The sequence below is a fragment of the Callospermophilus lateralis genome, chromosome 5 (genome assembly GCF_048772815.1).
Source record: "Callospermophilus lateralis isolate mCalLat2 chromosome 5, mCalLat2.hap1, whole genome shotgun sequence".
Lineage (NCBI taxonomy): Eukaryota > Metazoa > Chordata > Mammalia > Rodentia > Sciuridae > Callospermophilus > Callospermophilus lateralis.
In genome coordinates this window covers 145,593,943-145,837,547 of record NC_135309.1, presented here as the reverse complement: position 1 = coordinate 145,837,547, position 243,605 = coordinate 145,593,943, and the positions used below count along the sequence as shown (strand labels likewise).

The 243,605-nt window shown below is 36.7% G+C and overlaps 1 protein-coding gene across 1 annotated transcript; it reads right to left on the bottom strand.

Annotated features, from left to right (window-relative positions):
- Window positions 1–45,560: 45,560 nt before the first annotated feature.
- On the bottom strand, window positions 45,561–214,212 carry Spef2 (sperm flagellar 2). The gene is made up of 39 exons (XM_076856190.1): window positions 214,155–214,212; window positions 204,608–204,710; window positions 196,175–196,427; window positions 194,166–194,167; window positions 192,815–192,982; window position 192,774; window positions 190,715–190,855; window positions 189,077–189,141; window positions 186,451–186,637; window positions 180,542–180,730; window positions 174,363–174,550; window positions 162,040–162,208; window positions 142,141–142,360; window positions 141,373–141,527; window positions 139,786–139,861; window positions 138,165–138,226; window positions 135,944–136,047; window positions 132,911–133,167; window positions 127,371–127,479; window positions 125,629–125,786; window positions 122,613–122,771; window positions 120,061–120,136; window positions 113,373–113,520; window positions 107,949–108,076; window positions 107,728–107,866; window positions 102,081–102,218; window positions 96,141–96,292; window positions 92,240–92,420; window positions 85,298–85,451; window positions 82,899–83,027; window positions 81,054–81,192; window positions 77,362–77,591; window positions 63,675–63,781; window positions 62,789–62,971; window positions 57,410–57,502; window positions 54,395–54,574; window positions 49,474–49,722; window positions 49,162–49,284; window positions 45,561–45,650 (listed from the first exon to the last, which is right to left on the bottom strand). The coding sequence occupies exons 1-39, from the start codon at window positions 214,210–214,212 to the stop codon at window positions 45,561–45,563; spliced, it is 5,463 nt and encodes a 1,820-aa protein (XP_076712305.1).
- Window positions 214,213–243,605: the final 29,393 nt, after the last annotated feature.

Here is a 243,605-nt window from a genome sequence, read left to right as displayed (position 1 = left end):
ATAATGAACCCACAATATACAAATCACTGTGCTTACAGATTACAGTTTTTCCTTCACTTAAAGTGACTATGTTTTAAGACAGAACTCATTGGCTCTTTAATTGGGTGGGATTGCTTTGTAACCACCACCACCACCACAACAAAACATCCCCTTCAATGACTTGTAAAATTGCATGGTATTTGGCAGAGAGAATGTTCTTGATAGGAATTTTAAAATTCTTAGGTTAAAGCAGTGTACATAAAAGCTAAAACTTTTGGTGTCATTGATGCACAGATGTGATTTTAACCCTGTCTAGTCTGTGTAGTTGTGGTCTCTGTCAGGTCACACAACCTCCCTGAGCATCATTGTACCCATATGTGGGCTTATGTTGTAGGAGTCACTGAATGGATCTATCCACACTTAGAACTCTGTAATCACTCATCAAGGGTTAATTGTGACCAGTGTCATATTTTTGAAGAAAGAAGTAATGAAAAGGTAAAATTGGAATTCTGATTCTGAAAATATACATGAAAAAGTTGGAATTCTTTTAAAAAAGTTAGCAGTTTTATCACTATGGTTTTGAAATTCCACAGAACTTGTGAGTACAGAGTTTTCTAACATTCTTTTAAATATTTATATCATTAATATTTAAATAAGTACCTAAGGATATACATTGACATTTTCTAAGCATAGAAAGGTAATTGAATATGTGTTATAGTGAGATTTAGAGACCTCTTCCTACTGAGTGGAATTAGCTGATTAGTGATTTAAATGGTTTGGACCTTTAAAAATATTCTTTTCTATCATGATCATCCTTGTGGTTATCAAAGGATCAAGCTGACCTTCAATAAGGAATAGCTCATTATTATGTGAATTCTTTATATTTCAAACTGGCACCTATTTTCATATGATCATGTAGCTGTATGGTTACAGATCTAAAAAAACCTGAAATTTAAAAGTTGAAGTGAAAATTCAGCTGTATAAGTTAGAGTTCTTATTTCTTTGTGAAAACGGATGGCCATCACAAAGGGATAGTGGGGTATTTTGTATCCAAGGACAATAAAGTGTTCCTCTGTCCCTGTGCAAACCCAAGGGAACATTCTTCATAGGAAAAGGTCATGGGCTGATCAAACTGATAATGATCATCCCTCATAACTGCTCATGCTGTGAAAATGTCACCCCTGTGACTATTCCCTTAATGAGAAAATGCAAGGGTTTTCCATCCTTGGTAATTACTAAGTAAATTGACTCAAAATAGCTAAACCAAGGAAGCATGACTAAGGAAACATGACCAGAAACATCTGAGTCATTAGGTTGATGTGTTGATAGTGTCTTTAAGGAAAATACTTTTCCTTACAGAACATACTTTTTAAGTCGTAAAGTGAAAGAATTTAATTGGGAAAAAAATTGGTGGCCCAAGTTCCTGGGTGTTCCCTGATATTGCTAGACAATTTCATCTATAGTTTTGTTGTCATTACAATGTATTTATTAAGAAGCCAGAATCTGTTTGTAGGTGTTGAGCACTTTTGGCATTCCAAAGAAAATTATTCCATATGATTAAATTATTGAATATGGAGGCAATCAATTATGTGTATTTCAATGAGCCAACACACTCAGATCTGTGTGTTATTCACTAAGAATCTAAATGAATCTGTCAAGCCAAAATATTCCCACGTTTTTGGTTGACTACTACGTTCTAGACACTGAGGTGTTGTTGATAAGCACTGGTCAATGCAGACAAAGCTATTGTCTCTGTATATTATATTTCAGGAAAGTTTATGCTTTGGGAAACTCTTAAAAAATCAAATGAAACAAATTCAGCTCAATTTCCTGAAAACTAAAATCATCTGAGAGATATTTTAAGAAGCCTCCTTGTATCATCTACAGCAGTGTTCTAAGAGCAGAGGCATTGCACTAGTCAATGTGATTGACCTGCAATTTTGAGGTCTGCATTTTGAGATTCAAGGCATTCCTTCTTGACAGTTCTGAAGCCTTGTATGCCACCCACAGTGTCGTTCCCAAGCTGGTAGTTAGAACATACAAAACGACTGACAACATGTTAAGTTCTTGAGCTCCATACCAACCCAGTGCCCAGTTCAGGTTTGTCAGGGAACTGAGTAACCTGAAGCTTATGCTAGAGATAATCCAAAATCCTTAAAAAAAAAAAAAAAAAAAAAAAAAAAAAAAGTAAGAAATGACTCACCATTCTGTGCACAGCCACTTTCTCCGGAAACGGCTTGAAGTAAAAAGAAAACCGTACCAAGAGCTGTACTTAGAATTGTCATTCTGAGAGACAGGAGAGGAGAGAGCTGAAGTGTGAGGCTGTGTGTACAAATGAATGAGAGAGAGAGAGAGAGAGAGAGAGAGAGAGAGAGAGAGAGAGAGAGAGAAGAGAGAGTCCATAGCTCTATACTTACTTAACTACAGATGGGGAAGTATAATCACAGCAATAAGGAAGTTTAATGCTAGAAACAGGAAGTCTGAGTAATAGTAGAGCTGCTGAAAGCAGAGACAGAGGAAACAGAGAACATTTCAATTAACTGCATCTGTAAGGAATAATAAGAAGGAGACACAGAAACAAGATGCAGAGATAGAAAAAGAAGTGGCCCCTTGTCCAAGCGGCCACCTTTATTTATATCCATAGGTTACATTAGGTCATTAGTACCATAACTACATTATTGTTTACAGTGTCAGTAAAGTTGCTTATTCTGAAGTTACATTTCCCAATTACAATATGCAATGTCAGGTGCTTTGTGCAGCTCTCAAGAAAGTCCATTAATTATCTAAAGTTACTGTTAAGCAGGCAGATCAGGAGCGCTAGAGCTTGGTGAAGTATTGTAGTTAACTAGGAATGAAGTTCCTTATTCCCAGGAGTTATGTGTCTAAGATCAAGTGGAAACTGATAAAACTCTTAACACAGAGCTTCTTGGTGAAAAACATTGCTATAGAGGGCAAGCATCCCTGTCTTTTACATGGAAGTTTCTCAGCAGCCAGGCATTCTGTACCTTTGCACAGTAACTTCCGAGCCACCATGCAGGCCATAATCATGAAGTTCATCGGAGACCCCAGTCCCAAACACAGAACCCCTACTTGCATCTCTCTGGTATTCCTTGCAGACCCAGACTCACTGTGTCTACTTTGGAATAAGGTGGTAAGTTTCATATCTAGACTCAAGTGATCTATAGACCTAAGTGATCCTTAGTTAAAAGGATCACAATATAAACTTACAAATCTAATCAGTTGATTATTTGAGGTGAGTTTAGATTTAAAGAACGATTCTGCACTTTATAATTTGAAAGCTGAATGAATTTATCCGTCTCATCATTGTAGTTATTGGGATGATCTAATAAAATGAGAAAGAGGCGGTGGGTGTTTGTACCAGTCTGGAGATTCCTCTTCAGTGCTGAGGCAGACTTAGAGACATATGGTCTGTATCAAATTTAATGAATGCCCCAGACACTACACCCAGGGGAGATTTCAGAGCAAGAATCCAAGTGACTGGGACATAGCCAATCTCCCCCATCTTTTTGGGCCTTCTTTTGGCATTTCAAAACACTTCCCTAAAACAAATAAAGGGTGATGATGTTTATTATCAGATAATCATTTGTGTCCTCATGTCTAATCTTGTTTAGAATACTTGGTTAGAAAAATTTTAAGTAAACTTTATTCACAAATATTGGTAGATTTTATGCACTCAGCTGAATACCTTTTTAGAAAGCTCTAGTAGCAATTCCCATGAACTAAGCAAATGTTCAAGGATACATCACAAACTCTATCTTCCCACTAATCCAGATGTCATAAATTGTTCCTAGATTCTCAGTTGGTGGATCAATATTTGGGTGTTGGTCTCTTTAAATTCTCTTGTTTATCACTTAAGTGGGCTATCATTTTGATAGTATATCTTTTATTTAGTTGTAAAGATGTAAAAGAACAAAATGAAGACACAATATTTTGGTACAGCATGTGCTAGTTTGCTCAGGAGATTTCTACTGGTGTGCTCACCCATTTTGAAAAGGGTGGGAGATGCCAAAGGGCCTCAGAGAGCATCCCACAATCATCTAATACTCCTAGAAAGGAGGCGTGAGGGAAGGTGGACAACACGGGGGCTTCGCCCTTCAGGGCCATCTTTTCAGATACTCGGTGAGAGGCAATGGTTGTTTAGAAAAGACAAATAGACACACAAAAGAAAGCTGAGACCAGGTAGTTCTTCAACCTTGATGGAGATGTAATGACCTAGAGCTTACTCTGCACGCTTATTATATACGTTTTAACATCAGAAAGATTTTATGTGAAAAACTTTCTTCAAAGTACACAGGACCAAGGTTGACTTGCTGTGAAACCAATTGCTATTATCTTTTTGTGCTCATAATTCTCCATCCAGCAGCTAGTGTGCAAAATCAGGGACAAGACTGATAGTTCTCTGGGAAACACAGAACTTCCTTTGAACTGGGTATCACTATAGCAACTGAGCAATCTCAACTGTGCCTTTGCATCAGGAATTCCCAGCTCAGGCATACTCCTCTTGCAGGAGAATCAGAGACGGCAATTTAAATCACCACTTCTGACATCTCCCCCTTTTTTATTTTTTAAATGCAAGTGAAGAGCTACAGCATTTATTTAGAGTTGTCATAATTCTCCCTAGAAAATGTGGCATCCTATTGTTATAACACAAAAGAGAATTAGTAGCAAACACATAATTCCAAAAATTGTACCATATTGTACGTTTTAACATATTCGAAGTATTAAAACCATTTAATCATTAAGTATTTTTTCAGCAAGCCATATGGGACTCATAATTTCATATTTGCTATCCTGAATATCCTGGATGTGATGATGTAACTCCATAAGGTCTAGACTGTCATTATTTTTCTGTCAAATATTCATTAAATGATTTTTAACTTTCTCTGGATCCCATTGAGAAGCTTTATATCCATAACATAAGGAGATTGTACACCAGCCCTTAGGCCATAGCAGGGAGCCACTTTAGAGCTCCTTTCCCAAGATCAGATAGAGAGCTGCTGGTATAATTGATGAAATCTAGGGCAGCGGTCAAACCTGATAGATCTTTTTGTATGCCACCACCAATGAAAGTCAGAATATTACTAACAAATCCGCCAGGAGCCATAAATTTCTGATGTAGGTGTCTCTTATCAATTCTGTGAGACCAATTCAGAATATATCCACTATTGCCAGAGACATCATGTCACACTGGCAAAATATCAGCACACTCCACCCAATTCTGTTGTAGTATGTTGAGGGCAGTAAGGCATTGGTGGATGTTCCATGGGAAACATGGTCAGGTCACTGGGGAGTTCAATTTTTGTAACTGTTTGGACATACAATTTCAAATCCCAAGTCCAGTGATATTGGCTCCCTGGCTCCCCAGTATGCTGTCTTTTTTTTTTTTTTTTTTTTAAGTCTGGGGTCACTTTTAAACAGCCAGCATTTTCACTGTGAGACCAACGTGTAGGTAAACTTCCATTATATCCAGTATTATTAAATCCAATTATATGAACGGGTGTAATATGTTTATCTGAAAAACCTCCCATCATGTGTGAATCATTACTAAATACTGGAATAGATTCTCCAGTCCACACAACTGGGTGCACTAACGATGGATCTGGGAAATAAGCCCAATAGTTTCCCCATGAACCCTACTTACCTAACAGTTCAATAAAGCCGGCATAGCCACAAACATGATGGCTGGAGACTTCGCCTTCCTGCTGTTTGACTCTCTGCTCAGCCTGATGTGTCAGGTTCTTCAGTTGTTTGAACTGTGGCTTGAGATCCTCCATGATGATGACAAACAGCACACTCAGGTACCCAGAGAGAGTGAGTTGCATCTTCTGGAAAGACATAAGCGTGGCCTCTGCCCCACAATTTCCTGTTTGTAAGTCTCTCCACTGGTCTAAGCCTGATGGGCCTACTGCAGTGGGAGCCTTGTGTGGCTCAGCATCAGAAAAATTCTAAAAATTTAAAACAAACAACAACACAAAAATCATGATTCAACAATTCTGTGGGGTTTTTCTAATTGTGATTTAAGGGACAAGTGAGCCCTCTCTACAATGGCCTGGCCTTGGGGATTATAAGGGATACCAGATGAGTGATCAATAGGATATGATCATAAAACTGTCAAAAAGAACTGGTATAAGCTGGAGCACTGTCAGTTTTAATCTGTAGAGGATGGCCTGGTGCTGCGAAAGTCGTTAAGCAGTGGGAAATTACTTGATGAGTATTTTTTATTGGGCCTGGAAAATGAGCAAAAATTACCTGCCAAACATATGAGGATTGTCAAAGCCAGTGTTGTTGTTGAATCGAAAATGATACCACAGTGAAGAAGGCTCAGCACCCACCAATTGCACGGCTTTTTGTTTTTAATAATAATCTGATCAAAAAGATAATGAAATGGGGTCAGTGTAAGTGCTGGAAGTCAGCCTTACATCTTGTTTGACCTATAGATAATGGCCTATTATCTCAAATTAACTTAGGTTGTTATATTAGAAGTTGTACTTTTGTAAGGCATTAACCTACAATAATTTTGAAGTTTACCAGGAAAATGGAAAATGAAATTAGCAAGAGTAAAAACATATTTAGCTTATACAATAGCTGTGAACCAAGAAACATAATTTTTTTATAATCCCAAATTTTACTTAGCTCTATTTCCTGTTTAAGGTTACAGTAATCCTTATAATAAAAATCTATCTTTTGAACTTAACTTCAAATGAACTTGAATGATTATCCTAACATGGAACAAGGTGAGAAGCAGAGTCTTAGCTCAGGTGAGGTGGCCTCTTGACAAATCTTAGCTAAGGTATTTTACTTCTGAAACTGATCTTTACTTCTTTCTCAAATATTATTTTATAAAGCTTTTATCATTTTTGAGTCTATATAAATCATAATTTAACATTACCTGTGAATCATGAATCAAACGAGAGTTTTCAACCCCCTTTTTTGGGAAAGTGGCAAATGTCTTTGTATCCCATATCATCAACCTTTAAATAAACCAGGCTTTCCTTATTGTCTTTTAAAATGTAATTAAAAGGGATGTGGGCATAGGAAGGATAGTAGAATGAAACAGACATATTATATATATATATATATATATATATATATATATATATATATATATATACCCAATATATATGACTGCAAGACCAATGTGATTCTACAACATGTACTATCGGAAAAATGAGAAATTATACCCCATCTATGTATGATTTACAAAAATGCATAAATGCATTCTCTGTCATGTATAACTAATTAAAGCAAATAAAAAGTTATATTAAAAAAACAAGTAAAAATGTATTTAAGTTCCCATCCTGGTGTAAACAGTAACAAAATTTTATAATTTATGACAGATTAATATTATCTAATTACAAAATATTAAATGACATAGATTTTCAACTAAATTTGTTATTTTTATATAAGTTTGTAAGAGACCACTCTTACAGAGAACTTTAGTTTGGGGAACACCAGCTTGGTAAAATGTTCCTTTAAATCTTATACTTTAAAGACTTGTATACTTAGACTATATGACTACATCCAGTATACAAAGAAGGTAGTAACAGCTTCACTATCACACTGATGTTCTTGTATAAACAAAGTTTAGCTTTTAAAGAAAAATTTTGAATTAGTAATGTAGTGTGATACTCTAAAATAACAATTGTTATTTAATAAAAAATGCACAAACCCCAATTCCTTTAAGATTAGTTTCTCTAAATAACAAAACTTAACAAACATGTATCTTGTTGGATAAGAGAAGATTAATGTTTTAAGATATCCTTATTACTTAACACATAGAGGGTTAAACTTTGGTTTATATCAGTATGCTAATATTTGACTTATGTCTGAGGAAAGGGCCAGTTTCTCTTCCCTTTTTCAACCTTTTGTAGGAAGCCTAATTTGCCTCTTGAAATGTAACAGATGCCTGTGAAAAGAACTACTTTTTCTTATGTGTTTCTGTAAGTATACTCTAAGCCAGAGACCCTATACAAGGCTTTTAGTCTCGTAGATTGGAAACTTTCTTTTTTTAAAAAATATTTATTTATTTAGTTTTCTGTGGACACAACATCTTTATTTTTATGTGGTGCTGAGGATTGAACCGAGCACTCCGCACATGCCAGGCGAGCGCGCTATCACTTAAGCCACCTCCCCAGCCCAGAAACTTTCTTTTTAAAAGGGGAGAAAGCCTTAAATAACTTTAACTGATTGTATTAATCAGATGTAACCAATTTAGTTATACATAAACTTTTTGAAATTTACCCTCCACAAACCTTTAGTAACTTACTTAGACATTTTACAACTTTTTACTTTATCAGACAAAAGACCTTTTTATCCCAAAACATTTTGTATAACTTTTATATCAAAATATATTTTTGTTATGTGCAGGGCAGGCTGAACTAAGTTATCTGCAGGACAGGCTGAATGAATGCTAGCTGCAGGATAACCCGGGCACTCAAATCCCCCTCTGTCTGGTCCTTTATCACCTGTTGGTGTCAAGTCTGAACATTCAACCCCACTCAAGGCTGAACACTCGACCCCCACCCATCTGGTGCAATGGAAACCCACATCTGACCCCTGCCCCATCTGCCTGAAGGCAGAAGATGACACCCTTAGCAACTACTGTTTGATCCAATCACCATAAGTCAATAAGGCAGCTTGAGACCCCAAGACCCCATTAGATTTTGGCTATAAAAACTCGCTTCTACTGGGCCCCTCTCTCTTGCTCTCTCTCGTCTCTCTCTCTCTCTCTCTCTCTCTCTCTCTCACTGTTGCAATAAAGATCTCTTGGTCGCTCCAAGTGTTATGGTCACTTTCCTTTCAATTTTCATATCTAAAACCTTCTTATGTCTTTTTAAGGTGTTGATCTCCTTTTAAATTTACGTTTTGAAACAATCCTTGTGAAACTTTTGAATTTAAACAAATTATTCCACTTGAATAAGATGAACTACTTTTGTTTCCAGTACTTTAATTGGAACCAAACAAAAACCTCTTACACTCTTTGTAAATAAATCACACCTGAGAGAATCTTAACTCTTAACCTTGTTTTTAGTGAAGATTAAGAAACAAAGTAACCTCAAAACTTTTTTTCCTTTAACAATTTATGAAAACACATATAATGTTTAAATATATTTCCTTAGGGAATTTAAGAAGTTAAGAGTGCTTGATTTTATATTTAGTAGTTGATATTTTAACACTTTAACTTTGTAAATGTATCAGGTAGCTCCTTAACAAACACATTTGTGATTAATCCCGTTTATGTTAAATCCAATTTACTCATTTTCAACTGCAAAAACCAAGATGTCAGACAAATGTAGGCAAGTCAAGGGCTCGGGTTGGGTGCATGCCCTGGGCAGAGGACTTATTGTTAACTGTTCACGAACTCCAATGGTGGTTTCAAAGCCTGAAGTTGTGTCCAAAAACAGACCATTTTACACTTTCATGAGATGATTAGAGCCAATCTCGAACAAAAGACCATAAAGTGAGAGTAGCCACAGGTGTCTTATCTGGGACCTGAAATGCATACTGGGCACACGGCTCTTTACCAAGTCTCTCCTTTGTCTCTACATTTACCGCTCACTCTTTAGGGAACCAGGGCAAGTTTCAGTAACAAATTCTAAAACTGTGATAACTGTTCCTTCCTTGATTCAACTATAGTCTTAAGCAAAGCAACATAGAAATCCCTTACTTTGGATCCTGTGTGTCTCATGGTTTATACCCTGCTGTACTGCACTCCTCACCCCTATATAAATGATGGTGTCCAGTAGGAGGAAATCTCATCTAATCATTGAAGAAGTCCCCTTGTGTCCAGACCTGGCTAGGCCCAAAGGCCATGACCTGCATGGCTGTTAATTCAGAAACCCTTCAAGGGGTGATGGATGATTAGAAAAGACAAACAGACGCACACAGAGAAAGAGCTGAGAACAGGTGATTCATTGCAACCTGATGGAGATGAAATGACCCAGAGTTAGCTCAGCACATTTAATATAGGTTTTTAACATGAAAAGAATTTTTTTTTTTTTTTTTGTGAGAAAGTTTGCTCGAAGTACAAAGTAGAAGTTCTGGGAAGCCGATTGTTATTATCTTTCTTAAAATCATAATTCTCTATGTCCAGCAGTTGGATCTCTGAATTTAAGGGCCAAGACTGATAGTCCCATGGTAAGCAACGAACCTCCTTTGAACAGGGCATCACCGTAGCAACTAGACAATTCAACTGTGTCTTTGCATCAGGAGTTCCCAGCTCAGGCATAGTCCTGTCCACAGAGAATGAGATACCTGTAATTCAAATCAGCACTCCCAACACAATAGTGCCTTCTCTCTTTCCTCACTCATCTAATCTTGTTGGTCCTTTGAAACTTAGAAAAGTGGAGAAAGACCGGCCGTGTTCCACCTATCCCTCAGACGAGGGACATTTCCTATATGGCACTGTCATTATTGTTTGTCGGACAGAACAAACAGAGAGAAGGAAGGAAAATTAGGAAGAGTCTGCAGGCCACCTGAGCATCCAAGCATGGGATCAGGATCCAAGCATCTGACCATGGGTGAGGCAAATCCCCTACATGGCAGTTTCTGGGACCATCTGACTTCTCCCGGCTTCTTTTCTTCCCTCAACACTTGTTTTTATCACTATCTTTCCTCTTATTTCTTTTGTACATTGATTCTTCACTCTCATGAGTTCCTATGATGTAGTGAATCATTTAAAAATGCTCCATTTTATTGCTTCTCATCTGCAAGCAGAACACCCTGAGACCCCTACTTGCTCCAACTCTCCCTGCCTTCTTCCCTGCTCACCCCAGTGATTATCTAGGCCATTTGTGAAATAGACAAAGCACATAAAAAAGATTTTCTTTTATTTTCATATTATAAAAGATCACATGATACTCCTGTATAGTTGGTAGAGCCCCCAAAAGTTTGAAAAGCTAACATTTTAGTTAGATTTCAGATCCTGTAATTTTATGAATGTAATGAATGTAATGAATGAGAGGAGTTGTGAATTCTTTATTTGATTGTGGTTTGTTTTAACTCAATTAAAGCCCAGTCCAGAAAGATACAAGCCTTCCATCTTTTTGCCAAACAGAAAGGGCAGAAGTTTTCCTGGGTAAATTCAGGCTGAACGTCTTAACTTCTTACTTACTTACTTACTCACTCATTTTTACTACTTGGACACATTTCTTAGGAACAGAAATTTCATTTCTATCCTTTACAGAAATTATAAATCGAGTAAGACACTTACCAGAGCATTATCTCTTTCAGCACTCATGGGAAACAAACTATTTCCAGAGCAAAAGAAGTTCTGAGTCAGTTTTTAGATGAAGTTTATTACATAGCCCTTACACACTTAGTACCTGATCCAGAACAAGAGTATTGAAAAGCCACTCGCCCTGTGCTTGTGTATTGAAGGACAGAACAGTGACACACACCAGTAGCCTATTGCAATAGGAATATTCTGGGGAAAAAAATGGGTTTTTAAAAAGTACACAAAAAGTTCCAACACCCAGTCTACAGAATCTGTCTTGACTACTCCTTGCTGCAGACAACTTACCTTCTTTAATTAAGCAATTGTATTCTTAAGATGAAAAATAATTTTTGGCTTCCATCTTCCTGGGGGTTGGGAGTCCTGCTCACTGCAGTGAATGGTGACACTTTAGCGCTAAGGAAAAAAGAGAAAAGCACCCCAGGCACTGAGTAGGTGAGGATGGTTGTAGGGGAACCTCCTGCTGTTCTGGTCCTACACTAATGTCTTCTGCATTTTATCAATAGGTGCTGAGTCAGTCTCTAGGGCTCAAGGGGGAGTCCCAGCATTGTGACATTTCATCTCCAGGAACACAATATGTTCCTTGTTGTGGCTCTTCTTTCATTTCCCTTTCCTCCTCACCCCAACTCTTCAGTCCTATGTCTTGGTGTAGTCTGTGTTCTTTCTGGGCAGATTTTGAAATGTCACAGTTGTTTTGCTTTTACAAGATTTCAGCCTCCATCTCTGATGAGACAAGAATGGAATGTTTGAGCACCAACCTTGTCCTCTTTGATGTGCTATGAGAAAGTAAGTGCTTTGATTTCAGAACATGCCCAACTTTTGATAAAGGTTTGAACAACACACACTGATCCTTGGGGAGAGTGATGTGCCTGTTGGCAAAGCTGACTCTGGGTGCTTCTGTGATTCTGAGCTTCTCCCAGCTCAGACTCAAGCCCTGGAATATGCCTGGTGTCAGGCCCCCAGACCCCCAGTGGTTTGGGGGAAATCTGGACAATGTGACCACATGCTGTGCCCAGGCCTATTCCTCTCCTCAGAGTCTCTTTCCTGTCTTTACAGTCTGTTCTGAGAGACTGCAGCTGAAATCTACACTCTACCAGCCATATCCCAGCCCAGACCCCTGGGAGCATCAGCAGAGGCCCCCTTCAACTTCAAACCTCCTCTTGTCCTTTTGGAACCCAATATCTATGTGCCACTGAAGGTCCCATCAATAAGCTCTAGTGTTCTATATTTTCCTGAGCAAACCATGCAAAGTCAAGATTTTAAAAAATCTTTGTTTTATCTATCTATCTATCTTTTGCAAAGTCAAGATTTGAAGCCACCCTGAGTGATACTCTTTATGAAATTGCCACAGAGATTCAGCATGTGACTCTAAAACAGAAAGAGCAACTGGTCTGTCTGATGTTCCAATATATCCACCTTTGTTATGTTGTTATATACAATTGTCACTGTGAAAACTGTTCCATGAAAATGGTAGAGTATCGCTGACTTTTGTTTCCCTCATGTGAACCTTTATGGTTTTATTTTATTGTCAGCCTTAGGAACCTTTGGGGTTCAATGAAGCCTTTTGTTGCCATTGTATGTACTACCTGGGCTCTGCTGTTGAATCAAAGAGACACAGAACAGTGGCTTTCAAAAAGATGCAAATGTATTGGTTTTTCATAGTATATGATCCAGGGAAGATAGACAACTCTAAGGTCGAGCCTTCATTCAGAAACCCAGTCCCTTTCATTTCCTGGGCAACTGCTCATGTCTTGAGTTTGATTTAGGAGCACCATGATCCTATTCCAGTCAGTGGGAAGTAAGTCAAAGGAGAAACTGGGGAGAAGCCAACTTCCCTTTTATGGAGATGATTGGGAGTTACTTCTTGCTCATGTCACTCTAGACAAAGTTGCCAAAAACACATATTAAAGATAAGATAGCTTCTTTAACAAATGGCACTGGGAAAACTGGAAATACATATGTAGAAAAATGAAATTAAACCCCTGTCTCTTACCCTACACAAAAAATCAACTCAAAGCAGATCAAAGATTTAGGCACTAGAACAGACACCTGGCATCTAATATAAGAAAAAGTAGACCCAAATCTCCACCATATTAGCTTAGGAACTGACTTCCTTAATAAGACTCCTACAGCACAAAAAGTAAAATAAATAATCAATAGGATAGATTCAAACTAAAAAGCAAAGTAAACAATAATATGAAGAGGAAAGCCTATAGAATGGGAGAAAATATTTATTTACTACATGCATCTTAGATACAATATTAATCTCCAGGATATATAAAGAACTTAAAAAACATAACATCAAAAACCAAATAACCCAGTCAACAAATGGGCTAAGGAACTGAACAGACACTTCACAGAAGAAAAAAATACAAGTGATCAACAAATATATGAAAAAATGTTCAACATTTCTAGCAATTAGAGAAATGCAAATCAAAACTACACTGAGATTCCATCTCAGAATGGCAATAATCAAGAATACAAGTAATGATAAATGTTGACAATGATGTGGGGGAAAAGATACACTCATACATTGCTGGTGGGACTGTAAATTGGTGCAAGCACTATAGAAACCAGTATGAAGATTCCTTAAAAACTTGGAATGGAACCACCATTTTATCCAGTTATCCCATGACTCAGTTTATACCCAAAGAACTTAAAATCAACATACTACCATGATGCAGTCACATCAATGTTTATAGCAGCTCACTTCACAATAGTAAAATTTTGGAACGAAACTAGGTGCCCTTCAACAGATGAAAGGATAAAAAAATGTGAGATATATATATATATATATATATATATATATATATATATATATATATATATATATCAGTTTTAAAGAAGAATAAATTATAGCATTTACTGATAAATGGATGGAGTTGGAGAATATCATGCTAAGCAAAATAAGCCATTCCCAACAAACCAAAGGCTGAATGTTTTCTCTGATATGCAGATGCTAATCCACAATAAGGAGGGAGAGGGCTAGGTTAGAATGGAGGTACTTTGGATGAGATAGAGGAGAGTGAAGGGAGGGGAAGGAGTGTGAGGGTAGGAATGATAATAGAATGAATTAGGCATTATTACCCTATGTGTATATGTGATTACACAACCAGTGTAACTCTACATCATGTACAACTAGAAAAATGAGAATTTATAATCCATTTATGTATAATGTGTCAAAATGCATTCTACTGTCATGTATAACTAATTAGAATAAATTAAAATTAAAAAAAAAGAAGTTAAAGAGAATTGCCTTGCTAGGGAAGAAGTCAAATAGGGAGGATGATTTAGTTGGAAATCCTGATTCAGAAAGTCCCCTCTCTCCCTTTTGGCAAGTGAGGAATGTCAGACATGAAGAACTTAGTCTAAGACCTTAACTCCCACAGCTGCCCCTGATTTAATCCCTGACTTCCTGACTCCAGGATTTTCTTTTCCAGTGGTTCTCAATCCTGGCTGAGCATGGAAATTGCTATGGAACATGCAGAGTCTAGGGTGTCCAGTCTTGCTCCTAAACTAGTGCTCAAAATGTACTGGGGTGAGATTGAGGAGAAGGGTCTATTGCAGATTCTGGATGCTGGAGTGATGGAGAACCATTGCCTGTCTTGGCCACAGCCCAACTCACTCTTCCCAGAAGGCTGAGCTGTGGGTGCAGCTTCCACCACTGGTCTTGAATGCTGGAATTTCTGTTTGTCCCTCCCTATCCTAATTAACATGCTGCAAATTCCTTTCTTTTGGCTGAGTAAAGTTGGACTTTTTCTGAAGTTGTCTTAAATGAGAAGTAAAAATAAACTAAAATAATAAATAAACGAAGGAGTTTTGGGAACACAGCTCTCTTTTTACTGTTTAGATGTCCTAATGAAGTCTAATTAGCAGCTGACTAACAATACTCAATTGAGATGGCTTACTCCTGCCTGCCCCCATCCCCAATACATTGCTTTGACATGCAGTGTTGTCACAGGCCACAGGGCCCCTATTGCCAAGATGGACTGAAGGGACTTTCTGAACCAGGATTTCCAACTAAACCATCCTCCCTATTTGAAACCTTCTCTAGAGGCACACATGGATATTCCCTCCCATGTTGGTTGAAGAACTGAAGGTTCCTCATGATGGATGATCATCCACAAGGTTTCTTTCCCTTCGCCCTATGCCGGGCTGTGTGCCCTCCCTCCCTTTCCCATTGCCTTCTCTCTGTCTTCCTCCTCCCTCCAGGGCCTGGATGGCAGCCTTGGCCATCTTACTGAAGGTTTTATTGGAGATCCAGAGCACACCAGCAGGAAGCTGTCTTCTCCACTTCTCTCTAGGGAGAATCACATCATACACATCATACACATAAGAGACCTTCATTCTTTTGCACGTGTGTATTAAGTTGATGGAAAGTGTATTTGTTGAAAAAACTCTTCTTTCTCCTTTCAATTTTCTTGTCACTTTTGCCTAAATATTAGGTTATTGGTTAAGCTCTCGAATCTATTACATTAATCTATATGTTTATCTTTATATCAATACTGCATTATTTTTATTACTATGACTTTTGTAGTAAGTTTTGAAATTGGGAAGTATGAATCTTTCAACTTTGTTCTTCCTTTTTTTTTTCAAGTTTTTTTTTTTTTTTTTTTTTTTTTACTATTTTGAATCACTTTCATTTCCATATAAACTTTAGGGATTCTTTGTTAATTTCTAAAAAAAATAAGACTGCTGAATTTTGATAGGATCACATTGAATCGAAGACCAGTTCGGGGAATCTCCATTAACACAAGGTGTTTTTCATTCTTAGGGTTTTTAAAACATTTCTTTCAGCAATGCTTTGTAGTTGTCAGCATGTAAGTCTTACACTTCATTTGTTAAATATATTCCTAAGTGTTTTTTCTTTTGATGTTGTTTTAAATAAAATTGTCTTCATAGTTTTTATTTCATACTGTTAATTGCTTGTGTTTAAAACTCCAATTGCTTTTAGTATGTTGATTTTATGTCCTGCTATCTTTCTGAGCTCAATTATTAATTCTAATTGGTTTTTATAAATTCTTAAGAATAGAGAAAATTTTCTGCATATGAGATCATAACATTTGAGAATAGAAATAATTTTACTTTTTTCTTTCCATTCTGGAGAACTTTTTTTTTACTTAACTAATTGCCCTGGTTGGACTCTCCAGCACTACACTGAATAGAAATGGTGAGAATAGACATTGTCTTCTTTCTGAACTTAGGTGGAAAACATTTATCCTTTTACCATTAAACATGATGTGACTTATATATTTTTCTTAGATGCCCTTTACCAGGTTGAAAAATTAGTCCTACTTTACATTCTCTTCTATTTTGAGGGGAAGAATTTGTTAAGTATTGGCATCAATTCTTCAAATGTTTAGTAGAATCCATCAGTGAAATTAGGTAGGCCTGGACCTTTCTTTGTGGGATGTTATAAAAACCTACTAATTCAATTTCTTTACTTGTTTAGACCTATTTAAATTTTTGATTTCTTTTTGAGTGAGTCCTTGTAGTCTGTGTCTCTGTAGGAATATGTTTATCATCTAGGTTATCTAATTTGTTGGCAGTACAGTTGGTCATAGCATTCTCTTATAATTAGTTTTATTATTATATAGTCACTGGTAATGTTTCCTCCTTCATTCTTGATTTTAGTAATCTGAATCTTCTCTGTATTTTTCTTGTTCAGCCCAGCTAAAGCTTTGTGTCTATTTTGTTGGTTTTTCCAATGGCATCTTTCTAGTGTGCCCTAAATATGTATTTTATATACATAAAGCCACAAAAAGGAGAGAAGAAGAAGAAAGGGGAAAATTCTTAGCAAAAATATCCCTTCATGTCCCATGTTGGTATCTAGGAAAGCATTACAGATAAGGAGTCATACCTTAGTATTCTCCTAGGAACAACTAGAATCACAGTGCAGATACAGGAAGAGATGAATCAGAGTTCAGATGTTGTGGCTTGGAGTATTATATGTTGCTCACGGAACTTCAGTGAGATTGATCCAAAGTCTTTTATTTCACACTGTGACATGCTCATAGATGTGTACATGGGAGAGAGATCTCTTTTCTTTGAAATTATATTTCATGGTAGCTATGGAAAGAAGGGTGGAAATCATGTTTGACAGGAACACACTGTAGCACTCTCCTTGGGTGTCAGGGATTGGGCAAGATTGCTGGGTAATTTGAGGAAAAGTGGTTAGCCCTCCAAAGGCATAGTTAGAAGCCATGGGAGGTCAAGCAGGGCCAATCACCTGGCTTTAAAATTGGCAAACAGTCAGCTTGTTATTTTATTTAAGTAAAGGACTGTCTGATATACATATGTGGGGGAAATATGGGTACAGATGTGGAGAACCTGAGCAGATGAGAAGGAAATAAGATGAGGGACTAAGGAAAGAGGCCAATGAGCCAATGTGGCAGCTGCCATATGGTATAGACCTTTGAATCTAATGCCACCTATTGTACATTGTCCTATGTAATAGCTCTGCTCCATATTTTCAGCCAACTTGCAATAAATTATTCATCAGTGCCTTTGTATGTGTGTTTGTGTGTGTGAGCGTGCACCCAATATGATTGATTTTCCATTGGCCAAATTCAGAAAGAAGGTTTTCAAAAGTGGATTCTAGGTTTCACTCAGATTAAAGGTCCATAAGGGATGCTGGTAGAGGGTAACAACAGCGCCACCTGTCTCCTCTATAATTAGTACAGGTCTCTTGGTTTATTATTATTATTATCAACTTTGTAACTCTTTTAAAAACTTCATTTTAGAAAGAAAAGCTTACTCTTAAGAACTTTTGTCCGAAAAACTTGGAGCCAGATTATTTCGAACGTAATTTCTATGGTGTTATGGAATGAAAGGAAAAAGATTGACTACAGAAATCAAAAGACACATCTAATCTTTTCATTTTTTAGTGGTTTTGTTATTAGTAATAAGTAGGAAACAGATGAGCAACGTAAACTCAGGAAGAGACAAGTCAAAGTCTTAAAGAGACAAAGTTTATTTCTGCAGTGTATAAACACTAGCCCTCAATTCCCTGGACTTCCTCCTTGGTTTAACAGTCTTGGCATGGTCTTTCTCTTCTCAACTACCTTCCTTTGCACTTTCTCTTGTTATTCCAAGTGAATTCAAAAGGTAGAGTAGGATCAATAATCCATTAAATTGATCCAACAAGGTAAAACTTAGCTTCTCTCTCTCTCTCTCTCTCTCTCTCTCTCTCTCTTTAACTTTAGTCAAATAACAGAGAGCATTCACTTACTCTGTCCCAGACTGTTGTGTTTTAAGAGGGAAAACAATACAATAAATTGTATATCAAAAACTTTCCAATCTGGTCTTCCCATGGTCGACCCTTCAGGCATGCTTACTAGCCAAGGGGTGTTGCTCTAATTAGTGGAGGTGTCAATATACCAACAGCAAATTGTGTTGGTTTGCAAACTTGTGCATGTCAGATGGAATTACTGTTGTAGTTTCACAGGCTTAATGTGAAATGGACTGATGAGCTATCAATGTAAAATAAAAGTTATTAGTTTTATAAGATGTGTTTGAATTGTTTGAAAAATAAAGTTGATATATCCATTGCATTGAAATTCGATAATAAATAAGCATGAGACAATTGTTATGGTTAGTAAAAAAAAATCACCTAAATGCATTGTTTATTCAATTGCACAAATATCAATAGTTCATTACTTGAAATAAAGAGAATATATAAATTGCACAATGGGACCTTATAAACATGCATGGAAAACAATATTGAACTTGAGTAAGGAGAATTAAATTTAAAGAAACAATCAGTCTATGTCAAGATTTTGGAAATGAATGTACATTAATTTGTTTCAATGTCAACAATGTTTAAGTTATGATTTTTTAAAAGTAATTCTATTTTTATTCCATTATTTTCAATGAACTGATTGTCTCACTCCTGATAGGATAGTAAATTACTCTGTAGTAATCCTTTTTGTGTTGCTTACTTTGTGTAGGTATTTATTGTTTTATTTATGATTCAGTACAATCCTTCTAAATAAGTGGAGGCAATTCTCATTTTATATTTGAAGAATCTAAAACTTAGGGTAAATGATTGACTCAAAGTCCCACAGTTAAGAACATCCATAGTAAGAAATGAACAAATGAAGAGATATAAGAAAACAAAAACCAAAATTCTTCTAAAGAGCATTCTTAAATTGTAGTATCATTCATTAATTTTAAAAACAAAACAAAATAAAACAAAAAACATTGAGCAATAGTTGGGGACCAGATTTCAAGAATATGCAAAAAAATTAAAAATACTTATGTTTAAAAATATTTGCATTTGAAAATAATGAGAGGATAAATGATTAAGAGAGATAATCACAATGCAACATGAAGATTAAGGACCATCAGAGAACTGAAGAGCCCATCAGAGAGAAGTTATAGGGCCACAGAGAGAACGTGGAAGCACAAGCCACTTCTGTGTCTCAGTTTTTCTACTTTTTAAAATGCATATAATAATGCTTCATAATTATTATAATATGCAAAGGGCAATTAGAAGTCTTAACGTGTTTAGCAGAAACCTGGTAAATAGCTAGTTTTTGGCAAATGGTGGATGTTAGTACTGGCTGGGCCATCAGACCTGTTTTCTTCCACATCCTCTGAACTCAAGGACATTGGGCTTTATATTTCAATCCCCCAAATCAGTCAATTCAAAACAAAAGCCATCAAATTTTTTTTTTTTTTTTTTTTTTTTTTTTTGAGGTCTGACACAGAATGCACTAAACTTTGCTTCTTTCAGCCTCCTGTGCTGTATGCAAATTAACATGATCTCAGGAGGCCAGCAGCAATGGCAACCAGGGAAGAAGGAGCAAGGCTGATTACTCTCTAGAGTGATTTTAGAAATTCAGCTTATTGACTGAAGGATGTGAAGTAAGCAGACTTCTCTGGCTTTTACACTTATTTCTACTTCTGTGTAGGGGACAAATAGTCCCTATATTTATCTTTTCTTCTTTTTACTTTATATCAGTTTTTATTTGCCTGTTACTCAGAAAAAAAATCAATAAACAACAACAACAAAACCTTTTTATTGCCAATTTCTTGGTACTTGATGTAGGGTCTTTTTTATTTGTTTTCATCTTGTTTTCCCATGGATTTTAGTTCATTGTTGCTCAGAACAATTTCTCTTTTTTGGTCCTCAAGATCATAATTCAAGGCTGTGTTTCATATTCACACATGAACTGAGATAAGGAACCCAAATGCATATTTCATGATGTTTAAAGTTAGAGGTATATGGAAATTTTAAAATTTACCATCTGGTAAATAAAAAAAATGAGTCAAGATAACAATAAAAAGAGTGTTGGATGTATAAACTTAATACTAACCACAGACTCCAGAGAAAGACTCTACGACTTGAGTAGTCTCATTTCTTAAAGGTTTAGTCATAAAGCATCACTTTCAGTCTTTCTCTGATTAACAATGAAAAAAGAAACCAATGTCACTACCTCTTTCCCTCAATCTTTCTAGGTAGATGTTTTGCAATTACAAGAAATGTTTGTTTAGGAAGCATTTGAGGGGATGACGCTAATGTAAGCAAGAGTCACTTATGAATGCCAGCAGGTCCTTCAGAAATGCAGTGGCCGAAATTATAAGAATTTTTATAGAAAGAAAAACCTGAAAATTCTGAAGGGTGAATGGAAGAACCCTAGGCAAGAGAGAAAAGTGAGAGCTTTCAGTGGGAAATCTGCTAGGGAAGAAGGAATGCCCTAAAAGGCTTGCATTACAGTGGAAGAAGACTGAGCCTTGAGATTGCCAACAACTCCTAAAGAGCCAGGCAACTGCAAGCACATACGTGGGGCTGACTTCTTCCCTGGGGTTGTCGTCATCATCATGGTCTTCATCAACCCCAACATATGTTCCTGGTTATTACTCCCAGCTTTTCAGGTGAGTTTCCACATATATGGAGAACATTACTAAATCACATACACATCTCACTTCCAAGAAGAGTCATCTCTAATCAGAATCTCTATTTTGATTACTGCATCATCTCCCAGCCCTTTAGCGGTCTAATTGATTCTCTGACTTCTCTCCAAGTTCTTCGGCTCCTACTTAGTTTAAGATCACAGAACAGCATTGGGGGTGCCAGTAAATGTCTGTCAACAACTCTCTTGAGAGCCCTAGTATATTTTCTACAACCTAAGATAGACTCCTGTATTTTCCATGGTTGCTTTTTATTTAAAATTTTCAAATCTGAAAATGGGTTGGTTTCAAGTTTAAAAATAAGATAGGGATAGTTAATTAACCTGGCTCAATTTGTGCTCACAGTCTCATTTCAATTTCCAGTGAAGGCAGCTCATGATCTTTTAACATGTTTTGGCCTATCCTTGTCTCCCTTAGTCTCTTTCCTCTTTTTTTTGGTGCAGATAACACAAAATTGGCTCTGTTCTGATTGGCTACAACCATTCCCATGTTGGTTATCTTGTGGTAACTATGTCCAAGAATCATTATGTTAACCACTGAAGTCAGCCTCTTGCTGTTTCCTGATGATGTACCTACCGACATGCTTGCTGAACAGCATCCAAAGGTATTCAGGTAGGAAACTTTAGAGAGCTCAGGTTTTCCTGTTTACACAGTTAGACAATAGTTTTGTCTTGACATACCAGCTTTTGTTTTTGTGATGTGCTAAAAGCTGATTCTGCCTTAGCCACTTTGAAGTAGTGGTGCACTGTGAGACTGAGTTTTCAAATGAGTAGAGTTTAATCTTGCTTTCCAGACAATAAAAACAATAAAAATCTTGAGCCAATTTTGATTGAAATTTAAAGAACTCCCTACACTCCTCTTCGGTTTGGTTTCTGAAGTCCAGTTTTGTTTTGTTTTTTTTCTTACTACAGAACTATTACCTTTGGAGCTGTGAGCCGACACATGGTTTAAGTCAGCATTTTGGGCTAAAGCTGTGTTGTTATCAGTTTTGCTTATGTTACAAATTGTTCTTAAACAAATTGTGGGAACAAAGAACTTTGTTAAATCCGACACTCTACTTGTGGTTTCTAGGTGTTAAAAACATTTTCCCCAATAAGGGAACACCCAAAATTCATATAATCAGCACTTTGGCAATGATATTATAAAAATGAATGGATAGATGATTTTTCTGGGCAATTTTCAAACTTATAAACACTTCTAAAGCTTAAAGTGGTATCATTTTGAGTTGTATTTCAATTGTTCTAAATGTAGATCATTTCATGTGCAGCAGTGTTCAGTACCAAAAATATGATACTCAGGCAATGTCTTACATGATACTTTGAATAGCACATCAGATAATTTGATTAAGTTGTATAAACAGTTTTTAAGTTCAGAGATTAAAAGAAAGTTAATTCACATGTGAGTCACCATTCTAGTAAGAAAAAATAAACTGTTTACGTAAAGGACATGCAAGTTAACTAGTGGGGAATTTTGGGTTCTTAAGGATGATCATGAATCATTATGAAAAGGCAAGAAGAAAAAAGATCATGGAAAATGGTATCTTCAAGTATCAGAAAGTCAGATTTCATAGCAGCAGTTTTCTGTCATTTTGCTCCTGTCTGATTGAAGAGGAAATTTCATAATTATTTTAACTCATACTCTATTTCAGCATGTGTTTCAGAGGATCTTTGTGGAATTGGAAATAGGTGCAGTGAGTGATTTGCAGTTGTGTAGCACATTACCACCAAAGTGGGTCAGGTCATTGTCCTGCTAAGCACAAGTTTACTAGTTTTAGAAGTAATTCAGCTCCAACAATAAAGATTTATGTAACAGTCAACAAGGAGGAAAGAAGTTGGAGTCAGGTAGCCACATTTGCTCCCAGTGATAAGCTATGAGTTACAATCCATGCAAATGGAATTGGGTCCAATGACAAGACCACCCTGTCTGGCTTCAAGGCAGCATAGAAACAGATAGATGGTGTCCATTATAGTGAAAATTTTGATAATATGACTGTGGCATCAAATAACCCAGAATTCCAATAAATTAGGCAGCCTAGAGGGAGGATTCATTGAGTACTATCTATCTATAAAGGAAACACATCCAAACCAATCAAACAAAAAAACCTTAAATGGCACGATTAAGAGATCAACTTGCTTTACAAGCATTTCCAATTACTTTAGAACAAATTGTGGGAACAATTGTGATCCTGTGAATTTGATATTGTTCTTACTGCAGTTCACCAAATCTATGATGACATTGTTAGGTTCATTCCAATTTCATAGACATTAACTTGATCAAAAAATAAAGAAGTTGTCTTATGAAAAATGTCCTTTGATCAGGAAGCACTTTTGTCATCTTCTTGTAAACATATGTGTATAATGTTTGAAAATAATAATAAAATTATACTCCTCAGAGACTATTATGTTGCTTATGCTTTTCTCTAATTCATGAAGTCTTCCCTGTCAAATTGTGTAAGTTAGTATTTGACAGGCTGTGAAGTTAGTTATAAGGGGGTTACTCATGTTGCAAAGCACCTGAAATGTGTAGCAGGTCATATGTCTCATTGTGGGGGGGTCCCTCAATCCATGGCTCATCATCCCTTCTCCTCCTGCTATATTGTTTGGTTACATTTTCAGAAACTGAGGACAGGTGTATAATTCAGAATTTTCAGCTAATCTTAGTATTCATTGGATGCTGAGGTCCGGGAGTCTGAGCAGGCTCTATCATCATGTGTCTTCCTAGCCAAGCAAATACTTCCTGGGGAAGAGGTGAACCTGGTAACTACAGCCCATTTCTAGGTCAGTATTTGGTTGGGGAAAAAATTACAATGCACCAGAGGCCATGGATTTGTTAGTTGTTCTTAATAATGGGCTTTACATTTTCATCAATGTAGGTTTGGGGTCTCCTTGTCTGCTTGGTGGTTGACATTTGGTTCTCAAAGATGAAGTCAAGAAAGTTATTTAACAAAGAGGAAGAAATATTTACATACACTTGGAGTAGACTTTCTTTAACAAACCATAAGTAACAGTATACTACCCATCAACATTGCTGTAAGTTACCTCTGAAGACATTTTCTCTCTTTCTTTAAATGATTGCACAATGCCTCATGATATGAGTATATTAAAATTCCCTTTAAGAAAAGTTAATGCAGGTTACAAAAAAAATATGAGACAAGGAAGACTGTCTTTGTCCTAATCCATGGTTAGAAACTTCTAGTAGGAAAAAAAAATCTTCTCAGAAAAGAAGGAAACACATAGCAGATGTTTGGAATGCCCAGATGTCTCAGTACTTTTAAATTTCCCATAAAACATAAACATTTTGGGTGATAGTACCTGACTGCCCTAAATGACATATTTATTTAGTTCTGGTAGCTTTGCATTGAGGTCAAACTAAAATCTGTTCTAGGTATTATGCAAAGAAAGAACTACAAACCTATATTCAGTTCCACTTCTGAAATGGTTAAAGCATTGCCCTGGACTATAAAACCAGGACTGTGGCTTGGAAACAATCTTTGATAATATCTGAAAATCTTCAAAACAAAATGCAGCGTGGCTGTATTTTTTTTTTCTAACTGATCTGCTACATGTATATTTAGATGTCTGTCTGATTGTGTTCAGATGTGGGTAAGTGGTGGCGAGGAAAAAAATATGTTTCTTAACTAAGGATGAAAAGACTTCAAATTGTATGCGTCTCACTTACATTGGTAATTGCCCCACATTCTGCACTACGGTGTGGGGTAAATACTGCTTATTTGGTGTTTGTTTCTTCAGAGTCAGGGAGTTGTGGGGTGAGCAGGAGAACAAGCGTGGAAGAGAAGGGTGTCACAGACAGGAGGGGATCTCCCAGCCATCTGGAAAGGAATCAGAGGGTACCTACCCCCCAAGGGAGATCTTGAGAGGATTTAATCCTGTTTACAGTGACTCCTTTTAAGAGTAACTGACTTGGGGGGATTCCCTAATCACAGCCTCCTTGATCATTATGGAGATATCAGTCTACACTGTCTTTTTAAAACTTTTTCTGCAGAAGAGCAATTGGTACTATATAGGCACCAATGACCTCAGCAAGGATTCTCAAATATTCATAGCAAAGTCATTTAAAAAACTGAAAAGGGAAGGACATGTTCTGAGATCATTGAAGTATCACACTTTAATCTTAAAATGTATACTGACTTTGTTATTGATAACATATATAAGGATCTTTTATATATACATATATATAAAGTTTACATATGTATAATTTTAATAAATATGATATCAAATATGCTGCTTTGATGCGATTTTCCTCTCACTTTCTTTTTGTTTGTTTTTTGCTGTTTTACCCACAATTACTTCCTACTCCTTCAATTTAGGTTAATAACCTGGTATGTATCTTTCATATTTTCCTATATGCTCATAGAATCATATACAGCATATACTTGTGTGCAGACACTACACACATACATATATGTAAACATGAACATGCATTTATTTCAAATTTGTGGAAATAGGATGACTTAATTCATAATTAAGACTGAACCTGGCTTTATACACTCAACAAGAATACCATGTGGAAACTTCTCTAAATAAATAGTTACCTCTGAATACATTTTCTCTCCTTTTTTAAATGATTGCACAATGCCTCATGATATGAGTATATTAAAATTCCATTTAAGAAGAACTTTGCTTCCCATTTATTGTCATTGCTAATATATATTATGTATAAAATAATGTGTATGTATTCATACATACACATGCGTGGGATTTGGGGGTTGAAGTCCTCAAATATTTTTAATTTTAATAAGTTTCACAAGTTTGCACTTTTAAAAAGCTCATATTAATTCACATTTTTACGTGCATGTATAGAGTAAAAGTAATGACTCAACACTTGCTGTTCCAAGCATGGCTCATGGACCTGCAGCTCCAGCATCACCCAGAGCCTGTTAGAGCTGCAGACTCCCAGTCCTACACCAGACAGCTCTAGATTTACAACCTGGATTTTAATAATATTCCCAGGTGACTAAAATGCACTTTATCATTTAAAAGATGACTGTTTTAAATGACTTTCAGTCCACTAAATTGGAGGCATATTTATCGAACATCTTTCCTGGAAGGATAATTAAGAAAGTATCAGCAGTGATTGACTCTTGGGTAGAGATCTTGGGAACTGAAGACAAGCCTGGGTGGGACTGGCTTTTCACCACACAATGCTGCTGTACATTTGTAACGTCGGACTGTCTCTGTGCAAGTATATTACCTATGGGGCATTTTTAAAAAAGCAACTTTCTGCATATGTGACCACAACTTTTCACCCTCAAATCTCCATGAAGAGGGTGGTCCTGGGTCCCATGTGTACTCTCATTAGTGTGCTTCTATTTCAGAATTGTGGTGGTAAGGGAAAAATTTCCAAGCCACATAAGTTGCCTTTTGAGGATATGAAAATGTAGTGATGTCAATGAGGGTTTGTTTGACAGGAAACATTTGGCAGGGCAGACAGTGAGTCAGTGTCATAGGAAACTTTCAAACTTTTTTCTGCAATCTCACAGCTTAAATTGTGATCACCATCCCACTGTTAATTTTTCAATATTATAAGATTTCCTGACACCAGAAGTTGCATTAAAAATGTCAGCTTCCCAGGTTTGCTAAAAATCAGACAGCTGGCAAGCAAGTCTCCTGACATCAAAGTTGGAGTGAGTCTTGAAGGAGTAGGGGAGGCAGCCCTACTGTTTTGGGTTAGCAAATGGAGCATCCTTACCAACCTGCTGGTTCCCAGAAATCTTCCTACAATGATAACTTCTCCTCTACCTCAGGGATTCATTGTATAGATAACTTGTTCATAGGAAACATTTCGTGCAGGATACATTGAAAATACATGGAAGTTCTAAACAGGCTCTGAAGTTTTCAAGTACATGAGTCTTATAAATAGTTTTTCCAAGTTTGCCACCTTAAGGTGACAACTTGGATGTCTCTGACCTTTTTAAGGACAGCAGGACCACTAGCCTCCTAAAAATTGTTGCTCAAATATATTTTTTTTTTCAGGAAGAGGATTTTGCTCATGTATTCACAAACAAATCTGATTGCTGTGAAAGAGTCATCTCGGACTTTTCATCAGTTTCACCCCCTTCTTTGGGCACCACTGCCTGCTACCAGGAATATTTCCCTCCAGCAGAGCATCTCCCTCTCTGCTCCCAGAGGGCACTTGTCTCTAGCTGCAACTGGAGTGTTTAAGGTAGAGGGGTAAAACTGCATGACATTCTCTCGGTTGGAGGGAAAGGACAGACTCTCTTCTTTGAGGGTCATTCTCCTGGAGAGGCACCAAGTCTCAGGTGTTGGTGATATGGCTGGCCCTTTAACTTGAGTTTCCTCTCTTTATGATGTCATGGGCATAAGGGAGATCTGTTAGAAGACAAATCCAAGCAGCAGAAAATATACTGCAGCCATGATAATATCACAGAACCTAGTTGCTGGGTTCTGATTCCTTCTATGCTCAAATTACATTTTGTCCCAGGATTTTACCTCCAGCATGTGGGCTTCTAAGTCCCAGATGAAGCTTATGCTGCTGGGGTTTTTGTTCCATCCACAGTGGGAACTCTAGGTTATTGAGAAGTAATGGTTTATGGCCTGAACTTCTCTGAGCCCTGGATCTCAAGTATGAGAGTTTCATGGGTAAGCAGATATTATCTCCTCAACTCTGTGGGACTTCCAGGAACAAAGTGCACCAAGGGAGACTAGTCCTGCCCTGTCTTTAGCCACTTCCTCTTGCTCTCTCTGGAGTGGAAAGGGAGAACAGTTTCATTCTGTGTGGAGAAGAGCAGTGGTTATTGCCTCACAGGAAGGTTGAGGGAGAAGGAGATTGTTCTCCAGGTCCAGTGCCCTGCAGAGCTGCTTCCAAGAGAGCTCAGCTGCATGGGTGCTTGGCGTTGGTGGCTACTTCCAGGGATAGAGGTGGGGAACAGTAGATCAGGGGAGAGCTAAGGGTAGGCTTCTCCCTGACCTCCACTAGACTTGGTAATGAAGTCTTCAGGATGCATTTTGTTTTTTGCAAAGCCTTATTTTATTCCCCAAAGGGTAAAGGAGATGTGAGGTGGCTATAGAAAGACAGAGTGACAGGAATGTGGGGAACAGATCTGGCCATCTTTTTGGTTTTGGGGAATGTCCATGAGAGGAAGAGAGTGCCTTATAAAGTGGGTCTGCAGTCACTTTAGAAATGGGTCCACTAACTATGGTTTCTTGATAATAGTTCTATTGCAATTGATATGCGGGTGGTTAGTAAGTGCCACTTCAGTGACCCGACTCTTTGTTCCTAGTTATAGGAGAAGGGGTGGCTACAGGAAGCTGTGCCTGCTTTTCCATTTCCATTTAGTCTTGCATTTAAAACTGAGAGACACATAAAAGTGCATTGCTAGACATCCTTCTAATACAAAGGAACTTGTAAGCAAATGCAGGGTGCAAAAAGAGATCATGCAGCATGTTTGTGTGCTTCTTCTCAGGGTCTGTCCTCCTTTCCACTTCCAGGTTTCTTCAAGACTCAACCTCATCCCACGCATATGTGCAACATTTCTCTTCTACTCTTCTGTGTTTAGCAGGGGTAGGAGGTGCAGCCAAAGAGAAGACGATCTGCAGATTCTGATCCAGCTGGGCTCGTCTAGAATTCCAGAGGTTAAATTTCTGGAAGCCTCAGAACTGCAGAACAACAGCTGGAGAACTTGGCTGCTGATTGTCTTCCTTCTTCATTTTAAAAAATTTGTTTACTCACATGGTTTGATTGTCCAAATATGCCAAGTGGGGCCATTTCAAGTTGATGCACATGGTTGGATGGTTGCATTGCAAAAAGGCAACCAGTTGAGAGGAAAATAAGGATGAGCTCCATTGGCCAATCTGTGGTGCCCTGCCATGTTGCTGCATCAGACTGAAGGAAGGGTTGTCTTTTTATAATTCATCCTCCCAGAGGATACCTACTGAGGAGGCACAAGAGCACTGGATGACCTCGTGGTAGCCTGGGGTCATGGTTTTTATTTTTATTAGAGCATATAATTATACAGAATAGTGTTTCATTGTGATATATTTGTACATGCATGTAACATACTTTGATGATTTCTAGCCTCCATACCTCCTCCTTGTTCTTCCCTGTCTCCTCTATCTGATTCCTGTTCTCTTATCTAATATTCTCCATTCTATTTTTAGGTCTTTTTTTACCCTCTAGTTTCCACAAATAGAGACACATATATTGTTTGAATTTGACTCATTTTGCTTAACATGGGGATCTTCAGTTCCATCTATTTTCTTGCAAATGACATTTCATTCTTTTTTAAGGCCAAATCATGCTCCATGGTGTGCATATACCACACTATCTTCATTCACCCATCTGTTGATGGGCACCAAGACTTGTCCAATAATTTCACTACTGTGAATTGTGGGCACATGGTGTAAAACTATGAAGCCTTGACTTTGAAGACTCTCCTCTTAATGTTAAGGTCAGCCCTTTTCTGACTTGCTTGAAATGACCCCCTTTAGAAAATCTGATGGTGAACAACTGATAACCCCAGTCCCCACACAAGCCTCCAATCTTATTTATTTGGCTTATACAAAGTTGGGACACATGGTACCAGGAAATATTCAAGTTAGCTCTCAATATTTACATTTAAAACATTTTGCATAAAAATCTGAATTTGGGGCCACACAACACTTGATAGCAGTCCATTAGTGTGCATCACAGTTGTCACTGCTCCTGTGACTTCCCTGGCACTGGGGATGAAGGTTGATTGCTGGTGACTATAATGCTTGTGTTGTTTTCTTTCAGAAAAAATGAAAGACAAAAGTGAAATCTAGCCTGTGTTCTATTTAAAAAGTGAAGCCATTAAAAAACAAATGAAGAAGTCATTTTTTTTAAAAAATGACTGTCCACATATTTTAAGTCATCAGCCATTTTTCTAGCATTTGTGTTTGTAACCTAGGCCTTTGTGTTGAATGGTCTCTTCATCACATAGTTGGAGAAATCTGAGAAATTCAGTCATAGTGCACGCTCTGTTATTTGGCCCTAAATTGTTCTTCTTACAGAACAATCTTAATTTATCATTCCGTATAGGGCTTTGCAGTATAGTATACCCTCTGCAGTATAAGGCTTTGCTTGGGAGGTGTATTCTGGGGGTTTATTTGTCTCACTGTTATTTGTCTAAAGTATTTGTCAGTACAAAGGTTGTAGACCCTGTCTTAGTCTTATTGTTATAGCAAAATACCCAAGGTTGGGTAATTTATAAAAGAAAAAGGTATACTTGGCTCACAGTTCTAGAGAATAGAAATCCAAGATCAGGTTGCTATATCTGGCAAGGACGCCTTGCTGTGTCATAACATGGTGGATGGCAATGACATGGCAGGAATGTGTAGGTGAGACAGGGAAGTTGCACCATGAGAGAGGAAGCCAGAAGAAGAGCCAAAGGGAATCTGCTGTCAGGGTGACAAATCCAGTCCTGGAACATTGACAACTCATTCATGCAAAACCAAACATTGATCCCTTTTCATGATCCTTTCAATCACCTTTTAAAGGCATCCCCTCCCAACACTGCCCCCTGGGGCACCAAGCCTCACATCCACATTTTGGTGGGGACTAACCACATGATAACTTTAGTAAACCCTTCCTGTGGAGATGAGAGGCTGGATGGGGGGTGGACTGCATAGGGTGAGGAGAGATGCTCAAACAGAGGAGTACTGCAGTCAAAAACATGAGCTCAGAGTAAGGGGGAGGAAGAAACATTAGGAACACAAGTGAGGAGAGCCAGGTAACTAGAAAAACATCAGGTTTGTTGGTCAAAGGAATTCAAGTTCACCAGCAAAGACTCTCACAGCAAGGTTCTGTCAGTGGATAGCAGATGCTTAAAAAGCAAAGCATTGGAGAGACCCGTCCTTGACTCAGGGAAGCTCTTGGAAATTTTATGCACTTAGTTATATTTGGTGGCACTTCCACCTGACCCACAGGTGACTGAGAAGCATGCCATTCCTGTAGAGTGCTTAAGGTCAGAGGCTCTGGACACAAATTCCTTCCTGGGTGATAATCTTGGTATCTTATTAGCTGTATGGGTTAGCTGAGATTTTTAACCCTTTCAGGCTGAGCTGTCTTTGCTATATCAAGAACATATCTACCTCATACGGTTGCCTACAGAGGAAGATTAAATAAGCTAAATCTTTCAAGATGCTTAGAATAGTGGCTGGCACATGCCAAAGATCTGATAAGTATTTATGGATACCTGTTAGCTACCTCTTCCACCTCTTTTAGGAAAATGCAATAGTGTAGAAACATGGTCATTAGCTTGGAGGAAACTGGTCCCCCTAAAAACAACAGCAGCATATTTTTACAAGTGACATCTTAGAATTTTAAAGAAACTTTCCAACCCATGCAACTAGCACAGTGGATCAACTGGCTACCTAAAAAGGCAGAGGGAAATTGTAAGGGGCTCCTGTACTGCCAAAAAGCTAAGTGATGCTCTATAATCCCAGAGTATTCTTAGACCCCTTTGAGGAGAGGATGGCAGTAAAGGTTCATCTTCATTTATAAGGACTTTGCCCTGAAATGGGCTCAAATAGTGAAAGTGGTGGGAGAAGAAGAGTAAGCCCTCCCCCTCCAGAGTGCACGGTGAAGTGTGCTGCACAGGAGAAGGATGTTGTGGTTTCAGCCTGGTTTGTGGGGCACAACAAGGTGAGGCTGTTTCAGAGACAGTGCTCCGTGTTGCTGTCTCCCTGTGGTTAGTGTGAAGTGAGCAAAGATACAGCAGCATGTATGTGGAGCTGAAGTGCTTGAGATGCTGTTTTGGGGCCCATGAGGCCCGCTGGGGCTTTGAACTGCAGCCACAAGACTCGGGTGGCATCTCTTTCCAGATGGGTTTTGAAACAAAGCTTGAAAACAAAATTCTACCTTGTCCTTACACTAAGAACCTGAGAGCGAATATGCTTGTAGATTTGTTTATCCCTGGCTCAAATGAATGTTCAGAGATGCCTCTCTGTCTTGTGTCTTTGTCAGGCAAAAAAACTACTGGAGGCAGAAGGAGCTATGCCAAAAGGCAACCGGCATTTTGCTATTAAGTTGAATCCAGTAAAATGTAAGAGAGATGGAATAAGTCGTGAGGGGCGTGGAGGAAGACTGAGGACAAACTTTGTTTAGGAAGGAGGTGAGGAGTGAGCAGGAGCAAGGCTTCCAGGAGAGAGCCTGGGTGGGGATGGTGTGACTGACTGTTTAGAATTGGACCAGACTCCAGGTCCTCAAAGGAGTTGGTTATAATAGGTTTTGTGGTTTCCATTAGCTTTCATGAATCAATTAGTCTCTAGCAGAGACTACGGTATTGTTAGACCTCTCCCATCCTGAGCTGCAGGTGGCCAGTCCTCAGCACACCCAGCATGCACATATATTAACAAACAATCTCATAAAGAGGAACTCAGTTTTCTCTACAGATTTAGCATAAGGACTCTTTTAGTTTAAAGGACATCTCTGTTCCAAAAACTTAGTGTCCATCTCCTGGGATTTCTGTTTATGGGAGATATCCTTCTTCATTCATAAATTCATTCCTTATTTTTTTGAGTGTACAACAAATGCCAGAAGCTATCCTGAGTGAAGCTGGGTTGGGTACTGAAAGTGAGAAAAAGATGAGTAAGTTGCAAAAGATAGATTCGAGTTGGATTCTGAATAGTATTCAAAGAAATCTGAAAATTATTTGATGAGCAAGTGGGAGGTTTTTAAGCAAAAAGGTGAAATGTTTTAGCAGAGTTTCAGGAAAGCTATTCTGTGAGTAGCACAGAAGTTGGACTGGGGCAGAAAACTGGAGAACTAGGGAGAAGATGTAAAAAATAGGGGCTTTAACTGGAGGCTATTAAAAGAATCTAGAAGGAAAGTTTTGGGGGTTCTTGAAGTAGGGTGGTTACTGTGGGAACTGAAAGTTGAGTGACATTTTCAAGGAGTATTTAGTAAGTCTTGGGTGTAAGGGGGAAGAGAGGCAGAGGAGTTGAGCTCAGGGCCCAAGCTTTGAGCATGGGAGACCTGGAAAACCCCAGATAACACAGAACCAGAAGTCAGGAGGAAGAGCTCTTCTGGAGACTCTCAGAGATGGACAGCGTGATACAGTCCTCCAACCTGCTGCCCCATCCAATGCCTGTACCCATTTTGCTCCCTATTGTCATCTTCCCTGGACAAAGAACCAGCTAAGTGGCCAATGGGTTTGGGTTCCAAGTATCGTTCTAGTGTGAGGAAATATGGGGTGTTCAAACAGTAGGATGGGTTGAGTGTTGCAGAGGAAGGAAAAATCCTCAAGTGATGAAGGCCAAGTAGACATAGCCCACTGGGGACACAAGAGTCAGGGTAGCAGAGCTGAGACTGGTTCAATAGAGATAGAAGCAGAGTAGGAGAATCACGAAGGCAGAGTCCTGGTTTCTGGTCACACCTCTAACATGCCTGACGTGGTACCCTGACCTGCCAGAAGACTTCTGAACTTTTGGCTAGAGGGAGCTTATGGGTTTTCCTGGTTGGCTGGAAATCTGCCCTAGTGTCATTCACCACTACTGATAGCGATGGCTCATCCCTGAAGACTACAGAAAAGAGACTTCACATGAACAGTTTTTTGAATGGCTGGATAGCTTCCTGTCCCCAAAACCTGAAAAGCTGAAGCTTCTCTTCCCAAATGTAAGACTAAGAAGTTTTTGAGTGTCCTTCCTTTTATATATATAAATATATACAACATATATGAATGAATATACACACGTGCATGCATACACATGAAGATGGAGATGATGTTCAATTCTTTAGGGACCATGTAATACAACAATTTAGTTTTAATTTATTTTTGAACAAAAACTTTTGCACATGGATAATTCCAGAGACTAAGGAGGCTGAGGCAAGAGGATAGCAAGTTTGAGGCCAACCTTGGCAACTTAATGAGACCCTGTCTCAAATTAAAATATAAAAAGGGTTGGGGAAGAAGTAGCACCACTGGGTCCAATCCCATTACTCTAGAAATAAAAATATAAAAAGAGAAAGAAATTTAAAAAAGATTTTAAACACTGCTAAGCCATATTTCCTACATCTCATGATTGTGCAGTTGGTTATTTATATTGAAATACAAAAAATCTGGATAAGATAATGACTTCGAGTTTGATGTTGGTCTGCATGAATTATTGACCAGCTCTGTGACTTTGGGCAGGCGTATAACCTCTCTAAGCCTCATTTTCACCATATATAATCTTACATAGTAATCTTCCTATTTCACAGCATTCTGAGGACTAAGTGAGATAAGTAACATGGTTCCTGATTCATAGTAAACCCTGAACAATATTAGCTATTATTATCTATTATTCATATCTCAACTTCATTAGGTAGAAAATCTTCAGGAAACTATTGGGCCCTCTTTCTCTAACTGAAAATTATTCATCTTAAATTTCTTCCAACATCATGTCAACCACAATTATAGTTAGCATGGATTCTCTACTTCTCTATGAATAGCTATGTGGATGTGCTATATCACAATGGTGAAGCAACAGGCTTGATCTGTATCCCCTATAGCCAATGGTTCATTGCGGAAGACGGATAATGAATAATTCATATGAGGAACCTTCCATGCTTGCTGAAGTTACTCCACCAGTTGCAAATTCACCTGTTTTTACATCTCATGCACATTTGTTTACCTTGTTACCAAGGATAAAGATATTATGAATAACCTTGTAAAATGCCACATTGATGATCAAATACCTTATACGTGGAAAGAGATGGGTAGTGACAAAAGTTCAGTTTTGGAGATACATAGCTAAGGAATCCAGCAGGGCTTTCAAGCTAGCCATCAAATTTGTATGAATTTCTTACCATCATAGAAGTCAGAGATGGAGAAAAATATTTGAGTTATTTGTATACAGATCAGAATGTAAGAGGAGTAAGTGGAATAATCAAGAAGAAATTGGCTGAGGCATAGGAAGAGGAGATAAAAAAACAAACTAAATAAGTAATGAGAGAAGGAATGAGAAGAAATAATAAAAAGGATAGATAGCAGAGTTTATTGTCATGGAATCCCATGGACAAGAGAATTTTAAAAATGAGAGGGTGATTAGTAGTATGAAATTATGAAGAGAATCTTCATAATTTGTTAATTGAGAGATCATTGGGGACCTTTGGGGCATATTTCAGTGAAGTGATAAGAAGAACAGATTTTTTTAGGGGTTTAAAAATTGGTTGGAAACAAAGAGAAACAGTGGTGAAAATCATTGAAATAAAAATCAGTTTCTTTGGAAAGATGAATAAAATTTGTAAATCTCTAGCCAGACTGACCAAGAAAAAAGAGAGAAAACATAATTTACAAACACCAGGAATAAAAAAGAAGTTATCATCATAAAATCTGACAATATTAAAAGGAATATCATGGAGTATTTTAAGTAGTCTTTGTAAATATATCTGACAACTTAGAGGTAATGGACAGATTTCTTAAAAGCCACCAAAGCTCACTCAAGAAGAACTAGATTGTTTTAATAATCCTATACTATTAAATAAGATGAATTCCTAATTAAACTCTTCCAACAAAGAAACCAGTATGTGAGGAGACTTCACTGGAAATTACACCAAATACTTACGGAAAACTAATTCTATATGAACTCTTCCATAAAATAAAGGAGGTAATACATACCAATTTATTTATGAAGCCAAAATTAATCTAATATGCAATCTAAATATAATATAAGGAAAGAAACTAAAGACTAACATCTCCCCCTAAACATAGATAAGAAAAATACCCAACAAAATATTAGCAACTCAAAATCCAGTGGATAAAATGTACAACATACTCCTAGAGCATGGCTGGTTCATCACTCAAACTTAAACAATATAATTCCCCATATCAATATACTGAAGAAGCAAAATAACAGGATCATTTTTTAGATTCAGAAAAGAATTGGAAAAAATAAATACCTGTTTATGATAAAAAGGAGTATCATAAAGGAAGAGGAATGAGGACACTTTGTCACTCTAAGAAGTCTGGGAGGAAAGGAAGGGGGGTTCTAACTCTAGAAGTAAGTGGAGTAGGCTAATGGAAGCATCCGTCCCCCACACATACTTAAGCCTTGAACATGCTTATAGAAGAGGAAAGAGACCACCACCACCAATGAAACAGGAAATAGTAATGGACTAGGTTTTTAGGTCAGGGAGGGAATAGGATCCATAGCACAACAGGAGCAAATGATTGTATTCCAGAAGGTCAGTATGTTAGGAGTGATGGCAAGAAGGAGAAATAGGTGTGACTGCAGAGGTTACATAAAACAGAGAAGTGGGTGCACTGTGAGAGGCAAGAGGCTCTCAGTGGAGAGTCGCACAGTTTTCAGAGATCCCCTCTCAAAGGGAGCCTATGTGGTGTGGCGGAATGAGTTCTAGCTTTGGCATGGGTCAGAAAATGGCTGGGAGTCACTACTCTGCCAGGACTCAGTTGATTGATCCTAGGCAAGTCACTTATCTCTATGAAACTCAGTGCTGTTGTCTATAAAGAAAGGAAAAGCAGCACAAAACCTGGAGCATTGTTACAAGGATGAAGTAAGAAAAACTAATAAAAAAATTAAAAAAAAAAGAATAGTGGAGGACCTTAAGGGGGAACAGATTAGTCAATGTGATTATGTTTTTGTTTTACTATTATGTGCTTATTCTTTATGTGGAGAAGAAACAAATCTTTATGACCTTTTTGAGTTTGTAACATAATTTTCCCCAAAGTTAGGCTCCTATCCTGCCCAGGAACTATGAGTAATCAGATCTATTGCACTAAATACTTGTATTCCAATGAGATGATACCCAGATTCTTGAAGAGATATTTCTTGATTGTAAAAAATTTATATATCAGAAGGGTGGAGAAAAGATTAAGATTGTAAGGTAAGTTTACTTATTTGTTTGTTTGTTTTGTGGGGCTGGGGTTTGAACCCAGGGCTTTGTGCATGCAAGGCAAGCACTCTACCAATTGAGGTATATCCCCAGCCCCAAATTCGAAGTTGTCTAAAGTCCTTGTTATAAGAAGAAACAAGTCAGGGGCCTTTACTCAGGTTTTGGCTGGAGGAATGAGCACATTCTTTTGGAAGTTGAACTTTCTAGGTATGCATTTTAAGTGGCACTAGTATCATCATAAAGAAATAAACTTTGACCAGGATAATCAATAATAAAATTTAGTATAATCTCTTAGTGTAGGGTGGAGGTACAGGCATGGATAGGATGATTAATACTGAGAATTTTACAGGCTTCATGGATCATTTTTGAGAAAATTGACATCTTGACAATTTTGAATTCTCTCATAGATAAACATGGTATATCTCTCTATTTATTGAAGTCCTCTTTAACTTTTTAAAAAGTTTCAATATGCAAATAATGAACATACTAAATTTAAAAAAAAGAAAGTTATGCATGCAATATTGCCATGACTAGCACGGCCGCTAATTCAGAAACTGTTGAGGGGTGATGGGGAATGAAGACAAACAGGCACACATAGAGAAAAAAAGCTGGGGCCAGGTGGGCAGCCAGGCACTGACGGAGGCTGGGTCTGACTGACCCAGAGCTAGCTCAACACATTTACTGTATAGGTTTTGTCATCAAAATGTTATTTGTGGGAAAGTTTCTGCAAAGTGAGTAATATGAAGGATGCAGGAATGACGAGACATTAGTTGTCTTATTACACTTAGAATTTTGTATCCCTGGGAGCTGGTGCTTGAGCTCACCATCTCAACTGATACAGCTGCACACCTTTGCATGTAGCCTCCTCTGGCTGGTGTCACCATAGCAACTGGGCCATCTTGAACTGCACCTTTGCAGGAGAAGTTTCCAGTGCAAATGCAGCCACGAAAGAGTCAGAAAGACCATAATTCAAACCACTGCCCCCCCCCCAACCTAGCACAGTTCCTAGCACATGGGCAAGTGCTCCGGTCATGCTATTCTCATCCTCTGAGGCTTTTGTGTCTTGATTATAAAGAGAAGTGGTGTAACATTTGTAGGAATATAGAAAAAATGGATCAATACTTGTGGGAAATGCAATTAGATTTACTGAAGGTGTGTAAAAAATAATTGAATAGTAGCAAGTTTAGGAAAGATTTATATTCAGTGTTAATGGATCATGCAATAATAACTGAGCATCAGCAGGAGATAGAGGGCAAATAGTGGAATGTACTGAGGAGGTTCACAATTTTGGGCATGACAATGATGAGGACAGGGAAAAGGTAGCCATAGGGAGAGATGCCATAGACCTTCAATTGAGACCAATGCTATGGAAGCAGAAATTGATCCCAAAATAGCTATTGCAAGCAGTTGATGCTAACACCTCTTTGACCTTTGATATGGAAGTAATGGTGACCTCTTGAGCAGATTTCCCCAAGGGACAGATCCAAAATATTAGTTCTTGCTAAAGAACTTTAGCTTTTTGAGAGTCAGGTGTGAAGAAACAAGTAACTTATTCAGAGGAAGCAAGAGAAGAGAGAGACATCTAAGAGTGAACAGTGAAATTCACCACTTTCTCTGCTCTGCCATTCATCTTCCAGAGCACGAGAACCAGTGAAAGTGGTAGAGGAGGATTTTTTTTTTTTTCATGTCTCCACATCGATGGTCATTTCACCTTCCTTTACCATCTTTTGTCCAGGCAATTCCTTCATTTCTACATCACTGGTGCTATTTAAAACTTAGTAGAAAATAGAATCAGTTTCCTTTTATTTTTAAAGGATATGGCAATATTATTTTTGATGGTTTTAAAATGATTTCTGGGCAACCTTAAAGTTTTATAATTTATATAAACTGAAAGTACAATGATGTACAGCAGAATTGTTTCCTGATGGAGTGGTTGGCTCAAATGTCCATCACCTTCTGACATGATGACCTTTTTGAGAATTGGCTTTTCAAAATTGGTAAATTGGTATGTAGGTGGAATGGAAGGAGCCTTGAAATATATAAACTTTTTAGGAAATTTAATATCTGATTAACACTCAAGTTTTAAATTAAGAAGCTCCCTAAATTCCCCCAATTCTTCTGAATAAATATATATTGAATGCTACTATGAAAATTTCAGATAGACTAAGATATAAGGGTTTAGCTATTGGCATGGTAAATTGAGAACAGGAAGCTAGACTTTTGTGGAGGAGGTTCTTGTGAACAGAGCGAGTTGGATGAGATGACCTCCAAAGTCTTTTCCAGGGCTAAAATTATATAACTTGGTGGCTTTCCAAGGTCACCCAGGGGCAAAATCAGAGTCCCATCCAAAGCTTATACTATGACTTCATCTGACTCTTTTAACTGAATTTAAGGATTTAGTTGACAGTTAAAAATGACAATTGACTCCAACTTTATCCTGGAAACATATAACACCTTTAATGGTCTGCCTCTTATGAAGAAATCTGCTATTCAGCAGACCCCACCCTTCCCGGGCCATCCAAGTGGTTTTTAATATCCCACTGCCAATTGATCATGTGAAATTGGAAAGCAGCCTGTGTTAACAAAAGAGATATGACCTGGAGCAAAAAGAATGAGTCAAAGTGATAAAAATTTCTGTCTCGGGTTTCTAACTAGATAGCAGAGTTTTTTTTTTTTTTCATCCAAAGGCAGAAATGATAAAAAGAATAAGACCTGCAGTTCATGGCTAAGCCATCTAAACGATGGAATTCTATAGGGGGCAGTCACTAACATTTGTGTTTGAAGTGCTGGGAGCTGCTTTGAAGCAAGTAATACTATCAAACCAAGCCTGTTTCTACCTCCAACTCCTGATTTTGGGTTTCCATGATTTTCCTAAGAGAAAACATGGGTCTCTGAATTTTATAATCAATAGGATCCTAATAGGAATAACATAACACTGCTTTCAAGGATGGACTTTTAAGAAGCATCTTCAAAATCTCTGTCACTTTTCCACAGATGATGGAATATGATCTGGCCTTAGTGATTGCATTCTAGAGAGTTGAATGTGGCTGTTGGGATGTTGAGCAATTTCTGAAACTAGGTCATAAAGAAACACAGATTCTGCCTGGCTCTCCCTCCTGGGACATGTGCTTTTAGAGACTTGAATCACTTTGTCAAGATGGAGAAACTGTAGAGGTGCTTGGCTCCCCAGCTCTTCACGTCTTCCCAGTCTAGGCTCTGACATATGAACAAGTCATGAGAAAGCTCAAGCTCCCAGGCTTTGAGCTGCCCCAGGGGCTCTGTGTGAAACAGAAGCAAATTATCTGCCTGAGACCCAAGTCATAGATTTACAAACATTGTCATTGCTTTAAGACACAACGTTTTGGAGTGCTTTGTCACAATGCTATAGTAATGGCAATAGAAGGGATCACTGAGTAAGAAGAAATAAGAAGTTACTGAACTTATAAAAAGTGGAAAAAAACCCACAAAAAACTTAAAACAGATACTTGTGACTCAACTAGATAAATGTACACCCATGTTCGCTTCAGCTTCATTCACAATAACCAAAAAGGGTGAAAACAACCCAATTGTGCATCAACCAATGAATGGATAAACAGAAGTATATATCCATACAGTGAAATATTATTTATTGATGAAGAGGAATGAACTTATGATGCATGCTTCAATATGGTACCTAGAAAACACTGTGGAAAGTGAACTAAGTCAGGCACAAAAGGACTGTATGATACCATATATATGAAATATTTAGACAAAGGGACAGAAAGATTAGAAGTTACCAGGGTTCAGGGGGAGGAATGGAGTTCCTGCTGCTGGTCACAGAGTTTTTATTTAGGAAGAAGAAATGGTTTTGGAGATAGATAGTGGTGATGGTTGCCTAACAGCGTGAATGGAATTAATGCCACTGAATCATAGCCTTAAAATGATTAAAGTGTAATATTCTATGTTATATATAGTTAATTTAAGAAAAATGTAATAAAAATTGTAAAAATATGAGTTAGTGATTACTATGACCAGAGTAGGAACATGGTTATTCAGGAGAGTCAAAGGGGAAGCTAAACATAATACCAATACTAGATGATTGGATAATGGGGAAATAATGCCAATATGTTGGGAAGAAAGGCTCATTTTAAAAAATCAGAGCTTCATAGTTACATGTAGTTGGGTTCTTCCTGACAGACTCATACATGCATGGAAATCAACTACAGTTCATGATTCCTCCTTTTTCTACCCCTTTTTCCTTCCCATTCTCCCTCCCCTTTTCCATTCTTCTTCCTCTACTTGACTTCCTTTTACTCGTTCATTAATTTATATTTGATTGGTTCTTTATATTATCCCATCCTTCCCTCCCCTTTCTTCTATTTTACTCTAGCTTCTGTATATGGGAGAAACCTTTCTACCTTTGACTGAGTTTGGCTTTTTTTCACTTAGCATGATATTTTCCATTTCCATTCATTTACAAGCAAATGCCATAATTTCATTCTTCTTCCTGGCTGAGTAGAACTCCATCATATATATCTCCCAATTTCTTATCCTATCCATCTACTGGCAGTATTCTGGATTGATTCCATAATTTATCTACTGTGAATTGTGCTGCTATAAACATTGAGGTGTTGAATCACTGTAGTGTCACTATTTTAGATGTTTTTGGAAAGTACCAAAGAGTGAGATAGCTGGGTCATATGGTGATTCCATCCCTAATTGAAAAGACTAATTTTAGAAAGAAAAGCTTCAAAGCAATCCTTTTTTTTTTCACTATGATGAGGAAATGGCTGATTGTTGCTGTCTTTGCAGAACTATTTTTAATGCATAAAACTTCAATGATCACTTCTGAAAGGTTGGTGAGCTATGGGTGGAGTAGGATGGTCAGAAGGAGAACTGCTAAGGATGAGTCATGAAAGGCAGGCCAGGAACGTGGGAGGAATTTTCAAACTGAGATGGAAAAATCTTGATAAATCATTAAATTTGGATAAAAGCCATTATCAACATGTAACAAGGACTGATTTAAAATTAGAAGTCCCAAACGGTTGCTCTGCCCCCAGCCATTTCCTGCTAATTTATTTATCCGTTTTCATATCACAGCTTCCTACTGGGAGGCCATCATCTCATGTGGAGGATGGAAGCTGACAGTGCCCCCAAAGCCCGGCCTGGTGCCAGAAGGATGCATGGAGGGAGGACTGGAATTGTAGCATCTCTGCCTTGCACAGTCTGGCTGGATCTACAGGTGTATATTTCCTGGCATTTGTTCCTATAGATTTTACTGTTTCTGTAGGATGGGCAAAGCCAAGACAGATTGGATAATTAGCAGTTGTCTTTACAATTTGGCCCAAATGGTGATTAAATTCAATTTTTCCTTTTTATATCATTTTTTCTTCCTTCTGATACAAGCAGGTGACCAGATCCGGTCAGTTGGGACCCCAGCAGCCTCTGGCCTGGGCTCTGGTAACAAATATTTTTTGGTTATGACACTGACGTTTATTTAGTGGGAAGTCTAAAGGAGGTGCAGAGAGGCTGAAGCAGGAACGTGTATCTGCTCTGGCCTTTGGCTGGGGGAGTCACATGGCCACTGGCCCTCAGTGAGGACGGTGCCCTCTTGGCTTTGCCATCCCTGTGGAGAAAAGCCCAGGAATGGGGGATACAATAAGGTTTGCAGGTGAGGCAAGGCCTTGCAGGGGCAGGAAGGTGCTGCCAGGGAGGAGGGGGCAGGCTGGCCAGGGAGCCTACGTGCCCTCCGCCAGGGCCTGGGGACCAGGGCAGCCATGCTACCTCACAAGCAGATGAAACACACATTTTCAATAAAGGAATTGATTATAAATTACTTTTTTAAAAATTATATTTTTTTAAGTATAAAGGCTAATTTAGAAGATGAATTTGAGTAGGGTTATATCTAGGTGATTGTATTCTAAATTTTTAAAAATAGGACCTGTTAAGATGGGTCGAATGTTTGATTAAGAGCTTGAAACAAAGGCTTAGGAGTTTTAGTTATTTCTAAGTTAATATGTCATGAATTTATTTTGGTTACCAGGCCACCATAGCACTCTTAAAAACCCACTCTGTGTGTGTGTGTGTATGTGTGTGTGTGAACTCGTGCACATGTACACAGAGCCAGTAGTGGTTTTAGTTACATTATCAGAAGGTTTCAAGGTTGTGAATTCACTAGAATTACAAGGCTTGAAAGGACCTCAGGGAGGTAAGCTTCTAGTACCTTCTTCCTTTCTCTGGGAGAATGCCGTAAAACCTCTGGTTTCAGTGTGAATTTCACTCCTTGCCCAATGGGCCTCATGAGACAGATTATACAATTTCCCTACTTAACAGTATTGTGCAGGAGAATTACTACAGCAAGGAAGTCTGCTTGCTCTGTTTTGCTGTTTTTCTACTGTAATGCAATGTTGCCTTGTTTTGTTCCATCCTTAATAAAATGTGGACTAGTTTACTAACTTCGTCCTTATCATGATATTTTATTTCTTTTAACTCTATTTTTTGATGCTGTCTTCTCCCTTCTGCAGGATAATTAGAATTATCCTCTGCACCCACATGTGAATCAGCTAAGAAATTTTGAGTTCTCTGATAAAAGTTTCTTTTCCATCTCCCAAGTACACCTCTGGGTTACTATCTCCGTTATCTTGGAGACAAGAAGGGTTCTGGGAATGGAACTTTGGTTGAGCCTTAGCCCACAAGAAGCAAAACTAGGAAATGAATCACTTTCTAGAAATGGAATATAATTCCCACTAATAATAGAAATTGTCTTGGACAGCTCTTTGTTTTAGTGATCAATCTCAATGTGATATTTCAACATCTTTTGTACAAATATAACAATAAAAAGCAGGCTGTGAGTTTAGTCTTATGGCAGCAATAAAGAAAATGCATAAAACTCGGATTTTCAACTCACTGGCATGACGTGTAAAGAACAAAAATATGATTTTCCTCATGCTGACAAGCGCAGTGGAGAAAAACAAAAGAGTACAGAGTAGAATGTGGTAGATTGCTCCTATTTTGCATTAGATAGTGAGGTGAGACCTTAGGAAAAGTGACATTTCAAAAGAGACCCAAAGGAAGTCAGAGGACAAGCCATCCAGAGATGGAGAAGAAAAGTCATTCCAAACAGAGAGAATAGCAAGGGCAAAGGCCCGGAGGCAGAAGTATGGTCAGTGTGCTCCAGGATCAGCAAGGTGGGTTTGTTGTTTAAGTAGAGAGAGAGAGAGGGGGAGAATAGCAGATGCATGTGATCAGAGAGTTAGCAGGGGGTAAGGTCAAGATTAGGACTTGGCTGGACTCTGTGAGACAGGTTGCCAGTAGAAAGTTGGAGCAGAAGGCGGGCATGGCCTGACTTGCCTGGTCAAAGGCTCCCTCTGGCTGCTGTGGTGAGAACCGGCTGTAGGGGGAGCAAAGCAGGAAGAGGGTTGACAGGGTAGGGGGCTGCTGCTGCAATCATCCAGGCAAGAAATGACAGTGGCTTGGCCCAGACTCCTTGTGATGGGACTAGGGAAGATTAGATCATAGATGCATTTTTCTGAGGGCATGTCCTACATGATCTGCTGATGGACTGGAGGTAGGATGAGAGAGAGAAAGAAGTCCAGAATGACTTCAAGGTCCTTGGTCTGAACAAAAGGAGGTCAGATTTACCTGAAATGGGGAAGAATGTGGAGGAGAGTAGGTTTGAGGGAGAGGAAAATCGAGAATTCTGCCTCAGGCATGTTGAGTTTGGCGTGATTTCTAGCCATCCATGTGGCAATCAGACGGGTACTAAGGTGGGGAAGTTTAGATTTTGGAGGAAAGTGAGAATAGACATCTTAGGAATATAAGCCTATAACAGCCTCTATAATAACAATGGAAATGGATGAGACCCAGAGACTGGCTTTAGTTACATAAAGCTGACTCCTGGGACCCTTCAGCATTTGGAGGTTGAGTGGAAGCGGAGGATCCACCAAAAGACCCTCAGAGGGAGCAGCCCAGGAAAGGGGGTCATAGAAGCCCAGCCACCAGCATTTTTCTAAGACACTTTCTCGAAATAAGTCTCATGGAATGTCTCCAATTTATCAAGCAAAATGATACATTTTCACAAGTACAACTGGAGAGAAACACTCAATGGAGAAATAATTATGAAGAGATGATAGGAGCATGGCTCTGCTAGCCGTTAGATACTGCAGCCATCTCCTTGGTTACTGGGTTGAACTTTGAAGTTTTATGTCACATGGAGCAAGAAATGTAAGATGCACAGAGTGGTTCTGCCCTGATGTGCAGTTTGGGGGAACTTTTCATTATATTTGCTTAATGTAAATACTTCTCAGAGGGAGCCCTCATGAGGTCTCTGTGTTATTTTTTTCTAATATATTATTTCTAGTGCTTTCTATTTTCAGAATCATTGCAAAATACACCCTTGCTTACATTGGATTTTTGCTCTTTGCCTTGCAGGTTTAGGATAGAAGATTCCTTGAGTTGAGCAAGTTCCCCTTTTCAGGCCCTCTTTATCAACTGGCAGGGGTCATGTCTACCCATGTAAACATACACGACACACTCCATGGTCACATTTGATTTTTGGAAGATTCAATGCCAAATAATAAAAAATCACACTCTTCTGTCTTCATTTCTTTTCCTCTGTAAGTCTTGAAGGTGATCTTTCTCCATTACTTCCTTGTACGTGCTCACTTCTTTGGAAAATCATTTTAATATCCTAAAAGAAAACATTCAAAGTAAAGTTACAAATATTATAAAGAATTTAGGGTGAATGTTCACCTAATATATGGTGTCAATTAACAGTAAGTTGTTCTTTGTTTGGTTTGCTTCGTACCCTGCAACTGACTAGTTGTTTCCTTGGAAACCTCACTTTCCTCATCTAATAATGGACTTGTCATCTTAGATTGCATAACATTTGTGAAAGTAATTCTGCAGACTCTGGCCTGTAATGGGCAAGTCAAAAAGACTATTTTTCTATAAAGAATAAGAGAGAGAGAGTATTCATCATTTATTAAAAGAAGATTGTAATGCCAAATTAATAATTTCTACAGATTTGTAGAGTTTTAGAGCAGCAGACGACTTTTCTATGCCAGGGACAGAATGCTCTGCCTTTCATCTACTGCTACTAACAATATGGCCCCTGATTTCAGCTATAAATTTAGCCAAGCCTGGTTTAAATGTCTGGAGAGTCTGATTTTTCCCATGTTATGGAGAATCAGATAACCTACACTAGCTCATTTCTTCTCAAACTAACTTAATAAGATTAGCATTAGTTATTATAAACATAGTATTCAAAGAAGACCTCTTGAGGTCACTTGCCCATGGTCACATACTTCGTGTGTGTGGTTCCAGAGCCCATTTTCATAAGTTCAAAGCCAGTTCATCTTACAATAGGAGCAAAAGTTAAAGTTTATCATTATAATTACACACACTCAAATTTTTTCTTATACGTATTTAAAAATGTTGCTGCTTCTAAATACAGATCTTGTAAACACAGCAGATAGGAAACAACCTTCACTTCCCACTGTTTATAACAGCAAACATTTTAACCTGAAAAACCACACTCAAGCTTTTGCTTTGCTTATCTTGAACGATCTTCAAATAACATCACTGTGGTTAAAGTTCATTTTAAAAATGTGATCTACTTACTTGTACATGGATATCTGGAGCAAGAGACCCAACAGGACAAGTATGACTGTCCCTGAGTCTTCAACTTTTTTTTTCTCTCTCTCCCCCTTTTTCTTCCCTCCCTCCCTCCCTCCCTCCTTCCCTTCCTTTCCCTTCCCTTCCCTTTCCTTCTTCTTTTCTTTCTTTCTTCCCTTTCCTTCCTTCTTTTCTCTTTCTTTCTTTCTTTCTTTCTTTCCTTCTTTCCTTCCTCCCTCCCTCCCTCCCTTCCTTCCTTCCTTCCTTCCTTCCTTCCTTCTTTCTTTCTTCCTTCCTTCCTTCCTTTCTTTCTTTCTTTCCAAAAATGAAAATATAGTACCTTATGGAAAGGGACTCTTTTTTGTTAAAGATCAAATTTTAGGCTTTTCAGGTCATTGACACCATTCTTGTTGATTCACAATCATATGTTGGGACAGTTTTCTGTTTCCTATCCTCCCATTTGGAACCTTCCATGAAGTTACAAGGAGGAGATGTGAAAGAAAGCAAAAGTTGAAGGAACTGAGCCAGGCCTAGTGGCACATGCATGTAATCCCAACAATTTAGGAGGTTGAGGCAGGAGGATCAAAGGTTTGAGTTCAGCTTCAGTGATTTATCGATAATTTAAATGATGGGCCTATGAAGCCCATCTTATATTATATGACAAAATGACATGATATGGTTAAGAGAAAAAATATGTGTGAAGAAATCAATATCATATCACACAACCCTGCTCAGAAGCCTATTCATGCTCCGTTGCTTTTCAGATCAAATCCCAATCCTGGGATTCTTTGCAATCTGGCCTGATTTTACTAATTCAGTGGGGTCACTGATATCTGGATATCTGGATGGCCCTTCAAGGGATCAGACCCTGTTCTTCCCCATCCTTCTCTCATGCCCTGGCCCTGGTCTCCCTGCGCAACTCCCTATCCCAATACCAAAATCCATGCAGGCTCCCTATCTTCCTGCGCCACTTTCCAAAACCCTGGCCATCTTTGAAGATGCAGTTTATCCTGGGCAGATTCTCTCCATGCTTCTAGCATACAAATAAGTCGTGTTTTGAATTCCTATTGTTTTGTACTTGGTTTACTTTAAACATCATTCTCTTGTAATTCCTGAATGTAAAAATAAGTGGAATGTGCTTGAGAACAGCAGCTAAGTTTGGAACTCATTTTTCTCTCCCATGAAAGGGTACACTACTGGTCTCAGTAGTAGCTGCTCAGTATCAATGATGCAAATAGCCACCATTTATGTAGCATTTTTCACATGCCAGATGCCATGCCAAGAACTACATGCATGGTGTAACTTATCCTCACCAATGCCTTTTGAATAGGAAAGGCTGTTTTCCACATTTAAAATGAGATAGTCAAGATTAGGGAGGAGATGTAAAATCAGATTAGACAGTAGTGGACGAGAGATTCTAGCCCATGGCTTTAGGACTTCAGAGCTGAGTTCTTAAATTCTGTAATTATATTTCACTCCTGGGTGTGCTTAGTGTCTTGAAAACTCCTGGTTTGTTAGAAATCAATTTCAATGAGTACTAATACAGGTAATAAAATTTAATATTAAAGGGAACCAGCAGGCTGGGGGTATAGCTCAATGGTAGATTGCTTGCCTAGCATGCAAAAGGCTCTGGGTTCCACTCCCAGCATTACCAAACAAACCAACAAAAGTGGATCAGCAGTTCAGGGAAAATAAATTTGGGTACAAAGATATTTAAGACTAGATAGTTAATTGCTGGGCTTCTTCAAACGATAATAGACTATTTCTGAAAAGTCAAGAGAAAATGTTTCTTCGACCACCTGTGTTTACCAAAGTGAAAGTGCTTTTATCTTAAGCTCAGCAATCCCAATAAATAACTAGTAGGAGTCAAATAGAGAGACTTCATGCTGATTAAAACTCGTATGTGAGGGGACATAGCACCTTGCACTCTGAAAGTGGTTGGTGTCAGTCTGTGCCCCTTGAGCCCTTGCTGTCAAAGACCTGGAACTAGCTCCAGTGGGCGCACCTTTGGCCTGTGTGGTGAAATGTGCTTGGTCACAGTGTGATCTCTGAGTGGTTATTCTTCCCTTCTTCCACTGAGCTTCCCCCTTTTCTCTGTGTTTCGTGGTTAGCCTCCCCAGCTTGCACACTGTTTCCTGATGGAATTGGTATCCGACCTGCTGTATGCACTATCATTTCTATTACACAGACAGTGGATACCGTGATTTAAATATGAAGAATATGTCAGCACTTGGCTGAAGACCATGGTCTTGGTTAGCTCTCTTTGGCAGGAGGGATTCTATTCTTCATACTCTTCTATTAGTGTGCAACTTCACTATGTGAACAGAATAACCCAGAACCCTGATGGTCCACCAGCTGTAACTGTTACCTACCTCCAGCCTTGGTTGTAGACCTAAGGTAGCACTGTGCTAATGATGAAGCAGACCCCAAATACAGAGATTGCCTCAACTGCGCACGAGCCTCCGGCCCAGTGGCTATTGGAGACTGGCCTGTTAGCCTTGTTCAGCTTCTTCTCCTTCCTGCTAGCCCACATTAGAATGCGCAGCATGCCCTGAGCCTGAGCCCACTAGAATTAGGATACTCACGGGAATTTTATAGTCTGAATAATTCGCAATCAGGTCCTGAACAAAAGGGTGTTTCAAGAGAATGGAAACTTCAATTGGCTCCAGGTTCTTGGCACCTAGGTCCTGAAAGGTTTGTATGAAGCTCTTTAAGGAAAAACAGAAATGAATTTAATTAGCTTAACGTTACTCAGATATTAAAGAATGCCTTTATGTACAAATGGAAATTACTAAAACTTTTATACAAGATATATTTTCAGAATAAAAATGTGCTTGAAATTGAGGGCAACTCTCCTCACATACGGGTTCTTCTTTCACAAAACAAATGTAACCAACCTCTGCATAAATGTTCTCTGTCTTCAGGTGACTGGTAAATCTGCTAGTGTCCTGTACTTCATTTCCTCCCCGGAAGACCTTCAGTAGTGTTTCCAGGGAGATCTTCTCAGTGTTCATATTTTCAGGGATTTCTTCTTGCTTTGGCTCCCCGTCCTCCCTTTCCTCCTTTAGTTCACTTTCGTCTTGTGCGACGTTTTCCTCGGGTTCAGGGAATTCCTCAGTGTGGCTCACGTCAGTAGAGAAGGAGGTCTGCCAAATTCAACGAGGAGGGTGTGAGCTCAGACTGACCCCTGCCAGCAGCAGAGAGGTGTGGACAACACCAACTCATCACACACTGAGGCAGGGGAGGTGTGGACAACACCAACTCATCACACACTGAGGCAGGGGAATGAGGGCCTACCACAAACTAAACAAAGTGGGGAAGAGAACGCTGCATCAAAAATCACAACGTCAAAACCCTAGGCCATTTTGCTTGTAGTGGTCAGAGGCCTCAAGATGGGGGAGTCTTAGCCATCCCCATCTACCCTGTTCTTACTGCATTGCCAGGTAAGTGAAATTCCTCCACAAAATGAACACTGAAATAAGTTAGGGTAAGTGGCGAGAGACTTCTTGACATGAGCATAGAATTTTAACAGGATTTGTTTTTGAACTTATTGCAGTTGGGGTTATGGCAAATTAATTTCTCGAGCTTGACAGATTCTAGGAGCTTCAGGAACATTTCTTTGGATACTGGAGGGTAACCCAACCACACACTTAGCAGGCAAAATAGAAAACATGTTGAAGATAAAGTTGGAATTTTTTTTTTTTTTTTTTTTTTTACTGCTGTTCTTTGAAACTTGGCTAACAGCTGTGAACCCAGACATCACATTTTGATTCTTGCAAAGAATAAATTACTTCCAAAGAAATTTCTAACATATCAAAAGCCTGAAAAATATTTCTGTACATTGGCTCTGTAATTATAAATATAGGAATTGATTCTGAATAAATATTCACGAGCCCAAATACTTTTGAATATGGATAATCATTCAGTATTTCAGGAAAAATAGAAAGCCTATGATTCCAAAAATGGGGAAATGGCACAATAATCCACATTTCTGTAATTGAATACTATACTGCCATGAAAATTATGTTTTATAAGAATACCTTGTAAACACACACACACACACACACACACAATCCCAACTCATGGTAGAATAAGTATAAAAAAACCAAAAAACCAACATAATAAATACACTAGGTACCCCTTTTCTTATGTATCTATCCTCATTAATAAAAATAAAGGGCATAGATACTTTACAGTGTTAGAAGTGATTATCTCTGGGGAGTAGAAAGGACTATTTATTTTTTCCTTTGTTTTATAATTTTTGAATTCTCTATAAAAAACATCTATTCATACTTGTGTGTGTGAGAGAGAGAGAGAAAGAGGAGAGAGGAGAGAGAGAGAGAGAGAGAGAGAGAGAGAGAGAGAGAGAGAGAGAGAGAGAGAGAGAGAATATGCGTGTTTTCTAATTATGATCATTTACCACAGGGAAATGGATATTTTGGGATATTGGTTGGCCAGATGTCAGAGAATCCCTGAATTCTGATTTCCTAAGAAAGAAAAACATGTTTATTTCTGAGGGTTCCAATGTCTGTAAATATTTAGCTCCTTAGAAGTATTAAGTGGATAGATTATACAAATTCTTTCCAAATGTAAGTGTTCTGCATACAAGAATTATGACGTCATAAAATTAAGCCTCTGGTGCTCATCTGTCGCCAGAAGGGATTTGGGAGGCACTATGGGAAGTGTGATGAAGACAGGCTGCATTTGCTTTTGCTCTGGGTGGGTCACTTGGCTTTAGTGGGGCGGGGGTTCTGAATTATTTGGTAATTCAGCTTGAGCTACAGAGATAGACCAAGGAAGGATGAAACATGGGGGGAAGATTTACAGTTGTTTATGCAGAAAGCAAAAGCAGAATTTAATTGACTCTTAAAAATAATAGGAGGACTCTACCAGTTGGAGATTTCGGAATTCAATATATTCCCGTATATGTGCACTTCAACCTCTTCTTCAGTTAAACAATTGAAAATGCTACATGGCAAGAAAAATGACCCTGGCTTTAGTCTCTCTACCCAGGAATCTTGGAGATCATGGCATTGATTACCCATCAGTAATTTCTTGGGGCAACAGAATATTCCGTCTAGAAAATAAACAGGGGATGTGAAACATCTTATTGAAGGAATGGAGAATGGGAAATTTTCTACTCAGAATATAGCATGGGGGCTGTGTGGACAAGATACAGCCAAAGTAAAGGACTCATCTATTAGATGAGCAGGCAATGCCAAAACAAACAACCACCAAACCTGGCAGGTCTGGAACTATTTCCATATTTAGGGAGGGATTTGTTTTTTAATGGTCTGATATAAGCATTATGAAATACGTAAATTTTTTATCCAAAAGGTAAAAATGTAAAAAGTTAACATTTTTGAGTGAAGAATCCCAAACTTATTAATGTCAGAGGATTTTTTTTTTTTTAATTTTGCTGTTTTTGCTCTCTGGGGATCAGACAGAACAAGTCTAGTGCCTCATTGGAAAGATGGGAAAGGACAGAGGTCTAGGTCAGACCAAAGGAGCCAGTTCAGCATGCTGGAGGTGCCGAAGACTGTAAAGAAAAGGGTTTCTCAACAGAGACAGAAAGAGACATTTTGAATGTGGGTGTAGTAACAAAGCCAGTCATGCCAGCTGGATGAAAAACCAGTGTTTTGAATGAATGATTATGTATAGCATCAAAAACACTATGAGACTCCCATGATTCTCTAAGCAGGGGAAAGGTGACGCTGTCCAGCACTGTGTCACACTTGGCTAAGTCTCGGAGACAGGCCTCAAGGACTTCTCCCAAGTGCGTCCCTGGAATGGTGCCTGCACACCTTCCTGGCCGTGTGTCACTCAGGCAATCAGCTCAGTCTCACATCTCAGAAGGCAGAAAATGAGGCCAGTTCTGGGAACAAAGGTGGGCAAAGCATCAAAGGAATAAATAAAACAGAAATTTATGCACTTTGAACCTGAGGGCCTCAAAATACTCTTGCCAAGTTGCTTTTACAAAACTTGTGCCGTGTGGGAGGTACGAGTTCAGAATTTACTAAATTCAAATATCACGACCCCATGCCACACAGGTTGCAGAAAACGGACCATTTTCCCCAAATGTCACTTATTTAAAGATTCACCGGGACTAGTGCATTACTGATGAATGCCTTGATCTTGAGCTTCTTTGAAATTACCCAAGAAGCCATAGTTTTTAAATATGTCTGAGCCGTGTTGATGAAATCAGCATGAGCTGCAGAGATGGACCAAGGAAGCATGAAACATGGGGGGAGATTTCCAGTTGTTTATGCAGAAAGCAAAAGCAGAGACTGATTGAATGTCTTGGGAGCAAATACAGATCTGCTGTAGTTGTTATTTCCGAACAGGCTCCTTATGGCCTCCTGGGAGGAGGTTGCCCAGGAAACAGGAACACAGTTGGAAAGGGCTCAGAAATGGAATAGCATAATTGGAGACAAGATGGTGAGGACCAGGGGTGAACAAGAATGGGGGAGGCGGGTAGCTCCTGTGTTTCAAAAGCTCCTAGGGTTCATTCCAAGTCAGGAACAAGCAGGAAAGGCTGTGAGAGAGACTTGAGGTGCCATCCTTTGCCCCTTCCCCATCTGCACACCCACATTTGGTCTCTGTTTTGTAGCAGCTGTTCTGTGTCCTTGGATTTTAAAAGAGCTCCTGAGAGCAGCACTCAAGGGGAGCTGTTTCCTGGATGAGGCACTAGCATAAATTGAATGAGCGACTCAGGGACTCAGCACCTCAGTGCTAGCTGGCCTGGCTGCCACCCACGGAGGTGTTTGTCTGTTGCTATGGCAACAGCTCTACCACAGCTTCCTTTCCCCCATCTTTTCAGCTCAAACCAGTTGCCTGGATCTCACTATTGCCTCTGCCTGCCCGGGATGCGATCCCTCCTCCTCTGTGCCCTGCAGACTGGACTCCATTTCTTTCACTCTTCCTCTCTCCCCTCCTTCATTGTCAGACCAGTTCACAGACATTGATAGAACACTGACTCTATGAAGCTACTTTGGAGGACACAAAATGGGTTATAAGTTGTCCAGACTCCAGGTGGGAATAATTGAACAGCAGGACTCAATGGATAAACAGAGACCTGCCTGAATTACTAGGTCTCTTTGCTTCCCTCTTTTGCTGTCCAGTCTAGACTACCTAAATATCCCAGAATAGAAACAAGCATCCCATCAGGACGGCCTCAGCTCTGTCCCCCAAAGAACAGAAGAACCAAAAGCCACAAAGTGCAAATGGGCACCTCAGAATGCGTTATTTAGTGCCAGCCCTGAGGTTTTGCCACCTAACAAAGCAAGGCAGTGTCCATCCCTAAGAAATCGGAAGAGGCATCTGTGTGGTATCTTGATATTAAGCTTCGTCTGGCGGGGGTGATACAAACTGCCTGCAGACTTCAGGTGGCCTGGCTTCGGCCCAAAATACTGTCAACAGTTACATATGTGTGGGAGCACTAAGGCCTGAACCTGCTTCATATACAGTTTTCATAGAGCACCACAAACAGATTGGGGTTGAAGTCGTCTTCTTTTTCGCTTCTCAGGGTCAGCACTACATGCAAAATAAACACTGTCCTTTCCAGAGCAAACTTCAATTTTAACAAGAAACTTTGAATGGATTTTGATTCTACCACAAAAGTATTTGATAGAATTGGGGTCTCCAGTTCTTCATGCAACTAAGAACATTGTTGTTGAAGACCCACTATGTGTCAAGCATTATGTTAGGAACTGGGGGAAATATGGAAAACAGCCAGAACCGAGTACCTGTTGAATGGTTTAGGATCTTCTGCAACCCCCTCCAGAGCCCAGAGTTAGCCCATTTCTGAAATGTGATTACCTTTTCTGCAGCCATCATGGGAGTTTCAACCAGTGGGAAGATATGGGTCCCCACAGCCACACTGAGGGCCCTGTAGACCCCTTCCACAGTGTCTGGGTGGCACGCAAAATAGAGCAGCATCTGAGTGTAGTCGAGCTGGGGTGGGTTCTCCTCAGAGTCAGCAAACAGCCTAAAGAAAAACTGTCACACAAAAAGAATTTCAATCAAAGGCAAAATGGGTACACTCTGGGAGTGAGCAGGTCGTCAGGGCAGCGAAGAATCCCTGCAGGAGCATTGGAGTGAAGTTTCTGAGGACTGAATTAGTAATGAGTGGTATTAACTGAATAGTATTCTCAGTAGAAAAAGTTGAAAATCAGGATTCTGAATTCTAATGTCGAAGACAATTGTGTGCTAATTAATTTGTATTAACATACTCAGGATAATGCAATAATTATATATATAATGTATATATATATGTAATATATATTTTATATAAAATATGTATTATATGTATATTTGTGTGTGTATATATATATATATATATATATATATAGAGAGAGAGAGAGAGAGAGAGAGAGAGAGAGAGAGAACAGAGGCTGCAAGAAGGACCCACTGTCTGTCCTCTGAATCATCCAAACAAATTGGGTCTTGACCCTAAATATGAGACTTCTGGCCCATCTCTTCCCTGTGTGGAAAAGAGATTGGAAAGAGAATGATGCCATTTAGGCCTTTAAACTGGTTTTTCTGCTCTGAACTTGTCCCTCAACCTACTAGTGAGTTCTTCCAACGTGGATTCACATCCAGGGAGATGGTATGATATGCCCTGAATGCTGATTTGTTAGGTACCTTTCTCTCTGAATGACTAAGCTGACATTCATTCATCCAGTGTCTTGTGCATTTGACAGCATGGGGAGTCAGTGCTTGGAGCCTAATATCTTCTGGGGCCTTCTGAGCTGGGACATACAGACCACACCTAGGCACCTGCACAACCTTATTGGGAAAGCCTACTGGTTTCCATTTCCAACTCTGCTCAACTATGTACTTAGTGAACTGGAGAATCTTTTTAAACTATAGATTCAGATTAAGCAGAGGGTTCTGGAGCTATCTAAGGTTTTGCATGTCTAGAAAGTTGCCAGATAATTCTGATGTTACTGGTCCTGACCCACACTTTGAGAAGTTACTAGATCCAGAGGATATTTCTCTTTTGCTGTTCTCTGTAACCAAGAGCCCTTACAACTATGAGCAAATTTAATTAGACATACATGAAGGTAAGTTTGGAAAAGAATTTCTGAAATTTCATGTAATCAATACAAATATAAATTAAATAATTTTGGTAGAAAAATGCATAAACTCTGTCATTTACAAAACAAAAAAGAATCTTAAAGATCAGTGGAATCTACATGTTCTTTTATTCAGGGGAAAGTTAGAAGCCAGAGAGATGCTTTCCTCCTGTCCATGGAGAAGAAAACGGCCATGTCATGGAATTGGCAAGGTGGCAGGGAATAAATGGTAGTCTGTAGGGGCTGAAGGTCTCAGTCCCACAACTGCATGGATCTGAATCCTGTCAACAATCCATCTGGGAAGCCAATGTTGGATCCAGCCTTATCATTGGCTGTGGGTGATACTGCAACTCCAGACAACACCCTAATTTCAGCTTTGTGGGAACCTGAGCAGAGAGCCCACTTACACCATGTCTGGATTTTTGTATGCAGAACTATAAAATAATAAATGGGTATTATTTTAGGTAGCTAATTGTATGGTAATTTATATGTAGCACAAAACAATAAAACTATGTTTCACACTCAGCAAATACTGACACCTTAATGTGCTAGCTATGGAATCTTCTAGGTGTTTAAAATTAAACCAGAAGCAAGAAGATAAAGTTGCCAGCTCTTGAGGAGTTGACATTCTTGACGGGAAGGCAGGCAGTCATGAATTAGCAATGTAAATGAAGTATTTTTTATAGTGATTATGGAGACCTTGGGAAAAAACAGATCATAGAAAGAGGTACTACGAGTGATGAGCAGAGAGAGGAGATTTGAATGTGTGTGAATCAAGAGCCTGGCTGTAACAAACATTAATCAGTCTAGAGGAATGAGACATGTTATGTGCTGTCACATGGACAGACCTGTGGAGATGAGAATAAGACAACAACTCGTGGATTTTAATATAGCAAAATCAGAGCACCTTTCCTCAGGAAAACACTTAAGGATTTTTTGAATCTTGGACTTTTTTTTTGGTAACTCCTGGCCCCCTTTCTCTAACCTGCTCTCCTGGATAGCAGTAGCAGACGTGCTCGAAAAATACAAATCCAATGGAAAGGAATTACTCACTTCAAGGTCATAATGTTTGATTTTGTTCTGTAATTTTGAACTAATGGCTTCCTAGGTATTGAACAGTTAACATATTATACAGAGTTTGCTCTGACATCTAAATCTACCACTCAATTTTTCTCACATCTTACTGAAATGATCATGTTCAATATATTTTTTATATTTTAAACATCTACACTGAAGTCAGAGTGAGTGACTTTCAGGTTTTAAGGTCCTGCTTTCTCTTGTTGCTTTGGAGATACAGGCTAATAATGATGTCATTATTGAGAACAACATTGAGGGCAGCCAGCTCTGATGGGCTCCACGGCAACATCATATGATGTTAGACAAAACCAAAGAGAAATAGACAAAGAGCATATGCTGTTAAAATGTTAGAATCTTATCCTACAGATTTGGGAATTGAAAGGCAATTTAAAGAAAGACATATTGAGTAACAATGGAGCTTATTTGACAGATTTCTAATCCTGAGAGGCCATGGAAATTGTCCAGAAAACAGCAGGACTCTAAGATGTTGGGCTCGGCCTCCTCCTCTAGAGCTTCTCTATGCTGTCTTCTTAGCATTAAAGTCTGCCTTTGGGGGATACAGCAAAGAAACTGGGGAGAAAGGGTGGAATCCAAAACAAATTCCCCAAGTGGAAGAACCTGAAGAAAATCAATGATCAGTGCTATAATGCTGATTTAAAAAAAAAATCTCAATAATTACCTCTATCAAATGTTCCAGTCGATTAAATGGCAGGGGTTCAAGAGGATTTTCTGGAATTTTTATGTCTTCATCTCCGGTAAACCATAGACCAGCCTACACAAAAAGTACAAGTGACCATCATTAAGGTATTATGCAGAGGTATAATGGCTCTTAAAGGCTGATCTCAAACCAGTCTTGTTCCAGTCTCTAGAGTCACAGTGGTCTCCAAAGCACGGTGCAGAAACCATGGCGGGGTGTGAGAGAAAGTCCTGAAACTTGCCTTTACGTTTCTTTCTGTCTCATTCTTTGTTGCTTTCATTGTTACTTATTTGATGTTGTGTGTAACATTAACACACATTTAGTCTACAAGTGCAAGTCCACAGAGGAGGGGTGCTCTTGCTGTTGGAGCACACAATAAAACTAGGGGTCATTACTGGAAAGGTTAAACTTTCACCGGCTGGATTTGGGGGTGTCTGTGTTCCTATAACAGCAGCTCACGTGCCACATGCTGCTCACCTCCTGTCAGTCTGCAGAGCCTTGCGTGCTGCTATATGTGCTGTTGACATTAGAAAACCTTTTGGAATGACTTGACAGCTGACTTAGATCTCAGTGTCCTCTTTCAACGGTATCTGACAAGAGCCACCTACTCCCTTGGTTCCGATTTGGCAAGCCCTCTGCCATCTTTCCCTTCTCTCCATCCCCAGTGTTACTCTGATAGACTCCATTACCTCTGCCAGGGGTCACTCAGTAACTCAAGCTGGTTTGTTCCCAGTCTCTTTCTTACTTATTTCAGCATTTATTTTGCAACATAATGATTTTCTCAAAACAGGCATGCTGCCCTGTCACTCTCTGCTCAGAACCATTTTCTACCCTCATTCTTTTGGTCACATTGTCCTTCTTACCTTACATCACTTCTATCTGTCCTCCTCTCCTCCCAGGAAAGGCTACACATCTTTCCAGACCTGGCTCAGATCATACTTTCTCAGAGAGGTTCTCCTTGAGCTCTCTGAACAATCTGACTTGCTTATGCCCCACCACTGGCACTTGGTTCATTCCTTTAGGGGATGACATTCATGTCTGCTATTGAACAAGCATAAAATGGTTGCATTCGAAGAAAATATCTTGCCAATTTAATTTTTATATCTGGTAAACATTTCACATATATAACTATCTTGTTCTTAGTTCTTGCTCTCTTACTGTCTTCCAGAGTGACAACCAACCTATCCTCAACACTGACTATGGCCATGAGCTATTGGATGGCTTAATCTGACTCACACCTATATTTGGTGCCTTCCTTCCTTTCTTCCTTTTTTTCTTCTCCCTCCCTCCCTCCCTCCCTCCGTTCCTTCCCCTCCCCCTTCCTTCCTTCCTAGAATCAATTGTGTTTTAATGATATGAGGGCATTGGATCATCTGTAGAGGTGAGAACTGGATTTTCTTTTCTTTTTGGAACAAAGAGATGCTGGCTCTGTGGGAGACTGAGGGAGCAGAGCCAGAAAAAGCTTAAGGTCCAGCATGGGCTCAAGCTTTAAATGTAAGATGCTTCTGCACCAACCAGGAGGAGATCCCTGCCCAGTGACTGCTCTGTGGAAGAATGGACCACTCTATGGTAGAGAATGGAGCCATGAAGAACAAAGGTGAGACTTACACTTCTGAATATGATGGAGTACTAAAGGGCAGAGTCACCTTCCTGCCTTAAATAAGAAAAATGGACAACATATTTGAAATAGTATATTTTAGACCTTCAGCAATGGAAAACACAAGAGTCATTCCTGAAAGAAGAAAGGTAAATGAGGATGCCACTATTGTTCCAGCCTATACTGCCAGGAGGAGCATCTGAGGCCTGGTGTCCTTCCTGAATTCAACAGGTTTTGGGTTGAGGAAGGCCAAAGAAGGGCAGAGTACTGGGGTTGCACACAGAGTGAGAGAGCTCTGCAGATGTACAAAAGAGTTTTCTCAAGGAAGACTGAGGGCTGGTCTGCATGTGTCGGAGGAGAATATCAGAGGTTGGAGAAAGAACCACTGCAAAGTAGTAAGCTCAGTAACTCCCAGGACACACAGATCTGGAATTAGTTCACGTTACCACCAGCCAAAGTACAAAGTCCTTCTAATATACAGGACATTGAGCCCCAAGGGGGCATTGCCTACAGTAAAGGCTATTCTGGACTCACCTCCACAATCCTTGCTGTGACCTTGAAAGGATGAAACTGATTCCAAGTAATAATACTTCATTTACTACAGTAATAATGTACAACAAAGTTGGATACTCAAAAATATAAGATGCACAGCACCTTGCATCTAATATGAAATTACTAGGCATACAAAAAGACAGAAAGTATTACCCCCAGCCAGGAAAAACACCAACACAGAAATGAGAACAGATGACAGAATGAACAGACTAGGATGTTAAAACAGCAATTCTATATATAGAACAATTATTTAGAAAAGCTATTCTATTTCAGAAGGTAAAGAAAAATACAGATATAATTGAAATATTCAAAAAATATGCAACTTGAACTTCTAAATACAATATATGAGATGAAAAATATGCTAGTCTTTATTAATAGAAAACTTGACTCTTCAGTGAACTTGAAGACACAGCAATAGAAAATGAATACAGAATAAATCATCAAGAGAAAAAAGACTTAAAAAAATCAATCAAGCATCAGTGACCTGTGGGACAATACCAGATAGTCTAATGAACAAATATGTGAATGGCTTTGAGAATTGGGGATAGAGTGGAAAAATATTTGGAAAAGCAGTCCTAAAAATAATTTCCAAATTTGACAAAAATTATAAACCCACAGATTCAAGAAGCTCTATGAGCCCCTAGAAGAAGGGACATAAAGAAAACCATAGGAAGGAACACAATAATCAAATTTCCAGCAATAAAGAGGAAAAATTAAAAGAAGTTACAGGGGCAAAAAGAAGCAGAGGTAAAATACCTGCTCTTCATTACTCAACCAACGATCAGTTCCATATTTATTGCTTCAATGCACAGAATTTTCCCATGGTTCTTAAATCCAGGATTCATTTATTTTAGTCTTCTACAGCATATGATAGTTTGCAAATTAGAAAATCATTTCAAAGTACTTTAAATACAAAGAGCCATTATCAGAAAGGAAAAAAAAATCTTGTTTTCTAAAAAAAAAAACTTTCATAAAAATTATAGCAACCTGAAATGTTAAATGTGAACTTATATCATAAGAGGTTTAAATTTACAATCAAGGTTCAATTAACTGCATCCTACCTCACTGAATTATTAGGTGGTTTCTCTCTAAAATATGGAAATATTCTTTGTACTTCTTGTTAAAACCTGGCCAAAGAATTTTAGTTTTTTTCCTCCCTTCACTTTTCCTTAATGAAGTAGTGCTGTTTGGATCCTACAACATCTGACTAGTTAAACCTTTATAAACATGTGTTCTCACCCTTAGAAGATGATCTGTATTTCAAAATCAGAGAATTCCACAACATAGCTGCAGAGTGCAAGCATGTGAGCCCACAGCAGGCCAGGAGCAAAGGGCAAACCGGCCTCTCTGCTCATCACTCAGCCCAGAGGCAAGGCCTGAATGGCCACAAAGGCTGGGCTCTTTCCATTTTGCAAGTGGAGAAATCAGCCGCTCCTATGTTGGCTGTTCTGAACTTTCAATTTGTTAAAAGGAGAGAGAGAGAGAGAGAGAGAGAGAGAGAGAGAGAGAGAGAGAATAGAAAACACAGTAAACAGACATTTTCTCCCAGATAATTTCACCTCGGTGATGTAGTTATACTTCTTACTATTTCCATGTGGCATTTTCACCAGATTTTATAAAATTTCATCCTAGATGCTGTTTTGATTTTTTCCATGAAACCACATTTTTTATTCTCTCTCTCTGTATGTCTCTCTGTCTCTCCATCTCTGTCTCTCTTTCTCTCTCCCTCTGGCTTGTGAGAATTGGAAAGTCAAACTGAAATGTCAAGTGTGCCTCACCAAATGGCACTGATGTCTGGGAATTTTAAGGAGTAGAAACTAAGAGGGGAAGGGGAGAGGGCAGAGCTCAGAAATCAGCTCTTCTCGAAATACAGGTTGTGTTCAAGTGCATATTTCTGAGTTTCTACTAAAGGCAACATCCAACTTTCTCTAAGAAATTCACACCTTTGGTAGAGGATCTTTCTGGTTTTGGCTCAGCACTTTGGTAAAAATTGCCAACACCCTTTCTTCTTTTCATGTTTATACAAAAGGATGTTCAAATTGATATCCTGTGTTAATTAACACATTGCTGTAAATATTAAAGGTTTTCATGAGTGCCCACTTGAAGACCTTAAAGCATCTATAGAAAGTTTTGCTTTGCTGTTTTCATCTTCAAACAAAATCATCCTAATAAATGTTAAGTCTTGTATAATGACAATGACAAATATATCAGAGTCCTATCAGCCAAACACCTGTCTTGCTCCACCTTGATGAACCTCCACGGCTTTCAAGTGCTATTTCCTCTGGCTTACCTATCTGAGCGCAGAGACCTCAGGGCTATCTTAAAATTTAAAAACAAACAACAACAACAACAAAAAAGCATGCCACCAATTAACTGGAAAGAGAAGAAAAGCAGGAAGGGATGAGATCTTTCAATGGAAACACCTGTGAGATACAGGCACCTTGAAACTATGACCCCATTTCAGAATTAGCACCTGGTGAACATTTCCTTCTTCATCTACCAGTAACATGAAATGATAAGCAATGGGATGAATTCAAGCTGTAGAGGAAAAATTAGTAACTCAGGTCCCTATCAGTTACAGAATTTCACTTTTCTTTTATAAACTTTTCAAAACTAGGTTGCATTTTCATACACCTGGTTTAATGACTTGAACATCTCTCCTGAACATCTCTCTGTCTTCCTAAAGACATTCATTTCCTCAACCCTCTGCAAATCTGGCTTCTCTACTTATACTGCCAACATTGCCTTGGTGGAGGTCACCAGTTGTGTTCAACTTGCCAAGATCAATGGGAAGGCATTGTGCAATGGGAATACATATCACTTTCCTTGGGTGATCTCATTCATTCATAACTTCACCAACCACCTTCATAGGAATGACTTGCAATCCCTTCTGGACCTGCCATATCAGATTGGCTATTTTTGCCTACATATCCCACAGACATTTTATACTCAGTTTGTCAAATATATTCTCACCATGACTTCTTTCTGAATCTTTAGTTCTTTAGCAAGTTCTGATTTTTTAAGATGCTTTCCCTGGAGATGGAAGCCATAATTCCACCTGGGGTTTTGACACTTTTCCTATGCTGCCTAGACGTGGACAGTCAAGGAGTAAAACACTGGCCTGAGACCTGTGATGTGACATCACTGAATAAGACACTTTTCTTAGGCCAAAAGTATTGTAGTATTCCCAGTCCACCAGGTCTGGTAGCAACCTGCATGTACTGCTCGAAAGTGATGGTTCCTGTCTGAGCCTCGTCGACATCCTTGAACCTCTGCAGGGTCTCGAGGAGTTCCTCTTCCAAGGGGATGGGCCAAGGCATTGCTGTTACTAACAGGAATTTCCGCCAGTCCACGAACTCTGAGTTCACTACCAATAAAGATGTTAACTCCTGCAGCTGAAAGAAAACAAGAAATGTCATTGGAATATTTTTATGACTCTGACCTTGAAGCTCTACCAGCTCAGGCTTCCAGAGTTAAGATTCAGATAAAAGAAATAGAATTTTATACTGGTGAAAAGAGCCAGTTCTGACTTCAGTTCCGTTTTGTTCTCTGAACAAATCCACACCAGGCAGTACCTAGAAAGTGTTTCACTTTTTGCTTCCTTGACATCCATGTATTTTGCTGACTCTTCCACAACCACTTTATATGGAACTCCAGTTAACTTTTTACCCATGCACAGAGGCTGGGTAAAGATTGTAGCTGTGCCTGGGCAAGGGCTCTGCAGCCCACATGGTGGCTTAACCAAAACTTTTAACGGTTTTGTTTTCTGAGATATTTTTAGGGAAAAGATTATGATGAAAAGTTAGGACTGCAGAATCATCTACTATGACTAGTTAGGGTCATGACATCTGGTAGTAATAGAAGCTTCTTGATCGAACCTTACTGACAGTATGATCATTAACATTCTTCAAATACTGAGTATGCACATGCTATGTGTCTTGGTTTCAAGCCTATTCATCTGTTCATTCATTCAGTTTCATTCATCGCCTACTAAATGTCAGACACTGTGTAAGTACAGGTTATTTTAGAACTCATGACTCATCAGTTAAATAAGAATAATATGAAAACCTTTGAAGCTGGATCAAAATGGAAGCTTACTTCAGGTTGGGTGAGGTGCATCCATCCACTAGGGAAATTGTTTGTTCCAAGATTCAGGATCACCACATCAAGCAGAATGTCAGTAAATGCCTTATTTCCTATTATACCTACAATAGAATGAAAAATATTTTGTCATTTATATTATGTGATAAGGATTTTTTTATTTTCCTAAAGTAGAAAAAATAATGGGAATTTATTTAATCATTTTCTTTCTTTCTTTCTTTCTTTCTTTCTTTCTTTCTTTCTTTCTTTTTCCTTTTTTTTTTTTTTTTTTTTTGGTACTAGGAATTTAACCCAGGCACTCTTCACTACTGAAATACATCCCCAGCCCGTTTTGTATTTCATTTTGAGACAGGGTCTCACAAAATTGCTTAGGACGTCTCTAAGTTACTGGGGTTGGCCTTGAACTTCAGTTCCTACTGTCTCAGCCTCCCAAGCCTTTGGGATTATAGATATGTGCCACTGAGCCTGGCTATATAATCAATTTTAAAATATTATTCAGCACTGTAATCTTTAGAGAAACAAAAAGTCTGAAAACATCATCATCATCATCATCATCATAATAATAATAATAATAATAATAATTTTTCTGACCTCTTCTATTATTGTTTCCTAAGTGAAAATGTCTCTTTTTTTGCCTAATAATAATTCATTACAATTAAGCAAAGTAGTGAAACTATGTATGTTTTAGTTTATAGTCTTCTTTGATTTTTCTTCTCAGAATAGGTTGAATTTTTAAAAACATTACTCTAAGTTTTTCTATATGCAGTAGGGCACAAGAATAATTTTGGTAAACATGAGATAAAGTTGTTTCAAATGCATGCAGATCACCACTATAATTAAGGTAACACATTTATCCTCATATTTTTCTTCACTCAGAATTTGTTTATTTGCTCTTGTAAATGTAGGGAGATTTGAATTGATACATAACTAGATAGAAAGTTCTAATTTAATAATCTAATTGACTCGACAATGTCAAGTATTTCATAAACTATCACCAAACTTTCAAATGCTTTGCTCTTATACATGGATCTACTTTACCTTATCTAAAAAAAAAATGTCTAATTTTGTGTTTCTCATTTTAAACTGCATGCACATGCATTAAAAAAAAGAAATAGGAAAATAAAATAAAAGTAACTGCTGTAAGAAAAATTCTCCTAATCCATGCAGCAGAGGTACCTTCTAGACCCAGGAGAGGCTCCTAACACATATCCAGGTATCTTTTAGGTTCCACGTCAACAGCCATTCTTTGTTTAGGAATAAAAAAGAGTGAAACATAGAGGTAGATTCCCAAAATTTCTTTTTTACATCTATGTTTTTAGCATTTTTAAAAGTCCACATGAAGTTTATTATTTCCTTTAACCTTTGGGGGAAATGCAATAATCCCTTTAAAATGTCAGTGGTTCAAGTCAAATATACAATTTCAAGATTGCAAGGTAATATTCTGGGGAGCAAAAGTGGACCTTTTTATTTCTTTGATATAACCGGCCATCCAGAGGTTGTTCAAAAATAGATTCTGTATTCTTTGTGATCACACAGGAGTATTCAATTTCATAGAGTTGAGGACTTATTCCTAGGTAGTAGGATTTTCAGTGAAGCTTTATATGATACCACATTAGTTTTTATGTGAGTTAGAAATAAATTGGTTATATTCCTCAAGAAGAAACTGTAAATAACAACTATTGAAATCATTAAGAAAGCCAAAGTACTTAAAAATTCTGGTAAGTGTACAATGTATTTCCATTGTCTCTAAAGGCTACGGGGAAACAGTGCTGTTGGACAATGCTTTCATATGACATAGGAATTATTTATTTGGGGATCTTGGTGTGAAATGTGAAAATTATTTTAATATTTGACCTCATAATATTTACCCAATTAGGTAAGGCGTGTAGTGATATGATTTTCATACCTAATACAACAACAGATGAATTTCCAAATTTTGTTCATAGATTTAAAAAGAACATTTCTTTCAATTTGCCTTTATGTTAGTTACCTAATGTTATTCTCATTTAGAATTATCCAGGAAAAATAGTTAACTCTGTACAGGCCTAAGTAAAGAATACTATAATCAGTCTGGTTATCCTTAGAGAGAACTTTCAGGAAAATGATGTCAAAAGAACAGCATTGCTTAGAAGCATGCACCCCCATCCAAAGAATTCAAAAGAACATGTGAACCCAGAAGTAAAGTTGGAAAGTTCCAGGAAAACCAGTTTTCAAATTTTTGCTTGTATGTTTGGATGATGCCAAAGGTCTTTTGTGTTTAAGGTGAAGACTAAGTTACTTTCTTACTTTTAAATTTTTACCATTTGATTTTTATATTTATTTAATATGATCAATAACAGAAGTCAACATTGTCACTCGACTCATCACTTTCATCTTGGCTTTCTGAGTGTGATGAGCAATCTGAATTAGGCCCCATGTCACTGGCTGAAGATGGTGTTCTTGTATTCCATAAATGGATAGCTTTCCTAGGGTCAAAATTGTTGATGTCTGGAGAATTCAACTGAATGATCAGGATATCTGTCATACTTTCAGCATCGATTTCAGCATGCATATGTAACTTGGTACGTCTCATTTGATGAAAGCCACGTTCTGCTTCAGCTGAGCTTGCAGGCAGGGCCAGCACCAAGTCAACTAGCATCAGAATATTCGGGTACTTGTGGGAGTAAATGGAATTCACAAAATCCCAGGTCAATTTTCGAATATTCTGAAATCTAGAAGGGAGGACAAAAACCATAGACGATTGAGACACCTGGGTTTTGCTGAAATATTATACAGATGAACTTGTTGAGTCAGTGTGCTTTCTTGCTCACCTGGCATAAATCTCTAATTTTAACATGCTCCATTCAGTGTCCATCTCATCAATTTTCACATTGGCAGCTTCTAATACTGGTTCATAATGTGCAGTTAGGATGGATACCTCTTTTTCTCCAAATTCTGCAATCAATCAATATATATATATATATATATATATATATATATATATATATATATAGTCACACATCCAAAACTCACACAATCAAAGAATAACAGGTTGGGTCAGTGTGCACAGGTTACCTTGATTTAGTTTTGTGGGCCACAATTTAAAGCTTCCAATCATGGTTGCCCTCACCACATCTAGACTGGCATCTCTGAAACAACTCCGCAGCGTCTTGATAAAATGTGTCAAAACCACGTTTCTCACAGAAGAAATGTTTTCTTTTCCTCTGAGGCAGTTACTGTGAAAGTGTGTGACTGAATCTACCCTGCGTTCTTTGGGACCTGGTCTGTGGAGGAAAAAAATCACCCCAAAAAAGAATTACATGAAAAGGCACTGTGCAATGATTTCCCAAGTCCAATAACCTGGTTTGACAGACAGAACTCCTCACCTGGTTTGATATATTCGGAGCATTTCCAGAGTTGACTCCAAGGTGGCAAATATGTCAGCAATTGAGGAATTTCTATTCTGAATGACACGGGACAGAATGCTAAGGACACTAATGACATCCATCAAAAAATGGGAAAATTTAAGCATGTCAGCTTGGAGGAGGAGATCTAGAAGCTCTTTGGCTTTCTGTTGACTGGTGATACTTCTGCCTTCACCTGCCTGTGACACAGTTGGGAAAAGAGAATAGTTATCGTTCTCAAAATCATTACTCCAAGGAGCTAAATGAAAGTATTTTCTGTTATTCTGAAAAAAAGTAATATAATATGGCATTTCAAAATACTTACTGAATGCAGTTGCTGAATAATTGCAGGATATCCCTTGAGAAAATTCTGGAGGGCTGCCTGTAATCCGTGAAACCACCTCCTGCCCCTTATTTGAGAAGGCATCACAGGTCGAAGGTGCAGGCCTTTGAAAGCAGTTATCAGAGAGCTCTTGTGGAGAGAAGAATTGTGATAGAAGTGATAGATGTTATGAAGGAGTTTTTCCAAATCATTGTACAGAGGAATGCTCTGGAACACTGCCTTATAGGATAGTTCAAGGTGATGTGCAAAGCAGTATACAGTCTGCACACATGGTTGGATTTCTCTCAAAAGCAGGGCCACCCCATTCTCTCCTTCTGTTCCAGGCGTATCTTCACTTCCAAAACCAACCAGTTTCTTTGCCCAGTCTTGGCTCGACAGCCTTACCTGAAGATTTGTCTCTAGTGTTTTCTCAATAGCATTTTTTATTGACAGAGGATCTTCCCTCTCTACAGTCTGAACCCCCACAATTTGACAGTGCACTTTCCCCCCGTATGCAAACTGTACATACACAAGCTCAGCTTCCTTGATGAGACTGTCTATGACTCCATCACTGATGATGGAGAAAAATTTACTTTTCTCTAGTTTTTCTCGTAGATTTCTCCTTTCTACCTCAGCAATAAAATATGTAAATGTTCTCGCTGATTTGTTAGTTCTGAAGACTGGGCCAATATCAACACCCTTCATGTCATCCAACTTGCACATCCAAATAAAATCTTTGAGTGGACGCCCAGTCTTGGCAATGGCGTGGCATGATCTGAACAAGTTCTCCACTCTTCCGAGGGTTACTTTGCTCATGGTCCTCACCATTAGTTCCGTGGCAGCTCTGTTCACTGGAGAACCACTTGTTGCTTCCATTAGTGAAGCCTTGGCATGGGCCTCGCTGAGATGATGAGCATTGAGAAACTCATTCCTAAAGTTGTCAGTGCCATAGAAAAAACTCGCTTGGCTTCCTCCTGACTTTACCCCGTGCTTACGACACAGGGCACAGTACATAAGATTTAATAACTCATCATATAGAAGCCAAGGATATTTTTTAAGCCAAATTTTCAAAAATTGATAATTTCTCCTTGGAAGGTAGTAGTCAAGTTTCCGTGGCCTTTTCTGCCTTTTGGTGACTCCACTCACATCATCCAGAGGATTCCTGCCTTTAAAACAACTCCACGTTGTTATTTATTTATTTTTTTTTTTAAAGAGAGAGAGAGAGAACTTTTTAAAAATATTTATTTATTTTTTTAGTTCTCGGCAGACACAACGTCTTTGTTTGCATGTTGTGCAGAGGATCGAACCCGGGCCGCACACATGCCAAGTGAGTGTGCTACCGCTTGAGCCACATCCCCAGACCCCCACGTTGTTATTTTAAAGAATGGCAAAGTCAGCCCTCAGTTGTCTTTACTTTCTGCCCACCCCCAGTGCTTGCTTATTATTTCTGGAAAAATTGCATTGGTTGCTTATTACTTATCAGGTACCCTTGTAAGTGCTTTAACTGGTTTTATATCTTTTAATCTTTACAAGCTATTATCCCTATTTTATAGTTAAAGGAATGGACTAATTATTATTGTCATCATCTTTGGATAAAACATTTGGGCCCCAAAAGCTAAATTTGGTTCAACACTGCAGTGCCCATAAGTGGTGTGGCTGGGATTCACCAGGAGGCAGAATTACTCCACAGCCCTTCTGTTTGTGCACTTTATTGTTAGGGTTTCTTGTACAAAGAAAGGTGCTATGGTTTTCTTCTTCTAGAATTCACTTCTCCATGCAGAAAGGAGACACTTTGTTACTGCAATTTCTTTCCCATGATGATGATGATAATAATAATAATAATAATAATAATAATAATAATAATGCTGCTGCAAGTGTGTCTGCAAGATCTGCCTGGGACATCTCTTTGCTGTTTCACTCTTTCTGGGAATGGTACAGCAACCTTGTTAATTTACAAAAAGAGTGTCAGGCTTTGGGACCCCTGCCAGGCGGTTTGGTAAAAAAGCTAAGCCTACCTAATGCTGTATCTTTTTTCTTTTCTCTGAAAGTCTCATTTTGACTCATATTCGATTATGTATCAGATTAGTTTATCTGGCTAGAAGGATGAAAAATATAAACATTATACTGAACAACATCCTCAAATAGCAGTTTCTCCCTGAAGGAAGAGAGCTTAGACTGCACATACTGATCATTAGATTACAGATTATCCTTGACTAACGACAGGGTTACATTATGTTAACCCATTATAAACCGAAAATACCACAAGTGGAACATGTATTTATTATGCCTAATCTACTGAACTTCCTAGCCAGCAACACAGTACCTGCAGAGTGTCAGTTGAGTTCCCCTGTGATCCTGTGGCTGACTGGGAGCTATGGCTGGCTGCAGCCCAGCGCCACCAGAGACTGCCATACCATGTGTGACTGGCATAGAAAAACAGCCCAATTCAAAATTTGAAGTTGAGCTTCAAATTTTGGGTACCTAAATGCTACCTCTTTTGAAGAACAAGTAAGGATGCTGAATTTGCCATTGTAAATTTAAGTTAAATCCTAAGTTGAACCATTTTAAGTTAGGAAACATCTGTATGTTGTTCTAGTTTTCATCATTTAATGCATGTTTCATAGAATTAGAATTATATTAAAACTGAATATATAAAATTATAAACAAATTCTTATATAAAAATTGACTATGTATTTGATATTATATTAAAATATCTCATGCTGACAGCCTGTCAGGGACTGTTTTTGGTCAGTACTTTATGATTGTAGGCCTTTGGCTTCCCAACTAGATTTTAAACTCTTCTGATCAGATCCATACTGACTCTTTGGTGCTCCTAGCGGATTGCTAAGCACTTATTGGCTGAGTTAGGAATCTAAATGTCCTTTCCTCTTCAACTTTCATGATTTTGCATCTCCCAACCTCTGACACTGGTTGTCTGCCTCCGCCTTTCATACCTTACTTGCTTTCGTATCTTACTTGCTTCTGTTTTGCCTTTTAATTGGTCTTTAAAAAATTGTTTAAACAGATCCCCATTTTTAAAAAAAATTTCTAAAAAAAAATTTCTACATTTTATTTCAAATTACATTCGATGTAGTGAACCGCCACTGTTTCAGTTTCTCACTTAAGCACTTGTTACTTGTTTCACCCTCAGCCAGGCACACCTGGTGCCTGCTGTGTACACAGAAGTGTTGTGAAAATGATGAATGAATGGGTGAAAAAAATAGGTCTCTTGTGAAAGGAGAGGGACTTAACTTTGCCCACTGATTTAGCTAATTTTTATGTTTTTCGTTTTTTGGGCAGATTTTCAAGAGGTTATCTTGAATTCTAATCATGTACTTTCATTTGCCAGAGAATGGAGGTTTTTTGGTTTCTTGAGAATAAATCTCATCTTGAAGAACATTTTGAAAATCTGCCATACAAAGTTTCACTGGGTCCAAAGGCTTCTAGAGTCACTAATGCACTTTTTTTTTTTTTTTTTTTTTTTGTGTGTGTGTGTGTGTGTGTGTGTGTGACCTACATCTGATCTAGTGAAAGGAGTTCACCATGGAGAAATTCCTTAGGACCTATGGGGTCCATTCTCCTCTTTGTTACTGCCATTTGCCACACAGTGAGATATTCTTATTAATAATATCCATGCCTCTGTATCATCCCTTTTCTAAGAAATCTAATTTAAGTTATTTTCAATTCAAAGTATTTAACCTGCAAATATCTGGTTCTACATTTTTATAATTTTCTCAGACAGTACTGTTGAAAAAAATCCATGGAATTTCTAGTTACCCTTTCAGGCAACCAGGTGCCCTTTCTCCTTCTCTCCAGCCACTTGAGGCTTTGTAGAGGGGCTGACAGCATCTGTTGCTGCTCTCAGACATAGTCTATTCTTCCTTCCAATCCATTGTCATTGTCATTGGCTCTAAATAGCTTTGATAATCCTCCCTGCATGAGACTTTACACTGACCCCAAGTTCTTTGTGATTTCACATCTTGCCCCTAGTCCTAGGTAGTCTGTTTGCTTGGTGTAAAATCTCAAAGTCTCCATTTCTCCCTTTTTCTGCACTATCCTTCTCCTACTTCTCTTTCTGAAAGGTTAAGTGTCAAAAGCCTCCTCTGGGCTGACCACCATAATGCCTCACAAAGACAGCAAGGGCTACTTCTTCTTTAGAACTTCTGAAAAACCCATGAGGCTGAGTGACACAGCTGTGACTACAGCACAGGATGTTTACCCTCCATCTCTGAGACCAGTAATTAAACAAAAGTCTCTCCTCCTAAGTGGGGTTCAAGGCAGAGGTCCTGTCAGTGTGTAGAATAGTGTTCCGGGCCTTGGGCACCTAAATGCTGCCTCTTTTGAAGAACGAGTAAGGATGCTGAATTTGCTAGACTGCGTTTTCTTCAGACAGCCCCTCAACAGAAGCCTAAATAACTATGGACGAAATCTCTACAGTTGTTTCATGGAGGACTGATGGGTTTACAAGGAAAAGGAGTTCTTATGATTTAAGTAGGGACAGGGGAACGCTGTTCTAGTGTTCTAGTTTCAATAGACTACAAATTGCTTCTGTTGGAGAAAGGCTGTCTTCTGAATGATGTACTTGGCATTTGATGTTTTGAGACAAGATGTACCTACCCGAAGCTCACTGTGGCACACAAAATGAGTGTTCTGTCTTGGATGTTCCCAGGGAACCACATTATTTTATCGCTTAATTCTAGCTATTGCATAATTTTTTTCTGGATGTACTCTGGCTAGTATTTCAGGTGCTTTTCAGGGTCTTTGCACCCTTAGGACAATAAGCTAACATTTTAGATAATAAGATAGTTTGTGGGCTGGGGTTGTAGCTTAGTGATAGAATGTTTGCCTGTCATGTGTGAGACACTGGGTTTGATTCTCAGCACCACATAAAAGTAAATAAAATAAAATAAAATAAAGGTATTGTATCCATCTACAATTAAAAATTTAAAAAAATTGTTTGTATCAATATTGTACAATTATATTCATTATATACTAATGTGACATTCGCTATAATTACATCATTAAATCATAATGGCTTCTATTACACTTAAATTGTACATTCTCCATATTATACCCTTTCTAGGAACTTTAAGTAAGTTAATTACTTGAGTCTTCATGGCAATTCCATAAAATAAGTATCATTGTTATTTTAAAGATGAAAAAGTGAGGCAATTGGGCGCAGTGGCACACATCTATAATCCCAGTGGCTAAGGGAGGCTGAGGCAGGAGGATCTTGAGTTCAAAGTCAGCCTCAGTAACAGTAAGGTGCTAAACAACTCAGTGAGACCATGTCTCTAAATAAAATACAAAATAGGCCAGAGGATGTGGCTCAGTGGTTGAGTGCCCCTGAATTCAATCCCCAATACCGCACCCCCCCCCCAAAAAAAAAAGTGAGGTAGAGAGATATTAAGTAACTTGCCTAAGATCATATGATGGTCTTTGCCAACAAGTGGACTTGAAAAAGAGCTGTCTGCCTCAAGCCATCCCACAGGTTGAGGTGGAGGAGAAGAGCATGAACATGTGGAAGAGACTAGCAAGGAACCTGACACATAGTGACCATTCCAAATTGGCTACGTAATTCAGAAAATATTCACTCTCTCACTATGTACTGGAAATATATTCACTGGAGTGATTTCTGGGATTGTGGATGGGAAGAAGAGCTGGCTGTCACTTACTCTAAATGCTCCTAATGAGTCTAACATCTGGATGGATCTTTGCTGGGAAAATCCAGGCATAATCAATTATCTTCATTGCAATTTGCATGATCTTTATTTGGTATCATGCATAAGGTCATTTTTTTCTGATATATTTTGACAATCATTTATGTTTTGTCATTACCTTTACAAAAGGAGATTTGGAATCATCACAGGTGGAAGAATTTGACCAGAAAAGGTCAAAATATAAACATTATGATGTATGATGCATTTATAAGCATTATTGCATTACTTTTAGGAAGGGCTTTTTAAATGAAGATTTTTATTTTCAAGTGGGCGAACCTAAACTTGGCAAAAAGCCCCTTAAGCTTCAGTTCTTTCTTTTTCTATTCTTACTAGCTACTTGCAAGTATTTTAAGTATTAAGTCATTTGTTTTAATCAAAGGTTACCATTTCACTGAGTAATTTTATTTGTGCAATATAATTAAAAGTTGAAAACTATAATTTAACATATCAACACTCTTTATTAATTTCCTTAAAAGTCTTATTGTGTTCCTGATAGCACAATGACTGTTATATAAAACTATATATACTTTTTTTAACCTAGAAATAATCCATCTGCACATCATATTATAATATATTTTTTCTTCAATGAAGATTGTTTTTCAAAAATATAGAATTCTAAGGTAAATACAATGGAAAACATTATAGAAGACCGTTTTCCAGGTCTTGGAAGGAACAAGATTAATTAATCTTCATTTAAAAGATAAATGGGTATGTAAGAAATGTAAATGTTTGTGGTGGTGGACATGATAATTGTTTAATTTGATCATGCAGATTGCATACATCTATCAAAATATCATGCTATATCTATTAAATATATATAATTGCTATGTGCAATTAAAAGAGAACCCCCAAATGTACCCAAATGTCAATCAATGGCAGAATAGGTAAATGTGTTGTAATATATTGATTTCCCCAAGAGAATAATATACAGCAAAAAGAATAAACAACTTACAATTACATTTGAATGGATCTCAAGAATATTGAACCAAAGAAGTCAGATCAAAAAGCTACAAATCCCATCATCTCATCTATTTATATAAATCACGAGAACGTGAAAAAATAATCAGTGCTAGATGTCAGGCTAGTTGTCACCTTTGAGTAGGGGAAGGTGGTGATTTGAAATGTGCTCCTTGTCTTGAGCTAGGCGCTGCCCACACAGGTGAGCTCAGTTTTCAGAAGTTCATCAATCTGTAAATTTCCAATAAGTATTCTTTTCTGGATGTACATTATACTTCCATAAAATTTTAAAAAGCTATGTATTTAATAAAGAACATTTGGCAAATGTCACCATAATGGAATAAAATCAGTGTCCCCTCAAACCTGCCCTTCCACCCTCCCCAAAGGTGAAAGGGTATCCTTAAAAGCATTGACTAACAATTGCAGAACTGAGGGTAGAAGAATACAGCAACAGAATACAAGAGGATATTTTGTGGTGTCTGGAAAAATGGAGAGAAGAGGTGAGTGGGAATTATTAGACTTCCTCAGGTAGGACAAGGTCAGCATCTGGAGCCTGACTTTGAGGGGTGCCAGTGGAGAATCTCTAATTCAGTGTGATGACTCTGGGATTCAGAAAATGTAATGTCATCTTTCCCTTTTTTTTTTTTACAGTAATAGTAAACAAAAAATAGCAATGAACAATACTTCTGATAAAATACCCAACAGCATAGTAAAAATGTTATATATAACTAAAAAGCAACATATAATGTTTTCCAGATGGAATGAAGGAACTAATACAGCAAAAACATTTAAACTGTTTGCTCACAGACTGTGACTCACAGTGAGTCATCAAAATTCCCAAATCCCACAGCATTTTACAGCTTTGTAAATTCATTTTTAATGATGACTGTTATCCTGACAATTGGGTTAGTTCCCAGCCTGAATGGGTTGGGGGACTTGCCTGTAGTTCATGCATCTGGGGAAGGAAGCAAGGAGAGCAGCCTCCTGAGCATTCCCCTAATGTCCTCCTACACTCAGGCTTCATAGCTACACCATGTTTTCTAGCAGCCAATTCCAATGAATTTAAATATCCTCTAATCCTTGTTACCAAATCACTTTCCCCCCAGTACTGGGAATGAGTCCCGGGTGCTTTACCACTGAGCTGCTTCTCCAGCCCTTTTTATTTTCTTTTGAGACAGGGTCTTCTTAAGTTGCTTAGGGGCTCACTAAGTTGCCCAGGCTGGCCATGAACTTGTGCTCCTCCTGCCTTAGCTCCTGAGTCTCTGGGATTTCAGGTGTGTGCCACCACTTTTAGTCAAATCACTCCTGACTCCCTTCCATTCTCCCTCCAACACATTGCTCCACCTGGTTTTCCTTGACCACCTTCACCCACTGCATACTGACTCCCCTTTGCTTTGTATTCTCAAGCACTTTTACAAAGTTCATATTCTGTCCCAGAAAGAACCCAACTTATTTGTGTTTTCTTCTTCTTTGTTTGACTTTCCAAATTATACTCTAAGCTCCATGGGTATATGGTTTTCTTTTCATCATTATAACTATTTTATTCCCTGTTTCTCTCTCACTTTCTTTTTTCTTCTTTCTTCCTATTTCTTTCATAGTCTGGAAACTGTCCTATCATACTATGCAAATAGAAAAATGTTATCTGTTGACATTTTTTTTTATTCTGAAGTTTTCTAGAATTCACCTTCTAAGAAATTCATGTGCCAAGTTAGAGTTATTACTTGTTATTTACTTTTAAACTTTTATCTGAAATGCAAGCTCTGGTTTTGAGGGTGGATCCCAGAGTACATTATGATGATAATCATGAATACTAGAGTCCTTTCCAAAGGAATTATCAGTGGCTGATAATTTTCAACATTCATTTCCATCTACTCAGATATACCCAAGTGCTTTTAGTTTTTACCTCTTCACTAGATGTTTTCTTCCTAGTCACCATATTGTCAGATTAAATCAAATCATATTTTGTGTTTTACAATCTTTTTTGCATGTATCCTTTTATTTTATATGTAAAAAGTAGCATGGAGAAAATGAAGAGCAACGGCCACTTCAAAAAGAAAACATAGAAGGAAAGGGCACTGTGAAGTTCACACAGCCCAGAAGAGGCTGGGCTCTGCCTGACTGGGCACTGAGGAGGTTTCACGGCCCAGCTCTCCAAGCCAGGATTTTTTTTTTTTTTTTGTACCTGCTGACAACCACACTTGCTTCATGCCCAGATGCTGCCAACCTGAGTCAGAGTCCATCACAGTGGATATGAGTGTTTTTCTATCTTGGAGACATAAAGTCTGCTGAAGCCAATTTTATGTGCTGACAAAAATCAGTTCATGGCCTCACACAGACCCTGGGATGAACTTGGCAAGGAAGCCTGCAGACTTGAACCAATGTTCTTTCTACCAATGTATTTGGTGTGGATTTCTAGAATTATGGGAGTTTTAAAAAGTGGAGTCAACATGTTAATGCTAAAGTCCATTAACTACTCCCTGGGGAAAAGCGATAATTTCCCAATAAAGAGGACATATTGGAAGATAAAGTCAACCTGTTTATGCAAGGCAACTTAGTTCAAGGAGCAGGAGCAAGAACTTTGAATCTGCAGGGTTCCAAATGGTAAATGACCACAGGCAAATTGCTCAACTGCTCTGTGACTGTGTTTAATCCTAAAATGTGGACATGATAATCCTACATGATGGGTCGGAATTACATGTGCTATTGACTGATGGGACTCTTTGAAGAATATCTAGAAGTAGGAAAAGGCTGACTTGAAAAAGCCTGGGCAGAAGCTATAGAGTCATAATGCTACCATGTGAAGGAATTAAAGAATTTGTGTGCAGAAAATAACAGGTACAGATACATGTGAACAAATTCATTAATTAGACAAATTTGTTAATACTTATTTGGTTCTACTTGCAGTCTATGAAGCATTGAGGGAGGTTTCCTTCGCAGAGTAGATGAAGCACAAACTCATAGTCCCAATGCCAAACCTAAACTACAAGTGTGCACATAGGCTATCTTCCAACTGTCAGATGGAGCAATAGTCAAATTTACTGACTGTTAGGAAGGGAGCGGGAGGACAGGAGAGGAGAATTACTAGGAATGAGGAGAGCCACAATATTCAATGATTGTGAGTCTCCTGTGTGCTTAATTCAGATCAACATTATTCAAAGCAAACATCTAATAAACTAGAACAAAGCCAGGGCTTATCCTAGAGTCCTGCCATCCAACAGAGCTGATTTCACTTGAAGACAAGTGATGGCCATTCTGGGTAATCTTAACCTTTTTTGGTGTTCTTGTCATGATAGTTACCCTACCTTTTGGTGCCATATCGAAGAACTGTTCTCGAAGATTGTCAAGCTGTTCGATGGTCAGAGTGCCATTTTCTTCCTTTTCTACAGGTGGGGGACGTACTGGTGGAGGAGGATCTGGGAAGACTTTTATGTCACGGTTAATGAAGAAGTCTTCTTGGTGTAAATAAAGCTCATACTGAATTTTTGTAGTTGTTTCAATGTGATATCGAGCTACTTCAGTTAATTTTTCCACACTGAAAGCAGTAAAATAAGTAGAGTTATCTCCATTAAAGATACTTCAGATTAACAATGTTTACTTATAAGACATACACACAAAGATGAACCCATTATTTAGTTAAGTTACATGATTTAATCTGTATATTTAAAAATTTAAATTTTCCTCAAGTCTATTTTGTAAGAAGTTAGAGTATAAATACATGAAGATTAAAAACAAAATATATGCTTATTATACAACCAATGGCTATCCATTTTGTATAAAGGTGAAAAAAAGAGAATTAGATATGATTTTATTAGTATTGAATACATTTTACTATGTGAATGATTGTATCAAAAAGTTAGCTTTCATTCTAAGTATGAACCAGAATAAGATGATATAGCAAATATAAAATATGACTATTAGAGTAATTAATTTATTTGGAGTCAGGATAATTGTTAAAGTGAATCAAATTTGAAAATATATTTCTGGAATAGTGGCTTTTCTCTAACTTTATTTCAAGGAGTATGATGTTTTCTAAGACACAATTACCAGAATAGCACTCTTATGCATAAAATCCATTGCAACTGTGTTGCTGTCTTCTTGAAGAGTGGTCTATTCCTAGCTAGATCGGGTGTCCACTAGCAACAGCTAGTGACCACGAAGGGGCAGTAGGAAGAACACTGGGGTTGAGAGCACTCATCCAGAACAAACTCTAGCCATGGGTCCCACAGTAAGTCACCTAGGCTTTCTGAATTCCTTATTTTTGCGATAAAGCCAGGTCACTCCCTCCCTTTTGGTAACTAATGTGAGAACACATAGGTCATGGATTTCAACTATACTGGGGTGGTTGTATATGCAAACAAGTAAAATACCACTGTATTGAAGAAAGGATCTTGTTTTACATCTTAGAACAAATAGTGAACATTACAAGAAAAAGTATATTCAATCTGCTTTTATATAATTAGGAGCACCAAAGTACTCATATATTGAAAATTTAAATCATATTAGTTGCTGTCTTTCAAAAATGTCCTTGAAGTGTCAACTAAATTTATGTCTCTTTTAATTTACTTTATTTGTTTCTCTTGGAATTTATCACATTTCTAAAATCTGTGGATTCTAAACTGTCTAGTCTAGTTCTAGAAAATTCTCAGCTATTAAGTTTAACTTCTTTAGCACAGTTTTGTTCTTTCCAATTACTTACTTCTTAATGTGTAATTTATGGGTCTTTTTTATCTTTAGTAATTTTCTCATCAACTCTTTCTAATATAGTCTAATCTCACTGAATTTGAAAATTTCCAATATTATAATTTTCTTCTCTATAATTTTATGAATACTCACGTATTCAAATATGTTTTAGAGTGTTTATTTTATTTATTTCCCAACTCATACTTTGAGTTCACATTATGTTTTCTTCATTATGCTACTGATGCTTATTTGGATATTATTTCACTCCTAAATTTGAGGCTGTTCATGAAGGAAATAACTAAATACAATGTCAGAAGATGCAAATAAAGACAGATTGTAATTGAGCACTTGGGTTCTAAACAGTATCTTGGATAAGAAAAAATAATTTAATATTGTCAAACTTCTGATAAGAAATTATTGTTCATTAAAACTATACTTCAAAAACAAAAGATACAATTTTCAGAAGAATGAAAATTTGTAGGAATTCCTTCATCATAAATGTGTATCCAATGCTGTATACTTTATTAGAAAGCAAATTAAATCTGTTTAAAACATACAGATGTTATGAATTAAATAGAGATGTAAGGTAGGCTTTTCTAAGTTAAACATGAATATTAAATTATTTAGGGCAAACACTAATAGAAGGGTTATGAATAACATTTTAAACCAATAAAAATGAAATTCTCAATTAAAAAAAATGCCCTTGAACTCAAATATAGAATGCTGACTTTTTGAGTATTCAGGTAGCATGTTTTAGCTAATTACTTTATGCTTTGTGGTGTTTCTGTGCGGGGGGACAGAGAAGGAAACTGGTAGCTATTTACATAAGTGAAGAGCCTGGGAATATAGATTGAGACCCAAACAGAACCAGGAAATCAAACAGGTGTGCGCCACCTAGTGGAAACTGGAGGTCACCAAGCGTAACCTCAAGAATGGAAGAGAGCAAATACCAGGAAAATAAGAAACAGGATTTGAAGTTCAAAGGGATTTGATATCTCTCTCTCTCTCTCTCTCTCTCTCTCTCTCTCTCTCTCTCTCTCTCTCTCTGTCTCATCACATTCCTAGGTTTTTAGTTTCCATATGTGGTCACAACACATAATAGCATCTATAGATTCAGAGGGCAGGTATATACAATGTAAATCTGAGAACTTTGAGTACACTGGATAATATCCATTCACTGGATGGCAACATGGACAGGAACCAGGAATCCTAAAAATGAAGAAGATGTGTTTTCATTTGCAAATGGAAGGCAGAGAGCAGAGATAAGGACTCCTGCTCTGTGAGGTTCACAGGAACTGGCTTGGCTGTCTGCTGTGAGACTATGTTAAGCATTGCTGCAGTGAGTTACCAGACTGAGTTTGTGAGCCCCTTTTCAAAAGCATATTTATTTTACTTTTGTGCAACAGTTCTAAAAAACTAGGCTGAAAATTTTACAGTAGAACTTTCATTATGAGACAAGGACTGAGAAAACAAACCCTAAAAACTGCTGTTTTAGAGGGTAATTTCTGCTTCTCAGAATACTTGCCAAAGGAACACTATTTAGGTGGTAGCCTCTAAATTTTCAGTAAATGTTGATTGGAAACTGTAATGCATTATGGAATCTAGATCAAATAGAAAGCTCTGAAATAGCCTGGTTGGAGTGTTTCCTTTCATAGATAAAGCTGTTGAAGCCTAAATCAGGCATGCTACTAATTTTGGATAATGTGGGACTCCTGGTTTTACAGGAGGGAGCCTCCTGGCCCCCAGATAAGGGTGTTTTCACTCTGCTGAGCTGCCTCTTTATACCTCTAGGGGAGAGGTAAGAGGATGAGACTCACTGATTCTTACTAGCAGCGGGTATTTGGAAAGCCCTTGGAACTCAATGGAAGATCATCTTTAAATATTACCCATACCAGGGAATCAGACTAACTAAGTAAAACATTCCAGTGAATGACTTCTTAATTTTTCACTATTCGACTCTCACTGATGGTAAAAATGGTCCTAGAAAGAAGATGTGAAGCCTTATCTCACTTTGCAAAGATATGTCACTTTGTAAACTAATGTTCCCATAGAACAGTGAGAAAACTGAATTCATAAATAACATGCAAAACTGGATACTGCAATGAAACCTTTTGAAACATGACTTACTGTTGGGAAAGGAGCAATACAAACACGAAGTAAAGCTCACTTGTTTATACACTTGATGTCCTAATGGCTAAAATGACCATTTTAATTTATAAACTATTTAAATTTGCAAACACCTTAAAAATCCTTGTCAATTTTGGGGCACAGGAATTAATGAAATGTATTTTTTAAAAGTCATGCAGTACTTTACCTGGCCATTTCATTCAAATACTTTTCACCAAGCCATTTTTCCATGAGTTTATAGACATTGACCGCCTTTGTTACTAAATCTTCAAGGACAGTCAGTGCTTTTGTCTTTATCAGTTCAAGTCGAAACTGTGTAGCTGTCTCTATTTAAAAAGAGAAATCAAGATTGTTTTTTCATGTATTATATGTACCTGAACTTTGGGATGAACCCAATTCACTTTTAAGCCAGTCATGCTTCAGTTTGTGAAGCTGTTGGTGTACTTTTAATGTTCCAGTGTAGATAAGGTAATGTCTCATATCTCATTAAGAAGCAAAGTGTAACCTGTGGCAAAGTCATTAGAGAAATTATCTAAACCAAAACTCTACCTGAGCTCTATACTCATTTCACTTTATGGAAATACACTCTTTGATAAGTGGAATGGGAAGAAACACACAGACAATTTCTGAATTTCAAAATCTTTTGCTTATTCTCTCCCTAGTTTGGAAGCTTGGGGTGGCAAGGTCATCATATTTCTCAGCATTGCTAAAACTAGGAAAAAATTATGGACTTATTGCTTTTTGGCACATTTTAAAGTCTGAGGATTTTACCTTTAAATTATCTTTTTAGTCTTTCTTTTTTACTTTTCCATTGTCTCTGGCTTAGTCTGGGTGCTTATTATCTCTCATTTAAACTCTTACAATAGCGTCAACTTTGCTTTTTCTAACTTCTTTTCCCTACTTCAACTCCAAGTCCATCTCCAGACCATCCAGAGTCCTCTGAGTCATGCGTTTTGCCAAAAGATGTGATCATCTTCACTTTTCTGCCTGTAACTTTTCATTAATTCTGAGTTGTTGCAGGGAAAATCTGACTTTTTTGGCAGGGCCTATTTGACCCTGTGTGGTCTGGCCTCCCATTTTCCAAGTCATTCCTTCCCAGAATATGCCCCTACACACCGTAGGTCACTAGGCTCCCTATCCTTTCTCGGCCTTGGTGTACTTTTCTCTTCATTCCCACCCTAATTTGTCCCCTGGGCAAGCTTCTCCATATAATTGCAGTTCAGTTCCCACATTAGCTTTTCTGGGAGCTCTTTCTTGACACCCCCTGCCCTGTTATTCTGTATCTCCAATATTACAACATGCTGTCAATGATCCTTTTTTTCTAGATGAGCTTTATTTTTTGTTTGTTTTCTGCTTGTACATATATGTATGTATCTTCAGCAAGGGCTTGGCATATGGTGAGAATTCAATAAGCTTTTACAATGTGAATGAATGAATTTTGTCACAACGAGGGTCATGCATTGAAGGAACTGAAGGTTGAAACATACTGGAAAACAGGGGACTCAGGTGTGGAGACAGACCATGGGGGAGATGTGCCGGTGCTGACTCTCCTAATACCTCTTCAGGGCAGAAGGCCCTGGAACATTGGAGATGCATGACAGGCCTATGGTCTTTGCTTTCAGAAACTCCCTTTTAAGGCCTATTATCCTTTGGTCAGTACTTACTAAATTATTATAATGTAAAACCCACTTACTCTGGTTAGCTCCCACCTAATCCAGTGAAATCATACCAACAACTGTCACAGGTTTTCTTTTTCAATTGTTTGTCTCTTTCTATTCTTTTTTAAATGGCTGCCTTGCTCTTCTAACCCCCTTCAGGATTCTTTTTGTCTCCTTTCTACATCTTGTAGACAATTAGGACTGATTAGGTGAGGGCCCAAACCCTTGACTCACACAACAGTCAAATCTGGTCCTCTGTGATCAAATGAAAACAACCAAGGGAACACTGTCCTTTTGATGAGCTGGCTGGGGGCTATTGGTCACTAATCTACTTTCTACTGAAAAGCATCATCTTAGCTGTTTCCCATCTCTACCTTCAAATTGTAGAGCAGCAAGATATTCTTCCTTTATTTTGAACTTTAGTTCATTCTTCTTTTCCATTTCGGCAATTTCCTCTGCTGTCATAATTACAGGAGGTGGTTCAGATACAGGTGGTGATTTACCTGAAGGGGTGATGAAACATGCTGAGTAAACTACCATGCACAGGGTACCTGGGCAAAATGAGTCCAAAGCAAAATCTGTGCAGTTACAAACCTCTAGTGATTAATAAGACAGAGAACTTTGGTCTTCCCATTGTGAAAAATGAAATACTAATAGTCCTTCCTTGAAAATTCTTCATGTGGTTTCTTGGCTGGACTAAAAAAAACACCCATTTGTGTAGTATCATAAAAATCAAGATGTGCAGCAAGTATAGAGATGATTACAGAATCCAAAGATGGTGGAATTCAGAATTTGGGGACAGAAAAGATCAAAACCCAACAATATTACAACAGATGACATTAGTCACCTGGACAAATTCCATTCCACAAGGGTTTGCCTATACTAGCACAGTATTTGCAAGAAAAGACCAACAAATAACCTCTAGAAGATGGGGCTAAAATGCAGATGACTGTCAAAAACCTGGAACCTAATTAATTATCTTTTAATTAGCACTTAACTACAAGTACTTTGATGATTTCATAGGAGAACTGGAAAATAGAATTTGCCAGCATTTGCCATGGGAGAGGACAGTGCAGTTCCATTGCAGACCCAGTTTATGCCATTCTACTCAGTTGAGCAAACCTTTCGAGGGTCTGGTGAAAGGGTTGGACTCTAGAGAAGGCACACATGCCTTATTTATTGGCACAAAGGCTTGAACCCAAGGGTTAACCACTGAGCCACATCTATAGCCTTTTTTGTTTTATTTTGAAACAGAATCTCACGAAGTTGCTGAGGGCCTCACTAAATTGCTGTGGTGGACTTTGAAATCATGATCTTCTGCCTCAGCCTCCTGAGCAGCTGGGTTTATAGGCATACACCATGGTGCCCCACCATAAATGTCATTTATTACATAAACATTTAATGAAGGAATTGGACTCAACCACTAGTTCCATTAAAGGAAACAGAAGCATTTCCTCCTTTGAATGGTGCATCATTTTTTTTAACCCATTTGAGGATGAACTAAAGTAGTGAGTTCTTTTTGAAGGTGCCATTCTTCTTTTTTGCTTCAAGTGCCACTAACCACCCCCTCCTCCATCCTCAGTGCTTAACTTAAATGTACTCCACCTGGGAAGTGTTCCTCTGTCCACTCCAATGCAATGGGTTGGCCTTGTCCTCAAGGTACCTCTATCTCCCCTATCAAAAAGCAACAACTGGTCAAACATCTGTCCCTGCTGTTAGACCACAGTTCTTTCAGGATAGAGACCATGGCTTTAATGGTTCTTGATTTTTAATTCACTATTGTGTTCTTGGCACCCATAATAGAGTGTTTTACACAGCAGGTGCCTAATAAAAATATCATGGTAAGGATGAGTGGAGTGACTTTCCTTATGAGCTTCCCACTTTTCTTTTCTTGCCTCAAGTTACCTCAAAAATGTATAAGAGGGGAGATGGCACAGTAGAGGAAGGGGACTTAGGGGGTGTGAGGAGGGATGGGAAAAGGAAGGAACTGAGGGAGGTGAATATGAATATGCCACAGTGAATTCCACCTTTGTGTCTATCTGTAAAGCACTGATTAAAAAAAATAATAAATAAATAGAAACAAGACCAGTAAAATAGAGGAAAGGACCAGGCAGAGTAGGAGGGGAAGGAATGAGGAAGCACTAGGGACTGAAGTGGAGCAAATTATATTTCATGAATGTCTATTTATGTGAAAATGAATGCCACTATTACGTATTTATGTGATGCACTAATAAAAATATCTAAAAGTGTGCAAGTAGAAATATCCAGAGGGGGAGGGAAACGTTTGTGCTAGAGATATCCTGAGCTAGGGTTAAGTGAAGGTCTCTCCCAGCCTGAGTTCTCTTATGTTCCCTTCATGTCTCTGAAGCAAAAATTTAGACAAGAGTGCTCCAGGAGAAAAGGACTCACTTAAATTCAAATGTCCCTGAAACTTACAGACACAGAGCTTTTAAACTTCTGGTGTTGCTGGAGCAAACAATCTTTTTGCAAGCATTTCCCAGATGATGTGGTACCATCTTGGAAGTTCTTTTAATATATTTACAATTGCCTGTAAGATTTATTTCACCCTGGATACATCCAGCTATTTGGACCAACAAGTTAAGTGGGACTGTTAGGCACTGTGATTTGCCAACTAACTCCACAGCTCATAGAAGCCTGGATCTCTATTTAAATCCAATGAACAGCATCTAGAGGCTTAGAAGCCAATGGAACCCCTTAAATGTCAAGGAGAGGTAGAAGAATGCAGGGTTCTGGGTTCTAAAACCATGAGTACCTTTTGTTTTTTTCTCTGCCTTTTTTTTCTTGGGTGGCTCCTTTTCCTTTTTGGCTTTTTTATTTGTACCCATTGGAGGAGACTTTTCTTTTGCATCTGCTGGCTGGTTTTCTTTTTCTTCTTCCATGAGCTGCTGATGAATGTCAGCCGCCACCTAGTTGTGTAAGAGCAACACTTCTGTTAGTGCAACATTAATGGGAACATGAAAACCATTTGGATTTAGTCATCTAGATTTCTTTGAAGCCTCAATCCACTGTCACCATGTAATCAATCTTTACAAAACACACACTTCCGGGATTTTCTGGCCCTGTCCCAAGATGCTGTTCCACTGCAGCCATCTGAAAGTAGCCTCTTGATTTCTCAACCCTGTCTACAGAGCATCCCTATGTGTCCCCATTGCCACCTCCAGACTGGGACAATTCTATATTATGCAAAAATTCATTTTAAAAAAGTCCCAGATTCTAAAACTTTAACCCCTGCTATTCCTCCAAGTTCCTGTTATTCTCTTGGCCTCCAATGAAGGCATTTCACTTTTTCTGTGTTTCTTATCTATTTTTTCACAATTAGATCCTATGGAGATTGGCTGATGTTTTCTTTTAATTTAATTCCCTTCTGAGAAATTTTAATATTGCCAAAGTTTATTTGTTTATGTAATGTGTGTATATCTGTACCATACACATAAAATGCATCTTTTTTCATGCTCTCCAAGTATTGTTGGAGAATGCATGCCCTACACAAATTGGCTTGTGGATACTTGAATCTTGGCCTTCCACTCTAACACCATCCTGGAAGAATCAGTGCTAACGAGGATGACCCCTCTCACAGGCTAACCTCACAATTCCTAGCTTCTTGTACTTGACTGACTCAGATTCCTCTCCATTGCAGCACACCTCTCTTTTCACTCTTACAAGTGTCCTGATTAGAGAGAAGGGTTGTGTGTCATATCTTCCCTTCCCCATTCAGGAGGGTCAGACCCTGCAGGGATCCCTCCACTTCTCTTCTGGGGCTGAGCTACAGGAAACCTTGTCTCAGGATTGCATGGATGAACTTAAAGGACATTTTGCTAAATGCAAAAAGCCAGGCACAGAAAAACAAATGCTGTATGAACTCACATCTATGTATGATCTTAGATAGTTGAACTCACAGAAATGGAGAGTAGAATGGGGGTCTTCAGGGGCAGAGCTGGGTGGATGGATAGAATAGGGAGAGGAGAGATGTTGGTCAAAGGGTGAAAAGCTTCAATTAAATGGAAGGAGTATGTTCTGGAAATCTACTGCATGGCTTGGTGACGACAGTTAATGATATATTGTATCTTTCAAAATTGAGAGAAGAGTAGATTTTTTAAGTGTTCTCATCAAAAAATGACAAGTGAGGTGATGGATCTGTCACTAGCATGATTTAATTGTTCCAGAACATATGCAAATATCAAAACATTTCAGTGTATGCCATGAATATATACAATTACAGTTCGTAAGTGAACATTTAAAAACATATGCACATAAACACATAATATGTGTGTGTGTGTGTATGTGTGTGTGTGTGTGTGTGTGTGTGTGTGTGCCTGTAAAACCCTTATCTCGCAACTTGTGTCACCGGGGTCATTCCTGCAGTTAGAAATACTGAACCTTTTGAACTAAGTCCAGCTGCTTCTAGTGAAGTAAAGGATATTTATGAGAGCTGAGAAAAGGATCCCAAAGAAGAAAGAAAACACACATGCACTTTGGAGGCAGCGACAACACACGGTTTAAAACTTTAAAATTTCAATAAAGGAACTGGTGAGGAACTGGTGGTCAATGAGGGTTTGTTTATTGATTTGAGCACTTGCTGCGTCCAAGCCTGATATTACTTCTGAAGAGAATGGGGGGCAGGAAATGAGGGAGAGAGGAACATGGATGGAGACAATAGAAGGCGAATAAGGCACTGTCTACCACAAAGACCCTTGCAGTCTTGTGGGTGAGACACACAGTCAGTTACTGCCTCTTCCAATTTTGGCCACTTCATACCCCATGACTTAGTATGTGACTGTCCCCAATTGTCCCATGAGTGTTAAGTTTCACCCCACCCTCCAAATGGGTTTGCAACCTCCCCAGAGCTAAGCCCCAGTCCTTTTCGTGTCCCCACAGATTTGGACACCTGTGTTATGTTCACAGGGAATGCCCAGTAAGTGTTTATGAATGATAGCTTGACTTTTAAGATAATCATAGTGCACAGAATGAACCCAGAGCTTCTTCAATGTCAATAGCACCTTGGAGGGATCCAAAAAGGTTTCAGAGAACAAGCCAGTTTTTTGTTTTTAGTTTTTTTTTTTTCCCCCACAATTGCCCTTTTGATAAAAATGGATTTCATGTTATATACCATACTTTGAAGTTCTTGGTAAAGCTGAAAAAAGGCTTGTTAACATTCCCCACTAAATTGCAAGCAATTCAATTTTGAGTCTGTTCTTGCAAAGCACAGTAAGTTAGCAATTTTCTTTAAAATTGGATTTATCTCCTTGGTAAACAACCTGGAGATGATGATGATGATGATTACCATAATCTGCATCTTTCTGGTCCACTTTCCTCAAAGACCTCTAGGTCTCTTTCAAAAATTAACATAATTTACAATATTCTCAGCAGCAATCTAACTTGTAAGGCTGGAGAGAACTTGAAACATAATGCCTTGACATTGTGGGTGTTAAATATGACTTCTTTGAAATCATTGCATACCTACTAATTAGAAAAAAGTTTTGCCAAAAATTAACATTGCATACTAAATGATAGCTCTGGGTAAAACTATTGGGTGGAAAAACCTGCATTGAGGTGCTCTCATTTCAATTGCACTAATCTCAGCTGGTGCTGTTTTCCTTGAATCAATTTGCTGAATCATACCTGTCTTATTTGGAACTCAGAGTTCCCTTAAATGGTTGTTTTCAACCAAGGAGAAGTTTAAGCATCCAGTGTTCTGGGTGCTAAAACCATGAACTCCTTTTGTTTTTTGTCTGTCTTCGACCATGTGACATCAAAGTCATAAAGTCTATTGAAACATGTAAAAACTGGATCCATATATAATCATTAGTATTATTAACTGCTAAATGGTTCTTTTTATCCTATGCTTCCTATGAGGTGTTGAAAGGTTCAAAAGAAAAATGGAGCAATTTTAAATAACATTTCTAATACAATAAGAAATTATATTTATAAATTTTAAAACATTTTTATGCACATTATTTCACTGGATCTTTTCAACCAGTTGAGAATATATTTTATATTTCAGAGGAATTGAAGACTTAGAGATTTTCCTAAAATCATGCAGGCTAGTCAAGGGATAGTAGCCAGCGCTCTTGCTGCTATATGATCCTTTCTTTATCAAAATATGTATTTTAAAATATCATTTATTCAGTAATTTTAATGGGATCCACAAGACTTTTAGATTATGTTCATGAGCTCAATTAATAATAAGAGTAATTCACATAGTTTTCTAGAGTTCCCATATCTGGTTTTCCACTCTGGAGCTTGTTGCTTATGGGGTCTTTGTAGTGATCATTGTCATCTCACCATCATTAGTATTTACATTACATTGTGAGTAAAGCAGCCACAGCATCTCAAGTCAGTATGGAGGGTCCAGTACTAGGTTAGATGTGGGCATTATTCTAGGTTATGACATGGTTTTAGAATTTAGTTAAGCATTCAGGAAAACAACTCATAAAAATCACAAACAATAGTCTGGATACTTGGAGCCAAATGAGTAGCAAAGACAATAACTGTACAAGGATAGGAAAAGCTTAAAATCGTACAAGACTGTGGCTTCAGGAGACAGGCAACAAAGTGGGTAGGAATCAAGGTAGAAAATAATACTGATGACTGAAAAGAAATACAAGAGTTAAGCAAATAGAAGGAGGAGGAGGGGCCTATTTTAGGAAGGAAAAATGGCACTAGCCATGGTGTTGAAATATAGCAAGCGCCATCCAGTCAGCTTGTGGGAGGACAAATGGGTTGGTAATTACCAGGATAAGGAGGGCTGAGTCTGGGTCTCTAGGGCAAGGGTTTGGGGTTCTATGGTGCCTACTGGAAAAAATCACACCATGTCTTTCTCTCCTTTTGGGTCAATATAACCTTATAAGCATTATATACTTTTTTATTATAAAGAAGTCTATTTCACAGGGAATTTCACCATCATGTATGTTCACAAGACACTAATTTAAAAAAACTATAAGTAAATAGCAGAAAAACATCAGTAGAATAGAAAGAATGGAGCAAGGGGAGGGAGGAGGGGAGGAAAAGGGGGAAGTACCGGGGACTGAATTAGAACAAATAATATTACATGCTTTTACAATTGTGTCAAAATGAATCCTAATGTTATATATAACTAAAAGAACCAATAAAAAGGAAAAAATTAACCATGATTTTCTCTGTTTAATTTAAGTAGTTGTAGATATATTTGGGATATAAATCTACCATATTGCTATGCCCTAGTGTAACCACCAAGAGAGTAGTAATAGAGTGTATTGCTTTCAAACCTGTAGAAGGGAAAAAAGCAAGCAAGAAGACATGAAAAAGTTAAAAACAAAAGCATGGGAAAGGATCAGATATGAAACAACATCTCAAATTGCAATTTACAAAAAGTATTATAGGTAAAGATGATGTTGTAGTAAGAAAACACAATCTACCAGAAAGATTCGGCAATTTAAAATTTGTATATATCTGGTTTCATCGTTTCAAATATATGTAAGTCAAAAATTGAAAAAACTACAGATAGAAAAGATTAAGTTCACCCTCATAATGAGTGTCTTTATCATAACTCTCTGCATAATTCAAAGGAGAAAACAAATTTTATGAGGATAAAGAAGTTTTAAATTATATATATATATATACATATATATATATACTATTTAGTATGTACATACATTTTGAAATAAAAATATGTAATAAATTGTAAGTAATATCCATTATAAAAAATTTTACATACTAGCAAGGAAATATACAGGTGTATTAAATGATAGTGTGTGTAAACATATATCTATGTATCTTCCTTTGAAAGCTGAAGTGCTATGCCTGCTGATGTAAAAGATGACACATACTATTATTAGATGTATACATAACAGTTATGATTGCACATAGATACCATATAATATATACAAAAGCTGTGCCCATAATGGCATCAAATTGGAAATTCAAAATGTATCAAATCCATCCTGGTTAAATAAACAGTGATGTATTCATAGAATGGAATACTATGCAGCAACAAAATGAACAATTATAGATATACTGAATTAACATGGGATAAATATCACCAATAATGTTTCACAAAAGAAAAGACAAAAGATATGAATCCATTTATTTAAAACTCAAGGTAGGCTAAGATATACTAAGTTGTTTAGAGATATAGACTTAGATAATAAAACTCTTAGTTAAATCAAGGAAATTATGTCTAAAAAGGCAAGATGGTGGCTCCTGTTTGTGGGGATAGAGGTGGGTAAGGGTCAGGAAGCAGCTCGTAAATCACCTGGCAGCTACAGACCTTGTTCCATGTCCCCCCTGTGTATTGGTTCCATGTCTCTTTACTTCAGGTAAGTCCCTGAGGCTAGCGACTGTACTCCATGCATTTCCCTGTGTGTCAGAGTTCACACTGAAAAGTTTTTATAAAGACGCAAGCCAATGAAAGGAGTTGGCAGCCAGTTCTGAGAGAGAGAGAGAAAGGAGTGAAGAGAAGAGGAGAAAGAAAAGGGGAAAGAAAGACCCTGAGGCTGCTGTGTGAGAAGGTCAGAAGAAAAGAAGCCTGAAGGCAGGGGACAAGGAGGACCTCAGGACAGGTGCATTCAGACATTTAAATTGTTCGCCGTGAGATTGGTGATGCGCGCTCCCCTTCCACATCTTTCACAAAACATTTGGGAAAGCTGACACTGTTTTCTGTTTGAATGAGGCATTTCAGGGAAAGTTTAGGAAGGCTTGACACAGAAGGAAAATAGATGTCATGCGGGTGGACCCAGGACTGGGCAGATTAGGGAACAGAAGTCGTCAGAGTTGAACCCTGTGTGTGCCTTCTGCAAGGTGGGATGCCTCTGCTTGGGGTAAACTTATCTCTGCTTTTTCTTTCCCTTCTGCTTTGGGTTTGAAGGATATGAACCTTGATGTCATATAGATTTAGGTTCAAATTTCATTTTGATACTTACCTGCTGGGAGATCTTGGACAGGTTTTCTCAACCTTTCTGAACCTTAAATAGGACAGTAATACTGTAAATAGGACAATAATACTTACCCCAGGTGGCTTAGGACAAGTGCCTTGCAGAGAGATTGAACACTGGAAGCCTATGGGATGGCTATGTGTTTCACTTGGTTCCATCAAGTATTTTTGAGAATTTGATCTCATTTCTTACTGCTAAAATCATTTTGACATAAAAATCAGACTTTCTGGCTTTTCTTGGAAAAATGGAAAATCTGGCCATGCTGAGTCTCATTCTTAAATGGCAAAATGGGTCAGAGCAGGGTAGCACATGGCCTTGTAGACAGGGGTGTAATTCCTAGTGGCCCCAGTCCCACCCTCCCCATTATCTTATACTTGACAGGCTGGCCTCATTAACATTCTCTAGCCCTTCAGGCCCCTGAACTTGGAACCTCGGCCCACCACAGAAAACAATCTCACTTCTTTCATGATCTCAAATATCTATTTTTTTTGTTTTTATTTTTTTTTATTGTTGGTTGTTCAAAACATTACATAGTTCTTGATATATCATAATTCACACTTTGATTCAAGTGGGTTATGAACTCCCATTTTCAAATATCTATTGATGGACTTGTTTCACTTCCTATTTCTTTCAGAAAATCAAAGAAACAAAACTCCTGCAAGGCATAAATTTATATGATGCTTGAGAACATCATGTAATATCCTTCGACTTGTAGCACATTCCCAATTGTGGCTTGTAGTGAATGGATATTTCTGGAAGGAAATGTTCAAGTGTGCACTGCTTACCATGTGAGATATTGCTACAGAAGCCTGCTGCCAGATGTCCATCACCAATTTCTCATCCGTCTCCAAGTTTGACTCCACATTTTCGAGTGAATCATCCATCTGCTCCTTCAGTATTGCTTTTATTTTTGGTTTGGGCACAACCGTTTCCGGGGAAATGGATATTCGAGGAATGAGAGGGATTCTTTGGAAAGCAAACACACAGGAAATGTAAAGATTTTGCGTAAATAAAATCTGTACACTCAACAACAACAAAAGAAATATGAAGACTTAGTTAGCAGAATTCTATTTTCATTCATGTTGTGTTGTAAATTTTGTTGTCTTGCTCTAATCTCCATTTTTAAAGCTTCCTGGAAAGAATTCTTTTAATGGGGAAAAGATGATAAATCATCATATTTAAATTTTGTGGCCTGGAAAGCCTTGTTCATGGTAGCATACTCAAAGTAAATGACAACATAAACATCATTACCAGGTTCAATTCTCAGTAATTATGAAAGAGAAGGATTAAAGCATAGTAATTCTGAAGTAATACAATTTTGAAATTTGTCTAGGGCATACACTTCTCTTGAGGGATAAATCAATCATGAAAAAGGTAAATCAAAGGGAACTGTGCACAGGTTCTTTAAGATGATGATGGCATCATTTGGCATTGCGATCATTTAAGTAGGAGGATGAGGAAGGTGAGGTCTGAGTGGTCTGTCACATGGGGGCAGCCAGGTTTAGGTGGTGGCAGGGGCAGGCTGAAGCTCCAGCAGCCCTCCTAGCTCTTGAGTATGGATGACGAGTTTTTTTCTCTGTTTTTTCAAGTGCTGTGGAAGCACAGAATTAAGTTCCCTTTCTCTTTACCACATTGCTGCCCCAATGTGGAAATTTCAGAGGTGTCCCTGGGAATGTGCTATCCCTGAAGGATCCCAGGATCTCAAAGGTTAATTGCAGCAGAAAGAGATCCACCAGGCAGAATGGTCTTTTTTCGATGTGATTGTGATCGTTCTTTGCTGAACAAAATGTGTAAAAGGCTGTGATCTTGGGAACAGAATGAGGACAGAATGGCTCCAAGAATGTCTCGGTTGAAACTTTGAGAATCAGGGTCAATACAAGTAACAGTATTTGGTCTGTAGACAAGTTGCTGGAGAACAGAACAATGATTTAGAAAGATGCTGGTCAACTCTAGCAAACAATTAGCTTGGTCTTATTTTGACACATCAGACAAATATATTATACTTGGCATCATGATTCTGATAGTCTACCATGTTTATGGAGGCAATTCATTGACGATCTACCATTCATCTATCCACAAATGAAATTATATCTTAATAATGAAATAATGCTGAATCAGTCACATCAGTTCAACAGAGTTTCATGTATCCAATAAGTTAAGGTAAAGTATGTGGTCATCTCTAGATATTTAGTGCAGTGCAGCATGTATTTCCTATGACCTTACTGTATGGGACAACAGAGGTGGTATATGGTTTAGAAAAAAAATGGGGGTCTTGAATTCATTTATTGGAAAAATTCTGGTCTATGTAGCTCTGCCACTATCAGCAGATATGAACTTAGGCAAGTCACTTGACTTTCTGAAACTCAGTTCCTCTTGGCAAAACACAAACATAATGCCATTTCTATTATTGCTTATGCCTATCAGCTAATCAATATCTGCTAATATTTTTAGAATAGTCTTACTGTACTAATATTATTATTATTATTATTATTATTATTAGGTTGTTGGGAGGAATAAAATAGAAAAGCCCCGTAAAAATGCTTAACACTGTTTGTGTCTCTACATATGTTACAGAGACTGTGGTTAATTGATAGTTGGTTCACATACTGATTGACTGATAGTTCTAGCAGATAGCCACAGCACTGATTTTAGGATCAGATTGGTGCAAAGTTGTTCTGCAGAAAATTAGAACTGGCTGTTCTTTTGGCAGTTTTATTCTGCTAGCCAACATTAACAGCTTCCTTATGACTTGCTATTTTATGCTAAGAACAGAATGCACTGCCACTTTACACTGTGAAAGTTGAACTCTTTTTATGGCTCTGATGGTTCACACTGCCTTTGAATTTTTTTTTTATTGTTTTTAATTTCAAAGTTTTCTTTCAGCAGCTTGCCGAATGTGTCTCTTGTATCAAGAAGGGGGTACACAATTTCCCTTTTGTGTATTCCTGTATGCACATGGACGTGACAGAGATATGATGGCAATAGATGAAAGAAGCTTTGAGAGATCAGTGGATCTTCGGTCACTACGTAGTCCTACTTCAAATGTTTAGGCCACCTCAAATCCTTTTAGGAACAAGGGTGTGGGGCAAAGCAAACAAAGCAAGAGCGTGTAATAATTAAAATGTTTCATATCAACAAGAAGAGGTCACTGTATATTATGCAATGACAATAGTAATCACCACTTATTGAGAGTTATTGAAACTAAATCACAAGTCCTCTGAGTCCCAAATATGGTACCAAATGCTTTGTAGATTTTATTTTCTGTAATCTTTACAAAAGCCTTGTTTTACAGATTAGAAACCTGGTACTTAGAAGGAATCTGAGTAATTTGATCAGACAAGTAAATAATCTATTTACGTGTAGTTAGTAACTGACTCACCAAGGACTGAAACCAAATTTGTCCTACTTCAAAATATCTTCATTAACCTCCATTCTGTTTGTGCAATTCCTATTGCTTTCATTTACTCAGCAAGCTTATGTTTAACAAACATACAATATTTAAAATATAAAATCCATATCTCATCTCCTTGGAGATTTGAGAAATAATAATATTAGTACAGTAAGACTATTCATAAAAAGACTAGCAGATATTGATTAGCTGATGTGGATAAGCAATAATAGCAATGGTATTATGTTTGTATTTTGCCAAGATGAACTGAGTTTCAGAAAGTCAAGTGACTTGCCTAAGTTCATTCAGTGCCTGCATAGGATGTTTAAATCTCACTTCTTTTTTCCCCTCTTTATGTATACTTTTTTTGTGTTTTTTTTCCCCACCTTTTTCTCTTGGCCCTACTTACTGGTCATTTTAACCATTTTTATTTTACTATTTTATCTTTTCCTTATATCTTATCAATTTATTTTTAGTTAACTCATTTACTTCTTAAGGACTTTGATTTCTAATTTTAATTATTTTAAATCTTACAAAAGTTTAAATGTTCTCTTAGTGTTTTATGGTTGGAAGCCACCCCAGAGGAATTACCACTATCCCCCCCCTCCCATTTCTTGATGGCATTTTTCTACTGGTTCATAGTTTGGGATCTTGCTCTTCCCCTGTCCCTACCTATGAGATGTATAAAAATAGTTATTTATAAACTTCACATTTCACAGGATTTGTTTGACTGAAAATATAATTTTCATCCATTCTTCACCAAGTTCCTTTTCTAATGGAGGAATCTAATGTTAGACTGTGAATAGGTTGTTCCCTCTTATGAGGTTATAATCACATATGACTGAGTCTTTAATGCTTTTCAACTTCCTCATGGGTGAAAGAAAACTCATAACCTATTTCATTTCCACTTAATTACACACACACACACACACACACACACACACACACACACAGAGCTAGACTCCTTTCATGAAAGTAGTAGAGATTTATAATCTTTTACCAGAGACCCTTGGGGGCCAAAAGTGTTTCAGAATTCAGATGTTCCTAATACCCCCTGCAATGTCTGTGGAGACACACCGTAGTAACTACACTATAATTGTGCAGTGAAAGAGGTAAATATTCACTGTTATCAGGATAAATAATGCATGTTAATAGCCTGAAGTGAGAATTAGAGCATTTTGGACTTGAAGGATAAAGAGTGCAATATTTTTAGTTGTGGCAATTAATTACTAATGGTAACTCAATCACAAAGGTTTATGTTCAAAACAGTTGCAGTATATCATGAAGATCTACCTTACCTAATTTGGTTTTCCGAAAGTTCTTTACTATCCAATTGAACCAATGGGATTCGAGTAAATTTCTTATTGTCCTCTAATGGGATTTTGCAATCCATTGCCCTGTAATAATCCTGAAGGAGTCTCTTTGTATCTTGAAACCGGTTCACTTCCGCCTTTAATAGCAAATGTGAGTATCAATACCCAAGAAAGTCAGATCTGTACATATTTCCTGTATAAGATCTTATAAGAACTATTTTAGAAACATTTAGGTTGAAATTAATTTATGGAAATTAAGAAAGAATATTGGAGGATATGTATATATCTAACATTTGCATAGTAATTAAGGTAACTAGTAACATGCTTTCTGTACTTACTGAGCATGATTTCATCCAACAAGGTGACATTTCTATGCCTCTTGATATTGTGATAGAGGTTGCAATATGCTTGATGTTTGAAGTAGTGCATATTATTCATTATTTTGATATTAGGAATTCTCCCTGTGTCCTAACCAATCAACCAATAACTTCACAATCATTAAAATGTGTTCTTTATCATAGCCAACATGTTAGTTGATTTGAGGTATACCAATATATATACAAAACCAAGAAACAAGACTAGAGTCTAATCCTTTAAGACAAAATAATTATTGTGGAAACACAATAAACAGTAACATAAAGTGATAATGAATAGCTATCTTTCCAGTTTCACTCCAACTTTCTGGATAATTCCTCCAGTGCTCACAGTTATACTCCTTATCTGGGGTTGCCAGTAAGTAGCTCAAGGGAAATGGAGCTTCTGAGAGGAGTTGGTGGTGAGATGAGCATCAGTCATTCACATGATATGGTGACTCCCTATCAGCACAGGGCATTTCCCTTTGTGATATGTGCTGAAATGCATGTGCAGGGAGACCCCCTTCAGCACCAATATACAAGGGTAGACTTCAAGATTTTCAGCTCATTCTCCCACTGGTATTAGACTGTGTGGTATATCTGTGCTTCTCTTTTGTAGTGTTCACATGAACTTGGACTTTGCTTTAGTTGGTGGGGCTGCTCAAACTAGTATCTAAATATTGAGCCTCTCATATAGATGTCCTCCATGACATCTAGTTATTTACAGAAAGCAACATTTTTAAAAAGAACAAAACTGACACAGTGTTCAAAATATTTAGCTGAACCTAACTCAAGGACATTTATAAAGAGATTCCCTTCATTTGTTAAATAATTATGTTACCATTTATTTCTTAAAACATCCAGAAAGAGAGAATTGCACTGTTATAATCATAGTTGAGAACAAAGAAATGTCTGTTTTTGTATTGTATACTACAACAAAAGACAGTGAGTTTGATTAGTTTGCTTTTTGATAAGCTGAATTCCTCCTAAAAAATCATTCTTTGCTTTATTAAACTTTCCTAGCTAAATTACTGAATTGGGAAGAAATTTGTTTGGTTAATTTGAATCTATCTTATATCATTTTAAGTCACAGAACATGTTTTAAAATTATTTAAAATTAAAATTAACATATTATTTAAATTGTAGAACATGTTTTTAAATTCTTATATTTAAGCAGGGTTTCAAGCTAGTATTTTGAAAAGATCAGGAAAATGAAATATTTTTCTTTGCAAAGAAACCAACTTGAGTCTTAAAATATTCCTATATGGATTAATTTCATAGTTTGACAATATGTGTTTGCACCTGTCGTACTGAAGTTTGATAAAAATAAGTCTCATACTCACAAGAACTAGTACAATACCACATTTACAATGAATAGGATGCAAATAGAAACCCAAGTTGTACAATTTAGATGTTGAAAAATAACTTTTATAAATGGAAGAGATATGTAGAGAGGTTATAAAATTATTAGTTAGTAAAAAACATTATATTATTTGGTAAATTAATTAATAAGGAAATTATTTCTTCCTTAGAGAGCTGAGCTCTTTAGTAATGATAAGGTCTAGTAAGCTTACACAGTCTAACTTATACAAGTGGTATCTGGGACTGTGCTGATAATCTGTGCCTTAGGCTTACTTTATTATGGTGATTAGTTTTAAATAAAAGCTTAATTTATTTGAAGAGACATAATTTGAAATCAGTATATGGGAAAACCTGAATAAGATGCCATAGTATACTTAGGATTCCCATATAAGAAGAATTAATGAAGATTCTTCTCACTTTTATGAGTAAATAACGCTCCCATGTTTTTCCTTAATTTTTTGCAGACTATTAGAATTGAAGGGAATCTTTGAAATTATCTAGAATAGATTTTCTAAAATTTATGGTGAAAAAAATATTCTTACAGGCTGTTAAGGAGCACCTTGTTGGAGATGAAAGGAATACAAACTTTGTAAGGTCAAATAGTTTCAGAAATGCTGGGTTAACACATGAAAAGGATTTCTTTACTACAGAGCATCTTGATGTCTAAATACGTTAATATGCTTGTTAATCTCCCAGGGGGAGGGAGGGCTAGAGTTGTGAAGCACTTTATAAAGTCATCTGACCATGGAGTCCTCGTTTTGCAAAACATCTTGGAGGACTAGTAGTCCATGGAGCCCACTTGGAAAGCACTTATCTAGCAGTTTGTTAACCAGTACCACAGGCTCTTGAGAACATTCTCAAGGGTTCTTTTCCTTGGTCCTCCACAAATGTGCAAGTTTTAGCTTTTGTGCTTTCTGAACGAAAGCTCTGAAGTATGTTATTAGATGACTAGTTTTAATCATTAGGCTCTTTGTTCATATACTGAAATAAACTTGCTTTTTTCCTGCCTTGTCTGTTCTTGGCTCTTATGGGATCCTATTGATCAGTGCAGAACATAGGCTCTCTCTTTTCTATCTGGTGATTCTTTGGTTATCTGAACAATGTTGGTGACACAGCAGTGGCCAGACAGGAGCACTGGCTCTGCAGTCGCACCTAGTCCAAATCCCTACTCTTCCACTTACCAACTGGGAACATTGGGTAAATTGTTTCTCTTGTGCTAGCCTCAGTTTCCTCATCTGTGAAATGAGGATGATTATAGAACTTACAGCATAGGGTTGTTGTGAAGGTTTAATGGGTTGTACTTGAAAGTTCTTAGAATAGTACCTGGCAGATACCCAGTAAGAACTTAATAAATGCTTAACATTTACTGCTTTTCTCCTTATCTTCTTTTCTTCTAGTTGGTATTGAATATTAGTTTGGTTTGTCAGGATGAGAGCCTTAAATTGAGATATTGCTGAAATATGAAACTCATTTCATTTTCTGAAGAGACGTGTACGGCTCACAATGATTTACAAAAATTTTCCATTTTCTGCCTTCATTATTGCATTTTAGCCGTTTCTGCCATAAAGTTTAGACAGACCTGTTCTCAAGATTTGACCACCACTTGCTCAAATTGAGGCTCTGGGGATGCTACTTGTTTAGGCTGGTCAAGCATCTCACTTTGATCTCTTGCACAACTCATGCTCCTGGGATCTCACTGTCATCCTGATTATCACTCATCTCTGTCCTCAGGTTTAGGTGAACTCTTTTGCATTCCATCTTCACTTCCCAATCCAGAGTCCCCATATTCCTGCATAGGTCTTTCCTGTCCTGTTTTCTTGACTTCCTTAAGTCTCCTAACTGGATCTCAGTGCTAATATAGTAGTTTCCTCTTACCCAATGGGGGATACATTCCAAGGCCCTCAGTGGAAACCTGAAACCATGGATAGCACCAGACACTATATATACTATGTTTTTCCTTTGCATGCATGTGAATGATAAAGTTTAGTTAAATTATACATAGCGAGAGTAACAATAACAACTAATACTGCAATAGAATGGTTATAATAATATACAGTAATAAAACATGTGAATATGGATCCCTCAAAATATTTATTACACTATACTCACTTTTTTTTGTTTTTTGTGATGATGTGAGGTAGAACAATGTTTGTGTGACAATAGGAGGTGAGGAGCAGGTATTACAACATAACATTAGGCTATGACACAAGGGTTACCTGAATACAAGAACTGAAAAAAACAGAATAGTTGATCTGATAACCTGCATGGTTACCAGTGAATAACGGGTGGACAGCATATGTAGTTTGGATGCGCTAGACTAAGGGGATGACATATCCCAGGTAAAATGGAACAGAATGGGATGGTCTAGAGTGGGACAAACGTAGACTGTATCATGATACTCAGAATGGTAGACGATTTAAAATTTGTAAATTTTTTACTTCTAGCATTTTCCATTTAATACTTTTGGACCACCTAGCACAGTGGCACATGCCAGTAGTCCCAGCTACTTGGAAAGCTGAGGTTAGAGGACTGCTTGATCCAGGCGTTGGAGCCAACCTGAGCAACTAGTGAGACCCTGTCTCAAAAGCAAAGGAAAACAAAGCAATAGCGAGTTTTTTAGACCATGGTTCATGGAAGCTAATTAAAACTGTGAAAGTGAAACCAAAGGGGAGGGGAGACTATTGTAATCAACAAAGCTGCTCCTGTCCCTGGGTTTCTGCTGGTTCTTCAGGCCTCCTTTGGTCCAGCCTGCCCCTGCAACATGGTTTGCCATTTTGAAAGCGGGAACTCCTAGCATTCATTGGTCATTTGTCAAACAAGCATTTGTTGTATACCTACTATGCAACAAGCTTTAGAGATTGCCAGGTAAATATCCTCATTTCCTGCAGCATTTCCTCTTGTGAGTTAATTAATTCAAGATTAGAAATGCACCCTTTTCCAACTTCCATCTTCAGTGTTTTTCTTTTAGGAGAAATACTCATGTGGACATCAGCCTTAATAGTCCTTTCAGCCTGACTGAGGTTTAGACAGGCTTCTTCTTCTCTAGGCTCCTGCCCTCCCTCTTTTTAGAGTACTTTAGAAAACTCATTCTTATAGATCCTTTCTTTGACTCTTCGAGACACAAATCTTTTAAAAACCTCTTATCAGACTTAGAACCCAGAAATGTTCTTCTCAAGACTGAGAAGCATCTCTTTGAAATGTGATTAGTCATCAGGGAAGATAGTGCCTCTGGGCTCCTGATGAGGGTAGGACACCAACCTCTACAGGTGCTTTGCTCCAAGCTGTAAAACTACTTCCCAGAATGAAGGTGGGAGAGAGTGTTTTTTTTCTTTGGGTAATTCAATTATCAAATACAGATGGCTTATAAGGCTCCGACCTCCACCCCATGCCAGCTCTCAAAAGCTCTCTAGCAGTTTGCCTTGGAGGAGCTGGGTGCCAAAGACTCGTCTTTGCTCTTTCCCCTATTGCTGGCAGGAGTATAAGAATAAAATTGTAGCTGGGCATGGTAGTGCAAGCATGTTGTAGTCCCAGGGTCATGGGAAGCTGAGACAGGAGGATAGCAAGTTCAAAGCCAGCCTCAGCAAAAGTGAAGTGCTAAGCAACTCAGTGACACACTCTGTAAATAAAAAAAAAAAATTCAAAAAGTAGGGCTGGAGATGTGGCTCAGTGGTCTAGTGCCCCTGAGTTCAATCTCCAGTATCAAAAAAGAAAAAAAGAATAAAATTGATGTCTGTGTTTTTATCTTATCTCATAAAATTTTTATTTAATAGGCTGGTAATATAAGTTAAGCAGGTCTTTCTGATGAATGGTCTGTTTTTCCAATCCAGTACTAGAAAATCTTTTATTTTCAGGAATTCTAATGCCTGCTGCTTTGTCTGTGCATTGTGGCAGGATTGCCTTCCTAGCCACTCTGGGTGTCTGCTTTGAAAGGCCAACGTAAAACAACTCAGTTGCTGTCCTCTACATATCTAGGCATCTGCAAGTAAAGCTGGTGAGAAGCTGGTGGGGATGCTTCCAGTCTGTGTGCTTGCTCGGTTGAGGCCAAATTTATTTAGATTGGCTAATTTTCTTGGCAAACTGGAATGCATACCAGGCAAAGTTCTAAGAGCAAAACGATATTTGAACAGACTCCTAACATTCCCAAATGAGTTGTGCATGTGGGATATGGCTGTCGGGGGAGGTCTGTGTCACTGTGACCAGCTGCTCTCACCTGCATCAGTGAAAAAAAGTGGTTCATCATTACTCCAAGACAGTCCTGCAACCAGTTCTCATTAATGACATCAAGTCGCTCCTGCTCTGCCTCCTCCTTCCTGGCATCACAAATGTCCCACAGGCGGTCTCGCAGATCCTGATTGGAAAAGACCAGAGCCAGGTTATGCTTGAGAATTAAAGTTCTATTTGCCTCAGTGTTAACAACCTAGAATATCATGCTTCTCCTAAAAATGTCCCTAAAGAAAATTTAGACCTAGTGTACTCATGTATTATATTTATTCCTTGAACCAGTAATTACTTTGCTTCTATTTGTAAATCATATGCCATTTTTATTTTACATATTTTTAAATTTTTTTGGTACTATGGATTGCACACAGGGGTGCTTTACCACTGACACATTCCCAACCTTTTTTATTTTAAGATAGAACTGGCTATGTTTCTCACGCTGGGCTTGAGCTTGAGATCCTCCTGTCTCGGCCTCCTGAGTTGCTGGATTATAAGTGTGTGCTACCACCCTGCTCATGTGCCCCCATCTGTTACATATCCACTTCAGTCATGTTATCCATGGATGCTTCATGAATTTTAGTTCTTCCTCAAAAAAAAATTGCTTGGTTTAAAATATTTTCATGTATTTTTTTTTTGAGCAATGGTGTACACAGCTTCATGTAAACAAGGGCATAGACTTGTTGATTGATATCACAGGTAGAATCTGTTAGTCACCAAAAACTGTCATCTGAACTTAATGGGATGGTCCAAAAATAAGTTTTTATTAAAGAACTAATAGTAAGATACTTTTAAGATACTAGTTCTGCCACATACCAGATTTGATCATTAATAAAAATTGATAAATATAGTAACACATAACATAATATTTATATATATTTATAATGTGGGAATTTTAAAAGACCAAAATTATTTATATATAAATTGTAAAATAAAAATGGTCACAGGTACTGAGCTCTTCCTATGTGTGTCAGTGTGTTTCAGCACAAATCACTCTACATGTAACATCTCACAACAGCTTTAGATGGTATTATTTTTATATTCATTTTGCAGATGAGGTGAGTCACAGAAAGACTATGTTCCTTGGGTCTCACAATGAGTAAATGGTGGAGCCAGGAGATGAAACTTTGGCCTTGAGTACCATCATCACTGTACTATGCTTCAATTGCTTTATCTGTAAAAGGGAGATAAGGACATTCTTTGGATATGTTGTTTACAGTAAATTAGTTCATGTAAATAAAGTGCTTAGCACAGTGTTCACCATAATTCCTCAATTAATGAAGGTTACTATTACAATCTTATTCATAGCAATAAAATGTTTGTTTAATAAAATATCCCAATAGTTAAATATATACAGTCCTCAAATTTGACAGTTTTCTCAATAATATGATTCACTAAACATTTATTGTGTGTCAGGGACTGTGTTAAATGCTCTATAAAGATTACCTCCTAATCTTCACAGGGAGGTAAGTCACTTGCCTATGATTTTGTCTTGGTAGAGTCAGTATTTGAACCCCAGCCATTTAACTCTAGTGTCTACAGTGAATTTTGCTGGTGTGAGGCTCTATTTATGAAACAATTTGTACTTGAACTCTTAGCATTTTGGTGCATTTCTGTGTGTAGGCTGTACATAAAATGAAAACATCGCAAGTTATTTTGTTGGGATAATATACCATTTTTTTAGAGCTGATCCCGATATCTAGATGCTATTTCCACAAATGCTCTGTGGGACATTCAATAAATATTGACTTCTGGTTATCAAATATTTATACATTTTTTTAAAAGATAAGAGAGTATTCAGCAAAGGATAAGATATAAAAGCAGGATTCTGAAAACCTTGTTCTGAGTTCTTTTTCTGCTGTTGACTCACTGTGGGACCTGTGCAAGTTATATCACCTCTGTGGCTCAGTTTTCCTGTGAGAAGAACGTGGGTGGTGCAATGGCAGAACTACTCTGCTCACCATGTTCATAAGGTTCAGATGAAATAATCCAAGAACAAAACATATCACCAAGGATCAAAGGATTTAAACACCCAATGTTTAGTATGGCCTTAGCTAAAGGCATTGCTGGCTTTCACAATTTATTTTGAAGAAATTGAGGAATTACTAAATATTTCTGAATAATCTAAGATAGGCAGGATTTAAGAAATGTTCATGACTTAGTTGAGAAGGTTAGGAAGACAAGATCAGTGAAAATGTCCACTTTTACAAATGTTGTAAATATTTTCTCTTGGGTCAAAAACCTGAACTCAATTTATATGGCATTTACTTGAGATTCACATAAAACAAAATGACACAGAAAGTTCAAACTGGAAAATTTATATGAGACAAATGCAAATAAAAAATAAAGTAAGGCACATAGGACTGGTATTTGAATAAAAGTTAAATTCAAGACAAAAATGTACTTTGGCAAAAATGGTTATTATGCTATAAATAGTTATAGGAGACCATGAAGATTCTCCTTAGCATACTTCTTCCAGTGTCCAATAATGCTGCTTGGAGAAGTAGCTTAATGGGGAGCCAGGCTGCTGGGCCACAGACCCCAGAGCTGCCAGTTACTATGCTGAACTCTGCCACAGCTCTTCACCTGTCGACTGTGATCATTCCTAGTTCCTGTCTCAGTTGTCTTGGGAATGAAATAAGATGTGCCAGCCTGTGCTCAGTGTTTAGCTATGACTACTGCTGCATCACTATCAAAACTATGACGAAGAAACTGGATAAGGATGCAACATGGGATGAAAAAATATTTTTAAATTAAAACTAAGAATCTATAATGAAAAATTTTTATATGTATCTATAAAAATATTCAAAACATTCTACATGATAAATCTCACTACAAATAATACAAGGTAAACATCAAACAGAGTATATACTTGTAACATGATCAACAGGTAGCTTATATCCTTAATATATACAGAAGTCATAGGAATCAATAAGAAAAAAAGGATACTCCAATAGAAAAGTGGGCAAAAGTCACAAAATGACTTCAGGAGAAAGAAAATAAATGACCATTAAACCTATGAAAATATGGTAAGCTTCAATTATAAAAATAGAAATACAAATTATAAGAAGATATTCACATTTTTACCCAATAAGTGGGCAAAGATTGAAAAAGAAGATAGAATCTAATGTTGAGAGTATTCATACAACCTGCTGCTTGAAATGAGATTTAAATTTTTAGTGTGAGATTCGTTATATTTAAAATTTTTTTCAATATCTGTAAATTTTTAATGTGTTTCAAAGACCTTAAAAATAAACATGAGCTTGCTGGGTGGGATAGCACACATCTATCATCCCAGCAAGTAAGGAGGTCAAAGCAGAAGAATTCCAAGTTTGAGACCATCCTGGGAGACCCCCATCTCAAACTAAAAACTAAAAAAAAATACCTTCACAGAAGCAGAAGAGGAGGATGTTGGGGAAATGAGATATAATTAAAACTACTATTTGTTAAGGGTTGTAGAGTGTTGAAAAAAAATACCCACCCACTCTGTAACTCCAAATCTGGAAGAAAGCCCTTGAAATAAATAAAGCCACAGAGAACAAGAAGGAAATAGCGGACAGGTATAAAACAAACACTGACACTAAGATTTGCTAGAAATGAATCAGAAAAATTACAAATAAGATATTTAAAATTTTCAAATTACTGTGTTATCTGTCAATAATCAGTTGACTAATATTAGGATGAAGTATACATGAGGGCTGGCTTGGGGATGGTTTTATGAATAGGTAGGAAAGAAATAGAAAAAAAAAAAGAGTCAGTTTTAGGATTTGCATACATGATCGTTTGGATATGAGGTGTACCCTGAAATTACCCTGCAGGAATGTTTGGAGGTGAAATGATTAGGCTATAAAAGCTGTAATCTAGTTAGTGGATTAATCCATTTCTCGTTTTTCTTTTCCTTGCCTTGACTGATTAATCCATTTGATGGATTGATACTATGGATGGATCATGGTGGAGCGGTAGGCAGGTAGGTGTGAATGGAGGAAGTAGGTCTTGGGGGTGTGTCCTTGAGGACTTTCTATCCCTGGCTCCTGGCACTGAAGTTCTCTGTTGCCAGGCTGTTAAGCACTGAGCAGCTTTCCTCTGCCCACTTCTGCCATGGTGTCCTGGCCACCTCGGGCATACAGAGTCAGAGCTGCCCAACCATGGATTCAACCTCTGAAACTCTGAGCAAAAATTAACTTTTCTTCCTTCTAGTCAGGTCTTTTGGTCACAGTGATGAAAATCTGACCAACAAAACACAAGTTAACTACTACTTTTTAAGGAATGTCTAAGAACAAGTAAAACACCTCAGCTTCACTAACACATAAGTACCTCTTGGGTCAAACCCTTCTGCATCAACCAGGCTACCATATATAATATATGTTATATTATATGATTAAATCATGTTATTTATACCATGTTATAAAAGCTTCCCAGCTGGTTTCCAAACTGCTCTTCCTGCTCATATTTCTCCCCTATAGGATCTTTTGAAACCAGCAACTGAAGCTTTCCATCTCATTCAGACCAATGCCAATACCCTAATACTGACCTCTGGGGCCTTAGGTACTATTGTCCCCTACAATATCTCCAGTCTTATCACCAAACCACTTGCCCATTCTCTCTCTGCTCCAGCTACACCAGTCTCCTTGCTGTTTTTTAAAACACACTGAGCATCCTGTACCTTCATTGCTTTTCTCTGTGGCTGAGATACCCTCCTCTAAACATGCACGCGGCTCACTCCATCACTTCTCTCCTGCGTCTGTTCAAGTGTCACCTTCTTAGAAGGAATTTTTAGAACCATCATAGACAAAATTCTTACAGAAATGTTTATTTTCCTCTTGCCCTGCTTTCTTGCTCCCCTCAAAGCTCTTCTTGCTAAGGACCTCATTCTGTATTCACTTGTTTATTGTTTATTCTCTGTCTCCCGGATACATAAGTTTATAGACATTCTGTTCAAGTTCAATTCCCAGACCCTTGATATAAATATTTACAGAGCAGACAATGGGATATGAGGTAGGGTTTGGCAATGTTTCTGTTGCACAAATAAATACTTAGATCATAACCAGAATTGACTGCTAATAGCCCATACTTCTGGTAGTAACAAGGGGGTCTTTCTGATGGGATAAGGAGGTCTGTGGATTTACAGAGAACACAAGGGGTAAGAGACTGAAATAAGGCTTCTGTGCACCAGAAGCCCGTGTTTAAAGCATCAGGGTAATACACTACTTCATTCGTGAATTTAGGAAATTCTGTCTGTTTACCAATTACCAAGCATTGTGCTTGCTAGAGTACAAAGATGTATAAGCTTTGGTACCTGCCCTCAAGACATCTACTCAATGCTTGGCTTTTTCTCACTTTTCTTTTCTTTGCCGTTGACTGACCATGTGATGGTGTTCAAGACAGGCATGTGATTAACGCCAGACATGAGTGCAGCCACATGGACCAACAAAGGGGACAGGAATTTATAAGACAGAGGCCAAGAGGGGCCTGCAAGGCAGAGACCTTGGATTCTCTTCCCAGAAGTGTTGCCACCACATTCTCATTCTGAATGCAAAGCACAGAAGAGCCTCTGCTCTGGAGAATTAACCCGCTAAAAGTTCAAACCGTTGCCTTTCTAATCCTCACTCTCAGGGAGGTCAGAGAAATGAACTTGGCCTTACATTCACTCTTTGGTGCAGTTCTGCCTTTGTTTCCTCATCATCCCACAGGTCATCAGGAAGAGAGTTGAAATCAGCCTGCCACTGAGCTACAAAATCTTGCTTGTGATCTGGACGCCTTAGAAACTCCTGGAAACTTGTTCTGTAAGACATTGAGACAAGGAGAGGGATCTTATATGTCATACCTGTAAACTGTAAAATTCTGACTTCGGAACTTTACTCACCTGATCTGGTATAAGTATGCAAGTACAGCATGCTGGTCTTCTCTCAGATGCCTGAGAACCGTTTTGATGGTGCTGATGTAGGAATTCTCTATTAGTTCCCAGTAAGGTATTAAAAATGAAGGTAATTCCTGTTCATGGTAAAGCATAGAAATCATTGTTTCAAAATGAAAACTCTTCTGAATAATTGGGTCAAAAGAGTATTATAAGCAAGCATATCAGGAAACAGTTGCAACTATCTGAAGCATTCCCTGTGAAACTTCCCACTCCTCTTTTCTTTCCCTCTCCCAGTTAATTACCATTCCAAAGAATTCTTCAGGTCTCAGTGCAGACATCATCTCTTCCAGGAATCATCCCCTGACCCAACAGTTTTGCAAGATTACATTCAGATGGCCTGAAGTTGGCCCTTAGCTCCCTGTACTCCTATTATCATAACATCAATGACATTAATTGTAAGTGCTTATTTATTCAACTCTAGAATAACAGTCCTGCAAAATCAAGAATTATGATCATCTTGTTCACCTCTTTTTTTTTCATCTTGTTCACCTCTATCCAATCTTTTCTTAATTACCATAGTGCCTGAGATCTAGTAGATTCTCAAGGAATATTCATTGAATGAATGAATTGAATCATCACATTTTGCCTCAGTTGGAAAACTGTCTCCTAAGGAGAACGCAAAGATGCTATCTCAGAGGAATGAATAAGATCCTGTACCTGGATGGATTCTGTCCCTTCATGTCCTATTTCCCAGTGCCACTGTCCTCTCTCATTCAAGTCCTTATCAGCTCTTGTCTAGAAGGTACAGGTATCTCCTGGCAAATCTCAAGAATTCTTTTCAATATCCATGAATAACATTTCTAAACCAGCTAATAATGACTGAGAACTTATAACCACCAAACAAATTGGTTTTAATTGCTTTTCCCATTTGAATATGAAGCAGTTGAGTCAACAGAAGCCACAAAGCCCATACAAGGTCATGCAGCTGCTGAGTGACATGGCTGGGATTTGAACACAGACAGACTAATCACAGCCCACATTTTAAAATGATTCACCCTCCTGTCTCTCTCAGTTATTGTTTTGAAAACAGATTCCAACATGTTATTTCTGTAGAACATTCCATGGCTTCAACTATCCAGCAGATAAAGTCAAACAATCCAGCACTCTTTCAATGTCCTTAGAAATCTGATCCCTTCTCCTGTTAGACTTGACTCTTGAAGCCTCCTCTGCAGACTTTCTGCTTCCAAATACATTGAGCTATTTTCTCTTGGGTACCTCCTCCCTAACTAACTATATTATTCCCTCCTCTATGTTATTATAACAGTTTCTATTTTGTTTACAAATACAGCGTGCTATAATGAGTTGCTTATATTCTTCTGTCTTCAAGCAAATTTTGTTCTGGGACATAGAAACTGCAGCTTATGTGTTTTTGTGCTCCCATCCCTGAGTGTGGCATTTGCAAATAAGAGGTTTTCAATGGATGTTGACGTGGATGAAAATAGATGCTCATGAATCCAGTTTTGACATTAGTTAGAGTTTTGGGAGACTGGTTGACTGCATTTAGTTTTAAAAGCCTAAGATTTTACATCCAACCATAGATTAATGTATTTATCTTAATTAAATATTCATGATTTATTTATCTTAATTAAATATTTACATTTCCTTTAATGCTTCTCTGACACTACTTTAACACCTTTTTCTGACCTAGCTTCTTCTCTTTCTGGTTTCAACAGAAAACCAGAGATACCTATCATTCGTGTATCTCTCTTTCTCTCTCTCTCTCTCTAGGTCATGTCAATTTATATCTATCTCTCTCTCTCTCTCTCTCTCTCTCTCTCTCTCTCTCTATATATATATATATATATATATATATATATATATATATATATTTCACAGTCTCTCTTAAAAGAAGTGATATCCAGAGTGATGCTAAAGAGCACTTTAAATAAACACACTTTTTTTTTTTTTTGGTACTGGGGATTAAATCCAAGGGAGCTGAACCACTGAACAATATCCCCAGCCCTTTTTATATTTTATTTTCAGACAGAATCTCACTAAGTTGCTGAGGGCCTCCAACCTCAGCCTCCTGAGCTGTTGGTGTTATAGGCATGTGCTAAGATGCTTGGCAAATAGACACACTTCTGAGCCTCCCTCCTGGTCGATTTCAATCCATTAATCAATGCCTGTGCCAGAGAGTTACCAGCTAAGAATGGGCCTCATTGAATTAACATTCTGCTCACAACTCTTATCTATCTCTGGTAATTTTGTGAGGAAATTTCCGAATGCTATCTTGAATTCAAGAGATCTTATGTCTCTGGTACTCTCTGATCCATCAACCTCACCTTGCTATTAAGGCAAATGAATGGACCAGTTGAACAAGATTTATTCTTCCCAGGCAGTCTCCAAGCGATCATTTTATACTTTATAAGTGCTCAGAAGCCATATGTTTAATGATTTTCTGAAGTTTTGCCAGGGATTAACGTGTAGACTCTCAATCTGTATGTTAATAAGCATCATCCCCCTTTTCTAAATATATAGGCATTTGACCTTGGTTAATCGTAGGTAACAGAAACCTTGCAAAGTGAAATTGAGGCTAAGGGGGTCTATTTTTTAAGAAGGGCCAGGTGAGAATGGATCAGAGTTCTGAATTGAACAGTGGTCTACTATTTGGCAGAGAAATCCCATGTCTGTCAGCTTCCTGAGAATGATAGATTTCCAGACTTGGAACACGTGGCTCTGTGGCCCCTGTACTCAACTTCAGCCTAAGGAACAGGAGCAGGAGGAGGAGGAGCTGGGGGAGGAGAAGGACTGCTATGATTTGTGGCCTGTGAATGAGGACACTGAATGGGTCATGGAGCCCAAGGCACAGCTGCCTCTTTGGAGAAATCCTGCCTCTTGGGCGTCTGTTCTTGTATTTCCACAAGCTGGAAAGCAAAGACCTTTCACTCTGATTGACTCCTAGCTGCTCTCTGCACCTTCCCTTGTGACTGGCAAAGGGGATACAGACGCTTGCCTTGCACTTGACTGCTGCCTGAAAAAGCCAGATCTGCAATCTCCCTTTTCATGCTCTTTCTCTCTCTCTTTGCCTCCATGTACCTACTGAGGTAAGGCTGACCAGGGTCCTTAGGAGACCTGGAACTAGGCCTACCAGACAGAGTACAGATGCCTGCTTAAATTCATTGCTTATTAGAAATCCAAATGTAACTGGTGACATGTGCTCCTCTTCCTTGGCAGGTGAACTCTGTAGCTCCTGTGGGAAGCCTTGAGGGGAAAGGACCAGGCTGATTCAGGTGACCTGCCTCCATGCAGCAGCAGCAGCCACGCTCCACAGGGCCTTACTCAGCTCACTGGAGGTCTGGCCTGTGTCTGTCCTCACTGTCCCTCTTCTCTACCTTGCTCAGTGTCCTGAAGAACACAGGGAAACTGTCTTGCCCTCCCCATAGTCTAAGTGTATTCTCCTGCTCTTCTGCTGTTACCTGTGGTGCTGCATCCCCAGTGAAGACCCAGGTCCCCTCCGGTGGCCCTCTCTGTGCAGAGGTCCTCTTGAGCCCCAAGACCCTGCTCCCTTACTTCTCCACCTCAAGTCTTGAGTCCATAATGACTCCCAGTTATCCCTTGTTTGGGAGGAATGATTGAATCCTTGTAGATTCCCTTACTTTCTGACCACACTTTATTCTATCTCCTCAAATTTTCATTTATTTTTCTCCAGAATTTTTACTGCTAAAAGACGTACAGGGGAACTAGTATCATATCTTAATATTGATGCTTATTTAGTTATTTAATTCTTGTCCTCTATTTTCTGCTTGTTCTCTATGGCTTTATTTTTTTAAAGGGCTTTCAGGTTTGGAGTTCAGGAATGTGCTTTGGGTTTTGCTCATCACTTCATACCCCTTGTAAACATTAATTTTAATTTTATCTCATTCCCCCAAATCTCTTCTATATTCTGCTTCTAGGAGTTTTTTTTTTCCCAAATTTTTTAATTGCTACATTGTAGACCTAGGACAGTTTTGGAATACACACACACACACCTATACATGTAATTCATATATAATTTGTATACATATATATATATACATACATGCATACATACACAAATACACAAATACAATATGTAGCTTCTTTTTGGATGAGTGTTGTACATATTTATAATGATATATTTAATGTTCTCATCTTTAAATATTTTCTGTTTTAATTTTACTCTCAATGATAATTAATTACTTCCTCATGAACCTATCAAGAGTCTGTTACACGCTCTGCACTGTGTTTGATTCTGTGTTTTATACAGTAAATTATTCAACGTGCTCTTTCCTTCCATCCCCAAATTTCCATCTAACTGAGGAGACAGGACATCCTAGGAGAGCTCCTTCCTGACAGCAACACCTCAGGTGCTGCAGTTTGCCTTTGAATCTTAAATGATTCACAGAAATGGTTCTTGCTGGGTTTATCAGAATAGGACATCTCTGGGGATTACAGTAGAAAGAGGGGATTTAGACTTGTAAAAGCTTCTTTTCCTTTTAAAAACGTTTTAAATCACCATTCTGTGCAATTTTCCTCAAACGATTTCCCCCAACCGGAAGTGCCTGGTGGCAGCTGGGCTTGGCAGCTGTCAGAGAAGGATGGGCTCCCCGGGGATCTCCTGGTTTAGCACACCCATTTCAGGCTCTCAGGTCAGAGAGCTGCCGCCTTTTTTTTTTTTTTTTAAATATTTATTTTTTCATTGTAGTGGGATGCAGTACCTTTATTTTATTTATTCATATGTGGTGTTGAGGATTGAATCCAGGGCCTCACAGGTGCTAGGAGAGCAAGCGCTCCACTACTGAGCCACATCCCCAGCCTCACTATCCGCTTTTTTTTTTTTTTTTTTTTAAACAGGCTTACTTAGCTTCAAAATTTTCTCCTATTTCTAAAGAATCAGAGGTTAAACTCCATTTAAAAGCATGTGGGCATTAGAACTGGATAGAGGGTCATAAATTTGCTGTGTATGTGTTCAGTGGAAGTCATTCTAGGAAACTGCATCCCTGCTTGTCCTCAGGAAGAAAATTGGTCCTCCCAGAACCCATTTGCTCTCTTGATTTTAGCACTCAACAGAAGTTCAAAATATGACTCAGAAACTCAAATGAAGAGGAGAAACTTTGAGATGTGGTTTAATGATAAACTTTAGAAAATTTGTTATTTCTTCTCTCTATTCCCCTGACCCCTCTCTCTCTCTTACTTTCTTTCTTATTTTCTTTCTGTGGTGCTGGGGATTGAACACAGGACCTGTGAATGAGACTCAAGAGTTATACCACTAAGCTACACTCCTAGCTCTATCTCAGATTTTTGATGAGTGCACATATATTACCAGATATGAAATAATTTTTGTATGTTGCAAACAATGATGTGGATCATAAACCAAACAAAGAATGGGTTCTTTGACTGTAAGTTGCATACCTCAGGGATTGGTTCATTCACGTAGACCCATTCTTCAGATCCTGGCTTCGGTAGTGGTGGTGCTGTTGGAGTGGGTGATATGTCTGTAGAGTCCGCAGGTGATTTTTTTACTGGTGTTTTTCCTCCTAGTGATTTTCCTTTAGGAGAAAATTAAACATGCATATTAAAACATTTTGATACAAGTAGATAAACAAGACAGAATTCTTTCTAGTAAATAAATAAATCATTCTCCACAGCTCCCAAATTAACCAATAAAACAAATAGTGATGAAATATTTTCTTTTTTTAAAGGTAATACAACTGCTCTCATTCAATTGGCTATTGAAAAACTTGATGTTTTATTTCCATTTTTGCCCTTCTATACTGAAATGTGATTATTATGAAGTTTGGACTCTAGTGCAAATTGTGTTTCATTTCCTAGTGCAAATTAAACTCTCTGTCTGGGATGAGAAATGGGACAGCTAGAACAAGAGTGGTGCTGTTGGTGTCCCTGGGGTCCAGGGCAGAGGTCAGGAAAGAAGGACAATCCAATTCTTAAGAGTCAACTGGAGGAGGTGGGGCAGGCAGGTGAGAAGAGGCCATTGCAGCTCCTGAACCTCCCTCCACTCCCTGCAGGTGACAGGGCTTCTAGGAAAAACTACTTTTCTTGCTATAGCCAGAGACTAATTGATGGTTGAAGGTAGGTACTACGCCATAAGTCTGGCTGAATCAAGGTGTGAGAAAAGAAGAAGGAATGAAAGGGAAAAGGGGGAAGGGAGAGAATGGGAGGCAAACAGAGGGGAAAGAAAGGAGAATAAGAGGAGGCAAGAGGAGGAAAAGAGGAAAGAGGAAGAGTTGGTGTAGTGTTCTAATTTAGAATTTGAAAAGACATCCACTTACCTGTATTGAGCATCAAGAAGAGTCTAGAACAATGGCAAGTTTATGGTCTAAATGACTTGTTCCTTGACTCAGAGAACCCCGATGTTCTCTGGGATCAAGGCTATTAAAGGTTAGAAATTCATTCAATTTTAATTCCTCTTACCTTCAGATTAATTATTGAGATGTTTAGATGCAGTTTATAGATGCCCATAATATAGGGAGTGCTTTCTTTGCCCCAAATATATTTTTCTAATGAATATTATTTAATGGCAATGTTATTTAGAAAAGTAAATACATCTTCCACTCTTATGTTAATTGAAAATACATGGATTATAAGTAGAGGAGAAATTGTCAATGGTGTCCTGTGGGCAGTTTAGGTCATTTTTACTTACACACACTTAAAAACAGTATCCATTACCATAGACCTAAAATTGTATCTAAATTTTTGAAAATGTAGAAAAATTTAAGAAAAATTTTGGGCATGTAATAGCTAAAGATATTCAGTATGCACACGCATATGTGTATATACATATATATACACATATGTACATATATATGAGTGTGTGTGTGTATATATATATATATATATATATATATATATATATATATATAGTATAGGATGAGTTTTCATCCTTTGACCTGAATCTCTGGTGAAATAAAAGTGATATTTTTATTTCATCCTATGCCATATATATGTGTGTGTATAAATATATATATATATATGTGTGTGTGTGTGTGTGTGTGTGTGTGTGTATAATACACACATTTATATATAAACACACAACACATATATGTATGTATATATATTTATAAAAAAAGTGTAAAAACTGTGTATATACATACATATATGTGTGTGTGTATATATGTGTGTATGCGTGTGTGAATGTGTGTGTGTGTGTGTGTATGTTGAGTTTTCATCCTTTGACCTGAGTCTCTGGTGAAATAAAAGTGATATCTTTATGGTAACCTCAAGATGAATTTCTCTAAGCAGAAATCCTATGAAGGACTTAGTAACTATAAACTTGGAACTATACTGAGGAGTCACTATTTTTTTTTTAACTTTTTTTTTTCCTTTTCTTAATAAATATCATGATTATTTAGTGAAAATTAAGAGAGATAGGGAATAGTTTTTGAACTACTTGGCTTTGAGTCTCTGTGAGTTTTATCCAAATTTTTAACAATAAAAATGTTCATGGGAGGAAAGACTTGAAAGGATAAGTATTGTGCACCACAGTGATGGAAAGATGTCACTTTTGAACAAAACCTTTGAAATCATCTTAAGTGCAACAAGGAACATTGCTTCAAAGGCTTCAGTTTCTAATAAGAAATTTGCTTTCACTTAAAAGATCGAATCCTTGAATGCGTGGTGTAGCTATTCCTCAAGGATGAAAGATTTGGAGAATAAGTTTTGGCTAGTATATTGTACAGGTAAATTTTAGCAACTTATTTCTTAAAATAAACTTATGGTATCATACAGAAGCCCAAGGAACTAGAACAGGTAATAAAAATAAAGTCAAAAGAAAAATTTGATTTTAGAATACAGGATTTATTTAATCAATATTACAAATAAAGAAATAGTCAACCAAAGATGAAATGACTGAGCAATAGGTTAGAGGGGAAAAAATCAGTACCAACTTTATAAAGACCTAAAAGTCAAGACCTGAAACAAAAATTTAAATAAGAAAATAAACAATTCTTAGGTAAGAATAAACTGTATTAACTGACTAGGAGAAGACACTAAGAGAACAAAAATACTTTTGCATTAAATTAATACCCAGGGAGATTAGAGGATTGAGAGGTAAAAACTGTAGGAAGGAGGAAAAGATATGTAACATCTGATTTATTATTTTATCAAGAAAGGCATTATTGTTATTACTCTTTGGTTCCAAAATATTTCTAGTAGAACCAGATTTCATTAGCAGTTTCTCTAGGGAGGAGTCAGAAGTTTAGGTTAACAGCGATGGCTTTCTAATTGCCTTGGAAGTCAGCCACATTGGGCCAAAACTGACTTTTGAAAAAAAATATTTTTAGTGTAGACGAACACATTTTATTTTTATTTATTTATTTTATGTGGTGATGAGGATTGAACCCAGTGCCTCACATGTGATAGGCAAGAACTCTAACACTGAGCCACAACCCCAGCCCCCAAAACTGACTTTTAACTAATAGCTAAAGCTGATGGCTGCCTGAGCTTCAAACAGAGACAACCAAAGCTGGTATTCAGGATGGCTTGGATAAGATTAAAATTTTAGCTTAGAAATTTAGTTGACTGAGATAATACAATCAGGAAGAGAAGATGGGCGGAATTAGGCAAGGAGCCAGAGACTGATCATGAACCAGCTTACTCTCTAGCTCACTATCGAGAAGCTGTGTGAAAAAGCTCATGTAAGGAAAGTTTCCTCTCCTCACTGTCCTAGAATTCATGTTGCTCCTCTGTGGAATTAGAGAGATGACATATGGACAACCGAAAAGTAATGAGATTGATATCTGATATCACTTACAAAACCTAGTTTTAGTATAATTATAATCAGTAATAAGTGAGGGGCTCTTCCTAGGTCAACTTTACATAGAATTCCGCTTTCTAACCACTGTCTTTGGAAAATTGGTCTGGGTCCAATAACAACAACACATATTTAAGTTTACTGTAAGCCAGAATTGGTTCTAATTATCCCTTACAAATGTTTCTGATATTCCAGTGACTACAATAGAGCAGTAAGCCTTGGGCTCCAGCGTAGAGGTTCACAAACTTTAATTATCAACAGAATCCCCTGAAGATTTGTTAAAATACAAGTTGCTGGGCGTCCCTCCTGGAGTTTCAGATTCAGTAGGTCTGGAGTTAGGCTGAATATTTGTATTTCTAATAAGTTCCCAGGTGATGCTGTTGATCCAGTGCCAACACCTTAACAGCCTCCGCTCTTGTAGATACATCTAGCAAAATCGATTTCATTTCAACTTTGCCTCTTTTTTCTATCTTCCATAGTATTTCAAATAAGTGAATTTAATGTTTTTAACACTGACAGTACGTATTTTTAGAGGCCCATAGCACCTATAATAACTGAAATTTAACTCAAGTTAGAAGGCAAGCCCTGGAACAATACTAATGTGAACATGTGGAGCAGATCACAGGAACTAAAGATGGTATTATTGTATTCCCAAGTGTTTGTTGGTGAGAACTCTAGTCTCAACAGAAACTCCCCAAGGGAGAAGAATTCTGCAAACAATATGCTTTTGGATCCTACCTACTACATCTCTCACTCCCTGAAACATGCATGTTGACATAGGAAAAAAATCCTATAATTAAAAACATTTAAACTTGATGTAACTTAGCATTTTCTGAACTAACTTAGTATCTTTATTAGAATCTTAATTAGCTTCTCCCATGTAAGACTATAGAGTTAAAAGCCATTGCTTTCTGAAGGACTATAAAGGGTCAATGGCAAATGGATAGAAGAGGCTAAGAAATGCTTTTAAGATTACCTAAATAGAATTGTGTATGGAATCTCAATGTTAAGATTTCAGGAGAGGAGGGGTAGAGATTGATCTAACATGCAGAGAAGAATATAAATGAGTCAACCAATATCAGAAAAGAAGGATGATTTTGAAGAAAGGAGAAAAGAGATAGTTGCTCAATTCACAAGAGATACTTTAAATATAATCATGATCAAATGTCCTGTGAGATAAACAGATAATCGATTAATATTGTTCACCCATGCTGATATTAATTTCAAATATTAAAAAATAAAATAATGTTATTTCTCTACATGAAGGAGAAAATCTTATTATAAATGTCAAAATATTTCTTTGTGACAGATTTCTAAATTTTGATTGAGAGTTCATCTATTTCAAATATTATTTAATATTATAGAATAAGTAGTAGAATAAAAGCTAAATCTTTTGAGTTAGTGAAATTGAGCTAAGTACATGGCTCCAATGTATGTATTTTACTGTTGTATTTGGGTGTTTGCTTGTGGTTTGTTTGGAGTTTGTATTCCTTTAATTAAGAAGATGCTCTTATAACATGTGCATTATTGTCTCTAAATTTGATGATTTTGTACCCAGTAAGCATAAGTATACGTAATTGCTATTTTTGATGACTATGTGATGATCCTTCATTTGTTTTTGTTTTTGTTTTTTGGATAACAATGAGCAAGGAAGGGATAAATAATATAAAATGTGAAAACTACTCAGTTAATAAGTAAATTATTATATCATAAATCATTGCTCTTAGATTTGAATTAAAATTTTAATGTCAGTGTTAACTTGCCAATCCACTCTAGTTCTATGGGCCTACAATCCTATAATCAGAGAGGAATGAGTTTCTTTGAGAATCGTGATTTAAATGCCAAAACAACCATATTTTTTAGCACATCACTTTGCGGACATTGCACACTCTTGAACTACAATTGTGTTCAATTTGTGATGAACAGTTAAGCAAAGGCACATACTTCATGACAGTGCCATTTGAATGTAAAGAAGAACAGAAGCAGCTGACTGTGTGTATCCCCAACTGCATTTCAGCCTTTAGTTAATTGGCTACTTTATAGCAGCTTAACATAAATCTAACTAACATGCCTTAGAGACTCGGGAATTTTTTTTAAACAAAGTATTAATTACTTTAAAATTACATCCCCTTTATTGCAAAGAAACAGTTAAAGTAAGATATTTTTTAAAATGAAACAAGGCTGAAGGAAAAAAATATAACATAAAATGGAAGGTCAAAACCAGGAGAGACAAGAAAAAAGCAGATATTGAGATGTAGGTCCTTGTCCAGACAGTAAACCTGAGCCAAAAATTTGGTTCTGAACTTCCAGACAGCCAAAATACAAAGGGAAATGCTGTCATTTTGGGTGCTAATTATATCATCATTCAGAGGAAGGAAATTTTTTCTGGTCCTTGATACTGAATAAAGTTTCTTACCTACGATTTCATGTAGGGGTCACTGAACAATGTAGTGGGCATAGTATCCCCATAGAAATGTAATACAAGGTTATTGTGAGTATATCAAAGTTTACCTCCACTGTTATGTTCTACTGTAGAAGAAGTTTATGAGGACTTTATAAACTTTATCAGTGAAATCAATTTAATAGAAGGTCAAAGAAAATTCAGGGCAGTATGTAACTTTCTGATGGCAAAGCTTACTTAGCCCAAGGATAATACTAATGAAGATCGCTGATGAATGCATATTCTGCCTCTTGGACATTCTCTGAATTATTCCCTGCAAGCATCACTTATTTTAGCAGGGCCCTTGCTAAAAGGCAGGATACACAAAGTTTGAGGCTATTTTCTTTGGGAAGGACTTATGATTTACAAATGCCTGAGAAACGTAGTCAATGCATACTCATATATACTCCTAGCTGTTTTCACTGACAGACTTGCACAATGTGGATTACATGTAATGATGTCATAGTTTAGATCTAGAATGCCCCTGAATATCATATACTTAAAGGCGAGGCTTTGGGGAAGTGATTGGGTTATGAGGGCTCTGATCTCATCAGTGGATGGATTAATCCACTGATGGCTACATGAACTACTGGGAGGTGGGACATAATTGAAGGAAGTAGGTTACTGGGGGTACACTCTCTGGTCCCTTTCTCGTTCTCTCTCTCTCTCTCTCTCTCTCTCTCTCTCTCTCTCTCTCCACTTCCCAGCTGCTATGAGCTGAGTAGGCTACCTTTGTCACACCTTTCTGCCATGGTGTTTCTGTCTTGGAGTCAGCCAACCATGGACTGAACCTCTGAAACCTTGAGCCCAAACAAATCTTTCCTTTGCCAACTTTGTCACAGTGATGAAAACCTGACTAACACAAATAGTATCTACCTTTTTCTGCTGTTCCTTTTCTTTTGGGTGCAGTTTCACCTTTCTTTCCTTTTCCTTCACGAAGAGCTTCTTGTTTACCACGTGGGGTTTCTAAACAAAATTCAACACACAGGTGTTACCGATGGCTTACTCCAATAGCTTAGGCTATATGATTTCTAAGCAATCAGATGTTATTTCTCACAGATAAATAGTTATATTTGTGAACCACACAAAATGGCTCGGGTCTGTTCTGTGAGTTAAAATTAACCTGAAGATAGAATGTGGAGCTTCTCAAATGATATCCCTGCTAGTATTTTTCTATTTCATCCCTCTGGGAAATTTATTCAAACTTTAATATTAACATCTGGTAATGAATATGATCATAATCCTCTGCAATGGAATTGTGGAGTTTTTAAATTTCCAAGTCCATTTGAAATGTGGGCTAATTCAGATTTATTTTAATAAGTGCTCTTCTATTTTGCCATACTGAGAACTTCAGTTCAGATCAATACTGCTGTTTGGTGGTGGAGTTCATAATAAGCCTCCAAGGGAGCACAGCTGTGGTCTTTTCTAAATTGAATCTCACGTGTGTTTAAAGCAGATATTAAATGTAGAAGTATATAAAACATAGAACTATATTTGAACAAAATTATGTTAGAATTCAGTGTACTCTGCCTACTTTTCTACCCCATTCCATATTTTGTTGTTATTGTTTTAGGAATTAATTCCTCTTTTCATTTCAGTTTCTAAAAAATATTGTAATTGAATGTCTGAGTTGGGCATGTTCAGAAGCCTCAGAATTCACTTGGGAAAGTTTCTCTTTTGAAGAAAAATTGAAATTATTTATATAATTTTTTTTTAAAAAAACACCTCCCAGAAACTTCTCTCCCTGAGCTGAAAGGGCAGCACTCCTTGCTCTATTGAGGCCCATGAACACTGAGTGATGCACTATTGTTGGATACCAATGATGCACTATTGTTGAATAGCAGTAATTAGGCCTCTAGAGATTAATCTTTTCAAACATTATTTAATGATTAAGTATTAGCACTGCTTTTGGTGGAAAAAACAGACAGGTACAATCAGTCTTTGAAGCAACAATAGATTTATTATTCCTCCAATGCACAGTGTTCAAGAAAACAACTTTAAAATAGCAAACAATCTTGAGAAACTTAAGGACTGAACTATGTCATAATCAGAAACATGAGAGATCAGTTTTAGAGAACAGCTCAAATACATTGATACTCTGATCGAAGCCAGTTGACGGGGTGTAAGGGGTGGTGAGTAGAGTCATGGCTATAGCTTAAAGAACCATATTGGATAAATCCAGGCTAATTTACACACTATGAAAACTGTCTTTCTCAGCTCTGAATGCATTTTCAAGATTTTCATTTTTTTTCTCCAGACCTTTGTATTTTAAATTCCTACTAAGGTAGTAGAAAAAGGATGCATGTTTAAGGATGTATACTTAATTCATGGCTTTGTATTTTATTGTCATATGGTAAAAACTTTTTTAAGGTCTGTGAATTTTGCCTTTAGTTAAGCTTCTATTATGGGAGTGAAATTATCTTTAATATACCATAAATTTTCAAATTTCCTTGCTTAGTATGAATAAATTTATTTTTTTAAAGGTTCAGACTCATCTAAAGTCTCCATGAAGCCCAAAGATTTGGAGTTTAGAAGTCCATTATGACACTTAAGACTAGGTAGACTTGTGTAAGTGCATGGCCACCCATTTGTAAAGTGGAAACCAGAAACTAGAGCCAGGGCTGTTTTATACAAACATCCTACTGATTTATACAATGATCAAACACTTTACTTTTGTCATTATATTCATTGTCTATCTCATGCTCCTTAGTAGTTAAGAATATAAAAGGAATTCAAACTAAAGAATATTCTCTATGAAGACTTTCATCTATAGAACCATAAACACAAGTTTACTGAGATGTCAGATATTTCTTTCTTTCCTTTGATAACCACATAATCCTGAAGATTTACATTCAGACAAATTCTAGTCTAATGGATGCTATTGATTGGTTCCCTTATTCTTGTAGACATCTGGCTATGTTAATTCTCATTTTATTAAGACACTCTCACACTTTATATCAATGTAACTCTATAGTTCAGCAAACAATTGTCCTCTTGATCTGCCCTAAATTACTTCTTATTCTTCTGTGATTTTTCTCTTCCTGACTGTGGTCTTATTCTCATCAGCTGGCCTGAGTGTGATGAGTTCACACTCCTTGCTAAACAGTGAAGACCCTGAGCATTTTATCAAAGGTGTTCTTGGCTAGTAACGGTGGTTTTCGTTAGGTGGAGTGTAGTTCAGTGGTGGGGCATGTGTTCAGCATGTGAGAGGCCTTGGGCTCAATTCCTACCAGAGAAAGAGTGAGAAAGAGGGAGAGAGTGTGTGTGTGTGAGAGAGAAATAGTGATTCTTCTACTTCCACCTGAGTGTAGATCTTTGTTTCTCATGACTGAAGTTGCCAAAGTCTGAATCCACATAAACAGACTGGCACTCTAATTTACAATTCTTTTCTAAGCGAAAATAAAGCACTGGCAACCAGATTATAAACCACCCTGTCAGTCACCTGATTGTGGTTTTCCTTTGGTAGGAGTAGTTTTCAAAGGTTCTTTTTCCTTCTCTTTTTCCGCCTCAGGAGGAGGTGGGGGAGGAGGCGGGGGCGGAGGCTCTGCCTGGGCAGCTGCTGCTTTTTTCTCAGCTTCCTTTTCTTCTATTTTCTTTTCAACTTCAAAAAGATGATAAAAATGAACCTTCATTAGGGATTCCAGACACTCACTATTTCACTTGAACTATGAGAAACTGAAATTAATATGAAATTACACTTAATGATTTAAGGTCAATTTGTGTTTTAGGGCTCTCTCTTTCAATCATCCAGTCCTGAAAGCCAAGATTTTAGTCTCTCATTACCTGGTCACAAATATGGTTTTCTCTTGCCTTTTGATGGGGTTTGAAGTGGTAGAGGTGGTGATGATGGAGGTGGTGAGGTGATGGGGTGTGCGTGCGTGTGTGCGTGTGTGTGTGTGTGTGTGTGCGCGCGTGCGCATGCATGTACACAGAGCAGCTAAAAGGTTTGTTGAATAGGTGCCAAATGGAAATGTAACAAAGCAGAACTAGTTAATAAAAAGGAATGAAAAAATAAAGAGCTATCTCACAGTTTCTAGTGGAAAAACAAGGTAAAAGAGGCATAAAAAGAGGGTTAAAAGCAATGTGATAGAAGAGGTGGAGGTTGGGAGGAAATGGAAGAGGAAAATAATGTGTGGAAATGCATATCAAGTGTTTAGAACACTGCATGGTGCATACGTCCTGAATTAAAACTTAGCTATTAATTCATATATATTCATTCATGTCATGACTTTTTTTTTTTTTTTTTTGGATAGTGTCTCACTATGTTGCCCAGCTGGTGGTCTTAAACTCCAAGGCTCATATGATCCTCGTGCCTTGGCCTCCCAAGTAGCTGGAACTACAGGCATGTGCCACCATGCCCAGCCATGCAAAGGCCTTTTTCTTAAAGAAAAGCAAGGGATATAACTCTAAAATAATCTGACTATTAAGTACTATTACAAACAACACTAAGCACAGGTCTGGTTGCTGGAGATATAACAGTAAAACAGAAAAATCAAAGCCCTGGTGAATTTTGTGCTCTGGAGGTAGTAGGCAAACCATCAACATGATGAATCATTTAATTTATACAAAAGGTTGGAAGGTAGTATCCCCTAGGAAGAAAAGGAACTGAAGAGAGGAAGGTGGGTCAGGAGTGTGCTGTAGGATGTTGTTTTAGGTTTTACATAGGGTGCTAAGCTGGGTGGGTCCACTGCTAAGCTGACATTAGAGTAATATCTGAAGAAAGTCATGATACATGATGGAGGAGACAGCCAGCCTGGGTGCTTTGAGGACTGGAACGTGGCTGGCCAGGTCTTTCCAGGTTCCCAGCAGCATTGCTGTGGCCCTCTGCCTGTCATGATGCAGTTCACCCTTCCTGGCACAGCCCCCTGACCACCTCAGGCTCTGCAACCCTCCAGACCACAGGTGCCCACTCTGAGACCACTGCTCCAGTGGTGAGGAATCCCTGATTATAAAAGTAATGCATAATCACTGTTTTAAAACCCAAGAATTTAGAAAAATATGTAGAAAGGGGATTGTCTGTGAAATCTTCTACTTAACAGTATATTATGGTCATTTTTTTTTTCATGTTGAAATATATACAGAAGCACCACAATTTATTTTATTTTTAACTTAATCAGGGTGTTTAATATAGAGCACTAGACTAGGTAAGCACCTATTGATTTAACAATAAAATATTTGCTATATAGTTATTAGTAATTAACTAATTAACCTGTAAACCCTACATTGATAGTTGCCCCTGTTAATGCCATCAGTGGTCTGATTACATTACAGAATTTAACATTTTAGGAAAATGCTAACTTTGGAACTGATGGCTGGTAAAAGCAAATGGATTCTAGCCTGCAGCTTTGAGCCTTTACAGGGTGGATTAATGTTGGTTTGGCTTCCCCACCAAGACCTCCAAGAGGGGCTGTGGAAGCTTTCCTCCCTCCTCTCAGTCTGGTGTCTGTCACATTCTAAGCCTCTCAAACTACTCTATGGATTTGTTTTTGTTTTGATGGAAAGCCTCTCCCTGGTGTGTGTTTGTGAGCAGATGTAGGAGCTTCTAAGTCTGAGTCCCTGTATCCCCATGGTGGCAGGGGCTTATGCTGATGCACTGCTTTGGTGTCAGTTCACTGATACATTATGATAGTTAGGTCATAGTCAAATGACAGGAGTAAGTAAAACTACTAAGGCAACTTCAGAATCCTTCTGATCTTATTAACTTTGACCATTTATTATTACACCAAAAAAATGTGGTTGCTGATATTAGGGGCAATTGATATAAAAAAAGATTTTTTATCAAATCATTTTTCAAAGGTAAAATTCCAACAGAAGTGTTGCATTGAACTGAGTTAAAACCTCTTTCAAATAAGTTCCATTAATATATGAAAAGGTAATGGGCAATTTTTATTCGTTGAATGAAGGAGGAAGAAAGTCTAGATGGGTTAATGTAAGGGCAATATACCACAGAAGACAGCTAATAAAGAAGAAATTAATAATCAATAAATTCATACCAAAATAAACACATTTGGGGGAGCTAAGCGCCTACTACTTCCATCCTAAACACAGAATTCACATACTGTTACCTTATAATGCTGAAGTTTAACAAATTAAATATTTACTCTTCTCTATAGCATAATTAATTTTTAACTTTTATTTACAGAAACTTAATTGACAAATAAGATTATATATATTCAAAGAATACAATATGACTAGCATCCTTAATTTTAAGTCTGCTATTTCTTGTTTTTAAAATGAAAACAATACTGTCAGCAAAATGACCTCTTGGATTACATTAATTTTAATGGAAGAGAACTAGTTTATTCAAACACATATGCAGCAGAAAACTAAAGTTAGAGGCAGAATACATTTGTAGAGAGTAAAACCCCAAAACAAGAGAAAACTTTGCAATTATGCCCTTGTTTCTTCTTAAACTCATGAAAACCACTTATTTAAGTTACATAAAGAAATGTAAATACCTTTGTTCCTTTTTTTCACAATTTCAGTTGACAAAATGTCTTTCAGTTTTTGATATAAAGATTCCTTATCTATTTCAGCATTAACTTTTATCAAAACATTTTCTGTCTCTGAAAACCATTGCTCCAACAAAGGCCAGTTGTCCAAGAAGCTTATAATTCTGCAAAATCAAAATGTTATATGAATATATTGAAACACCTGAGTAAAGAAACAATAATTATGATATTATGATTTATTTGACATGCATAATGAATATACAGACTACTAATATAGTAATCTTATATATAATCTTATATATAGTAATCTTCTATGAACCTTGTTATGGTTTGGATGTGAAGTTTCCCCCAATGACTCATGTATCGAAATTTCTGGTCCCCAGTGCAGCAGTATTCAGGGGTGGGCTTTGGGGAAGTGATTGGACCATTAGGGCACTAACCTCACCAAAGGCTTAATCTATCATAGTGGACTATGTAGGAGGTGGGGAAAACTACAGGCAGTGAGGCCCAACTAGAGGAATGTCCTGTAGGGGTATATCTTCTCCCCAGCCCCTTCCTCTCTTTCTGCATCCCAGCTGCCATGAGCTGAACAGCTTTCCTCTGCCATGCCTTTCTGCCAAAGATATGAAACCAATCGACCATAAACTGAAACCTCTGAGACCTTAATCCCCAATAAATCTTTTGTTCATCCAAGTTGTTTATGTCAGGTATTTTGGTCACAGCAAAGGGAAGGTGACTAACAAATCTGAAAAAAACAACTTTGAGAAATATATAGGAAATAGAACATTATTGAATTTAGATTAAAGAAATTATTCAATACCATTAAGACATATTTTGAGATATATATAAGAATAAAAGAAGATTTGAAAATGTCACCAATTCAGGAAATCTTTAGTGTACTTTAGTTCTCTATTTTAAAATCTAAGAAACATCATCTGCATTAATGAAGAGCAACACTGAGTATTCTTATGATGGTAGTCATAGCCTGATCCATCCATGACATCTAATTTTTTCTTAGAGATTGAAAGTGAAGAGGCCTTTGAGTAGGTATAGGTGGTTCAGACTTATTTTCTTTCCTCAAAAGTATTCTTGGAATTATTCTTGAAACTTTTTTATTCCCAGACAGGATATAGCTTTAATATATGGCTTAAATTACTCTTCTCTGGCTCACTTCATATTTTTAGACTTCTCAATATTTCATAAAATTTTCTTTTTGTCCAAATTTTTCCGAAGTAAAATTTACATAACCAGAATTCACCAACTTCTTTTTAGCAAAACAGAAGTGCCCTTAGAAGTACACTCTGTAGTCTGATACCTAGCTCTTTGAAGTTCCATGATCTTCAGTGGAATTTCCTTAATGGGTTAGGATGAGTTCTATATAATTAACTTATAAGTTCATGTAACCACTCTGTGAAATGTTGCCTATTGAATTCTTTTCTCAGAGCATAATGACTTACGCTCTGAATATAAAATCTACCACATAAACATTTCACTCAACACTAAAACCACTTAGTTTTATTTTACCTGTAAAAAACTGAATGCCAGCTTGCATGACTAAGGCCCTGGGTTCGATCACCAGCACCAAAAAAAAAAAAAAGAAAAAAAAAAAAAAAGAAAGAAAGAAAGAAAAGAAAACTGAATGCCAGGAAATAATTATTTTTTCTACACGTGATGATTTCAAAGTGGGTAATTGTCAGTCTGTTCAAAGGGCAAGGAACAATAAGCAGGGCATTTAGTTTAAAACTAACCTATGTTGTATCTGGTCCTTTAAGTTCTGGTTCACATCCTTATCTTGGTTTTCAGCAGCTCTGGGTTGACCAATATCTTTGTGGGTAGTTTCATGTGCAAATTCTTCAGCTATGACATAAAAATAATTACATAATTTTCTAAACCAGTCAAGTTGCTACTTATGCTAAAATAAACTAATGCAAGATGCCAATTGATATGGTCCAGTCTTTGGTCCAATATTCCTTAAAATATGTTTAATAAAATGTTGAAAGAATACAGTTTTGGAATGAGAATTCAAGTTGTTCTTGGAAATTGGAGAAAATGGGGTAAGACATTAAAAAGGAGCTATAGTTTCAAAGTAGAGGATCTTAGAATTGACTATTGATAAGAATTCTGAATATCCGAACTTAAGGCAGATGAGAGGAGGAAAAACATGAGAGGAGTTTATTTTAACTCACAGCTTCAAGCTAAACCTAAAAAGAAGAAAACAAATGATCTGTGTTCTTTCACTGCATGTTGAAAATTAACCATCAAGACCACATCACATTCTGCTTTTAAAACCAATCAAGCAGCAGCAAAACCTCTTTTTGGATTATCCTCTGATCCCAGCACTTTGCCCCTTTCCATTATCCTACTTCTCTTATCTGTAGTCAATGTAGGTATGTTAGTACATGACTTATGATTCTTCTCCCTTAAAATTTCATTATAAAGTACTCTGGCTCCTTGCATTCCAGGGCTACTTGGCAAGTGCTGTCTGCCCATGCTGTAAGTAGTTTAGGGGATCTGTCCCAGGATGAGTCCTTTTAATTTTGCTGAGGATCTGTAACAGCTTAATAAACCTTTTATTTCAGAGATATATTTCTCTCAAAAAAAAGTCTGATTTAATATTATGAACAGGTGAGGAGGAAAACTGATGATGGGTCATGAGGGATGACAAACTTGGAATAAAGAAAAATCAATGCTATGAAGTAAAAATTAAGAATGAAATAACAAGATAGCCATAAAGTTAAATGCACATAGAATTATTTTTGACATTATATTACAATACCATAAAATAAATGATGTTTTTTCCTAGATTCTTGAGTTCCTTCTCTTTAATAGACATAAAAAATAGATCACAGGGACAAAAAAAAAAAAAAAAAAAAAAAAAAAAACAAAAACAAAACAAAAACAGCCTCAACATCTCTTCTTGCGTCCAGTTCTGGATAAATGGCACAAAATTCAGGACACTCATAATATTAGAATAATTGGAAATGATAAAGAGAAAAGAAAGCCTTGAACTAGATTAAAAAGAATTAGAGATACTCAAAGCAAGAGAGCACTGAAGGATAAATTTATGACATTCAAGAAAATGAAGGACCTTCACAAGTACAGTAATCAGTTGTTCCCCTTCTATATTCATGATAGAACAAGATGAATTGGATTTAGAATACAGGATAATGTGCATGCATTTTTTTTGGCTATTTATAAAACCCACTACATCTAAAGGCAGGAAAGAAAGCCTGGAACTACATTAAAATAAATTAGAATTACTCAAAGCAAAAAAGCACTGAAGAGTAAATTAATAGCATTCAAGATAATCAAGGGCCATCACAGGGTATAGCAATCAGTTGTTCCCCTTCTACAGAATGGGTGATTGAAGAAAATTGTGGGATCTCTTCTTAGGAGATGTTATCACGCACCATTTCATGGTCACTATTTCATATTTGCCAAATGGATTCATTCCTCTCTCTGCCAACACTGCCCAGTCATTGCCCAGTCCCTTCTTTCTTCTTCCATCACCCATTACCATGGCCACTGTAATTCCTACCACAAACTCTGGTTTGAACAACACTCTTGTGTAACTGCTAAATCATTCCAACAGCATCTGGTTCCTGAATTCCTATATTTTCCTCCCAAATTGGCTGATGTCTTTATTTTTTAGAAAGCCTAAACTGCACAATTGAACACTTCAATTTTTCTCCCCATCTAACCACTCCAATTTCTGTGTTCCTCTGCTACACCAGGCTTAGATGATGTTCCCCTCTCTTCCTCTACGTAGATTGGGGACATCTATGGTAGACCTCTAGGAAAATAATACATAACTATAACTAATACATAACTGATCCCCTGCCTCAAAAATCATCTGAGGTCTTTCATATATATGCACCCTTTCCTAAAGTAAAGAGAGAGAAGGAGGGAGACCAAAAACAAACTACCATGTCACCATGCTTTCTTTCCAGATGAGCTTCTTGGTAGTTATCTCCACCCACACACTCTACTTACATACCTCCTATTTGTGCCTCAGCCTACTGAAATCCATTACCACCCCCATCCCCGCTATTCAATGAAATAGTTCTCATTCTAGTCATCTAAAATGTCAAAGCCAGTGGACATGTTTCAGTCTTTATCTTATTTGATTTCTCTGTAGCATAAATAGGTAGAATTTAGCATACAGTTCTTAAATTCTCTTAAACATACTATGTTATTTTGTATTCACAGCAAAACCTGTAAAGCAAGATTTGGGTTCTATAATTGTCCCCAAACTGCATAAATTTGTATGTAGTAGAAAAGGAATTTGATTCTAGTCATTTTGATTCCAGATTTTGGATTTTTTAATTTTCATACTCTTCATTCAATTGTATCTGCCAAAAAAAGAATCTATACATAAATAAAGAGTTTGATGAATTCCAGAAACTGAAAGTAGTCAGTATCCAGAGCAAGAAACAAACAATATCATTCCTGGAAGACCCTCATGTCTAATTTCAGTCACCATTGGATTCAAAGAATGAGCCTGACCTTCTACTACCTGTCACCAAGTGATGTACACTGCTTCCCTTCTCAGACTCATGATCCAGGGCCGGAAGCACTGTCTGAACAGCCTGAGCAGCCTTTTGCTCTTCATTTCTGACACTATTCTCTTAATGATGTCTATCTCTCTCCTTAGGTCCTTCTGGTCTTCTGCCTGTTGGCTTTGGTTTGGAACATTGCTCTCTGCCCAGCCCTAGCTGGATTGATGCTCTGCAGTCCACCTGGCTTTGGATATAATGTGCATCTCTGTGATGTTGTTCTTCAGGCTTCTCCGAGGACCCCAAGCATTGCAAGACGGCACACTGCACTGGATCCTAGTGACTGGGTTCCTACACCCTAGCTCAGGCTGGTCTGGGAGGGAATTTGAACAATACCTGTTTTGAAAATCTGTCTTCTTTTCTTGGGAGACAGTATACTCCCTGATTTGCTTTCCCTCTAGCTGTTGCTTCTAGATAGTCTTCCTTTGTTCTTCATGTTAAATTATGATGTTTTTGTGTCAGTATGGATCTTTTTCTTATGCATTCTTCCTAGATGATTCTGGTCACCTTAAAATCTTTATACTTCCCTCCTGATATCTAGAGCCATTTATAGAATTGTTTTCAGAATATCCTAGCTTAATTGTTCCACAGGCATTTCAAGATAAACACAATCCCAAAAGAAATTCTGAGTGTTTTTTTTTTCTTCTATATTATCTAAGTGAATGGTATCACCATTCAAAAATCTGGGCAAACTGGAAACAAAGTCATCCTGGTCTCCCCAAGTTTACTCCCTAAATATCACTTGCATCTGATTGTTCCTCCCTTGCCTCTTGCTGCTGTCTTAATGTATTTGTTACTTTTAAAATGGTAATTTTCTAACTTGTATAATTGCTTCCAATCTCATTCCTTTTCTGATTCATCATCCACACTGCAGCCAGAACTATCATTATAAAAAGCATCTAAATGCAATAGACCTGTGTTTAGTGTCATAGGGTGGCTTCACACAGCTTCAGGATAAAGTCTGAACAACTCAGTTTAGTGCCAGACTCTGAACTGGTCCCCGCCTACTTTCCAGCAGACCTTGGTGTAGTCTCTCAGTCCTAATGAGGTTCTTGCTGTTCTCTGAATAAACATTTTGTGCTTACTAGCTAAGCTATGCAAATGCTTCCTCTTTAGTTTGCTCCTTGTTTTGGTTGGGCTAACCTCTCCCCATGCTGGGCATCTCTGTTATAGCATATAACAAACCACATTATCTAATTAAGTTTATTTTTCTTCACATTATCCCATAAACTATGGAGAAATGGGGACTAGTCTTTCATTTCTGTATGATCAATGCCTGACACCTTATAAATATTAGGTAAATATTTACTATTTACCATTTTAGCCCCCATCAATGTGTCCCAGTGCTGTCCAATAGGAAGAAAGCATTCTGTATCAGTGCTGTCAATCTGGTTGCTACTAGCCACACTGGTTCATAAATTGTGATAGGTATGACTGAAGAACTGCATTAAAAAAAACTGCATTTAAATTAATGTAAATAGGCACATGTGACTAGTGGCCACCATGCTGGTCAGCACAGCTCTATGCCATAATCCCTTGGTTCCTTGTCTACAATTTTCACTACACTCTTTGGAGGCGGGACCCATTTTTCCTTTATAGGTCTATCACCAGTGTCTAGCAGTGTCTGGCACTTAGGAAGCGTGGAGATAAATTAAATGACTGTGTCAATGAACAAGATACTTTAGAAGAATATCCTTTTATCTGTCTAAAATAGTTTAGGCGGAAACTTGCTTTAGATAAAGGAGAACATTAACAAAAAGATCTCTTAAAAATCATTACAATTTTAAATTCTAAGAAAGAAAAATCTCAAGATGAAATAATAACCTTTTTACACTTTACATATTTGAATATGAAAAGTGCAGATGGATTTTCAAAGTTGTGAACACTGTTGCACAATTAAAAAAAATATCTATATGTATTTTAGTTGTAAGTGGACACAATACCTTTATTTTATTTATTTTTATGAGGTGCTGAGGATTGAATGCAGTGCCTCACATAAGCTTGGCAAGCGCTCTACCACTGAGCTCCAGCCCTGCACACTCAATTTTAAATCCAATGAAAGGAGGCTCTGTGTCAGGCAGCTGCCAGAGTGAGATGCCTGCAGTCAGCCTGCAGTTCTCCTTTAGTTCCAAGCTTGACCTTGGTACTGAATCCTAACAGTCAAAGTCAGAGGCAAATATGCTCAACTAGATAAGTCTTTGAAAGGCTGAAATGGATTCTTTCTTACAATTGTACTCACTGAATCAGAGAACAAATAAAACCAACAGTTTTGATTGTAAAACATGTAAAAAAAATAAAGCTAGAGCAAAATAAGAGAAAAAAAGGAAGGGGATCCCCCCATCAAAACAGGAGGGAGATCAGTGAGCCAGAAGAAGGAGATCGAGGGGGTGGGAGGAAGGACAGGAAAAGGGAAGAACTACAGAGTGAAATTTACCAAAATATACCCTGAACATATATAACTGTACCACAGTGAATTCCACCTTTATGTATATCTATAAAAGTCAGCAACTAAACAAACAATAAATAAATAGAAGGAAGACCAGTAGAGTAGAGGAAGGGAACAGTGGGAGGGAGGAGAGGAGGGAAAGAGGAAGTACTGAGGACTAAAATGGAGCAAGTTATAGTCCATGCCTGTGTGACTATGTCAATGAGCCTCAATATCACTTTTAACTATAATGCTGTAATAAAATGTTTTAAATGGAGTCTAAAAAATAAAAAGGTGTTGAACTTACCCATAATATCATTCTTGCGACTCAGTGAGAAAGCATCTGAAATATCTAATAATATGACAAAATCAAACGCAGATGGGGGAGGAGGTACTTCTTTGGAAGCTGTGGGATCAACAGCCAGTGTAGATATTTGTGTTTTCTTTGCCTCCTTTTCTATGAGGTTTCTGTTGCAGCCTGTGAGAGTTTCCTCCAGAAGCTGTGCTTGGTTTAATGTCATTGGAAAACCATCAAGGATCCAGCTTTGATCTATAGGTAACTCACTAGATCAAACAGAACAAGGCATTAACATTTTGATAGACACAAGTACTTTACAAATAATAATACAATGATCCTTGCTTTTACCTTTCCTTCAATTCTACAATAACCTTATACTGCAAGGATTTCATTACTTTACAATTAAAAGATTAGGTTTCCTTATGTGCTAGTATCACTCCCTTGCTTAAAGTCCTCCCATGAGACCCTGCTGCCCTCCAAGTCAATTCCAGAGGCCTTAACATGGTACTAAAAACCAACTGGCCACAACTTCATTTCTATATAACTTCCTATCTTTCACAATTTTCAAGATTTATTTTAAACACACTCATCTCCTTAATGTTATGTAGGAATTGCATTTTCTAGATTGTGTTCATAGACTCTTCTGCTTTGGCACCTCAATATCCTATCTGTACAATGGATGACAACATCCCTCACAGGATGAGCTAAAAGTGTCCATTTAATAAACCTAGCGCAGAATTCAGCACATACTGACTATTCACACCGTCAACCCGGAGAGTTCTTCCTACCCCTCCAGCTCCTGCGTGGGCATAACAGCCTGATCTCAACTCCTTTACCTCTCATTCATTTCCTCATACAAGAAAAACATTCTCAATTTAGAAAAATTCAAGTGAGTTTTTAAAAAATTTCAATCAGGTTCTAAGTTACTGAAGGATGAGAAGCATTTCCTGGATTTTTCCACTGAGCACAATGCCTTCTACAGAGAATTCCAAGAATTATTACTTCAGTTTGCAATTGGAAAATAATGCAAAAATGACATTGACTTCAACTTTCTTCTAAAACCCTAAATTATACAAAATTGGGATTTTGGACTTTGAATTGAAAGGTATGGTTTCACTTCATTCTCTGTTAGAAGTCATATAAATAGTAGAATCCCCTTTCCAGAGGTTTCTAAGTCTGCTTTGGTGCCTGTATGTGATCCTTCTGATCATTGTCAAGGAAAAAGTACAAAAACTAAGCTTCAAAGATTTCATTACTTGTTCAAAGGTATAAGACTGCAAATAACCCGGAATCCAGTGATTCTTGCACAGTATCAAACTTCCTTCAAGTTACCATCTGTTTTCCCAAATTAGGTAATAAAGAGCAGGAAAAGACTGCATTTTACTATTCCAGAGTGTGGTAAAACATTTTGCGTTAATTGGATTTATTGATTCATTGGCCTAAATTAGAAGAGATAATTTCCTTGAGTACCTTTTGAGGGCCAGGGTTCCCACCATCTCAGGAGTCTCCTCAGAGAGAGGAGGAGGTCATGGCCACACCATTTTAGCTGTGGAGTGGGGACATCAGATGCTAGGGAGTCAGGAGACCTGGGCTTTGGCTCAGGATGCATCACTAGCCAGCTGTTTAACTGGAACAGCTTGGTCCCTTTCCTCTCTGTGTTAGCTCAAAGGATTTCAAACTAGTAACCATCCTCTAGAGGGACTGCAGGGACATCAGGCATTGGGATGGTGGTGGGGGTGAAGGATAACAGAGTCATGGCAATGCAGTGTAGGTCCTCTAATTCTACTGAAGTCAAAGATCTGCTTTATGTTTGGTACTTTCAATTCCACTTTTTTCGTTGAAAAAAAAAATTCCATGGGTAAAATTATGCCTGCTTTAAGAGTTTTTTTTTTTTTTTCTTTGTGTGTGTGTGTGTGTGTGTGTGTGTGTGTGTGTGTGTGGTGGTGGTGGTGATGGGGTGCACCAGGGATTAAACCCAGGGTGCTTAACTACTGAACCACATCCCAGCCTTTTAATTTTGAGACAGGGTCTTGCTAAGTTGGTTAGGGCCTCGCTAAGTTGCTGAGGGTGGCTTTGAACTTGGCAACACTTCTGCCTCAGCCTTCCAAGTTGCTGGGATTACAGTCTGTGTGCCACTGTACCCAGCTAAGAAATCTTACAAGTATTAGAATGAAGCCCCTCCAGCCCTGACAGCAGCCCTATGTTCCTATTTATAAGTGTATCATATCTGAAGCAACTTAAATCTTCAATGTGGCCTTTTAAGAAACACTAAGGAGGAGTTTATTCCAGGCACATAGTAAACCTTCTTTAATATCTCCTTCCTTGTTTGTCTTAATGCTTCCCACATGGCACAGAGAACCGATTCTATTTCCTCACCTACTCCAAGCTCTCCAACACATTCATAGGAACCTACTGAACTTTTTTTTTTTTCCATCCTGCTTGGCCTTATTTCTTTATCATATGGATCAACTGAGCTCCAATGGTTTCTTTTAATTTCTCTCTTTTCTGTTTTAACAAGGAAGGGTAAAGAGAAGCCTTCCTCCTTAAAAAGGATTATATTGAATCCAAAATGACAAACTAATTTGATATTCTTTTTCTTCATCTTCTCCCACATAGGATCTCTGCACACACAGAAGTATGTGGATATTCTTCAGCCCCCACTGCTGTCCTGCCCAGCACTATCTAGTTTTGGATCCCAACTCCTAACCTCTCTTCTTGAAACACAAACTGAGGAAGTGCAGTTACCTGATCTCTTTTCTCCATCGTTTGTCCCTTGGCTTTTTCAATTATCCTGTCTCCTTGATTTCCCCAAAGGTAAGAGAATCTGGTCTGTTTTTACATTTAGGTGAAAAAAGTCAAGGTTGATGAGGGGAGGGAGTGAAACTAGGCATGCAATCCTATGTAAATTGACCTTACTGTACATTTTAAATCACTAGATATTAAAAGCAAAAAAAGTCTACATTACTATATTACTACTGATATATATTTGTTCAATAATGAAAATGTTAAATAGATACAAAAGAAAAATAAAGCAATACATACTTAATAGCATTTACCATGATGTTAACTAGCAATTTGTCCGGAATGCTCTTTCCTTTTTTCAACAACTGCTCTGATTTTGCACCAAGCTGAGCTCGCACAGAGAGCTGTGAAAAGAATCGATGATGGAAAAATACAGCTTATTTAAAAGTCAGATTCAAATTGCTTGGAGGAGAAAGCACTTAAATGGTCATGCTCCCTGAGGAAGACTCTGAGCGTTTAACACAATTCTGGAGTCAGGGAAGAATTTAAGGAACATTTGTACATAGAATATGAGACTCTTCTTTTGGGGCTCCCTTCCTTCCATCATATTCCTCTTTAGTATTCAGCTGCTCTGGCATCCTGAACATCCTCCTCCAATACTTTCCATCAGAATGGTAGAGCTTTCTGAGTGAGCACTAGTCATTTCACGCACAGGGGGTGTGCCCTTGGGGGAATCTGCATCTACACAGCTCTTGCCTAGTGTAGTCCTTGTCTTTCACTGCCTGGTTTTTGCTGCTTGCTTTCTGGCTGCTTTGATTTTTTCTGTTCCTCTGGTCTGAATATCATTAGCTTCTTTATTTTGTCCATCATATATAACTACCATTTGTAGGAGGGTTAGTTCAATACAAGCTATGTGGTATTCCTGAAACAGGAACTTCCCTAGAGTCCATTCTTAACTTAGTCAGTAGAATCAGTATTTTATATCAAATGATATTATATCTCTCTCAACATCCTTTCATGCCAAATAGCATGATAATTCCCTGGAAGTCCCCAACTGGCCTGATTCTTGGGCCTTCTTACTCATCTCTCTAACTTCATCGCTAACTACTCTCTTGCCCTCATGGACAGACACCTTCTAACTAATGGCTGTTGTCCAGTGCCCAACAATTCATTGTTCATGGAATCCTTCCCTAGCTCTAGTTGGCTGATTCTCTCACCTCTTTACATTTTCTTGGATGGACTCTTTTTATCAAGGAGACACTCCCAATTTAATGTAATGACCTTCCCTCATTCCCTTGCCCCATGGTATATGCTCCTGATCCCCCTTGCTCTATTTGACCCTAGTGTCCTCTTGACACTTACTGTGATCTAACATGATATACAGTCCCTTTACTCATAACTTGTGATTTATTTATGACTTATAGTTCTCTGTCCCCTTCTATTAGAATGTGTACTTCATAAGGGCAGGGGACTCTGTCTTTTTTGTTCACTGATATGTCCCAGACACTTAAAAGAGTATGCAGAAAAAAGTATGCTCTGTGAATTGAACATGAACTTTGGAGTATTTGTAAATAAATAAATGTAATTATAAAAATAAACTCAGCTTTTCTGCTAATTCTTATTGTGAATACACAGATGAAAAATTTAAGGCTCCCATTTATTGCTTTTTCTAAACCCATTAACCATCTCATCAGTCATCATATTTATAGTTTGATGTATACCCTTCCATCTTTTTCTATCTTTAATTAGTTTTAAAATCTAAAATATTATAATATTGCTTTTTATGATGAAATTAATAATAAAAGTAATCAAGTGATAAAAGTAAAATAAGTGAACTCCCACTTGATTAATCTAGTCATTCTATTTGATGACAAAAAAGCTTCCATAGAAAAGTAATCCATTAATTAAAATATGAGCTTCCATTAGAAACAATATTGAGTGCATTATTGTCAATGTTTCGGGGAGGATAAATTAAAAAATTAGACTTATCAGCAAAGCTAAGGATAAATTCTGGAAAAATCCCTTAAAAGTAAAGAGTGTGCAAGAGGAAATTAAGCCATAAATTAAGTGGTAAAGGAAAGTATCCCAAAATAAATTTGTTATAAAACTAAAATTTACAGAAGCACATGTTGGGGCTGTGGCTGTGGCTTAGTGGTGGGGCACTTGCCTGGCATGTGTGAGGCACTGGGTTCGATTCTCAGCACCGCAAATACATAAATAAATAAAGTAAAGGTCTATCAACAACTAAAAATATAAAACTAAAAAAATTTTTAAAAAGGAGCACATGTATACTTTATTACCTGGCAAAACTGAATAGGAATTTCCACTGCTCATGTAAAGAATACTGAGATTATAAAGAATATCAAGTAAACTCAAGTTAGCTAATGTCTTATCATCAGATTTAACTTAAAACCAAAGAGGAGAACATTACTATTTCACTTCATTTGAAAATACACCAAAAGACCATGAATTATGACACATTTTAATATACTAGTAGAAAAAATTAGATTCTAACACTTACTGTTGAGAAAGTTTTGCTTGAATTTACCTCTTCAGCATTTGGTGTTTTATTAGTATTTGTATCTGGCAAAATAGGAAGAGTAGTTAAGAAAAAACTTCTAGTATTTACATCTAACAACCATTTGAGTGACCCTCTATAGTTTTGGACACAAGGATTTTCAGAGGCAGCTATGCCTGAGATACACAGAGGAAGGATGTAATGGAAAAAACACAGCAAGGCTTTTGCTCTCATTGCACACCACTGAAAATTCATTTGTCCCAGCATCCCAGACATAATATTTGCCCAGTGTCTTATTTATAGAATGATTTGTATATGTAAAGGATCCTATATTGTCCCAGTGTCTTATCTGTAGATAATCTATTTTTTTCTAAATTATAATAAGGATATATCAGTTCTAGATTATGATTCCCAACCTATTTTAATGGACCTGAATCAATTTCATTGAAATACTCGCAGAATTGAAAACTTGGGACTTAAGATTCCTCCCTCCTTCCTTCCCTTCCTTCCTTTCTTTCCTGTATGATCTGAGCTCATAACAATATCATTATAAATACTTTAACAAAGTTTGAGTTCTCTTCTCAGAAAACAAGTCAACTTTCTTTTAAAACTTTGTTAAAATGCTAATTTATTGCACTTTCCTTTTTCTGGATTATCATGTTATAGGTAATAAATGTGGACAGACAATACAGAAGTTAAAGGGGGTTTTAGTTAAATTATATGGGAAAAAATTTTTAGAGTTTATGATTAATTGAACTTTTAATAAAATATATAATAAACTACCTATAGAGGTTTAAAAAAGTCTATTACAATGATCTCTTAAATAAAATAGATGAGCTGGGGCTGCAGATCAGAAGTATAACATTTGCCCAGTTCAGGTGAAGCCCTGGTTTTTAAAGAGGGGCTGGGTTCCAGTACTACAAGGAAATAAATAAATTGCTGTGGAGGATTTGCATGCTCATAGTAAATCAGACAGTGTTCAGTGGTGACGGTAATAATGACAACACTGAAGGATCTAAGCTTTATGCTAGAACATAAGGAAACTATTGAATATGGAAAGCATTCACCAGCACAAATAGAAAAGAGAATAAAGTTGTTTTCCTTCATTGGTTCTATAAAGAATCTGAAGAACTTAAGTCCAGATCCCAGGAGGGTTAACTTTTGTTAGGATTGAGAAGTTGGTTCTATGATTCCAAGGTAAGGGATAATCTAAGTTATCTTTTCTTTTTTTTTTTTTTTTTTAAGCAACCACTGTCTATCGGCAGCCTCCCTGAATACAGTACAAAGCAGCACACACAGAACACCACAACAGAACACACACACGGATCTGGGAAGACAGTTGAGATGCCAGGAGGGGTGAAAATGACATATGCTGGCTGTTTGCATAACAGCTACAAAACTGAGCAACCATTTGAAGGACAGTACAAGGATGGTGGTGTGATTCTTTTCATCTTTATCCTCAGTTGCACATCAGGGTTACCTTGGTCTTGCACCTGGACAAGTAGGCAAATTTCCCTGTGTTTCTTTCCCTGAAAGCACGTTTGTACTTACATATATGGGCTCTTACTGTTTGTCTATGGCTCTAATATAAATGATGGGTGGGGTGTCTTGATATCTTACTTACCAGGTTCAGCTTCATCTTTTGTTTCTGGTACTGTTTCACCTGACACTAGATCAGTTGAAAGCATATGTTGTGGATCCTTTAAGAAGCAAACAAACACATACACACGGGGAGAGATTTAATTGTTATATTTTCATAATCTTCCTGATTTTATTTCTATAAAAAGGGTTGAGAATATAGTATTTTATCTACAACATTAATGATATTAAAGGGGATTTCAGTTTCATTCCTAAATGATGATTTTTAGAAACAAACAAAATTTGATGATGATTGCCACATTGAGAAACAAACAGTAACCTATGATAAGATCTGTCTTTTGAATTCAATTTTAAGTAAAATATAACAACTATTTTGAAAATAAACTGGAACCAGAAGGACAAGTAGAATTTATGAAAAACCACCATCTTAAAAAAATAATCCTAGAGGTGTCAGTCATAGTAATTCATAGGAAAATAAACATAAAAGTGTATATTATCCATTTCCATATTTATTAAAATTGAAATAATAGCACAACATGGAAGAAGAAATAGCCTCACAATGAAGCAAACGTCTTATAGTTATTTTTAGAATTCTTGTAAAAATGCTATTTATGTTGCAGCCAATACAAATGATCTGATTGGATTCTTTGCTACTTTATTCAATTGCAAAGACAGTATAAGATAGAGGAAAGAGTACGGGATTTAGAATCCAGAACCCAGTCACAGAATAGGCATTCTCATGTCTTCTGACCCTGAACAAATGAGTTCATGTTTAGGGCCTCTACAGTCTCCTTTACAAAATCAATGATTCTCAAAGTGGGATCACATTATTCTCTCTACCGACTCCCAAGAATGTTGATGCAATAAGGTAAAGAATTGCAATGTGATGAGAATATGATGCAAGCAAATAAGGGGAAAGTGATACATGTAAACCACATGGAGAACACACTTGACCCCTACCTGAAGCTGAGATCTACTAGTCATGAGTTGGCATACTCTGGCTGTGGACCAATTAATCCAGCTAACATTTAATATGGTTCTTGGACAACACTGAAACAGCCTAGCACTGTGAAACTAAAAACCACATTAAGTGTCTCTGTCTACCTCATTTCCACAGGGCTCAGGTATCTGCCTTGTGCATTTTCCAGGGCCAGCACTATCTTCATCTATGTGTTGGGGACTCTAATCTTGACAACTGCCAGGCACTGAGTGGTAGGACACTAGTCTGGGATTTAGGGACTTTTTGAGTTTCCTTCCAACACTCATATATCACCCTTATTATCCATACAAATCAGTCTCTCCAAACAGCCAGTGGCTCCTTCCTCTGGGGAAAGTACCCAGCTTATAGTCACTGGGTGCCAAATGAGCCCATCATGGTGGTGGTCCACCTAGGGAAACCAGTGTGTATCGGGGGTGGGCAAGAGTTCTCTTCTTCGTTTTATAAATACTCACATAGTATCCTCAATTTTGTCTCTTTGCCCACAAACCTGGACTACTTTCTCTCTGGAAACTTTGCTGAAAAGAGCTCTGGTCTACAAGATCTTTAGAATTCCATTCAGCTTCATAGCTCTAGTGCACTAGGTGCAGAAAAGAAAACTAACACCACACTTGCCTGGATTTCTACACTGTCTTTCTGTGGAGTGGGTGGAGCCTTTTCTCCATCTTCTTCCTGAATTGGTGGGGCCTCCGTGGCTTCTTCCTTGTCATAAAATGCTTGGATAGCTTCTCGGACAAGTTTGTCAATAGAAAGTACCTGAATAGGAAAGTCTAAAGTACAAAAGATAATTTTATTAAGAGCTTTTCACTTGGGAAAAGGATATTATTGCTCTTGTGTTCTAGCTTCACACTGTCTTTAGGCTCCTTTGAACTATCTTTTTGATTAAACTCCTCTTTTATTGTGGCAAATTCGCATTTGAACTTAAGCATTTTATAGGAGACAACTCAGTGGCATTAGACATTCATAAAGTTGCCCACCATCATAATTATCTTGTTACAGAAATTTTTCATCACCTCAAAAGGAAACCCATACCCATTGGCGACTACTAATTCAGTTTCTGTCTCTATAGATTTGCCTATTCTGGGTATTTCATGTAAATGGAAGCATACTTTAAGTGACCTTTTGTGTCTGGCCTATTTTACTTAGCAAAATGTAAAAAATTATCTATGTTGTAGCATGTTGTCAGTACTTCAATCATCTTTAAGTGAATAACCATGGCCTGGATAATGAATTAAGTGATCACACTCTTATAAAACTTTTGATGACAGATTTTCCAATGTATTAGCAGAGCTTCATGTATGTTTTCATTAGACATGGATATTTGCAACTACACTCAGTGCAAATGGAACCCAGTAAGAATTGGGGGCGGGGGAAGCATTGTACCTTTCTGTAGAGACTTTAGATTGGCAGATTTCCCACTAAGTGTTTTCCCCAAAAAGCATCCTTTAATAGCAAATGAAGGTAACTCAGTCTCTTTTGGTTCCACTTGAGGAGGAAGAGATTTTTCTACTAATCTGTGAAGCACATGACCCAATATGCAATTGTTGGAGGGTGGTAAATTATCAACCATTTCTTCTGGTAAAGCCCACTCTCCAACCATATTCTGCAAAAATAACAAATTGTTATGAATTTAAGAGACACAGTCTTAAAAGTGGAATTTAAACATAGAAGAACTTTAAATATTAAAAATAAATCCAAATTGCCTCAAATGAAATCTGATGAATACATTAATTAATTATATTATTTAAAAGCAATAACTCAAAAAAGTAATAACTCAATAATACTGTCACAATAGTATCAAAACAAGCCTCCTACATAAAAGTAAAAAAAAAAAGGTTAGTTTATGAAAATAGGAGTTTTGAGTTGAGACAAATTTTAATCTAGGTTGAGCATTAAGACATATATTGATACTATCCTATCATCAATAAACAGATAAAGGAGAGCATGTAATAGTTTATATGTTAAGTACTAAGCTTGTTTAAAATAAGAAAGAAAAGAGAATTTTTAAGACCAATGGAGTTTTCTCTAGGTTATTATGTTTGATTCCTACTTTCTTCAGGTTTTTTGCTGAAATGATCAATCAGGTAGAAGGAGATGGGAAAGTACCATACAGATTACATTTTCTGACATTCATATAACAAAATTGAAAATTGATTTTACAAAGATAAAAAAGTATAAGTATTTAAAATTAAATACTGGGTACATTTTTTTAAAAAATAATTCTTCTGTTAAAGAAGAAATTAAAACTATAAAGTACAGGAAGAACATCAAAACAATTTATATAAAATGTGAGATGTGATCAAACTATCCTCAGGAGAAAACACATAGTCCTTAGACAAAAATGCTTCAATTTAAAATAAACAGAAGGAAAATAAATATTCTAAGCATGGAATTATGGAACAAAATGACTTTTAAATAATCAAAAGAAATTAAGAGGAGTTGAATTTTGTGCATGGTGAGAGATAGAGGTTTAGTTTCATTTTGCTGCATATGAATTTCTAATTCTCCCAGCACAATTTGTTAAAAAGGCTGTCTTTTCTCCAATGTATGTTTTTGGCACCTTTGTCTAGTATGAAATAACTATATTTATGTGGATTTGTCTCTGTGTCTTCTATTCTGTACCATTGTTCTATATATCTATTTTGGTGTCAATACCATGCTGTTTTTGTTACTATAGCTTTGTAGTATAGTTTAAGGTCCAGTATTATGATAAATCCTGCTTCACTCTTCTTTCTAAAGGATTGCTTTGTCTATTCTAACTCAACTTGGAGTGGATCAAGGACCTAGGAATTAGACCAGAGGCCCTGCGCCTAATGGAGAAAAAAGTAGACCCAAATATTCATCAGGTAAGATTAGGCTCCAACTTCTTTAGCCAGACTCCTAAAATATAAGAAATAAAATTAAAAAATTAATTAATGGGATGGACTTGAACTAAAAAGGTTCTCAGAAACAATCAATGAGGTGAAGAGAGAGCCTACATTCTGGGAGCAAAGTTTTGCCACAGGCACATCAGACAGAGCACTAATCTCCAAGATATATAAAGAACTCAAAAAACTTAACACCAGAAAAATAAACAACCCAATCAATAAATGGACTAAGGAGCTGAACAGACACTTCTCAGAAGAAGATATACATTTGATCAACAAATATATGAAAAAATGTTCAACATCTCTAGCAATTAGAGAAATGCAAATCAAAACCATTCTAAGATTTCATCCTACTTCAGTCAGAATGGCAGCTATTAAGAATACAAGCAACAATAAATGTTGGCGAGGATGTGGGGAAAAAGGCACACTCATACACTGCTGGTAGGACTGCAAATTGGTGCAGTCAATGTGGAAAGCAGTATGGAGATTTCTTGGAAAATTGGGAATGGAACCACCATTTGACCCAGCCATCCCTCTCCCTGGTCTATACCCAAAGGACTTAAGAATAGCATACTACAGGACACAGCCACATCAATGTTTATAGCAGCACAATTCACAATAGCTAAACTGTGGAACCAACCTTCAATAGATGAATGTATTAAAAAAATGTGGCCCTTCAATAGATGAATGGATTAAAAATGTGGCCTTTATACACAATTTATACTCAGCAATAAAAGAGAATAAAATCATGGCATTTGCAGGTAAATGGATTGTGTTGGAGAAGATAATGCTAAGTGAAGTTAGCCAATCCCAAAAAACCAAATGCTGAATGTTTTCTCTGATATAATGAGGCTGATTCATCCTTGGGTAGGGAGCGGAAGCATGGGAGAAATAAACAAACTCTAGATAAGGCAGATGGGTGAGAGGGGAAGGGAGGGGAAGGGGGTTAGAAATGATGTGGAATGTGATGGACATTATTATCCAAAGTACATGTGTGAAGACACAAATTGGTATGAGTATACTTTGTATACAACCAGAGATATAAAAATTGTGGTATGTATGTGTAATAAGAATTATATGCATTCTGCTGTCATATGTAAATAAAAAATTAATAAAAAAGAATAAAAACAACAATAAGTGCTGGTGAGGATATTGGGGGAAGGCATACTCATACATTGCTGGTGGGACTGCAATTTGGTGCAACCAATCTGGAAAGTAGTATGGAGATTCCTTTGGAACTTGGAATGAAACCACCATTTGACCCAGCTATCCCACTACTTGGTCTATATCCAAAGATATAAAATCAGCATACTATAGTAATGCAGCCACATCAATGTTTATAGCAGTTCAATTCACAATAAACCACGGAAGCAACCTAGATGCTCTTCAATGGATGAATAGATAAAGAAACTGTAGTATATATACACAATGGAATATTACTCAGCTTGCAGGTAAATGGATGGAGTTGGAGAATATCACACTAAGAGAAATAAGCCAATCCCAAATACCAAAGGCTGAATGTTCTCTCTGATAAGTGGATGCTGATCCATAATGGTGGGTGGTAAAAATGGAGAAACTGTGGGAAAAGGGGAGTGAGAGGTGGGGAGGGACATGGGGGCAGGAAAGATGGCGAATGAGATCTATATCATTACCTTAGGTACATGTATGACTGCACATATGGTGCAACACTACATCATAAACAACCAGAGAAATGAAAAGCTGTGCTGCAATTGTGTACAACGAATCAAAATGCATTCTGCTGTCATATATACCTCATTAAAATAAATAAATAAATAATTTTTTAAAAAAAGAACAAAATAAACTACATTTTGACTAAAAAAAGAAAAAAAAAACTAAGAAGAAGAGTATAAAATAAAAATGGTAATTAATAAATTACAGAGTAAAACTACTGAGATGCTGTATGGATAAATGTCTAAAACATCCATATGAATCATGGGAATGAACTTGTGACTAATTTGGCAGAAGGTGAAGAATAGCAAGAATCAATGTAATAATATAGGAAAGAAGATAGCAACATATTTTAAGGAGATAAAAGATAAGAAATATCATTTACAAGTATATTGTAAAAATGTGAACTTATTACTGTAAAATAACAAAGGATAGTCTAAGAATGTTCCAGTTATTAAAATTAAGTTAAATGGCCTCTTTGAAAAGATAAAAGCCTTGAAAGAAATGGAAAAGCTGTTGGAAATCTCTATTTAAACTTGAAGACTGTAATGGCCTACAGGAGAATTTTCATTTCTTAATTGAATAGAAATTTAAATGTTTAAAACCTTCTTGAGTAGTAAAGAAGACTTGAGTATAGAAGAAGCTTTCTGGCACATTTGGATAATTGACAAAAGAAACAGCCAAAAAGAAAACCCAAGCTAAACTCACCCAGAGATATCTTTCAAAAGTCATACATACAAGTCAACACTTATTAATGGACTATAAAGATACTGATTGACATTGCCTGTATATTTGCTATATGTTGCGTACTTCTGTCTTCATGAATTATCTCAAATGATTCTCACATACCCCTCATGTAAGCATTTTCTTCTTGATTTTGTCAAAGAAAATCCTGAGTATTAAACAGACAGAGTTACTTCAAGGCATACATTGTAACCTAGGCAGTCAGATTACTGAACTGTGCTTATAAACTATATGCTATATTGTGGTTTCCTCACCATGAGAAAATTATTCCATGAATACAAAAGGTTAAATATTAGAAACCAATTACTCTCTTCTGTTAATACATTATTATTTTTTAAAAGCATATGATTATTCTTATCAGAAAAGCACCTGAGGAAATTCAAATTTCATTTTTTATTTAAAAAATAAAAACATGATTTAAAAAACAACCCTAATCTCTTAGTAATGTATGAATTAAAGATAACTTTCCTAACATTCTCTGCACCAATATGTAAAGCTAAACTAAAGCGGTTACACATTTTTCCATTAAAGGCAGGAACAAGAAAAAGATGCTCAGCATTAACACCATTAGTCACACTCTTCTGGAAAGTTCTAGCCAGTGTAACCATTTAAGAAAAAGAATCAGTAGTTCTGTCCCTAGAGGCAGTGGTGGCTGATGCAGAGTGACAGCTGCAACCTGAACTGCTAGTGTTCCATGGTAGAGATGAGGTCACAGTTTTCTTGTCTGCCCGTGCTGACAAATACATACATTTTTGTGGTATTAGCAATTGAACACAGAGTCTGTGCCTGCTCAGTAGATGCTCTACCTCTGAGCTATATCACCAATTTTTTAAAAAAGATTTTTTTTAACTTAGGATCTCACTAAGTTATGATCTTGAGATACTCCTGCCTCAGTCTCACAAGTAGGCGGGATTACAGGTGTGCACTATAATGCCCACCCTATTTAGGCTATTGTTAACAATATTTCTATAATTACAGAACATAATATATAAATAAACACATGTCTATGTTTCTGCTTTTTAAAAGCTCAGCATTCTTCTCTCTCTCTCTCTCTCTCTCTCTCTGTGTGTGTGTGTGTTTGGTACAAGAGATTAAACACAGGGGCATTTAGTCACTGAACCACATTCCCATCCATTAAACACAGAGGCATTTCGTCACTGAACCACATTCCCATCTTTCATTTTAAAATTTTAAGACAGGGTCTTGCTAAGTTGCTGAGGCTGGCCTCAAACTTTAAATCCTCCTGCCTCAGCTTCCAGAGTCACTGGTATTACAGGTGTGCACCACCATGGTCAACCTCTGTATTTTTTTAATACTCAATATCTGACTGACTAAATAAATAAAATAAATACTTGCACAGAATGTGATTAAATGTGGAAAGTGCTGTGGATGGTTTGTCGCGTTTGGTGCCAGAATTTCTGTCATGATGACACTGGAGATAAGGAAACCTTCTTTGAAGCAAACAAAACAACGAACGTATTGATAACAGGTTTTTCCTTAAAAGTGGTAGAACTTATTCAACTATAATTGCATTGGACTGTCATTGTTACACAAATGACCTTTTTTTAAAAAAACTATTTTGCTTTAATTGGACTTGACTTTTTCTGTGCAAAATAATTGCCTGCATTCACCAAAATTAGTTAAATATTGAGTGAATTTACATAATTTTATTGCATTACAATTGATTACTTGCTTCTGCTTTCATTCATTGTTATTGTTTATACTTTTAATTAGACAAATGATAATTATTTTGTAATAGGGTCAGTCAGAAATGGAACAAATAAGAAAACAGAACCCAAGATTCAAATTCCAAGACCACGTTAAAGTGCAGGTTGCCTAGTTATAATGATTTTGAGCCCTGCAGTCATTCAACCCTTTCCAAAAGAAGAAATATTAGATTAAAATCAGATGATCTGGGTTCCGGTAATGATTGCACTACTTGTGGAATCACTGTCAATTCTTTTATCTTTGGAGCATCATAGAAATAGCATATCTCATAGGATTATTATAAAGAGTAAATGAAATCATTCTGTGTAAGTAGCTTATGTGATCACCGACTATAAACACTTAGGAAGCTGGAGGCCACACAGTACTTCTAGTGCCACACAGGAGGGGTATCAGCATGATCATTTCTGCCCAGTGGAAAAAAAATCACATTTGGTTGCCCCCAGTCAGAAAGGCTTGCTTTTTCAAAAAGAATCATGATTAAGCTCTCTTCTGTCCCTGAGTTAGTTCTAGATTGTGGCCAAACACAGTGGAACAGAACATTGACTGTGAAGAGAATAGAATGTTGAAGTTGGGGAAAGAACTGGAGCCCGACCCATGGAGATAAGCAGACACAGGATTTGATATGACACACTGAGCAGAGTCACCTTAAAATACAGCTGATGGTGTTTCTAAGCCAAGACCAAAGATGAAGCCTACAGCGAATATTCAAAGAGTATGGAACTGGACATGATGAATGAAGAGGCGATCAGAACTGGACCAAGACAGATTCAGACCACTGATTACTAATCCAACTGCAGTCAGCTAAGGAGACTTTACCACTTGATTTGTAGAAAAGAATGAGAAATTTCTACCAGATTTATATTTTATGTGCTTGTTTTATGTAGATATGATTATATATATATATATATATATATATATATATATATATATATATGAAACTATATCTTCATTTCTTCAGATATAGTTTTAAACAGACATCTGACTACTAGTTTCAAGACTAATGACTAATGTTGGGAATGGTCAATAATAGATAATAGCACCTGGTGTGAATTGCTGCTTTAACAAGATGCTCTTTTAGTGTAGATGTGCTAGTATGTTTGTTCACTTGATTTATGTAAACTGTCAAGTATATATAGGAAAGAGTTGTCTTTATTTTATAGTACCTGCATAAATATTATCAGTATGCATTTTTGAGAAGGTGTAAGTGCAAAACTCAAGATCTGTGTATTTTTGTCTACTTACACCCAGAAATCATAAAATTAGAGCACAGAGTGAAGAGTCTGCTCTTGATTAAAGTCACTATCTGTAAAATAGTACTGTTCTTACTTATTTACCCTAAACTTTCCAGAATCTGAATTCTTGGGCCCAATAGCATCCGTCATTCTTACCACCTTCCCACGACTTGGTCCTCCCATTCTGCTATCTGACTTAGATAGTAGACACACATACCTCCCTCTATCTTGTTGTAGAAACATAATGCATACCTAGACTTACAATTCTGGTTATTTCCAGTCTGTCATACCCTTTTGATTTCCTATGGACAGATGTGTTATTATTTTTGGTCTTATAAACCATATTGAATATTTATAAACAGCATCTTCTTGAAAACAAATGTGCTTAAATGTTGGTGCGCACTTCAGGGCAGACCAAAGATCTTCCAAGTGTCCTTTGGATTCCCTCCTTCTTTGTAAAAGTGCCCAGGTGACTGGAAGCTGCTGCTAGCAGAGCTGCATGTTTTTCTCAAGAGATTCTGCGTCTGTCTCTCCATAATAACTACTCACAGGACAAAAGCCATGTCTATGCCATTCTCATTGCCTGCCACTCCTAAACATCCAAGTTGGGAATGAAACTTCTTCATCCATCTTTCCAAAGGAGGAGGCACATGGTTTATTTAGATCAACATAGACACAGATAATCTGGGTCTCAGTAGTTATTCATCTGTCCATAAAATCTCAAAGTACCAATAGCACCACATTCAATAAGCAAGCAACATCAAATTATGTCAATGATACCTATTAGTGATAGTCAAATGTGGCCTTTGTAGTGTGATGGTATTAGTTTGCATACACACGGTCCAGTTTTTGTGTCTTTGTTTATTTGTTGCAAATGATAGACCGACTAACATCTGCATAGATAGATGTGCCCCAGGTGCTCCCAGTTTGGCAGGCTCTTGACAACACACAATTCAAATACTGAAATCAAGGGCAAGACAAGTTCCTTTTCCCTGAAAAGAGAGGAAGGAGCTCCTAGGGATACAACTCACACTCTTTTTGACAGTTGATAGTTTCCTTGGGTTTTCCTGAAATGAAATCCTTTTGCCTATAGTTGATAAAAAAAAAAATAGACAAATTACCTTGCTACAGTGGCAAAAGTACTTAGGAGAGAAGTTTCTAATAGACTAATCTTAAGAAACTCCACTGGTGGGCGGGGCTAGGGTTGTGTCTCAGTGGTAGAGCACTTGTCTTGCACCTGTGAGGCACTGGGATCGATTCTCTGCGCCACATGAAAATAGATAAAGGTACGGTGTCCACCTACAACTAAAAATTTAAAAAGAAAGAAACACCAGTGGCAGTAACCCCACAAAATAAGCCTAGCCCCCCTTTAGAATACAGCAATGCACTACAACTCTACCATAGCAGGCTGCCTCCATTGTGTGACTGGCTTCCTTTTGGCACACCACCCTGCAGAGAGTGAGGAAGAGATGGATCTGTGATACCTGAATTAAATACTTTTTACAGAAGCAGAGTCAGGGGATGATGCAGCCATTACTATTCCTCAAATTCCAGGAGCCATTATATTTATGTTCATGATGATTAACTCTTCATTCAAGACTTCCCGATCATCTTCCTTGCCAAACTCTTTAACTCCATTTTTTTTTCTTTTTTTAGTTTGATCCCACATGAACCCTCCATGAGCTGTGTAGCCCTTCTTAGAGCCCAATTACTACTGAAATGCATCTTCGAAGACACTAGCTTTTAAAATGCTTTTACCAGGACACTCCTTAAGAAATGCATTCTACACTGTGACCTGGTATTTATGTAGAAGTATAGATAAAGCAGGAAAAAAAATCATGAAATACTATTTGGTATGTGCTTTATTTCATGTTGTATTACACTGCATTTCATTTATATGATTTGTTGTGTTTTTGTATTTTAGAAAATAAATACTGATTGTGATCCATGAAATAATTTTATAATTTGGTTTCAACACACTCTTCCAAACATAAATAATAAAGGATATTTTATTGGGGCAGACACCAGGAACCCTCAGTTATTACTGCATATCTATAATTACCACATGGGTTCCTTTCTTACATATCTGCAAAATAACAGCAAATCTCTCATTTTATATCACTTGAGTCAGAGTACAGAGTAGGTACTTATTTATCAAAGTTTGTTTCTAAAACAGTATATTATTTCTCATAATTGATTATAAATAATTTGAAAATCCAGGTCATTCAGATTTTTCAATTTTATTTGTGTGGTTTTATCTTAGTTACAGTTTGCTTCTTTTATAGTACTTACAAAATTTTTTTGAAAAATTATTTTTAAAATTTTCTTAATATAAATCCCTGAATTACCAAATAACATATCAATTAAGATTATTAAAATGCAATAAAAGACAGGTTATTAGAAAATAGACCAATTAATTGTTTAATTATAGCCAAAGGAAAGTTATTACTGAATGGGAGACAGGTAATTTGTTAATTCAAGCCTAAATACCTTGAGCAAATATTATCTTAACCAGACACAACACAATTGCCCACTTAAAATATTCTAATTCACTGGAAAATTTTCATATTTTCTCTTGAAGGAAGTGACCTAAAACACAGTCCCTGATCTTAGTTTGGTTTATATTCTTGGAATCAATGAACTCATAAGAAGTGCAGACAGGAGAGGATGAGTTCATAGTTCATGGTTCATAGGATGAGATCAGTTTTGAGTTAATGCTTTTAAGTCAGCTGAGTTCTCCTCATACTTCACAGATCAACCCAACCGCATCCCTTCTATGGTGCTTCCATGAGCACCCATTCTTACCCATACTTTAGGTCAAGAAATGTTTATTCTCTCATCCTAATTAAACTGTGAGCACTGGGAATGTAGGGTCTCTATATTAATCAACTTTATATTCTCAATACCTACTTGCTGGCACAAATTGGAAATCAATAAAAACTGATCAATTGATAAAATCAATCAAAATATAGGTCCAATGTATGTACATTGAGTAAATGAATGATTATATAGACATTAAATTTTTGTAATTTTAAAAAAAATTTATATTTTAGTTGTAGTTGGACACAATACCTTTATTTTATTTATTTATTTTATGTGGGGCTGAGGACCTAACCTAGGGCTTCACATGGGCTAGGAAAGTGAGCGCTCTACATTTGAGCCACAAATCCAGCACAAAATTTTTGTAATTTTGATTAGTTAGTAGCAAGATTTAATTTTTCAAATAGAGTAAATGGACCCAACTCAATCCCCAAACAAAAACAAGCTCAGTGGCATTCTCACAGATAAAAGATAGCCAGAATCCATATCAATGTATGGAATTAGTTAACACAGGAAACATCTCCAGAAAGGAACAGATCATGTGACCAAAAAATTCTCCCAAATAGAGAGAGAATTGGGAAGAACTTCCTATATTTGTAATTCAGATTTAAAAATTTATGATAATTGCCCAGAATTCTCAGGAAAAGTAAAATGGATGGTTATATATCTTGCCTGACCTGATCTTGTCCCTCACATAATCTGACAGCCCTATAAAGCTTCTTGAACACGTGTAGGACCTGTTTGATAGCCAAGCTTCAGTGAAAAAGACAGATGCCACAGGCACTGCTTTTGACAAGGAGGCAGAGAGGAGACGGTGATTAGCTGAAGTGCAACTGAATTCTGGAATCCCCCCCAGGAGTTAGTATGCAAACAAGGGGCAACATGATGGGGTCCAGTTTCAAAAAGGTGTCAGACAATCCTTAAAAAAATGAACTGATCCTAGGGCTGGGGTTGTGGCTCAGTGGTAGAGTATTCGCCTAGCACATGTGAGGCACCGGGTTTGATCCTCAGCACCAAACACAAATAAATAAATAAATATTTTTATAAAAAGATGAACTGATCCTGTTTGGCAGCCTTGTTCAGTCGCTTCACTTCAGGTCGGCTCAGAGTATGGATAGCTACCTGGTCACATCTTCCTGCCAGACAGTTTTCCCATCAGATTCTAGAGGAGCCAGGGGGTCAAAGTATTCATTCCTTAGTGACACTGGCAGTGTGGGTGCACCTCCCCCCCCCAAAAAAAAGGCCATAAACATACTCCAAAGCAATGAGGTAAAGGACTTAGTTCTATTTCATCTGCCATCTGGAGCCCCATGCTGAGTTGAAGAGTGTTCTGTTTGGAAAGAGAATTATGGTGATGCCTTTCCTATACATCTATCCCATGGTTGATTCTAGCTCAGGAAATCAAAAATATTGGTCCTGATCCAATAATAGCTACAGTTTGCTTCTGTTCCAACAGTAGCCTTTTTCCATCTGCCATGACCTAAGAGTATGGAAACAGCCATGTTTAATTTCAGCCCATTAGAGAAGAAGATCCAGGACAACAGTCTCCATCATTCTTATTTTAGGAGGAAAATTTTAAATGAGCATGGTCAATTACCAGCATGTGATAAAGATCACTGTATAGGCCTATGCTTGAAAGAGCCTGGTATCTTGCTATGCAACCCATTCAGCCTAGCTTGTTACTTTAGAAGTTCAGAAAGCTCAGCACTTGTGAGGAGTGGCAGGTTTCCTCTTCTAAAGTTTTGAGCTATAATTTACTTATATATCAGGCAGCCAGAACCACTGGGCTGATTATAAGCTTGATTATAAGACTAAGCCACTTTGAGAGATCATTGATCTTGAAAAGATACATTTCATTGAGGCTGAAATTCAGAGACAAATCTAATGCAAACAACAGTGGGTAAGGGCTTCTGTCTACGACTCTGATTCCACATGTGTTCAAAGTGGGTCACTCAGGAGATCAGTGTAGGAGTGGACCTTATGCAAAGAATCTGGCTCCTGTAGTTGCCAAAGTGGGTAAAGGACAAATCAGAAAATCAATGGGAGAGATCCTAGACCATCCTTGACCATCCTCTGTCTTGCCTAGTCATAGATAGGAGGGAGCCTGAAATAGGGTTATTCTTCTTTACTTATGTGATCAAAAGCAAATAAACATAAGTGATTGATGCTCATTCTATACATTTGTATAAATCTTTCAGGACCTTGTCTTAGACTCTGTCCTTACCTCCTATTCCATTCCACTTCTTACAGGTGCCAATCCTTTGGCTTTGTAAACCTTTGTAAAAAACCTTTGTAAACCATTTCTCATTTCTGGTCTAATGCTTTGAACTTGATATCTTAATTCAACTATTTCTACTATGGTTCTCTAATGTGCCTTGCTTATCTCCAGTTCTAATCACTTGAAGCCAAATACCTTTCCCTGATCCAAGCTCTCCTTCTGTTTTCTCTATCCCCCAAACAAGTCTCAGATCTCTACCAAACCTACTCCATCCCTCTGAAATCCTTAGCCCATAACAGTTAGAAAATAGCCTTGTTTCTTAAAAATCATTATCTTAGGACAGCTATAGATTCATTTGGACACTAATAATCTGATACTGTGCTCTGTAATTTACTTAGTTATCATGGGTAAGTACTCCAGCATACTGATCACTCTCTTCCAAGAGACAATGAGGTTTAATCTAAAGTAGCCGATCAGATAGCCTAACCATTACTGAAGAAATTTGAGGAGTTGCAGGAAAAACTCCAAGCAAATAGATGAAATTGTATTCATGAAATGCATAACCATAAAAATAAAACTGGAATAACAATAGGAATATTCCCTTATGCACTAAATTTCTTTCCCAATTTTATTCTATTTTGGCAACTGATCGTGATTCTTATTGATTCTCTTGAATATGCTTATATTTTATCAGGTGCTGAGATCTTAATCCAAAGGAGTGGTACTGTGAGTCATTCGGTATAATGGCAGGCAGAATTTTTACAGTAGAATGGCCTTACAGAACATCTCAGCTCTATTTTTTCTCCCTACTCAAAAAGTCATGTTTTTCTGTCTATATGAAAATAAAATATAAAACATTGTTTTCTTTCCTCCACTACTTCACAACAAACTCTATATTTATATTTAATGTTAATAAATACAGTAGAATCACCTCTATAATTAAAACATAAGGCACTATCAAGGAATTTTAGAAAGTCATGAAACATTTGCAATTTCATTTGAAATAAAGATAGTTTTTCTATATTTGATTAACACATTTTGACTTTGAGACATTGTATAATTGTCCCAAATTACATGTGAGGTTTTGTGTTCCTCCAAAGTTGGTATGTCCAAGCCTTAACTCCCAATGTGATGGTATTTGGAGCTAGGGGTGATAAGGTATAGATGAGGTAAGGAAGGTGGGACCCCATGATAGGTAGGACTAGTTCCTTAGAAGAAGAGAAAGAGAGCAGAGCAGAACTCCTCTTTCTCTCTCCACTCGGTGAAGACACAGTAAGAAGGTGGTTTTCTGCAAGCCAGGAAGGGAGCACTCATTGGAGAACCAAATTGACAAACCTTGATTTGGACTTCCAAGCCTCCAGAACTGTGAGAAATATATTATTGTTGTTTAAGCCTCCTGATTATGGCATTTTGTTACAGTAATCTGGCCTGAATAATAAAATGCATATCTTTTAAGTGATAAAAATTAATGATCCAGCCATGTGCCCTTAACATTCAACTACTAAACCCTCCCATTGTGCATGGGTCAGTTATCTGGTGATGTCATGTAAGTGGTACCGCTTCAGGTTGGTATTCTGCCCATCAGGGAATTGATTAAAGAATAAACTAAAAAAGTTGTGTCAGCCACAGGAAACTCAAGAAGCAAGGCAAAAGCTACACTGAAAATGAGAATTTAATGTCAGAAAAGGAGTCTATAAAGACACTAGATCAATACCCAGAACTGGAATTGAAGAGTAATCACATGATGATGTCTAGAGGTTTGGGGCAAACAAGTCAGTTGAGCCTTCTCAGGAGGACAAATGACTCTATCACCCATTTAGTCTCATATTCCTATTCTTCAGTGGAAAAAGGCTTGGTGATAATAAATGCTATTGCATGAATAAATGTTGGAGATGGGAATGTATACAAGGGCTGTAGTGAGAGGAACATGGCTGTTAAACCACATCATACAAATACTCCTTAATTCTAGTTAGTGGAAAATCATAAGCCATCAACCACCATAAACTCAACTGATCATGAACTTAAACTAATTTTGATTAAAAGAAAAAATATCAGAAATTGAAAAAATATCAGGAATTAAAACTCATGACCAAGCACTTGAAATAGCATTGATGATATTCTGGAAACAAACCATCCCCTTCTTTCAAATTATAGCAATTGTAACTACAACTTGTTTGAGGGCATGCACTGTAGAGCTCTGTAGAGATGTAGAAAAATCAGTTTTCAGGAAACCATAACTATGAGCTAATTTTAGTTTATGGACACCAAATTTTAGCAGTTGTCTTGTGGTATCCAAGTTCAAGGAACTCCCGTGAATACAAAAATCCATGAATGCTCAGATCCATTATAAAAAATGATCTTGACATTCACTTGTGACCTCTAAATATCCTCTTGTACACATTACATCATACTTTGATTACTTGCAATATCTAATACCATGTAAATGCTAAAATTTTTTTCCTGGATTATTTAGGGAATAACAAGACAAAAAGGTCTGTACATCTTCAGTACAGAGGCAATTTAAAAAAAAAATTTGTTTTGTTTTGTTTTGGATTCGTGATTGCACTAATCTGTAGATGCAAATCCAGGGATATAAAGGGCCACGTGTGTCTCTGATACTTATTCAGTTGGTAACTGCTAAAAAGTAGCTAATAACATGCTGTGGTGAAAACTAATTTGCCTGTAAGACCAATATAAAATGCTTGCTTTTGGGGGAGTTTGAGGTTCATTAAGTGGAATCACCACATCATTGAGAAGAGGAGCTGTGCTGCTGGTGGTGCTGGATGCTCAGCAACCTGGCTGAATCCACAGCCCATGGTCCAATGGGTTTTAAGGGTCCTTGCTTACTCTCTATTAAAAACTCATGTTGATACCTTGTGGAAGTGCAGTGGGTACTTGTTGGTCCATGATGCTCTTTCTACCTCCTGCCTAGTCACCAGAGTGTAATGATTTAGAAAATAATGTTAAGAAATGAGTCAAATTTTCAGTGCTACATATGATATATACATAGGCAAAAGTCTTATTTTATGCCCATTTCTGATACAATATTTTAAAATTTTAAGCATGATAGCTTACTCTAACAGAGCACGGGCTCCTAAAACCATGAACTCAAAACTGTGAGATGTACATTCTTTACAGATGATGTGTCTAGACACCAATAAAGTATGTTAGGGAGGTAAACTTTTTGAAGATTAATTTTTAAGTCATGCATTTACTTAAAACAATAAAAATCTGGAATGAATTTTGTAATAGCAAACATGAACAACCATTTCTATTGGGTAATCCAGGACACACTGCCCTTCTGTCTCTTGTTATAGGCTATTTAAGCCTGAATAATACATTTTTTAAGTTAAAAATTTTATTTTTAATTTTTATGTAGGAATATTTATGACAAGTTCTTAGACAAAATTTATAAAGTTGGAAAATGATAGAATATCTTATAGTACATCCTAAAATCTGTACATGGTATATTACTTTTATGTGAGTAAAAGGAACAGAGTTTGTAAATATATATCAGAAATTCTAAAGTAAGTGTCATTTCTAGAAAAACATAAAAGGCTCTACACAAAAATAAACTGCATTGCCAGACATTCACAAACTCCTAATATAAGTTTACAATTTCCTGCAAAAGAAACACCAGATGCTTCAGGAAGTGGGTAAGACAAGCATGTTCCTGTGGTAACCATTTCCCAAGCAAGAAATGTAGTTAAAAAGACTTTGCTAAGCTGTAGCCCACTAGGTCTCCAAATGTATGAGAACAACAAAAATAGATAAGCTGTTAACAGAGAAAAATTTCCACAATCAGCAAAACCTGTCAAATAATCAGTCATGAAAAGTCTGTAAATAGAGACAAGCCCAGAACTGAACAGACTCATGATGAATTTTACCAAGTATTCGAAAAGGAATTAAAAATAATCCTCCTGTTCCATAAAACAGAAAGGGAAGGAACAAGTATTACATTGCTATCAAAACCTAATAAAAAAGAAAACTATAAACTAATATCCTTGATGAACAAAGATGCAAAGATCCTTAATAAAATACTTATAAATAAATGAAATTTAACAGCATTTTTAAAAGCTCATACACAACCAAGCTGTTTCCATTCTAGACATGCATGGATGATTCAACATATGCAAATCAAAAGTACAATACAAAGCATAAATAGAATCAAGGACAAAACACATAGTGTCATCTCAACAGATGAAAAATAAGTGATGCATAGGATTCAACATCACTTCATGAAAAAAGTCCTCGATAAATTAGGTATGGAAGGATTGTACCTCAACATAATAAAGGCCATCCCAAACAATATCATACTGAGTGGGGAAAACTGAAAGTATTTCCTCTAAAATCAGGGATGAGTTGAAGGTGTCTACTCTCATACTCTTCTTCAATATATACTTGAAATTTTAGCCTATGCAATCAGGAAAAAGAAAGGAATAAAAGGAATACAAACAGGAACAGAAGGAGACAAATTGTCCCTGTTTCAAGAAGATATACTCATGTACTTAGAAGACCTAAAGACTCCACTGAAAGAGGTAGAACTGATAACTTCAGAAAAGTAGTAGAATACAAGGTCAACATCCAAAAATTAGTAACTTTTATATACAGCAGTAATAATCTTGCTGAGAAAAAAAAATCAGGAAAACAATGCCATACACAATAGCCTCAAAACACAAACAAAAACCTCACCAAACATGGAAATAAACCTAACTAAAGGAGATCAAAAAACTTTACAATTAAAATAACAAAACACTGAAGAAAAAAATTAAAGACACTAGAAGATAGAAAGACCTCCTCTGTTCATGGATTGTGAGAATTAATATTTTTTAAAATGGTCACACTACCAAAATCAACCTACAGATTCAATGAAGTCCCAATCAATATACTAATGTTATTATTCACAAAACTACAAAAATAAAATTCAAAAATATACATGGAATCACAAAAGAGCTCAAATAACCAAAGCAATCCTGAGCAAAAAAGCATGACTGGAAGTATCACAATACCTTATTTAAAAATACAGAGCCATTGTTAACATAGTTAAAAACAAACAAACAAAAAAACAGCATGGTATTGACATAAAAACAAGAACATAGTACAAATAAAACATAGGGCCCAGAAATCACCCATCTGATCCTCGACAAAGGCCCCCCAGACAGATTTGGACAAGAGACAACCTCTTTAACAAAGGGTTCTGGGAAAACTGAATACCTACACGAAGAAGATTGAAACTAAAATCTTAATGTGAGACCCCAAAATTTGAAACTAGTAGAGAAAAACACATGGAAAAAATTTCTAGATATAGATACAGGCAACAATTTCCTAAACAGGACTTCTGTTTCTAAAAGGATTAGAAATTAAAAAACTCCTGCCCAGAAAGGAAAATATCAACAGAGTGAAGAGACAAATTAGAGAATGGGAGGAAATCTTTTCTAGCTATCCATCGGACAGGGGATTAATATGTAATATGTAAAGAACTCAAGAACATAGCATCATAAGAGCATGCAATCCAGTGAAAAAAATGGACAAATTATCTCAATAGACACTTCTCAAAAGAAGTACAAATGGCCAATATATGAAAAATGTTTAACATATTTAGCTATTCAGAAATAAAATCAAAACTACCCCTGTAAGAATGGCTATTATTAAAAAATATGAAATATGTAGGAATAGTAATCCTTACACATAGTTGGTAAATATAAACTATCACTAGCCACCATGGAAAACAATATGAATATTTTTAAAAAACTGAGGAACATCTAGCAACCAGGACAGAGGGACTAGAAAACTGTTCCAAGAGGAACAAATGTGCAAAAGAACGAGCTTGATAAAAAACTGAAATTAAACTTACCAAGTGACCCAGTTATACAACTTTTAGGTACATGAAGTTAATATTCAAAAGAGATACCTGAATACCTATCATGACTGTGGCACTGTCCACAATAACCAAGTTACAGACTCAGCCTAGATGCCCATTGTTGGATGAATGTATAAATAAGGCAGGATACACATGCACACATGTAATATTTCATTATGTGAATGAAATCATGTCATTTATAGGGAATGGATGAAACTGGAGGTCATTACGTTAAACAAAATAAGGCAGACGCTGAAAGACAAATATCGTAAAAACCAAACAAAACTCATATGTAGAAACTAAAAAAAAAAAAAGTAATCTAAAGTAGAAGAGGAAGTAACTATTAGGGAAGGGGAAGGGAACTCTGGGGACTCTGAGAGAAATGGGAGGAAGAGGAGGATGAGAGAGTGTAGAAAGGAGGAGGATAAGATTAAAGCACAGCATTTTCATGGATGGGAATGTCACTGTGAAACCTATTTATTTGTACAATTATCAGTTAATATTTGTTATAAAAATTGCTTGAAAAAATTGTCAAATAAGTTTGCTCTCATTTGTCAATTAAAATGACTTTATTTTGCAGTGGAAAGAAATACCTTAACCTACTTGATGTTATCAAAGTATTATAATGTGTGGCTTTAGACTTTTGTTTGACATAGTATAATATACTCTAAAATCATACAAAATAAAGATTCATATATATATATTTTGTGAGATTAAAGTAAAACCTAAATAAATAAAAATTATCTTGGTACCTAAAATGTAGATTCACTCAGTTTAAATATAGTGCATATTTAGTGTCTGATCATCTCATATTTTACTATAACATTTACCAGGAGCTTGTCTTCTTTTAAATTACATTAGTGGTACTTTACTCTTTTCCCAGCTCATTGGCATTACTCATTAAAGCCTCCTGCAACAAATGTTTATTGAGTATTTACTACTTATGAGCAGGGAGTTGGGTCAAACCATCTTCCCTGGGCTGCTCTTTTCATGTTGCTCTTGCTACCCTTCTGGAACTGAAGCCAACAACATTTCTAACAATAAACATTCTCATTCTTCATTTCATGACTGTGGATCTACCCAGAACTTCTATTCAAGATTATCATTTTTACATCTTTACTTCCAACAGTGAGGGAGGAGAAGGGTGGGGAAAGCAGAATAGTATAAGAAATTAATATGTATCACTAGCCTCCAACATGCAATGCATCGGCTAAGTGTTCAATAATTATTAAAATTCAAAAAAACAGTATAAGGTAGGTATAGTATTATCCTTATCTAATAAACTGGGACCTGAGTCTCTTAGACCATTCACCTAAGGTTTACAATTAGTAGTTGGGGGTACCAATAGTAAAACTCTGACCTGTCTATTCCTTAAGTTGTTGTTATTGTTGTTTTTGACAGATTGTCTAAAAAGCACAGGTGACATTTCCATCTTCTTAAATATTTGTCATTTCTTTGTGCTGGGAAACTTCAAATTTCTTATCTAGTTATTTATAAAATATATGATAAATTGTTCTAAACTATAATCACATAATATATTGTACATATGTATTGAATTATTACACTGTACTCCATGAATATGTGCCACATTAAAAAATAAAATAATTTTACATGAAAAATATATAATAAGCACAGTTGGTATCCATACTTTTTTCCTAATTTTAGAAAAAATATGTTGTTTGAATCTATGCTATCATTGACCTCTTCCTCTTCCATTTTATCTGCAAAAGCTGCATATCATTGAGATAAATTACAAAAGAAAAAAAATCAGTTTTATCAATGTTTTTTGAAGCACATATAGACAGAAACTCATACAAAGAATAATGGTAATGAACAAATTAAAGTATTTTTTAAAGCCTGAAATCTATCTTCCCAGACAATGTATTATGCTTGATTTTTTTTTTCAAACTGCTTTTTTAGTATTATTGAGAACAAGAGCTAGTGGATTATGAATAGTTTAGGCATCTAAAAATTAGTTACATAAACAGAAATTAACACAAAAGAAATACAAATATAAAATGTGTATTTTAATTAATATAAATGAAATAAAATATCACAAAATTAAAGTTAAGAAAAAAGAATTTATTATATTGCATTCTCTAATGGTTTCATATCAGGATGTACCTTATATTCTTCATAATCATTGTTATCTAGCAAGTCCCTTTTCTCCAATTCTACAAGTTGTCCTGCAGGGTGCCTAGCAGGCAGATGCTTAATAGAGGCTTGCTCATATAGGGGCTTTCCATTGAAAAATAGTTCCTTCCAATCATGCATCAACTTACGTGGAATCAGACTATCACAAAAAATAAAAATAAAAGATTAATCAATGGTCAATGAAATTCACAGTTTACAACTTAGCCTTTTTATTGTACTTAGTAATTAACTCACTTTCATAAGAATTAAATAGAAATAATTACTTGAAGCTAATTTTAAAGGTTACCATATGTGCAATGACAATAAGACAAACATACATTTTCTGTTACAAATTATATACAAATATGTAAACCATTATTTTGAAGAGGCTTTGTAAAGGTTCAGTCTATTCATTTTGCATAGGATGCAGATACTAAAGCATTTAAACCATGTTGTAAGGTTGCATATTTATTTAAGGTTAGAACTGAGAATTATAGAACCTAAGTTTTTTGATCGTGCTCATTATTTTTAGATATATTGCTCTGTTCTGGCAGTCAATAAGAAAGTTTGAAGACAGTGGCTTTAAGTGACATTCATTCATTCAGACCTATTAAGTTCCATACATTTTTGCCAGCCATAAGGGATATTACAGCAAGTGGAATCCCTAGCCTCTAACAGAAAATCCTGGGAAAGAAGGGCAAATGTAATTCCACAAATAAACAGTTTGGGAAGAGAATTACACAACAGGAAATCACAACAGTAGATTTGACTGAATGTGTTGGTTCAGGGAAAGTCTGAAGAAATGACTGCTGAGGGCTAAAGACTGTCTAGCAACCAGGACAGAGGGACTAGAAAATGTTCCAAGAGAAACGAATGTGCAAAAAATGAGCCAGATATGATTCAGATGGAAAAAACAGTTTCTAGATTTTGAAATTACAACCTAAGAAGTACTCTTTGATTCTGATGTGTGTGCTATGACACTGGAGAACCCCCAAGACAGAGTGTTGAGTGAATAAAGACTAAAGAGCAAATGATCCCACTTATGTGAGGTACCTTAAACAAATTCATAGTCATAAAGTGGAATGGTGGCCATCAGGGGCTATGGAGGTGGGGATGGGAAGTTATTATTTACTGGGTACAGATCTGGGATCTGTTCCTGCTTAAAGGGCTGTGTGGTCAGGGTCTTGGGGGACCAACTATCCTCATATTCAGATACCTCTTCTCATTTCTTTCACCATCACTTATTAGAGATTCATAGCCTTAAAATTACCTGTGTTCCTCCTTACAAGTTTTTAATATTCTTTTTTAAAATTTTTTGGTGATAATTGTTTCATGACATTTGCAGAGGCTCTTACATTTCCTGAGTGAAACCCATTAAGTAACCCATACTTTTTCTAATAATAATAATAATAATAATAATAATAGTTGTAGTTGGACATAATAACTTTATTTTACTTATTTTTTTATGTGGTGCTGAGGATCAAACCCAGTGCCTCATACATGGTAGGCAAGTACTCTACCACTGAGCCACAACCCCAGCCCCAGTAGTCCATATGTTTTGAAAAAAAATGTAAAGTTACAAAAAAATTGTCTTCTGATATTTACTATAAAGTTCCTCACACATGTGATGATGTGAGGCTAGAAACAGATAAAATAATAAAAGCACCCAGGAATGCTTTGAAAATTGCTTTTCTAGTCTTAGAGAATACTATTTCCTCCTTCTTGTCCAAACTTCTCCTTTTCTTTGAGATAGTTTTTTACCTGATCCACTGTAGCCCCTGAGCAAGAAAATCAGCTGCTGTCACAATATCAAACCTTAAATTATACTACAGATCTATAGTAACAAAAACAGCATGGTATTGGCACAAAAACAGACATGAAGACAAATAGAACAGAATAGAAAACACAGAGACAAACCCACAAAAACTGAGTTATCTCATATTAGACAGACACCATAAATTTGCATTAGAGAAAAAATAACCTCTTCCACAAATGGTGCTGGGAAAACTGAAAATCCATATGTAGCAGAATAAAATTAATCCCTATCTCTCACCCTGCACAAAACTCAACTCAAAGTGCATCAAGGACCTAGGCATTAGACAACACACCCTGGTGCACCTACTAGAAGAGAATGTAGACCCAACACTCCATCATGTTGGCTTAGAAACTGACTTCTTCAACAAGACCCCTTGGAGTAAAATCAAGAATTAATAAGTGGGATGGAATCAAATTAAAAAGCTTCTTCTCAGCAAAGGAAACAATCAAGAACATGAAGAGAGAGCCTATAGAATGGGAGAAAATCTTTGCTATCTGCACTTCAGATAGAACATTAACCTCTTGGGTATACAAAGAACTCAAAAAACTTAATACCAAAAAAAAACCCCCAAATAATCCAGTCAATAAATGGGCAAAAACTGAATTGGCACTTCACTGAAGAAAAAAAAAAACAGGTAACAAATACATGAAAAAATGTTCAACATCTCTAGCATTCTAGAGAAATGCAAATTAAAACTACACTGAGATGCCATATCACTCCAATCAGAATGGCAGTTATCAAGAATACAAGTAACAATAGATGTTGGTGAGAAGGCGGGTGGGGAGGAGGTACATTCATACCTTGCTTGTGGGACTGCAAAGTAGGGCAACTACCCTGGAAAGCAGTATGGAGATTCCTCAGAAAACTTGGAATGGAACAACCATTTGACCCAGTTATCCCACATCTCGGTGTATATCCAAAGGACTTAAAATCAGCATACTACAGTGATACAGCCACATCAATGTTTATAGCAGCTTATTCACAATAACTAAACTTTAAACCAACCTAAGTGCCCTTCAACATATGAATTGATAAAGAAAATGTGGTAGATATACACAATGGAATATTACTTAGTCAAAAAGAAAAATGAAAATATGGCATTTGCCAGTTGAATCTGGAGACTATCATGCTAAGTGAAATAAGTGAATCCCCGAAAACCAGAGGCTGAATATTTTCTCTGGTATGGAGATGCTAACACATAACAAGAGGGGAATGAGAAGAATAGGAGTTCGGTCAATTAGACAAAGGGTAATGAAGGTAAGGGAGGGGAGATGGGAATAGGAATCACAGTAAAACTGTGTAATAGTACATAACTTTCCCATGGTCCCAAATGAATATACCACCATGGAAACTCCATATCATATACAACCACAAGAATGGGATCCTATTAGAATAAGCAATAGTCCATGTATGTAGAATATGTTGCTATACTCTACTATCATATATTCCTAAAAAGAACAAATTTTCCAAAAGAAAATCAGCTGCTGTGGCTTCTGGGCCTTAAGTGTCTTCCTTTGTTGTGTATTGAAATCCCTAAGATTTTTATGCATACATCTGGCTAGCTATTCCACTTTCTCAAATGATTTGAATTCCATCAGCTTGCTTAATATCAACCTGGCCTAGTAAAGCCATTATTAACTCAAACACAGCAAGGGAGGAAGAAATGTTATCATAGAAAAACAAGGGGTTCTTTGGGCGTTGCGCTACTTTTCTTTTTTAATTTTTGAATTTCTTTTGAGTTCATATACCTTGGCCTGTGAATCCTTGCTATGTTGTCTGCTTTTGCCCAGTGGTCTCCGAAGTGTTTCTGCTTACCTGTATGATATTTTATTACTATTTAAACATTCATTTTTTTTAAATTAAAGTTTTTGGGATAATTTTAGATTTTCAAAAAGTTGTAAGAAATAATACAGAGAGATCCATGTATCATTTACCTACTGTCCCCACATTGTCACATTTTGTAAAACTGTAGTATAATATTACAATCAGGACTCAACATTGATACAATTAAGATATAGAACATTTTTATCATCACAGATTCCCTCCTGTTACTCTTTCATAGTTCTACTCACTTCCCTCTCACCCCTACTCCACTCCCTCCTTGGTCTTTGGCATTGGCTAAATCTTATTTTCAGTTTCTATAATTCTGTCACTTCAAGAATGTTATAACAATGGAATCATAAAGTATGTAAACTTTGAGGATTTTTTTCACCTTGCTTATTATCTGGAGATTCATCCAGATTAGGGTAGTAGTTTATTTATTTTTATTGTTAAGTAATATTCCATGGTATAGATGTACCACAGTTTAACCATCTCCTACTAAAGAACATTTGGACAATTACTAGTTATAATCTATTATAATAGGGATTTTATAAACACTTAATTGGAGATGAGTGTGTATAAGCTAATTTGGGATAGATGCCCAGACATGTCCTATGGAAGTCAAATGTTCAGTTTTTCTAAAGGGCAGTTCTAGAGGGGTTGTATCATTTTACATTATCACCAGCAATGAATGACATCCAATGAACGACATCCATCTGGTGTTATTATTCCTTCATTTTAGCCATTCTGATCAATCTATCCTGTTATCTCTCTGTGGCTTCAATTTGAAATTTTCTAATGGCTAATGATGCTAAAATTTTTTTTCAGGTGTGTATTTGTCACCTGAATATCATTTTCAATAAAATGTCTTTTCATGTTTTGGGCCAATTTTCTAATTGAATTTTTTTTAAATTGAAAATAATTTATGTATGTTTTCTGTTAAATATGCGGTTTGCAAACATCCTCTCCAACTTTGTATATCTTTTTATTTTTTCAAAGCAAAAGGTTTTGACTTTGTAGAAGTCTAATTTGTCACATTTTCCTTTTATGGATCATGCTTTTGGTGTCAAGTCTAAGAACTTTTTATCTAATCATAGAATCCCCAATTTTAAAACTATTTTTAAAAATACTTTTATAGTTAGGTGTTTTACATTTAAGTCCAGGATGCATTTTAAGTTAATTTTTATATAATATGTGAGAAAAATGTTTTAGCTATGCTAGTTACTTTGCTTTTTATATAAACATTAGAAAAGGCTTACACAGATGTGTGTATATATGTGCATACATGTATGTTTATTTATATATATGTATAAATATGCATCTATATGTACATATATATCTACAAAAATTCTTGCTGGGCTTTGGATAGGGAATGGTAAAATGTCTATATCAGTTTGGGGAGAACTGACGTCTTTTATTTTGAATCTCTCAGTTCATGAACACATTCTGTCTCTTTGTGTACAGTATTTAGATCTTGGCTTTTTTTTTCTTGTTGTTGCTGTTTTGTGTACTTTCCTGCATAGAAGTCCTGTACATGTTTTATTAGATTTGTACCTAAATATCTCATTCATTTTAAAATATTTTATTAACATATCACACATATTAGTGAGGTATGGTGTGATATTTCAACACATATATATGGTGTGTCCTGATCAAATCAATGTAGTTAGTATTTTAATTCTTTTGTTTATGTTTGGAACTTTGTTATCAAGAAATTGTAAATGGCAATTTGCTTTTTAATTTAGCTGTCCACAGGTTCAGGCTAGTGTACATATATATTTTTTTAATATTTATGTTTTATCCTGTAACCTTGCTGAGCTCACTTATTAGCTGTTCTGGGAATTTCATTGTAGATTCCTTGGCATTTTCTAAGTTAATAATCATGTCAATCCCAAATGTAGGCAAATTTTATTTCTTCATTTTTTATCTGCATTCTTTTTCTTTTCTTGTCTTGTGGCACTGGCTACAGCTTCTAGGGCTAGGATGAATAAAAATGGAGGGATTAAACATCTTTTCCTCATTTCCTATTTTAGGCAAAATGTAGCCGGTTTTTCCTCATTAAATATAAATTAGCTGATAGTGCTCCTTGAACAAGTTGAGAAGGCTCCTCTATAACTCTTTTTCTGAGACATTTCATTATTATTAGTGAGAGTTGTAGTTTATCAAATACTGTTTTTGCATTGATTTATATGATAGTGTGACTTATATCTTCTTTGTTAATGTATGGGCCACATTAATTGATTTTGAATGGTAAGCCAACATTGTGTTCCTGGAGTGCACCCTACTTGGTCTTGGTATATGATTCTTCTTATATGTTATTGAATTTTATTTATAATTTTTCACTAATGATTTTGCATCTCTATTCATAACGAATACTGATCTCTAGTTTTCTTTTTGCTACTGTTTTTGTCGGATTTAACACCACAGTTATATTGGATTTGTAAAATAAAGTGAGGAAGTATTTCTTCCTTTTCATTTTCAGGAAGATATTGTGTAGAATTGGTGCTAATTCCTTAGATGTTTGGGAGAATTTGTCAGTGAAACCAAATGGTTCTGAAGATTTCCTTTTGGAGAAAAGCTTTTAAATCCAGGCATAAATTTCTTAAAAGCTATATAGCTTTATTCAAATTATGTATGTCTTAGAGGCAATTCATGGTATTTTGTACTTTTTGAGGAACTGGACCTTTCTTCTAAGTTAACAAATGTGTGTGTTTAGTTATTTATAGTATGTGATATCCTCTGATTTATTTCTGATACTAATAACTTGTGGTAACTCTCTTTTATCCTTTGTTAGTCTTGCTAAAGTTTTGACAACTTTATTAAAACTTTTAAAATAACCAGGTATTTATGTTAAATTCTATTGTTTTTGTCTCTTTGTTTTCAGTTTTATTTATTTCTGTGCTTTATTAATTATTTTCTTCCATTTTTTTTTTCTTTCCCTCTTCTTATTCTGGTTTCTTCAATAAAAAATCATGGACCCAAGCCTCTGAAACTTTGAACTTGGGGGCTTAGATTGATTTGGAATGTTCTTACTTTCTAATGTGTACATTTTATGCTCTAAATTTCTGCCAGTAGTGTTTTTGCTATTTCCCACAAATTTTAATAAGTTGTCATCAAATGTATATTTAAATTTCCCTGTGATTTTCTCTTAATCCAAGGAATATTTAGAAGTGTGTTGAGTTTCCCAGTGTTTGGAGTTTTTCTTCTTATCTTGATGTTATTCATTTCTGATTTTTTTTTTTTTTTTTTTTTTTTTTTTTTTACTGTGGGCAGAGAAGACTGTCTCATTTGAACTCTTAAATTTATTGGTGTTTGTTTTTCGACCTGGGAGATAAGAGATTTATCTTTCAATAGGTTTGTGGGCATTTGAAAACTGTTTTATTCTATGATGTTGCTGGGTAAAGTAATCAACAATAATACTAATTAGATCTGATTGGTTGGTGGTGTTGATTTCTTCTATATCTTTGCTGATTTTTGTCTAGTTTTCTCTCCGTTATTGAAGTCTCCAACAATAATTGTGGGTCTTCCATTTGTCTTTCAGTTCTACTAGTTTTTGCTTCATATATTGTGTAGTTCTACTGTTTGGTAAATATACAGTTAAGATTACTATCTTCTTTGTGTATTGACCCTTTCACAATATATGATGGCTCTTTCCACTCCAGTCATTTTCTTGGCCCTAGAGTCTACTTTATTTGATATTAACACAGTCATCACTATTTTGTTTTGACTAGTATTTGCATGATATACATTTTTCCATTATTTTACCCTGATCTGCCTCTATCATTATTTCTAAAATGAGTTTATCATGGACAGCATATAGATTGATCATGTTTTTAAATCTATTTCTCCAAACTCTCTTGTCTTTTAATTGGTATGTTTAGAGATATGGTGATTATTTTACAGCTTAGGTCTATCAATCTAGTTTTTGTTCTTTGGGGAGGCTTTTTGTTTTACTTTTTTTACTTTTGTTTCCTTTTTTTATTTTCCCATGGGTTATATGAATGTTTCTTAGAATTCCATTTTGACCTAACAATTATGATTTTGAGTGTATCTCTTCGCCCATTTTTTTGTACTTGTGTTAGGCATTAAATTATATAATTTATAACATTATCTCATCATTTTATCAGTTTAAGTATAGAATTCTTACCTCCCTTGAAGTTCCTTTACTTTCATCCATTTATAATATAATTCTTAAATATTTCCTGTATGTACATTTTGAACTACATTAGACAGTGTTGTATTTTTTCTTTACCCATTTACCTGCTTTCTCAAGAGGAAAAGGAAATCCTATTGCATTTACTCCTATTTCTCCTTTCCTTGTTCTTTTCTGTCTTTTTGACATTCTAAGGTCCTTTTTTAAAAAAAGATTTTTTTTTTGTCTAAAGAACTCCCTTTATTTATTTAACAGTAGGTATGCTGGCAACAAATTTTCTTAGCATATTCTGACAAAAATCAGATTTCCTTTTCATTTCTGAAGGGTATTTTCACTGGGTGAAGGACTCTGGGTTTAGTTCTTTTCTTTTAGCTCTGAAAACACACCACGCAACTTCTATACTTAAACTGATAAAATGATGAGATAATGTTATAAATTATGTTTTCTGGGTGAATAATCCTTTGTCATTTGAATTATTTGCCTCTGAAGGTAAGCTGTTTTGTTTCTCTGGGTGCTTTCATGATGTTTTCTTACATTTACTTGTGATAGTACCTTTATATGGGTTTCTTTGAGATTATCTTCTTTGAAGTTCTTTTGAATTTATAAAAGGCAGACTCCATTTGGGGAATTTTCAGGCACTATTCCAGGTACTCTTTCAGTCCCATCTTTTTTCCCCTCTACTTCTAGGACTGCAATGGCATGAGTGATGGTGGGATCTTAATGTCCTCCCACAAGGCCCGTGTGTTAAAGACTTGATCACCAGCCAGTGACATTATTGGAAGGTGGTGGGACATAGTGGGAAGAGTGAGGTAGCTGGAAGCATACCCTTTGAGGTGATGTTGTGAGCCCAGCTTCTTCCCCTCTTTGTTTCCTGGCTGCCCTAAGGTGCATAGACCTCCTCTGCTGCACACCCACATAATGATCTTGCTCATTACAGGCACAAGGCAATAGAAACAAGCGACCATGGATCCAAGCTTCTGAAACCTTGAGCAAACATAAAACTTTTCTCTTTATAAGTTGGTTTATCTCAGATATTCATTATAGTGACAGAAAGCTGAGTAATACAACACGGGTGAGCAGTTGCTGAGACTCTTACTATTTTTCAGTCTACTTTCTCTCTGTTGTTCAGATTGGGAAATTTGTATTGCTTTATTTTCTAGTTCATTGATTTCTTCTACTGTCCCTTTCATTCTGCTGTTAAGACCAGCCACTGAGTTCTTTCTTTATTTTGGTTATTGTATTTTTCAGTTATAAAATTTCTATTTAATTCTTATTTATAAGATATTTCTCAGCTACGCTTAACTTTTTGGTAAGTTTTAAAATTTTCACTTGTTTTGACCATGTTTATAATTGCTCACTAAACTATTTTGCCATGGCTATTTAAAAATCTTTATCAGGTGTTTTGGTTAGATTTTTATTGCTGTTACCAAAACAGCCAACAAGAACAACTTACATGAGAAAAAGTTTATTCAAGGCTCACTGTGTCAGAGGTCTCAGTCCATAAAAGGCAGACTCCATTGCTCTGGACTTCAGATGAAGCAGAATACCATGGGAGAAGGGCCCAGCAGAGGACAGCTGTTCAGCTTACAGAAAGATGCAGAGAGGAGAGGAAGAGGAAGAGGCTGCAGGGAGAACAACCTAGGGCACACCCCCATGATGACCCACCTGCTCCAGTTACACCCACCTGCCTTCAGGTACCAATCATTCGATCCATTCAAATTAGGATGGACAGATTAGGTCACAGCTCTAATAATCTAATAATACCTCTGAATATATCTGCCTTAGCAGGAGTTTTGGGCATCACTCATATCCAAACATTATCGGGTAATTCTAAGATCTCTGTCATCTCAGGGTTGGCATCTGCATTCATTTCCCAGGGCTTCTATAACAATGTACCACAAACTAGGTGGCATAAAACAATAGAAACTGATTGTCTTACAGTTCTATAGGCTAAAGACCTGAAATCAAAGCATTGTCAAGGCTGCATGCCCTCTGAATCCTTGCTTGCCATTCATAGCTTTTTGTGGTTTGCTGACATCTTTGTCATTTCTTGGCTTGCAACTGCAGCTTGCCTTTGTTACAAGACAGTGCTCTCCCTGTCTATATCTCTCCTCTCTCTAGTCATGTTGAAAAAACTAATATGACCTCATCTTAGTTAATCATACTCCAATAACCCTAATTCCAAATAAGGTCACATTCTGAGATACCAGGGGACAGGACTTCAACACATCTTTCGGGAGGATGCAACTCAACCTATAACAGCATCCATATAATTTTTTTTTCTTTTTTTTTTTTTTGGTGCTAGGGATTGAACCCAAGAGAACTTAGCCACTGAGCCACATCCCTAGTCACCCCTGTTCTTTTCATTTTTTTTTTTAAACTTTGAGACAGGGTCTCTTTAAGTTGCTTAGGGCCTCACTAAGTTGGTTAGGCTGGCTTTGAAGTTGTTGATCCTCCTGCCTCAGTCTCCTGAGCTACTAAGATTATTCAGCATGTGTCACTTCACTTGGTCATAGATTGATTGTCCATTTACATTCAGTTTGAGCTTTTTCTTGTTTTTGGCATGATGAGTGATTTTTTAAATAAAAATCTAGATATGTTTGCAATATATTATAAGATGTTAGATCTTACATAAACCTCTAGTTTTACTTTCCTTCTCTCTCTCTCTCTCTCTCTCTCTCTATATATATATATATATATATATATATATATATATACATACATATACATATATCACATGCATATATATATTATTTTTTTCTTTTCTTTTTCTTTTTCTATGTGGTGCTGGGACTCAAACCTAGAACAGGGCATATGCTAAGTAAGTGCTTTACTACTGAACAACATTGCCAACCTACTTTTTGTTGTTGTTTTCTTTTTCTTTCTGACGTTGTTCTGGCAAAGGAAAGAGGAGGTGGCACCTTGTTAATGACAAGTGTGGCACTTGGCTTTACAGTGTGTCCAATGACATTGTAGTAGCAGTGGTCTGGTTATTACTGGGCTGGTGACTCCTCACTCTCTTCCAGGCTCCTCTGAAGCTGCCCAGTGTAGGAGAGGTGTGCTTGCCTCTCTCAGGTGGGGGAGGGGAAAGTGCTTCCTGCTGGACCTCTGGCTATCGTTTTATAGCCACCAGAGGGTGAAAGATAAGGCTTCTTGCTTGGTCTTTTATGGCACAGCTGGAGGTGGGGCTTCCTTCTGTCTGTGAAGTTAGGATGGAGTAAAGTAGTACTGTCTAAGTTTCGGTCTTTGTCAGGTTACTCTATGGGAGCAGTCTGTACTGCATCAATCTGCCTTATATTTTCTCTCTTTTAAAAACATTTTATAACTTTTACATTTAAATTTCCTACTTTTAACTTTTTGTCGTTTAATCTGTTTTTAAATTAATAATAATGACTTGTGTCACTTTTCCCCTTTTTAAACCTTTTATGTTTTAGCTTCCTCCTAATTTTGTTCTGACAATTCCTGATCAGTTGAATTTGTATTAATCTGAAAAGTATTTTTAAATCTTATTCTTTAATTCCTTTCACTTTTCAGTGTAATTTATTTTCTTTTTCTCAATCTTATGCCTTTTTTAGTTTTATCTTCAAAATGTCCTCATGGTTTTATTAGTTCATTTAGGAGATTTTTTTTTATATGAAACTGGGCTAGACACAGGGCCACAGGGGTGAGAGCTGAGGAGAAAGCCTTTTAATGTACAGGGGACATGGGATGCTTTCCCTCTTCTGTCCTACCCTGCTGGCTATCTGGCTCTCATTCCTTTCATTGTGGGGTCTCAAGAAGATCTCACCCTAGGTACCTGAGAGGTATGCCAATTTAACTGGCTTGTATTACCCTTGACCTTGTGGAACTGCTTTCACTGAGATCTATTGTAGTGTCTTTCTGCTTCAGCTTTTGGAAAAATACACCATAAGAAACAGGTCTATGAGTCCAGATACCACATTGGCCCAAGACATTCTTTACAAGGTAGCCTACACCATGCAGTTATACTGTGGTGAGATCACATAAAAACTGACTACTCTGAACAGAGTGCCAAGAACAATTTTTTATTTTGTAGAGAAATGGCATGGAAAATAAAAATAATATAACATGTTTCTTTTTTCACTTTGGTCACTGGGCAGGTTAGGTCAAATTTAAAGCTTGGTTGCAATGAATGACTGGCAAATCTACAACTGCTTATATAATTACGTTTCAAATTATCCCTTATTCTAAGCTTCCTACTTTTATTTGGATTTGACTTTTCTATGACATTGGCATATTTATTTTTTTTTTACTTTTGAATATTTCCTTACAGATTTGCTGATTTCTTCTATAAACAAGGTGTGATAAAAATAAGTAGGTTTAATAATTGGGGAAATAATCTTTAAATTCACTCTTTTAGTAAATTATAAGTGTTTCAAATAAATTATCATAGATGTCCTTATAAATTACAGGTGATTTAGACACATTTTGAATGTGATTCACAATCTTATTCTTTCTTATTATCTGTGGTGTCTCAACTGTATTAATTATAGAAAGAGAACTTACTTATTTGTCAGCATTCGATAGTCTGCTACTTTTGTGGACAAATCAAGAATTTGATCCAAAATTTCTGCACATATTTCATAATGCTTTTTATAAGAAGCCTTAGCTCTTTCCATAGCAATCTGGGCATGAAATTCCTTCTCTCTGAGGATCTGTTCTTCAAAATCAATCTTGGCTTGTTTTGCCAAAGCCTAAAAAGGCAAAAACATATTTTAAGCCACTCTCATTGTGCAATGAGTCAAATGAAAATTATGTTATCTTTTCAGTAGTCCAAAACAAACAAACAAACAAACAAACAAAAAACCCTTTAAATATAAAGAAAGCTTAAAAAAAAAAAGCAGGAAGAAGTTAGTCATGAATGACCTCTTTCTCCATAATAAATTAAGTACTGAGTATGAGGCAAAGATAATATAGGAATTATTCTACCTTTAGGTTATCAACAAACTAGTACATTGAGAAGTGATCTGAGCATGGAAAGCAAATGTGGTTAATAATAAATATGATGGTAAAACCTCCCATAAAAATGTCTGGGTTTTACAGGTTGCAAACAGGAATCACAGACCAGAAGCATAAATGGCCCCTCACCCCGACCCCAGGAGCCTTGACCTAGACACATCTGCCCTTTGTTTATTAGCAAGGTAGTTCTATGACATTGATTCATACTTCAAAAACATTTTGGAAATTCCCTGATCATAGTGGTTTGAGATCATGACACATTTGACAACATGTGTTAAGTGTGTTATGATAGCAACTACAAACCCTGTGGTGTTGTAGCCTTAACAAGTTGATAACCCTCATTTGTAGAAACATCTATTTCTGTAGAAAGTAATAAAATATTTAAACATTTTGTCAAGACCCTCTACATGGTTGAGGATCCTTTCTTTACACAAAGGGTGAGGAAACGTCCAACTCAGCTTAGCCTCGCTTGGAGTGCACAATACTCAACTGGTGGGATTTAAGTGGCCAAATGTTGCTTATTGATACGTGCATCAGCTTCTTGATGAATTAGATCACATGCTAATCTGCTCCATCAAGAAGATCTCCTCCTGTAACTCCACCCAGTCAATGCAAAATGGAAAAATGGAAGTGAACTGGAGCTTTGGAGGAAGTGCACTTGAATTTAAGCCCCAGCTTGTGTATAGAATTCCAAAGCTGTGAGAACCTGGACAAGTTGTTTAGCCTCCTTATGCCTCCATTTCTGAAAGTGGGGACATTAGCAATACTTAGCATGTCCTGAACCATCTTGTCAGAGTGAGTACTTCTTATCATGATACTATTCATAAATGACTGAGTGCATGACAATGAATTGGTATGTAAGACCACCATCTGTTTTGCTGTTGCTGGTGTATTTTACATGTTTTGTTTTATTTTTGGTGGGAACCGAGTTGACCTGGATGACCTCTGTTTAGTACATTTGGTACAGTTAGGAATTGCACCAGAATTTACCATTCTTGTATTGTTTCATAAGCCTTATTTTCATGAAGAAAAAATACAATTTAAGTAAAAAGCTTAATGGCATGCTTTATGAGCTGTGAAGAGTTTACAGGAAACAGAAATGTAAGAGACTAAGAAAATCAGATGAGAATTTATGGATAGCGTGGCACTAAACTGGGTCATGAGGTTGGTTTACCAGTTTTTGAGAAACATCTGGAAATATTTAGAATGTGAGGAAAACCAAATCTTGAAGGGGAATAGAAGACTCTCCTCTCAGCAACAGAACAACTGCCTGTTTCTCCATTTTCCTCCCTTCCTCCTTCTGTGTTTTCCTCCCTTTCTTTCTTCTCCCCTCCTTCCTTTCCTTCCCCCTTCCTGCATTCCTCCAGTCCATCCAGTTATCTTGTCTTCCTTCCCCTCCTTTTCTGTGTCTACCACTAACTCTGTGTGAAACCCACCACAATTTCCTGTCTCATGACAGCAAAGTAGGTTGCAGCCCTAAAAAGAGAAAGAAGGAAAGGAAAAAGGAAGTCAGTGGGAGGTAGCAAATCTCGGTGGTTATGAACTTGGATTCTAGAGTCTGATAGAGCAGGGTTTGCTCCTGCTGTAGCACTACAAGCTGTGACTTTGAGCCTTCAATGTTTCATTTTCTGTCTGCGTAAAATTTAAATAAGGGTTGTGTCTACTTGTGGCTGTTTCAGAATTAAATGTGCATGCAATGAATGCAGTACAGCGCTTGACTCAAAGGGATTGAGGGATAAGACAAGGAAAGAATGTGGCCTGGAATTAAGCTTTGAGGAACCTTGACAATAAATGCATTGGTCTCAGAAGAGAAAGAGCCTGCAAAAGGAAGTGCTCAAAATGTTAAATATGATTGCAGTTGATTACTGGTAACAATAATAGTAGGTGGCACAGAAATTGTAAGTCAAGAATTGTCTCCATATAGAATGGCTATTCAGTTGCCTTAAAGGAAGGGGTCTGCAGATTTAATTTTAAAAGAGAACAAAAAATTTTTAAAAAATCTTTTGAAGGCTAAAATCACAAAGTTATTTTTCTCCCTCTTCCTTTAAAATGTAGCAGACATTAGGAGAGGGCTTATGCAGAGAAAACTATTTTCTATGCATGCATGATTATGTCAGAATAAACTCTAATATTATGTATACCTATAATGTAGTAATAAAAACAATAAAAATTGGAAGGCAATCATAATTCTGCTTTCCTGGGGGCTATCATGGCAGTAGGATTTGCAAACAGTCATAAAGCCACATGAATAAATGTCAAATCACACACTATGATGTGTCACCAGGGATAGACTGTGAGTATAGGGACACATACTAGGGGTGCTGACCTAGACAAGAAGAGGCAAGTACACAGGGCTCTGAACAATGAGTTCACTGATGAAGGCATGTGGCAACAGGGGAATGATGAGATAAATGACTTATTCAAGGATCTTAGAGCAGAGAGAGATAGCCAGAGCCCAGGGGACAAAGGAGAAGAGAGGTCATGAACCAGTATGTTGCTGATGGGGAGCCAGGGATGTGATTCTGAGTGAGAAGACAAAGGTCAAATCTGAACATCAGTAAGGTGCCTCTGACTGCAGAATTGAGAGTGGATTGCAGGAGATGAGAGAGGAGATCAACCACCTGTGTGTTGTCTATAATTACTCCCTTTTTTCCTTTAAAGCAGTTACAAAAAAATAACTGCTGCTTTAGGAAATTTCTGTAGTACAAAAAGCCAAAATGGTTGAAGGATTCTTCTGATTTTGGGGAGAGACCAAACTCAAAGGCAAAATAATATAGGTATCTCAGATGAAAGAAGGTTTTCAGCAAGAACAGAAAGAGAAAAAGCCATACATCCTGTAACCTGGCAACACCTGGGAGGCAGCAAACCCTCAAAGGGGATAATGTGGGGGACCATAAAAAGCTGGAGCAGCCTCCCCAGGACTGCTGTGCCACTAAGGGGCACACGTGGACTGTGGTAGCTGTGGTGTCGGTGGCAACAACTGGACGTGGGCCTGAGGAATGCAGTATTAACCCCAATGACTTGACCCTTATATCAGGGGCAATGTGCACCTGTGTGGGCAGAGGTGGGTTGCTGGAGCCCAGCTGAGGTTGAGTTAAAGAACATAAACAATGTTATGTCCTTTCATACCCCAGCTTATGGCTACCAACTCATATACACCAAAAATGGATGAGGGAGACCACTGCAGCAGTAGAAAGCAGAGGTGGTGGTATAGATTCTGAAAAACAGACATATCAAAGACAAGGTGAGTACACAAAATTGATAGGACTTCAGGGTGTTTTAGATATGGAGAAGTCAGGGTGAAGCTGGTTTCAAGTGGGTCATAAGTTTGGACTTGCAAAAGCTGATAAATATTGAGGCTATTTGTTGAGCTATGAAACCTGAAAAATGACAAGTTTAGTGGGGAAGATCACAAATTTGACCCTGAATGTGTTGAACTTGAAATGCCCCTGAAATATATGACTAGAGGTGTCAAGGAAGCAGTTAAACCCATGGATCTACACCTCAGAGGGCAGAGACCTTAAGTGAATGAGTCATTGGTCTATTGCGGGAATTTCACCTCATGGTTGTGGATGGGATTGAGGAATAAGACAAGGAAAGAATGTGGCCTGGAACTAAGCTTTGAGGAACCCTGACAATAAATGCATTGGTCTCAGAACAGACAGGGCCTTCAAAAGAGGCTGAGAAGGAGATACCAGAAAAGTAGGAGGATAACTAGGAAACTGTTTTCCACAGCAGAACTTAAGGGAAGTTGACCATAGAACAGCAAGTCAAGACAATTATATAAATAACACAAATATTAATAGTCTGCGAACATTGTTAAGAAACTTTAAAAATATCATAAAAGTAAAGCTGTTTCTAGAATTCACTCCCTCCTGCCACCCACAAACAATAATAAAAACTAGAGGAACAGCAAATACAAACTAAAGAAAAATGGCAATGTAAAAAATCCTACCTTCTTCACAATCAGGAAGTGGAAGAATATGGTGCTTTAGTAAATACATTTTGTGTAGTTAGTGAATGATATTAGAAAGAAAAAGTAGCAGTATTTATTTGACAAATTGAATTCAGCACCTTTATTGGGCTCTTTCTTATACACCAGCTATTTGTTGTTGAAAAATTCAATGTTTATGGGTGAAAACAAATTCTGCATCTATCAGGACGAGGTGCCAGAACAGCAGATATCTCAGTTGTAGAAAAGGTAATTGTGTTAGAGGAGGGACTGTCCTTTGTTTCAGGTGCTTCAGAACCTCCCTGTTTAGGTTTCTGAGGCTTTAGCAGGTCTGAGTGTCCAAATCCTCTGAAGTCAGCTCAAATTCAGTTAAAGAAAGAACAAGTGAGGTGACTCAGTGGCACCTGACTGTAATCTCAGCTTCTTAGGAGGCTGGGACAGTAAAATTGTTCAAGCCCAGGAGTTTGAGGCCAGCCTGGGCAACACAGCAATATGCCTTCTTGAAAGAGAGAGGCTAGGGATGGGAAAGGAAATAAATAAATAAACAAATAACAGGTGATGTAGTGATGCTTTTCATCCTAGTGAGCACAGTTCAACTAAAAAGAGCTTTGCTTTTAATTAATTGGGCTTGTGAAGGAAACCTATTTTCCAAACAGTAGTGAGTTAGAAAGATAACTAAACATGCCATTTCTAATGTAAATGAATACTATTCAATACATCCAAGTCCACTCTTACCTATGAGATGAAGGAAACAATCAGTTCAGTTCTTGAGGCCTAAGAGGACCCTGGAGGTCAGCATTGATGCACCTCAAGTTCATGTGGTACGGATCCCCACCTGCACCATTTAGGGTCTGCCTGTTCTACAAAGAAGAACATTACTTTCCTTTCCTGACTCTGGAGAGTATGATAGTTTCTAAATGATATTTCTAAGAATGGCACCATCGTAGCAAACAGCATGCCCGGAAGCTCTATCTTGGTTTCCATGTAACATTGTCAAGTGCAACACTCCAGAGGAACCTAGGTCAATGACTCTTAGAGTCCTGAGGAAGAAATAATATGATATGGGCCTGAAAAGTCTTGTTTGACCAGAAGGTAAGGTTGGTGTATGGAAAACTAATTGTGTCTTGCTGAAAGCAAGCAGCTTAAAAGATCTCACTGTCTGAGATTATTCACTGAGGATAAACAACACCTGTGCTTCTGTTAGCAACAAGTGGACTTTGAAAGAAAGAAAGTGTTCTGGGTATGTAGAGGAAAAAAAGTAATGATTAAAGGAAATGAAAAATTGATTATCACCAGTTTGACAGTAACATGCTACACCTGAAGAAAATGGACTGCAGTATTTAAGGTATTCAAGGAAAATGGTGGCCTAAGTAAGCATTTTATAGATAGCAAAACTAACAATCACATATAGAGGGTACACACTCTTATCAGGGAATACTGTTCCCTGATAAGAACCCTTCCTGAAGAATTAATTGGATAAGGAGCTTCAGATAATGAAAATAGCCAGAGACACAGAACAGAAGGATTGATGGTGATCATTCAACACTTAGTTTCTTATAGAATTGGGAAGAAAAGAAGGGAGTACAGTAGGTAGTGGGTATCTTCTCTGTTAATGCAGTTTATTTGAATAAAAATGGGTGGCAAATTATCAGGTCTTATAAAAAAAATAACTCTCTTTTGGCAATTGACAACAAAGTACAGCTTTGTTTATCATGATTTGGTAGAAAGGGTCAAAAGAAACTTCAGAAAGGTTTTTAAGGGAGATAATGTTTACCGCTTCTCTATCAAGAGCATCCTGGAAATCTTTAAGTCGTCTTTCCTCATATTGTTTTTCTCTGAATATTCTGTTTTGCCATAAAACTTCCTTTTCATGCCGCACATGCATGAGCTGCACAGCAATCCTGCGTTCCTGCTGGGACTGTCGCATTAGTCGGTGAATCAACTGCTCCTCTCGATAAGCCTCCTGCAAACACCAGCCAGAGACTAATTATCTATCAAAGCCATCCAAATTTCCCATTGGGCTAAGAAGCCCATCTCTAAATAATAAATAAAAGGGTTAATATTCATATAAATCAATTTCTGCCATTTGATTTAAACTTGAACATGACAAAAGACAAATTATAAAAAAGAAAATTCCCAGAAGAGGTTGCACATTTTTTGTTATCTAGAATTATAATGGTCTTGAAACAATTACTTTAAATGAATCATTACTTCTTTTAAAATCTGATTAAACAAATTAGGTGTTTTTCTCCCAAGGTTTTACAAATGAGCAATGTGATTCTCAATTTGTAAGCATGTTTTCAGAAGTTTTGAAATGTGTTATATGCATTCTAACAGAACTACTAGCTGTAAAAAAAACAAAAAACAAAAAAAAAAAAAAAAAACAGACATTGTCCAGGAAATGAGCAGATCTGGTTAGTTCCCTGTGGGGGACATCTCCATATCTGTATAAAGAAAGGCTAAAATCTGAAAGAATGTTAAGACTGATAGGATATAGAGACAAGTTAAGTGGAAATAACTGACTTATCTCTGAAAATATGAGTGGTTATAATCTGAAATGGAAACTAGTTGTATTTATCTATTTTAGGATAATATAAGGGGAGGGGCAGTAAATGAAGAGTGGGAAAAAATTAAGCAGGAATCAGAGGTCCTGGATCTTGCATCCCGATTGTATAGTTTTGGGGAAATAGCTCTGTTTTGCAGGTCTGTTTCATGACAGGCAGCAATGAGAAGTTTGAAGATGGAAGATGTTCTCTCAGGCCACATCAAGCCCTCTCAATGTGTCTAAACAGAGACATCATGTGGAAAGAGGAGGTAATTTAGTAGTCAATGGGGACTTAGACAAACACCTAAACATTGGAGTTTTACGTTTAATGTTAACAATACAATGATTTATGATTCATCTAATCATTAAATGGCACTCAGATGATCTCTACCATCAGAAAATTACAGGAACAATATTATATATTTAACAGAACAAAAACACAAATAAAAATGACACTGTATGGTAAATGATGAAGCCTGGATCTGGGCATTATTTTAAAAATGTAAATTTAAGTTCAAGAAATAAGTATATGATTTTTTTTCTGTTGGTAAGAGAAATGGGGTAAATAAAATCATGAGCAACTAATGTTAATAATTGTTTTCCTGCTCAGATCCAATACTGGTGGTGAGGCAGAATGTAAAAATGGTCACAAGTTCTTCCCTTCTGTTCATTCACAGCCTTGCAGTATTTCCCTTCAGGCATCCCAACCAAAAAGTAGACTCTATTTCTCTTCTCCTTAAATATGGAGTATGAATTGACCTGTGGAACATCAGCCCCCAAATCAAAACATAAAATGTAAGATTAAAAAAAAAAAAGAAAAGAAACATGTGGGGTCAGATTTCCTTCAATCTCCCTTCAACTTCCACCAAGTTCATAGTCTGGTCTACTAAAAAATGAGACATCTTTTGGGGGAAAACACCAGTCTTTTTAGCAGGACCTGACAGTTTTCATAAGTCAGTCAACTCTACCAACCGTCCAAAGACTTAGCAGCAAGCCCTGCTGATCCCAGGCCAAAGAGTTTACCACATTTGGGGGGTAGTTTTGATACATGAGGCACAGTCCCAACAAAGATTTTTTTCCTTAAATATAAGCATATTTTATTATTTCAAGTGAAGTATAGATGATGAGGCTATGTTTATGTGGCAAGGTAATGTAACTGACAAGATTAGATCTGGTCATTTAGCCCCTAGGAAGAACATTGAGTTGGTCAGTTATACTTTGATTATTGCTGAATGACAACACATTATGGTTAAAGTAGGAAAAAGAGAAGGAAATTACTATGGCTAAGTCAATTCTATGCGTATCAATCCTCATTATATAGAACCAGAAAGTGTGTTATACTCAAAAGCTGAGTGGAAAATATAAATTTTTTATTCCATTGTACAAGGAGTTCTCATTTTAAAAACAGTCTGTTTCCCCAAATCTCAATGGAATTTAGGATATATTTTCTCATAGAAATTAAGATATAAGCTATTATTAGGAGCTCAGGATAGACTATAAATGTTCATTTAACCTAGAACATGGATGTTTGCCATGAACAAAATGGAAAAATCATAGAAGACTCACTTCTGTTTTAATTATATTTACTATGTTTGGAGAGGATTTAAACAAATCTACAATCCAGAATAGTATCAACTTGATTGCCAGGCTCTCTGCTTCTCCCATGAGTTGGAACTAGAAGTTTACATAGGTCCACAGCCATTGCTTAATTCTTCAAAGAGGCCCATGCAGCTCTCATGGAGGAGTGGGCTACTGCAGGAAAGACCCAGCTAAATATTCAAGGAGCTTTAAGCTATGAAGTGAGGGAGGGGTCTGACATTCAAATGTCAGCTCCAAGAAAATATTGTAGGAAAGGTTCTTGGCAGACAGAGATGTCTGATTGGGGGCCAAGAATTAACCAAAAAGCTAACCAAATGGCTGAGTGCTTTTATTTTTATTTTTTCTTTTCTTTTCTTGTGTTCCCAGTCTGAAAGTCTTCATTCAAACACCTTGAAGTATTTTAAACCCAACGAGTTAAAAAACAAATTCCCTAATCCCCTTTCAGACCTGGTCCTTTCCCCATATTTCCCCATCTCAGGTGATGATCCTATAAGAACCCTGTGTTGTAAGATAACAGGGCCAACCTAAGTCTCTTTTACTACTCCTAATACCTAATTCTTCCAGGAGTCATCGATCATATAACCTATGCATGGTTTAAAATCACCCCTTACTCCTTTCTGTACCCACTGGCACCCCTAACCTTGGTGACATTATCCTTTCCTACCGTGCCTTTCTTCCCCTCCATTCCCACTCATAACACTTATGCTCCAAAAAGCCAAAGTAAACTTTCTAACTAAATGTCATAATTTAATCCACAGAATTCCCCTTTTTGAGGGATCACTGGGAAAGATTACAACTCATGCTCAGGGCTCTGGCTGTCCTCACCAGCTACACTAAAATGAGGGCATATAAATTCCACAGGAGAACTACGACAGCTAAGGAAGATATTTTGAGACATTTTTCATAGATTCACGAAAATGGAGCCAGAAGAAAAGCATCCAGGGCTGACGGGATTTATGTCTTCCTGTTGAAAAGCAGGGGTACCAGAAGGAAGTAGAGGAGGGCCTAGCCCCAATAAATAAGCATTTTCTCTTTGAAGATAAAGGACAGATGGACAAACAGGCCATGGGGCACATGAAAATAACCCACCCCAGCATTGTGTACTCATGTCCTTGGGTCAGTGGCACAGGGAAGCTGGGTACACTGTACTCCATGGACAGGAGGCCATGAGAGCAGAGAACCCTTGCTGCAGGGCCAGGCCCAGTTCTAGGAAGACAGCAGCTTTCCCAGTCATAGAGAAGCAGTAGCAGGAAATGGGGTTACCGTGAAGGAGGTACCCAGAGCCCTGACTCTTGTGTACCAGTTTGGAATTCCAAACTGGTAAACAAAGCTCTAGCTTTAGTCTTCACATCTTCACAATCAATACTAACAGTATCCTAATGGGAAGTGTGGGAAGCAAGATAGATTTTATTCACCCCACTTTCCAGGTAAATATCAGGGCTAAATTTTAGGCTGAGAAAACCTTACCACCAACACACAAGTGTTTTGTAACATCAATGTGTGTCCAACTTTCCATTGCTAAATGATAAAGCTTGAAATATGTAAGTTTAAAGAAATCTTTTCAATTATTTAATTTTCTTAATTTATAATTCTAAATAAAAGAAAGATGGTCAAGCTGAGTAAAAAATACGTGAATCTGAAGAAATAACCTTTTAACACAAAGAGATGTCCTAGAGTGAGGAAGGAGTGGAACCCTTGAATAGTTTATTTCCTCATATTTACACAGTGGCTTAGGGAATAGACCCCTGAGCAGACTCATGTTGTTGGTGAACAGAAGAGGCAACTTCACATGGTTATCATATCTTAGACATGCACATTCATCCTGGATGCATTACCACTGATGCCACACCCTCCCACCCCTGTTGCTTCCATCATCTTCCTTATCTCAGCAAATGACAACTCCAACATCCAGGTGCACAAGCTAGAAATTTGGCTTTTTGTGTCACTTACTAACACCCCTATGTCTATAAGCCATTGAATCATATTGATTTTGCTTCTAGACTATCTCTTTTGAAGTCATTTCCCTTAATCCCCACTGTCATTACTCTAAATTCAGAGTGGGATGATCTGTTACCTGGATTACAGCAATAGCTATGGCTTGTTTTGCCCTCCTGCAATAATATTCTTCAAATTTAAGCCAGAATGATCTTTTAAAAGGCAAGTCTGACCTCATCACTCTTGTTCCTCTTTGCACTCAAATAGGAAATTGTAAAATCTCCTTTCTTCCTCTATGTTTTCATCATGATTTGGTCTCTGGTGACTCCTGCCACATGACTTGATTTTTAGTTAACTAAAAGCACTGAGCCTGCCCTGATGCATGCCTGTAATCCCAGCAACTTGGGAGGCTGAGGCAGGAGAATCCCAAGTTCAAAGCCAGCCTCAGCAACTTAATGAGGCCCAAAGCAACTTAGTGAGACCCTGTCTCAAAATTAAAAAAATAAAATAAAAAGGGCTGTGATCTGTCTCAATAGTTAAGTACCCTGGGCTCAATCCCCAGTGTCAAAAAAAAAAAAAAAAAAGAAAGAAAGAAAAAAAATCAGAATAAAAGCATTGAGTCTTCCTTTCCACATAATCTTCTCACTTTTGGAAACTCACTTCACCTTCCACCATCTTCATAACCCCTGGTAACCCTCTCACCTCCACCCCCACATCCATTCCCAACTTCAGTTAGTTAACTCCTGATCCTTCTCCATGCTCCTGTTGTGGTTCTTCGGACACCACCCTCTGCACCAGGCTAGGTGGACCAGCCTGCTCTGGCTCTGGGTCACCTACCTCCCCCCATCACCTTATAGCACTTTACCCTTGAATGTCCTTGCCTGTTTACAAATCCTCTCTACATAGTGAGGTGGGAGAAATCAGGTTTCTTGTTATTACTACTCTTCATGCTATCTCTGGGCCTCACAAAAGTCCCCAGAGCACCAAAGAGATAAAGGGAATGTGTGTTCCGTGTAAAAATTGCTCAGTGATTCTATTACTGTAACTGTATCAAAATCACCATGGGGATCCACACCCACAGTGTCTGATTCAGCTTGGTGGGGCCCAGTTATTTGTTTTACTGAAAACCCCTGGTGATGCTAATGCTGCAGGTCCAGGAACCACATTTTGAGAACCACTGGAGTAGACTAATGAACAAATTTTGAAGATGAACACCTCTTTTGCCAGAAGTTCTCTTTGCTTCTAGAAGTAACAAGAGACCATATGGATAGTATAGATTTTAGATCTTTTTTTTTTTCATCGGTGTTTCTTTATTGTGGTAAAACATACATAAGGTGAAATTTACCATCTCAACAATTTGTAAGTGTACAACTCAGTGGTATTAAATAAATTCACAATTTTGTGCAACCATCAACAGATTTTAGGTTCTTTAACAAATATGTAGGGTTTTTCCCCCCTAGGCATATTTGCTATTCTGATGTGAGGATAGACCAGTGACACTTGATTCAGAGCGCAGACAATACATGTATAAGATACATATTTGTGTATATAGAAGATGACAGTGTGTAAAGTTCCCAGCACCTTTAAGCATCTACGTATCTTACCTCCTGTGCTTCATGGGCTATTAACTGGTCCATTAATAACCTCCGCCGTCTTTTCTCCCTTTGCTCCCGTGCAAAAGCATCTTCTTCTAAGCGCTTCTGGATTTTTTTAATGTAGTCATCATCCGAGTAAGTGTTTAACAAATCAGTAGTTATATGGTCTGCTGTATCTAAGGAAGTCTTGGATGCACTAAGGACAATAATTTTTATTTTAGATTAAAAAAAAACAATGTGACTACACATCATTACTTGTGACTCTGGAAGACTTCCAGAGAAGCTTCCTTGAGTTCTCTGTTAATTTGTGAACACAAGCAGTGAAGCAAATACGAGATCCGCAGTGTGACACCCAGAGCTTATCACAGATTTCATGTGCTCCCCCTATTTCTGAATGCAATCTCTGTGAGGTCCTTCACATAGCCCTCTTTCTAGGCCCAACACTCTTTTGTTCTTTCACATTTTTTGATCTGCAGTCTACCTAGAGATTCTGAACTTCTCTCTTTTTCCTGCTGCCTCCTCTGCTTCTTTCTTCTTGCCTCTCCTGTTTGAAGTCAATAGAAGGTAGCCTGTTGATTAACCACATGTAAAGAAAGGCACACCTCTGTGACAACAGACCACACACAGTGATGACAAGTCACTAGACTGTGTTTTTAAGGGTGGCTCCATGGACTGCCACTTTGTTCTCATCTTTGATGATGCAAGGCGTTCTCTGAACTCCTAGGTGAATATCTGACTGCTTAGGACAGTGGCTTTTCTGTAAAGAATGAATCTGCATTATATACTTCTGTGGCCCTCCCTTTTTCTCAAAACAGCTTCAGTTTTATTCAGGGGAGTAACATCCCCAGCCAGACTACATTTCCCAGTCTCCCATTTTGCTAAATATGCCATGTGACTGAATCGTAGCCAGTAAGCTATAAGCAGAAATTTATGGGACATCTGCGAATGCTTTCTAAAGGAGCTATTTCAGATAGGAGGTACTACGTTTTGTCTATCTTCCTTCCTTGGGGCCTACTGTCCAAAGACCTAAAAAGCTGTCTTGAATCATGAATGTGACAGGATAATGAAGAAAAAGTGAAGTAAGGAAGATTTTTGGCCCTTGATGACATTGGAGCTCCAGCACACATTCTGTAGTGCTCACCTAACAATTTCTGTTACATGAGAGAGAAGTAAACATTTCTCTAATTTAACCCTTGTTGTTTTTAGATTTCTAAAGGTAACTAATACAGACCTGGGGTCAGGCTGTGTTGCAAAGGCAATAGGAAACAGGGTAAATATTTGTAGCTGTATAGTTCAGAAATGATCTTGAAAACATTTAATAACAGACATGGCAAGGAGACTAATCAATCAAAATAGATGCTGGAAGGGCTGGGAGGACACAGCTGTGCTTCATGTTAACTCTAATTGCAACATTTCTTGAAATTGAGGGGTCCTAGCAAAGAAGGTATGGGAAAATGATTTACCAACAAGTAACATGTATTTCAGTATTTTGAGATGGGCATCATCTGTTTATCACTCTAGAGCATGTGACTGGTGAGATGGGTAAAAGAGGATAAGTAGAGTTCTTCATGGACCAAAGTCAGGGTGGGTGTAATGGAATGGGGTTCTCTTGGCGGATGCACAGATGAGTCAGTTTGGATTATGCTGCTTTTACATGTTAAGAAGGCCAATTGATGAATGAGAGTGAGGATCAGATCAAGGCATCCAAAATTTCTGCAGCCGAGTGTAGTGGCACATACCTGTAATCCCAGCCACTCAAAAGGCTGAAGCAGAAGGACGGCAAATTCAAAGTTAGCCTCAGCAACTTAGTGAGGCCCTCAGCAACTTACTAAGGCCTGTCTCTAAATAAAATACAAAAAGGGCTGGGGATTTGGCTCAATGGTAAAGTGCCCCTGGGTTCAATCCCCAGTACAAAATAAACAAAAACACAAAACAGTTTAAGTATCTCCACTCTGCTTGATTTTCCTTCCACTCCTGACCTTTCCTCTATTTCTTCCCTTTTTCCTTATTTCTCCTCATTTGACTTTGTATCTCCTTCCTTCAGAAATATTAATATGGAGCCAACATTGTAGTTTGTTTCTGTTTTATTTTTTAACAGAATTCTTTCATAGTCTAAAAAATATAAATGAATAGAGTTTAAAAGGCAGAAGAAAAACCAAATTGCTTCTAAAATATGTATTCTCTAATGAATTATCATCAGGGACCTTCAATAGGAAGCAAAGGGGTTAACAGGATCTTTATCTTTAGGAAAATAAAATTTATTAAGGAGGTACTATTTTCCAAGAACCCACCAAGCTGATGGTCCTTGTAATAGTCAGTCAACAAATCATTCAACAACTCTTTATTGCTGGTCCCTGTGCTAAACGCTAAGGATGCAACATGAAAAATCAAACTCAAGTTGAATGAAGGCTTTGCTGTGACACATTTCATTTAGTAGTATCTTGAAATAATTTTAGTGAATGTTTAAAAAAAAGTGTGTGAACTTAGAATAAACATGGTACATCTTTCTTCAATCTTCTTGTAAAGATTCTCCACAGTGAAAGATTCTGGAATTGTTATACAAAATAAACTATTTCAAAACTATTTAAAGCTTATGAATACAGTTCTGTGATTATTAAAATAGTTCATAGCCCACCTTTCTTTTGCCTGGAGATCCTTTTTTATTAATGCTTCAAACTTCTTAATCTCATTGGCCACATCCTTTAAAGAAAAAAATCATCATTAGTTCTGTGCCCTAACTGGAACCATTGAAAATCTTTATTTACCATTTTCATTTAAGTTTATAAAGTGACATACTAATCAAGATAATTAGGAGCCAAGATATGAAAATCTGCATTCTAGAACATTTTTACAATTCCAATTCGTTATTTTTAGACTAGGATAACAAAATAGGAAAACTGCCTAACCTGAATCATTTGTTCTCTGAAAATCAGCATATCCTTGTGCATTACAAATCCTTATTAATAAACTTTGATCAACTCAGAGAAATATGAGAGTTAAATAGCAAAATGAGGTCAGCAAAAAGCCTCTGTCATGGTATTTTTTAGGATACAAGGACTTTGTTTTGTGTGTGTGTGTGTGTGGAAAATAGAAATGTGTTGGATTAATGGATTCAGGAATAATCGAGAGATCCATCAATTTCTGCTTTATCCGCACTGGTGAACATGATCAAAACATGTCAACTTTCAGAGTTTAAGTTCTCTTATCTACAAAATGGGAAAATAACATTCTACTAAGAGAGTTATTTACAAATTAAAGATAATGTGAGATGCCAACCTACATCTTAAAATATAGTAGATGTACACTAAATGGTAGCTCTTTTTCTTCTTAGGTCGCACAAGATTATATCAACAATTAAGAGTTACTATCAAATTGTAGTATTGATCTCCTATGAAATAGAAACAGATTTTATCCTATTGTAATGATTAAAAGTTGATCTAGTAAAATAGCACCAGTGTAGGAATCTTGAATTGAAATATACTAATAGCATAGGGATCCCAGTTAATATTCCTGATTTCCATAGCAAAATCATGCTGCATCCTGAGGAAAAATGATATATAAGGTGTGTGTATCTTATAAGGTATGCTGCACCCATGGCAGTCATGACACATTCTGATCCCTTTTGTTAGCAACCATAGAATGCTTCTAAACAGGGGCTGGGTCTGTAGCTAAGTGGTAGAGCACTTTCCTAGCACATGTGAGGCACTGGGTTCCATCCTCAGCACCACATAAAAAATAAATAAGTAAAATAAAGGTGTGTGTGTGTGTGTGTGCGTGTGTGTGTGTGTGTGTGTGTGTGTGTGTGTGTGTGTATCTTGTGAACAAGGAGTCTAGACCAGTGCTGCCATTTAATAAGAATTTGCCAAGCCTGGCCAAAAGCTACTTCTCTATAAAACCTACAAATAACAGTGTAAAATGGATTGGATATGCATAGACTAGAGAAATTTTGATTAAGAAGGGACAAGGCCAGGGCTGGGGATGTGGCTCAAGTAGTAGCGCGCTCGCCTGGCGTGCATGCGGCCCGGGTTCGATTCTCAGCACCACGTACAAACAAAGATGTTGTGTCCGCCGATAACTAGAAAACAAATATTAAAAAATTCTCTCTCTCTCTCTCTCTCTCTCACTCTCTTTTTAAAAAAAAAAAAAAAGAAGGGACAAGGCCAGAGGTAATTTGAAAAGCAAAAATTTCACAGTTCTCTAATACTTTAGGGAAAGATCTTTTTTTAAAAAAAATTATGATAAACACAACATAATAGTAAGGATCATCACTTACCTCTGCCTCTTTTTTCTTTTTCAGCATTTTTTGTGCCTCAAGTGCTTTCAAAGTACGATTGGATGTAGGTTTAGGAATCTGTATGATGGCTGCTTGGATTTTGGCCATTATTTCATTTTGTCGTCTTCTGCTTAAGCGTTGCTGAGTATCCCATATACATTAATTTAGTTTTTCAGTTTGTCAGAATAATAGGTAATGTAATACATGCACAGATAGACAGACATACAGTTTCTATATTGAAAATTTTAGAACTCAGCAATTGACCAATAGACTAGGTATCGCAACTGTGTAGTTTGGAGGCAGTAGTCAATATGATTTACTTTGAAAATTATAAGATTGAAACCATTTTGAAGTCCCCAAATATATCTGTCAAGTATGTACATTTTCATCCCACATGATAATACTAAAGGATAATAAAGGTGGTGCAGATATGAATATTATATTGTTTCCCACGTCCACCTTCATGATCTGCACAATCGAAGAAAATGAAAATTCCATCCCTGAATATGGTCTGTAGGAAAAACTCAGTCTAGGAATCAGACTGTATGAGGACTCCTGGGAAACCCAATAGAAATGATAGCTCCCCAAAAACCCAGTCACACCTGAACATGAATTAGAGGCTACTTCAGAAACTAAATAGACACCAAATCACGTGTTATTATTGAATCATTTTAAAGTTGCAATTTAAAGTTTTAAAAGCCCCCAAATCTTTAAAATCAGATAAAATATTTTAAAAACAAATGATTTAAGAGGCAACATATGAAACTTACCATGTCTTTACCACTAAAGAATATTAGAACCCATAAGACCATTAGTTTCTACATTCAAGAATCAAAAATATAATTTATCATTCAAAATGTAAAAATTAAGGGCTGGAACTCAGTGGTAGAGCAGGTGTCTGGCATGTGTGAGGTACTGGGTTTAATTCTTAGCACTGCATATAAATAAACAAAATAAAGGTCTATCAACAACTAAAAAACAAACAAAAAAACTAAAAAAAAATTTAAATGTAAAAATTGTAGATAATTTAAGTTTTTCTCATTCCACACTCTCAACTGTGAATTATTATTTAATTTAAATAAGTTTATCTCTTTTTCTTAAGGAAGTCATAGGCTCTCTCTTTTGACTTATTTGCTTCTTATGATCATTTTAAAAATAATTTATTTTAGAATATTTAATGGCATCATATTTCCTTTTTCTCAACTTTCTTTGGAAATTTTCTGCATTGCACTTGGCACTTTAAAGCTGGACTGGCTATTCCTATATGAACTAGAGTACAGCACTTTGTCCCAATTTAAGTAAGACTTTACAAGTGCCCTTCCTCCCAGGCATGTAATAGAAGCATAAGATCTTCTAGAGTTTGCCTCTCATCCTCTCCTTCTTCCCCACAGAGCTCACAACATTTAAGCTATATTAATTTCATATATCTTAAGCATAATAATTTAGAAAGTGATTTTACAATAGGAATAACTGTAATTCTTTGCCTCCAGTTTACATACTCCATACACTCAGCTACCTCAAATTCTCTTTAAAAGTCTTCAATGATTTGGCTCCTCATTATCCTCTCTTGTCCTTTAATATGCAAATCATTATAGATTTTCAAAGAATGTGAGAAGTAGAGAGTCAAAGCAGAAAGCAAGTTGCTGGAAGGAGTTAAGAGATGCTTAAGATGGTTACAAAAGGAAGCAAGCAGAGAATTGACCCACTAGAGGGAAAAGGGGAAGGGTAGGAGTGGAAAAAGGGGGAAATGTCTACTTTCACTCCCTCAGGGTTGACCAAGGTCATGAGCCTTTGATCATCTGAGAAACTAGTAGAAAACCTCCATTGCTAAAGCAATTGAAGGAACTTTCACCATGACAGAGACCAAGTTGTTCTGCCAAGCAGACAGAGAAAGCAGTTATTGTTCTCACTCACCAGTGGACTTGACAGACTGCAAGAGTGAGGTTGAGGAGAAGGGGAAAAGGAGGGCAGGGCAAAGTCATGCATCAGGAAAATTCAATTTGTGTTATTTTACTGCTTATGCAATGTGCACAATAGGCATAAATCTCAAATAGTATACTCTGCAGTAATGAATTTCTGGAAAAATTATTCTATAAAAACTTTTCCATACTAAAATATCTTTGTTCTTCCTTGAGTTTTTGAAATCTTTCAAGGTTCTCAAAATGCATTTGGGCAAGTTTTTCTTTCATTTGTGTATATTTTTCTTGAAACCTGTCTGTAACCTGCATCAGATTGAGATTGATTTGACATGGTATTATGCTTTTATTTCTAAATGAAGAAAGTATTTCAAAAGATTTTGTTATTAAAGAATAGAAAGTATATTGTCATTATAAGCATATATAAAATTTGTCTTCATACTAAAATCTCTTTGAATTGCCCTTGTTGATAGTTAAATTGATTTACCATGTCAATCAATCAGATCTTTAACTGATATAAGACTATAAAAAGTTATGATTTTAATAGCTCTTTACCAAAGAACCTCATATATGCTTTTATTTTTTCGTTTTTGGTACTGGGGATTGAACTCAGGGTCCTTTTTTTTTTAAACCCACTTAGCTATATTCCCCCATTCTTATATACTGTATACCGCCCCCCTTTTTAAGACAAGGTCTCACTAAGTTGCTGAGGCTGACCTTGACCTCCTGATTTGGTGGGATTACAGGCATGCTCCATCATGTCTAATTCATATATACTTCTATACTTAAATTTTTGCCTGAGTTTAATTTTCAGTGAATGGTATTTATATATTTAAAAATACATTTTCACAAAAATGATTTTATAAAACTAATTTCAAATTATAAGAGATAATATAAGAAGACAGATTCTTCCCATTACTTAAGTAACTTCCTAGCAAATAATAAAGAAACATTAAAAACTTCCCAAACCTGAGTTTCAGTTTTAGCATCCACTGGCTGACTGATTAGATAAGTTAACCAACCCCTTTGTGCACCAACCAGCTTCATCATTTGTAAAACGGGAATGATAAAAGTACCTATTTCATAGGGCTGTTGTGAAGATCAAGTGAGAAAATGTACATAAAGCACTTGGAACAAGACGTGCACATCACTATGTACATTCATTACATTTTCGTCATTACTAATTTTTACTATCTAATGGGCACATGCATCTCTGCCAACTGGCATCAAAGAGACAGCTCTACTTCTTGTCTAAGCTCGTTTCTCCTCTACACAAACCACTGATGGCCTCCTCCTCTTTTCTTCCCCAGAGGACCTCTTTCCATTTGGTCTTTATGTCCATCTCTGGCCACTGACTCCTTTTGTCAATGGGCAAGTTGGCCCAGTTTCTATATCCATTAAATATACTCTCACACTTGCCTTGAGCTACCATTTTTATTTTCCCATTTCTTGTACTTCTACATTTCTTGAAAGAATAATCCATGCTCTCTTCTTTCTCTTCTTCAGCTTCTACCTCAAATCTCTGCAATCCATACCTCTCTGTGGAAATATTTTTCTGTCCTCAAAATGTAAAGTATAAAAGGGTTGTGGACTTTCCCTTGTTGTTTACTTGTGTTTGTTATGAATATCTGTTTAATGAACAAATGATTGACTTTGTTATGGTTTAGATATGAGTTGCCCCCCAAAAAACACTTATGTGTAAGACAACGCAAGGAAGTTCAGAGGTGATATGATTGGGTTATGAGAGCCTGAACCTAATCCCAGCATTAGTCCACTGATATGGATTAATTGGGCAGTAACTACAGCAGATAAGGTGTAGTTGGAGGAAGTAGGTCACTGGGGGCATGCCTTTCGGGTTTATATTTTGTTCCTAGTGAACAAAGGTCTCTCTCTTCTTCCTTGTTGCCATGTCCTGAGCTGCCGTCCTCTGCCATGCCCTTTGCCATGATGTTCTGCCTCACCTCAGACACAGATATGGAGCTGACCATCTAGGGACTGAGACCTTTGAAACCATGAGCCCCAGATACACTTCCTCTCCTGTGTTGTTCTTAACAGATCCTTTGGCCACAATGATGAAAAAGCTGAGTAAAACACTCTGGAAGTCAACCCTGACAAACATTGAGCTTAATGGGCTTTTGTTTGTCCTCGTCTATAGCAATTCTTCCAACACTTGTGCCAATTGCTCTAAGTTTATCGTATATTATCTTTTTGAAGCTACACAAAAGCCCATTGCTAAAGCAGGTAGAGATAATCATCCTTGTTTTTACGGTTGGGAAATTGAAGTTAGTGTTTTTCAGGGAGTGGCTTAATGTGAACAAGCTTGAAGTAAGTGAAGGAGGAAGGATATAATTCTGAATTATTTGGTTTAAGCCTCAATTTCTAGTTCATCCATGCGTTCATTTTGCAGCAGTATAAGGATGTCCATTTAAAATGTAAGATAGAAAATGGAGGTGGCCATCATATCTATTATGTCATTTTTGCTTCATAAATTAAATTTTAAAATTTAATTATCTCCACATATATTTAGTGCTTTGCATCAGTGCAGCACTCACCATTAATCCAGAGGCTTGGAAAGGTAATGGACTTTACTCACCATAAGGAAATAGCATAGGAACTAGAGAGAATTGTCAACTAAAAAGTTGTATCTATTTATTAAAACACAATTAGGGAATTTTCCAATGCCAAAATCAGAGAATTTTCCAATACACTGTTCTAGAGTGTATTCCTTGAATCTGAGGTATTAAAAACCTTGTGGTCATATAAGCAGATAATGAACAGTTAGCTAACAATAACAGCATCGGGAACTTAACACCCACAGAGTGAGAATTACCTGTGCCCCGGAAGTTTCAAAGGAAGGATCTTTGTGTAATGGGAAGCTGAACAGAAGAGATGGGACAGGGAAGTTCAGAGGGAAAAGAGATGGAAAAGGTGACTTTGGGTGGAAGGGAAAGAGGAGCAGGAATACCCAAGTCATTCAAGACTACTCTGTCAATCAGCATAGAAGAAGTAAAAACTTTATGCGGAGGATGGTAAAGAAATAAAGTTAGAAACATTGGTTGACAATGTTTAGTGAATTATTTTGAAGGCCAGTCTAAATTAGAGTTAGGATATGTAAAATTGAAGATTTCTGAGCCAAGGAAGAACCCAGTGAGTCTAGAATTTAGTTGAGATTCATCTAGCAGTGGATTAGCCTCTGGCAGAAAGTCTGAAGCTCAGGAAATTTGTTAGTAGACAGTTGCAATAGCTAAAAGGAGATTTGAGTGGTGTAAGAGGGGGAGAAATGGAAGAGAAGAGCAGACACAAGAAGGGAACAGGAAGAGAATCTGATAAACTAGTTGCAATGTGGACAGGAGAGAGGGATATATCAAAGTGGATAAATAAGTCCAAAATATTAACATAAATAAACCCGAAATATGGCCAGTAACACACATAGAGACATATATATCCAGTGCAGCTTATTTGAGAATATGTCACTGGTCACTGTCATTTTTCTTGACCAAGTTTTACATTGCAACATGCCTATTTGGTTTCTTTATGTACCTACCTCTCGAAAAGCCTCACTTTTCATGTTTTGAAGCCTGAAACACCCCAGGGGCTGCATTGATTGCATTTCTACTGCAGTCCGTTCACTTTTCTTCTTTTTCTGAAGAGCAATGTACAATTGATATAAAAGCTTTGTTGCTGCCCCAGGCTTTTCTGTTATGATGCTGTGGGCCACATTCTGATCAAATTGAACACCCAGAAGGTGAAGTGTTGGCTCCAAGCGGGAAAAATTATTAAGCCTGGCAGTTGAAATTCTGGAAATTAAAAATATTTTACATAATTAGATACCAGCACTGAGTTAAAAACAAATACTAGACATATGGTCATGATACAATATTATGAATTATCACATATTCTTTTAAATGTATCATTTCTCTATAGAATCCCTCAATAATTAAAATAGACTGTTTTTTTACTAGCCATATATACCTGAAATTCCATTCATTTATTTCTCCTGAGTTTCTAAAATTTCTAGATTTTACAAATTTTTAATTTAAATTTACAATAGAATTTTTTTATAGAAAGTCAATACAGAAGACAACCAAATGATTTCTTCTACATAGAAAAATTTAACTAGAATTTTAAAAATCATTTTTAACTTAGAAGAAAAAAATTACAATCTAAATATCTAATTCTTTAAATTATATTTTTGTTAAGAGTCTAAAAATAGTCCTGTTTCAATACCAATTCAAACAATGATCCTCCTGGGCAATATCAATAATATTTAAGTAATATTAGCTAGGCAATCTAATTAATTATGTTTTTCCACTATACAACTTATATTACTACTTTATCAATTGAAAAGACTTTCTGACTAGAAGCTACATTTATTTTTGAATGACTTATTATCACATTAGCCTCACATTTTAGAAGAAATCTGTTAAACTTTTATTTAGTAATCTACTCTTTAAATTAAGAAACTTTTAAAGAAGTACCCATTACGTGCTAGGGATTGGTTTGCTCATTAAATTTAACAAAACTTTAAATATTTGTTGAAGTGTTATACAGATAAATAGGATGTAGTCACTGGCCTTCAGAAGTTCACAGTGAAAAAAAAAAGATAAATCAGCAAGTAGAAATAAACTGAGGTAAGTATTTTAAAAGAGGTCTCAAGTGAGCTAGGTTGATGAGCTTTTAAGCTGGTGGCAGTCAGAAGATAAAATACATCGCATGCATTTTCAACTCTTGTGCCTCTTACGAGTTTGTTGGAGGTTCTGGCAGGAAACTGTCCCCCACAGGTTGTCTTCTCCCAGTCTGTGGCTCCAGGAGGGATACACATGCAGTGGAGAGGCAGGAAGGCCACACCCACCTAGTCAGCCAGATCAGCCAATCCACTCTGAAGATCAGTGGGGTGGCAGATGGCCAAATGTTTCTCTTTATGATCAAATTGAATACAAACAATCAATTTTAGCCACTGGCCTGGTTTCTGATAATATTTGGGTGACAATTTTTAATGGAAAAAAATATACCATGTCCACTTGAATGTAAGTCAAACAACCTATGTCCCACGAATAATGGTAGCTCGGAACAGAAAGTGTTGCTGTATATTTGAATGAGTATTAAAAAAAAAAAAAAAAACTTCCTAGGAGTCCAAGGTGCCTCACCCATTATGTAATTTAGAAAGGTAGGGACTGAGTCATCTGTCAGAGTTTTGTTCTGGGTCATAATTGTGGACTGCAAAGGTTGGGGCACCATAGTTCAGTAGGGAAAATATATAAGTAAACATTACCCATTTCCAAAGTTTGGCAAAGCTTAGCCCTTCATCCAAAAAAAAGAACACCCTCTGCCTTTCCCTCACTTGTATTTTGTGGCTCCCAGAATGCAGTATAAACCTGGAAATAGGTTTTAAAATAGCTTTTATGAACTGGCAAGGTATCCAAGCATTACAATATTTCTCCATGGAAGCTTTTATGAATATTCATAATTTCCATCCAATCTAAATTTGGGGAACATAACTTCTGTGTACTTTAGTGGTAGTCCATGTTTGTTCAAATGTGTGATTTACATAACAGGATAAACAGTGTTCTTGAGTGCAGGGAAACCCCTGGGACATTTTTGCTCTGGAGACAGAGTGAATGATGTAAAGGATGGCCTCTGAGGGAATAAGGAATTGGTCTGGGAAAGTCTTGCTTTCTACTTGCAGTCCTTATTTGTCAAGGGACTACCGCTCCTCTCCTTCCTGCCAACTGGTGAGAGATATGACCTTTTTGAAAGATAAGTAGAAGCTGTCCTCCCAAAAAGATTCTTTCTTATTTATTTCTTTTTCTTTTAACTAATTTGCTCATTATTTGCCCTTTTGGAACATTTTTTTTGCAAGAAAAAATATTCTAAAGCAGCAAAATCTTTTAGAGTCAGTTGAGTTATTCTTAGTTATTTCTCAGACAAATAGCTGCAAGTTATTAGTTGCATATAGCTTAGGGTTTTCATTTTAGATGAAGGAAATTAAAAATATTAGACATGATGCTCATGTCATAGGCCCTAGCACTAGAGTTGCCTTAAAAATAGACTTTCAGGAAAAAGATCCTATTCCATATCTGTTATACTATTATGAAAGTCATGTCATGGATTTACTCATCCTTGCCTTATTGAAAAGACCATGCACCCTGGAAAAAAGTGAGTTGCTCCAAGAACTGAAAATGGATGATATTTGTTTGTTAACATATGTAAGTACTGCTTCACAGATTAAAGAAAGAAGTGATTTTTGGTGGAAGTAGAAGTCCTTCAAGAACAAGCAGGGCTGCTGCATTTGAAATTAGTTACACAGGACACCTATCCAAACATGGGGCAAGAGCATGAGATCCGTTCCATTCTCAACTTGCCAAGCCTTGTCCCTAGTATAAGACTGCTCTACACAAAAAGGAGATCTGTGTCCTTTGTACAAAGATTTCCCTGTTCACCAAGACCTGCATCTTTACAAATTGTGTCAATCCTGACAGGAATCCTGTTTCTAATTTCTTATTCCGTACAAAACCTCTTTGTGACCCTGCCAACAAGAACCAATTTAGAACAGTATGTATAGGGCACTGGTTCCAGGACTCCTAGTCAATGTCAAAATCCTTAGCTGCCTATAAAATAGCACAGCATTTGCATATGATCCGGACACATTCTCTCCTGTAATTTAAAATCATCTCTAGATTACTTGCAATACCCAGTACAGCACAAGTTCTATGTAAACAGTTGTTATCCTATAACAAAGAATAATGACAAGGGGATGAAAGGGACTGTGCATGTTCAGAACCAGTGTGATTTTCTTTCCTTCATTTTTAAAAAAATATCTTCAACCCACAATTGGTTTAATCCACAGATGTAGAATGTGGGTATGGAGGGTCTACTGGTATCTCTAAAATACTGCACAAGTGATCTGGCTGCTCAGTATGGTCCTTTAACTTCTCTCAACAAGAATACTTTTTATATAAATTATTTATTCACTAGGTAAAAAGAATTGTGGATCATCTATGAGCCAGCGACAATGCTTGAAGTACACAAAAATAAACACAATCTGCAACTTCAGTATCTTTATAATCCAGCTGAAGAGCAAACCTTCCTTCAGCTATTTGTTAAATGTTTGTGGGGCCATTTTTTTTGTGTGGCAGTCACTCAAAAAGAACTTAGATATATAAATATTCATGATGTAATGTGACAAGGAGAGAAATGTCCAAATTGTTTAAGAGCAAAGAAAAATAGGAAAACAGATCTGCTGGGGTGGATAAAGAAGGTGTGAATTTTTAGTTGATCCTAAGGATGAATAAGAGTTTCTCATAGTGGGAGTGCAAGAAAAACAAAGGTAAAAGGCAGAACAAACATGACACATGTATAGACCAGAGGAACAGCAAACATAGGATAAGAAGGTACATAGGGCTGAGAGGTCAGGCAGAGGAGGCAGCTGGGGCTAATGTGAGGAACTTAAAAGCCTTTCTCTTGAAGGAGAGATGTGTGATGTGAGATGAAGGTATAGATTAGAACGTTACCTAGTACCCTGAAACCTGAGATATCAACTAGGATACTCACAGAGAGGTTTGTTTGGCATGAAAGTGTATTTGCACTTTATGGCTTCTCCTGTATCATAAAATCCTTACCAGAGCAACTAAGCTTGCATTATCTGGATGTGTAAAAGAATAACTCACCTCCAGAGGGAAAATATCAGAGATTCTTTTTCCCAGAAATATCACAATGTAGACATGGCTCCTTGGAGACCTACCACGAAGGTAAATACAACTAAGGAATATTTGAATGGAAAGTGTCAGGAGGAGGTCCAGTCCCTCACATCCCTTGAGGTATTGTGCCAGAAGGAAGTAAAGGCTAATGCAGATCTGTGCATTGCCAACGCACTGAAAGCCTGCCTCAACACAGTCACAGTCTCTCAGCAAAGAACCACAACTGGCTCAAGATGTTTAAAGACATCCCTGTTCATTAGGTGACTGACAAGGTAATCAAGTAGTGAATTCATTCACTGTATAAGACAAGGAATACCGACTTTATAGGTCTTTAGGCAAACCAAAAGCAGCAGCAGCAATAACAGCCAAACCCAAGGAGGCATAATCATCTAAGTTGCCATATTACATTATTTTAAATGTCCAGTTTTCAAGAACTGAGGCACACAAAGAAACAAGAAGGTAGGCCATACATGAATAAAGGGAATCAGTAGAAACTTCCTGGGGAACCCCAGGACAAAGACCTTCAGTAGACTATTATAAATAAGTTCAAATCCCAGAGGAAACCTTTTTTTTTTCAAAAAATATTAAAAGCATGAGAAGAATGTCTCAACAAAAGAGAATATCAAAAAAACCTAGAAATTGTAAAAATAAGAATCAAGTGAAATTCTGAAATTTAATAATACTATATTCATGAGAAGAGTTGAACAGCAGATTTGACTGGGTAGGAGAAAGAATCAGAAAACTAATAGGTCAACTGAAATTATTTGGGGGAAGAATAATAAGAGAAAAGAACGAAGAAAATTGAGCAGAACTTCAAAACACATAAATTCCCTCTATCACGAGGAAAAACATCAGACAAATTCCAGGTAGGGGATAAGCTACAAAATCTTGACTAGTGTACTTCAAATCCAAAGAAAATCTGAGAAAGCAGAGCCTAAGGAGACAGACATGTCTATTAAACATAATTTGGTAAACTAGATGGAATAATGGAACAAAAATACTTTAGGTAAAATTGAAGGAACTTTCAGTGTATTGATTGTAATGAATGCACTATACCAAACTAAAATGCTAATAGTGTAAGCGAGATATAAATGATCTGGGAATTCTCTCACAATTTTTTCTATAAATCTAAAACCACTCTAACACAAAAATTTTAACAAATGAACAAAGCATCAAAGACTATGGGATATTATCAAACACTACCATACATATTATGGGAATCCCAAAAGGCAATAAAAGAGATAAAAAAGCAGAAAGAATATTTTGAGAAATTAGGGCCAAAAATCTTTATACATTTGATGAAAAACCTATATCTACACATTCAAGAAACTCAATGAACTCCAAGCAGGTTAGTCTCAAAGAGATCTATGTTTACATAATAATCAAGCAGCAAGAGAAAAACAAGTCACCACATACAAGGGATTCAAAATAAAATGAACAGCTGACTTCTTGTCATGCATTTAGGAGGCAAGAAGACAGGAGGGGCATGCCATGTTCAAAGTGCTAAAAAGGAAAGACTGCTAACCAAGAATTCTACATTCAGCAAAACTATACATTAAAATTAAAGGATAAATGAAAACTGAGAGAATGTGTTGTCAGCATACCTGCCATACAAGAAATACTAAGGGAACTCTTAAAGCTAAATGAAAGAACAATAAACAGTAACTTGAATCCTAAGAGAAAAAAAGAACAACAGCAGAGGTTATTACACAGAGAAATAAAAGATAGTTTATATGTGTTTTTGTTTATAACTGTTTTCTTCTATTTAATTTGAAAGATAATTAATTACATAAGACAATAATTATGAAACTGAGTTGTTGATCTTTGATGTAATTTGTATGCCAATAAGAGCACAAAGAAATGGAGGGATAACTAGGCTACATTGAACCAAAGTTTTTGTATACTATTAAAATTAAATTAGTGTTTATATGAACTAACTTGATTTAACTTCAAATATTAATTGTAATGCTATGTCAACCACTAAAAGCCCTCAAAAATAATGAAATAAATAATCAAATTAAGGTTGTGTTAGGAAATATTTATTCAACATAAGAGAAGGCAGTAATGGAGTAGCCAAAATGATAATACATACAAAAACAAATAGCAAAATGGAAAACTTAAATTCTACTTCTTCCATAACTACATTAAAAAAGATGATTAAATAGCTATAATTACAAAGTAGGTATCAGAATAATGGATATGTGATTCAATTATGTGCTATTTATAAGAAAATGTACTTTAGATCAAAAGACACAAATTTATTGAAAGTTAAAGGTTGGAAAAACATGTCATGCAAAAGTAACTAAAAGAAACCTGAAGCATACTTCTAAATAAAAATGGATGAAAGGCAGCAGGATACAACAGACACTAGTATGGCAGTATGTAAAAATGTGGATGTATAACTGATGTGATTCTGCAATCTGCATACCGGGTAAAAATGGGAGTTCATAACCCACTTGAATCAAATGTATCAAATATGATATGTCAAGAGCTATGTAATGTTTTGAACAACTAATAATAAAAAAATGGATGGGAAGAAATAGCAGGGAAAAATTAGAAAATTCTTTGAGACAAATAAAGATATGAAATAGTCTTTCAAAATTATGGGTTGCAGTTAATGCAGTGATTAAAGAGCCACAAATGCACATATTAAAAAGGAAGATCTCAAAAAAGCTAAATATCCATATCAAGAAACTAGAAAAAGAGAAAATAACCATATCAAGAAACTAGAAAAAGAGAAAATAAACCCAAATGAAGCAGATAGGCATAAATAATGATGATTATAGCTGAGTAAATTTAATAGCAAGTAGAAAAATATATAGTTGGCTCTTAATAAAATTCGCAAATCAAGAAAAAAGAGAAGACTCAAATTACTAAAATCATGAAAGAAAAACATTGTCCAGATCTTACAGAAATGAAAAGAACTTAATTTATAAAGAGATACAAAAACCACAAGTGACCAAAAAAAAAAAGGTTAGTTGGAATTCATCAAAATGACTGTGCCTCAAGAATACCATTAAGAAAGTAAACATTTAATCTGCATTGTGGAAAAATATTTACAGCTTTTTTATTTGACAAAGAACTTTATATGTAAATAATACTTATAATTCAGCTAAAACAATGACAGCAAAATACAACCTAATTTAAAAATCTGTGAAAGATCTCATCAAATATTACATCAACGTGTCTATGCAAATAACTAATATGCAAATGAAAAACTGTTCAACATAATTTGTCATTAGAGAAATGCAAATCAAAATCATAACGAGATGCCACTTCACCCCCACCCAGAGGGCTGTAATGAAAAATACAGAAATTAGCAAGCCTTGATGAGGATGTGGAGAAACTGATACCCTCATATACTGCTACTATGAATTTAAATGGTATAGGTGCTTTTAAAAGCTGTTTAGGTGTTCCTCAAAGTGTAAACATAGACCATATAGTGCAACAATTCTTCTCCTTGGCATATGCCCAAGAGGAATAAAAACATTCCTGCAAAAATACATGTTCAAAATCAAAAAGTGGAAACTCAAATATCCATTCATGGACAGATGTGTAAGCAAAATGTGGCATGGCACATCCAGTTAAGTGAAATTATTCAACAAGTAAATAGAAATAAAGAAGACAATATGAATGAACCTTGAAAACATTATTATAAGTGGAAGAAGTCACACAAAATGTCATATTTCATTATATGAAATAGGCAAATCCGTAGAGACAGAGATAGATTAGTGGGCATCAGGGGCTCAGTGGTCAGTGGTAATGGTTGCAAATATTCTAAGTATGTGAATATACTAAAATCCATTAATTAATTGTAAACTTCAAAATGGTGAATTGTGGTATAAGAAATATATTTAAATAAAGCTGCTAAAACAAGAATATGGATTTTTATTATGAGTTAAGTTATGCTTTATATTTTAAAAACAAAGAATAATACTAATTGACCACCCAGGACACCATATGCTGCTTCCTTTTCTTCCCTTAAAATAGGAAAGAATCAATTAACAAAAGAAAAGTAATTGAGCTTAAGACTCAGAAAAATGGAAGACATAAAAATAAGTGCTATGGGACATGAGGTCTTGCTGCACCACTGAACTTTCCCTTGTACTGACAGGACAGAAGGAAAGCACAGTGAGGTGGCAACCATTCCCATACTAATGATCTGCTTGAGTGGTTTAGGTTTGGAAGAAATTTTATGATTGATTCTTTAAAATTTATTTTGAATATTCCAAATGCCAAAGAAATTGACTTTTTTTTAAGTAAAAAATTATCTTACTGACCTGCTTTCTGAAAACTCTGAAAAATCATCCTGAAGCTCAAACTTATGTAGAACTTCTCCAATTAGGTAGCCACTGGAAAATGCCTTTGCAAATGCCTTGGGACCTGAATTTTAAAACATTGACATAGAAAAGTAAAAATCAAGTCACGCTATAATTTAAATGTAGAGTTAAAACCACATAACTTAATTTGAACTTAAAATGCCACAACTATATTTCTAGAAACAACTTTTAATAGTCAAAGGGTAGCAGTAGACATTAAAATTCCCAAATATAAATCAATAATTGATATCTACAAACTTTTGAAAGAAGAGAAAGAACATTTCTGATTAAAATTAAACAAAGCATAACCCCCAAAATTATAAGTAACCTTAGATCTAAGTATAAACCTTGAATATATTTTATAAAAGCACTCTATTTTAGTCATTCATACAACCTATGATGATAGTATATTCTGGCTAATTGAAGTGTAATTCATCTTTTAAAAATAACAATTTGTTCTTAATCTTAAAACAATGGAAAGTTTACTGAAATAATATGCACCTTTTTATAGGAACCCTATTAAACATAATCAAGCTTTTGCTTTGTGGTTCAGAAGGGTCACAGAGGTCCAGTTCTTGTCCTATCCAAGGATGGCACTATCCCAGAGGAAAAATATCTTTGGAGTCAGAAACATCTCTATTGGAATCTTGGCTCTCTGCCCCTTATTTGCTATATGATCTTGGGCAAGCTGTTTAACCTTCCTGTGTTTCTGTCTCTTTGTCTCTAGAACAGAGATAACTATATCTGTGTCTTATCTTGGAGAGTTATTTAAATTATTAATTAAGCTTATTTTTAACTAATAGGTATAAACAAAAATTGAACTTCTTATTGGTGGGGCAACTTGTGATGTTCTGATACATGAATATACACTGCATAATATTTAAATCGGGTTTTACATAGCTATGTCCTCAAATCATTTCTTTATGGTAAAAACTTTCAAAATCCTCTTTCTTTAAGCTTTTTGAAATGCACAGTCCATTACTGTTATCTACAGTTCTCCTTCTGTGCCACAGCACACCAGAACTTGTTGGCCTATCTAAGGCAGCTTAGTACTCACCTTGCAATTTCCCCACCTATCTCTGCTCCCCACCCTCCCCAGACTCTGGTTGCTGCCATTCTGTTCTTAATTTCTTTGGGATCAACTTTCTTAGATTCCACATATGAGTGAGAGCAGTAGTACTTGTCTTTCTGTGCCTGGCTTATTTCACATAACAAAATTATCTCCACTTCTACTAACGTTGTCTTGAATGAAGGACTTCATCCTAGTAGTATTTTATTATGGACAATGGACAGCCTTTTTTTTAGCCTTTCCTTCTTTCCTTCCTTCCTTCTTTCCTTTCTGTGTTTCTTTCTTTCTCTTTATTTTTCTGGGGATTTAACTCAGGGGTGCTTTACCACTGATCTGTAGCAAACCCCGATGATGATGATGATGATGATGATGATGATGATTTTGAGGCAGGGTCTTGCTAAGTTGCTTAGAGTCTCTCTAAGTTACAGAACTTGTGATTCTCCTGTGTCAGCCTCCCCAGTTACTGGGATTATAGTCATTGCCACCACACCCTTCATGGAGAGCCATTTTGAAGATTGCAGACAATATATGAGAATTGTTGAGTATAATACCTATCACATAGTAGGCATATAATAAATTCAGGAGAAATTTAAGTATTTAATAGAATTTTCTTTCTTTAACAATGTCCTTAGTTTTAGGTCACTTGTATATTTTATGAAGTGAAGGATAGTTATGATATTTAAGGGCAATACACAAAATTGATAGACAAAATAAATAATATTTTTATAAGCTAAATAATTTCTCACATGATTTTTATATCCTCCACAAATCTTCAACATGTTGCCATCATTTAGACAGCAGAAGTGAATCCCCCAGCACCACACACATACACACACAAGAAACAAAACAACAAAACAAAAAAATCACCACTGTCTATCTCTGTAGTATCACAGACTCAGTTGTATAGGTCCTTCTATTTTGTCTATTGGACTAATAACAAGTAGGCTTATTGAATATGCAGAATAATAGTGTCTCCTGATTTGCAGGAGGTAAGGTGAGTTGCCCGGTGAAGGCCCCTGCCCAGATAGCTCACTCAGAAGACTCCATGTCATCAGCAGTAGAAGACTATATTCCAGACTTTGTTAGTATTTGTTCTCAAAGTACTTTATAGTTTGAATAATGTTCCAATCCTTCAGTTGAATCAATACAATACTAAAGTAGTTTTAAGAGATGCAAATTATTTCCTTTGATTCTATTTCCTCAAGTTAAGCTTCTGAACTAAACAGCATTCAAATCTATTGATTATGGTGATGTAATTTTCAATTTATAACAGAAAATAAAGGGTAGTAAATTGTCAAAAACCAATTTGGTATATGAATCCCTTTAACAAGAAAACAAATAAAAATTTTATAAGCTCCAGGAAAATAAACTATTCAAATCACCTAAACTTACACTCAGATATCTAGTTCATAGGAGGAGTCTCAGGTCAGAAAATGATCTTCCTCTAAAATCAGGGTGCATTCTTTCACAGTTGATGGTCTGGTGCTCTTTTCTATCAGTCGTATGAGTCTTTGCAAAACAGTGTCTTTATCTGAGTTTCCAGTGTTACTCAGGAGAAAATACACTTAGAGAACAGGTACCTTCTAAAAAGAATTTGTAATTCATGGCAAACTCTAGCTCTGGTGTACAGGTTGGATACCCTTGAAGTTGTATTTCATAATCAAGGCACTGAAGTGTCCCTACTTGAACATGGTACCGCCTGAATACCATAGTGCTTGGGGTGTTACTAAAATGAGAGAATTGGCTGGATCTTACACTAAATGCCATCTGTTACTTAGCCAATGCCTTTGGGCATCAGACCTTGGTAGTCTGAAGCAACTGAAATCCAAATGTCTGTTTTTGACTGCAAAAGGCAGAAATGAGACCTCACCTCCTCTGTATTACTACTGCTTTCATTGTCCAGTGTGGACCCTCACTGCAAGCTGCCAAGGTTGTTCCCTGGCCTGGCTGCCACCCTGTCCTCCACGTGTCATCTGGCCTGCTCTGTGCCTTCTGTCCCTTCTGTTAGTTGCTCCCTTCTTCCAGTCTTCTCTGTCTCTCTGCCCACTAGCCCATCCATACTCTCTTAGTTTTCTGAAGTGTGATTGGCCAAATGCTGTCATTAAACCATGGATATATATTTCTTTCTGGTTCTAGGCATCAGGCTTTGGTCTAGTTTTTGGCTTATTGCTTTCTTTTTAGGAGCTGTTGCTACTTCATCTTCAGGTAATCTCCTTTTCACATCTCTCTGGGGCTTGCACTGTGCCTGATGCTCATGTTGACGGAACACTGGAAGTCTAGCCCATGAATAATGAGGGAATAGCCAAATCCTATTCTGTCACCCTCAATGTAGCAGACAAATGGTCTGTAGTAAGCTATTTGCTACAAAAAGATCACTTGAAAAATAAAATCATAATCCATTTCCTTTGAAATGGCATAGCGTATTAATAAGGCAATTCTAATATGGATAAAATAGAGGTGCTGGTATAAAGATCAAAAATGGACAGTAAGCACATTTTCTTGTCTGGGTAGGTTTACAACAAATAAACAAATATAAAAAAACATCCATCTGTAGTTTTTTACACATAAGACATTTCAGATTTATTGTATGCTATATTAGCAAACCTGAGTACAATAAAAGAAGAATATAGCAAATGATGACATATGGTAAAAAAATAAAAAGAAGAAACAAGAAAGAATGCATGCAAGACATTTGATAATGAAAGAAAAAGATGAATAAAAAGCATACAAGCTAAGAATGTACAGATTAACACAAGAGAATGGAAAGAGATAAGAAGCCAAATAAAGAGGGAGAGAATAAGGAAGTTGTTGGGGAGAGCGAAATCATAAGAAAAAAATGAAAACTAATTTTCCTCCTTTGATATATCATGTTTTTCTTCCAAATAAAGTTCACAGAATAGCATGACTAATTTCATGGGAGCTAATTCCATAAATTAATTTGTACGAATAAGTGGAATTTCCTATGGGTAAGAAGTGGCAGGTTGACTCATGGATAATGAATAATGACTAAATATAAGAAATAAATAAACCATAGACGCCCACTGACAATCTTCATCCTGAGCCCAAAATGATTTTTTTATTTGGTTTTAAAGTCATTTAGCAATAATTCAACCTTGTTTCTGGTCTCCCAAGCCATGTGGTCCCTCACTGAAGTTTCTTTTTGCTAAAATCTTTGATGTGTGCCTCTCTGTCAGGTCTACATTAGGCTGGAGCAGCAGGTGAAATGGTCTATGTGCTTCTCCATTAACATGGTACCAAGCCATCTCAAGAAAAGCACTTACCCATATTCCACAAGGTAATGAGGAACATGTAGGCTCCAGAGAAAAGAATCTGCTTGTCTCCTTGCTAATTTATAAGCCACTTGATCTTGATTACATAACCATCCTTCCTCTTTGTAAAAGAGGGACAGTGATGGGCTTCACCTCATGAGTTGTTTGAGAAGTAAATGAGAGATTGTGTTTAAATTGCTCAGCACAATGCCAGGTCCATATTTAAGTGCTCAGTGACAATTTTTATTGTTATTATTACCATCTTCCAATTAATGAAAGCAGGTCATATTAATTATACAATTTGTAAAGTCAATAATAGACCACCAATGACTAGAGTACAAACATACTTGTTTAAACAGTATTCCAATATTCAGGAATATTTGACATTGTCTTCAGATGCAGGCCCGCTCTTATGGCAAGGAAGGATATGACACCCTCTTCCAGTCTAGGCAAGCACCTGTAATCAGCTGATTTCTACAACAAAATATTTAAACTCACATTCAATGGGATAAGTAAAGACTGACCAACCTCACAGTTTTTCTGCTAAGGTTTTAGTGCCAAATGAATCAAGACAAATTTTGAATTTTCAGAGACTTCTGGATTTTGGAATTGTAGATAAGGAACTATAGATCTACACCAATGTATACTCAGTGGCCTTTGGCCCTTTATGGAAAGAGTAAACACCTAGTCTACATCATAAGAACAGTTCAGTCACCAGGCAAATTTACATTCATTTGAGAGAGAAGCAATTGCTGGTGGCAGGGACCAACCTGGCCTTGTCAAGCCTGGGTGCTCATAGGACCTGGCTGGGCAGGCACTTGCACAAACATCAGGCAAGGCTCCTCTGTGATTCTGAAGGACCAGATGAAAACAAAATCCTTCTTTTATTATGTATGATATCAGACAAAACCAAGAATATTCTCCAAAACACAAAGTGACCAAATATCCCGATATTCAGGTTAGTATAAGTGATGGTTGCTTCTTTACTAATCAGGATTCTGTCTTACTTCATTCTCCCCTTTCTAGATAAGATTTGTTAAGATACCCAGTCATGAAATTGCCTGTTTTCTTGGAAGGATCTAATTCAGAGTAAAGAACTGATAGACCAATCTGATTTTCTCCTAAAATTGGGAGCCATCTCGCCACAAAGCCATGGAAAGCTAATTTTGGCTTTACTATAAATTACTGCAAATTCTGAACCTGCTTGGAATGCCTGCCCGTGCCTTGAACTCACCCATGCCTGGCTTTCCCTGACCAGATAGCAGCCCTCTCTGAAACTTTAGTGACACCTCACAAATCTTGGCCTTCCCTGGCCAGATAAAGACCCTCTCTGAGGCTCTAATGACCTTCATAAATTCTGATGTCGGGGCCAGCAAAAATGTAAACTAACATTTGTGTTATGCTCCTCAGATTTTTGTTATCTGTAACCCCTCTTTGTGTAACTTTCTGGGCTATAAAGCTGGGCTGCAAGAAAGCTGCAGGGCTGTCTTGTTTCCGCATTTTTTGTGGGGAGAGGCAGCCCAGCCGGTCAAAATAATAAGCTTGCTTTAATTTGATTTTAATTGGAGTCAGTGGTCTTTTCTTGCGTCCTGATCTAACAGAACCCTGGAACCCTTCTCAGAAACAACACCCTTACTGAGTCGCCCTGCGGGATCTATAGTATGTGTTCTTGTATTGCAACATTCAGCTACAGGTGTGTCCTGAGGTCTTATCCTGGGGTACATTGATAATTTTTCCTTCAACATAAAAACAGGATGGTTAACCTTTACAGTTTTCTCCTTTGAAGCTATTACCATATTTTCAAGATTTACTATCTGAAACTAAATCTCAATTTCTATGTCATAACTCTTTCAGTTGTGAAAATTCTGGGTGTCAGACTTTTCTTGGAACTTTGTATCTTAAAGCTTTGTTTTGACTTATGTGATAGCCTCTTCTATGATACCTACTCTATTAATTTCTAGTGAACATAAGTCAAGTTTTAATTTTCTTTTTTTAAAATAATGCTGCTAAGCTAGCTAGGAAATATCAAATCTGTTGCTTTTGATCAGAAGCAACATATTTTCTAATGACCCTAAGAGCTTAAGAAAAAGAAAATATATGGTTCAATGACACTTGGTTAAAAGAGAAATGGACCAAAATGTAGCAAACCTAGATTCCCAGATGCACAGCCTTAAACAAATTTCTAAATATATCTCTTCCATTTTTACACCTGACAAAGAAGAATTAATGATGTTTGTCTCAGTCTATTGTCTGTTGCTGGAACAAAACACACAGACTGGATAATTTACTAAAAATATTTTTTCTTCATAGTTCTAGAGACTAAAAAGTTTAAGGTATCTAGAGACTAAAGAGTGTCAAGGTATTGACATCTGCCAAGGGCCTTCTTGCTCTACAATGACATGACAGAAGGCAAAAGAGCAAGTAAGTGCTTGATACAGAGAGGAAGGGGGACAAACTAATCCATGTATCAGGATTTACTCTAGCAATAATTAACCCACTCCTGCTCTGATGGCCTTAACTCTTCACAAGGGCTGAGCCCTCCTGATTTCAACACCTCACTAAGACCCATGGAATAGAGGAAGGGAATTGAGTGGACAGGAGGAAGGATGGGAAAAGGGAAGACAGGTAGAGCGAACTGACCTACCATTCCTATTTACATGTGAATATACCACAGTGAATCTCACCTTTGGGTGGTACTAAATTTAAAAAATCATAAGTAATTAGAAATATCAGTATAGAGGGAACATGGAATGGAAGAGGGGAGAGAAAGGAGAAATACTGGGGTTTAAGTTAGAGCAAATTATATTCCATGATTTTATAATCATGTCAAAATGAATCCTAATATTATATATAACTAAAAGGAACCAATAAATTTTTTTTAAAATAAAAGGAATGCACATTTCATGAATCATAAAAAAATATGTCTAGGTCAGAAAAAGTGTGAATCAAATCAAATTTAGCTTGATTTTAGAGTCATTTTGATAATGTCTAATTTTGGATTGTAAATAAGCAATCTGATTTATAAATTCAATCTTCTACTGAGTGCCCCAGGGCACCAAGTTCATGTATCATGTTCATATCATTTGCCAGAATAAGTTATACTGCTGTTCTTCTTTCCATTAGAAATTGGTGACGTGACTAGAAAATAATGCTTAGATTTATATGTTAATGAAATACCTTAGAATACAAAAATGTCACTTAATGCAAAAATACATCTGGAATTCAATAATTCATTTTATAGTAAAAATTAGCATAAGGAATGTTTTTGAAAGAAATATGAAAAATGTAATTTCACTTAGTATAAGAAAGTTTCTTAGAATTTGCTTAAAGTAACAAAGTAGAACTTCTGAAATCACAAAGTTCAACATTCAAGAATCCAAGGTGACATCAAGATGAAGAAATCTAAATAATATGGTACTTTTTCCTCTCATGTACTCTCATTTAATAAACAATTATTAAGTGCCCATTATGTAACAAGTGCTATATGAGGCACTATATATATTGCCTATAAAAAGTTGAAATAATGTTTATTGAACATCTAACAGATACTAGGAAGTCTGGTAGATGTTTTTAATTTACAGTTTCACTTGAGACCCCCTCAAATATACAATAGTTATTATTTTTCACTGAGTGTAAAATGTGGGACCGAAAGATTGTTATTCTTACTTTGGATACTATAATAGCAAGACTTAGCAATACTTAATTTTTTTGAACCCAATTTTCTCTTTATTGCTCCTTTGATACTATTGATAATATGTCTAAAATGACAGAATCATTTAAAATATGCGTGAAAAGAGTATTTACAATTTAAAATATATCCATATCCAGATCCAAGACAATATAGACTGTTTTGTATACCCATCCTTACAAAGACTCTGACTTGTATAGTACATGGAATTTGAAGGTATCTATTTATGGTTCGAGAATATTCAGTTATGATATTCTCATGCTCGTTTTTTCTTATGGTGAGTTCACAGGAATTTTTGTTTTAAGAAGGCAGTGTTTATTCTTGAACATAACTGATGACTCTTAAAGAATTGTTCAGAAAATCTTTCAGTAACATTTCACTTGCTTATTTTTCATTATAAATTGAATTTTTGAATTCCAGGTGTAATTTTGTACTGATCAACTTTTTGTTTTCCAAAATATTTCATTTATGTATACATCTAAGCATTGTTTTCTAGGAAAATGGTCTGTTTAAATCTAACTCACTGAAGATTATTAGCTTTGGTTACATAGATTGGAATCTACAGGTGACCTAAGGTTGAGCATGCATCACAACCCACTGGTAGCAAATTGACAATGATGCAAGAGTTCATCTGGGAAAACAAAATGAAGGTGATTGTACTGAAAACCTTCTTGCCAAGGAGGGAAAAAAAACCATACCACCTTAAAATGAATTCCCACTAAATAAACAACAAAGAGGATGAGACATGTAATACTGTATTGGAATTATTTGACTGTTACTGAGTTTGGGGGTGTGTATAACTGCCTCTGAGGTTAGGAGTTTGTTTGAGGTTAGGAGTTTGTTTTGTTTGTTTTTTGGTAACTTCATGTTTCGAATAAAATCAGGCTGGTAAATTTAAATTAGGGAAGAGCAAATAGTAGCCAGAAATAGCTAAGTTTGTAAATTTACAGCTTAAAATTTCCAAAAGTGATAAATGTTAACTATTCCACATTAACCCATTGCACATACATTTTCCCCTGATGAGAGGTTAAATATGCAAAATCCAATTGGATCCATTTATACATAGAGAAAACACACTCAGAGAAGGCATTTTAACTTATCCACGGAATTTCCTATTCCATTGGCCTGTCAGCACACCATGCTTCTGATGTTGTGAAGGAGGCAATGTCAGGGTTCGACTGCTGAGACCAGCATAGGAGCCTTTCCTAAGCTACCTCTGATTGCTTAGAAACACACAGTAGGTCAGAAACTGTGGTGCTGGGCCCACCGTGCTGATAGGAAACTCAGGAGTAGCAGAGTGGGGTATGTAAAAAGGCCAGCTGGGGTGAGCTGTGGGCAGCTGGGGACAGGGATGGGACCGTGCGGAGGGGGCGGAGCGCTGCGAGGGTGCAGGTGCCCACCTGCGCAGCTGGAGCCCCGCCTGCCACCTTCCACCAGCTAGTCTCACTCGGCGCCCGCTCGCCCTCGCCCATGGGCACTCACTCACGGTCCGGGACAACTTCAAATCTTGGTTGAGCCACTGACAGAGGATCTCAGACATGGCTCGCCCGCGCTTTGGACCTCAAGCAGGTGCTAGAAACTCTCCAGGAACCGGACTCTCTGACTCGCGTCCTCCTGTTGCTCAGGGCAACCTGTTGCTAAGGAAGCGTCTCCAGGGTAGAGCCAGGTGACAAGTTCAAAGAAGAGGGTGCGCAGAGCACAGCAGCAGGAGTCAGAAATCGTGGCCCGCCCCCTGCTGGCGGGTAAGACCTGAGCGTGCGCACGCAATAGCAGGAGGCTGCTAAGGGTCGTCTAGCAATTATAAAACGAAATAAAAGGTTTCTTTTTAAAAGAGTTACCTGTCATTTGAATTATGTATCTTTCTCTTCTGTAAAAAAATCAAGTGTGGACTGCAAAGAGTTATTTTGAGATCACAAGCTGGATTGAAGAGTGGTGCTGTGTACTGAAATACAATTTGTTGGGGAAAAAACAAAAACAAAAACCTAATTCTTTAAAAAATTATTGGAGACTTATTTCATAATTGGAATTTATGCACTATCAATTATGTCCAAGCTTGTAACTAGATATGACTGGGTCCTGACGTCTTTTTGAGGGGGAAACAAATAAACAAACTACTTAACCTCTTAAACCTGTTTTCTTATCTGTAGAATAAGAAGGTTAATATTTGTTTCATAAAGTTGTGAGGATTAAATGAAAACTACACATATTACTGCCTGGCACATTGTAGAAGTCAGCATATGTTTCTTTCTTTTCCCTAAGGCTATGTAAATTTTTGCATTTTATTACTAGTTGGCTGAATTTTTAGTAGCTTAGAGTTGATTATAGTATTTCAAAACTTTTGAGGCAATTATTTCATATAACTGATTTGATTTGATTTAAAAATAATGCAATATTTCTTCATAAATAGGTATTCATAGGCATAGATTTTTTAAAACATTCTTAATTGGTCCTTCACCTGCCTTACATTCACTTCTTCTACTTCTCATCACTTTAGATCATTCTATTATCTCTCCTCAGCATGTTTTACAATGACCTTGCTCACTTGCCATTGATTGATGCAAAAAAATATTTGTCCTCATGACCACAATAATCATTAGTCTGGGTTTCCTTGCTTTTTCTTCTCTGGTCTATCCTGTGCAACACATACAATTGATATCCTTAAAACCCTATTCTATTCCTATACTCACTTTCATGAATTGCACTAGAGCATTGTTTACTTTCATGCAGAAAATGGAATTCCTTTGGTGGGTCACTGAAGAATCCTTAAGTGAAATAGTACCACATAAACTTGAATAAAAAGTATCAGAGGACATTGCATGTAATAAGGCTAAATATATGGGAGGAATAAATATTTGAGGTAAGGAAGAGCATCTTTGCTTTATTTGGGCAATTGTACATACGTGTGTGTGTGTGTGTGTGTGTGTGTGTGTGTGTATATATATATATGAAATTATTTCTTATCATGACTCATAGTCAATAAAATTCCAAAGCCACTGTCCTGGAGGATGAAGACCTACTGAAAGTTATTTATGATCTATCCTCACTCCAATCCTAACCATACACCAATCTTGTTCATATTTCTTTCCCAGGTCCCAACTTTTCTACCTTAACACTGGTCTTCCATCCTCCTTCTGCAAAGTTTCTTTCCTGAAGTCAATCCTCTCTGTTCCTCAGGGTCTGGTTTATCAGCCACCACCTTCACTGAGCCTCTTCCTTCCCCCCTCCATTCTTCCAATCCCACCTGTCTTCTGAAAGCTCAAAATAAGTGCTTTCCCTTTAGCTCTCATTCCAGACCCCTAACTCTTTCTAATTGCCCACAGCTTGGCCAGAAACTCAGTTTTGCAATCTTCATAATGTATTTCTCAACTCTTTCAAATGAGTGTTGATTTGAGCTCCAAAAAGAGGAGATAACTTCAGCTCTTGTTTTTATGGCAAACAATATTGTGAAATTTCAATTCCATTTCAAAATTCTTAGTCGTTTTTACCCTGAAGCAGATAGATACTTTGGGGTCTTATTTTCAATGTCTGTATGGTTTGTCTTACATATGGATTGCATCTTTTTCAGGTAAACATTTAAATTTCCAGTCTTAGAAAGTAATTGAGTTTGAAATAAAATCAAGTTAAAAGACAAATTCAAAATTTGATTGCATATGAGAAAAATTGAATCACATGTTCTATAATTGAAGAAGATAAGCCAAAATTTATCGGAATTCTTTTTCTAATTTCCTATTTCCCCATGCTGAATTGTCATAGGATGTAAATTAGTCTTAAGTCTATTAAGTTTAAGCTAAATTTAAATTTTATCTGTTAAATTTTGAGCCCTAAATTTATGTCTGAGCCCTAAATTTATGTCCCTTCCCTAACAAAGAAATTAAGCATAACAGTAAATCCTCTCAGCTTTGATGACTATATTCAAATTATTTTTATACCAATACCAAACTTGTGCAGATAGAGTGCCCATCTTATCTCTCTCACAGATTATACTTCTGAGCAAACTGAATCTCTGTTTGTGCCAAGTGTCACAATCAACTCCATTGTGCTTTATTACTAAAAAATACTTTCCAGAGAATCAGTGTTTGGATGAGTTAAGAAATCCTGAGAATCACTGTTCTCTGTACTTTTACTCTTGATATTTCTTTATTATAATTTTGATTTCTTATATGTATATAGCAATTCATTCTGTATTTCTGAATAATTGTGAAACTATTTTTAAATTTCATCTTGCTGTTCATCCCGCCTTAGAAATCTGTAATTTTCCCTCATTTCCTATTAAGATTATAGGCAGGCCTTTCAGTTATTCCATAATTCTATTATTTTATATTTGATGAACCTTTATAATTCTGCATATTCATCAAAAATGACAACGGATCATGCTAATTCCTGGTTTTCTTCTTTCTGCCCAGTTGGACCAAAGCTGGTTCAAATTGAAATTCTTTCCTAAAATTATCATTGAAACCCCCCCTCTTCTTCTCAACTTCAGTTGGCTGAGGTGCCCCAGTAAAATCTGAGATATGCAAATATGTGTTTTCAATTTTCATGTACCCAAAATTTGGAGTTATGCTTGCCAAAAGTGTCATTCAAGAAGTGCTGTCACATGAATGAGTGCAGCCAACAGGGCTTTTAAAATGTATCTCTCATTTTACCATCTACGTATTATGTTGTATGTTTATTATTCTTTGGTGTCATGGGCTGGATCCAATTCCTTTGTACTTAGGAGAATGACAATCACAAAAGGACATGGGAATTGCTTCTTCCTACAGCTTGCTTCCAGTTATGGCCTGATGGAAGAGGTGTATCACACTTTTCATATCCTAACTATCAACTGTAAAGCTGGAAAAAAGCATCTTTTCAGGTACTGGATGGGTAGTGCACACTCATCTCAGCTTTCTCAAAGAAATGAACAGCAGACAGAACAGAGGTCTTGTGTGGAGGAAATTAAGATTGTAATATGAGGCTGATCAAAGTTCTGGATAGAATAATGGAGATAGGATAATGGAGAAGAAGAAGCTACATAGGAAAGGAGCTCTAGAAATAAGCTTGACGTTTCCATTAGTCTTTGGCCAAATATAAAGCTGTTCATGCCAACTTCGAATATAATGAGAGATTCTGAAGGTCCCACATTGCTAAGAGTTACTGGAGTTCCAAGCAGATGGGAAAAAAAATATCAATGAACTCTCAGTATTTAGGTAAAAAAAACCAGAAAGAAGATTTTTGGTATTGTTTCATTGTAGAGCAACTTTAGCCATAGTGTAAGGGTTAACAAAGCCAAAAAAAAAAAAAAAAAAAAAGAAAGAAAGAAAGAAAGAAAGAAAGAAAGAAAAGAAACAAAACTCGAGTAAGCCAAAGCTCATTATCCAATTAATTAATTCTATAATTGCAATTAGTATTAAAACCTTATAAAATTATTGGGCTGGGGATATAGCTCAGGTGGTGGAGTTCTTGCCTTGCATGCACAAGGCCCTGGGTTCAGTACCCAGGACATACACACACACACACACACACAAAATCAATATAAAGTTATAGCTGGAAATTTTCACACTTCATTCTCAGTAATTGATAATGAAGACAGAACCTTCATTACTAACATAAAAAACTTTAAAAAACCCATCCTGTCAACCAAATTAACATAAATTTATATATATATATATATATATATATATATATATATATATATATATATATATATAATATCTACCTAGCAACATACATTCTTCTCAAGCATATATGGAACATTCACTAAGAAAAATATTTTAGCTTACAAGATGAGTTTCAATAAATTTAAAGTAATTGAAATTATGCAAGCATGTTCTCTCACCACAATGGAGTTAAAATAAAAAATAGAACTATATCTAGAAAATTCCAAAATATTTACACATTAAGCAAAATACTTCTAAATAATCCATAAACCAAAAATAAAGTCACTAGCAAAATTAGGAAATACTTTATTGAATGATAATGAAACTCAATACATAAAATTTTTTCAGAAATCTCTGAAAGTGATGCTTAAAAGGAAATCTACTACTTAAGTTTTTCATATGAGAAAACAATAGAGATATGAAATCAATGATCTGCACTTTCATTTTAAGAAACTTAAAATAAGAATCAAACACAAAGCAGATTAAAGGGGATAAAAGTAGAACTCACAGAAATTGATAATAGAATTCCAATAGAGAAAATTGTAAAAATCAAAGGATGATTCTTTTGAAAATCTAAAATCTTATTCAGACTTATCAAGGAAAAAAAAGTTATTGATAAGAACAGGAGACACAATTACAGATACTACAAATATTAAAAGACAATGAGGGGGACTGCCTAGCATTCTTACAAGGCCCTGGGGTCAATCCCCAGCACCACAAAAAAAAAAAAAAAAAAAAAAAAAGACAATGAAACATTTTGAAATTTTATACCAATAAAATTAGCAATACAGATGAAATTTCTTGAAAGCTACAAACTACCAAAGCTCATTCAAGATGCACTAGATAACAGAATACATGCTTATCATTTTTTTATAATATATTGTTCTTGAATTAAAATGATCAGATCTGTGATTTAGTGTTCTGGGCAGGTACACCTAGATGGTTCTCAGTAGACATTTGCTAGCCATCTCAGATCCTTTCTAAATATCGCTGTAAACAGTGCTGAGTAGGGCTTCCCTCATTACTCAATCCTCACTCACGTTTCACTCAGTGTGAATGTATAGTAAAGCAATGCATAGTAAACCATGCACTTAATTCAGAACTATAATAAACTGTTTAGTAAACTTTTCCAGTACGTGAAAATTTTCGTCAGAAAAATGGACAATATCTCAAGAACAGAGGTTTTACATTTATCTATCTATCTATCTATCTATCTATCTATCTATCTATCTATTTGTTTACTTTTTTATTTACTTTTGGTGCCAGGGATTCAACCCAGGGCCTCACGCATGCTAGGCAAGCACTCTATCACTGAGCTAACCCCCAGTCTTATCTTGGCTTATTATGTAGCCTTCACAGTAAAGATCAAGTCCACATCACAGGAAACCGTGGAATGATTGGTTACCAGCTCAAAGGAGCCTTAAGATCATTGGCTCAGCCCTTGCTCCACACAACACTCACTTTGAGAAGAAGCAGCCTTGGAAGCTGATTCTTTAATAATACAACAGTGCAACTAGAATGAGAGAAGGTATTGGGGCATAGATTGATTCTTTGATGACTTCTAAAGTCATTAAGTAAAAGTAACTTTTAATTTTTATCCTGCTGAATCTGTAAAGAGATCACTCAAGTTTTTTATAAAAGAGAAAAATAATCTGATTAATTCAAAATCCCAGTCATGCCCTAAACAATTCAAATTGTACTGAATACTAAAAGTTACAAAGAAGAATGCTAAATGAAGGAGCTGGTTTTATATACATTTTTGAAAGAGTTCTCATAAGTATACAACCTAAAGCTGTGTTCATTGCTGCTGTGTGTACCCTCCAGATGTACATTCCTATTTCATCGTTTACAGTGAGACTCCGAATTGTTACCCCTGCAGTGTTTCAGGGTTTTCTCTCATCAATGAAAACCTAGTTAATCATTTCTAAGGTTAACATAATCATTAGGGAGTGCCAGGGTGTTTGTTTTACTTGAGAAATTGAATAAACTTTTGATCCATTAGGATCTACTCAGTTAAGTGTTTGTATTTTGAAGTTTATCTATTTATATTTAAAATTTTATTGATAATTTTTAACATGCAGCTAAAACATTTGCCAATTAATAATAATTTCACTAACTTACTAAATAAAAGTTAATTGAATTATATAGTTTATTTCAGCAAAAATCAGATTATCAATTTCATAAGGAATATAAGAATAGAGGTAAAGAAACCTGACACCTTAGAGCATTTCAGCCATAGATGTCCTCCATGAGGTAAGATATAACATACTATTGTTTTATTGTTTCTTGATTATTTATTTATGTTTCAGCTTTTATAGGGCGAGGCAGATTACAGTTGAGGAAGCTTCACTGAATGGATAGAACAATGGCATAAACAAGGCTATATGAAATGGTTTATAAAGTACATTGAAGAGTGTGTGCATGTTCCATGCTGGGAAGTGATTTCCAGACCCTTGGATATCATCCACCAGTAACATTTCAAATGCAAAGGAAAGGTTGTCAACTTTCTTCTTTGTTTTTGCAAGTAAAAACTTAAAAGCAATTACCCACTCTCTCTGGCTATAATTTTTTATATAAAAAATCATTTTGCAACTTAGGAAGTAGGAAACACAATATTGAAGAATGAAAAATGGTACTTTAAACTGAAGAATAAGATACGTGAAAAACTCGCAGTATGTCATGACAGACTGTACATGTGTTTGTAGGTCAGGACAAAGTTGTTACCTAACTTTGTCCTGATACTGAGGCAGTACAATTTTAATATAGATTCTCAGTCTCCATGGTATTTTCAACCTTTGCTTACAGTGTTGGAGATCTGGAAGGGGTGTGTGTATGTGTGTTTGTGTGTACACATTTCAAGGAAAGAGCATCTTTTGTGGCTTAAATTAACTTCTCTTTTTTAGGGTATTATCTCTCTTCCCATGCCCTCTTAAAGAATAAAAGCAGTGAGATGTTAGGGGAAATATTGTCATGATTTCCATGGAGATTACAAACTTTAATTGAATTTGAATGTCATCTTCTATGAAATCAAATCCCATGAACTATACCTGGGGAATTCCACAGTATATGAAAATATGGTTTTTACCATGTCAAAACCCCAAGGAGAAAGATTTTTGCCTTCAGATTATGTACCTCTTGGGAGACTCAAACAGAAAATTCTTGTAATACAAAGCCAAAGACTTAAATCATGCTGTTTTTGAATTGTAACAGGAAGTCAAGTCCAAAGTAAGTCCTATATTTGCTTATAGTTACTAGTATTTTTCATATATATATTTGTAGGTATGTGATTATCAAATCCTAGTAAAGGTTTGAGAAGAATGGATCGATCTGTACCAAAACACACACACACACACACACACACACAAATGAAGCATGAAGTTAACTTCAGTGTTCTAACTTAGTTATCATCCACTCTATTTCACCAAGTTAATAACAGGCCTGCAAATGTTTAATTCATTCTAAACTGCACAGATGTGGGAAAGGCAATGTATGATGAAGTTATGAAAATGCATTTATATTTGTTAAGAAATTTGATTTGTTATATCTAATTAGTTTTTTGAAAATGGAACTCAATGTTCAAGTTCTATTAATTTGATACATCTACCAGATGGATCTTTTTCTAGATTAAGTTCACCAAATAATTTCTATTAAAGATACTTAGGGTATATCCAAAGACAAAGAAAGATTTTAATAGCTACCAGAAAAATTAATGGCTGTAATGTATGCTAAAATAGTGATGATGTGAAGACTTATAATTGTATTAACTTCTATTACTGTCAATTACCTTTGTTTCATTAGTCAACATAGAATTTTTATTCTGACAAAAGTTTCATGAGGAAAAGTCTACAAATACACAAAAATTTGTTATCAAACAACGGAAATATTCTGTAGTAGGAAGTCAAATTAAAAATTTTTTATTTGCCTTTGTATAGTAGCTAATAGAAATTTCCATGCCATGTTCTTCAATATATGGATATATAGATAGATGGATGACTTCTGTGTATTTGTATAAAACTGCATAAAAAGAGAAAAGAGAGGGCTGGGGATACAGCTCAGTGATAGAGCACTTGCCTAGCATGTATGAAGCTATGGATTCCAGCCCCAACAACATTGAGAGAGAGAGAGAACAAAAGCTCATAGTAATGCAATGATATCATGTAAAATATTTCTGAAAATTTCCACAGTAATGGATGAAAAAAGTGTTTGATTTTGCTTGTAGTGCAGACTGAAAATATGTATTTGAAAGAACAGCTGCTTATAAGTAGAATAGGCCACAATTATGTAGGAGGTCTCTTAAAATATAAACCAACAGCTATCCTTCTACTCCAAAAGCTGCCTTTCTTTGAGTTTTGAAAGTTTTTTGAAATTAGGAGCCCCTTGTTAACACAAAGACCACTGGAGTCTGAAGGGATCACATCTTACATATTATTTCACTTGAACCATAGTTATCTGTTAACATCTTTAAAGAAATTAGCAAATGTGGGATGCACAAACTTGTACACAGACCCAAGTACAGGTGGCCGTCAATATTCATGGATTCTACATTCTTGAATTCAGCCAACCATAGATCAAAAAATGTTTGAACATAAAACCCATCCTCGAGTGTGCTACAATAGTGAACTTCTACATTCAAAATATTCATGTCATTGTTCTTGTTCGCATGATTCCTGAGAAGTACACTGTAATTCTTATGCTTGTTGCTCTATATTAAGCATGTTTTGTTTTTCCTCTTAGTTTTCTTTCAAGATTTTATCTTCAGTTTTGTTCTCTGCAGTTAGAGTATGATATACCTGGAGGTGTGTGTGTGTGTGTGTATGTATGTATATACACACACATTTATCCTGCTTGGTGTTCACTGAACTTCCTAGATCTATGGTTTGGTGTCTGCCATTGATTTTGGAAAATTTATGAGCATTATCACTTAAATAATTCTTCTGCTCTGTTCTTCCTTCTCATTCCATCTTCCAATTACATATATTTTACACCTTTTGAAATTGTCTCACAGTACTTCAATATTTTGTTCTTTTTACCCCCATTGGCCTATTTTCAAGTTCACTGATTCTTGGTCATGGTCTTACTAATGAGCACACTGAAAGCATTCTCCTTTTCTATTAGAGTGCTTTTGGTTGCCAACATTTCATTTTAATTTTTAAAGATCCCTTCTGGACTTACATTACCCATCTTGCATGGTGTTTACATTTTAAGGTAGAATGCTTAACATACTGATCATGGTCATTTTAAACTTTCTGTGGGACAATTGCAACATCAGTGTCAGTTATATCTGAGTATGCTTTAGAGGCTTACTTTGTCTCTCAATTCAGACCAGGGTTTTTCTTGCCTATTAGCAGAGCTTCTAAGTTCTTGTTGTACACTGGGCATAATACATTGAGTACTAGAAACAAAAGGTCTATAATGTAAAGTTTTATGTTAATGTTATTAGGAGTTGGAGTATGCTTAATGATAGCTGTAGTTTCAGGTGCCACTGTGTCCTTCAAATTTCTTGGATTTTTTTTATCTTTCTTAAGTAGAGTCTGTATCATGTAGCTCTTACATCTGTAATACACTGTTATTATTCTGAAGTTGTATTGATATGATGCTGAAGTGTGGGGGCAACACTATAATTTATAATGAAATTTTGTTCTTTAGTGGCCCTGGTCTATGACAGGGTTGCTAAGGCAATGGTTTCTTAGCTGTTTTGATTTTTCCCTTATACAAGACAGGAGATCTAAAGGGGTCTGGTGTCCAGAAAATATCTTTTTTCCTAGGTGAAGTAAATGTTTTTACTGGCAAATATTTTTACTGAAGAAGAGAACTTTATTATGAAGTATGCTTTCTCAGAACCATGACAGGATCTTTGATGGCTCTGAATGTTGACAACCTTGGCTAGATTCCTGGAGGTGAAACCAATGAAAGTGTGTACATACCTCTCCACTCCAAATCTACAGCATTTGTGAATTTTTCATATTAGTTCACCCTCCAATAATTCATCAAAGTTAACATTTAAATGTTTTTACCTTCTGCTCCAGGTTAGCTGATCTGGCCATGCTTTCCATATTTGGCTTGTCCATATTTCCTGATTCTGGGGCAGAAATTTGCCCTGTGAACTTAATACTCCAATAAAAAGAAGAATAGTCATTGAGTTTCAGTTTTCTCACTGTTCATTGATTTTTAATTTGTCCCTTATTGTAAGAATGAGAGTGACTATTTCCAAACTCTTATATGTTGGAAGTAAACCAGAAGCCCCAGAGTGAACTTTTTTTTTCCCTTTTTTTTTTCTTAAAGAGATCTGATAATATCACCTCTTGCTTAAGCCTGGAACACTTATTTTCACACACACACACACACACACACACACACACAGAAAAAACAGAATAGGAATAAAATTTTTTAGCATGACATCCAAGGCCTCACAATATATTTCTGACTAACTCTACTAAACACTAACATTTCTGTTCCTTACATAAACTGCTTTTGAGTCTGCTGCCTAGAATGCTTTTCTCTAACTCTCCAATGAGTTATGATATGGATATCTTGCTTAACTTTTATTGTCCCAACCAAATGTCACCTATCATATAAACATTTCTCTTGTACCTATCTTTACTCCACGTAGATTTATTATCACTCTTCTGTGTTTGTAGCATTTGTTTGTATATTCTTTTTAGATTTCAGCTATATTGAGCATTTAATTATCATTATTTGTGTATGTTCCTGTTGCTCTTACTAGATTATAAGACCCTTGAAGGTAAGGACTTTGTGTTCTCTCTGACTAACAGTGATTTGCATTTACAATAAACAAGGAAAGTTCAGTAAACTTAATTGTCCCTTAATTGAAGGACAGAGATGTGAAGAACATGCAAAAGATATTGAAGTCATATTCCATATTTATATAGCTTTAGCAACAATTGAAGAAAAAAGAAACCTTGAAATAAACTCCTATCCTGAGATAAGTTAATCTGCCTTTAAAGGAAAGAAAGCTTTTCAGCTTTTCAAAGTCAAGAGAAAACAGACTTTGAAGAAAGTAGTATTAAGCAGAATCAGCATTGAAAGATCACAATGCCCATTATATCTGTACAACTCCTACATCTCCTAAGTGGTTCAAGTCAACCAGTTGTCCAAATATAGTCGATTTTATGACAAGCACACTCATACTGGAAATGAATAGCAGATCTTCAAGTCCATGGCTGTTGCCATGATCCTTTTCATATTAGTGTCTTGGAATGTTTTGTCAGATTACTACAGCAAGTTCTACTTAGGTGCTTTCCTGAAAAAATACTGACCTATAACTCATTCTCCTGGAAGTGAAGGTGCTGTAAAAAATGAAAAATTGAAGGTGTTTGTTGAAAAGTTATTGCATCCAGTCTGAGGATGATTATGGACTACTTTATTAGCACATAAAATGGTACATTGTACCTAAAGTCCACAAGTAGAAGTGTGTAATTCATCCACATCACCTTCAACAGCAATAGGAAAGTAATAGTTCATTGTAACTTAAATTTAATATTCCTTCACTCCACACAAGTGAATGCATAATTTCTCAACGAATGCTCAGATTATTAGCTAATACTGGCTTGAACTTGCTAGTAGTATACCTTTCGATGAAAACTAATTCAGCACAATTTATAGACCCTCTAGTCTTGCTGCACTCTTAGGTGATTTGGCTAAGGAAAATCAGAAGTCACCCAGGAAATCAAGAACCTCACATGAGGTGGGAGGGAAAGGGAGAGAAAAGGAAATTGCATGGAAATGGAGGGAGACCCTCAATGTTATACAAAGTTACATATAAGAAGTTGTGAGGGGAAGGGGAAAATAAACAAGGAGGGAAATGAATTACAGTAGATGGGGTAGAGAGAGAAGATGGGAGGGGAGGGGAGGGGAGGGAGGATAGTGGAGGATAGGAAAGGGAGCAGAGTACAACAGTTACTGATAGGGCATTATGGAAAAATGTGGATGTGTAACCGATGTGATTCTGCAATCTGTATTGGGGGTAAAAATGGGAGTTCATAATCCACTTGAATCTAATATATGTAATATGAGATGTCAAGAGCTTTGTAATATTTTGAACAACCAATTAAAAAAAAAAAGAACCTCAATGCATCACCAGTAGAGCTGATGTAAATGAAGCCCCTAGTTCCTAATAATGCTAACAAGCAGCAGAAAAACAAGTGGAAACGTCCACAATATCTTACGTCAAATTTTAGCATATTTTTTTTGTAACTAAAGAGTCAGTAGTATCAGCTGCGCATGAAATCTAAAAAGCAATAAGAGTGAGTCTTCATTATCCATGTCATGTGTCACTGGTAATTTAAAATGACTCTGCGAAGCCAGTATATTTCTATCTATGCTTGCAAGAATGGTTAAAAATGTCATGGATGGTTGAAATGTAACTATAACTCAAGAATATACTTTCTAAATGTTTTTGAAAGAACTGAGTTTTTTCTTCTTTTCTTTTTGTACTGGGAGTGTGGATTTTTTAATGCATTCTTTTTTTTATTCTCTCCACATTTTTTGATTGGTACATTATAGTTGTACATACTAATGGAATTTGTTGTTACATATTTGCATATTCACACAATATATAATACAACAATATAATTTGGCTAATATCACTCCCTAGTACTTCTCTCCTCCCTCCCCACATCCACCCCTTGGCTGCTTTTCTCTATCGATCTACCTTTGATTTTCCTGAAATCTGCCTCCAATTTTCTTTTCTCACAGCTTTTTTTTTTTTTTTAACTTGAAATACATTCCAAACATAAGCCACATTGTTAATCAGTAGGACATCTGAGCAGGCATATAATACCTCTGAAGAATTACCAGATTTATCTTTTGTAGAATTTGTAAAATATTGAAGAATATTTCTGTATGGATATAATGTTAAGGCCTACCCTAAAAAATAAACTTCTATGAGGGAATTTCAAGAGGAAAAGAGAACCTTTCCTTCAGACAGAGTTCTTTGACATCTTCCTTAAAATTGCTTCTCTGTTTTCTAACTCAGTGAATGACCACACGCTCTAGCTGGTTGGTCCCCTAATTCAGAAAAAATCCAAATCATACAAGACATCTTAATTTTCTTCATCACCCATATCAAATCCCTGACCAAGCCTTGTGGATAATATCTAGTTCCCATCTTTTTTTATCCAATCTTATTTATTTCTATTGATTTTTGTCTCTTTTAAGGGTATTTAATTTCCAAGACTATACAGCTGTTATTATAGTTTTGGAATTTCTTTCTTTGCTATGATATGCACCTCTCCAACCCAATAATTGCTCTACAGTTAGAATAATGCTCTTAAAATATGTCTCATCATAATACACCTTGGTTCAAAGCTTTGGAATGACTAATGCTTGTTTAGAAAATAAAATACAAATTCTTTAATATAAGACATTGCAGGATCTTATCTCTGTCTTCTCCCATATCATTTATCAAAATTTCCCTTTTTATGTTTTCCTCCTCACTTTATTCTTTGTGGGCTTTTCTAGTTGTTCCCCCAATTCACTGTACTTCATTTCTTCTATTATAGTAGCTGTGATGTACTATTTGTCTAGAATGCCTTTTTCTTCTTAATTCCAACTAATTCTGCAAAACACAACTCAAGATTATCCTTATGAATATCCTTAGGATCCTTAGCCCATAAAATTACCTCCCAAAAGAACTGTGGTAACATTTCTCCTCTGGTACCTGTAACAACTTATTTCACTATCACCTATACATGTTGTTTTAGCTTTCTATTATTGTGGCAAAACACCTGAGATAAAAAACTTAAAAAAAGAAAAGACTTATACTGAACTTGTAGTTCACAGATCATAGCCATCTATGGTCACTTGGTTTCATTGTTTTAGGCTCTATGGTGCCGCAGTATATCATGGCAGTTGGGATGCATGATGAAGAGGCTGCTCACCTCATGATGGTCAGGAGGAAAAGAAAAGAGAGAGAGAAAGGAAGGAACCAGAGCCCCAATATTCTCTTCAAAAATCTAACTTCATTCTATTATAAAACACCTCCTAAAGATTCTACTTCCTCAAAATGGAACCAACAGGTGGGGACCATCTCTTCAAAGCATAAGCCTTTCAATGAAATTTGTCATACAAACCATAAAACTTGGTGTTTGACATATTCACAAAATCATTAGATACTGTGTAGGAATTTTAACCAGAAATGTACATATTTGCTGTAAATCTTGAAAGAAATTGATTCATAAAAAGTTTAGATTTATTCAAAAAGAATTATATTTTATAGTTTTATTATCATGTTCTATTCTAACTATAAAATATAATGTTATTATTCTATTATCAGTGTCATTTGTTTCCTTTTTAAAAATTTTGTGGGATTCTGTGTATGTCTTCGGGAATATACAATTGGTAGCCTGGAAAACTGAGCTACTTTACTCCTTCCACAATAAACATGTAAAATATTAGAGCGATATAACTAATGAAATCTTCAATATTAAAAAAAATAACAATTATTAAATATAAGCTAAAAGAAAACTATATTTCTTGTGTCATGTCATATACTTAAAGAAAAACAGATAAGATAAAGTAACAGATATGAGCTGGTATGGTAGTGGTCCAAGGGGGAAGACTTCATATTGAACTTAGGTGGAGGTAGCTTGGGAATGAGATTCTGAGTTTCAGCAAAGTCTAAGAACTGGAACTGAGTACCTGGCATGTAAAAAAAAAACAACAACAAACAAACCTTACAAGATGTTGAAGTTTGCAGAGAGCTTGAGCTATGGATAAAGTTATCCACAAAAATATACAAGTTTCAGACTCTACTGTGCATTAGATTTGAATTCATATAACCTGTGTGGTGCTAGAGTTAAAAAAAATTAACATAAAAACAAGACAAGGGCATCAAAGCACCAGAGCAAGTAATTTTGAAAAAATTTTCCATGGGGAGGATTGAACTCTTCCCTCTTTGATGGAGAGTGGCTCAAACCAAATTTAAAATCTGCAGGAAAATATTATCTAGCAAGGAGAATAAAAAAACAAAGAATTGATACTCTAAGAACGCAAATATTAGATGACTTGGGTAATAAAATAAGTATAAGTAAAGTGATTGAAAAGATGTAAACAGAAGAGGTATGGACATCATAATAAGAAAATGGGACAACAGAATGGGAAAAATAGAAGTCTTACAGGAATAAAAACAAAACAGATCTTCTGCAAATGAAGGTATAGTTTTTAAAGTTTAAAATCTACTGGAGTACATACATAAAAACATTAACAGTTAATTTGAAGATTGAAATTATAACCAGGAATGTGTGTTTACAGAGATAAAGAGAAAACAAGAAAAAATCCATCAACATAAACATATTTTTATGCTTAAAACCTATTCCATTCTTTAGTTTTGTCTGCTTGAAACAATTTCTGGGTAGGTGAGTGAAGTTTCCAATAATGACTATGGATGTATTTTCTTCTTTTAAAAATAACTACTTAATGTTTTGTTTTGAAGCTATGTTTTTAGGTACAGATTGTTGAAATATTATTATATATTTCTAATTATTTGTTCTATTTATGAGATCACAATCTTCTTTATTTCCAATAGTGTTTCTTATTGTGAATACATTTTTCTGATATTAATATGTAATCACTAGTTTTCTTTATTAAAATTGTCCTGATGATCTGGAAATAATTTTTACATTTTTTTTTGCATTTCCCTTTCCCCTTTCATTTACTTCATTTATCTCAGTTCCTGTTTTCTTCTGGATTATTCACACACACACACACACACACACACACACACACATCTACATTTTTACTGTATTGGCCTGAAAATTATTGAACCTGTATTTGTTTTGCTTCTGTTATAATACATATTGTTTTTACATGCACAAGAAGTACTTGTAAAAATTGTTCATATTCTTTATAACAAAGCAAATCTCAGAAAACAAAAGACATGATTTGTGTGGGATGAACAGGTCAGGGAGAGAGAGATGATGAACTTATCCAGCTTCCTTTCAGTCAAGGTGTATCCCTTATTACAGAATTATGTCTCCTTGAAGAAAAGAAAGCATTTTACTAATTAGCACAAAGATACTAAGCTGTTGGCTGCTCTGAAAGATTCTCTGAAGCAATTTTTATGATTTAATTAAAATGTATTAATTAAAGGTACTATCTAGGCTGACAGCAGCTCTAAACATATAGATCTCATTTTCCAACAATGGGATAACAAGAGACACTAAGAACAAAAGATAAGTAAAACAGAGTCCAAAAGAAATGATCAATCAGTGTGTTTCATAGCATAGATGCATGGCCTGTAGTAAGGCCTCTATAATTGTTTGTGATTATTCTAGTTATTTAAGTGCAGAAAAGCACTGAAAACAGACTTCCTCTGTTGAGAGTCTGGAGACCTGCCTTGGAGTCCTTTTTCCTCTGGCAATGAGGTGCTCTGTCATCTGTGGCTGGTCAGTGCTCTGCTGCACTGTTATTACTTAATAAACAAGATGAAGATTTGGAAATAGAAAGCACTGTTCAGCTCTATCTTTTTGGGATTCTAATTTTCTAGAGCTTTGGTTGAGGTAACAATTTCCCTGATATAAATTCAACTGTGAGACCCAGAGGTAGGCCACTGGTGCCTGCTGTGAAACTTAGAAACTATAAAGTATGGTAAGTCATACCTACGCAGTGCATTAAATCATGATTGTTGTTGTTACTCATAGTAATGTTACCTGACAGTAGTGCTGAATTTATAGTTGATTCTTTTACTACCATTATTTCCTTTTAACGTGGGGATAATTAGTTTATAACTAAATTCCCATCATTAAAAAATAAGCAAACAAACCTTTTGTCTCTTCACAATACTTATTATCAGGAAATTTTATATTCCTCTTAAAAGGCATTTTATAGAATCTCTGGCTTGCTGTTTAGTGTCCTAGGGCAAATTGACTAACAACCTACTGGTTAAATCAATAATATTTCTATTTTTTTTTCAAGGAGATTCTGATCTAAAGTAAAAAGCAAGGCAGACTCTCATTTCTCTTAAAAGTAGAGTAAAAGAGAAAATTCATTTCCCTTTCATGGTTAGAGAGAAGGTCACAGTGCTCCTATGTCAACAGTCTTCTCTTAGCTTTCTCTATACTCTTCTCTCCCACTGTACTGGGAGAAGGATGAGTGAGGTGGGGTCAACCACTCCTTCTTCTCTTGGCTTATTATGAAACAGTGGTTCTCAAAGTGTTAGAGATTTTTTTGAGCATCTGTAGAGTCAAAACTGTTTTCTCACTAATACTGTTATTTTCCTTTCCCACTCTCATTGTGTTGTGAGTGTAGCATGCAGTTTCCCTGAAGTTGCAGGACACATGATATAATGACAGATGGAATACAGAGGCCCATAAGAGAATCTACCTGTCTTCTATTGAGCCAAAAGTTAAGATATTTTCAAATGGTGAAACAATGCCTCTCTTCTCAGAAAATATTTTTGGCTAGGGCTTTGGAAATCTTATTTTTCACAAATGTGTTAATTAAGTGAACATGCCATGGATTTTTTTATTATTTTTAAATGAATTAATAATAAATAAATCCTTGGTTTTAATTTCTCAGGTGGTGAGTGGCTATAGATAAAACCTTTATAAACAAACTTCTAATGTTTAAGGGTGTAAAGAGGTCCTGAGACCAAAATTTGAAAACTGCTGCTTTAAGTACTTCCTCCTGTATTATGAGGAAAATTTAGGAAATAGAAGTGCATACTAGGCAACTTTACATTACTATGACAGAACACCTGAGATAATAAATTTATAAGGAGGAAAATTATATTTTAGTTCACAATTTCAGAGGTTTTAGCCCATGGTCATTTGGCTCCCTTGTTTCTGGGCCCGTGGAGAGGCAGTACACCATGGCATAAGGTCTAGGAAGAAGATAAAGAGAAGCAGGGGCCAAGGACAAGATATATCTTTCCAGGACTGCCCTCAAAGACCTGCTTCCTCCAACCAGGCCTCAGTTCATAAGTTTCCACCACGACTCCATCGCCCATTCAATGTGAATCCATCAAGTGAATGAGTCCATGGCTGAGGTTAAAATGAATGACCTTCCAAAGCCTCCATCTCTGAACACTGCTGCCTTGAAGATCAAGCTTGCTACACATGAGCTTTTGAGAGACCTTTCAGATCTGAACCCTAACAAAATACAGAGAAATAAATAACATTTAAAATACAGAGAACAGAAGGAAAGGTCTTAAGTGCCTAGATAGCCCAAAAGAAGCGGGTAGCACACCTGGAAATGCTTTCCCAACTTCCCAGTTTTAGACTCTATGTGAGTAACAATTAAACATGTATGAGTCTAGTCTTCAAATCATGAAAAACAAGATAATTTAAGGAAAGGAGTTAAAATGCATCTCTAATTTTTAATATTCTTAAAGTGCTCTTACAGTTATCTTAAAATCTAGTAATAGTTTAATACCTCAAAAAATTATGTGTCTTAAATATTTGGGGTGAGTGTACACATAGCACATGTATATGTGGAGTAAAGTTACTGTTTGAAACATGTCCTTTTATCCAATGGGGGTATGGGGGTAGTGGTGTGGACTATAGAGGCTTAGAGCAGAGATTCTGGAACCAGGCCTTTGGCTGTTTTTTTTTTTTTTCTCGCTTGTTTGTTTGTGGTGCTGGGGATTGAATCCAGGGCCTTGTGCATGCAAGGCAAACACTCTACCAACTGAGCTGTTTCCCCAGCCCCAGGCCTTTGGTTTTTAATCTCAGTTTTTCAAGCTACTTTGTTTCCTGGTGTCTTGGTCTCCTCATGTGTAAAATGGGATTGAGAGCAAGAACAACTACCCCATAGTTTTGCTATGAAGCTAAAATGCTATGAAGTTAATATTTATTAATATAGAACAAATTCCTAGCATTGTGCCTGCCCATTGTGTGCACTCTGTAAATAATTAAATAAATCTAATTACTAAATATGCACTGTCAGAGCTTCCCAGGTGGATGTCATGGAGCAGCAAAGAGTTGGACTTGTGGAGCAAACAGTCATTCTGGGAGCAGATCAGAGTGAGTTGCTAAGTAGAAAAAACAGACATGAGACTTGAAGGTTAAAATGAATCCCCAAACAAATCTCACACCAATTCATCCAAACTCAGTGAAATCCGGGAGACTTTAGACCTGAGAGGAAAAGGAGTTGGTCCAAACAACCTCTTTGAGAAATGTTTCATAGAATTGATGTTCTTTGGGGTCTGAAGGATGCTTTGCCTTTAGAAGCCAACTTTACAAGCACTAGTTTTAGGACACAGCACTCTGCACCCAGCACCTGCCTCTCTAGCTTTAGGAAAGGGCCTGATGATGGTCACTCCAACTTCAAATTATGAATCTATCAAATGGATCAATTCCCTGATGAGGTAAGAGCCCTCCTGGTACAACCACATCTCACAGACTCCACCTCTGAATGCTGCTGGACAGGGCCTTCCCAAATTCCATCCTAATGTACTTAAAAACATGTTTGAAATATTTTGACAGAAAAAAGATAATAAATTCAAAATCATGATATACTACATTTTTTTCCTAGAGAAAATTCAGTTAATATTTGGATAAAAGGAACTTTTGTTTCTTTTGTCATTTATATTAATCCATACCAATTACATTAAGTAATCTGAAAAGCTTTTGAAAGCACCCTTGCTGTAATATTTAAGTGTTAATTAAATGTACTAACTATTTATTTACTAATCTTGTTCAGAAATAGGGCCTTGTTAACACATGCTAAATTTATAGTTCACAGTTGGACACATATGATTATATAAATTTTTTGGATAGCATAGACTTAAACTATTATGCATTCAAAATTAAATAATGGGTTTAATAATTTAAAGACAGATATAATTTAATTTCCTATAATTAACTATGTCACAATAGCTTAACTTCAGTTTCAGTGAAAATTTTTTTGTTTCTTTGAAGCTTTTGATAGTTGAAGTAGGAGGAATTATTACCTCAATGCAAAGAAACTTACTGTTTTTTTTTTTTTTTCACCAAATACAAGATTGTGTCACCAGTTTTAGGCTTATTATATATAACTCCAGAACTGCATGAGTAAATTCGTAGAGACAGATTAACCTTTTAGTATGGTGCTCTTCTCATAATAGGAATCCAATAGACGTACATGATTATCCAATAGATATAGATGATTATACTGGACCCTCTTCTAGAAGGACAATAGAGGAGGGGCACAATTCTTTAAAATTTTCAAATAAGCTGTTACCCTTGAGATATTCTATAGGGGAACTCTTATGGTATATTTCCTCTCTTGACAATCTGGGCAAAATGTCTGCCAATCTGAATTGAATCTTTAGTTAGGCTTCTCTCCTTTGCCAATGAGGGAACTGAACTTTGGCTTTGGTGCACCCTTGAACATTGGAATGTGAAATAATGCCCCCTTCTCTCCTTAATGGAAAGAATTGACTGACTTCAGGGAAAGCACAGAGTGTCCTCCCCTACAGGTTGAGGAGGATACAGATTTACACAGGTCTGTGACTGGAGAGCAGAGGGGAAGGGAGCCCCCTGCATGTGCAATGAAACTGAGTGGAGAAAGACAGCAGGGACAGTGCCAAGCTGTGGACCAGAACGTCTCCCTGAATGACGTTAGACAAGGTAGACAATGCATGAATGAGAGCTTGGAATTCTTCCAGGGAAAACGGAGCAGCAGGACTGAAGGAAGCCCTGATTTCCTGTTTATGCCAGAAACAAATGAGCTAGATTCCATTTACCTTGATTTTTTAGTATTAGGTGAAGTATGATATTAAATAGAAATTAAAGCTTCATTCCCTGAGTATGTGGTCTGATGGATCAAGCTAGGCACATTAATTTGCAGTATTAATTATTTTTATTGTTATTAAGTACTGTAGCTTTGCTTCTGTGTTTGTACATTTGGTTCCCGGGTATATGGGAGAACGCCTTTAGTGATGATGTTCAGCAGTTCGTGTTCGGCTTTGTAATTTGGGGCATTCAGTAAACATCCTCTTGTTTGTCTGTTAGATATCCTGTCTTCCTCATAAGAGTCTCCCTTGGGCATCCCCTCCCCTTAGCCAGAGGGGACATATGACTGTTTGTCAAGGGGAATGAAGCCTCAGTAATCACACCTGTTGCTACCTCACTGCACAACTCCAGGGGGTGCCACTCACAGTGTAGTCAATGTAGCTGATGCTTCCCTGAGTTGAACAATGTGAACTTCACCTCTCATGGGCAGCCAATCTTTTGACAATCTGGATATATTTCCTTCCATCATAGTGATACGTATATTTTATACTTTTAAACATGATTTTCATCCTTGCCTAATAATTTTAATAGGTATTCCATAGTTTGCATAACCCTTTATTTATTATTTTTGACAATTAGTATGTTTACATGATTTTGCCTTTAAAAATATAGTGCAACAAATATTCCAGGGTGCAATTATTTCCTCACATGTTAAGTTGTTGCTTTAGGATAAATTCCCAGAAATAGGTCAAAGGGTATGGACATTCTCAAAGGTTCTTAAAGCTCAGCTAAAAGTTGTTTTCCAGGAATACTGTTTTGATTTACTCTGCCATTAACTGTGTACAAGGGTGGCTTTTTCATTGCAGCATAGCCATTAATGAGAAGTCTCATTTTTTCAAATGGTAAATTGGCCGAGATTAAGATACTGGTTGAGCTGGAGGAAGTGAAATTTGTACATTTTAGAAAGAACAATCTGTCATTAGAAATGACATTAGAAATTACACTAGTGGGTGCAGACTTTAGAGAAATGTACACCAGTGAACTAGCAGTTCCAGATACAAAATTTTCTTGAGAGTAAATGGAGAGCATGTGAAAACTAAGCATTTAAGAATGTTTGCGGCCAGGTGTGGTGGCACACACACCTGTAATCCCAGTGGCTCAGAAGGCTGAGGCAGGAGGATTGCTGGTTAGAAGCCAGCTTCAGCAACTTTGTGAGGCTTCAAACAACCTAGTGAGAACCTGTTCCTAAATATTTTTTTTAAAGGGGGTTCAGGATGTGGCTCAGTGGTTAACCACCCTTGAGTTCAATTCATAGTACCAAAAAAAAAAAAAAAAAAAAAAAAGAAAGAAAGAAAAAAAAATGTTTATCATGGTATTGAAAAATAGTGAAAATTAAAAGAAACTTAAATGTATAGGAATTATTGAATAAATTTTAGAAACCTGAAGAGTAGAACATTACAAAGCTACTAACAATGTTATAAGATAAAATAATATGAAATATTAGTGAGGTATTAAGTAAAAAAGCACTATCATACAATGGGTATTTAAAAAATTTTTGAACTATATGTTCATTTATTTTAAAAGTGCAGAAAGAGATACTTCAAAATGTTAACACTAGCTTTTTGGAGGAGACAATTTTGTTTTTCCTATTTTTCTCATTGTACTTTATAGTTTTCTACAATAAGCAAATATTAACACATTGCTAAACTTCTCTGATAAGATGATTTCATATTTTGTTTATTTTTATGTAGTTTCAGCAATCTTTCCTTCATTTAGAGATGTATGGCTTTGCTTTCATTCTTAGAAATGCCTACCTCCATTTCAGCTTCTCACTCATGTGCAGAAAACATTTAAGAGAACTAAAGTCATTTAACATTTTTATAATATTGAGCCTTGTTTTCTGGGAACGTATTATCTATCTATATTTATCTATATTCTCCATCACCCACAGTATTATTTTGCAAGTTTGTTCACATTCGTCATGTATATTTATGGTTCTATTTGTTGCTACATTTGTGAATGGTATTCTTTCCATTATAATTTCTACTTACCTATTCATTTACTTATTTTTGCTGTTATTACTCGCCTTGTCACATTCCAATTAGTTACTTTTGTTCTCAATGGATTGTTTTGGATTTTCTGGACATATGATTTTATTATCTGTAAGGTAATTTTGTTCCCTTTCAGTGTTTACACCTAATTTTTTCTTGTACAATGACGTTTACTACACCACCCTCATGAACACTAGCGAATACCAATAGGGTGGTTAGTGGCAACCATTACAATTATGTGGTACAGAGTGACAATGTTATGAGATCCTCAGAACAATGACAAATTATAAATCTGAAAATTCTCCATAACTTAGTTTCATCTTTGTCAAATATATTATTTTAAAGGGAGGACCAATGAAATCTTTCCTTGTGTGTCTATAACAATACTCATTGGTCTAGAAATTTGGTAAAATTCATTGTAGTTAATATTAGCATTTTAAATATTTTATCAAAATCAATTAAAGCTAACATTTATTGTAATCAACTGTGTGTATGTATTGGAAAGTCATCCAATTTCCTTTTCTTTACAGCCTTTGACCTTTCACAGACTGAAATGCCATCATCCAGCTCTTTCATAGATTATTAGATCATAGTTAGATTATTAGATTATTATCTAATAAGTTAGATTATTATTAGAAGATCCTAACACTATTGTCAGCATGCAATAGCTCTCTCGTTGAACAAATAACGGATAAGAAGAAAATGAAGAAATTCCTATAAATCACTGGTTTTCACACAGGGGTTATTTTGCCCCTCAAGGACATTTGGGAGTTTCTGGAGATATTATGGGAGTGGTTTGTTCTATTAGCATCAGTTGGTAGAGTCCAGGGATGTTATTAAACATGCTGCAATGCACGGAACAACCCCTTACACCTACATTCCCACAACAAAGAATCATGTGACCTAAAATGTCAGTACCATCGCTGAGAACATCAGCTCTCAATTAAGATATGAAGCCAAGTAATATCCTTAATTTTATGTTTCAATTCATAGACTTTTACTACTGCAAAAAGAGTAAAGCTTCTTTTATGTACTGGTGTGTAACAATGCCACCACAAACTCAGAGGCTTATACTAATGTACATTTATTATTTCAGAGATTCTGTGAGTCAGGAAACCAGACATAGCTTAGCTGGGCCTTTTCAAGGCTTCAATCACTGTTCCCTGGGCTGTTTATATCTAAAATCTTTACTGGATAGAAATTATTTTCTAAGTTAATGTTGGCAACATTCAGTTACTTCCAGGCTGTAGAAATGAGGGCTCCAGTATCTGGCTGGCTGTTGGTCTCAGCTCCTTGTCCCATAACAGTCTCTATTAGGCAGCTGACAACATGGTGGCCTGCTTCCTTAAAGCCATAGTGAAAATCTTGCAGGGTGGATGTTACATTTTTTTGTTATGTAGTCATGTATACATAATCATGCATATCCACCTTGTCGGTATTCCATAAGGTATAGGTATTTATAAGCCTTACCTGTATTCAAGAGGAGGCAATTACACATAGGTGAAAATACCATTAGGTGGGGATCATGGAGATCATCTAAGGGTCTTTCTGCCATAGGGAATTTTTTTTCTTATCTGCTGTTTTTTCTTTTGCATTTAAAGAATGCAAAAAAAAAAAAAAAAAAGTTTGCTCATTAAAAGTGGACAGACTCAGTATCACCAGTCTTTTGGTAAAGTACACCTATTATCATGCAGGGTCTAAGAGAAAGGGGTCTGGAGGATGGGGAAGTGGGAAATCTATCTTGGTTTCTTGCTCACTGCTAGCTATAGATCTGTTTCTGTCCCTTCACCTGTCTCTGCCTGGCTAGTGGTGTAAGACATGATCACCTTCTAGTCAGAATGAAATATCGAATTCTCTGGCTGAATCAATATTCTAAAATAAACAACTCATACGGAGGAAAGGTTTATTTTGGCTCATGGTTTCAGAGATTTCAGTCACGGTTGGTCAGATGCTTTTTTGGGTCTGTGGAGAAGTAAGTGGTGGAGCGAAGCTATTCACCTCATGGTGGCTGGTCAGGAAGCCAGAGAGAGAGAGAGAGAGAGAGAGAGAGAGAGAGAGAGAGAGAGAGAGATATCAACTTCGCTTTTATTCTCAGGAAAATAGATTCTTGCCCTCATCTATAGTAATGAGTTTTTTCATCATGAATTTAGCTATGATTATGAATTAATGCAGTTACTTTTATTTCACCAAAATTCACTATGAAATACAACCTGATAGTATTTTCATATTTTACTCTTTACATTTATTTTACCATTGATAATATGAACTCTCTAAAAATCAGGAAGCTTGAGAATAGTTTTAAATACATTTAAGTGACTCTTGGAGGGCCCTCTAAACTTTTAACAACTTTCTGCCAGTTCTCTCTCCCAATGTCTCCCTTTCCAGTCAAATCCAATTTCTAAATTAATGTACTTCTTCATAACTCAATATGTGGCCTGTTAACCAAAAGCATCAATGTTTCTTAGAGCTTTAGAAAATACAAAATCCCCATTCCCATCTGAGACCTAATGGATGAGAACCCAGAGTTTGAGTTCTCCGTTGAGTTCATATGTACATTTAGTTTTAAGAAGCGTTGGGCCAGGAGTGAAGACAATAAACACTTAAAATATTTACTTTCTCTTTTTGTTCTTTTATATTTGTTGAACCCTGTTTAAACCTGTTCATGTAGATTAAAATAACAGTTATGATACCTTTATGTTCAGCCTAAAACAGATTTGTTTACTTTGACTGACTGCATGATTTTAAGCCAAACAAATCAATATAAAGTTGAACATTTCCTGGAAAACTCAAAGCAGCATGATTTCAAAACAAATCAATATATAGTTGAACTTTTTTCTGGAAAATTCAAAGCTGGGAGAAAAATCACAGACAGACAACTGCTTGAGTATTACCTATCAAAACCAGATATTTTGTTCAAATGATATGGTTCCTTCTTTTTCCTACACATTAGCAATGAATACATCATAGATCATGAATGATATTTTTTGTTTCCAGAACTTATTTTTGGTTAAGGCATGTTCCTATAAAGATATATATTAAAAACATGTTTGAACTACAGCAATTCAGAAAACTAACATGGTAGTTTTTAAATACTTACACTAATCACATCTGATGGAAAATAATAGCTCTAGTTCAAAAGAGCAGATGGAAATTTTTCTCCTGGAAATTAATGTTAGTAGAACAATATTTTTAATCCATGGAAGAATTTCACTGTGTATGCAAATGTAAACAGAATAACAGGAAAATAAAAGACATTCATTTTTACCTATGAACCCTATGAAAATTATCACTCTGTTCAACCTATGAGAAATAGATAAGTAAAAGTTTCTGAAAAGATTCCATTGGTTTATGACATGAATTCTTCTAAGCACTGTCAGAAATGAAATACCAGTTTACTTTTTGGGCAGATTAAAATGGACACAAATTCTTTGACATTTCTGTTTTCCTTCCTTTAACACTGAACTGTCAAATGCCTCTCTATTTGCAATCAACAGAATGCAAGAAATGCCACTGGATGACTAAATGGGAAGAAATCATGCAGCTCCATCTTTGCCTTTTGGAATGTGGACTGTATGCATGCTTCCCACTGGGATGCTCCCTTGGGATCCTCCAGCTGTGAGAAGCCCATACTGTGAGAAGCCCAGGCCACATGGAGAGGCTACCTGCAATTTCTCTGGTTGGTAGCCCCAAATGAATGAGCCATGTTGGAAGTCAGACCTTCAGAGGAACAGGGACTCAGCCAGCATCTGACTGCAATGATGAGATGATGAGTAAGGACCCCAGATGAGCTTTCTTTGAATTCCTGGACATAATATTATAGGTAAAATAAAAATGGTTATTTAAGACACTTAATTTTAAAGTAATTTTGTTTACAGCAATAGATAGATCAACAGCAAATGTCCACTATCCTTGTACCTAGAAACTCTGTTTTTCTTTCTCTTGCTCTGTATCTCCAATAGCCTTAACTTTATTTAGCACTAATACTATGCTAATTTTTTCCTGATCATAAATAGCTTGTTGATCTTAGATTGCTAAAATTGCCCTTGCCTAATATTAGTTTCTTCCAAAGCTTAATAACATGATAACAGCAAAATAATTAATTTAGGTAGCATTGTTGCTATTGACAGAATTTAATTTGTAGACTTAAAGGCAAAAGCTTTGGGTAACTGAGGTAGGGAAAAAGCTAGGGTCAAGCAAAAATTGATGAACTAAGAGAATTAAAACATTGTTTGCTACTTTTGCAAAGTGCTTTTGCAGAGTGCTTTCCTCCTTTCTGAATATGATTTTATCTTATAGCCTGTTCCAGAGAAAAAACGTTTTCCAAGGAATTATAACAAACAATAATTTTTGTGAAAGCAGGCTAATTAAATTGTGTTGCTATCTAACACATGAATAAAGAAAATTTAAATTTAAAATCAGTTTGTTGTCAAATGGCAAGCTAATTTCAGTCTATAATGGGGAATTCTCTTAAATCATAAGTGAATGAAAAGTGAGAAGTGAAGATCTCAAACATCTTATGTCACACTTCTCCACAGTTATATCTACCTTTCCTGACCCTGCAAGATGGCTTCATCCAGTCTTTTCACTACATAAATATAGGATCTACTAGAGGCTTAGAACCTAGAATTATTTTTTCCTTTGGCACTCACCTAAGCCAAGTTTTGACATATTCATATAGGGCACAGAAACTCCAGTTATTGGGAATAAATATGTGTTATTTTTAGACATAAGTGGTTGACAAGATTCCACAGTATCATGATGCCCAGAAGATCCAGAAATAGCTGATTCTGCAGTATTGTCCTGTGAGCTCTACTCTTTGCAAGGGTTCTGTGGGACTTACACAGTCAAGGGACAATGATAAATGGGAAATCAAATCATCATTTTATTCTCAGTCAGAATATTGCCTAATACTGTAGCGGAAAAATTCTGCAGAAAAGTTAAATATACAATTTAGGCTTAAGGCAAAAGCAGTCCTGCCTTTTCCTCCCAAATCTGCAAGTGTGCTGTCAATTCTAAAATAATATAAAACTCTTCAGGGCCACACTGATGTTTTAAAAAAGAGCAAAGAGGAAGCACAGTGCCAGACCCCTAGTTAATTTACACATCCTGCTATATAAGGGCAAGAAAGTAGGGAGAACCCAATCAGGAGTGAGAGTCAGATTTGTTCCAACTCACATCTTCAACCACACTGAAGCTGGAAGTCAAAGAACACAAGTGAGCACCACATATTCACAACAGTGGCCATGCCAACTGGTCAAAGTGGTGCATTTGGATTAGCAAACTAATTGTATTGTCACCTGTGCCTCCCTTAAGGGTTGCAGCAGAATCACAAGAAGATATGGAGCAAAGAGTAGCTCTCCATGCTTTACTCATACTAGGAGAGCATTTCTTCCATCTAATCCGTGGAGCAAGAGCTGATTTATTGAATATTCTTCATTGATAAATAAATTGAATGAAATCTACACAGCATAAATGTGAAAATTAGCTGTGTTAGAGGAGTGAATGTGAGTACTTGACTTCAGAGATAGTTTCTTTGATTAAAATATTAATCAAAAGATAGAGTCAAATTATACTTATTTTTTAAACAAGAAAAGTTAAAAAGATCCATAATTAAGGAATCGATTAGGTCTACCATAAATGAATAATTATCCTGGTCACATAGACATCAGATGCCTGGTACTCCCAATGAGACATAACGTTCCATATCCCAAAATTTGCCTGTCTTCATTTGCCCCTTAATACTTCTGATTCTGCGACAAGAATGTTTAGCTTTGTCACTGTGATCTTTTCATTAAGTTCTCTTTAATTAACTTTCATACTAGCATATAAGATCATCATAGCATGGAGGAAAATGAAGCATTGTTAATTACATTCTTATAACTTTGACAGATGTCTGATTTACTTCATTTTTGCTATTTTCTATATTATGCAACACAGGGCGAGCTTCTTGCCATACTGACTGTGTCTCTTCTCATCAAAATGAGGAGTAAAAGTTAACTATTCACAGGTGCTTAGTTATAGAGTATTTTAGTAGGCCCATGAAGCAGGTGCAGTATTAAGAGTGTGGAAACATATTTAAATTTACTTTTGATTCTATGTTGCTAGTAACGATCTGTAAGCAGAGATGTGCTTCTCTCAAAATTCCAGTCAGAGAACTACAATGGTATGTGAAATTTCTTTCTTGTTATATATTTTAATGGAAATCTTTTAAATAGCAGTAGCCTAATTATTAGTATGCATTTATTTTATTTACCCACTATTCTACATCTGAAAAGAATTTGTGATTATCTCAAATAAGCATAAATATGCAATAAATAGAATGATTAAAAATAAAACCAGAAAGAGAGAAACCATATAGAGATAAGGGACATCAGGTCAGGTTAAAAGTTGAAGAAATCACATGGACACTTGATGAAACTGAGCTGTTGTTAGATGGAGTCAACAAACTTCAGACCAGATATTTATAGTTTGGTCCAGATCTTTACAGAAGATGGCACTGATTTTTCATTTCACTGAGAAAATGGAAGTGACCAGAAGAGAGCACTCCTATGCTTCCCCATGGTGCGTTCTATC

What these genes read in the sequence shown, in the direction of transcription:
- Spef2 (XM_076856190.1), bottom strand. Translation starts at nt 214,212, where the DNA reads ATGTCTGAGATCCTCTGTCAGTGGCTCAACCAAGATTTGAAGTTGTCC. An exon ending in TGAATGAACCAATCCCTGAG is followed by an intron (nt 108,077 to 113,372) that starts GTATGCAACTTA and finishes TACCATGAACAG; the next exon opens with GAATTACCTTCATTTTTAAT. An exon ending in CTTTCGGAAAACCAAATTAG is followed by an intron (nt 92,421 to 96,140) that starts GTAAGGTAGATC and finishes TGCTTTCCAAAG; the next exon opens with AATCCCTCTCATTCCTCGAA.